The following is a 248,015-nucleotide window of genomic DNA, read 5'->3' as shown; positions in this document are numbered from 1 at the left end:
TAGTATAACTGCAGATGTTGGGATGAAGAGAGGGATGTGAGCCAGGCAGTAAATCCTTGAGAAAAGAGTTAGCTGTCTTCTGGAGATTGTTAGATAACTATTCCAGGATCTATACTGGGGTGATAAATTATAACAGAGTGAATCTCAAATGAGAGGTTGCTGAAGGATGTGAGACTGGAAGAGGCAATGAGGAGTAAGGGGTGTTCAACTTTCCTGCTAGAATGGGTGAGTTGGTGTCTGAAAGCAAATGCAATCAGGACTAGATGGCCAGAGATACAACATCATCTATAGGAAGCTGGACCTCTGGGAGAGCCAGAGGATTGAAAGAGCATGAAATGAAGGGATAGTTGTCAGTTATGGAACAGGAGTTGCAGGAGGTACGTGGGAGAGGTGAGGAAAAAAGCATTTCAATGGCATCTACTTTGTCCCCAGCACTTTTACAAATATATATCATTGGATCCTTGTAACAAGTGGAGGAGATGTGGGTGCTTTTATTATCCCCATATTATAGTGAAAGAAATCAAAGTTGTAACTCCCAGCCCAAGGCCAAATCTGATCCCAGGGCTTCCACTCCACCACCAGCTGCCTCTGTTGTCCAGATACAAGAAGAGGAACCATGGAGTGATATTAACTACTACTACAATAGCCCTAAAGTTGAAATTAAAAGGTGGGGTTTATCCTGAATTCCCCAACCAATGTGCTATTTCCACAATACCATTTTTCCTCATAAAGCAGATATTAGAAAAGCATTCAGGTGCCATTAATAACTTGCCATTGATTCTAGGGATAGCTAAATTCAACCCAGAATTCCTTGTCGGTAATATCCAAATAATAATAGAGCTGACTTGGAAACTTGGAAAAAACCCAAGGAAAATTTCAGGCTATGAGACCAGCACTCAAATTATTCCTGCCATGTTGAGAACTTACCTATGCCTCTACCATGTCTTCAGAGGATTCCTGCTTACTTCAGGGCAGCGGTGGGGGGGACCTAACTTATGCACTAATGTGAGGTAATAGGAACCAAATAAAAGCCATATATCAAAGCCATCCCACATTCAGAGCTGAGGTACTTGGAGGGAAGAAAATGCTACCGACTGAGAGGCTTTACTTTAAAATAAGTTGGTTTTATTCAGGTGAGAGTCACAGGTTAGGGGAACCTGGGTTAGAAATATCAGTGATGGGAAGTCTGCTCAAAAGCCAATTTCCCTTTCAAATCGATTCCTGCTGGCCTTGTACGAGTGCTGCGATGATCGGGCAGGGGATGCTAGTTGCTAACCATGAAGCATCTGGATCTTGCTGCTTCCTACCAGCTAGCAGGAGAAGAGAAATCACTTCTAAGGGACGCGTTGATATAAGTCCCTGCGACTTTTGTCAGGCAGAGATTAAAACAGGGAGGGGAAGGGATGAATAGAGCTGGGCATCTTTTACAAGAAAACAGACTAAGCTACAAAAGCACCAGAGGATGTTTCTGATGCTGTTATTATTTTTTTTTCCAAAATGAAATATAAAAATGGCTGTTGGAGATTAGTGAGCAAAGGTCAACCATGGATATCAATGGATCTAATGTTCAGAATTGGCAGTCAGCCACTGCCTATTTTAACTGCAGGAAGAGTACTTCTGAGGCCTCTAATCTGTATTAGGTTACCAACTAGTCCCTGTAGGATCTTTCCCATCCCCTACCACTATGGATTACTAGTTACTATGTTGAGAACAATGACAAAATGTCCAATGTTTAACCAAACAGAGCTGAAAAAGTTCCCTTTTGCAAACAAAGCAAAATGGTTGCTACTATATTATATGTGTATTTATAAATGTGTATGGTTATCTCAAATCAGGCAACAGAACATTTCACTGCTATGCATGCATATATATTTCTATGATTTTAGTCAACTCTTCAGTAAACTATCCTATCCTTTAACAAGACCTGTTTTGTTGAAACATTGAAGGCTCTGTATTTTCATATACTTTATAAAATGGAGCCATCTTGCTTGCCAGGGAGGTCAATGACTGAAAATACAGGATGAGACATAATTTTGTCATGGCCAATGGGGGAATTTGTTCTGTGGGACTATATCATTTCCCTTTTTTTATTGTTCAGTGGGAAGGGGTTTGTGAAAATAAATAATTCATAAAAGAAAAACTGCTAGAAATATATCCTAAGAAAATCAATAACAAAAAAAGTCCCATATGCACTAAGACATTTATATTATCACTTTTTGGAGCAGCAAAGAATTGAAATAAAAGTAGATACCCATCACCTAGGGAATGGTACAACAAATTGTGATGCATGAGTGTGATAATGGAAGGTAAGTGGCACTGAAAATAAAGCCCTGGATCAGGAGTCCAGGATGTGAGTTCAAATATGACCTCAATCATTTATTAACTGTATGGATCCTAGTCGCTTAATTTCTGTTTGCCTCATTTTCTTTACCTCTAAATGGGAATAACAATAACACCTACTTCCCAGAGTTGTTGTGAGGATATAATATGATATTTGTAAAGCCCTTAACACAGCATCTGGCACATAGGTGCTATAAAAATGCTATCAGTATTAATATAGGGGATCAGATAGCTGGAGTGGGGGAGAAGAGGAGAACAGGAAGAAAAACAATGGGAAATGAAGGAAATTTATCCATAAAAAATATCCATATCCATTTAAAAGTAGGTCCATCTCTTAAAAAGCAAACTGGGTAGTTTCTGTGTAATAATCAACTCTGATTTGACTTTGAGCCTACCAGTAAGTGCTTAAATGAGTGTGTGTGTGTGTGTGTGTGTGTGTGTGTGTGTGTTTTATGAACCTAATGGAACTTCATACAAACAATAAGATACTGGTAATCAGAAAAATCTCAGAAGAGCTTCTGACTTCTCTTAAGAGATTCATAAAGCTGGTATGGAAGCATAGACTTGAATTCAGACTTCTTAAATTCTAGGTGCCTCCAAGGTTACATTATTGTGGTAGCACAGTAAAAGTTCATAGAACTAAATAACCCCTAGACTGTTGTTCTTCAAGAGGATCGTGATAACTTGACCCCAGGGGCCTACTAAAATTGGGGTTTGTAGAATCCAACATCATGAAAGAATTGTTCTCTTACAAAACATTTACTGGGAAATGTCACCCTGGGCTCTTTGTGAAGTAACAGCGACGCCTAGTGACAGAGATGAAGAAATGATTTTTTTGGGGTCTTAGTCATAGAATTTCAAAGGCATATTCCTAGTTTTTGAAACCTAAGTATTCATTATCATAGACTCCCAAAGCTAGCAGAAATTTTAGAGATCCTCCTGGGCCATGTCCCTTTTTAGATTAGGAAAAAAATCAAGAAACTTGCTTTAGGTCATCCAGCAAATTTGCTACAGAGTAACCAGGTTTTGTAATTCTTACTTTCTATTCACTACTTCTAAAAGTCAATAAGAAGCTTTTCTAGTTCTTTGTTGGTGCTTTCCCTTTGAATTATCCTGTATACAGTAGATGTTGTTTATATTTGCATGTCTCTCCCATTAAACTGTGAGCTGCTTGAGATCAGAGACTGGGTCTTTTTTCCCCCTTTTTTAAAATTTCCAGTGTTTAGCACAATGCCTGCTACATGGGAAGCATTTGTTGGCTTGACTGGAACAATTTATACAAGAACAACATTGTAAAACTGAAGAACTTTGGAAGACTTAAGAATCAATTCAATGTATCAGCTCTGAAGTCAGGAAGACCTGGGTTCAGATTTGCCCCTCAGACACTTAACACTTTCTAACTATGTGACCCAAATCACTTAACCCCAATTTCCTCAGAAAAAAAAAAAAAACAGAATCAATTCAATGACCAACCAGATGGTTCCAGAGGATGGAAGGTGTAGAATGCTGTCCATCTCCTGACAAAGAAGTAATGGATTGTGAAATGTGTTTCGTTTCACAAGACACACATTTTTGGATTTGCCTAATTTAGGGATTTGCTTTGCTTAACTGAACATTTGTCATGAGGCAAATAAACAATAATTTTAGCAAATTATCAGGATATAAAATAAACTCACACAAATCATCAGCATTGCTACATATCACCAACATGATTCTGCAGAAATAGTAGATAGAGATGCCTCATTTAAAATAACTGTAAACTGTATCAAATATCTGAGAATATACCTGCCAAGACAAACCCAAGAATTATATGAGCGTAATTATAAAGCATTTTATACAAATAAAGTCCAAATTTAAATTTGAATAATAGGAGATATATTCATTGTTCATGGGAGGGTAAAGCCAGTATAATAAAAATAACAAATATACCTAAACTAATCTACTTATTCAATGTTATCCTAATTAAATTGCCAAAATTTATTTTATTGAGATAAGAAAAATAATAATAAAATTCATTTGGAAAACAAAAGATTAAGAATATCAAAGGAATTAGTGGGAAAATATAAAGGGTTAGCAGTACCAGATCTTAAACTATATTATATAATAATAAGTATCAATTCTACTGGTACTGGCTAAGAAACAGAAAGAAGGGTCTGTGGAACAGAATAGACAAAGAATAAACCAGTGGTTAATGATTATAGTAACCTTGTGTTTGACAAATATAAAGATTTAAACTTTGGAGATAAAAGTACACTCTAGGTAAAAAAAAATGTTGAGAGAACTGGAAAGCTGTTTCACAGAAATTGAATATGCACTAATATCTTGGACCATTTATCAAGATAATGGCAAAATAGATAGATGACGTAGATATAAAAGGAGATATCATTTTTTTTAAAAAATCTAAGAACAATATAAAACACATTACCTGTCAGACTTTTGAGTAGGAAAATTTATGAATAAACAAAAGATAGAGAGCATTGAGAGATAAAATTTTAAAGGTTTGTACAAATAAAATCCATTTAGCCAAAATTAGAAAGAAAACAAAAAAAAATTGAGGGGGGGGAATTTATAAATAGTTTCTCAGATAAAAGTTTCATATCTTAAATATATAGAGAACTCTGTCAAATTTAAAAAACTGAGTCATTTCCCAATTGATAAATGGCAAAAAAAAAAAAAGTAAACAAACAGTTTTTTATAAAGAAATCAAAACCACATATAGTCATAAAAATGCTCTAAATCATTATTGAGCAGAGAAATATAAATTAAAACAACTTTGAGATATTTCATACCTATCATATTATCTAAAATGATATAAGGGGAAAATGATAAATGTTGGAGAGGATGTGGAAAAAAAAGGACACTAAAACACTGTGGGAATTGTGCAATGATCCAATCATTTTGGGGAATAATCTGGAATTTTGCCTAAAGTGTCATAAAACTGTGTTTACCCTTTGACTCAGTAATACCACTGTTTCTCAAAGAGATCGGGCAAAAAGGAAAACTTATATTTTCTAAAATATTTATAGAAGCTTTCTTTGTGGTGACAAAGAATTGGAAATTGAGGGGATGTCCTTCATTCCCTAAGAAAGGAGGGAGATGAGCATTGTTTAAACATTAATCTCATTGGATTTGGCTCAGAGAGGGAATAACATACATACTTAGTTTGGTATAGGAATTTGTCTCACCTTATGGGAAAGTAGGAGGGGAAAGGGGAAAAGGAAATAAGGAGACTAATAGAAGGGAGAGCAGAAGTAGAAGAGAGAAGGAATAAAAAAGGAAGAGGGGATTTTAAAAAGTGGGAGGGAAGATTGAAAGAGGTAGTGGTGAGAAGTAAAACATTGTAAAGGAGAAAAAGAGTGAAAAGAAAGAGAAAAGTATAACCTGGGAAAAATAAGATGATAAGAAATACAGAGTTAAAAATCTTAATTGTGAATATGAATGGGATGAACTCTCCCATAAAAAGGAAGTAGATAGCAGAATGGATTAAAAACCAGAATCCTACAATATGTTATTTACAAGAAACACATTTGAAACAGAGATACAGATTCAGAGTAAATGTAATTAACACAATTACAAAACACTTGGACACAAATAAAGTTAGATCTCAACAACTGGAAGAATATCAAGTATTCATGAGTAGGCCAAGTTAATATAATAAAAATGACAATTCTACCTAAATTAATCTACTTATTCAGTGCCATGCTAAGAAAGTACTTTATAGAACTAAAAAATAATAATAATAACAAAATTAAAGAGAGAAAACATGCAAAGGAAAATGGCCTAGCTGGACCAGGCCTAAAACTATATTATAAAGTGGCTGTCATCAAAACCATTTGTTACTGAGTAAGAAATACAATAGTGAAAATTAGGTTATTCAGGACACAATAATCAATGACTGTAGTAGTCTAGTGTTTGTTAAGTCAAAAGACTCCAGTTTCTGGGATAAGAATTCACTATCCGACAGAAACTGTTGGGAAAACTTGAAAATAGTATGACAGAAATTAGGCATGAACAACAACTAACACTATACCAAGACAAGGTTGAAATGGGTTCATGATTTATACATAAAGGATGGTACCATAAGCAAATTAGGAGAACAAGAGATAAGCCACCTATCAGATCTATAAAGAAGGGAAGAATTTATGGCCAAAGAACAACTAGACAACATCATGACATGCAAAATGGATAATTTTGATTACATTAAATTAAAGAGGTTTTGCACAAACAAAATCAATGCAGCCAAGATTAGAAGGGAAGCAAAAAATTGAGGAAAAAAATTTTACAGTTATTATTTCTGATAAAAGCCTCATTTCTAAATTGACTCAAATTTATAAGAATACAAGCCATTCCCCAAATGATAAATGATCAAAGGATATGAACAGACAATATTCAAATAAAGAAATTAAAGCCATTTCTAGTCAAATGAAAAAATGTACTATTGATTACAGAAAGGCAAATTAAGATAACTGAAGTATCACTTCAGATCTCTCAGATTAGCTATAATGACAGGAAAAGATAATGACAAATATTGGAGAGGATGTGGGAAAACTGGGACACTAATACATTGTTGGTGGAATTGCAAAATTATCCAACCATTCTTAAAAGCAATTTGCAACTATGCCCCCAAAGCTATAAAACTGTATGCTCCCTTTTATCTAGCAATGTCTCTATTGAGTCCATATCCCAAAGATATCATAAAAGAGAGAAAAGGACCCACATGTGCAAAAAATGTTTATAGCAGCTCTTTTTATGGTGGCAAAGAACTGGAAAATGAGTAATGCCTATTAATTGAACTCTTCTCAACAATAAGGTGATTTAAGGCAATTCCAATAGATTTGGAATAAAAAGTGTCATTTGCATCCAGAGAGAGAACTATGGAGACTGAATATGGATCAAAGGATAGTATTTTCACCTTTAAAAAATCTTATTGTTTCTTTGCTTGTTTTTTTTTTCTTTCTCATTTTCTTTCCTTTTGATCTGATTTTTCTTGTGCATGATGATGAACATGAAAATATGTTTAAAAGAATTGCACATGTTTACCCTATATTGGATTGCTTGCTGTCTTGGGGATTGGGGAAGGAGGAAGAGAGAGAGAGAAATTTAGAACACCAGGTTTTGCAAAGATAAATGTCAATTGGAAAAATAAGATATTATTAAATAAATATATGTGTGTATATTATATATATATATATATATATATATATATATATATATATATATATGATACAGGGATACTCTCAAGGTGTGAAGTTTTATTAATCTCTTGATTTTCAAGATTTCGAATTTGGAATTTAATTAGGAATTTTAAATTTGTTCTTTTTCTAGTTTTTTTAAGTTGCACACCCAATTATTTTTTCCCTGAAGCAATTGGGTTGAATGACTTGCCCAGGGTCACACAGTTAGGAAGTGTTAAGTGTCTGGGGCCACATTTGAATTCAGGTCCTCCTGACTTCAGGGCTGGTGCTCTATTCACTGTACCACCTAGGTGCTCCTGCATACCCAATTCTTTTATCTGCTCTTTCTTTCTTTTACTGATATTAGCTTTTAGAGATAAATGTTCCTCTAATTACGCTTTGACTACATCCCTTAAATTTTAGTATGTTGCCTTACAGAGTTATTCTCTTTGATGAAATTTTTTATTGTTTCTATGATTTCTTTTTTGACACTCATTCTTTAAGATTATGTTATTTAGTTTTCCATTAATTTTTAGTCTGTTTCCATAGCCCTTTAATGAACAGGATTTTGTATTGCATCATTATCTGAAAAGATTGCATTTAATATTTATGCTCCTTTGCATTTGATCATGAAGTTTTTATGCTCTAAAACATGGTCAATTTGTATTAAGATGCTATGTATAGCTGAAAAAAAGGTATACTCCTTTCTATTTCTTTTCAGTTTTCTCCATAGGTCTCACTTTCCTAAAGTTCTATTCATTTCCCAACTTCTTTCTTGTTTGTTTTATGGTTAGATTTATCTAGTTCTGAGAGGAGAAAGTAAGGTTCCCCACTAGTATTGTTTTACTATTTTATTTCCTTCTGTACCTTATTTAATTTTTCTTTTAACAATTTGGGTTCTAATATTGTGTGATGATTGAGTATGGTGGATTTAGCTCTTCTCAGTGCTACAATGATCCAAAAGAATTTGAAAAGATTTATGATGGAAAATGCTATCTACATCCACAGGAAGAACTATGGAGTCTAAATGCAGATTGAAACACACTATTTTCACTTTTTAAATTTTTTCTTTCTGCTGTTTTCTTTGTCTGAGTCTTCTTTCACAATATGATTAATGTAGAAATATATTTAACATAATTTTACATGAATAATCTACATCAGATTTCTTGCTGTCTTGGGAAAGGAAAAAGGGAGAAAGATTTAGAACTCAAATTCTTATAAAAGTGAATGTTGAAAACTATCTTTACATGTAATTGGAAAAAATAAAATACAATTAAGTGGAAAAGAAAAAAGGAAAAAAATTAAAAACCAATTTATATATGCTATGCCATTTGGTACATATATATTTAGCATGAACATTACTTCATTGTTTATGGTACCTTTTAGCAAAATTTAGTTTGTATTTTGCTCTCTAGTTTTAGGATATTGGCAGTTTTCCTTGATGATTGCTTGAAATATGATATCCAGGATCTTTTTTTTTTATTATGACTTTTAGGTAGTCCAGTAATTCTTAAATTGTTTCTCCTCAATCTATTGTCCAAGTCGGTTGTTTTTCCAATGAAAAACACTGTTTCATATTTTCTTCAAAATTTTTTTCATACTTTTGACTTTGTTTATTGTTTCTTGATGTCTCATGGAAGCATTAACTTCCATTTTCTCAATTCTATTTTTATGGAATTATTTTCTTCAGTGAGTTTTTGTATTTCTTTTTCTAGTTGGTCAATTCTGTTTTTTAAGGAGTTCTCTTCAGTGGGTATTTGTGCTAGCTAATTCTGTTTTTTATGATGTTATCTTCTTCAGTATTTTTGTGCCCCTTTTGTCACTCTTTTCTCAATCATATTTTATTTAATATTTTAATTTGATTTATTTTTTCAAGTACATGTAAGAATAGTTTTCAACATTCATTTTTGTAAAACTTTGTGTTCTAAATTTTTCTCCCTTCCTGCCTTATTTCTCTCCTCCCCAAGACAGCAAGCAATTGATATAGTTAAATATGTGCAATCCTTTTAAACGTATTTCCATATTTGTCATGTTGGGAAAAAAATCAGACCAAAAGATAAAAAATGAGAAAGAAAAAGTAAACAAAAACAGATGAAAATATGATGTTTGGTCTCCATAGTTCCTTCTCTGAATGAGGATGGTGTTTTCCATACCAAGTCAATGGGGATTATCTTGAAAAGAGCCAAGTCCATCATAGTTGATTATCATATAAACTTGCTGTTACTGTGTACAATGTTCTGATTCTGTTCACTTCACTAAGCATCAGTTCATGGAAGTGTGGACTCTCTTTTCAAAATTTTTCTTTTATCACTTATTCTTTTCCAAATCCTTTCTCTATCTCTCTTATTTGTTGTTGTTTTTTTTAAAAGACTTTTTAAACTCTTCCAGGAATTCTTTTAGGGCCTGAGACCAAGTCACATTTTTCTTTGAAACTCTGTATATAGTAATCTTGACTTTGTTGACTTCTTCTGAGATTTTATCTTGATCTTCCCTGTCTCCATAGAAACCTTTTATGATCCGGTTCTTTTTTGTTGTTTGCTCATTTTCCCAGGCAATTTCTTGACTTATGTTAAAGATGGCTTCTATTCTCAGGGTGAAGTCTCCCAAACTTCAGATTTTTAGTTGCTGTTTTATGTATCAGCTGCTGTTTTCTGAGCTAGCTGGGGATGTGAAGGACAAGATATCTTTCTCTATCTCCCAAAGTTTGTCCAAACTCATGTGTGTTGCTTCCATGACACTCTATACTCTCACCCTCTACCATCCCCTTTTCCTTTTGTCTTCAATCTTTCTCAACAATCAGGGTCTTTTCCAGTGAGTTCCATTTTCTCATTATGTATCCAAAATATTTAAACTTCACCTTCAATATTTGATCTTCCAGTGAATAGCCTGAAATAGTTTCTTTAGGTATTGATTGATTTGATCTCTTTGCTGAACCAAGACTTATTAATGCAATTCTCTGATCAGGTTGCTACCTTATCCCCAAAAATGTTTATAACAATTTAATCCTCTATTTCCAGCATTCAAGGCTCTCCACAATATAGCTCTGGTCATTTGATGGTAAACTCTTTGAGGGTAGGCACTATCTTTTGCCTCTTTTGTATCTTCAGAGTTTAACACAGTACCTGGCATTTAGTAGGTGCTTAATAAATGTTAACTGATTGATTGTCCAACTTTATACTATATTGTTTCCCTTTACCTTTTATTCTGCCTTCCAAACTAGACAACTTTTCATTTGCCCTTCTTATTCTGAATTCTCATCCATGAAACCTTCTTGGATCTCATTCTTCTTCCTGTAATCCCCAAGTCTAAGCCAACAGTTACCTATTTCCTCAAACTTTTCATGGCAAAGTATTTGGCTCTCCTTTGTGCCTATCATATTCTACCTCATTTCTCTGCCCATATATTGTATCCTCCCTCTATGAGGCAGCTGGGTGTTGTGGATAAAGTTCTGGTCTTAGAGTCAGGAAGATGACTTGAATTCAAATCCTACCCCAGCCACTTTTCTAGCTGTGTGAGTCTAGGTAAGTCACTGAAGTTTTCTAAACCTGAGTTTCTTCTTCTATAAAATGGAAACTTACAATAGCACCTACTTCTCAGAATTGTTTGAGGATCAATGAGATAACATATGTAAAGAGCTGAGTGATCCTTAAAGTGCTGTGTAAATGCTAGTTATCATCAGCATCAGCATCAGCATTAATCTGTAAGCTCTGGGAGGGTTTTTTTCATTTATTGCAACCCTAATACCTAACACACTAGCATTTAATAAATAATTATGGAATTCAATTGAATGTATCTCCTGAGAGACCAAGGGTCTCAGTTAAAGAGGAAGATCTCTATCAATGTGCTGAGCATCATCCCACCCTTAAACTTTTCCGGTCTTTTCAGTATATCAAGGATCTATGACTTTATCAATTTGGTTTCATCTATCCTTCCAAAGAGATCATAACTCTTCCCTTGTTTGTTAGATAGCCTTCATTATGGCAGCAAACCCTTCATTATGGCTCCAAACAAGAGATAGATAATACTTCATGTTCAGCTAAGCTGATCATTAAAGATATCCCTGGGTCTATTCTCAAAGTCTTTCCGGTTTGACAGGCGCTGGCACAATTCAAGTTCTGTTGGCATAGCATTTGAAAAGTCAGTATTATATTCATTCCAAGATGAGGTTTTCCTTCTAATCTGCGACTTCTCCACACCAGTCTCTATTCTGCCAACTCAGCCCTGAATGATTTCATCCTTTCATGCTCAGAACCTTGGATGTGATTGTTTTAATTTTTCATTACATTCAGGCCCAGTCTCCCACCATTCTTCACTTAACTTCCTAGATTTTGCCTTACAAGTCACCATCTCCCCTCTTTCCCCACCCCAACTTCTCAAACCATAAACAATCCTTTCATTGTTCTTTGAAATGGTATGTCAATCTATTTGAGGGGAGTTCTTACCATTCTTGTAATCTTTCTAAACCAAAACTTCCTTCCCTAGCTATTTCTCCCCTATATAAGTTGTCCTCAGAGAGCTGTTATACTGGGAGAGACCTTCAGTCCAGCCCAATGGGGCTGCCATGTGGCACTTCATCATTTTTTGTCTGGGTTTGTTCCCTTCTGTTTTAGGTGAAAGGATTGGGAATTGGAGATTGACTCCACTAGTGAATTTTGAAAAAGTTAGAAGAGTGAGTTTCTCAGCATCCTAGAACCCACATTTTTCATCTAGCCCAGCAAGGATAATGTGAGGAATAAAGAATGAACTTCAGAAGTAACCTTTAGGACCCAGCTTCAGGACTTGGATAGTTGAGATAGACTCATTTATTTATTTATCTATACATGAACTTGCTATGTGGGGAACCAGCTAAATTTGAACCCCTTTCTCCACAGACCAAGGCATAATGGTGGGGGGAAGTGTGCACCCAAAGTGTTGGGGATGAGGGAAATTTTAGTACTTTTTATCGTTGCTGTATCTTCAAAATATATATTCTTTTATAAAAGTTTGTTTATATTAGATGGTCAAGTGGAACTGGGGTGTATAACATATCAAATTGCTAATCCTTTTAGGGAGGAAAGGAAAGAGAAAATTTGGAACTCAAAAAATATTTTAAAAGAACGTTAATTGATTGTATATGTATAACCTTTATCAGGATGCTTGCTGTCTTGGGGAGAAGGGAGAGAGAAAATTTTTTAAATTCAAAATCTTACAAAAATGAATGTTGAAAACTATATTTGTAATTGGAATAATAAAATACTATTAAAAGGATGTTAAAAATTAATAATTAGAAAAACATTGTTTTTATAAAATGAAATGGGGTTCTAATCCCTGGTGGCTAACAGTGGTGTTAACACAACTTATGGGGGCTCAACTCATTGGCATTAGAGAAGTGACATCCCCAAAACACTCAAGGTACCCTTAGACCCTCAAGGAAAAAATTCCCTTTAAAATAATGAAAACAGAGGGGAAAAAAGCACTACATAATATTCAGATGAGACCAGCTCTCTGCCCTTGGGAATCTCAAGATAAAACACATACACAAATCTCTCTCAAATCACCTTTTGGGGGAAGAAGGGCAGCTACGTGGAGCTGCTCCTAGAGTCTGGAGGACCTGAATTCAAATGCAATCCTCAGACACTTAATATTTACTAGCTATGTGATCCTGAACAAGTCATTTAATCCCAATTGCCTTAAAAAAAAACCCCACATCTTTCAAGGACAATACAACATCAAAGATTGACTGGTCCAGCCCCCTCATTTTGTGGACTAGAAAACGAAAGTCCAACAAATGAGGGCCTCATGATAAGTACTTAAGGCTGGTTCTGGAATTAGAGTGTTTCGTGTTCTTTCTACTCCTTCCAGACCCAAAAGACTGGCAGTTTACCCAGAAAACAAAGAGATTGAGGCAGTATGGTCTAATGGAAAAAGTGCTAACTTTGGAAACTTGAGGACTTGGATCTGACTGCTGCTTTGGGCATATCCTTTCATTTGAAATCTGTGTGAACATGAATAGATCACTAACTCTCTAAGCCTCAATTTTCTTATCTGGAAAATGGAGTGTAAATTATTATTTGCATACCTAGCTTTGCTTATTTTAAGGATGATGATTAGTCACCCAGAATCAGAAAAATTATTTGTTTTCTTTTAAGAATGAAATCTTTAAGTTTTGCTGCATTTTTCAATATAATGTTATTATATTGTAATAGCTGATCACAGAGTTAATCCTCTTAGCCTCTGTTGACTCTCCCTACCAAGTCAAGGAGTGGTACCAAGTACCGTTATGCCACAGAGATCCACCTAGGGAAGAGCAGGAGCCCATTGCAGGGAATCTGACAAGAGTCAGTAACTTTGGGAAGCAGTCACAGGGGGAAATAGTAACAAGAACAGGAAATGAGCTAGCAAAAAAGTTCTCTCTGACTAGGGTTTTATATCCTGGGGGATGCTGAGAGATCCAGGTGAAGTCCTTAATAATAATTAGTTCTGTTAATTCTTTGCAGGGACAGGACTGACTTTGGGGGGAGAGAGAGAGACAGAGGAAGAGAGAGAGAGAGAGAGAGAGAGAGAGAGAGAGAGAGAGAGAGAGAGAGAGAGAAACTGAGATAGAAAGAGATACAGAGAGAAAAAAGAGGCAGAAAGAGATACAGAGAGACAGAGAGAAAAGAGATAGAAAGAGATAGAGAGAGAGAGACAGAGAAAAAAGAGAGACAGAGAGAAATAGAGAAAAGAGGCAGAAAGAGATACAGAGAGACAGAGAGAAAAGAGATAGAAAGAGATAGAGAGAGAGAGACAGAGAAAAAAGAGAGACAGAGAGAAATAGAGACAGAAAAGATACAGAGAAACAGAAAGAAATACAGAGAGACAAAGAGAAAAGAGACAGAAAGAGATAGAGAGAGAGAGAGAGAGAGAGAGAGAGAGAGAGAGAGAGACAGGGAGAAAAGAGACAGAAAGGATACACACAGAGAGACAGAAAGAGATCCAGAGAGAGAGAGACAGAGGGAAAAGAGAGAAAAAAGACAGAGAGATCCAGAGAGACAGAGAGAAAAGAGAGACAGAAAGATCCAAGAAAAAGAAAGAGATAGAGAAGGACAGGGAAAGAGAAGAAAAGATAGAGAGACAGAAAAAAAGAGAAAAGAGAAAAAGAGACAAGAAAAGAAAAAGAGAAGAAAGAGGAATGAGAGAAAAGAAAAAAGACAGAAAAAAAAAGAGACAAGAGAAAGAGAAGAGAAAAAAACAGAGAGAGAGAGAAAGTCAGAGAGAAAGAGAGAGAAGAGAGAGTCAGAGAAAGAGAGAGAAGAGAGTCAAAGAGAGAGAGAGAGAAGAGACAGAAAAAGAGACAGAGAGATACAGAGAAGAGAAAAAGAGGAAAGAGAGAGAGAGAGAAGAGATCGAGAGAGAGAGAAGAGAGAGTCAGAGAGAAAGAGAGAAGAGAGTCAGAAAGAGAGAAGAGAGAGTCAGAGAGAAAGAGAGAGAAGAGAGTCAGAGAGAGAGAGAAGAGAGTCAGAGAGAGAGAAGAGAGAGTCAGAGAAAGAGAGAAGAGAGTCAGAGAGAGAGAGAGAGAGAGAGAAGAGAGAGTCAGAGAAAGAGAGAAGAGAGTCAAAGAGAGAGAGAGAGGAGAGAGAGAGAGAGAGAGAGAGAGAGAGAGAGAGAGAGAGAGAGAGGAGAGAGAGAGAGAGAGAAGAGAGAGAGAGAGAAGAGAGAGCCGAGAGAAAGAGAGAAAGAGAGGGGAGAGAAGAGAGGAGAAAGAGAGAGAAAGGGTCAAAGAGAGAGAGAGAGGAGGAGAGAGAGGAGAGAGAGAGAGAGAGAGAGAGAGAGAGAGAGGAGAGAGAGAAAGAGAGAGAAGAGGGCAGAGAGAGAGAGAGAGAGCCCGGGAGAGAGAAGAGGAGCGAGAGAAAGAGAGAAGAGAGTCAGAGAGAGAGAGAGAGAGAGAGAGAGAGAGATTTTTTTCCCCCAAAGTCACACAACTTTGATTTAGTGATGGAAATTAGTGGAGAGCTGGTGTCAACTCAGCAACGCCCCAGATGACATATCAGCAAAACAGCCAAGAGGGGGCGTCAGGGCAACCCCACCCCTTCCTGCTTTCAGAGACGAAAAGCCCATTACCAAGACGCCTAATAACCCTAGCAGAATCCGGCACTAAAGGCACCAGAACCCCTCCACCGCATCGCTCCCATGGGGCAAGCTCCCGAAGGAAAGGGCCGGGCCTGGGTACCGGCCGGGAGACTGGGCAGCAGGGCGCAGCTTCTGAGGGGAGCTGACGGAGCTTTCCCGAGGCCGCATCGCGCCAGGCCCTTCTGTGTTCAGCCGCTCCCCCGGGTGCCCGTCGAAAGCCCCTGGGCTGGGACGAACCCGAGCCGGGCCGCGGGGCAATCCCCGCTTTCCCGCCAGCGAGGGCGCGGGCGGGGCCCCTTCCCCGCCGGCCCCTGAGACCTCCCGCACCCACGGAGCGCTCCGCACTCGTTCCCCCCTTTGTCCGGCCCAGGACCGCCGTGGGTCCCCGTCGAGGGGGCCCGCGGCGCGGTCCGGGAAGGCGTGCGCTTGGAGGAGGGAACCGAGCCGAGGCCTTACAAGGGGGGGCCGAGAACGGGCCTGGATAGAAGGAAATAAAAAAGCCCTGTTAAAAAAAAAAAGACAAGGGAGAGAGCGAGTCCTTTGGCCAAGACGCCCCACGGGAAGACCCCGCCCCCCCGGCCCGGAGTCAGCCGCTGGCTGCGCGTTTCAGAGCACGCAGCACTGACCCAAAGCTCCCCAAGGGCTAGAGGCCAGCGCGTGCCTCAGTTTCCCCGCTTGGAGAATGGGACGGCTGGACCTCCTGAGCTTTAAGGTTCTTTCCGGCCCTCCATCTACGGACTTGGCTCGGATCGCGCTTCAGAGGGGTTTCTGCGAGTTAGGGGGCGGGGTGGTCACGGCGGGAAACGCCCCCCACAGGGCGTGGCCCCTCAGAACCACCCAAGGCCGGAGCCGGCTTCTCCGGGCGCAGGGGACGGAGGGAAGCGGACTACGACTCCCAGCGTGCCCCGCGCGCAGCCCCGCGCTCACGTGACGGCGAGTCAGGTGGCTCCGTGGCTGGAGCCGGAGGGGAAGAAGCCGAGGTCCCGGGCCGCCGGAGCCCGAGCCTGCGGTGAGTGGGGGAGCTGCGCGGGCTGGGCCCCGGGAGGGACCGCGGCTCCTCCCTTCTCCCCGGGGCGGGGGTTCTCCGGCCTTGACATCCGGGGCGCCGCGGGCCGGCTAGCGCACTTGCACGTGGGGAAACTGAGGCCGGGCCGGAGTCCTCCCCGGCTGCCTCGGCCCGTTCCCCTCCCCCCCTCCCGCGCACGCCCGGAAAGGGGGAGGTCTGCGGAGGCTCCGGCTCCCAGCCCCGGGGCGCGGGGGAGGGACCGGCCCGGGTCCGGAGCGGGATTTGAATCCGGGTCTTCCCCGGAGCTGAAGCTAGGGCGGGGCTCAGGGAGAGCCCAGGAACCGCCGGCTCGGTAGCCAGAGGGGAACCGAGGCGGGGCCGCGGCAGAGCGAGGACCGGGCCCGGCCGATGCCCTTTCCCCTCTCACCTGCGCGTGTGACCGAGGCCCCAGCGCCCTAGGTCCGGCTTAAAGCTGAGCCAGGAGTTTTCAGAAGTCTGGGGCCCGCCCCCGCGGACATCTGGCCCGGGAGGGGAAGTCTCCGGCAGGAAGCCCGAGGCTGGGAACCCCAGCCGTGCTGAGCAGGAGCCTTTGCACCTTTTTTACATCTTATTTTCCAACTAGCAAAAGCCTATTTTCCCTCCCACCCCCTCCCAGTTTTGAAAAAGAGAGGGAAAAACAACGCCCTTGTGACCTGTCCCGAGGCGAGCAAAAGGAATTGCTCTGCGGGCGCTTTCCCGGCCCTGCCCCCGAGTTTGAGCTTTGCCGGCCCCGGTACCGGATTGCTTCGGAGGAAGGCCCGTGTTGGATGGGGCTTTCCAGGCATCAGGATTTGTGGCTTCCAGGTCTCAAAGCAGCCCGGTTTCAGATGCTTTCCTTCCCAACTCCTTTCGAGAGCTTTCTGAGGTGGCCGATCGTTCCTGGTGGCCTGTTTTCTGGACCTGGGGTTTCCCCACTCCGTAACCTCTCTGGTTACCGGGGGCAGGTGCGCGGAGGGTTCCAAGACCCGCCTCTGCCTCGGGTTCCCCTCTCTGGTTACCGGGGGCAGGTGAGCAGTAGATGGAGGAGAAGGAAAAGCTTGTGGGTGACCTGAGGTTTCATTCAGTAATTCAGAGGTTCCTGGGTCTAAGAAGCCAGTCATAGTGACAGATCCTAGTTATCTTCCTTATGAGCTTCCTTATGTTAGAGACGGAGAGAAAGAAAAAGAGGAACAGAAAAAGGAGAGAGAGATTGAGAGATTGCCGGAGTTGTTTGTCAGGCAACCAGAGCCCTTCAGGTAGGTCACATCTAAGACAGCATTTGTTCTCGGCGCTTCCTGATTCCAGGTTGGGGCCTCTGTCCGCTGCTGCAGCTGAAACTAGCATTTCAGTAAGTTTCTAACCCAGTGTCCACTTCAGGCCTTTAACCTCTTGGGAAGGATGTGGCGATTGTCTTCAGGTATTTAAAAAGCATCCTTACTTGTCTTCAGAGAACAGAGCTGGCAGTCTTGGGGAACATACATAATATACATCTATATTACATTACATTTTTAGACCCGGACATTTTAACCAGCTATTAGGGCCGCCTGGAAGTGGAGTGGACTGCCCCCAGGAACTGGAGTTTTCCCCTTACTTGGGAAGACTGTTTTTTGGTAGAGAGAATTCTGATGCTCATGCAAGTTGTATTGAATGATTTGAGAAGTCCTTCCTGCTATGAGAGTCTGTGACTCCTCCAAGAGCTGCTGCCCAATCCCATGGCAACATCCTAATACCCATTTCATTATTTGATTTAATCTTGCTGTTTTATGACTTACGTGTATTTTCACTTTATAAGCATTTATTTTCTCTCTCTTCCTCTCTTGACAAAAAGGACTCTTGAACCCTCCTCACAAATATGACTAATTGGGCAAAACAGATTTCCCCAATAGCCTTGTCTAAAGCCGTGCCTCCTGCGCCTTGAGTCTTATGGCCTCTCCCGGGAGGTGGGCAGCTGGCTTCATCCCTGGGCCTTTGATGTGTGGTTGGCCATTAATTACATCAATCAGAGTTCTTGAGTCTTTTGTAGTTTGTTTGCCTTTTCAGTGTAGTTATTATTGTGTAAGTTGTTCTTTTACTTCTGCATCAGTTCATACAAATGTTCCCAGGTTTCTCTGAAAACATCCCTGTTGTCATTTCTTGTCAGGCAATAATTTTCCATAACATTTATTTACCCTCATTCGTTCAGCCGGTCTCCAACTGATGGACTCTTGGTTCTTTGCCATTCTAAAAAGAATGTTTTGTATTCATGATTCCTTTCCCTCTGTCTTTGCTCCCTAATGGAACATAGGCCTAGGAGAAGGGTTGATGATTGGAAAGTAAGGCTGCTCTTCTATCCCATTTTAGGGCCTCACCAAGCCATTGCCAGGGCCATCAGCCCTTGGTCATGCTAAGCCCAACCACTGCCTGGACCTTTGTTTCTCTCATGGCTGTCTGGCAATCGAGGAGCTGAGCGGACGGCAGAGACAAGCACCAGCACCGGGGACAAGGAGCCCATGTGGCCATGGCTCAGAACCACATGGTCATCAACAGTGACTATGGAGATTGGGGTTGGAGTTCAGATGCTGGAGAGCGTGCCCGGCTCCTCCAGAGCCCCATCGTGGATGGAGCCCCCAAAGGGGAAGAGGAGGAGCCACGAGCCACAAACGGGGGGACCACCTCCACTCTGGGAGCCGTCTTTATCGTGGTGAATGCCTGCCTGGGCGCTGGCCTGCTCAACTTCCCTGCTGCCTTCAGCACAGCCGGGGGGGTGGCCGCTGGAATCACACTGCAGATTGTGAGTGAGGCGGGGCTGGGGGCAGCCGGGGATGATTTCAGAGGAGAGGGGCTTTGGGTTGTGTAGTGCAAGGGCGTAGTCAGCTGCTCCATGAGGGAGGTGGAGGGTGCTTCGAGCCCAACTTCCCTTGGCAGCAGCTGCTTCTGTGTCTGATGGCATCCCCTCCTAAAACACCCGGGGCGTGTGCCCCTCTCTCCCCCTCCAGGGCATGTTGGTCTTCATCATCAGTGGCTTAGTCATCCTGGCATATTGCTCCCAGGCCAGCAACGAGCGCACCTACCAGGAGGTGGTGTGGGCAGTATGTGGCAAATTGACGGGGGTTCTGTGTGAGGTTGCCATCGCGGTGTACACTTTTGGCACCTGCATTGCCTTCCTCATCATCATTGGGGACCAGCAGGACAAAAGTAAGCCCCACCCAGCTCCTCTGATTGGGAGAAGCAGGGAGGGAGGAAGGGGATCGTTCCTGTCGCTGGATACATTCGGCCTGTGGCAGGACACCGGCCCCTCAGACTTCCTATCAGAAGTGCCGAGTCTGTTAGACAGAAGGGGAGGTACCCGCTGCTGACGCCCCTCTCCCGGCTCTCCCCCAGTTATTGCCGTGCTGGTGAAGGAGTCGGAGGAAGCACTCAACAGCCACTGGTACACAGACCGGAAATTCACCATCAGCCTCACGGCCTTTTTGTTCATCCTCCCCCTCTCCATCCCCAGGGAGATTGGCTTCCAGAAGTATGCCAGGTATGGGGGGAAGGCTCAGGGATCCCCATCAGCCTCTCCTCTCAGGCCCATGCGCTATTACTTAGGTTATTCCTCCTTCCTTCCTGCCCTCTCACCTTCTGGGAATGGGACCCAAAGGCTATTGGGAAGGTAGACAGATCACTTTGGTCAGGCTCAACTCTTGTCCCAAAGAACATGGGAAACCTCAGCGCCTGCCTCAGAGTCAGTCTCACAGTTTCTGTCCCATTTTTCTCTAAGAACTTTCTCCCCGAATGTCTTTTCCCCATGAGCAGAGTTGTATTGTTCCTGGCCTGGTAAGAGACCCTGATCCCATCTTCTTCCTGGCCTTTTGCCAGCTTAGATGGAATCGGCGAGCTTTGTTCTGCGGTCCTGTCTCCTTTACACCCTCTCAGATAAAGCTTTAACTTTTATTCGAGGAACTGCGACTCAGTTGGTGGTCACTAACTTCCCTCTGGCTCAGTAATGGCATTTTTTGACACGGGGGACATCTAGCTTTGTACATTCAGTTTGGTTTTATCCAAAGGCTGTGGGAAAAGGGGAGGGAGGCAAAGAAGTGAGGAAAGGGGGTTCATGACTTCAAATAAAATCTCCCTAGCTTTTAGCTTAAGTGGAGACAGACTCATCCCTGGAGACAGGATGGGATATTGCTTCTTAATAGTACAGCAGACAAAACATGGCTGGGGGCGGGGGGAGGGGACAGCCATGGAATTGCTCATCAAAATCCAATTCTTTTCTCCCTGGCAGCTCCCTGAGTGTCCTTGGCACTTGGTACGTCACAGCCATCATCGTTATCAAGTATATCTGGCCAGATAAGGAGCTGCCCCCTGGGGATGTACCCACCAGGTAGGTGAAAGACTCAAGGAGCCCTTTTGCAGAGGGCTCTTTGCTCATCAGGCTGAGCTCAGCACCCAGTAGCTCCCTCTGCTTCAAATCACAGTGTCTTAGATTTAATCACAGAGTTGAAATGGGCCTCAGAGCTCACTCTGAAGCATGAATCCCTAAAGCTCATGTTTGAACACCTTCCTCATCAGGGGGTCCTTCCAAAGCAAGCCATTCCATCGGGCATCTGTAACTGAGTTCACTCCAGCTGTGTGCTGGGGATGGTGATGAGGTCTGGGTTACATTTATTCCCCTTGAGTCGAAAAACAATCTTCTTCCTTGTGACCTCCTTGCAGGGACCACACTCCTACCCTCCTTTTGATGGCTCTGCTAATTGTATTTGTTGTATTGATCCTGTGCCCCTCCTGCTAAGGAGAGTGCTTCACATATCGCTAGCTCATTGGTCCTTGTAAAGATCAGCAAGGGGGAATAGCCACACTTTTACTGTTTTTCCATTGAGTCTGACTCTTTGTGACCCCATGTCACAAAATGGTTTTGCCATTTCCTTCTCCAACTTGTTTTGCAGATGAGGCAACTGAGGCAAATGGTTAAGTTACTTGCCCAAGGTCATATAGCTAGTTAAGTGTCTAGGGCCAGATTTGAATTCAGGTCTTCTTGAACTCTGGCACTCTACCCACTGCACCACCTGCCCATTCCCACTTTACAGTTGAGCTAATGGAGACCCAGGACAAAATGTGGCAGCAGCATCACCAGAACTAGATGGAGATAGGGCTGGACCTCTCATACCCAGTCTGAGCTATATAGGTGGTCATCCTCTGTGCCTGGGTTAGAAGGGAATTCAGGATGGCTGGTTTCACTTGGTTCTGCCCAGGATCCACTAGGAGCAGTGGACGGGGTAGTGGGAAGCACATGGTATAGTGTGAAGAAAACTAGGTTGGGTGGGTGGGAGGGGAGATGGGCACGGCAGGAGCCTCGCAGCTGTCCTTGGCGAGTCCCTCTGCTTTCTCCTCTCCTCCACGAAGATTAAATGAGAACATGGATTGGAAAGCACTTTGAAAAGTACAAGGCATTCTACCATGGGGGATCTCTTACCGTAGTATGAGAAGGTCACTTCATTTGGGCCCTGGCAGCTGGCTTAGCAAGAGCCATATTGAGTCCAGTGGAGGCTGTGCTTTGCCAAGTCCGGCTTCTCTGAAGCCTAAGTGTAGTCTATAATAACATGCTTTATTTTATGCATTTTTTATCTTCTCTACTCTCTTCTTGGTGACTACATCCATAAAAATGAATAATACATCTTCTTAAATGAAAGGCCCATCTAAAAAAAAATCACCAAAAAGCCTTTTACATTTTACATTTATAGTGGGGTGATAACAGAGCAGGGGGAAGGCCAACTGGGGTTGGGGGGATAGGTGGAGGCCCCTGTTTGACTTTGGTCTCCCAGACCTGGAGTGGCTGAGATCTGACTTTAGAGTGACAGGCCCTTGCTTCAGAGCCAGGGGCTCCGGTCTGGCCTGTTCCCCATCTTGATCCCCTATTGCTGTGCTCTCCTTGCAGGCCGATCTCCTGGATGGCTGTGTTCAATGCCATGCCCACGATCTGCTTTGGATTCCAGGTACCCACTGTTAAATGGGGGTCACAGTGGCGGTGATTGCCCATGTCATGGGGTGGGGTCTAAGGCTCAGACGGGCCAGGCTTTGTAACCTGTCAGACTGCTCTTTTCTCTTTGGCAGTGCCATGTAAGCAGCGTGCCCGTCTTCAACAGCATGCGGCAGCCCAAGGTGCAGACCTGGGGTGGCGTGGTGACAGCAGCCATGGTCATAGCCCTCTGTGTCTACATGGGCACAGGTAAGGCTGCCCCTTCTGCAGAGCATCCTCCCAGCAAGGGCCAGGTGGGGCAGAGCATCCTCCCAGCCAGAACCAAATGGGGCAGAGTGCCCTCCTAGCCAGGACCAGGTGGGACAGAGTGCCCGCCCAGTCAGGACCAGGTGGGGCAGAGCACCCTCTCCACTGGCAACAGGACCAGGGCAGGCCAGTGCCAGGGCTCTTCCTGTGTTCCATCACCTCTTCTTCCCAGAGCAGGGCAGTGCTCTGGGACAGGTGCTCTCCACTATCTCAGCAGCTCCTACTGAAGGTGCCCACACTCAGGTGCCGTGCTCTCCCTCCTCCCTCCAGCCTCACTCCTGCTCCAGAACAAAAGATCCAAGTGTTCCCTTCCTCCAGTCCTCATCCCCAGATCCCTCCCCAGCAGCAGTTCTGTCTCCTGGACCAGATGGTGGCTAGAGTCCTTCCCCTCCTCTCCCAACTTCACATTTTAATCTGCCTTTCTCCCCCCATGGGCCCTCAGGCATCTGTGGTTTCCTAACCTTCGGAGTCAATGTGAACCCCGATGTGCTCCTCTCGTATCCCTCGAATGATATCCTTGTTGCCATTGCCCGTGTCTTCATCATCATCAGTGTGCTGACCTCCTACCCCATCCTGCACTTCTGTGGACGGTGAGGCCCCCAGTCTGGGGTGGGGAGGGTGCCCTGCACCCCTGCGTGCCAGCCGGCTTCGTGGAGGAGTCTGTGCCCCAGAGGAGTGGGTCCTATAGCGCTGGGTTCCCCGTGTGGAGCACGGCCACCCTCTCCCCCCGTTCCTCTGGTCACTGCTCCCTGTTTGTTCTACTCCCCCCCTCCTCCTTCTGAACTTGACAGTGGGTGCTGGGGTGTCCAGCCTCTGTCCCCTTCACTTTGGGAGGCTGCACTGACCCAGGGGCCCTAACCCATGAGCTTGTGCACAGGGCGGTCCTGGAGGGCCTGTGGCTGCGATACAAGGGCGAGACGGTGGAGGAAGACGTGGCCAGGGAGAGGCGCCGGCGGGTGCTGCAGACGGTCACCTGGTTCTTGCTGACCCTGCTCCTGGCCCTGTTCATCCCGGACATAGGAAAAGTCATTTCCATCATTGGTGGCTTGGCGGCCTGCTTTATCTTTGTCTTCCCAGGTACAGGCACCCCCCCTCCTGCGGGCCCTGCTCCCTCAGAGGGCTCCGGGAATATCCCACTGCTTGGGGGTCTCACTAAGCCCCCTCAGGAGCCCTGCCAGGTTGTGCTGGGCGCTGCCGCAGTGGGGAGGAGCGGTGGCAGATGTCTCAGTTTCCTCGTGTGCCTGTCATGGGAAGAGGGAATGTTCTGAGCTCTGCCTTCCTGAGTCATGATTTCTGACTTACTGAATCTTGGGGGGGACATGGGTGGGGTGAGGGAGGGAAGAGAAGGGAGTCAGTGACTGAAGGAGCTGGACGCTTAGCTGGCCCTTGCTTGGCCCGAGATGACCAGCTGGTGGATCAAAGATTTGGTTTCTCCTAGGACTCTGCCTGATTCAAGCCAAACTTTCTGAAATTGAAGAAGTCAAACCGAGCAGGTAAAGCTCCCTCCGGTGTCAGAGGCCCTCGGGAGACATAGCATGGGGCAGTGGGAAGGGAGGAAGAGGCCTGAAGGGGGGGAGTGGGGGAGGGCAAGCCCAGCCTGTCCCAAGTCACTCTCCTGGAGCTGGCTTCCTGTTGGATGGAGATAGCGCTCCTCCCTTTGCACTTTGGAATCACCCGAGTCCTCTGAAAAGAACGAGGGCAAAGACGCTAGGATACAGACAAGAAGCCTTTTCCATCTGGACTCGGAGTGAGGGCTGGATGCCCCTTCTCTCGTTACAGCTGGTGGGCGCTAGTCGCTTATGGAGTCCTCTTGGTGACCCTGGGAGCCTTCATCTTCGGACAGACCACAACCAATGCCATCTTCATGAACCTCGCAGCCTGAGCTCCTTGTTTGGGACCAGACGGCCGGAGGGAAGAAATGGCCTCTTCTGTGGAGATCTCAAAGAACCATATCCATGCTCCAGCCCCGGCTGGTGCCCCGGGGACCATATCATATTGCATCCTGTCGTCAGTGCACTGGTGAAGCAGGCGGCTGGAACTGCTTCTACAAGGGGTTTTTCTGGTCAGAGGACAGAACCAGAGACTTCCTGGCTACTAGCATCATCTCCCACCACTGAATCTTCCCAAGGACTGCTATCTCCATATCCAGAATTAAAACCTCATTTCTTTTACTCATTGGGAGAGAAGAACAGGAGGAAGAAAGAATCTAGTCTTACTTGAGGGAGGAGAAAATCCTCCCTGTGCTGGGAAACACTTTCTGCAGAAGGCTGGCCCCTGGCAGGGAGCACTTCTGGGGAGGCCTTTGTGCTGGGGACACTACATGCAGTAACTAAAGCCACTTGTGACTTAAAGTGAACTTAAAGTTCAAATGTGAACACAGGAGCTCAAATGCAGAGGAATTCCAAAATCATGCACATGATTATCACAAAAGGAAGGATTTTTCCCTGCCCAGGGAGCAGGAGACCAGAAACTATCAAGCTCTGGCCAACAAAGGGTAGGGATCAGACCCAAGCTCCCTTGACCCCATTTGGACCCACTTTGTTTTGATAAATGTCTTTCCACTAATCATTAGTTACAGCCGGAGCCTTTTGGAACCTCATCTCTTCTGCCCAGTACCATGTTGGCTGGGAACAAGGAAGAGGAAAGACCACTATTCCATGGGCCTCAGGCAGCTCCATGTCACTACATTCCAGTGGGGCTTGACCAGCCTTCTTGGTCCGTCTGGCCCCAGAATCTCACAAAGTCTAATGTTTACAGAGACCGTTGGACTTCCCTGTCTGCAGAGGGGGCCAACACGCGTTATGGTGCTTCGCGTATCCATCCGTTACCTCCTGATTAGGAATTCTTTTCCCTCTCAGATTCCCAGTTGGCCCCTCCTCTAAGAACACGAAGGAGGAAAGGATGGCAAGAGGGCTGTTTTGTCTTCTTTTGAACGTTCTCAGAAGCTCCTGACCCACGCTTGCTGTTCTCTGTCAAAATTTCCATTTCCCATTCTTTCATTTAAGGGCGAGTACAGTCCCTGGATGGGAAAGACCCTCCTGGTGAGGGGCTGGTAATGGGAACGATAACACTGGAGATAGGAGAGGTTTGGACCCCCTTCTCTGCAGCCTAACAGTTTACAAGACAATTGTGAGTTTTTTCCATGCCTGGTGACACTACTTCCAGTGCCATGATCCCCTTTCTTTTACACATTTGATTTTTCTCTTATACCCAAAGAAAAGGGCAGTCATTAGCTTTGGAGCCACTGCCCTGCCCTCCATCAGGCCCCATGGGCAAGCAGATCCTGCTCTGGTATCTCCCCTGCCATAATCACAAAGTAGATTGTGTTGAGAACGTTGTATTTTATTCTTTTGGAGGAAAAGATGGAGGATGCGGTCCCCAGAGGGTCAGGAATTTTAAGATTTTCTATCTCTGTCAACCCCCACCATCTATTTCTCCAGTGTCCATGCCTCCATCAAGTGGTGTGGCTTTGGGGCCCTCAGCAGCCTCTGCTCACTTTAGACAATCTCAGGAAGACCAAGGGTGATAAACTAGAACTAGCTCCTTCCAGACCAACACCTCCACTCTTGGGAGGTAGAGAGGCCGTTCGCAGAGAGCACCCCAACCTCTCCGGCTCACTAGTTGGTTTTTCCTAAGTGATGGATGCAGTTGGAGGCCCTAGTTAATAGGAAGGAGGCTTCTTTCCTCCAAGAATACTTTGCCCTTGAAGGTCTAGCAAGGGACCTGGTCCTCCCTCTTCCCACATAAATAACCAGGGCCTTGAAGGTTCAATTGTGTGGGAAGATGAAATTGAGTAGCTTGGGTTTCTCCCTCTTGTTTTCTCTTCCTTCTAACCAGTAATACAGGCCCAGCTTCTTACCAAAGTCTGGGCTTTTATGCTCTCACCTGTCTCTGGAAGTTGGGGAGATGTGTTAGCCACTCCCCTCCCCCCCCCATATTGCATCTGGAAATGTCTGTCCCTTTTAGAGGGAACTCATATGAGGGCAGGGTGTTCCAGTCTCATTAGGTGTGTGAAGCCAGAAAAAGGGGTGGACTCTGGCTCACCCCAGAGCCAGATGGGGTGAGCACAGATGGGCACCTCCCCATCTGTGATTTTTAATTTTTTTTCCCCTCTACCCTTTTCCCCTTGGCCTTGAAAACACATAATAAAAGGGAATTTTGCTGCTGAGTTATCTGTGTGTGATTATAATCTCGTGGGCAAAGAGTTAATTTTTGAATTAGAAGGCTATGGGGCCTGGCAACCTGACAGAGTCTTCCAGGTGATGGACGCTAAAGTTCCTGCCACTTGTCAAGCATTTCACCAAGTCTTCAGGATACAAAGAATAGTAAAAACAAAACCCCCCCCAAAAAACTAATTCTTCACAAGCTTACAGTCCAATGGGTGAGGCAACACTGTAAAGTTACCCCAAAATCTGTACTTACCTGGATTTGGATACCCAACTGCCTATATAATGGACATTTGGATATTCTACTAGCAGTTTGTATTCATCTTGTCTAAAACAAGTTATTTTCCTTCCTTAACTTGCCCTTCCCTTTACTTCCTTATTTGTCTTAGTGTCACTGTGGTGACCATGCTATCTGTAGCATCAACATCTATTACTAGCCCGTTTGGGACCCTGGGAATTGGGAGGGCCTTTTTACTTGGGTTAGTTTTCCCCTAAAAAGTCATGGAAGCCATCCTAGAGACTTAATTCTTCCAAAAGATTGACCATCAAACTCTTGAAGTAGCAGACTACTATGTGTGTACAAACAAGATAGTCATTGTATATATGTGATAAATTGGAGATTATCTAAGGAAGGTGCTAAATCTGAGAGCACTGGGAATCTCCTTGTGGAAGATGGAAGGCAGGAGGTGGAGCAGGAAAGGGGGAGATTGGGCAGACTTGTACTTCTGGGAGATTGTCTAACAGCTAAGTGGAGGAGGGACTGGTGTGGGGAGAATCCTGACATGGGGAGATCAACCAACAGCTAGTGCTATGATCCAGGGCCTGCATCAGTGTCAGAGGAAAGGATGGGATGGATAAAAGACATGTTTGTTAAGGAAAGACAGAGAATGTTATGAACCTGGGTGACTGGGGGGGACAGTGGTACTCTCGATTATAACAAATTTAGAAGAAAAGGAGGGGGGAAGATTAGTTCAGTTCTAGACATGATGGTCTTCTGTTTAACTCAGTAACTTGGGAAGTATTTGAATGTCTCCATTCACCTAGTGGTTTACTAAATACTCAGAGAGAAGCTAAAATGTATAATAACAATAGCTCCCAGAGCTTTAGCAAATTGTATACATGGCTTGTTGGATCTTCACAACCTGGGAGATATGTTCTATTTCAACCACCCACCCACCTAGTCAACCAAGTATGTGTTGAAATAATTTTTGACTTCAGTAGAATGGTTATAAGCATCAAATGGTCTAGAAGAGGACAATAGACTTTTAAATTGAGAAGGGACCTCAGGCAGCCAGTCCAACCTAAATAAGAATTTTCCATTATAATTCATCAGACAATAACCCAAATTTTGGCCAAAAGCCTTCTAGTGAGGGACACTCCATTACCTCCCTAAGCACCCCATTCTATACTTTGGAATCAGGTCTGACTATTCATTAGCTCTGACTATTCCCAGCTTACAAACTTCCCTGGCTCCCTATTAACTTTTGATCAAATACAAACCCCTCTCTTTAGCATTGAAAGCCTTCCATAACCTGCCTCCAACCTACCTTTCCACATGACTTCATTTACCAGATCTCCCATTGCATCTGGGCCTGTCTCCAGCCATCCTGACCTATGGTTATTGACTCGGGCAGAAAGAATAAGGCTGATCACTTTGCACAGTTCTACTTCCCTTAAATCCAATTCACTTGCAAGTCAAGACATCACCTTCTGAAGTCATTGGTCTTCTTTGAGAACAAAGGACCAAGAAAGAAGAACAATTTTATCCACTCTCTAATCAAACCAAAGAAGTCTTTGCCCCTCACACGAGCCATTCCTTTCCTTCCGCTGCTTTTTATAGGCTATCGCCCTACTCTTGGATGTCATTCTTCCTCAGTTCTTCCTCAGGATCTCTAGCTTCATCAAAACTCATTCAAAGCACATCAGAATATCAAAAATACCTCTCCTGATCCACCTAGGCTGTACTTAGTGTCTCCCTCCCGATCCTCAAATGAGCTTGTGTTTATTTTGTAGATACTCTGCATATTCTCGCCTATGCCCATGGTGGTTTCCCTAATAAAAAGCAAGCTCTTTGAGAGGAGGGACTATCTCATTTTGCCTTCGGACTGAGTTGGCATTGCCAGCTCCAATGACAAGAAAGCGTTTTCCCCCATCAGGTCAGGTAGAATAAAGCTAATTATTCATCCCCACAACAGCCTTTCTAACAGTTACCTTCCCTGCCAAAAAAAATTCCAAACATCTCCCGTTTCTTCAGCTGGATCTCTATGACATTTCAAAACTCTTGTCCAAAGATTAGAAAATATCCAGCCTGTTCGTGTAAGTTTAAGAAAGCGTAGTTATGAATTAACTCGTCAGGACCCGCAGATTGGCTGCTATAAGGTCCCACAGGGGAATTGGGAGCAAGTCAGGAGCTCCACTGGCCTTGGCTTTTCCTCTCTGGGCACTAGGGGTCGCCTTTGCTTCATGTAGGACTAACATCAACCTGGAGCTGACCATGTGGGTACCACTTGCCTTGGGAGCTCTCTTGCTCCATCACTGGTCTCTCCCTACTCCCCATTCACAGTAGTGTCTTCCCTCTGGGATCATCCCCAATCTGTCCTATATATATCTTGTCTTTTCATAGCTGTTTGCTTGTTGTCTCCCTCTTTAGACTGAGTTGGGGGTAGGGACCGTGTTTCTTCCTGGCATATAGTAGGCACTTAATAAATGCCTGTTAGATGTTGACTATTTCCCTGATCGTTTGGTTGGGTTACAGGAGAGATCTGGGCTGCAACAAAGAAGTTCTGCCTTCTCTCAAGCTTCCCTTTATACTACATATGTCCACTTATTGGAATTTGTCTTCATTCTCGAAGAGAACCATGACATCAAGGAGGTGACACCATGACATTCAAGTGAATTGGATTTAAGTGAGAAAGGACTGGGCAAGGTCCCCTGCTTCACTTTTCCCTCCAGAGCCATCTGGGTCCAGTGGCCAGACAGAGATCAAGATCACTGGAGATGGCCTTGGATGAAATGGGAGACCTCGGTCTTTTTTAAGCTAAGGTCTTCAATGGGTCTCAGTTTCATTGAGGTCACATTCATTCGGTGATTAAAGCTAGGGAGCAATTAAGGCAAAGAATCTCACCTAGTCCAAAAAAATTATAAATCTGGGCAAGCTCCTCAGGGTTTCTGGCCAAAACAGAAATGATTGCTACTTACATTCAATCTGAGTCAACCAGGATCCAAACAATGACCAAATGGGGCTTGCCCTAGGTCCTATTGGTGGAACAATGAGAATCAGGCTGATTTTGGTTTAAGGATGTTTCTTAAGAAAGAAATCTAGCCAGTAAACCCCAAGATATATAGGCCCAGTTTTTTGTTGTTGTTGTTTTATTTTTTCTGGTTATACATGTATATTAGCTTTTTAACACACATTTTTTTATGAATCATGTTGGGAAAGAAAAATCAGAACAAAAGGGAAAACCACAAAAGAGAAAAAAAAACAGAAAAAAGAAATGAACATAGCATGCGTTGATTTAAATTCAATCTCCATAAATTGTGAATACATCCAGCTATTCTGAAGAGCTATTTGGAACTTTGCTTAAAAAGTTATCAAACTGTGCATGGCCTTTGATCCAGCAGTGTTACTACTGGGCTTATATCCCAAAGAGATCTTAAAGAAGGGAAAGGGATCTGTATGTTCAAGAATGTTTGTGGCAGCCCTGTTTGTAGTGGCTAGTAACTGGAAACTGAGTGGATGCCCATCAATTGGAGAATGGTTGAATAAATTGTAGTATATGAATATTATCGAATATTATTGTTCAGTAAGAAATGACCAGCGGGATGATTTCAGAAAGGCCTGGAGAGACTCACATGAACTGATGCTGAGTGAAATGAGCAGGAGCAGGAGATCATTATATACTTCAACAACAATGTTATATGATGATCAGTTCTGATGGACGTGGCCCACTCTTCAACAATATGATGAACCAAATCAGCTACAATAGAGCAGTAATAAATTGAACCAGCTACACCTGGCGAAAGAACTCTGGGAGATGACTATGAACCACTACATAGAATTCCCAATCCCTCTATTTTTGTCCACCTGCATTTTTTATTTTCTTCACAGGTTAATCGTACACTATTTCAAAGTCCGACTCTTTGTACAGCAAAATAACTATTTGGACATGTATACATATATTTCATTTGACATATATTTTAACATATTTAACATGTATTGATCAACCTGCCATCTGGGGGAGAGGGTGGGGGGAAGGAGGGGAAAATTGGAACAAAAGGTTTTGCAATTGTGAATGCTGAAAAATTACCCATGCACATATCTTGTAAATAAAAAGCTATAATAAAAAAATTCAATCTCCATAGTCCTTTTTCTGGATGCAGATGGAATTTTCTATGCAAGTTTATTGGGATTGCCTTGGATCATTGAACCACTGAGAAGAACCAAGCTTTTCATAGTTGGTCATGGCACAATCTTGCTATTATGGTGTACAATGTATTCCTGGTTCCGCTTGTTTCGTTCAGCATCCATTCCAGACCTTTCTAAAATCAGCTCATTCATCATTTTTTATGGAACAATAATAATCTTTTATCTTTATATACCACAATTTATTCAGCCATTCCCCAACTGATGGTATATGCCCATTTATTACAAGTTACTATGGAAAGAGTAATGGATTTAGGGTCAGAGGATCCAACTTCAGATCTACATTTACAATCTATGTAACCCTGGTCAAATCATTTTATTTCCGCCAGCCTCAGTTCCCTTATCTATAAAATGAGGGTGTCCGTGGATTAGATCACAGGTGTCAAATACAGCTGCTGGCAACACTCCCCAATATAATGAACCAATTTAAAATGTAATTAGGAAATATTTAACACAATAAATAAAAACACAATAGAACAAAGATAATATAAATGTGTAGTTTTCTAAATAAATTATGCCAATATTAGCATCTTTATATAAGGTTTATTGACCTGCATTTCTATTTGAATTTAATACAGCTGGATTTAAATGATCTCTAAGATCCCTTCCAGTTCTAACATCAATGATCTCATCATCCTTAAGGGAAAAGATAGGATTTCAAGGTCAAGTGCCATATTTATTGTGTATCTTCTGGTGTAGAAGGAACTGTGAGCTGAGAAGGGGTGGTCCAAGCTTGCTTCTTACCCCATCTTCCAGTATGGCCTTGGAAATTTCTGTTCATCAAGACCACCCTATCTCCAGCAGTGACTTGATTTTGCCAATCCCGGCCCTGTGGAAGCTGGGGCATCGACCCATGGACACTGCCACTACTCATTGTAATATTTGTGTAGTTCTTAACCATTTGAAACTGTCCTACTGCTTTTATTTGGCTCCTCTCTTTTTTAAGTGTCCCTGACAATGGTTTTTTGAGTGTTGTGCTAACCAACCCCAGTTTTTACTGATCGTTTTGCATACATAGCAGGGTGATTTTTAGGAACAAATATCATGTTATAGAATGATTGTACTTCAAATAAATATTCATTTAAAAGAAATTCAACAAAAGAAATGGAATTGGGGTTGTTGTTGGGGTTTTAACACTACCAAAATTTCCCCTTTAGCAAGACAACAAGCATTTTTGCAAGAATTTTACTGTCCCAGGTCGTATACAAAGTGTTGGGGATACAGAGGAAGGTAAAATGTAGCTCACGTTCTAATGGAGGAGATGGTGTGCAAATAACTATGAGAGAAAGAGAGAGAGGGAGAAAAACAGATAGAAAGAGAGATAGGGAGAGACAGAAACAAAGACAGGGAGAGACAGAGAGACAGACAAAGACAGAGAGACAGACATAGAGAGAGACAGGGAAAGAGAGAGAGAGATCCAGAGAGACAGAGACAGATGAGACAGAGACAGAGAGACAGAGAGGAACAAGGATAGAGATAGAGACAGAGAGACAGAAACAGAGACAGAGATAGGTAAACTAATCTCAGAGGAAAGGCTCCAGTAATTCTTGGGACTGGAAAATGCCTCTTGCCAAAGGTAGAATTTAAGCTGTATGCTGAGGGTGGCCAGGGAATCCAGGAATCAGAGGTAAGATGGGAGAGTATTTCTGGCACAGGGGATGCAGCCAAGGAAAAAGCAGAGTTAGAAGGAATATCATGCACAAGGAACAAGAAGGTCAATGCTACTGGAATAGAGAGCATTGAAGGAGAACAAAGTAGAAAATAAAGACTGGAAAGCTAGTATGAAGGAATTTTAGAAACCAAACAGAGCATTTTACAGTTGCTCCTGGAAATAAGAGGGAGCCACTGGAGTTTATGGAGTAAGAGGGTGACCTGGTAAAGTTATGCTTGAGTAAGATCACTTTGGTTCCTAATTGGAGGATGGACTGGAATAAGGAAAGACTTAAGAAACAGTAGACACGTAACATCATCTAAAAGGGAGACACAAGGCTTACCAAACCATATCCAAAAGATCCACAATGCTGCCCACACAGTATGTACCTAATAATTAAAAGCTGTAATTTTGTCCATGTGAGTACACCCTCCGTAAGTGGTTTTGCATTGTCATGGCCAGGAAAAAAAATGTGCATCATCTAATGATCACTCTTCTAATAAGGAACCTCTCTGAGCTTAGGCCAGCTGGTGGTCCTCAGATAACAGGAAGGCATCCTCAGAGCCTTTTCAGCTTTGCAACTCTACCAGACCTTGCACTCAGCTGCCACATTCTTCAAAAAGCTAGTTTGAGTGTGTGTGTGTACATATAAAATGTGATTTTTGTGAATTTTAAAATTTTTATTTTTTGTGAATCAATTGTACACAAACATACCTGTTTCAATTATTTTTGGTGAGGCAATTGGAATTAAATAACTTGCCCAGGGTCATATAACATATATGACATTGCGTAAGTGTCAAGTGCTGTTACAGTTTTGACATGACTCTACAAGAAAAGGTCAAATGGAGACAGATCAGGTGGCCAAGGTAGCCAAAGGAGAGAACCTCCTCTGCTGATCCAACAGCCTGAGGGAATGTCATCCAGAAACTGTCATACATGCATGCATAATGACAGGATGGCAAGTGAAAATGAAAATTATATTATTCAAAACTTACAAAACTAAATTAATATAAAATAAATCCAAATAATGAAACTTTCAAATGATATTTTGTAAGTTTGTAACTTATTAAGCCAATTTCAATAAGATTTTTGGGACACTTCACTATCGGCATTATAATTTATACTTTAACACTGATCCACCAAGTTGTTTTATCTCTGTGTTGTCTCAGACAATTCCCAGGGACTTCTCTAAATCATTGACAGATCAAATCTTTGTTAGTCTAAAGTTCTCTGTACTTTCCTCTTTCACAAATCAGATTTGTAGCTCTCTTATCTACAAATTATTTTATGTGTATATGCTTTGTTTTCTCAACTGAATTAAAGGGTTCTTTTAAGTGAAATTTTAAAACAATGACCCATAGAGTATGTCACATCACTCCTCTTCCTCCATGCTTTTTTTATGTCTGCATTTGTCACCTGCCCTCCTCTCTGACATGCTTGGAGCTCATCCAAAATAGGGGAGCCATCAGCTACTGAGAATAGAAACCACAGGAGGCTCCATTAAGGAAACTGGGGATACTAAGCTGAATTGTACAGCTATGCAGACCAAAGGGATATATTTGGGGGGGAGGGGATGTAATGATTTTATTTTTTAAGAGTGAAAATGCTATGTTGTAATCCACATTCAGTTCCTACTGTCCTCTCTCTGGGTGCAGATGGCTTTCTTTATCACAAGACCAGTGGAACTGGTCTGAATGCCCTCATTGTTGATGAGAGCCACATCCATCAGAACTGATTATTGTATAATCTTGTTGTTGCTGTTTACAATGATTCTGATTATCTCACTTTGCATCAGTTCATGTAAATCTCTCCAAGCCTCTCTAAAATCATTCTGTTGATCGTTTCTTACAGAACAATAATATTCCATAATATTCATATACCATAATTTATTCAGCCATTCCCCAGTTGATGGGCATCCACTCAGTTTCCAGTTCCTTGCCACTACAAAGAGGGCTGCCACAAACATTTTGCACATGTGGGTCCCTTTCCCTCATTTAAGATCTCTTTGGGAGATAAGTCTAATAGAAATACTGCTGGATCAAAGGATATGCACAGTTTGATAGTCCCATGTAATCATTTTATTAACAAAGCCAACAGTTATTCAATTTAAGAGGATGGTCATTTGGTCATTTTTTAAAGACCAGAAACAATCAAATCAAACACTTCATCAAAGGTTTCTAACTCTGGGATTTATAAGGGGAGACAATGTGAAAGGAAAAATGGAAAAATGGATGGCGCTTGGCAATCAAAGATGGCAATGCCCTTTGAGAAGTAGACCAAAAAAACATATTTTTTAGAAAGATGCCTGTGTTGTGATCAAGACAGCCCTCAGTTTTACCTGGGTTCTAGTCCTGCTACTTCTTGCTATATAACATTGACTAAGTCATTAAAACTTAAATTAAGTTATTGAGTATCATGCAATTTCACAACCTAATATTTCTCTGGTGTGTCTAATCCTGACATCCCAAGGACCTGCCTATTAGCATAGACTAGAAACATGGCTGGGTGTGGAAGGAATCAATGAGATAACAAGCATTTTACTATGTGTCATTGAGCTAAACTCCAGAGACACAAAGAAAGCCTTGTCTTCAAGAAAGAAATTCTAATGGGAAGGAAGATGGCAGCTAAGGGCAGCAAGCCCAAGAAAAGTACCAGCTTTTATCCCACTGACGCTTCCTCTAGGTAACAGTTAAACTCCATCCTCTGAAAGAAAGGGTCCCAGGCAAGCAGTATACTTAGCTGTCCCCTCCCCAATGTTATTGATTTAGGTTGAAGTTCAGCTTTTGATTGCTACCCCTTAATGGAAAAATAAGCTCCAACTTTATATCCAATATTCATATTATCTATGTACATATATAACATATGTATAAAATCTCTATATCTTCCTACCAAATGCTAGTTTTATGAATACATATATAGCAAATTATGAAGAAATCCATTTATACAAGTTACAGCAAACAAAAATCAGAGAAAGATATACAGATGAGAATATATACCAGATAATAGACAGATTGAATAAGCTCTCATTAGTAGTGAAATATTTCAACTCAATCAAAAGAAAGTCCCAGATCTCACCCAAGAGGCAATTACTTGAAGATAAAGAATTTGACTGAGATGCCGACTCCTCTTGATATTGGTTTCTTCCCAGAGTCTCTCTCTCCCTTCAGAGACCTGAAAAGAATCTGAAAATGTGTGGCATCTCTCTTAAAACTGGAAGCCTAAAGACCAGGATGTCAGTTCTTTCAAGTTCTTACCAGCTCCATTCTTCACACAGTAATGGAGGATTGAATAATAGTCTCCACAAATTAGTAGAGTCATGAAAATGCTTTTTTAAAGTGAGAGTTACATGTATATACATATGGATCAAGTTTTAAGAATGAAAACCTGAATAGAAATGATGAGTTCTTATACTGAGCCACTGCAAATATCTGTCCTTGACCCTACACTGTTCAATATTTTTCTTGGTGAAAGAGATGAAGACATAGATAGCATGGCTATCAAATTGAAAAATGTCACAAACCTGAGAGAGATAGCTAGTATATTGAGTAACAGTCAAGATCCAAAAATATCTTGACAGGCCAGAATGGTGGTTCAAATCTGAGAAGATATGATAGTGAAAGAAATGATATGACAGGAAAGAAGATATGATAGGAAAGTCCCTTACAAGTTAAAAAAAAAAACTTGTTTTATAAGTGTGAGATAGGTAAGTTATGAGTAGACAACATTTGATCGAAAAAAAGATCTGGAAATTTTGACTCGATATCTATTAAAAACCTACTATGCACACATTACTGGAGGTACAACGAAACCAGACCCTGCTCTCAAAGAGCTCATTTTCTAACAGAATACAAGTACACAAATACTAGGTCATTTGAGGATGAAGAAAGCACTAGCAATCTCTGTCGGGTGGTCAGAAAAGGTTTTACAGAAGATGTGGTTTCTGAACTGAGTCTTGATTCCAATCCTAAATGAAGAATTCTCAGAGGCAGACATTAGAAGGGAGTAAATTCCAAGCACCAAGGACAGACCGTTCTAAAGAGACAGAAGATAGAATGCTAAGTTCAAAGAACAGCTAGTAATCCAGTTTGTCTTTACGTAAATTCCTCCTTTTTTGTCCCCTAACTGGATATGAGAAACAAGATAAAAGGACCAAGAGACGTTTCCGAAAAATAAATAGTTTTTATTTACCAAGAGATGGCCCACAGGCTCGGTAGGTAAGGGTCAATAATGTGACGTGGTAGCCTAGGCAAGAAAGTCAGCTTAGGCTACATTAAGAATAATGAGTTTAATGGGATGGAAAATGCCTTCTGCATCCAGAGAAAGAACTATGGAAGATTGAAACATGCTATTGTAATCTTTTTGTTTGTTTGTTTTATTTTGCTTTTTCTTTCTCATGGTTTTTCTCTTTTGTTCTGATTTTTCCTTCCCAATATGACTAATATGGAAATCTTTAAACAATTGTACATGTATAACCTACATCAGATTGCTTTCTTGGGGAGGGGAGAGCTCAGGGAGGAAGGGGGAAATTTGGAATTCAGAATCTTATAAAAATGAATGTTGAAAACTATCTTTACATGTGACTGGAAAAAATAAAATCCTAATATGATGAGTCTAGAGCAAAGAAGAGAGAGAAAAGTTTCCTTGTTTTCTTCTCTCATCAGAAAACTTATGAAATTTTCTGGGTGGTTCTAAGCACCAGGTTTCAGAAAGAGTAATTAGTGAAAACTACAGAGATCACTTAATAATTAATACCTATTAGATATCAGGATGGATAAGTATATTTAGGTGAATACAAGGAAAAACTTCCTAATAATTAGAGCTTCTCCCAAAGTGGGATGGTAGCAGGTTCTTCTTCATTGAAGGACTTTGGAAAGAGAATTAATCATTCCTTTTGAGGAATGATGAAGAAGAGATTCCTATTCAGGTATGAACAAGATGACCTTCCAGTTGTGAGAGTCTGTCATGCTCTCTGGCTTTGGCTGCTAATTCCCATAAATCAGAAGGGATTCTTCGCTAACATATGTAAGCAATGCCTTCACAATGGTGTTTGAGAAGATTGAAAATCAGAAAATAGAACAAAGTTATTGGCAGTGGGCTGAGGAAGCAAGTAGAATATTTGAATAATGGAGAAGCAGGAGAAAAGGGAGTTGTTCTTGCCTTCCCTTTCCTCCACGTAGCAGGGTGTGGGCTTCTGAGCTGGCCAGGTTTCTACTCCCTACTGTTGGGCAAGGAGAATCACCAACCTGTTCAGTCTGACTCCCCACCCTCAAATTAGTATGATTTTCTGCTGCTGTTGGTTTCTCTCTCTTGACTGATGAGAGTATATTGGCCAACATTTCTGCCCCCAGACCAAAAAATTAGCCTTGGATTTTTGAGGATGGAGCAATGTTGGTGGAGCTCCTCTGGAGTATAACCTTAACTTGTCCTTAAGGAGAAGAAAAAAATCCTGTTAACACAATAAATATTGGTTTTTTTGTTATCTCCTATCTAATTTTCGTTATCCCATATCTCAAAGATATTGGCCAGGGATGTGAGAGGCCGGCAGTACTTGGGAGGACCAAGAAGTCCAAGAAGTTGCCAGATTCTGAGAATTGTGAGGGCAGTAGGTTCAAGTTTCTCACGTAATGGAATAAATGGCCCATGGGCCATCCTGAGTGGAACAATCCTCAAAGATGCTTTTTCTCTTTTCCTTATGTATTTATAATACCCCATCTCAGTCAGTCAGTATTTATCAACATTTATTAAGTACCTACTATGTTCCAGGCCCCGTGCTGAGCTCTGGGAATACCAAAGAGTCAGATCATAGTCCCTGCCCTTAGGAGCTTACAATATAATAATGGAGGCAACAAGCGAACAAATATGCACAAATAAGCTATGTACAGAACAAATAGGAAGTAAATAAGAGAAGGAATTAAGAGAGAGAGAGAAAAAAATCTCCTACCTCCATGGCTTTATACTGACCATAGTCTAGTCTTGGAATGTATTCTTCTCACCTTTGTCTCACAAAGTCCCTTTCTTCCTTTAAGACTCAGTTTAAATGCCATGTTTTAATCACCCCCAATTTTTACTGCCCTGCTCTCCTCACTATTCTGTGGTTACACATATTTATTCTTTTTTATTTATCCTACAAATACTTTTATCATAATAATAGCTAGTATTTATGTAGTACCTACTATGTGCCAGACATTGTGCTAAGCACTTTATAATCATCTCATTTGAGCTTCACAACAGCTCGGTGAGGTTGATACCATGATTAATTGTCCTCATTTTCCAGGTAAGGAAACTGAGGCAAAAAGAGTTGTGAAGGGACTTACCCAGTAGCACACAGCTGCTAAGTGCTGCAAATCTGAGGATAGATTTGAACTCCGGTCTTCCTGACTCCAATATATGTTCTCATAGTCGCTCTTATTTTAGAATGTAAGTTCCTTAAAGCAAGAGTGGTTTTGTGTGTAAAGGGAGCTCTCAGTGAAATCATAGGTCCAGTGCTGCTCCTGGTCTCCTTTTTGTGTCCCCAGCACCAAGGACAGTGCTCAGCGCACAGTAGGAAGCTTAATAAATGTTTGCTAGTTGCTCCTTGATTTGATATGTGCAGAGTCCGCTAATGGGAGCTAGGGCTCAGTGGGGAGACAACCTTAAGGTCTAAAGGTAAGGGTGTGAAGGAAGAGGGGGAAAAGTATCAGAGACAGGGCTTGCCAAAAAAAGAAAGAAAGAAAGAAAGAAAGAAAGCAAGCAATGGGAGGAGGTACAGTCAGGTGGTGCAATAGATAGAGCACCAGCCCTGGAGTTAGGAGGACCTGAATTTAAATCTAGCCTTGGATGCTTATTAGCTGTATCACACTGGAAAAGACTCTTAGCCTTAACTGTCTCCAAAACAAATAAAAGCAATGGGTTTAGTCTTCAAAGACCCACTTTTTATTTCTGGTTTTGCCAGGAAATCCCTTTATAATCTTTGACAATTTTAGGGTTCTCTTTTTCCTCCTCTATTCAGTAAAGGAGGGGGCTTAAGTGATTGCTAAGGCATCCTTTATCTCCACCAGCCTATTGTAATCTAAGGCCTCTTTGCAGCTCAGCTCTAACACTCTATAGTCTATGTTTCAACATCCTATTATTCTAGGAAGAGAATAATAGCATTGCTAAGAATAGCTAGCATTTACGGAGTGCCTGAAGATTTGCAGCACATAGTACGCAGGTTCTCTCCTCCTCACAACATCCCTGGGAGGGAGATGAAACTGAGCCTGAGACAGGTGAAGTGTGCCCGCATTCACATGGCTAAGAAAAAGCCCAGTTCTTAATTCCAAGTTTAGACATCGAAGCACAGAGTGGTTTTTGTGCTACAGAAGTTTAGCAGAGATTTAGGTCTCTGCTCTGTGCAGTTTTATAATTTCCCAGCAAATGAGATATTTGCAAAATGCTTAGCACAATACCTGGCACATAGTAGGTATTTCATAAATGCTTTTTTCCTCCTCTTCCTAAGAAGAGGACCTAAGAAAGGTCCTAAACCTAAGAAAGGATAGAAATTGCTCTTTCCCTCATCCAATCATTACTCCATAATTTTTTATCCATTAGATACCTTCTTCCATGTGCCTAATTCTAGATTAGCACCTGTTTTTTGCTAAGTCTGGCCCACTGTCTATTCCACAATGGCCAGGGATTGAACTGGATCTTATTGCAGCCATCCCCGAGAGTTTTTCCCGTGATAGTCATCTGACCCTGTCCTAAGTGAATGGATGAGGCAGACACAATTACATATTGTTTCTCCCACTAGTCCCTCTATCTACAGCACCTTCCTTGCCTTCCTCCCCTCAGGCAAAACATGCCCAAAAATCACATCCTCTGTCCTCCTCTGGGAGTCTGGCCGGATTTATCTGTTATCTCCCCTATTAGCCTGGGCCGGGTGCCCAAGAATGAAGACTGAGTCCCCCATGATCGGCAAACTGTTCCCTTGGATTCCTCCCTTAGTGCTGACCTTGGAACTCTGCTACAAACAGATGTTCACAATGTTGGCTGACAGAGGAAGGGGAGGGAAGTGGCTGCTGCCAAAGTGACAAAACAGCTCTTTCGTCCACTGGAGATTAAGGGGCTTAGAAACATCTCAGGCCATTGACAGACAAGAGGGAGTGAGCTCAAGGTTGAATCCTGAGCCTGTAATCATCGATGGCTTTGGTGACAGCTGCGATCCATCCTCAAGTAAAGATTGGGAAACCGAGGCACCAGTTAAGTCATTTGTCAGAATATAAGATCCCTTAGCTAGCAAAGTCAGAAGAGCAAGTCCAGTCCCTGCATTTCATAGATGGGGAATGCCGGGGCTAGTGCTGAAGGAACTTGGGTAGTGGGGAGACCTTGCCTACGAGTCTGGAGACCTGAGTTTGAGTTAAGTGTGGAATAATTTTGGACAGTTACTTCTGAGTGAAGGGATGCATCCGGCATACTAAATGGATGAGATATAAGACTCAGATTGATTGTGGTGGCAAAGAATAGGAAACTGAGGGAATGTCCATCAATTAGGGAATGGCTGAACAAGTGGTGGTAAATGAATGTAACGTGCTTTAAGTCAAGATAAGCAGGCTAATGTCAGAAAAAAACTAGAAAGACTTTCATGAACTGCTGCTGAGTGAAATGAGCAGAACCAGGAGAACATTGTACACGACAACAGCAAGATGATGATCTTGACACACTTAGCTCAAGACAATTCCCAAAGACTCATGATGGAAAATGCCATCCACCTCCAGAGAAAGAGCTATGGAACCCAAATGTGGATGGAGGCATTCTGCATTCACTTTTTTTGTTGTTTTATCTCTCTCGTGGCTTTTCCCCTTTAATCTGGTTCTTTCACAAGACTCATGTCAAAATAGGTTTAATGTGATTGTACTTGTATAACCTATATCCAATTGCTTGCCATTTTGGGGAGGGAGAAGGAGAGGAAGGGAGAAAAAATTTGGAATTCAAAATTTTGTAAAAGTAAATGTTGAAAACTAGTCTTACATGTAATTGGGAAAAAATACTATTAGGTGTGAGAAAAAAAAACTGAGCACCTTCTGCAAGAGCCTCTTCCAGAGGCTAGTGTTGGCTGGTTATCCCTTACATATGTCATTTGTATGGTGTCTCCTCCAATAAATTTGAGCCACTAGAGACTAGGGGTTGTATTTACCTTTTTGTGTGTCCCCAACATTTAGCCCAGAGTCTGGAACAGAGTAGGTCCTTAATAAATGCTTCTTGACCTATTGATTCCCCCTCCTTGGGCCCCAACTTCCACACTGGCAAAATGAGAGTGTTAGATTGTGTAATCTCAAAAGTCTCTCTAGATTAAAACAAATCCATGATTTTAGGACTTTCCTGAAGACTCTCCTTTTTTCCTCAAGGTGTTAAGCCCCATAATCCTGTTCCCAGAATAACCCCGTACTCTACCCCCTCTAGAAGATTAGGGACTGGGGCTACTCTTTGTAAATCTTGATGACATTCAAGGCGAAACCTGCCCCCCTCCCCAGGTGAGCAGTTCAGTGGCTGGTACCAAGCTGGCCTGCAGGTCATGTCTATCAGTAGTTATCAATGGAACAAACAGCAGCAGGACTATAAAAGTGGGAGAAGCTGGTGGGGCGCTCCAGTCCTAGAGGCCAGCCACCATGAAGCTATTGTGCAGCCTCCTGGTCCTCTCTGGCCTCTGCTGGGGCCTCAGCACCAGCCAATACGCCCCAGACCTTATCACCTCGCTGCCCGGCTTGGCTGAGCTGCCCAACTTCAAGCAATGGTCTGGCTACCTCCAGGCTGGCTTGGACAAATACTTCCATTACTGGTGAGTTCCTGGACATGAGAGGGATCAGATTTAGACTGGTCTGGGCCAGACAGCATCAGTACTGGGGGGAAAGATGGCAGTTTCAATCTCCTTGATCAGGATCCCTGCCTCTGCTCTGTTATCACCCAAGCTTTTGGGATAAAACTGTTGTATATCCCGGGCCCTTTGGACAGACTAGGGAAGCCTGTGGACCCTTCTCAAAATCATGTATTTAAATGTGTAAAATAAAATATATGGGCTTACAAAGGAAATCAATGTGAATGTCAATCTAAATTCCTAAATTCACAGATCCCTAGAAATCTCTCCATGGATCCCTTTGAGGATTCTAGGCTTGAGGCTGAGATTCCAAGGGTATCACTCATTAAAGTTCCATGTGATGCATTGGAAACTCAGAAAAGGGTAAGGGAAGAGAATGAGGTCAGAGACCACATTGTGGTCTTATAGAAGGAGAAGTAGGTCTTCAAATTCTATCTCTGCCTTCTATTAGCTATGTGAACTTGGAAAAGTTATTTAACTTCTTGGGAGTTCATATTCCTTCTTAGAATGATGAAATCAAACAAGATAATCTCAAAGTTCCCTCCCAGGTCCACATCCTATGGTCTTATGATCCTAAGTCAACCACTCAACCCCTTCCCAATAGAAAAGAAAAACTTCCTGATCCTATTCTCAATTAATCAACAAAATATAAGAGATAAGGGGCTGGACATGGTGCAAAGGAACAGACAAGGAAAGGAAAGATGAAGAGTTAACCATCCCCCCAAAAAACTTCTAACTCCCAGGAGACAAGAGTATAATCACTGTACCACTGGGAGAAGGGCTGAGACTGGATACTGGAACTTTTCCAGTTTTACAAGTGTCAGACCAAGCCCTAATGTTGTGTTACAGTGATTTTTTAAAGGCATTCAAGTAATTTCCTCATATATATCTGGCCAATACAAAAATTCATGGTTAACTCCCAAATTCCCATTCCATTCTCCATTATTCTCAGGAACAAGAAGCCTTCTCTGTGAACCTGTTTTTATTTAGAAAAGCTGTCTACTTCATCAGAGAAGATGGATTTTTCTCTTCCTGACCTTATAGGTTTGTGGAATCCCAAGGAAACCCGGAGTCTGACCCCTTGGTGCTTTGGCTCAATGGAGGCCCTGGTTGCAGTTCCATGGAAGGCTTATTGGCAGAGAATGGTCCCTTCAGGGTGAGGATGGGGAAATTTCCAGGTTTGGGGAGGTTTCCTTTATGTCCTGGCTTCCAATCTGAAACAGTGAGTGGTGGCTTTGTGCGGGCCAATACCATCTGTCTCTCTCTTTCTGTGCAGATAAATGATGATGGTTCCCTCTACATGAACCCCTATAGCTGGAATCTAGTGGCTAATGTGCTGTACCTGGAGTCACCAGCTGGAGTGGGTTATTCCTACTCTTCTAGCCAGAACTATAAAATTGATGATCAGCAGGTAAGTGGACATGAAGAAAAGGGACAGAGCCTATTGTGTGAGAGTGGGAGGAGGATGGCTCAAGTACTTTTAAATCCAAGAACAAAATGGCCCCATCATAAGTCGAGAAAGGTTTAGATTAGATGGTCTCAAAGTCTCTAGCCTTCTATGATACTATCTGCTAAGATTCTTTCCAGCTGTCATTCCATGTTCTAAGAAACTCCCTCCAGCTGTCTCTCTGTATTGTAATATTTTATTTTCTTAGGTCCCTTCCAACTCCTATAGTCACATTGATGAGCTCACACATTCTGTCTTCAAAGGTTTTGTCCACTCATTCCATGTTCTAGCATTTTATTTCCTAAGTTTTCTTTCATCTACCATTCTTTGCTCTAGATCTCTATTTCTTTCCAGCTCTAACATTTAGTGCTCTAAAGAAAATCTCTTTTGGTTTTGACATTCTATTCTCCAAGGTCCCTTACGACTCTGATTTTCTGTGACTCTATGACCATTTGGTTTGGGTCTGTAGGTGGCAGCTGATAATTACCAGGCTCTACAGAGCTTCTTCGCCAAGTTCCCCAACTTCACCAGCAATGACTTCTATGTGTTCGGAGAGAGCTATGCTGGGGTCTACGTGCCCTCTCTCAGTGCTCAGATTGTTAAGGGTCCAGCCTCCATCAACTTTAAGGTCAGTATAGATGTTATTATTATTTATCCTTCATTTGTGAAGAGGAGCAATGATATGACTTGTGCATGAATTGGGTTGAAATGAGACAGAGTTGCACTAAATTGTCAGGTGCAGTCTTTCTTCCCAAGTTTTTGAAGTCCAGTGGCAGGACAAAAGTCAAGGCAATTGGCAATGGCCCAGCACACAGTAGATGACCAAGCTCTAAGCATTCCCCAGTGTTTGCTTGAGCTGCCTTTGTGGCCACTGGAATAAATTGTTCTTATCACCCATTCCACCAGGGAAAGTTTTAACATCCTTGGGGCAGATTTCCCCCAACTCACTGACAGGTTTGAGGCTTGTGCAAAACATTCTAGTATCTTTTCCAAGAAAATCTCAAATAGGATCAAAAATGATTCATCTCAGAGGTGCTGGTCCTCAGGAACACCCCATACATCCCAGGGAGTTCTGTCCGAGTCTGAACCAGTTACCAGCTAATCTTCCAACCCAGAAGTTAACATGAAGGAATCTGTCTCTCTTCAGCTAATGTGTTTTGGTCACGGAGGATCTGGGATGGAAGAGCAGTGGAGCCTGCCTGTGCTGGGGCTTCCTGCATTTACATAGTGTTCTTTCTCATCCAGGGCTTTGGTGTAGGGAATGGAATGAACAACTACCAGCTCAATGATGAGACGCTGATTGAGTTCAGTTACTACCATGGCATCATTGGAGACAAGTAAGCTCAGAGGGAATTTTGTGAGTCTGTCTCTCCCTTTTTATCCTATCCTTCTCCCCTCCAAACTTCAGAAAGGTTGGAAGTTGCCTTGCCCTCCCCCATCTCATGCAGCCCGGAATGCATTGCTTGCTTGAGGAAAAGGCAGGGACAGACAGACAAGCTTATTTGTTTAAAAAAAAAATTAAGAAGGCAATAGATACTGCAATTGTGAGGAAAGAAATTGCACCAAGATGGACCAAATGGAAAGGCATTGTGTTTTACTGGAAAGAGCCTTTATATTCCTGTAGCCTAGAAGGGCCAGGCACATAGTAGGTACATAATAAATACTTGATGATTGATTGACTGACTGGTAGACAGATGACCTCCATTAGTATTATTGAGTGGACACAATCTACATAGTTTTGGTCAAACTTCTCTGGGATTCAGTTTTCTCTTCTATGAAATGGAGATTGTCCTTCCCTGAGCTCTCCCGTAGGTTTTATAAGATCCAGGGAGATCTTGGATATAAAGCACTTTGCCAGTTAGTTATAAGCCATTGCTACTCTGATCATCAGAGTCATATATATCTTATTTTCCCTCTAGGATTAAAAATTCCAATAGAACTGGGCCCATTTTATTCATTTCTGTGTACCCCCAAAGTGGCTTTGAATGTTGTAAAAATTTTAAATCTTTTTAATATCTCTTGTTTTTAATCTCTCCTTCCTAAGAGCTTTAGCAGTGACTTTAAAGTCAGCGAAGTGTTGGACAATTATTTTCCCTGCATTACTGGTATAAATCCTACTTGGTCATAGTGTATTATCCTGGGGATGATTTTCTGTAATCTTTTTGCTAATATTTTATTTAAAATTTTAGCATCAATATTCATTAGGGAAATCGGTCTATAATTTTCTTTCTCTTTTCAACCTACTTGGTTTAGATATCAGTACCATGTCTGTGTCATAAAAAGAATTTGGTAGACTCCTTCATTCCCTATTTTTTCAAATAGTTTATGTAGCATTAGAGTTAATTGTTCTTTAAATGTTTGGCAGAATTCACACGTAAATCCATCTGTTCCTGGGGATTTTTTCTTAGGGAGTTAATTAATAGCTTGTTCTATTTCTTTTTCTAAAATGGGACTGTTTAACCAATTTACTTCTTCCTCTGTTAATCTGGGCAGGCTATATTTTTGAAGGTATTATCCCATTTCATTTAAGTTATTGAATTTATTGTCAAAAAGTTGGGCAAAGTAACTCCTAATTATTACTCTAATTTCCTCTTCATTAGTGGCGAGTTCTCCCTTTTCATTTTTAAGACTAACAATTTGATAACAATTATTTTCTTACTTGATCCTCTCAACAACCCTGGGAGTGACTGCTATTATTGCCCCCACAGATGAGGAAACTAAGATTGTCAAAGGGTAAAAATCTTGGGTGGCAGGGGAGAGGAGGAACTAGTAAGCATGTGCTAGTGAACTTTTTTTTTTGAACTTGAGTCTTCCTGACTCCAAACCCAGGGCTCTAATCACTTGCACTAGTTTAGTCCCTTCATCTCTTTCCACCAATGAGCCATCCCTTATAATGAAAAATAAAAAGAAAGAGGAAGGGAAAATGCTACAAGAATACTAATGGAGATCTTCTGTCTACCAGTCAGCCAATCAGTCATCAAGTATTTAGTATGCACCCACTATGTACCTGGCCTTCTAGGCTATAGGAATATAAAGGTTCTTTCCAGTAAAACACAATGCCTTTCATGGATCTATTGATGTTTGAGATGCAACCAGATTACCCACTTGGTAAACTAACCAACAAAATGTACTGGGTTGCACCTTCCTACTTGCATTTCTGCAAAGGAGGAAGGGAACTGCTTCCTCCATCTCTTTTTCTGGAGTTCAGCTCAGTGGATATAACCAGAGAACGTTCAGTTTTGATTGCTTTTTTTGCTGGTGTTATGGGTACTCTTTCCATTTATAACGCTGTGCTCTGTGTCTATGATTTCATTTCCTCCACTTTGCATTATTCCACACCTCCTTGCATTCTCTATATGTTCAGTGACATCCCTTTGCATTCATGCACCAAATTTCTGATCAGCCATATCTTAGTGCAGGGCTCCTGCTTTGTTTCCTGTTCCTCCCACGAAAAGTGCCTCTATATGGGGCGTCCCAAAGCTCTCAGTAGAATTTAAGCTCCCTGCGCAGGGCCTGGGTACATAGAGGGGGCTACACAAATGCTCGTTGGCTTATTGGTTGATTAAATGGACGAGCCCCCAGGATGATTCTCATCTCTTAATTCAAGCCTAATGGGCTCTAGGATGCTCCATTTTTCGAGGTGAAACACATTATAGAGTCCAAGTCCAAGGTTGTTGAGAGGATCAAGCAAGAAAATAATTGTCAAACATTTTGCTGACCTTGGTATTTTATAGATGAGCAAACTGAACCTGGGGAGCAGGGGGGGTTACCGAGATCCCAGCCAGCTCCCAATTAGTGTGAATACTGACTGCCCCAAAGTGGTCGCCCTTATTCGAATGCGGACCATCAGAAATGATAATGGTGTCAAATAGGGTCGCTGCTTCCAGCCCAGGGGAAGGAACCAACCACTTGCCTGGAGGATGACTGAGTCTCAGAGATCAGTAACGCAAGGGTGGCAAGGAGGTGGTGGCCTGAGACCCCCCCCCCTCCGCCGTGCCCCTGGGGATTGGAGGATGGCTCGGGTTGCCCTAGCTGCAAACTCCCTCTGGGGGCGGACCGAGCGCAAGCCCCCGCGCGCCTCCTCCGCTTCTCACTCCCCTCTCACTCTGCCCGCAGCCTCTGGGAGTCCCTGAACACCTACTGCTGCTCCGAGGGCGTCTGCAACTTCTATAACAGCACCCAGGAGCAGTGCCTAGATTCCGTAAGCCTTACCTTCCCCGGCCCAGGAGGTTCGGAGGCCGGCCGGAGGGGCGCACGGGCTGCCCCTAAACCCCAGCCATGAGCCGGCCTCTTAGTTCTCCCCCTTTCTGTGGATTCCTGGGCTGGGAGGGGCGGGGGACGGAGGGGGACCCTTCCCCAGGAAGGTATAGCCCGACCCCAGATCTGGGAGGCTCCGGGATGAAACTCGGGCGCAAGTGCCCCAGAACTCGGAGGGCAACCTAATTTTTGCACTTGGGAGGCAAGAGAGCCTTTGGGATCTCAGAGGTTCTAGTCTGGACAACGCTGGGGGAGTACATGTTCCCTCTTATTGGGTAATCTCTGAACCAGATTACCCTAATCCCACTACTCTCCATCCCACCCCATCCTTACCTTGGGCAGGGCTACCTAGGGATGGGCAGTTTTCGGGTGGGCAGTGGTGGAAAGAAGAGAACCGGGACCAGAAAGTGTGGGCAGTCTAACAGAGCCCCCCACCTGCTCTTTCCACAGATCCTGGAGGCTTACAGAATGATCCAGGGTGTGGGTCTCAATATCTACAACCTGTACGCGCCATGTTGGGGGGCAACGGGATACCAGGAGCGCTATGCGGCTGACATGAGCAACCTGTATCGCCAATACCAGTTCAATGTGGCTGTCCCGGTAAGTAAGAATGACCCGGTAAGTTAGCACAGGGCAGGCTTGGTCTGAGCTGGTCTGAGTCCTGCTGGGCAGCAGCCCTGAAAAGGGGTTCACCTCATGGTGTGATGGAAAAAGGGACAGATTTGGAGTTGGGAGCCAGATCAGGTCCCAACTCAACTCACCTAACTTTTGGGGACACCGTTGTCTTCATCTATAAAATGAAGGGGTTTGATTAAATGACCTTTACAATATTTTTCAGTGCTAATATTATGTGATTTGAGGAGAGCGATTGTTAATATCTCTGAAATTTAATTAGAAGAAAAGAAGGGATTCCAATTTAATTCAACAAACATTAAGAGCAAGGTACTAGCAGGCACTAGCATAAAAAGAGGCACAGAGGTGGATCTCAAGATGCTAATCAAATTAATGGAGGGATTCTTACCCTTTCTTATGTCATAGACCTCTGGTATTATGGTAAAACCTCCAGGGCCCTTCTCAGAATCATATTTTTAAATGCATGAAATAAATCTAGTATTTCAAAGGAAACCAATTGATTTAAGATGCGATTATCCAAAAAAAATTATGTTTTCAAGGGAGTTCTTGATCTAATAGGATAAAAATATATTGTAACAGTTTACTGGGAACATTTTGTACCAAGGAAACCTTGGCCCTAATAGGGTGGAGTCGAGGAGAGATGTGTGTGCTGAGTAGACTGAACCTAAAATTTGTACAAGTTCAAAAGAAACGTCAATAATGGTGATATTCATACCCTTCTAAAGATTTTGCCTGAAATGCCTTCCTCTTCCCTCTTCACATGTTAAATTCCTTATTCTTTGCAGCCCAATTCATACTCTACCTCCACTCAAAAGCTTTCTCTGATCCACCCAGGCCAGTAATGACTTTTCCTTTCTAGGTCCTCATGATGATCTTCATATATGACCCTCTCCAACATGATTATTATGCATTTAATATATTTTATTTTCATATCATAGTTATTTGTGTGTGTCATGACCCCCTACTCAGAATATGGGCTTCTTGAAAGTGAGCACTGTTGTACTTCTGTTTGTATTTCCAGAGCTCACCACTTTTATACAAAGCAAGCACTTAACAAGTGCTATATCCATTCATTCATTCACTCTAGAATTGTCCTTGTCTCATCTGACTTTTGAATCTCCTTCAGTGCCTAGCCCAGGGTCTCCCAGGAAGTATCACTCAAGAATGATTTGAGATTTTAAAGTTACCTGGGTTCCATCTATTTTCCTTACCATCTATTTCCTTTTTGAAACTGCCTCTGCTATACCCTGGATAGAGGGAGGTATTTGATATAGTTGAAAGAGCCCTGGTCTTGTAACCTTCATTCAATTTTCTTATCTCTAAAATAGATGATACTTATACTACTTACAGAATTGTGAGAATGAAATGAGGTCCGTATTATTACTGTGATGGGAGCACAGTTGGAAAGGAAGAGATGGTCTTGGGATGAGGGGTTAAAAAGGAAACTTGGTGTTGTTAGAGAGGGGAGAGGCACCCTAAAAGGGAAAATGAATAAATCTCAAAGAGCATTTTGTGAAGGTTCAGTCTTGGGTAGGAGGCGTGGGAGGGAGCAACTCAAGAATCCGTTCCAGAGGTTTCTGGGCTTTTGACATGTTTCCTCCCTTTTCCCTTGTTGGCCATTAGCCCCCTGGAGCCCCCATCCCAGGAGTTCCCAAGTGCATCAATGCCACAGCTATGTATGTGTGGTTGAACCAAAACAATGTGAGACAGGCCCTCCACATCCCTGGATTCCTTCCCAACTGGGAGCTTTGCAGGTGAGTCAGCCTTTTGCTGTTCTGTGCATAGGGAAAAGTCTCTTGGTCCTTCAAATGACTACATAGTCGTTGCTCAAGCTCCCAGTGGAACTTTGGGTGATTTCCTTTGGGGCTTACTAACAAGAACAAATACACACACACACACACACACACACACACACACACACACACACACACATGGTGGAGGGAGAAGGCTAAATGGGAAGATTGTTTTGCATGGAGAGAAATTGTTGAGTTCAGATCAAGAAACTGATGAGCAATGAACAGATGAATGAGTTTAATGAAAAAGCTATTATTAAGCACTTAAAATGTACAGAGCACTGTGCTAAGTACTGAAGGTACAAATAAAAATGGGGACAATATTCTCAAGGAGCTAACATTCTAATGGAGGAGACACATATGTAGGAGATTTCAGTTTTAAATCAATGGAAAAGTTCCATGGTCATCATGATAATGGTTATTTTAATTCCCATTTCCTATTATCCCTAGAACTTAGAATTTCGTGAGGGATTAATAAATCCTCATTCATTCATTCAATCACAGTACCTTCTTTACTATATAAAAATATAGTTTATTAATAAACTATAACCATTTCTGTTGTTGAGCCACTTGACAAGGCTAAGTTCTTGGGTGATGAGAATTTTCTCTTCCTTGTCTTCAGTAGTTGCCACATCTATCTCCTTCCCCCATGGTGGCTCCAAGCTCAATGCTAGTGACAAAGCCAACAGTTTGGCAATGAAATTCCCAGGGCTCTTAGCCTCAGGCTCCTGAGCTACAGAAAGTAGGGTGAGGGTTAAGAAAAGGGTCCTAGAGATTAAAAACGTGAGCACTGTCCTCAAATATTCAAAGGGGTCTCCCTGGGATTGTGGGATTAAAGTTTTAGAACCTTAATTCCCATCCATGTACTCACATCCCTGGATTTCAATCATTTTCACTCTCCATCCCCCTTGTCTGGGACACTCTCCTTCCGTTCTGATTGTTGACCTCTTTAGCATCCTTTAAATCCCAATTAAAATTCCATCTTCTACAAGAAGCCCTCTGAAACCCTCTTAATTCCAGTGCCTTCCCTCTGTTAATTGTTTCCTATCTTTTCTATATGTAGTTTGCTTTTTAAATTTTTGTTTTCATATTATCGTCTCCATTGGATTAAGAGCTCCTTAAAGATGACTATCTTTTGCTTTTTTTTTTTTAATTCCCAGCACAGTGCCTGGCATGGATTAGGCGTTCAATAAATATTTATTAATTTTGGTTTGATATTGATTTGTTTTGACCCTCAATCTACCTCTTCTATAGTTTTTTTGATCTGTTCCTCCTTTTCCTCTTCCTCCCTCCAGTACCCAGGTGACTTCTCAATACCAGAGGCAATACATGGACATGGCTCCCTTCTACCAGGAGTTACTACAGAGCAACGTCCGTATCTTGGTGTACAATGGGGACACTGACATGGCCTGCAACTTCTTGGGAGCAGAGAAGTTTGTGGAGTCCTTGAATCAGCCTGTGAGAACAGAAGGGGGTGGTTGAACTGCAAGGTCAGGGTGGAGGGCTTGGAAACAGTATGGGAACCTCCTGTTTAGGACACATTTGTATCTAGGAAGATAAGATTTCTAAAAGAAGTTACAAAAGAACAGCCTGCCTTCTGGTGTGGGGGAGATGTACTTTGAAAAAGTAGCTAGAAGTTGAGGTTCAGACTAAATGCTTCAGAGTCATCTCCTCCTCTCTAGTAGCCACAATTTCAGGGGATAGCTGAGACAATACTCTTAAAGTTGCTTTGAGGGAATGAGGAGGATGCTGGAGGTCGATGATTTTGTGTCATTCTGTCTAGCTGAGCCCAGGGAACAGTAAGTATTTAGTAAGTGCTTATGAAATTTACTGTTTGTCCCCCCTTTCTCTGGTTCTCACAGGTGATGACCACCTATCAGCCCTGGTACTATCAAAGGCAGGTTGCAGGATTCTTCAAGGAATATGAGCAAATCACCTTTCTTACTGTCAAGGTAAGGTACCCTCTCCCCTGCTCACCACTATTCTACAGAGAATGGGACAACTCTTTTCCCCCTTTTTAATATTTTTATTTTTTCAATTACATGTAAAACTTTGAGTTCCAGATTCCCTCTCTTACCCCACCTTGCCCTTCATGAGAAGGTCCATATGAAGTTGTGCAAAATATTTCCATAAAAGTCATGTTGCAATAGAATAACATATATTGGCTTATTTGCCATCTAGGGGAGGGGATGGGGGAAGGAGGGGAAAATTTGGAACACAAGGTTTCCCAAGGGTCAATGTTGAAAAATTACCCATACATATGCTTTGAAAATAAAAAGCTTTAATAGAAAAGAGTCACATTGCAAAAAGAAATATAGATCTCCTCCCCCCCAAAAAAGACCCTGAAAAAGTTTTTTTTTTTTAAGTATACTTTAATCTGCAAGCTCTTGCAGGATTTGAACCCATGCTTGTTCTCCTGGAGGACTGCTGAAAGGGAGAGAATCTTTCCAAGAGAAACCTAATGAAAACATCAGAACTAGGTATTAATGGACAGAGGCAGCTAGGCAGAGTGAAGAGGTATTTGGATTTAGAGCCAAAGGTCCTAGATTTATTATTTAAGCTCTCCTTATGTGATAGTGTGACCTTCACTCGGTCTCTTTTTCTGTAAAAGGAAGAGATTGGACTAGATTAGTGTTTTTAAGCTTTTTGGTCTCAGGACCCCTTCACACTTTTAATTTTTTTTTTTAACAATCTGAGTTTTTTTTTTAAGAGCAATTAGAGCCTAAATATTTAGTATCCTTCTTTTGCTGTTATTTGAATGATTTCTTTTGTCCTAGGTTTGTTTCTTTGTTGCATCATATAATCATTTATAGATCCCATCTCCCAGTGAATTGATTCTGCCTTTAAGAAATAAAAAGTTAAAAAATACAGAATACAATATGATGGACAACCTTAAAAATTATAACCCAACCAAAGAGCTTTGCTCACATGGGTTATATTTATCTATTTGTGTGTATTTTGTCTCTCCCTTCAACTGTAAGCTCTTTGAAGGAAGGACTACCTTTTGTTTCTTTTTGTATCCCTTGTGCTTAGCACAGTGATTAACACATATCAGACACTTAATAAGTATTTATCATTGGTTATTCTATGGATTTTTACTGCATTCAAAATTAAAACATTTTAGGATTATTATGAAAATATATTTGGCCTCTAGGATCCCCAGGGTCCCTAGACTATACTAGCAGAACAAGGAGTGAGGTCAACTTTAATGTTTCTTCTTCTGGTTATATGGGAATGGAAGTGTTGCTGAAGAGAATGGGAGCCAGGAAAAATAATCTTACTACTATGCTCTTAAGATTCTCAAGAAGGCAAAGGGGGGAACGAAAAATCAAAGTCAAAAGGGCTCAAAAGCCATTAGCATTTGCTAAGTACCTACTATGTATAAAGCCATGCTACATGGTGAGAATTCAAAGATTAAAAAATACAATCTCTATTCTCTTACATCCTCTGTTGACTTGCCTCTAGAGAAGAGATAATGTACCTGACTGTAGCTTCTCTATACTATCGGCCTCTTTGTGTTGTAGATGGTAGTTGGAGTGGAGGGAAGAGGACTAGATAAGTCTGATTGGAACAGAAGATTCACAAGGTTCTATATATATCCATTCTGTTCTATTCTCTCTCTCTCTCTGCCCCTCTTTTCTCTCTCTCTCTCCCTCTTTCTTTCTCTCTCTCTCTCCTCTTTCTTTCTTTCTCTCTCTCTCCCTCTTTCTTTCTCTCTCTCTTTCTTTCTCTCTCTCTCCCTTTTTTTTTTTTTCTCTTTCTCTTTTCTTTCTTTTTTTCTTCTTCTTTCTTTTTTTTTTTCCCTCTTTTTTCTCCCCCTTTTTTATTTCCCTTTTTTTTTAAATTTTTTTCCCTTTTTTTCCTTTTTTTTCTCTTTCTTCTCCCTCTTTTCTTCCTCTTTTCCTCTTTCTTTCTTCTCTTTCCCTTTTTTTTTTCTTTCCCCCCTTTCTTTTTTCCCTCTTTCTTTCTCTCTCTCCCCCCTTTTTTCTTTCTCTCTTCTTCCCTCTTTTTTCTTTCTCTCTCTTTCCCCTCTTTTTCTTTTTCTCTCTCCCTTTCTTTCTTTCTTCTCTCCCTCTTTTCTTCCTCTTTCTTTCTTTCTCTCCCCCCTCTTTCTTTTTTCTCTCTCCTCTTTCTTTCTTTTCTCTCTCCCCCTTTTTTTCTCTCTCCCCTCTTTTTTTCTCTCCCTCTTTCTTTCTTTCCCTTTTTTTCTTCTTCCCTCTTTCTTCTCCTCTCCCCTTTTTTCTCTCTCTCCCTCCTCTTTCTTTCTTTTTCTTCTTCTCTCCCCTCTTTCTTTCTTTCTCTCCCTTTCCCCTTTCTTTCTTTCTTCCCCTCTTTCTCTCTCCCTCTTTCTTTCTCTCTCTCCCTCTTTCTTTCTCTCTCTCCCCTCTTTCTTTCTCTTTCTTTCTTTCTCTCCCCTCTTTCTTTCTTTCTCTCTCTCCCCTCTTTCTTTCTTTCTCTCTCTCTCCCTCTTTCTTTCTTTCTCTCTCTCCCTCTTTCTTTCTTTCTCTCTCTCCCCCTCTTTCTTTCTTTCTCTCTCTCTCCCCCTCTTTCTTTCTCTCTCTCCCTCTTTCTTTCTTTCTCTCCCTCCCTTTCTTTCTCTCCCCCTCTTCTTTCTCTCTCTCCCCTTTCTTTTTCTTTCTCTCCCTCTTTTTTTTTCTCTCTCCCCTCTTTCTTTCTTTTCTCTCTCCCTCTTTCTTTTTTTTCTCTCTTCCTCTTTCTTTCTTCCCTCTCCCCTCTTTTTTTCTTTTTTCTCTCCCTTTTTCCTCCCTTTTTTTCTCTCCCTCTCCCTCTTTCTTTTTTTCTTTTCTCTCTCTCTTTCTTTCTTTCTCTCTCCCTCTTTTCTCTCTCTCCCTCTTTTTTTCTCTCTCCCTCTTTCTTTCTTTCTCTCCCCTCTTTCTTTCTCTCTCTCCCTCTTTCTTCTCTCTCTCTCCCTCTTTCTTTCTTTCTCTCTCCCTCTTTTTTTCTTCTCTCCCTTTCTTTTTTCTCTCTCTCTCCCTCTTTCTTTCTCTCCCCCTTTCTTTCTCTCCTCTCTCTCTCTTTCTTTCTTTCTCTCTCCCTATTTTTCTCTCTCCCTCTTTCTTTCTCTCTCCCTCTCTCCCTCTTTCTTTCTTTCTCTCTCTCTCCCTCTTTCTTTCTTTCTCTTCCTTTCTCTCTCTCTCTTCCTTCCTTCCTTTCTCTTTTTTTCTTTCTTTCCAGTTGGAGTTAATGTTGTCCAGGTCCCACTATAAATGTTATACTTTTTTGAACTCATCTTTCTGACTCCCAGTTTGGTGCTCTATGCACTGTGCTGTCTACCTGCCCCATATACATCCATTCCATCTAGCATTTGTGGTTTTAGCTGTACAAATTAATAATAAGCTAGCATCTATCTAATGCTTTACGATTGACAAAGCACTTTAGATATATTATCTCATTTTATATTCACAACAACTCTAAGAAGGGTGGGGCTATTATTATTTTTGTCTCCATTTGACAGAGAAGTAAACTGAGGCTGGTAAGGATTTAATGACTTGCCCAAGATAATAGAGCTAAGTAAGTGTCTGAGGCAGAATTTGAATCTGGATATTCCTGTCCCCAGTACTCTGGCTTCTGCCTGTAGCAGAACGTGATTGAAGTGCATCTAGTTAGGTTTGGGTGGTCCTCTGGGCAAGCAGGTACGTTTGGCTGCCATCTTTCTGTGGTGTTACTGGTATCTCATGAATAACTTTAGCTCAAGCCAAGAGATCTCGCTTAGCTCCACATCTTCCCATCTCCTAGGCATGACTTCAGACAGTGATACCTGGGATTGCCTCATCCCTATTACATCTGACACACTGGCCACAGGACCCTGCTTTCACACATTTGGGGAACTTGTTTCCATTTGGATTCTGCTCTGGAGTCCTCTTTACCTCTCTTTCTGACTCACAGGGTTCTGGACACATGGTTCCCCAGTACCGACCAGCTCAGGCTCTGAAGATGTTTGAGTGTTTCCTCAAGAACACCACATACCTGTGATCTTACCCTGCTGCTGGTAAGAACTAGTGGGCAAATATTTAATATATATTGAATTACTTGCAATGTAGAGAGGGTGTGAGGGGAAGGGAGGGAAAAAAAAACACACACACACACAGAACTGGTGGGTAGCTTCTGCTCCTGGATTTCACTTCCTGTGACCCTTGCCTTCTTTCACATACTGGGTATGGCCTTTGATGACACCTGAGCTGTTACTGCATTGTGGCTTCCTGGACCAGGTTTTTTGGTTTGTTTGTTTGTTTTTTTAAAGGAAGGGCAGGAATACAGAAAACTGATAGAAAGAGGGAGACAGCCGTAAGAAGGAGGGAGCCAGTTGTGGGAGGAGGGGGACTCAGAGCTGAGGTTATTTGAGATGTAGGTCCCAATTCTCCCACAAATCTACCAAGTAATGTTGAGTAGATCACTTAATTTTTCTGGATCATCTGTAAAATGATGACAGGAGATAGAGCACCAAGCCTGCTCTCAGAAAGATGTAATTTCAGATTTGGCTTCACAATTTAGTATACCTGTGTCACTCTAGGCAAATCGGATAACACTTCTGTTTGCCTCTCTGCCTCAGTTTCCCAAGCTGTAAAATGGTAGCACCTACTTACCAGGGTTATTATGAAGATCAAATAAGATATTTATAAAGCCCTTAAACTAAAACCTAAAATGTTAAAGAAGTGATGTGATGACTCACATTTATAGAGGGGTTAGGGTTAGAGAACTGTTTTCTTTCAACATTAGGTTTTGAATGCCTGACTTTTCCTACTTTTTTTTCAGATTCATAAAGGGTAAGTGACTCAGTGACTTGCCAAGAGAAGGTATCAAAATGACAACTCAAAACCAGATCCTCCACCTGGAAATCCAAAGCTCTATCTATTGTTCCATTCATAATAATTATACCTAAATACTAAGTCATTGAGAAACTCCAGAGAAGGGAGAAATGTTTTGAAAGCATACATTTCTATGTTAAATATCAATCATCAGGGGCATTAGAAACATTCTCATTCATATTCTCTCTCTCTCTCTCTCTCTCTCTCTCTCTCTCTCTCTCTCTCTCTCTGGAAACTTCTTTCTTTTTTTGCCCACATAGGTACTTCCCAGGCTGCTTATTACTAATCCTGATAGCAGGCCTGGGGTCCTTGAAAAGCACCCATGATTGGCAGCCCATCCAGCAATCCCAGTTTCTCCAAATGAATAACTCTCGGCAAGTTTTCAAGGATTAAAAAAGATTTCAATTTCTACAATAAAAAGTTGTTTCCAAATGTGTTCTTGGTCTCCATCTAACCTCTGCTAGTTAGGGAGAATTAGTCTCTCTGACAAGCTTCTATCTCCTTCTCCCCACCACCTCTCCTTCACCTCCAGATCTCCAGAGGTGTGCCTCAGGCTGTGTACTTCCTGGAACAGGGGGTAGAAGTGAGACATAATCATAGACTCGGAGATCTTAGAAACAGAAGGAACTTTAAGAGATAATAATAGCCAGTCCCATCACTCCAACTCACGTCTATATAACACTTTACGCTTTGCCATGTGTCTTCCTTGTGTGGTAAGCAACACAAATACCATTATTCCCATTTTATGGTTGAGGAAGCAGAGTTAAAAAGGTACAAAGACTTGTTCTGGTCACAAGACCAGTTAAGTGGCTGCTCCTTTCTCTGCAGTGTCCTGCCTTCAGGCAGATAAGGTATTTATTCATAATGAACCTCTGTAAAATTATAAGCTCAATCAGTGATGTGCATTGTACTTAGTGTTCTGGGGAGGTCTTGTAATCCCAATTGGGTGTGGGGTACTTCCCTCATAGATGCTTATCATGACCCCTCCACTGGGATTCTCAGCAATGGCTTATCTATCCAATATTCCAGAGGGCTTCCTCTGGTTCGATTGATATTTCAGGGACACAAGGACAGCACTGAAGTTGTGTCTTATCTTTCCCATTTGCTACATACACAGCCAGCCAGACACCTTTTTTCGGTGATCATTGATGTCCCTTTCCACCACCTCTCTCCCACAAGTCACTGTAAGGTTATATAGACTGCTGATACCCATTGTCCATCTTTTCATTGTCCTTTGGGTCACCTAGCAGGTCTGATTCTCTGAGAGTGCAGAATTCAGTGAATTGCAGTCATATAATATCGTAGAGAAAATGTTGGTACAAGATATGTATTATTTGGTTATTAGGTAGAAGTCATCAACTACACTGAGTTCTCTTATTTTCTTTCCAATGTGATTTGTATAGACCAAGAGCATGATGGGGATTAAAAGGAATCCTTATCCCAGCTCCATTCAGTTTCTTTGTAATTTTACTGAGAACTTTGAGGATAATTTTCAGGGACTCAGGTGGGCAACCAGGGCAGCAGTTAAAAGGACTTCAGTCAAATAATAGTTTAAAATGGGGTGATTCAAGTGGCAGGAGAGAAGTTTAGTTCAAAAGACAGACTTAAATGACTGAGGCTTTCTAGCTAGTTAGTGGGCAGGTTGGCTACTGAAGGCTAGGTACTATAAGCAGAGATCTCCATTTCAAAAGTGATAACAAAGCTCCTGGGGCAATCTTACAAAAGAGCTGAAAGACCCTTCCCCACAGTGGGAGAAAAAGGCTACAAAATAACTGGAGAGCAGCAAAAGTTCAAGAGAAAACCAGCTGTGACCAGCAACAATAGCAGAAACTATCTCAGCCTGACCTTATTACTGGAAGAAATCAGCATCACTTCAGAAAAACAATCAAGAAAAGGAGTTTCCCTGATCTGTGATATTTCCTGGGAATGTTCCTCATGTGTATGTTCTCTGGACATGAGTATTCCTGGTGTATGTTCCCGATTTTGTGATGACCCATGGGAAATATGCACACGAGGAAGAAATCTGTTTAGTCACTGATTTAATGGCTTTTACTTTGAGTTGATGTTTCTTCTGTTTGTGTGTTAAAGAAACAGATAGATGAGGGCTGTTAGATATATCTTTGAGTGAATGCTGCCTTCCAATATTCCTTGAATCCAGAGTAGCTTTCAGGAAACTCACATGTGAAGGGGACCCCAGCCACTACACTGGTGTTGAGAAAATAGGGAGCATCCATTCTCCAATTGAAAAATGGTCAAAGGATATGAACAGACAATTCTCAGATGAAGAAATTGAAACTATTTCTAGTCATATAAAAAGATGCTCCAAGTCATTATTAATCAGAGAAATGCAAATTAAAACAACTCTAAGATACCACTACACACCTGTCAGATTGGCTAAGATGACAGGAAAAAATAATGATGATTGTTGAGGGATGCGGAAAACTGGGACATTGATGCATTGTTGGTGGAGTTGTGAACTAATCCAACCATTTTGAGAGTAGTTTGAACTATGCTCAAAAAGTTATCAAACTGTGCATACCCTTTGATCCAGCAGTGTTACTACTGGGATTATATCCCAAAGAGATTATAAAGAAGGGAAAGGGACCTATATGTGCACGAATGTTTGTGGCAGCCCTTTTTGTAGTGGCTAAAAACTGGAGACTGAATGGATGTCCATCAGTTGGAGAATGGTTGAATAAATTGTGGTATATGAAAATTATGGAATATTACTGTTCTGTAAGAAATGACCAACAGGATAATTTCAGAAAGGCCTGGAGAGACTTACATGAACTGATGCTGAGTGAAATGAGCAGGACCAGGAGATCATTATATACTTCAACAACAATACTATATGATGACCAGTTCTGATGGATCAGGCCCTTCTCAGCAACGAGATCAACCAAATCATTTCTAATGGAGCAGTAATGAACTGAACTAGCTATGCCCAGAAAAAGAACTCTGGGAGATGACTAAAACCATTACATTGAATTCCCAATCCCTATATTTATGCACACCTGCATTTTTGATTTCCTTCACAAGCTAATTGTACAATATTTCAGAGTCTGATTCTTTTTCTACAGCAAAATAACGTTTTGGTCATGTATACTTATTGTGTATCTAATTTATATTTTAATATATTTAACATCTACTGATCATCCTGCCATCTAGGGGGGGGGGGGGGGGGGGGGGTAAGAGGTGAAAAATTGGAACAAGAGGTTTGGCAATTGTTAATGCTGTAAGGTTACCCATGTATATATCCTGTAAATAAAAGGCTATTAAATAAAAAAAAATAGGGAGCATCTCGGGAATCTTCTTATACAATTTTGGATCTCAGTTCTTTTTCTAGTCTCTGACACATTCATTTGTGCTTATCTGACCTACTCATTCAGCAAACTTCACCGGTTACCATGCAGAATAGGAATCCAATAATTTCAGATACATAAGCTTTTCTTTTCCCAATTGGGAAAACTTCAAACTACCCTCCTTAATTAAGGCCCTGTTTTCCTGGTGGTCCAATAGTCTATTATGCTTAAAAGTCACTCAGACATTCACTGCTTGTTCTTTCAAATGATGGAGAAAGTCAGGAAGATTCTGGGCCTGATATTGATCAACAAGGAAGAACTGGAAATTCTGGGGAATTTCTGAATTTGTGACAGAAAAAAGGAGATTTTATTATTAATTAATCAGGTTTCAAAGGGTTCTCAGAAAGGGCAGATTGAACCTCATGGCCTAAAATTATGTAAGGGAAAGAAGTTTGGGAGGCATTGGAGGTTTATGAAATCATTGGGCATAGATTTAGATCCAGAGATTCTCTTGCATTCTCTAACCCACATACCTTCATTTTACTGAGGCTTTTGTAAGTTAAAAGACTTGCTCAAGATCACATCAATAATAATAATTTTTTTCAACATTTACTTTTTAATAGTAATTATCTAAAATGAATCTTGAACTCAGGCTTTCTGACTCCACAACCAAAAGTAGAAATAATTCCAATATAAAGGAAGAGGGACAGCTGCATAGAGTACTCATATACAGTTTGCAAATTGAACTGAAGAGACCCATATATTTGTAAAGGAAATTCATCAACTAACTTAAAAAAGAGAGAGAGAGAGAGAGAGACAAGCATACAATATGGAAACAAAAATGAGAGGATGAATAAAAAACTATGTGACTTCATCTGTTGTGAACTGCCTCTCCTTTCTAATTCCACATGCTTCAAATCAACTCAATAGGCCACTTAGTTAACTCTCTCTTTGTTTGGTCCAGTCTCAGAAGATGAGAATTCTGGTCAACACCAATCAACCAATCAACATTTATTAAGCACCTTCTATGTGCCAGGCACTGTGTTAATCACAGGGGATGCAAAGAGACAAAAAAAAAAGGAGCTCATGATCTATTGAGAACAAACAGCAAACACATAAATACAAGATAAACAATACAAGATAAGATATGCAAGATAAATAAGGAATAACTAATGGGGGGGGGAAGAATAGGGAAGGCAAAAGATAGTCTTTATCCTCAAGGAGCTTATAATGCAATAGGGTAGATAACGTGAAAACAAATATTACTTTTTAAATATAAATATTTTTAAATTAAAATATGCTATGTACAAAATAAATAAGAGAGAGAAGGTACTAGAATTAAGAGAGGTTGAAGAAAGTGTCCTGTAAAAGATGGATTTTAGTTGGGATTTAAAGGTCAGTGGTTGCAGTGGAAAAGAGAGAGTATTCCACACCTAGGGGACAACCAGAGAGAATCCCCAGAGATGGGAGTGACTTGGCAAGAGAACCAACTGGAGGAAATGTCAGCTTCTGAGAGTAATTGTGACAGAGAAAGATGTAACAAGACTGGAAAGGTGTTTGTGGGAGAAGGGAGGAGTTGGTTATGAAGGGCTTTGAATGCCAAACAGAGCATTTTGCAGTTGATCCTGGAGGCAAGGAGAAACACTGAAATTTGTTGAGTGGGTGTGTGTGACAGGACCAGATATTAATGAGTGAATGGAGATTTGATTGAAGTGAGGAGAGATTTGAGGCAATAATCTAGGTGTGAAGTGACTGGGGCTGTACCAGAGTAAGGGCAATGTAAAAGGATAGGAGGGGACACACAGGAGAGAGATTGCAAAAGTAAAAATAATAGGCCTTGGCAACAGTTTAGATATGGGGGGGAGGGGAGGTAACATAGTGAAGAATCCAGTCTGACTCCTACGTTTTGAGCCTGAGGACTTGGAGGATGGTGATGTATTGTACATTAATAAGCAAGGTAGGATAGGGTGAGGATTAGGGTGAAAGATGATGATTTCTATTTTGGATATAATTGAGTTTTAAAAGCTGCCTACTGGACATCCAATTTAAGATATTTAAAAGATAGTTGGAGATTTGAAATTAAAAGTCACCAGGGAGTTTAAGGCAGAAAAGATAGTTTTGAAAGCTCCATCACCAAGGGAAGAAGAAGGCGGCCCAGGATAGAACCCCCCAGAAACACTTATGTTGAGGTTGGGAAGGGACCCCAAAAGGTTAGGGTCATAGACTGGCATCACAAGGTGTTTCAAAAGAATGTTCAGGTTTGAACCCATTTCCAAGTCAAGGGGGCAAAGTTTATTGTAATCGTAATGTCAATTGGAGTGGTCTAAATTCCAAGAGAATTTAGCAAAGAAACAGAAGCAAGTGGACACATTTATCTAGTTTTTCATGTTATATATATGCTAATTTTATGGTCTAGGGGTAGAACCAAGGAATGGTCTGAAGAATTGGTTGTCACTGACCAACAGATAGTAATGTTTGTAGAATTATTCTAAGGCCAGAAGACTTGAAAATTATTGACAAACTTAGAACAATAGTCTCAGGATCACTAATATATCTTCCCTAAAGTCTAAAGGACTTTATTGTATTATATTATATTATTATATTCCTAGGCTAGAGGAATTTTATAATCATTAACAGAACAATAGCATTCTTAGATAAGAGAGCCTCGGGATTATAGATTCTAAAACCAGAAGATTTAGAATCACTGACTTATTGTTAGAAAAGAAGCCCCCTAAGATCAGGGGATCTTAAAATTATTGCTGTCTCCCCTAGGGGCTATATTACATCATTTATGGTTAGAGGGTGTGATCCTGGAGGATCTAACAAAGGAAACAAGAGGAGTATCAGGGATGTAGGAGAAGAACCAGCAGAGAGAAGAAAGTATTAACGAGTAAAGAGTGACCAGCTATGTCAAGGACTACAGAGAAATCAATGAGAATGAGGACTGAGGGAAAGCCACTGGACTTGGCAAATAAATCAGTGATAACTTTGGAGAGGGCAGTTCTGGTGGAATGACAATATTAGAGCCTCTCTATTTGGGTCCTTGATCCTATCTCCTGCTTCAATCATCCTCCCTCTATCTGGATAGTAATTACAAATACGAACATTTCCAAATTCAAGCTCATTATCTTTCCTCCCAAAGCCATTCCCTCTCTGGACTTCCCGATTTCTGACAAGGGCAAATATATATGACCCTTTGTAACCGATTTGGGGTTTTCTTGGCAAAGATGCTCAAGTCGTTGGCCATTTCCTTCTCCAGCTCATTTTACAGATGAGGAACCTGAAGTGTCTGAGGCTGGATTCAAACTCAGGAAGATGAGTGTGCCAAACTCCAGGCTCAGCGTTATCCATTGGGCCACCATCTAGCTGCCCAAAACATTTATTTATTAAGCACCTGCTATATGCAAGATATATAAAGACAGGTTAGCTCAATGGAAAGAATAATGAGCTAGGTCTGGAAGATCTGGGTTGAAACTTCACCCCTGATACGTTATTTAGGTGGCTCCTATTGATCTCAGATATCTCTTATCAACTCAATCTTGAGTTGGCTGAGGAGAACAATGGCACATTGTGCATGGCGGCCACAACGGGACACAGAGACTAGGACACTGCACCTGAAGTTAGGAAGCTCTAAATTCAAACCCAGATTGTGATCCTGGGAAAGTCACTTCACCCAGTCTGCCTCAGTTTCTGCATCTGTAAAATGAGCTGGAGAAGGAAATGGCAAATCATTCTAGTATCTCTGCCAAGAAAATCCCAAATGGGGTCGCCAAGAGTGGGACATGATTAAAAACAAATGAACAACAAGAACAAACCTGAAATCTGGCCTCAGACGCTAGCAGCAAGTCGCTTCCTTTCTGTTTGCCTCAGTTTCCCATCTGGGAAAATGGGACTCATAACAAGACCTACCTCACAAGGTTGCGGTGAGTTTCCAATGAGATAATATTTGTAAAACACTTAGCACAGTGCTGTACATAGTTAGTGCTTAATAGATGATAACTGGGTGCTTCCTTCCTACTAAGGAGTCATCCTCCATTCTTCCTTAGGTACTCCTTCCTCCCTCAGTTGCTAGGTCTTGGTCTTAGTGATTTTACCTGATATCTCTCTCACTTCCTCAGAAGTGAACTCTTTCCTCTAAGATATTAGAACATGTATTATCTTCTGGTCTGCTGGTTATTACTGAAGTTTTTGGCCCAGGGATGTCTATTTTCCTGGGTACTTGTGATCCTGATTTAGAGAAAGACGCAGTTTAAAATTAACAAAGAAAGACCTGATTCTTTCCTGGTTGAGCTGGTCAAGGAGTTCTCCCTTCCCCAACTCATTTCTTTAACTATTTGAGGTGTGTGTGCTGCAGTCCTGGCTCCTACTGACTCCAAAGACCCAATTGTGAAATTTTCAGTGTGACCATTTAAACTTCGGAAATTAGCAAAGGCAAGTACAGGTTAGGACTTGGTTTATTGTTTTGTGGATTGGCTATTGTAGATTAAACTTAAAAGTGTGTCCTGCATTCCCTTTCTCTAGCAGATTGTTAAACATTTACCAGATCCCTGTTCCACACCCATCTCTCTAGTCACACCTTAGTTCAGGTCCTCATCTCTCTTGCCTCCTCTGTATGATCACCTTGCCCCAAATTTCTCCCCTCCATTGCCAATGCTGTCAGACTGACTTTTTTAAAGCAGAACTGATCATGTTACTCCTCTGCTCTGAAAGCTTCTGTAGTTCCCTATGGTTTCCACATAAAGTTATGATTCCAAGTTGATAGAGAGGCAGATTGAGTTGTGATCCACAGAAAAACTTCCCACAATAAAATTCTTCAAAAGAAGAATTTGTTTAAGTAGTTGCTTTTCAGTCGGAGGCAGAATAGTCACTTTTTGGTTATATTGTTGAAAGGATTTCCATTCAAAGGTCGGACCAGATTTCATCTTCCAAATCTGGGTTGGTCTCTTTCGACTCTTAGGTCCCTCCCCAACTCTGGAATTCTTTGGAAGAAAGAATCTGCTTCCTATGGAGAGGATGAATAAAACTTTAATCATTCCTTGAATGAGCTTATAACCAGTTGGGTAGATGACTCGGGATATGAATAAGCAAATGAATGCCATTCTAATAACTACTCATCAGAATGCAATGATGTCCGTTTATGTATGGTCACAAAAAGGCTGGCCTCCAAAAATATTTTATGTGTACACAAAAATTCTGGCATACAAACTCCTTCTAATCACTCAAGATTAAGTAAATCAAGATTTTTCTAAATAATCTCATCCAGATGTTTGACCAATAATCCAAGTGCTATAAGTAATAGTGACCCAAATTTAGACAGTGTTATTTCTCAAACTACTAATCAGAGGAAACTTCTTGAGGACATTAATGAATCAGGATGCTGACTGAGACAAAGGCACATGAGTCAGTGTAGAAAAGGGAAGAGGGACATCTGGTTAAGTCGACAAGCATTTATTAAGAACCTCCTATATGTCAGGCACTGTGCTAAGCACTGGAGATACAGAGAAAGAAAAAAGTATGGTTTTTGCCCTCCAGGAGGTCACAGTCTAAGACACAACATGCAAATAATTATGGCCAAACAAGGTACATTCGGGATAAATTACAGATAATTACAGAGGAAAGTAACTAGCATTAAGAGGAGGGGATGGAGGAAAAGGCTAGGCTTTTAGCTACGTTTTGAAGGAGGCCAGGGAAGCCCTGTAGCTAAAAGGAGGAAAGAGAGAATTCTAGAGATGAAGACCATACCCAGAGTTTGGAGATGAAATGATAGTTCAAGAAACATCAAAGTGCCAGTGTTACTCTATCAAAGAGGAGGTGGGAGTAGGATGTGTCATAATAAGACTGGGAGGATAGAAAGGAATTAGGTGATGAAAGGCTCTTTTGAGGGGTGAATAGTATTTTTTCCAACATTCATTTTTTTTAAAATAAGATTTTGATTTTGAAATTTTTCCCTCTTTATCTCCCTTTCACCCTAAGACAACAAACAATTTGATATAGGTTATACATGTGCAATCATGTTAAACATATTTCCATGTCATGTTGTGAAAGCAGAAACAGAACAAAAGGGAAAAACCATGAAAAAAAAACAAAAAACAAAGTGAAAATAATATGCTTTGATTTATAATCCATAGTTCTTTCTTTAGATGTCATTCATGAATCCTTCAAATTACCAATCATAACTGATAATCGCATAATGTTGCTATTACTACGTCCAATGCTTTCTTGGTTCTCACTTCATTCAGTATCAGTTCATGTACAGGTTTTTCTGAAATCTTCCTGCTCATTTCTTATGGCACAATGGTATTTCATTACATTCATATATTATAATTTGTTAAGCCATTCCCCAATTGATGGGCATTCCCTCAATTTCCAATTATAGAAAGCTTTAGCAGCAAACTGAGGATTTTATGTTTGTTCTTAGAGGTAATAGGGAGCCACTGAAATTATTGAAAAGGAAAGTTTCAGGATCAGACTTGTGGAGAATGGAATGGGGGAGAGAGAGAGAGAGAGAGAGAGAGAGAGAGAGAGAGAGAGAGAGAGAGAGAGAGAGAGAGAGAGAGAGAGAGAGAGAAAGAGAGAGAGAGAGAGAGAGATGGTGTGTGTGTGTGAAGGAAACAAGCATTTATTGAGCATCTACTATGCTAAATGCCCTACAAAGACCAAACAGCAGGCTGTTACAGTAGTCCAGATGTGAAGTGAGAAGGTGATGCCCAAGTCAAAGGAGAGAAGGAGGTATAACAGATTTTACAAAGGTAAATTCAGGAGGCTTTGATTGGGACAGATTGGGAGGTGAGAGATGAGGAGTTGAGGGTGATAACTTATGTCACAAACTTGGGTGACTGTGAAGAAGTGGAAAAGATAAGGAACTCGGCTTTGGACAACTGGCCTCAGTGGCCAGAGCAGAGATCAGAATCCAGGTGTCCTGAGGGCAGGGAAAGGAGGGAAGGGACTTCTAGAGAGCACATGTCCTCCCAGGATCAGCTGGCCACTCACTAGGTTGTTTTCCCTTTCTATATCTCATAGAATTTAGAGTTAGAAATAACGTCAGAAATCATCCAAACCAACACTCCATTTGAGAAATTGAGATTAGAATGGGGGGGGGGAGCTTTGCCCAAAGTCAAAGAATTGAAAAGAACGTTTGAGCAGAGAAGAGTAAAATGGTGGCAGCTTTGGGGAGGAGGAGAGGAGATTCATCCATCTTCTCCTCTCATAGATGAGGTATCAAAAGCCCCAATAATTTACGTGATTTGTACAATGCAGGAGTTGGAAAGGCAGTATTGAAACCCAGTTCCTCTGACTCCAAATCTTGACCTCTTTCCTTGACTTCACCCTCTATACCCCCCTCCCCACTGCCCCTTCTACAAATGAGACCAGTAATAATAATCATGGGACAACCGTAGCAAGGACTTTTATATTTCCCCCATTTTTCTTCCAAGAATTTTATGACAGATCCTGATCTGAGCTAAGAATTCTGGCCTTCACTCTACACCTACCCTCTATTAAATAACAATTTGCTCCTCACTATTTATCTCCCCTCCCGGCTGTTGTGAGTAACAATTAGTGAGGTTGGGAAGCACTTCTAGATCTTTGGATGCAAAACTAATTATTAAAAGAGACCTGGTGAGTAATTAACAGCTGGCTGACACATCTCAACTGTTCCTGAATACCTTTGAACCTCAGGACACATAATAGGTGAGTTATCAAGTGATACAAAGAACCCTGGGTATAAGCCTTGGCTGGCAGAGGGGAGAGGAGAAGGGAAAATTCTGCTACTTACTTCTTTTCCTGGTTTTCTAGCTAGAGTTGCAGGGTCTTGGAGTTCCTAGTAGCTAATTGCAGCCTTCTCCCCAATGGCTTTTAAGGATGTTCACCTGAGGGGAAAGGGGCTGCCAATGGTCTTTAATCTAGCTCTCTGGGAGTATGTGGAGTGGTATCTAGAGTAGATCAGGGAATGAGAATTAAGATGGGAATTCCTTTTGCTCCAGACTCAAAACAATAGAGGCTTTGGCTCTTGCAAAAAATTAAGTTTTTTTTTCTCAAAACCTGTCTTCTTTGCAGACCTTTTAAAGTCTTTTTAAAATGACTTCAGAAGACTTCATTTCTCTCTCTCTCTATATATATATAGAACTGACTACATAAAAGTATCTCTAACTTCTCTTATGGGGTGAACATTTTATGATTCAATTATTTCCCTTCTCTGGCTCACAGTTTGGAAGACGGGAGGAAAAACAACAGGGAATCACCCTGATTGACCTCTTGGCTCCAATCCATTAAAAGGAGGAGTTTTTTTTAGTTTTACAGGTTTTTTTTAAGTATTCTGGATCCCTCTGGCAGTGTGGGGAAGCCTAGGGACTTCCCAGAATTATATTTTTAAATGTGTAAAATAAAATGCATAGGATTACAAAGAAAACCAAAGATTAGGGAAAATAAAGTTGTAATTTTTTCTCCTTTCTAACATCAGACTCCATAGACCTCAAGTTTAAAAAAAGGGATGGAGACAAAGTACCATCTCACAAGCTGGGATAGAATCAAGTGATGATGGTGCTTTGTCCTGCTACACGTTAGATAAAACCCTTGGACTGAGAACCATCTTTAAACAAATGTTGGCTAGACAGGGGGTGGAGTGGACTCTGGGAAAGAGTAATGGCAAAAGTCAAAGGGCAGTTGACCTTAGGACATAACAATAATATTACCATTGGCTTTGGCTCCCTCCAACCCAAGACCTCAAAGCTTTTAAGTGGTTTTTAACTCATTCATCTCTGATCCTCTTTGGGTTAAGATGTGAATTTAGAAAATTTAATGCAACAAAAATGTATTCATTGAGCATCGACTTTGTACCAGCATGGCTTACGGTGCTAAGGATACACTTTTGAAAAACTACACGGTCTCTGGCTTCTCGTAATTTTATACGGAATAAGACATTTAGTCTTAGAAATACTGTGTCTGTTACAATGAGAAGTGCATAAGTATGAATAAAGAAATAAGAGAGCTTCTGAGACAGAACCTTTCTAGCTGAGGGAGTAGGGAAGACCTTTTGGAAGGGTGGCCCCTGAGCTGGGTCTGGAAGGAAGGGAAAGGATTGGTCCCCTTTCCTCCCTTCTCATTATTTCTTTCCTTTTTTTATAAATATCTTCTGTTTTGACATTGCATTCATTTTTAAATATATTCATCCACTCCTTAAAGGGAAGTCTTCTAACTCCCTAATTCTATTCTTTCTCCTCATTGTGACTACCAGTCATTCCACCCTCGTAGTTTTTTGCTAAGCCATCATTAGTTAGACTCTCCCACCTTCTCTGTCTTCACTCCTTGGTGAATCAATTCAATACTACCATATTCTCTAACCTACAATCCCTTGAAACTTTGTCCTATTACTGTTCTCACCTTTCTAGAAACCCCAACCCAGATTTAATGCCACCATGCCTCTTATTCATATGTTATTGGAAGGACCTGAATCAAAATCATGTTAATAATCCAGTTGAAATTTATGTTCCATATGAAAACTATGTTCCATAATTTCAACTGGCCCTCACTGCAGCGAAGCAATTATTCTACTCTTCCTAAATCAATTCTCTATCCCACTAATTCAAAGTGCTATTACAAATCTTTTCAATTCTTCTCAATCTTTACCCATTTTCCCTTTCAGAGAACTTCACCTCTTACTTCATTGAGAAGATTTAAGCCATTTGCTGAGAGTGCCTTTTTTTCTTTTTCTCATATCATTTAGAAATCCTCCCCCACGATTCATTTTTTGTTCCTCTTTTTAATAAAGAGGTAGCCCTTCTCCTTGCCAAAGCAAATCCCTGTACATGTGTTCTTGATCCCATCCTCTATTCATCTTCTCCAGCAGATTGTTTCACTATCATCCAGGTTCTCTTTTCAATCTTTGATTTCTTCTTAACTTTTGGCACCTTCCCTGCCAGCTACAAACATACTTTTGTTTTCTCCATCTTTAAAAATATCCTAGCTTGATCCAACCACTTACACTATCATTCTCCACATTTCTTTCTCATCAAGAATAAACTTCTTGAGAAAGCCATCTATATTCAATATTTCTCCTTTCTCTCTTCTTTCTCTTTTCACCAGATCCTCTGCCCTTTGGCTTCTGGCCTTATTTTAAAGGCAACTACCTTCTTACAGAGAAGGTTTTGAATGATCTCTTGCTAGATCTAATGCCCTTTTCCTCCTCTTCCTCCTTCATGATCTTTCTATAACCTTTGACACTGGTGAGCACCATTTTCTCCTCTCTCTCTCTCTCTGCCATATGTTTTAATGATACGGTTCTTTTCTGGTATTCCTCCTACCTGGAGACCTGCTCCTGTCTTCTTTTCCAGATCTTCATCCAGTTCATGCTCAATAATGGTGAGAAAAGCCAATGGTTTTGCTCTGGGTCCCCTTCCCTTTTGCCTCTGCTTTGTCTTGTTTGGTGATCTCATCAATACCTTCGATTAGCATCTCTATGGTAATGATTCCCAGATTTTTATATCCAACCGTAACTATTTCCATGTACCATAGTCCTACATCATAAGTTGTCTTTTAGACATCTCAATCTGGATGAGCCTAAATGTATTTCAGACTCAACATGTGCCAAATAGATCTTTCCCTCTAAACTCTCCATTCTTTTCAACTTTCTTATTATTATCAAGGGTACCACTATCCCCCATTATCCAATGTGGGCATAATTCTTGATTCCTCACTTTGACTCCCTCCACTTGTACAATCTGTTGTGTAATTTTATGTTTGTTATCTTTAAAAGTTTTTGTGTATACACCTCTTCTCTAGTCACCTAGCATATTCCTTTAGTATGGGCCCTCATCATCTCTCATCCAGACAGTAGTCTTCTCATTGGTTTTTCCACCACAAATCTCTCCTTCGAAAGCATTCAACTGCTAAAGTGATTTCCCTAACCTGACCCAATTCAACAAATTCCAATGGTAAAGATAATGGAATATTATTGTTCTATAAGAAATGATGAGCAGCTGATTTCAGAAAATCCAGGAAAGACATACATGAATTGATGCTAAATGAATTGAGCAGAACCAAGAAAACATTGTACACAATAACAAGAAGATTATGTGATGATCATCTGTGATGGATTTGGCTCTTTTCAACAATGAGGCTATTCAAAGCAATTCTAATGGACTTGTGATGGAAATACCAATTGCATTCAGAGGGAGAACTATGGACACTGAATTTTTTGGGTTTTTTGTGTGTGCTTTTTTTTTCTTGTTTTTCCCTTTTGATCTGATTTTTCTTGTGCAGCATGACAAATATGGAAATATATTTAGAATTATACATGCTTAACCTATGTCAGATTGCTTGCTCTCTTGGGGAGGAGGAGAAAAAGGGAGAAAAATTTGGAACACAAGGTTTTGCAAAAGTAAAGGTTGAAAACTATCTTTGCATATATTTGACAAAATAAAATAGTATTTTAAAATTCCAATGGATCCTTATTACTTTCAGAAGCAAATATAAAATTATTTGGCTTTTAGAATCCTTTACAACTAGGCCCCTTCTTAGCTTTCTGGTCTTTTTACATTTTATTCCACTCCACTCAAGCTTCGCTGGTTTATTTTCCGTTCTTTTATCAGTACTACCTTTGTAACTATGCACTGATTGTCCCATCCTCTTCAACCTTTTAGGTTTCTTAGACTTCTGCAAGAGTCAGCACAAGTCTTGCCTTCTGCAGGAACTCTCTTCCTTCTCACTCCTTTCTACTGGGGGGGAACAGAAAATCTTTATGTGATGTATGCATAGCCAATAAAACCAATGTAATAAAGGCATGTTTCATTCTATATCTTGAGTCTGGGAAGCATGCTTGGAAATTGTGTAGAATCATTATTGGTGATTACCCAGAATAGAGTTTTGAAACCTTTTTCAGGTTTCAATTTGTTAATTTTTTTGTGATTTTATGATTACAGAATAAATTGTTCTGCTGACTCTTCTGACTTTTCTCTGCATCAATTCATACAGACCTTCCCAGGGTTCCCCTAACTCATGCCCTTCATGATTTCTTATAGTGCAATATTATTCCATCACATTCCTGTGTCTTTGTTCAGTCATCCTCTATGGTGGCCCTCTTGGTTTAACAGTTGTTTGTGATTACAGAAAAAAAAAAAAGAATGTGGTCTTGGAAGCATGATCTCTCTCTCTCTCTCTCTCTCTATCTATCTCTCTCTCTCTCTCTCTCTCTCTCTCTCTCTCTCTCTCTCTCTCTCTCTCTCCTCTTCCTTCTCTTACATTTCTTTTCTCTCTTCTCTCATTCTTTCTCTCTCTTCCTCACCCCCCGTTTTTCTTCCCCATCTCTCTTTTTCTCCCCCCTTCTTTTCTCCCTCTTTCCCTCCTTCTCTCCTTCCCCCTCTCTCTCTTTCTGGACCTCAGTTTCCTCAGATGGTCTCTAAGCTCAAAACTTATGTGCTATGAACTTCATGTTCAGCAAATTTCAGGTTCAGCATTCAGTCTAGCAACAGGAAATCAGAATGAAATGATTAAAAGAAGCAGTTTCCTGAATGAGTCCCAATGGCTTCTACTTTTAAGATTTTTGTCCTGAGTCCTTATTTTCCATTATTATCATGTAAGTTCCAGAGGAAATACTTAAAATTAATTAGGTGGGAATCACATTCTTTTTTTCTGAGCACTTAGTTGGTGTTTAATAAATGTTGTTGCATTGACCATCGACAATATAGATTTTTTTCTGAGTCTATAATTGGAAGCAAGATAAAGAATATTGGACTTAGAATTAGAAAACCAGGATTCAGTCTTCTTAACTAATCACTTTACTTTTCTGAGGCTTTGTGGTACAATGCAATGCTCGGCCTGAAGTCAGGAGTTGAGTTCAGTTCTGGCATCAGATACTGTATGAGTCTGAGCAAGTCATTTAAACTCTGCCTCAATTTTCTCAACTATAAAATAGAGATAATAATAGCATCTACTTCTCAGAGTTGTTGTGAGGATCAAATAAGCTAATATCTATAAAGCAGTTATGGTTCCTAGCACATAGCAGATTTTATATAAAGGCTATTATAATTATTAGTCAGTCAACAAGCATTTATTAAGTTTCTACTCTGTACTAGGCATTGTAGTAAATCTAAATCTGAACATAGAAAGTAAGGCAAAAAAATCAGTTTCTGTCCTCAAGGGAGAGTCAACATACAAACTATTATATACAGGATAAAACTGGAGAAAATACTCTACATAATTCCTTCCTTGACTACCCCCTTCAAAGAGACTGAAAGGGCTTCTTTCCTGTGATTAATATGTTAATTCTGATATGGAAAAGAAGATACTCACCCTAGGTGAGAGGTCTTGAAGTCAATGACTTGTGCTGGCTACCCTATCTCCATAAATCGGGTGAAGATGGATTATTATTCTTGCTCCATCTTCCTAAGAATTTTTCCTTTGCTTTTGCCCTATATAGCCAAAGGTAAAACTCTGATAAGAGTGTTAACCTAGAGAAAATATTATTTCTTCATATTTTCAGTTGAACTCAAAAAGTTTGGATAATACGTGCGTGTTAATACTTGCATCATCTGTTCCACCATAGAGAGGCCCAAAGAAGTTAAAGCTTTGTATAAATGGGAGCTCTTAGTATCCCTGCTATATTGATACATGAGATTATCCCTAATAATGTCAAGATTATTGTATCTTGACTCGTAGATATGTATCTGTCACTGGTAGAGAGAAACAGAGTACGAAGTCTGGAGTCTGAGAAAGAACATTGGTAGCCTGCTTCTCTCCTCTTGCCAGCTCACTCCTGTTTGCACTGAATTCTCCCATCCACCATTAGTGGATTACTCCAGTGAGTAATTGTGTTCAAGCTTCTTGAATTTCAAGTTTCTACAGAAGGGAGCCAACTTCAGGCAACATTTTTATATAAAGTATAATCAAAGTATAGGGTTTTAATGTAACTGATCCCAGATTATGTTCTGCATTCTCATAGGATGTTAAGAGGAATGTCTACATCTCTTTTATGATGCTTATCATAAAATTATCATTAAGTAGGCAGAAAGTGAACTGAGTTATGAATTTTGAGTTTAGAATTTGAATGCTACCTAAGACTCTTAAACATGTAAGCCTACATGAGTCAGCCTCTATGTGACTAAGTTTCCTCATCTGTAAAATGGGAATAGTCATAGTACCTACTTTCCTAGACTATGAGGATCAAATGAGATATAAAGTACTTTGCAACTGTAATTCAGTCTATAAATGCTAGCTATTATTATTCCTTCCTTCCCTCTTTCCTTCCTTTCTTCCTTCCTTCCTTCCTTCCTTCCTTCCTTCCTTCCTTCCTTCCTTCCTTCCTCTTTTTCTCTTTCTCTTTTCTCTGTATTTTTCTCTTTCTTTTCTTTTTCTTCCTTCCTCCTTTCCTCCCTCCCTCCCTCCCTTCCTCCTTTCCTTTCCTTTCTTTTTGCTGTAATAGAGTTGCTTGTGTCCATACCTACTCCATACAACCTAGCTGTTTTCTCAATACCTCTCACTCCTGCCTCTGAGACTTTGTTCATGTCTTTCGATCCCTGTAGTATGACTTGGAATGCCATCCAGCTTCCTTTTCCCATTTCTATCGATTCTTGCTAAAATCTTTCCCATTTTTCAAGGAGCCCACCTAACCAGCTCAGTTACCATTTTTCTATGAAAACTTTAGGTTTTCCTGCCTTCCTGTGAATTCTCATTGTAGTTCACACCCTTTCTCCCTGAAACTTCTCTCCTTCTTTGTGTTACAGCAAATTACAATTTATACTCTTGCTTTTATAAAGGGGATCCAACCTTGGTCAATTTCTGCCAAATATTGGCACTTGGAAGGTGGGTATGGGATCTGATTTAAACTAACATTAGATTTTTCTCTATGTTCTACGGAGCTCCATGTTCTCTGAGGGCAGGGACCTTTTCTTATTCTTCTAGCCTTCTTTCCCCTATATAGTCTTGTCTATATCAGTTTCGTACCCTCTCTGCTATTTAGTTTATCCATTTAACTATCCACCCATTCATTCAACAGGTATTTGTTGTGTGTGCACAATACTATGCTTGTGGCTGGGGGAGGGAGGATACACACTTAAGATTCCACGAGCATTCTGTTTTTATGGAGTTCAGAGTCTACTAGTAAGGTAAAACACCCCTTGGGAAATTAGCACAATGCTTTGCTCATAGTATGGTACACCATGGGAAAAAATTCATCACTTAGCTGGTGATCACCTCGTTGGGCTGGTGATGAGCCTTAGCCTACTTAGCTAGGTTGGTCCTTAGATAACAGACACTGTCTATTCAGGGCTCAACCTGAAAGCTTCTGCATCTTGATGGAACTTCCCACAACTTGGGTTCCATTGGTCTAGCTCTTGGGGGGTCAGGGGTCACATTTAGCCATATAAAGTCCTTTACAAATTGAGGTGCAATTAGGTGGCACAGTAGATAGTACACTGGCCCTAAATTCAGGACTTAGATTCAAATCCAGCCTTGGATAATCGTTATATGATCTGAACAAGTTTCTTAATACCATGCCTCAGGTTCCTCATCTGTAAAACGGGCTGGAGAAAGAAATGACACACCACTGCAGTATCTTTGCCAACAAAATCCCAAATGGGGTCAGGAAGAGCTGGACGCAGCTAACTGACTAAACAACAAAAACAGCAAGTTGGCACCTTGTCATTTTTGTAAGCTGCTGCTGCTTGCAGTTGGCTTCATGCAGCTGATGATGAACTAGCTCCACTAAGCTACTTGTTGTCCCTTAAAGAAGACAGTCACCCCTTTTTTCAGTAGTACCAGAGGGGCAAGCTCTTCCCCTGCCTGGAATGCTCTCCCTCTTTACCTCTGTCTCTTCCTTCCAGGTAGCTCAAATCCCACCTTCTGCAGGAGACTTTCCCCTATTCTCCAAGATCCTAGCGTATCCTGCTCTGAGATTACATTCTACTTTTTTCCCCTACATGTTTCATGTATCTAGCTCTTTACAAGGTGTCTTCCCCGTTGCTATGGAAGCTCCTTGGAGCTTCTACCTTTCTTTTTCTACCTTTCCCCCACCCTTTTGTCTTCTCAACACTTAGCACAATGCCTAGTGCATAGGAAGTATTTAATAAAAGCCTGAAGCCTGACTCTTGCCTCTGCCCTATGTTGATGCACCAGAGTCATAGTAATTACCCGATAGTTGCTGAAGCAATGATTGTGTACTATAGAACTATGAGCAACTGTCCATTAATGAATGTGCTAATCAGTCTTCCTTACGTCTGAAATGTTTGTATATCTGGCTCAATGTCTAAAATACTGGACCTGAAGTTGGAAACACCTCAATTCAAAACCAGCCTCAGGTGTTTCTTGGTCAAATCACTTCACTGCTTGTCTGCCTCCGTTTCTTCATCTGTAAAATGGAGACAAAACCAGCATCTACTTCCCAGGGTTGTAGATTAGCATCAAATGCGATAATACGCGTGGGGTGTTTTCGAGAATCTCAGAGCACTACACAAATGCCGCTATTTTTTCCAGGCAAAGGAAATGTTTATAACAAAAGTGAAGGAGGGAAGACTGGGTTGAAGGCAAGTTCTAAGAATTTTCCTGGTGAATACGAAGACTGTATATGGACTTTTGGAGGGAGGCGAGGGCTGAGGGATCAGAGTAACTTGGGGAAGTATTAGATCTCGGCACTGATGATGTTAGGGTGGAGTTCCTTCTCGGAGGCTTCGTTCTCAGGGGCAGAAATGCTTGGAGGAGTTGGCTCTGCCGCAAGGTGTGGCGGCTAAGAGCTTTGTGCCTGATGCTCCCTCTGGTTAGCTCCTCCCGAGTAAGCCCGCGGGGGCCTGAGGAACTGAACTGGACTCCGGGAGGTTTCCCGAGTGCTCTCAATTCTAACTTTCCCACTCCTGGAACTTTGGGGCGGTCCCCACTGGCTTTGACCAGCTGATCAGTCGCTGACGGTGCTTATGGTCATTTAGAAAGAGGAGGCCCTTACTCCCACCTGGACTGGATAGGGGGAGACAGGTATGTCCTGGGGAAACTAGGGCAGCATGGAACCTTTCTCTTTAAAGGCCAGGTGTAAAGCACAACAGACTACAGCTCCCAGCACGCCTCGCTCCAAGGACTGCTCCCCTTACAACTTTTCACCTCTGCGGGAACTACGAGTCCCAAAATGCAACACGCAAATACTCGGTCCGCAACCCTCCTTTGCCCGAGGTTGCGTTGCACTATGGGAAATGTAGTCCGGAGGTGGGGAGCAATCAAAAGAAGGTATTTGTAAGGAGGTTGCTTAGGAGGGGATGTCTCTCAGTATTTCAAGAGGAGAAGAGGAAGAGAGAGATCCAGATGGTCACTCTGGTCTCTTGAATGGGGACTCTTGAGATGTATTACTCTTGAAAGAAGGGAAGAGAGAAAAATGCTGTGGGTGCTGAAGAAATTCCCGCCTGTGGTCATTTTTATTCTCCCTGTATCTCCCCCGCTTCCCTCCTCCTCATTTATTGTTGCTCGGGGATGCGGCGCCGCGATCTTATTGGTCGAAATTCTCGAGAGCAGGCGGGATGTCCGAAAAGCCCCAAATGGAAGTATAAGCGCACTCTCATTGGTCTGACTCACGAACGCAGGCGCGAGCCGTCTGACTCCAGCTCCCTGGGGACGGGTGAGCTGCCATTGGCCAAGGCCCGCGAAAGATTAGTTTGGATTGGTGCTTGATAGAAAGAGCCGGGCTTCTTCCTTACTTTCCTCGAGTGATAGCATGTGATTGGTTTAAATCCGCGGTCCCGCGTCGCTGATTGGATATAAGTCACAAGTCTGGAAGCGTGATTGGTCCAGGTCCAAGGACTCCCGCCCCGTGCAGGCAGCGAATGGTGAAATGGAAACGGGGAGGGGAAAGGCCGCGACGTGAGCGCGCGACCTCCGGCGCCATTTTGTCGAGAAACAAGCGGAGTTAACCGAAGAAGAGAGAGGGAGAGAGAGAGAGAGAAGAGAGAGAGAGAGAGAGAGAGAGAGAGGAGAGAGAGAGAGAGGAAGCGAGCGAGCGGACAGAGAGAGGAGAGAGACAGAAAGGGGAGGAGGGACGAGGAGAGGGAGAGCCGGGACCCAGGAGCCTGCCTGTGTCCAGCGCCCCCGGAGCCGCCTGAGGTGAGCCCGGCCAGAGTGGGGCCCGGCGAGTCGCCCGCCGCGTCAGCTCCGGAACGCGGACGCGGCTGGGGGAGGGGAGCGAGGGAGGGAGTGGGGGTCCCGTGGCCTTTGGAGGCCGCGGAGGGAGGCGGGCGGGCGGGGAGGGCCGGGGGCCGGGCGGGAAGGCCCCGGGTTTGGAGCGCGGGGCCGGGGCCTGGGCCGGGCCGCGACCCGGGGGGGCCCGCCCCGCCGCGCCGCGCCGCGCACGTTGTCAGCGCCGGGGCCCCCGGCGGGCCGAGTTACTCCGGAGAAGAGGGCGGCCCCCGCCGCGTCCCCACGGACACGCGCGCGCGCGAATGCACTCACTCACACACTGGCTCACACGTGCCGCCCCCTCCCCTCCCTGCGAGCTGGACACTTGTAGGCCTCGGTGCCCATCCAAGGCCTTCCGGCACCGAGTAGGCACCTACTGTGTGCAGAGCCTTCCCCTCCTCCAGACTCTGCCTGGAGTAGTCACGCCAACTAGCACTTGGTGTCTACTGTGGCTCTGTCCTTCAGGTCCCAAACCAGCCGGCACTTAGTAAATGCCTACTGTATACCAACACTTCTCCCTCTTTCAAACTTTGCCTGGAGTAGTCGGCCGTCCAGCATTTGGTACCCGCTGTGTGTCTGACCTCCAGGCGCTCACTAAGTGCCTGCTGTGTGTCGGCCCTTCAGGTGTCTCTAGATCTTTGTATAGTGAATAAGCCCTGGCACTAAACAAGTGCCTACTGTGTGTCCTCCAGGTTCCAAGCCCTCCAGCACACAGTAAGTGCCTACTGTATGCCGACCCTTCGTTTTTCCTCCTCAAGACTTTGTCAATAGCACTTGGTGCCTACTGTGTGTCTATCTTCCAGGTCCTAAACCAGCCAGTACTCATTAAGTGCCTACTGTGTGCTGATCATTCAGGTTCCTCTAGACCGTGGGCTGATCCTTCAGGCGCTTTTAGACTTTTGTTTAAGCCCTGGCGCTGAAAAAATAAGTGCCTACTGTGTGTCTATCTTAGGTCCCAAGCCAAGGGAGAGAAACAAAGCTGCTTGTCCTTTGATTGAAAGGCCACCTCAACCCCATTGCCAGGGAACTTTTGCCCCCTTCTAATAAGTGACCCAGATAAGGGGACTCTCAAAATGGAAACTTCTTTCCCTTCTCTTGAATATGTGATAGTTTCTTTTCTCTGCTTGCCTTGTCATCATTAAGTTATTTGTGTTTGTCTGAGATTTTTTAAAAAAAGGTAGATACTTTGGTTACAATGAATGAGGATAGAATAACTTAAAAAATTAAAATTGGTAATTTTTGGAGAGGCTAGTTTTCTGTGATCAAGATTAGAATTATTTACATTCCAAAGATTGACCATACATAGTATATTAGCAATGGATTAATGTGACATAGTTACTGTTAATAGTTCATATTTCAGGAGACAGAAACTTGTTACATTGTTTTTTTTGAGGAAGACTGAAAGTAAAACTACTTATCTGCCCCTCTAGTGGATTTTAGACCTTTCTTGAGTATCTCAATTCTAATGGTAGTTTTTGATAAAACTAACTTAAATGTACAGTTCTTTTATATACGGCACTTTGGGTCCTGGACCCTTTAGGGAAGTTTAATAATTTTAGTTTAGGTACCAAAAGTGGAACAATCTACAAGGGATAACTGAAGTTTTTTTTTTTTCCTTTACTCTTAACTTCTGATTGAAGACAATTGAAACAAACACTCCTCTTGAATTTATCAATATGGTGAAAAATGCCAAATCTTTTCTTAATTTAAGATATACTTTCAGTGAAGTAGCCACTTACCTACCCCCATCCCATCCTTGACTGAATTTAAAAATATAGCTTTTTTTTTTTTTTTTTTAAAGAGTGTAATTGCAGTTTTTAAAGCCAGATACTGAGTTCTGGATCTTATTGTTTAGTTTTATACTTTCTAAAATTTGTGACCTCCCAGAATTTAGACAGGGTGACAACCTGGAAGGAAATCAGGAAATTTGTAACATTATTTTAAAAAGGGAGAAATTTATTTGGCACAATATTAGCACTATGGTTTTAAGCAGCTTTAAAAAAAAAACTTTAAAAATATTTGCCCTTCTGGACACAAGTTGTAGGCTGCCATTTTAAAATGTCACTCTTCAGGAACTTTTCTTTATGGTAATAGAAAAAACTGATTTTTCTAGGAATCTCTAAAAAATGTATTGACTAATATACTGACATTGTAAAATTTTGCATTTACTTTGCATTCCTTACCTTATTCTAAATCCTCAAACCAATCTGAATTTCTTTCTGGGAAACTTCAAAATGGCATCCTGCTGAGACTGGCATCACTCTCAACTGTGAATATAGAAAAACCAATAATGCTATTTCTGCTTAAATCTTGTATTTGTGGTTAGCTTTTTTTTTTTTTTAATAATAGCTTTTTATTTTTCAAAATACACACAAAGATAATTTTCAACATTCAACCTTGCAAAACTTGGTGTTCCATATTTTTCTTCCTCCCTACCTTAGTAAGTAATCCAATACAGGTTAAACATGTGCGATTCTTCTAAACATTTTGTGGTTAGCTTTTTAAAAGGAAAAGTTAAGGGTAAAATTCATAGAGGTGCTTTTTTTTTTCCCTACTAGACTTAAAATCAACTACGTTTTCATTTGCATAGACTCCCAAGTATGCACCATCTTTTAATATAAAATCAAATAAAATAAACCTGGCCTTTGAAAAATGTTCTCTGTAAGGAATTGTGTAGTTTTATAAGTTGAGTTGTAAGGATTTTGAGTAAATTACTACAATTGGAGAAAAGCGAGGATGTTAGGAAGTTTTCTGCGTCTGATTAAAATGAGAGTAAATATTTCTGGCTTCTGTCAGTGCTTGCTATAGTTACTAAAAGATTCCTAATCGAAGTTAAATGGATCAAAGGATCTATAACTATAACAAGTTGCAGGGAAGTTTTTCCTTAGTATAAGAATTTCTAGTTGAAATTTATGCTTGTATTCTTAGTTTTTACTTTCTCCAGCATTTACCATTCTGCATAGATATATTTAGGAGGCTTCAAATTAACAACTAAACATTTTCTCACCCAGGTAGTTCATTTAGTTGTAGATTAGTACGTCATGATTTTTTAAGTTTGTAAGGATAGAGTGATGTCAGGAAAGATTTTTGAAAGCCTTACGCCAGTAAAAGAGGTGTACACTTTGGATCAAGATATAGTTGGTAGTTTTGAAGTGCAATATTTAAATTTAACTTAATTTTAATTGTATTTGTGGTTAAAATATGCTTTTAAATGTATTTGTTTTAATTTTTAATATGTATTGACACCTGAAACAAGAATAGGAACCTTTATGATGCAAGGTGACTAGCTCATATATTATATTGGTACTTTATACTTCATATAATTTTTGTCAGGTTCTTTAGGTTTTGGAATATTAATACACCTGCGATTTTTATTTATATTGCTTTGTAAATGAGTCTCTTGGTAGTTTCCCACTACCAGGGTCTTTAATTTTCTTAGGAGCAGATTGGTATTAAATTGTATTGCTGAACATGGATCTGTGAAGTTTTATCCCGGTGAGTACTTTGTTTTATAGTGCAGATTGAAATCCTTTCCCTCCTCCACCCTCTTAGCCTGTGTAACTCTTTTCTTCGCTCTGGTAAATCCTTCCAGAAAGCTTGAGGTGTTATGCTTAGGCCCTTCCTGTAGCTCTCTTAATACTTGCTTGGGGGTGGTTCCCTTGGTTGGTTGTTCCTCAGACTTTACTTATCTTGGTGATGTGTGCCTGCCTCATCACTAAAGGGCTTCGTGTCTGTTGATTGATTGACCTACCTCTTCAAAGTCAGTGCTTTGACAACCTTTACAATTTACTCAAGTGCTCCCCCAGGATTTTTTGGCAATATGGTGCTCCTTCCCTCTCATCACTGCCTCTCCGTTACTCTTTGGATAACCTGCAACTTTAATACTTCTAAGATAATGATCTAAAGCCATGGAATTGGATAGCATCACTGGAAGTCTATTGATACAAAAGTGGGCCTTTGTTTCAGTAGAAGCTTGGGCTCTTTGAAGTTGTTTGCAGTTAACCAGTTACAATCCTGTTTATTTTTTTTTTTTAATTCTGGGCCCAGTTCCTTCGTTGTACAGAGTGTCCCAGAGGTATATATGCTGCTTGAACTTTTCTATGGGCTGCTCATTATGATCTAAACAGTACAGGCCTGTCATCTTGTTTTTTGTTGTATTGGGAGTTAGAATTTTGAGCCATTATGAATCTTAGGGGCTTTGAAGTGAATTGTGTTCTCCCATATTGCTTTACTTTTCACTCTGCTGGGTATTCACTGTTGTTCTCTGTGGTGTTTTATGTTTATTCCCTGAAATTCCCTTCTAGACTAATGCCTATTTCTCTCCTCATCCCTCTTCTTGTGCCATTTAACTTAACTGGGCCCAAGATTCTTTTATCTAAAGCTCGGAGGTTATACCAGATAACCTCTAAGCCCCTTTATCCCTAACTTTGGTACTATGTTGTCCATCCTTCATTCTTGAAGAGGATCACTGACATTCCAAGGGTTATGTTTTGAGTGTGAATTGGATTTAAGTGAGGTGGAGCTTTGCAAAACCCTTAGTGTCACTCTCTCCTCCACTTAGTCCAGTGGCAAGACAAAGGCAAGATGATTGGTAATGGCTGATACTGTGCTCCTTCTTCACAATATATTTCCCAATAATGTTTAAGAACTGACATCATCATCTAGTTTATAGTGTAATTGTTCTCTCCATTTCTTTTATTCAGTCTTCTGTTCCAGTAGCCTCTTAGCTAATCCATATAAAGAAAAAGACAACTAGGTGGTGTGATGGATAGAGCATTGGACTTGTAGTCAATAAGCCTTGAGTTCAAATCCAGACTTGGGCACTTTCTAGCTGGGTGATTCTCAGCAAGCCACTTAATCTCTGCTTCAGTTTTCTCAGCTGTAAAAAGAGAATTTACTAAGGTAGTTTGAGGATAAATGAGTGCTGTACAAATAGCATCTAGCTCGGTGCCTGGCACATAGGAGACTCCCTGTATAAATTCTAGCTATTATTATTGGAGGTGGCATTTATCATTGTATAAAAACAAGATTAGGTCCTTGATTCCATCAAAATATGTCATAATTACCTGTCTTTCTTTCCTTCTTGGATCATGATATTCTTTTGCTTAGATAATCTTCAGGGGCTCTGTTGCTTAGTGCATACAGCCCAAATTCTAGTTTTGTGTGTGTGTGTGTGTGTGTGTGTGTGTGTACCTCATTAGCTGTTCGGTAAAATCTATGGACTCCTTTTCAGATAATGTTTTTAGATAGATACATTAAAATACATAGGATTACAAAATAACCCACTTATTTTAGTACAATTTTTTTTTTTTTTTTAAAGTTAATGAACTCTGGATTAAGAACCCCCTGCATTAGACCTCCTACAAATCTGAGCTGACTTAATTCTAGGGTTCTCTAACTACGCTCCTTCACATTCTGCTTTTAGCTAAACTTTCCCATCCTTCCTGCCATTGTTCATATTATTCTTTCTGTCTAATATATTCTGCCCACCTGTTGAAATCCTACTGATCTTTCAAGGACCAGCTCAAGTACAGTTTTTTTTTTGGTGGTTGTTGTTCTTCTTCCTTATCTTTTTCATACCAGAAAGCATCTCTCCATCTGTGTTCCTATAGTAGCTTTGCTTATGTCTTTTAGCCCGGTCTATGTTCTGTTGTATTGAGAACAGGTCATGATCCTTCTCATTATCTTGAAAACAGGGTCTCTTTTCCTTTTTCTATGACCATGGAAACAAAATAGAAATGAGGGCATTAAATCATCTTGCCAATCATGTAACCTTACCTCCCCTAAACATTTCATACTGCCTGTAGAAATTGTTTTCTTTCACTAGATGAATGGTGACTTCAGTAGGTAAACTTTCTGAGGGTAGGTACCTTGCTCAGAACAAGAGCTTAAATGTTTGTTGGATATTCTTCTGTTTTGGTGAAAATGGTGTTTTTTGGTAGGAGCCAGTACATTTAGTATTACCTATTTATGAATGGCTTTTCTTTCTTCCTGTAGTGGTGTTTTGAATTTATTGATCACTTTTTGAGTAGTTTGACTGGAAGTTAAAGTGGGAACAGTGACAAACAAGTCAAAGGTAAGAATTAAAGACTTGTCAAATGGTCATAAAACTGATCTTAAGGCAATTTGTCTAGGTTGTCACTTAGAAAGAAAACATTTATCATCACTAAATTAAAAGATGGGGGAGTAGAATGGAGTGGGTGGTTAACTTGTGTATCAAAAGCATGTTTTGAAGGTGATGTGTTTATGTTACCGTGTACCAAAATGTCAGTATGCACACAGTGAATCCTTCCACATGTTATGGAGTGTACAATAATCTGGCATTGACATTGTGTGCATGAGAATGATCTTGTTTTCCTTTTTGAGTTCTACATTGCTGCTGATCTGGTGCTATCCCAAGTCCTGACTTTTGGTAGAAAAGTTCACAAACATGTTTAATGTGTGAAAAGACAGCCTCTTAAAATGAATATGAGCATTTAATCTTAATTTTGTTATAATTTGTGACTCCTCTAAGAAAGAAAGCATGATAATGTAGAAAATTTATTTAAGGTAGAAAAGATTAAATTAAAATAATATAAGTCTTCCATGAGGCAAAGTTGCTAATGTTTATTTGGTGTGTGAATTCTAATCTAGTGCTCCTGACTGTTATTTTCTACTGTTCCGCACTTCTTTTCTGTCTCTAGGTGGTTTCCACTTTTTTTTAAATTAAGTGATTTGAAGAATGTTCTAGTTATTGACATCTTGCGCAGTCTTACATTTTATATTGTTGGAAAATGTAACTTAAAAAATAAATGCTGGAAAACATGCTATTAAGATATTGGCTTGAATACTATAGTAAGGTCTTAGAGGTTAGAACTTTCTGACTTCCTTTTATTTCTTAATCTTTTAAGTGTGAGGAAATTTAAGTTATCTATTGCGTTCAATAAAACTTGATTCCTAAACTCCATTTATTTTTGCAGATACACTGATTAGCCTTAGTCTTCATTGTCTGTAGCCCTGGAAGCTTTAAGTTACTTGCTGAGTCACTTAGCCATGTGTGTCTGAGACAGGACTCAAACCCAGGTCTGAGGCCAGCTGTGTCATCCTGTGTCTGCAGTGTCATCCTGCCATGTGTCATGCAAAATATGTTAAGATTTACAGAGTACTATTAGATTGAATAATTTTCCGCCCATATAATCTGGTTTGGTATTAGTAGGCCTTGAAATTTAAAAAAAAAAATACTGATTTGTATTTTTAGTTGAGCAAGTCAAAATGTTTAAAGTTGCATATTCTCTTTACTATAGAGCCATTTCTTGATTTTTTTTTTTCACTTTAGTGCCATATTCCTGGCAAATTCTTAATTTCAAACTAACATTCCTGCAACTAAAGCATGTTTATTTTTTATAGCGCCTTCCTCCATCTAGAAAAAAACAAAACAAAACAAAAACTATTCAGTTCCTTTTACCTATGAATATAAATTATTTTGGCTAACCATGTTTGGGTTATTCATAGTTAGCCCTCCATTAGTAATGGAAAGTTAAATATAGGAACCACTTTGATAGTCAGAATGCATTTAAAAAGAAAAAAAAAAGGAATGGAAACTGAGGGTATGTGTATAAGTAGTTTCCTGCAGAATTTAAAAGAAAGTTGAAAGTATCACATTTAAACCATTAAGATAACTGTTTAACAGATGAACTTCAAAAGACTAATTCTACTTTTTAAAAGCTACCATATAGTACAATTTTTATTTTTAAAGTAACAACTTGTTTATAGGATTAAAATTTTTATGGGAATTTAAAGACCTTTTCTCTAAGTATTAGTCAAGCTTGACTCCAAATTTTACATACATTCTCTTTTCTTGTAGCATAATCACCATAGTCCTTATCCTTATCTTGCTAATTAATCTTCTAACATGCAGTCTCTCTCTCTGATTCCATTTAGCTATCATGTTGTTATTCTAAAGCTCAGCTTATTAAGCTGTGGGTTGAGACCCCATATGATGCCTGGTATGATGTCTCTTGATTGAATATGGAAGTTGAAAAAATTATTATTTATTATCAGTAAACGTTTTATTTGTGTGCCTATTTTATATACCTGGGGTCACATAAAAATTTTTCTGGTGAAAAGAGGTGGTGAGTGGAAAAAATTTAAGAAGCCCTCTTTGAAAGTACAGGTTTGATCATGTCACTTAACTCCTCAAGAAGCTTCTGTAGTGCCCTGTTTGTTCTAGGATAAAATAACACTTCTGGTGTTTAAAGCTCTTCATGAGCTGGTTCTAACCTCTTCCTGCCTACCCCTTCCCCCCCCGCCCCCCCCAAATCCTGTCTCTCATTCTCTGTCTCTGCTCCTGACAAACTAGTTTGCTTGGTAGTCCTTGTATGTGTGTATGTGTATACACTCTTCTTGGCACTGTCTGTCCCCATGCCTAGAATATTTTCCTTATCTCCACTTGTAGCTTCTTGTAAAGCTTAACTAAAATATCACCCTAGTTTTAATAGTCTCCCCCTCCCCCCAATCACTTTATATTTATTTGTATATAACTTATCTGAATGCATATATCACCAGTTGGCTATTTTCATTTTTGAATTTGCATAAGCAGCACCTAGCTTAGTGCTTGGCAGAAAGGTGTTTAGAAAATATTTATTGATTCATAGGGAAAGCCAGGACTTCAGTAGTGACTGTGGGAATGGATGGACTTATTAAGAGAAAAATTGAAGAATATGGTGTATGAAAAAGAATTAATCAGTTAACAGAATTGAAGCCCCTGCCATATAGAAACCATTTTTAGGAATGGGGAATACAAATTCAGAAGTGAACTGGGTCCTTGCTTTCAAGGAGATTCCATTCTATTCAGAATGCTAGTGCTTTTGGTAGTTGAAGAAATACAAGATGTATACAAAATAAATACAAAGTGATTGGGGAGGGAATCTCTAACAGTAAATCACCAGTAAATGATATTTGAAGGAGTCAGTACTTGAGGGTAGTAGTAAGTGAGACAGCTGAACTCATGGTAGTAGTGATGGGGACAAGCACATTGTAGCAGGTGCAGATGCCTCAAGACAAGGGGATGAAATGTTAAGTGCAAAGAAGGGAGAAATGGCCAAGAAGAAGAGGCCTTTTAAACCAGTGTGAAGTATCTCTGAATATCAAGAAGGAAAAGGGAGAGTCTGGAGTTTATGGAATAAGAGTGGATGGGGGTGGGTTACTTGCACACTTCGATTGTTCTTGGCACTTGTGGAGAGGACAGATACCAGACCAAAATTTTTGTTTTGAGTTGTAAGGAGAGTAGACTATTAGCCACTGAATGAGGCAAGAAAATTTAGAGAAAGTATTTGGGAGTTGGAATGATAATGAGAATCGATTTGCCAAAGGTGAAAAATTTGTCATTGACACTCAATGCTACTGACATTAGGAATTTTTCTTATTGGTTATTTCCTGTCCCCCTTCCCACCATGACATTTTGGGATGGATGAAAACCAGGAATTTAGATTAAATGAGGCAGCATGACATAGTGGATAGAGCACTGCCCTTTCAGTCAGAAAAACTGGATTTAAACCCCTTGTCAGACACTAGCTGTATAATCCTGGGCAAGACCACCTTGCTGTGCTTTGGTTTTCTTAATAAAATGGAAGGTGTTTACCAACTTGAAAGCTATGATTTTATGGCCACACTTAAAGGATTTTATCCTGGATCTTCCTCCAAAAGTGAGAGAGAGAATGAAGGAGAGAGATCAGTTTCTCTGGCTGAATAAATTTCTTATTTAGCACGTGTGATTTTGTGAGTGTCAGAACTTTCTGAATTCTATGTGCCCTAGTGAGTTGTAAATGAAACTTGTGAGGGAAAATCAGAAAACAGCTGGGACATTTTGGCTAAAAGTGTATGTGAAGAGTGGGATAAGAAAAGAGTCTAGATTTTGGCTTAACCAAGAAAACAAACACAACGTACTTTAACTGTTCAAAGGCACTAGAGATCTGTGTAGTTCCTAAAGTTAAAGATTAACAATGACAGCTTCATCAACTTTATGACACACGGAACTAAATACTGCCTTTACCTAACAATGTAATTGTTTCGTATGATTAAAGAAATACTTTTTTCAAAAGTTTGGTCAGTTATTTCGATCATGTCTGATTCTTTGTGACCCCTCTGAGGCTTTTCTTGGTAGAGATACTAGAAGGGATGGCCGCTTCTTTCTCTAGCTCATTTGACAGATGAGGAAATGGAGGTAAGCAGGCTGACTTGCCTAAGGTTACACAGCTAGTAAATGTCTGAGGCCAGATTTAAACTAAAGTTTTTCTGACAAGGTAGGTGGTGAAGTGGTTAGAAAGTGGGGCCTGTGGTCAAGCTCTATCCATTGTGCCATCTAGTTGCCTTTTTCAGAGGTTTTATCCATTCTTTTGTTGAATCCATACAAGTGGAAATTGGGAAGTCAATCCTAAAATGCAGTTTGCAGCTGTCCCTTTATTAAAACAGGTAGTCTGTTAAAGCATGCTGAGCATTTCACTGGTGTATTTTAATCTGGCATGATGAAAATTTAATTTGTGCAAATAGGATTCATTGACTTTGATGTTCTTGTTGGAGACACATTTTCAGATGATCCTGTATTAAATCAGTTCTTAAACCATAATGTCCAAGTTGAATGATAAGTCAGTGTTTTAAAAGGGTTACTTATTGTTTTGTGATTATACTGTTTGGGTGGCTTAAGTAAGGGAATATTTTTTAAAAATGGGTAAAGTTTCTCGAAAAACACTCTGCCTGTTTGAATTGAGTTGTCATGCCCTTCCCAAGCTGAAACATATATCTCAAATATTACCAGTGGTTTCCCAATCAGTAAATGTAATAAATGTCTTCAAATTTCTTCCTGATTTCGCTATAACTTTTGATATTGATAATTTTCTTCTGAACAGTCTCCTCTTCTCTCCTGGCTTTAGAGACATTGTCCTTTGGTTTTCCTTCCATCTCTATCACTTCCCATTTTCTTTAAGCTTTTTAATTCCTTTGAGCTTCTCTTCTACATTTTTTCTTTTGACTATGTCAGTAGCTCCCATTATTATCTTATTTTTCATTTGTATCCAGTTGATTGCAAAATTTTATTTTCAGTTTAGTCTCTTTTCTGAGCTCCAGATAGATTTATTCAACTGTCTATATAATATAGATACTTGAATATACAATGGTCCTATCAAACTTGCCAAACTATTCATACTCTTAATCTCACTATTTCTATTCCTTACAACACTGTTCACTTGGTTTTTTTTTGTTTTTTTGTTTTTTCAATTTAAAACTTTGGTGTGATCCTTCTCATAATCAGCCTGGGCCCTATTTCTTTTCCTTCTGTTCTCCCTATTATTCATATTTTTCCTTTTCTCACTTTACCTGTACCTTTCTTTATTGTACTAGCATTCTAATGAGGTGCCATTTCCAGTTCTGACCTATATCTTGCCACTAGACCCAGTTGGCTTTGGAGGAGAAAGTAAGACTGGTGACTTTGAACATTTGAATTCGGTTCACTTGGAATGTCATGGTTCTCTTTGAGAACAAAGGATAACTAACTTTTGTGAGTAGGAGTTGCTCCACTCAGAACCAACTAGAACTGGACAGTTGGGCAACACAACTCTCCCTTCTCCCTAGTTTCCTCAATTAAGCCTAAGCCCATTTAAAGATTAAAGACCTTAGCTTAAAAGGCCAAGGCCTCCCACAGCCTCCAGGGCCATCTGCAGTCGAGTTGATCCCTGTCTGGCCACTGAACCCAGTTGACTCTGGAGGGGAGAGTGAGGCAGGTGACTTTTCACAGCCCTTCTTTACTTTAATGCAGTTCCCTTGCATGTCATGGCATCACCTCTCTAATATGTATGTCATGGTCCTTTTTTAGAATGAAAAACAAATAGCAACAATAGCAAAGCTTTTGACAGATCTTCCTGCCTCTTCCCCATCTAATTTATTCCTCATACCAATCTTCCAAATTAATTTCCAGTTATTCTGCTGAAATCTCTTCAGTGGTTTCCTTTTGCTTAACAAGTAAAAAGGTTAAGGTCCATGTTATTCTGAAGCAACTCATTTATAAATTATGGTTGTATATATCATTCTTTTAGACTAAGTTTCATTTAGAGTAGGAATTGTCTTATAGAAATTTTTCATTTTCCTCAGTATAGTGCCTTTGAATATGCTGCAGATACTTAATATAAGTTTTTTTTAATTAAATTGAATAATAGTGAAAAAGTAGTCCTTGGGCAAGTCACTTTTAACTTTATTTGCCTTAGTTAGTTCCTTATCTGTAAAATGAGCTGGAGAAGGAAATGACAAACCACTCCAGGATCTCACCAAGAAAAGCCCAAGTGGGGCCACAAAGAGTTGGGCATGACTGAACACCACCAAAGCATAATCTAAATCCTACCTTCTTATTCTATTCTACTCCCTTGAGCTAGCACTTTTATGACTCTCATACACTGCATTCTATATCTTACTTGTGGATGTGGCTTATATTTATCACTAGATTATGGTGGATGTGGCTTATATTTATCACTAGATTATGAGCTCCCTGAAGATAGGGTGAACACCTTAATGTACCTTGTATACAATTGAGCTGCAAACATTAGAATAAGTCTACCTTAATAAAAGGAGTCTATTTCCTCTTCCCATCTTAAAAGTCTGTATTTTGGATTCAGTGAATTATATTGAGGGAGAAAATCTATCTAATAAGTTTCAAATATTGAATTTCTTTTGGTATAGTACTCCTTTATATGATAATTGTAATACCTATATAGTAGATATCTTAAGAAAATGACATTTTGTTCAAAATCTTGAGCTAGTGATTTAAAAAATCTTTCATAAAAATACTTTTTATTAGTAGATAAACTATCAAAGCAATTTGCTGGTACTGTAAGTTGTTTTGTAGGGGAATTGAGAGGTGGGTTAAGACCATTTTAATTTGTGGGAGATGGCAAGGTGTACTTGTTTGGCTGGGAGAAATCTGATTTTCTGTTATTACAGGAATCTTGACCAGGTAGTTTCTTTGGCCTATCATAGTCTTTGATTTGAAGTGTTCTGGAATTTAAGGTATTGAAATTTCATGGGATCTCTGCTCCAAAAAATAGATCTTCTAGATAGCTTAGACTCTAAAACATAAGTAGATGACTTTGAATTGCTGCCATGAGCCTATCTTCATATAGATGGGTCAATTACAAAGCAGGCTACCATGCACATTGGCTGTCTGTTCATAGCCTTGTGAATTTGGGAATCTCAAATATATTTCTTCTCATTTTAAATAATTGGATATGAAGGTCCAAAAAAAATTTCCCATAGAAACATTGTACCACACAGTAGTTAAACTTTACTGGTACAGTGCTATCCAGACTTTTGTAAACTGCTCTGGGAATTTAACCACCCTATATAATGTTTCTAGAGATTGATGTCTTGGAAGTTTTTCAGTAGAATTAAAACAAATTTCTGAGCACAGCTTATGTTGGCATCACTAACTTATAATATCGATATTTTTATATTAGGATATCTTATTGCATTCCGGTGAAGAGAAATAGAAACACAGCAGGAGCACTTATCCCCCAAGAGAGAAGGGCTAGCAGGGCTTTGTACACTGCCCCTCATTTATCCTTGTACACATCTCCCCCCCTTTTCCACCCTTTACTCCGTGTAAACAAACATTTGCTTTGTGTCCTCTGAACAATGTACTCTTTCTAATCCAGCAATAGGCTTCTATTATGAAGCTTGGGGATTCTTTAGAATTAGTTTGAAGGGATTTTTTTTTTTTTTTTTTAAAGTAAACTTCTACTTCCAACTCCTCATCTTACAATTAAGGAAACTGAGGCCTCCTCATTCAGTGTTTTAAGTGACTTGTCCAAGGTGAAACTGATAGTGACGGACCTAGGTCTAAAGCTTAAGTTCTCTGCTCTGCTTCATTGCACTTCTGAGTCGACATTGGATGAGCCTGTCCCCATCAAATAGCATTCAAAACAAAAGTAATAAAGACATGTCCCATACTGAGGGAGCAGAGGGAATGAGGGGCTAGTGAATTCTTGTAGTTATATTGCAGTTTGGGTTTGTGTCAGGTGTCTGGAAGTAAACTGATAAGCTTCCTTTCATTTTAGCTGTTTTGCTCTGTTCTACTGAATAGCTTCTTCACAATTAGAAGGAATGTGATTCTGATGGTCCTACCTTGCTAGGTATTTTACTGTCCTATGTACAACTTAAATTGAAACTACTATCAGAACTATCTGACTTTCTGGGTAGCAAAGTTAATTAAATTGTATTCTTTAGTTTTGCAAGCTATTAATTTTGCAAGTTTGGATTAATTAATTGGATTAAGAAAAAGATGAATAAATGGGTCTCTATATATGTATTATATAGGTGTGTAACAGGTAATTTTTTAACCCCTGACAAATTGGAATATTTTTCTCTTATCTGTGAACTTTAACAATAATGAGTTAACATGTTAACATAATGAAAAACAATAATCTTGATTAGTGGTAGGATAGAACACTGGAGTTATTACCACTATTTTATGGTATTTCATATTGCTTATGTCTCACCAAGTCCAAAGCACTTAATGCTAGTAAAACCAGACTATCATTCTGTAGAAATTTTAATAGTGAATCTTTGTCAAGATTTGAAAAGAAAAGCTAACTCATTTCTATTTTCTTTCCTTGCACCTGACCGATCTTTATATCTTTTATCTATATGTATGAATTTAAATAGCATTTAAGTGCCAAACACAGTACATGTGATAAGGAAACTAATATAAAGGAAAATAATTTCTTATACTTACAGAACTTAAATTTTAAGAGTGTGATTCCACTGATGAGTGAAAGAGGTATGGTGAATGGATTCACATGGTAATAGATTGCCACTCCAAACTGCTCCTCTTTAAGAATATGTCAATTTGAGCCCTATACTAGAACTGGGAATGGGACTAGAGAAAGAGCTTGGTAGCTTACTTTTGAAAGAATGGTCTTAGAGAAGTAAAGGATACTCTTCAATTTCTTTCAAAAAAATTTTTGTGGGCTTTTATTTCTAAAAAATTAATATCATTTGAAATTTTGAATCTCTTTCAGGTGCCATGTTTCAGAACAGAATAAGATCCTTGGTAAAGAAGAACTGAAGAAATTCTACAGAAATCAGATATAGGCTAATTACAAGAAAGAATTAACCTGTCTCTGAGGTGACTAAAGGGGAATAATGGTGATTTTGCGCCGGGCTCGGCCGCCTGCTTCCGCCCCAACCAGCAATGAATCTTGACTCGCTCTCGCTGGCCTTGTCTCAAATCAGCTACCTGGTGGACAATTTAACCAAGAAAAACTACCGAGCCAGCCAGCAGGAAATACAGCATGTGAGTAAATCTGCAAGAGAGTATTCTATTTGATAAATGAGGGAAAAGCTGAAAAGCATTTTGGATCTGCTTACCTTAATGTTCTTATGTATTATAGGGTAGCACTGCTAACTTTTTTTCCTAGTTTGCTTATAATTCAGATTGTCTGAGAATTCAGTGATAGAATCTCCTTTTGGTTTTGAGGAACAGCCTTGTAATTTTAATACTAGTTTATTGGTATTTGTTAGTATTTGTTAAATCATAAATTGTTTTAGGGGTGTTCTCTTCATATCTTCTAAAATTTGTATTCTAATTAAAGACTTTTGAACTTGTCTTATTCTTCACTTAAAAATCCTGAAACGACAGTTTATAGTTTATATTTGTTATGTAATTATTAATAGATAAAAGTATAAGAACTTTTGAAGTTTGAAAGTTATTTTGGCTGCCAGAATTATTTTGTTCTTTGGTAGTATGTGATGAATTGTTTCTAGCTAAAAGTTCTTTTGTTGTTGTTTCCTGAGGCAATTGGGGTTAAGTGATTTGCCCAGGGTCACACAGCTAGGAAGTATTGTCTGAGGTCGGATTTGAACTCGGGTCATCCTGATTTCAGGACCAGTGCTCTATCCACTGTGCCATCTAACTGCCCCTATATTAGTTCTTAAAGTTAGTATTAGTCAACTGTAACTGTATGTAGTACAAAATTAGAACTGCATTTAATCACAGGATAAATTACACTAAAGGTGATATTTGCATGAACATCCTGTTTTTTAAACCTTATGAATGTAGCAGATAAAGGTGAAGTGAGTTGCAAATTTTTATAATCTGGCTAGCTTTAAGAGTTCATTTTGATTGGTGGCATTTTCTCTGAATCATGCTTTCATAGTTCTGCTAATGAAAGTATTTTTAACATGTTCTGTTTGCAGGTAAATTTTTGTTGTGGTAGTTTAGCAGATTATAGCTATATTTTCTTGATCCTGTGTAAATCCTGGTATTAGGTGATGAGGTTATTCCATGTAAGTGACAAATGAAGCATTCTTTGAGTGCCAAAATACTTTTATTGGAAATCTTCCTTAATTTAAATGTTCATTGTATACTGGCTAATTTTTCTTCATCTTTTGGGTTACATGATTTGGAGTTTTCATGATATGTATCTATAATTAAACTGTCCTATAATATAGTGATACCTTTAGAACCTGTTGAAATATACTTAGGGCATGAGCTCAGATTTCATAGAATCATAATATTGCAAAGCTAGGAGGATCATTTAATCCATCCTATACTTGAATAAGCATTGTCTCTACATCTTAGCAGATGAGTGATATTTAACCTTCGCTGCAAAACTTTTGTGCTCATGTCTGCGAGCAGCTCTTGTTTTGGGAACTATTCTAATTGTTAGGAATTTTTTTAAAGCAAACCTAAATCTACCTCTTGAAACTCATTTATTGTTCCTGATTTAGCCGTCTGGCTAAACATACTAGCACTAGCTTAGCCCATGTATATGAAAAGAATTCCCATTGTACCATAGCCAAGTGATCATCTAATCTCTGCTTGAAGACCTTCAAAGAAGGAGAACCCCTATCCTTTGGTTATCCTTCTGCTTTTGAATGACAGTTATAATCCTTGTTCTTGAAGTACTTCACAATTGCTTTCACATCTCTCGGGAGTCTTCTTCAATATTCACAGGCCTTTCAGTAGATCTTGATAGTTTGTGTATGACCACAAGGCACTTTACCATTTTTGGAGGGCTTCTTCTCAATATCTCTGATTTAATGATAGCCTTCTTAACATGTAGTCTGACTAGTGAGATGTGGCTCTTCTTAATTTTGTATCTTATGGGTCTCTCCATGTAGATGAAGACAGTATTTGGGGTTTTTGGCTACTGTATTATACATTTGGTTCATTTTGAACTGCTCCATAGGCGTTTTTTTTCAGATGAGCTGATATGTAGCTAGATATTTTGTTCTTGTGAAATTTTTTTATTTATTTAATGTGAATGTGAATATTCAGGCCAGTATTTTAATTCTAGCATAAATTTTCCTATTTCTGTCATTGCACATGATAAAGGGAATAGATTACTAGTTTTGTAGTGAGAGGATCTAGATTCAAATCCTATAGTTATTATTTATTAGAATGCTTATGTGATCATGAACAAGTTATTTAATTGCAGAGCTTATAAAAGGTTATTAATATTTGATGTATTTCTTACCTCACATAATTATAAGAAAAGTGCCTTTGGGAAAAAACATTGAATTATAGAAGTGAATCATCCCTTCTAGTGCCCTCTATGATTTTGAGAAGCTTTTATTCAAGTTGATACTGACCTGTTATTTAATAATCATAAACAAGTATTGTTATCTACTTTTACTACTAGCCCTGAAGAATGGATGAGAGACTTTTATCAAATACTTTGCTAGAATCTAAGCAGTTCAACATGTTATAATAGAAAGATGGCAAGAGTTCATGTACTAGTTTTCCCGATTATTAGTTGTGACATTGAGCAAGTCTTTATCTTTCTGTAGCTCAGTTTCCTTGTCTATAAAATGAGGATGTTGAACTAAATGACCTCTTTGAGCTTCCTTCCAGTTCTAAATCTATTATAGTCTTTTACCTACATGGTTCCTTTGATTTACCAGTCAGGTAACGTATTAAAAAAGGAGATGGAAGTTAATTTGGTATAACTTTTTCTTGACTCTGCAATCTTTTCTTCCTTTTGTAGATGTTCACTAACTATCCCTTTTTTATGTGCTAGAATTTTGTCATGGATTCAAGTCATGGTTACCAGTCTAGTTCATATTTCCCTACTCTTGTGACATATTCCTAATTATTTGTGGTCTCTTGGAGGTCATTGATAAGGACCCAGCAGTCATGTGCATTCCCTGGGATACTGTAGTCAGGGCTTCATAGTGTGAATTCATTAATGTCAGTTGGATGCTCTCTTAAATATAGTGAGATGGTCTTGAAGGTTATTTGCTGATGAGCCATTTTTGTTGGATTCTTCCCAGACCAGAGTAAGGGTTGAGTATTTAAGCACTTGTGCTTTTACTCTCATCTCTTAATTACCTTGTCTGCTCTGAGCAAGACAGGTTTTAAAACTTGTTCACTGTCCTTAGCTTCCTTCTTCAAGTCTCTTATTTGTTTTGAGTTTTAGTGCTTCTAACTTTCCTAGGCTTTGTAATTCTGTGTTCTTTTGGTTTGTTTTAGTCTCAGTTTTTAATGTTCTTGAGTGTCTTATCCTACCATCTTCTCAGAGCTGGGAAGAGTCATTGAGTGTATTCGAAAATGTGGAGATAGGATGGCTGTCAATGAAAGTTGAAGTACATGGCTTGATGACAGTTATTGTGACTTTTTGTCTGTTTTTGGTAGAGCAGCTCTTCCCAAACTACTGCTAGATACCTCTGAGGCCAGTCACTGCACAGAAAATAAATGGTGTGGATCATACTGTCAGCATTTTTTAATCTCTCTGGTCTATTTTCATCATTCATGAAATTGATCATTTCTATTCAACCTAGCAGGATTGTTTGGAGAAAAGTGCTTTGTTAGCCTTAAAAGGGTATTTTATTTCAAAAAGAACCAAGAGAGGGAGACAGACAAACAGTAGACAGAACTAACAAGACATAATTCCCTCTGACTTACTTGTCCAGAATTGAATTTATTAGCTTTTCTTGAAAACTATTCCTTTTTCCTATCTTCTCAGACTGTTGAAAACCACCATCCTTCCAGTCATCCAGGCTTACAACCTGTGTCATCCCTCGTTCTCCTCTGTCTCTATTCCCGTATTCAGCCAAATATATCTTTTTAAAAAAATTTTTTTTAAATAATAGTTTTATTTTTTCAAATACATGTGAAGATAGTTTTCAGCGATCACCCTTGCAAAATCATTTTCTCCCTCCTTTCCCCTTTCCACCTCCCCTTGACAGCAAGTAATCCAATATATATTAAACATGTGCAGTTCTTCTATACATACTTTCATAGTTACTACGTCGCGCAAGAACAATCAGATCAAAAAGGGGGAAAAAAAGAAAAAGCAAGCAAATAACATAAAAAGTAAAAATACTATGTTGTAGTACACACTCAGTCCTTACAGTCCCCTCTCTGGCTTTTTTTTTTTTTTTTTTTTTTTAATCACAAGACCAAGCCATATCCATCAGAATTGATAATTGCATAATCTTGTTGCTGTGTACAATGTTCTCTTGGTTCTACTCACTTTACTTTAGAATCAATTCATGCAACTCTCTCTATGCCTTTTTGAAATCATGCCTCTGAAATTTTTTCAAATATATTTCCTTATTTGTCATATTGGTGCAAGAAAAATCAGACTCAAAAGAGAAATAAAAAATTTCTACAAAAAATAAAAAAACTACAAGTGAAAATACTATGCTCTGACATTCAATCTCCACAGTTCTCTCTCTGGATGTGGATGGCATTTTCAATCCCAAATCTATTGGAATTGCCTTGAATCAATCTCATTATTTAGAACTAAATCCCTCACAGTCAAATCATCACATAATCTTCTTGTTGCTGTGTACAATAATCTTCTGTTCTGTTCATTTCACTCACCATCAGTTTATGTAAGTCTCTTCAGGCCTTTCTGAAATCAGCCTGCTCAATATTTCTTTTCGTTTTTTATTAAAGCTTTTTATTTTTTAAAACATATGTGTGGACGATTCTTCAGCATTAGCCCTTGCAAAACCTTGTGTTCCAATTTCCCCATCATTGAACAATTGGAACTGGCCTGAGTCATCTCATTGTTGAAGAGAGCCACATCCATCAGAATTGATTATCGTATAATCTTTTGTTGCTGTGTATAATGATCTCCTGGTTCTGCTCATTTCACTCAGCATCAGTTCATGTAAGTCTCTCCAGCTCTCTATGAAATCATCCTGTTGGTCATTTCTTACAGAACAATAATATTCCATAAACATTCATATACCATAATTTATTCAGCCAGTCTCCAATTGATGGGCATCCACTCAGTTTCCAATTTCTTGCCTCTACAAAAAGGGCTGCCACAAACATTTTTGCACATGTGGGTCCTTTTCCCTCCTTTAAGATCTCTTTGGGACATAATTATGCCCAGTAGAAACACTGTTGGATCAAATTGCATAGTTTGAATAACTTTTTGCTGCTCATCATTTCTTATAAAATAATAATAATCCCTTATATTCATACACCATAACTTATTCAGCTATTCCCCGATTGATGGGCATCTACTTTATTGCCAGTTCCTTAACACCACAAAAAAGGCTTCCCAGCATCTCCCTCACATGTCCTATTCTCTCCTCTGACAGTACCCCCATTTGGGGGCAGGCCTTGTTCACTCACAGTTGGATTATTATAGTAGCTGCTGGTAGGTTTCTCCACACCAGTTCATCCTGTACTCGGCCATCAGTGATATTCATGATGTGCAGATCTGATCATGTCACAACCTTTGAACTCCAGTGACCGACTCTCCATTTCCCCAGAATCAAATATAATATAACTTGGCATTCAAAACCCTTTCTTTCTCTTCTCCCTTTTACTTCTCAACACCCACACCTTCTACAATCTAGTGATACTGGGCTTCTTGCTATTATTTGAGCAGCATACTCATCTCCTAACTAATGGACATTTTCACTGGTTGTCTTCCATGACTGAAATTCTATTTCTCAGCTTCTAAAAATCCAACTTTTTTGAGGAATTTTTGTTAATCTCCCTTCATGCTAGTGCCTTCCCATTCTTGATTATCTCTAATTTATCCTGTATATAACTTGTTTGCACATAGTTGTTTTTGTGTTATTTCCCCCATTAGATTGTGAACTTGACAATAGGCACTTTTTGCCTTTCTTTGCATCCCCAACCCTTAGTATGATTTCTGGTACATAGCGGGTGATTATTTATTAATTAACAAAATACCACCTCCTGGTCCCTACTTCCTCTATGTGTGTTCTTTTCCACTGTTAAAATGTAAGCTCCTTGATGTTAAGTTACTGTCAGTATTTAGTATAGAGCTTGGCACATAATAATCATTTAATAATTGTTTCTTCTTTCATTCATTCAGATATTCATTCAATGAAAAAGAAAGTGTCTGTCATTTTTGATTTTTCTTGCCTTGGAATTTTATTGTGGAATGGGTCACAGTGATCCCAAGACGGCATTTTATGTGTCATTTTGTGGTGAGAGCATAAAAAGAGATAATAGCTAACTTTATTGTCAGATAATTGTCCAGTAAAGATCTACATATAATTTTTGGCACTTATTTAGAAAGTAAATCTGAAAGAGCTTTGTGGTCTGTTGGCTAACTTGACCCATAAACTTGTAACTTATACATGACATTCTAAAATGTATAATAGATTCTGGTGTCCTTGAGGATGGTAGGAAGAAAGGGAGTTAAGGATGAATGAAATTATTATTTTTCTATTGAGACTGGTGATTTAAGTGATTAAGTAGACCTCCAACTTCTTAATCAGATTATTTTACTTGGTATATCTAGGGTTGATGGAAGACTTGGAAGTATATATCATATTGAACATTGCACTGGTAGCAGTTAAAAATCAAATTGCCAACTTGTAGGAAATGAAAGTTGATATGGAATGCTTTATATTACTATAAGTAAAGTGAATGGCTATTAGTAGAAGAATGTATCCATATTCTAATGTTGCCTATATAACTTGCTTGTGGTGAAGAATATACTAAAATGTGAGAAACTTTAGTTCATTTTATTAGGGATAATAATAATAATACATGGATTCACTAAAGGACTTTAGTGAAATAAATCTTTCCCTGATGTTTTAGAAGTGACCATAGGTTTGCAAAGGCTATGCCAGTGCGGTATAACCCTGGAACACGGTAGGATTAATGGAGCTGGAGTTAGAAAGGGATGTTCAGATGCTTCCTTTGGTAGCTCTGGAACTGAGACTTTGAAAGTCTAGGGTGTGTGCATGTCTGTATGTGTGTGTGTGTGTTTTTCTTTGCTCATAATTGCCACAGATTGCAGAGGAAGCTTAGTATAGGAAGAAGAGCATTGACTGTATGTAGACAATAGATCTGGATCCATATCCCATCTCTGATGCTCATTAATTGTATGACCTTGAGTAAGAGACCTCTAAGTCCCAATTTCCTCATCTGAAAAATGAGGGAACTTCTGAACTCTTTCTTTCTAAGTGTAAATCTGTAACCCTTTGATTGAGAAGGGAAGTGGAAAGGAATCTTCGAAGTCTTGTTAAGCTTTTCTTATACAGAGGAGGAAATAGACTCAGAAAAGGTCAAGTGTCTTGCATGAAGTTAATAATGAAGGTCCTTTTCATCCAAAACTGGCATTTTGTGTTTGGCATTGAGTAGAATAAATTTTTGACATGTGCTCTAATTTTTCATCATAAAACTAATTTTAGCATATTTAAGATTTAGCATATTTTGACAAGTCCATTTTCCCTAAGGTTAACCTTAAATATATAACTTACAAAGTTTTATCAGTCTTTAAACAAATTAAGTTTCTATGGCGGTGAAGCATGCTTTGTTCTGTCTCTTGGGTAACTTCCTCCTCCTCCTCCTCCTCCTCCTCCTCCTCCTCCTCCTCAATTAGGTTAAGTGACTTGCTTAGGGTCACATAGCTAGTGTCAAATGTCTGAGGTTGAATTTGAACTCGGGTCTTCCTGACTCTAGGCCAGTGCTCTATCCACTGTGCCTTCTAGTTGCCCCTGTCTTGGGTAACTTTACTTAACCATTTTATAACCTGTTATTAGATCATATTGCAACATTTCCCTTCCATTTGGAGAGGTTCCCATTTGGGAATCTAGCAATGAAGTGTGCTAAGAATCACCCCAGTTTTGTAGTAAAAATTCTATATATTTAATGGAAGTACCTAAAAAAAGATTGAAAAAACAAAATGAAAAGCATTTTTGCATTCAGACTCTATCAGTTCTTTTTCTGGAGGCATTTTTCATTACGAGATCTTTGGAATTGTCTAAGATCATTGTATTACTGAGAATAACTAAATCAATCATTCATAGTTCATCATACTATATTGCTGTTACTATGTACAATTATATCCTGGTTTTAATCACTTCACTTTTCATCAGTTCATGCAAATCTTTCTAGATTTTTCTGAAAGGATCCTGTTATAGTACAATAATACTCCATCACAGTCATATACCACAACTTTTTCAGCCCTTTCCCCAGTTGATTTCCAGTTCTTTTGTCATCACAAAAAGAGCTGCCATAAATATTTGGTTACAACTAGGTCCTTTTTCTTTTTCCCTTTAGGCTATACCTATGAGAGATACATTGGTGGGTCTAAGGGTATGCAGAGTTTTATAGCCCTTTGGGCATAGTTCCAAATTGTTCTTCAGAATGGTTGCATCAGTTCATAAGTACTTTTTTAATAAATTGAATTGTCACCCCATAATCTCAGATGAATCAAAGTATTTAAGGGACTTTGACAAGTTTACATCTAAGATTTTCAAAATTCTTTGATAAGCATTTATTGGATGGTAATTTTCAGGTTAGGGCAGAACTGCTGATTGTATTTAGGGATTGGACCTGTCATTTTATTAATATAAAGTATTGCCCAGATTTAGTAATCTTCTGCAACATTATAAATTGATGAATATTAATTAGGGAGAAATGTTTAGCAAAATAAAAATGCTATAAAATAGTAAATATAAGGTTTTCCAAGTTAATAATTTGTCCGTAGGTATCCTACTTATGGAATTAAATAATCTTGTTTTCATTTGAGTTTGACACCATTGACCTAGAGTACTGAGTTTAAGTGACTTATCCAGCATGCCACAAGACAATATCTGTTTGAAGAGTTCTTCCTGGTAGTGAAACCAGTTCTCTACCTACCATGAAATAGATATCCAAATATTTCAGTTTAATATTAAGAATTGACCTTGGAAATGCCAGGAAATTAGCAAGAAATAGTATATGATTTGTTGTAACATATTTTCAAAACTTAACCAAAGTTAACTTGAAAATATTATCACATTTAGTAACATTAAAAATTACATTTTTTTTTCCATGATGATAATCTTGTTAACTTCAACATATCTTAACAAATCCCCGTGTTGCTTTTTTTCGAGGTATAATTGTTTTTACATTTTTATTCACCCTAGCAATTGTTTTTAAGTTATCACAATAAGAAAATAATTGTTAGAAATATGAACAGCAGTGACTTGTAATTGAATTGATTCTAATCATTGACTTTTAATTCATCTTTTTGTAGCTTTGTGTAGATTGCCTAAATTCATTTGTTAAGAATAGCTATATATGTAACTTATTTGTAAGCCAGTTGTACTGTATTTGGATAATGAATGAAGGAGTTGTGAACAAACATTTAGTAAGTACTAATTATGCCACAGCCACTATGCTAAGTACTGGGGATCCCAAGAAGGTAGAAGGGGATGGGCACTGGGAAAGCCTCTAGGAAGATGGGGGACTGAAGTGGTGGAGGAAAGGAGGGTCAGTCAGGTACAAAGGCAAATGGAGTTGTAAAGAATTGAAAGCTGGGTTATCGAGCCCTTGATTCCGTGCAGGGCTCTAAGGTAGAGCCCTAAAAACTTGCAAGGAAAGGAAGAGGCCAGGTGACAGACTGAGAATATGATATTTGATCCTGGAGAGAGAGAGAATAGGAAGGTCCAATCCCTACTGGACCTTACTGGGCAGAGGATGACACAGTCACCTCTGAGTTTTAGAAAAATTACTTTGGCATCAGGGTGAGTGTAAATTGTAATGGAAAGAGACTTGAGAAAGAGGGACCAATTAGAAGCCTTTGGCAATAGTACAGGTGAGAGGTGGGGAGGGCCTGAATTTGGGTTATGGGCATATGAATGGAGATAAGGAAAAATATGAGTGTGTACTGTGTGTGGGTATATATATAAATATATATATATATGGGTATACATGTATACAAATGGGCACATATATAGTGTGAAGGTACAAATGACAAGATTTGACAACAGATTGGATTTGTACAGTGACAGAGAGTGAGAAGTTGAATATGATACTGAGGCTTATGATCTGGGTGACTGAGAAAGTGGTGGCAGTCTTGACAGTAGCAAGAAATAAGTCGGGAGGTTTGGGACATGCTATATTTGAGAGGCCTAGCAAGGCATTCAGTTTGAGATGTTTAAGCTGGGAGGAAGACTTAGGGCAGGTTGTATAGATATAGGAATCATTTGCCTAGCTAGAGAAGGAACTGATGAGATCACCAAATGAGTTCTTTTATAGAGTGAAAAGAGAAGGGGCCCACAATAGACCTTTGGGGTATACCGTGGTATGGAATAGAAATGAAGACTCAGCAGAGGAGGCTGAGGTGAAGTTATGTGATTTATCAGTTAGTCCTGGATGACTCTTAAAAACTTATTTTTGCTGTCTTTGTGTTACTTCTCAAACCTGTGATTTTGTGAGGGTTGATTGTCTTTGTCTAGCCTGAACTTCTGTACACTTATCAGTGCTAATAGGTGAACAATTAAGATTAAAAGTTTTTCTTACTCTTAGAATCTTTTTCAACTTTTAATGTAGCACATCTCCTTTGAAAATATGATACCAATTATTATATTTTCTCTTCCCTTTTGGACAATACTCAGAGTGGTTTGGGGGTTTTTTTGGGGAGGCAATTAGGGTTAAGTAATTTGCCCAGAGTTACAAAGCTAGTAAATGTTAAGTGTCTGGGGTCGGGTTTGAACTTAAGTCCTCCTGACTTCAGGGCTAGTGCTCTATTCACTGTCATCTAGCTGCCCCTATACCAAAATATTAATCATCAAAGTGATTAATAAACTCACCCTACTTCTAACTGTAAATGCTCATGTTAACACATTGAGATTATTGTAGTGCAATTATTTTCCCTTTTTAGAAATGAGGACCCTGACTTAAGATACAACTAATAAGTATCATGTGGGACTTAAAAGACTTACAGGATTGTAGATTTAGAGGTAGAAAGAACCGTGTGTGTGTGTGTGTGTGTGTGTTTGTTTTTGTGTGAGCGCGTGTGTGTGTGTGGTTCAAGTTTTTTAGCCCTCTCTTTGCAACCCCATTTGGAGTTTTCTTGGCAAATGTACTGAAGTAGTTTGCAGTTTCCCTTTCCAGCTCATTTTACAAATGAGGATACTGAGGCAAACAAGGTAAAATGACTTGCCCAGGGTCACACATCTAGGAATTGTCTTTAAGGCCAGCTTTGAGTTCAGGAATCTTCCTTCATCTTTCTGAGAAAATGAAGCGATCCAGGAACATTTGCTATAGGTCCTTACAACTTAGTAGAATAATGCAGACTTTACTTGTTGAATTTTAATTTTTGTCTCCCATATTTTACAGAGCCATATAATTCAATTTTGCACTGTACCACATTTTCTATAATAAAAGATAGGCGTGTTTATTTGAAGCTTAGGAGTAATTAATATAAATTGGTTTTTAGAAAGGGATTTGTTACCAAGATCATTTTCCTTGATTTTGAAGACAAAAATAAGTGTACTTCAACATTCTTTTAATGTCTTGTTGACTTTGGAGAATGGGATTCTAGAATTAAAGATTTGCTAGGTTATTTATACTGTAATTTGGTTCTAATTGACAAATTGTGACACTTATGAATATATGAAACAAATATTTCTTGTATGTTGAATATGTATCATTAAATATTAGGCTAGATTTTTTGGGAGGAAAACTAAAGTGAGACAGTCATTTAATGTTAGGATGAATATAGTGTAAACATTAGCAATCTTATCAAAGTGGCATGGGGGGGGAATGAAAACTAATTTGCCTGTGTGCAACTTATGCTGTTAGTTGATAATAAGTATTTTCCTCTTGATTTTGCTCTCCTTCCAGTCCAAGTTCTTGGAATAGATAAGTCTCTTGCTCTCTCCAAACCTGACTCTGGATACTAGTTGATTTGGGAGCTTTCTGAATATTAAACTCTAACATAAGATCCCCTTGAATTTGGATTAGAAAAGCTGAAAACTTCTAGGAACAATGTTTTAAACTGCCCAGATAGTAGTGATACTAGAGATACCCTTTATCCTTTGCCTTCTCTTTTCCTTACCTTCCATTCCTTTATTCCCCTTTCTCCCCCCCACCCCCCCCAAAAAAAAAAAAAAATCAAAAAGCAGCTGCTCAAGGACTGTTAGGCCTATTTGATTGCTAAAATTGCTGAGATGAGGTAGCAATCAACTTTTTCCTTCTTGTGGGATGGAGGATCATCTGATGTTCTTAAGGTTTTACCATCTTCCATATTTCTTTCCATAGTTTTCAGACCCTTGGCCCATAGTCATCTGATTCACCAGTATAACTTTTGGATATCTTACCCTTGTCATTTGCCTCACCACCAAACCCTTAGGGCCCTGAAGTCAAACTTTATTGTGGTCTCTTTTGGTTTAGAGTATGAGCTGCTTGAGTGGGAGGTATTTTACTTTTTCTCTTTGTATCCCTTAAGTGTTTAGCTTAGTGCTTGGCACATAGTGAATGATCAATGCTTTTTAATTCATTCAAAACTACTATATTTGGACCAGTAGCTTCTTTTTTGAGGTTTGTTGTAGATCACTTTTCAATTGTGCCCGACTCTTCATGATTCATTTGAGATTTTTTTTGGCAGAGATACTGGAGTGGTTTGCCATTTCCTTCTCCAGCTCATTTTATAATGAGGAAACCTGGATAAATGGAGTTAACTGAGTTGTCCAGGGTCACACAACTAATAAGTATGTATCTGAGACTGGTATTGTACTCAAGCCTTCCTATTCCAGGCCTAAAATTCTAACCACTATACCACCTAGCTGCCCTTTTTGAGGTAGACAAGTTTAAAAAGCTAGGACAGTTTATAGGGTTAGAAACAAGTTTAATTTAACCAAATTTAGAAAAAATTATATTATTTAAACATGACCCATGTAAAATGTTGCTGGCTTAAAATTAAGAGTAATTGTGCTATACCTGTTGATTTAGAATGATTTTAAGATTGTGTACTAATTAGCTTTTTCCTCTTTTGTCCCTGAAGACTTATGATTTAAATACACATTTCATTATTTATAAAGTCAATATACTCTATATCTCAGCTTCTTCTGTAATTGGATATTCATTGTGGATTGAGATTTGTTTGTTACATTATATATATGTATGTATGTATTACTTTTCCTGTTCTGAAAGAAGACATATTCATTGGTTTTTTCAGATTGTGAATCGACACGGCCCGGAGGCAGATAGGCATTTATTACGCTGCCTATTTTCTCATGTGGATTTCAGTGGCGATGGTAAAAGTAGCGGCAAAGATTTTCATCAGGTACTTTTTGCATTAAATTGTGTCTATTTCTTTTAACCAACCATTTCACTTTGAATATTTAGAAAATATTCAGTAACAAATCAGTTAAATCATTTGATTTTAATCCTTTTTAATAGCTGGGAGGAGATTGATAAGAAATTTTAGTTCATAGTTATAAGACAGTAGTGTTAGTGGCTGAAGAATAGGCAGTGATTCTGCTTTGGGTACAGAACTTGTCCTGAATCTAGTTCAGGGAAAGCATGTTTTCTTTTTTAACCTGAAAGTGGAGTTGGTACTTACTGATTCTGTGGGATAATCGTAAGGGAGCTAGGACACTCCTCCACCTACATCTCCCTCTGTCTGTCCCCTCCCCACCCTCCCAACCAAAAGTTAGGAAGTAGCAGCTCCTCTTGTGGAGGACGGGGACCTCCTTGAAATAGAGACTTTTTGCTTCCTAATCTATTTATACCTCGGGCAATGAATTGGTATTATTGCAAAAAGCTTTTTGTTTAATGCAGGTATCACAACATGGGCTTAGTGGCATTTGTACTGGCTGTAAATATTGCGTTTAAATTATAAGATCTCTCATTTCTGTATTTAAAAAGAAATGTTTGCTCATCTGCTTAAGACTAATATTGATCATTGCATTTATTTAGCTGTCTTTATAGGTTTGTTTTTCTAAAGTTTAAGTAACGAGGGAAAGTATTCTAATAGGTTTATATATTCTTTATTTTTAAAAAAAATTGTGAAAAGATCAGGGGCTTATATAAGCATTTAAATAATAACTTCAACAGTTTGAATAAATACTAAATTTTTTTTTTTTAAGACTCAGTTTCTGATTCAGGAGTGTGCATCATTGATTACAAAGCCAAATTTTATCTCGACGCTGTCCTATGCCATTGATAATCCATTGCACTATCAGAAGGTTTGTATTCTTTATAACTTTCTATGTTAGGCTTTTCAGAGGAGCCATTTTGTCTTTTTCAAATTTTCTAGTTCATTATTTTGGTGGTAAAGATCTCAGTAAAGATAATATATATATATATATTAGCTAAACTCCAAGTGGTATAACATCTTAGAATTTTGATCATAAAGAGACCTTAGGGGGGGAATCATCTGGTCAATCCTTTAATCTTGTAGATTGGGAAGTTTTATTCCTGGTCAATGTAAGTGGTATTTTCAAAGTCAAACAAGTACTGAAAAGATCTGGAATTCAAACCCAGTTTTCTTATTTCCACATTCCACATTCACCTTTCATGCTTATTGTAGTTAAATATTGGCATTGTGACCATGGCTGTCTCTTACAGGTGGCTTATGTGATAAAATAGACTTCAGCCAAGTTTGGATCATGCCCTACAGTCACCTTGTAAAGAGAAGAGGAATTTGACTGGCTTTAAAACTTGATGCCAGAAGACCTGGGCTCTGGCATTTTTAAAATTCGTGATCCTGGGCCATATTTACCACCTTCCTCATAGTTTTGCAGGAGAAATACTATTGATTGAAAATTAAGGATGATAGGTTCTAGTATGTTTTGTTGTAGGCAGACTCTCTGTAGAATGGTTTTGCTTATCTTCACTGATACCCAGATCAAGAAAACTTACTAAGATGATTCATATCTTACAATTTTATTGGTTTCAGAGTCTAAAGCCTTCACCCCACTTATTTGCCCAGCTGAGTAAAGTTCTCAAGTTAAGCAAGGTTCAAGAGGTAGGTGATTTTGGATAGTGAAAGTGAGTCAAGTTGAAATGATAATATCAAGGTTTTTACTTTAATCTTATTTTCTTGCTTCAGGTCATTTTTGGTCTTGCTCTCTTGAATTCTTCCAGCTCAGATCTACGAGGTTTTGGTAAGTTGAGTATGCTTCAAAATGGTAGTGAATTTAGAATTTTATTCTTTAATGTTGGTTTTCTACAAAAACTTTAATGTAATCAAAGTGGTCCATTTTGTATTTCATAATGTTCTCTAGTTCTTCTTTGATCATAAATTCCTTCCTTCTCCAAAGATCTGATAGGTAAACTATCCCTTGTAATACTACTTTGCTTATGGTGTCACCCTTTATGCTCAAATCATGTGCCCGTTTTTGACCTTATTTTGGTATAGGATTTGAGATGTAGGTCTATGCTCAGTTTCTGACATGTTATTTTTCAGTTTTCTCAACAACTTTTTTGAAATAGTGAATTCTTATCCTAGAAGCTGGAATTTTGGAGTTACCAAATAATAGATGATTATAATCATTGATTATTGTGTAATATATTTGACTGATTTCATTGATCCACTAGTACCAAATGTTTTTGATGACTGCTGCTTTATAATAGTTTATCAGGTGTTTTATTTCCTGTGTAACCTTTGTTGCCTATTGGATGCTGAAATAATTAGTTACCCAATTGTCACAGATCACTTTATGATAACCCTAGCTGTTAGCAGCAGTACTTTGAAAGGAAGCCAGACTGTGGAAAATCTGGGAAGATTTTATAAATACATTTTCACATGTCCTTGCTAATTACTTGGAGCCATGGTACTTTGGAAATTTTCTTTTAACTTGATAGACAATTACTTATTTTGGTGCTTGTATACTTAAAAAGAACAACAACCATGACTTCTAATTACAGTTTGAACATTGTTTAAATGATGTCTTTTGTTTTTTATATCAGTTATTCCCAATTATCACTTACCCCCACCCTTCAGTAAACTGTCCCTAACATACATATAGTGCTCAATGTTTGCCAGGCACTGTGCTATGTGCTTTGTAATTATTATTATTTCATTTGATCATCACAATAATCCTGGAAGGTAGTTGCTATTGTTATCCCTATTTTACAGATGAGTAAATGAGTGAGTTGTCCAGGGTCACACAGCCTGACTCGGGACCCAATCCTCTCTCCATTGTGATATTCAGGTGTCTCAAAGAAAAACATTTAAAGTACTGACAATCAACATAGTGACCAAATTTCATAATAACCTGCCTTTTCCTTTTCATAATTTAGCTTGCAATATTTGTGTCTGTGTGGAGGGTAGGGAACTTTTTTATTTTTTTTTTTTAAAGATATTAGTGATCAGACCTAGACTGGGGTGCCCTTTAAAATTGAATTAGTTCTTTTTCAGTTTTGATTCTGGTCTGATGGGACATTGTTAAAGTTGGGGGCAAGAAGAAAATATAGGATGGGATTTTGAGAGGTAGAGAAATATTGAATTCTTAGGGATTGGGGATTTGTCTTTTTTTTTTTTTTTTAAATAGAACAGAAATAATGGTTTATTGTTGATTTCTTCTTTTAGCTGCCCAATTTGTCAAACAGAAACTTCCAGATCTTCTGCGCTCTTACATTGACGCAGACGTCAGTGGAAATCAAGAAGGTGGCTTCCAAGATATTGCCATAGAGGTCCTGCACCTCCTCCTCTCCCATCTCCTTTTTGGGCAGAAGGGAGCTTTTGGGGTTGGACAGGAACAGATTGACGCTTTTCTTAAGACACTGCGTAGAGGTAAGAGCATTTTCTATCTGTCTGGATTGCTACAAATGATGGTCCTTTTTGTTTTAGTTGATTAAAAATAATTTTATTTAGTAGATGGGTGCTATAAAGGGAGACATTCACCCTTCTCTTGTTAGATGTCCTGCAAAAAGCATTGCAGAACTTTTTGTACTAGAAATGCTTGGTGGTTTCATCTTCTTTCACCTAAATTGTGATTCCCATTCTGGGGTCTTTTACTTGAAGGAAATATTAAGTGATTCAATAAAAGCTACGTTGAAACTGGAATTCATTCTTGAATATAGGAATATGGTTCTTTACTTAAATCTTTTAGGATAAGAACAATGAGGGTCTTTGAATACTTTTAAAAGAATGCTTAATATGGTGTGAACATTGGGAGTATATTTGCCCTGTAAGCTGAACAAGTGAACAGTTGAGAGGTTGTCATCAGTTGTAAAGCTTTCCCCGGATTTTGTTTTTCTCTTAGAAGTTTGGGATAATTGAAATGCAAAGTAATAGTTTTAAGTCTCACGATATGACCCTGAATGTGCCTGCTTTGGAAAAGGACTCTTGACAGGGTATAGCTGCTGTTGTCATTGATATAGACCTTTCTTGGTGTCTTCTCAGGTTGTGGACTTCATTTTCATTATTTCATCTTCTTATTTAAAGGGAAGCAAATAGAAGCAGAGCGTTCATAGTTCTCTTCCAGCTTTTGGAATGGAAATCAATTAGATGTTTTTTATGGGGAAAATCAAGTGATATTTTAGTTAATGTGAATGTCATCAAACTAACACCAATAAGTCATTTGTAATCTAATTAATAAGAAATCTTGAGTACTGTTCGGTACTAGTTTGTAGTATCAGTCATCTTTTGTCCCCAAATCATGCCCTCTGTGAGCTTTCATAAAGGATGTTACCAATATTCCTGCAACTTTAGAGGCATTCTCATCTTCTTCTGAATCTTGTCATTTCTGTTGTTGCAGTCTTCCTCACACATCTTCTCTTTACTCTGATCTGCCTCCTCAGTTTAGGTTATTACCAACCACCTCTTATCTGGGGCATTGAAATAGTAACTGGTCTGCCATCCACCCACTCAACAAGCAAAGTGATTTTTTTTACAGCTTGGCTTCCTATTACATGCAGGATTAGATAGAGACTTTTATTTGGCATCTACAGCCCTTCCTTTTCTTACCATTTCATTCTTCTTAGATTCACGTTGTGCTATTCCTCTTGTACGCTGTCCATTTCTCATTTCAGAGCCAATTGTCCCCATTCCTAAAATGCTCTCCTTTACCTTTACCTCTTTTCCCTGGCTTCTTTCAGGATTCAACTTCAGGAAGCCTTTCCCAGACTAGTGCCTTCTCCTCTGAGGTTATTCTTCATATTCTATATTTATTTTGTGTTTACCTGTTGTCTTCTACATTAGAACATGTACTGTCTGAAGCTAGGGCAAGTGAATTTTCCCTGTCTTTATATTTTTGATCCCAGTAGCTATGTCCCATCACTAAGACTCATCTATTCCATAGGAGAACCATGAGCAATGCATATGTAAGCTTAAGACTCCTTAGCAGATAGTAATTGCTTAAAAAGTCTTTATGACTGACTGACATGAGGCATGAAAAGTGGGAAATTAGGTGTTAAAATGAGCTCAGTAACTCATCCTAGTATTCACTCCAGTATTGATCAAGACAGAGTCTTGGTTTGACTAGGAACCTGTAAATGATAGCAGCCAAGGTTTTGGGGAAGTAGAAGATGTATTGCTTAAGATTTGATTAACATAGGAATTGTCTTAATTGCCACAGTACTTAGAGCCAGCATTGGGCGTTAAGCTAAGAAGACTCAACTTCTAACTAGCTATGTGAACCTGGGCAAGTCCCATAACCCTGTTGGTATCAATTTGCTCATCTGTAAAAACTAATTCTTTGCTAAGTAAACCTCAAATGGGGTCATAAAGTATTGCATACAGTTGAAAAGTGACTGAACAGCAAGAAAATAATTGTTTAAGGTAACTTGTGTTACTGAACTTGAAATCAGAAAACCTGATATCTACTAACAGTGTGTAGTGTGGCTCTCTACCCACAATAATTCCCAATGTTAATTGTTTCCATTTGTGGTTATTCTTTTCTCCTCATTATTAGTTAAGTAGATTTTGTATTCCCAATCTAGCAATGTTAAAATAATACAAAATAATACTCTAGTCTTAACTAGCTTTGTGAATCTGATCAAACCCTAATTATTTGCCTCAATTTCCTGAAAATGGGCATAATAATGGCACCTCTCTCACAGAGTTGTTTTGAGGATCAAATGAGAATATTTGTAAAGTGCTTAGCACAATTATATAAGTATTAGCATTAATTTTTGTTAGTTTTTAACCATCCCTCTTCTTGAACAGATTTTCCCCAGGAACGTTGTCCTGTGGTGCTTGCACCACTACTTTACTCTGAAAAACGGGACATTCTAATGGACAGGATCCTGCCTGATTCTGGAGGGATAGCTAAAACCATGATGGAGAGCTCTCTGGCAGACTTCATGCAAGAAGTAGGCTATGGCTTCTGTGCAAGGTTGGTAGTGATTTGTAGTAATAATACAAATTCCAGTATGGAATTCTGAAATGTGTTCCTGGTATATATATTTGCGACTTATGTCTTTATTTTGATTGTATTTTGAAAAGCCAAAAACAAAATACTGAAACCTTTTGTATTTCTGATTGTATCCCTTTCTATTCCAGAGAGTCAGCCCCTATAACAAAAAATAAGAGGGGAAAAAATTTCAGCAAACCAATCAATCTGTTGAAAAAGTCTGACATTATTTGTGTTATTCCATACCCATAATCTAACTCCATCTCTGCAAAGAAGGAAGGGGAGAAGGTGCCTTCTTTTTCTTTTCTTTGGTGCCAAATTTGGTTATGAATGGCCAGCATTCAGTTGTAAATATTTTGTTGTTGTAGTTTCTGTTTGCAGTGTTTCAGTCTGTATTTTTTTCATGTTTCCACTTTGTCAGTTCATATCATTCTTTGTTTCTTTGTATTCATGTATTGCTTATAGCTAATAATAATAATAATAAACAGCTAATATTTATATAGTTTGTACTATGTTCCAGGCACTTGCTAAGTGCTTTAAAATTATTATCCCATTTGATCCTCACAACAACCCAAGTAGGAAGGTTGCAAATGAGGAGGCAGACAGAAATGTAATGACTTGGTCATGCATTACCCAACTAGTAAGTGTGAAGATTGAATTTGAACGTGAATCTTCCTGACCCTATCCTGATGTTCTCTCCACCAACCACTTGCCCTTGTATTCATTCATATACCTATCATAACTTAATTAGTTATTCTTGGGTCAGTGGGCATTTGCCTTTTTAATTCTATGACCCTCCTTCATTTGGGTATAAATGCTTGGCCATGAAACCTTTGGATCAGAAGTTATGACCATGTTAAACAGCTTCTTTTCATTATTTTAAATTGTTTTCGAGACATCTACCAACAATGTAGTAGTATCATTCTCTACCCACAATAATTCCCAATGTAAATTGTTTCCATTTGTGGTTATTCTTTGGTCCTTACGTTTAGTTAAATAGATTTTGTATTCCCAATCTAGCAATATTAAAATAATACAAAGGGGCCAAATCATGCAGACTATGTAATATGTACAGACATCCTTCAAAAATTGCTGATCATACTACATTTATTTTGATTATTAACAAAGTTCACCGAAAAGTTCCATGGCTAGACTATGCCCTTTGAGAATAAAGACTGTTCTTTATGTTTCTTTGTATCAGTACCTGGTACTTAGCATCATGACTTGCACACAGTAGACAGTTAACAAATATTTATTGACTGTTTCATTTTTTAGTATAGCATCCTGTTATAAAGTTGACATTTTTCTTTCAGTATTGAAGAATGTCGCAATATAATCGTGCAGTTTGGTGTTCGAGAGGTCACAGCTGCTCAGGTTGCCAGGGTTTTGGGAATGATGGCTCGGACTCATTCAGGATTGACAGATGGCATTCCATTACAAGTGAGTGTCAGAGATCAAACATTTTACCGACTAATTTGTAATAGTCTTATTTTCTTCATTGGAATTAAATTTTTCTGTGATTATTATTGCCTATCATTTCTTATATTTCTTTCCTTTATGTTTCCTTTCTTATGTTTTATTTGCTAATGAAAAGTTCTTTTTCAGTCTATCTCAGCTCCTGGCAGTGGAATATGGAGTGATGGAAAAGATAAAAGTGATGGTGCACAGGCCCATACCTGGAATGTTGAAGTCTTAATTGACGTTCTCAAAGAGTTGGTGAGTTTGTTGGCATTCACTTTTTAAAGTGTTATGTGAAGTAGACTCCAAAAGGAAGACATATTAAGAAGTGAGCTGACTGATTGAAGGTTAGCTGTATTCCTTTACTACATTTTAGAAAAACAGGTGAACAAATAAATAGAATTGTATGTAATGGAATAAATTTCTGAAAAGATGACATCGAAGATGTTGGATACCAGTGTGCATTCCCTTTGGAATTACACCTTTGAAGACTTCATCACAGGCTGTATTACTATATCTTGAATAGTTACACTGTTTCTGGAATGTTAAAATTCTGCTTAGGACCTAAACTAAATGGCATTTTAAATATAATTGAAATGAAATAAAATTTTAGAGCTGTGGGCACCCTCAAAAAAAGCCATGATGATGGTTTTAGGTTGTATCTTAATTTAGATTTATATTTGTTAATTTCTTCTCTTTGTCCCTTTTGCTCCCATTATGGTATACACTTGTTGACCAGCTTTTAAGTTTATTTTTTTTTAATTTAAAATTTTTCGAAATATTTTTTAAAAAGACTTTTAAATGAGCCTTTTATCTTCATCTTGTTAGCAGTGTAGAGCAGTTTTCTTGTAAATTGGGATGAAAAATAGTGATCTAGAAAAGACTAATTTCACATGAAGAGTTTGTACTTGAATTTTTGTTTTAAAAAGGATGGGTTGTTACTCAGATTAAATTATAGCCTTCATTTTTTTAATAATGTGGACATCATTTAATTCAGTTTAATTAATACATGCACTTACCTGAATCTTGTCATAGTCTTTGGTTAGAAGGATTATATATAATCTAGCTTATAGAAAATATTAACTAGAGCTTCAGCATCATCATTTCAACCACTGGGCTGTTTTTAAGTTTCATGATATGGTTGGTCATGATAGATGTCTTTTCCCCCCCCATTCTTTATATTTTTTTGCTCTTCATAAAAGTGGTAAAATTTTGACAATGGAGAATGCTCAAAACATATGAAGAGTCATAGCTTTTCTATAGTCTGTTCATTAATTTTAAAAATATCTTCTACTAAAGTTGGGCATTCCCTCCTTTATTCTTTTTAGATTGAATCTTTGTGGTCTAGTAATACTGTTTTAATAGTACTACTATAAGGGGAAAAGCCTACAAACTTTCCCCAACTCCAATTTCAGATGGCCCTAAATTGTGCTGTTGGCTTATTTGTTTATATCTTTCCCTCCTGGTTTTAGAATCCAAGTTTGAATTTCAAGGAAGTAACTTATGAATTGGACCATCCTGGATTTCAAATTCGTGACAGCAAAGGACTTCAGAACGTAGTATATGGCATTCAGAGAGGTCTGGGCTTGGAAGTCTTCCCAGTGGATCTTATTTATAGGCCTTGGAAACATGCAGAGGGCCAGGTAAACCTACATTTAATAACTTTTCCAAGAAGTAAGTAAATAATAACAGTATTTACCTGGTGGATACCGCACCTTGTACCTTTATTACTTGAGTTCTTGTTTTAAACTTTAAAAAAAAAAAATGTGAATAGCACTTATGTATAGCTTTTGTTGAAATGTAAGGTATGCTTAATCTAGATAGAATCCTCTAGCTGTTTGCACAAGACTCCCAGAAGCAAATCATTGCATGCTTTCCTTTGTATTTTATAGCAGTGATTTGTAGGCATGTGAAGAGTGTCTGGAGAGACTCCTATTTTCCCATTATTTTATATTGTTTAGTATGACATTTTGGTGCTTCATTTATGTAAAAGGCATCTTAAATTTGGAGGAGTTCAGTCAGCAAATCCTAAGTGAAATACAATAAAGTTTGTGTTTTTTCTTGTTCTAGCTCTCTTTCATTCAGCATTCGCTGATAAATCCTGAAATCTTCTGCTTTGCTGACTATCCCTGTCACACAGTTGCCACTGATATCCTCAAAGCACCACCAGAGGATGACAATCGAGAAATTGCCACATGGTAAATATTATTTCTTTTTCCTATAATGGAAATTGGATCTCTCTTCTCTCTTTTGAAATGGATAACTTTCAATAACTAATAAATTCAATGCATTGTGTACTGGCAGTGTTGGATCTAAGTAACTTTGTAGTCTCTTGTCATATACTTTAAAGTTGGCTACGTGAAGAGTTACCTTTGACTGTTTTCTTCTGGTGCAAGAGACAAGCTGTGTTATAATATTTCCTTCAAACTTCTTCTTATAAGTCTTGTATGTAGTTCCTTATTCTTGAGCTACCTTATATTAGGCTTGTTCCAAGTTTGAGAATGTTAATATGTGGTTATTGGATTTGAGGTCAGAAATCCGTACTGCCTGAAATAAAGTGTTAACTAGATTTTTTCTCCTTTCCCTTTTTATTTGCTTTCCCCCTTTCCCTTTCTTTTACCTTTCTTTTTTAAAGACAAGATAAAACAGCAGCATAATTGTCATTTAATTAGTAGAGCCATATAGGTTCACTTCATCTAAAAGGATAAACTGATTTATCTTGTGGGGGGAGGTGCGAGCTGAAGAGTTTGAGATGTATTTTTCTGCTGGTAAAATGGATTGTTTTTGTCCTATTAACTTAATTATTTATTAACTTTAAAAATTAGCTAAGTTTTCTAGCTTCCTTTTGTTTAGGAAAGTAACTTGTCCCTTCTCTGCCATTTACCCCTCAATCCCCTCTTATTACCTCCTCCTCCCTCAAAAAAAAAAAAAGAAAGGAAGAAAGAAACTTTTATGTTAGGAATGTATATAAAACCACTTTTTAGAAACGATGTCTTTGTATCCATTAAAATCTTACAGTTAAAGGGATTTTAAAACATATCGTCATTTGCAAAATGAATGAGAAACTACCTCTCTTTTCTTTCTGATGGAGTTTATTTACTCGTCTCTTTGTTTAAAGCTGATTTTTGGTGAGAATGTTTATAGTGTTCTGTTCCCTTCCCATTTTTCTATAAAATTAAAAACTATTGTGGACCACATAAATAAAAAGCAATATAACCTACAGTTATTTCAGAAATATGGCAATTTTTAAAATACATTTCTAGGTTTTAATCACTTGGAGAATGGGAATACTTTCTTCCCTCTCACGAGTTGAAGATTTAGTGTTGGCTCAGGAATAAGTCATGGGCTAGGGAGAAGAGTCTTGGCTTCACCACTATTAAAGGAGAAGCTTCCCATTCTGGTGTATTTTCAAAAATCTTCCCCAGCTCTTGACTGTTGGCACCCTTCCCCTCTTCTCATCCTGAAAGACAATAACCACTGTTTCTTTGTGGGAAAATAGAGGCCTCCAGATTGAAAAAAAATGGATGAATTTTTCAGCATTTTTCCCCCCATAGAATTAGTATGTTTGAGAGCATAAATTCCTCAAATCCTCTTTTCCATTTTCAGTAAAGATGCTTTGCAAAGTTGGAACTGTCACATCATACTTACAAAGAAAACAAAGTTTCATAGTTGTATTTCCAACTTGAAGTTGTTAGGATAAGTAACCTTGAAGACTTTAAGCTCTATTACGGATATAAATTGGTGTCACTCTTCTTGGCAGTTAAACCTGTGAGATAATGCAGTTTAGCCAAAGGATTGCTACCTTTGATTTAAAGTTTGCTTTGATTAGTCTATTTCTTGGATTTTTGCTTACTACCATGGTTGATTTTGACTCTGTGATTGCCATTTGGATTTTAATATATACTTTCTGTATAAATTAATCTTAAATTTTATAATCATATACTTTAGCTAGAGTTTTCGAAGTCACGTAGAAACTTATACTTTTGACTTAATGGGGTCCAAATCAATGCTCATACATAATTCACAAATCTTATTACCTAAAATTTGAAGTGATATTTTCTCAATTGTGAGATTTATTATACATGTGCTTAGATCTTTCTCTGTACCTTCAAAAATGCATTCTGCTCCTTGCCATCATTCAGCATATTAATATTTCCCATTACCACTACATACTGTGTTTTGACCTTTTGTTGTAGTTTTGTAGATATGTGATTAAACAGTGTGTTACTAAAATGTTTATAGTCAGAAGCACAGTTTCATTGAATTGCTAGGAGGCTAGTGTTTTTATTTTAATTCAGTGCTATACGAAATAATAAAAAAGCCTATCTTTAATAGAAAACTAGAATGGATCCTGGGATAAAATGTGTGTGGTTGGTTGTTCCTAAATTCAGGTCTCCAGAAGTGAAAGTACAAACTTGGTTTTCTTATGGAACAATAAATTTTAAGAATTTTAAAGGGTATGGCTGCAGCCAAGCCCTTCTAATTTAGAAGTTTATCAACTGTTATAGATCAGAATATAAAATTCAGCTTTTTCCTGATGAAGGGATTTGATCTCCAGATAGTGTTTAAAAAAGAAAATTTCCCAGCTTATTGGAAAAATCTTTGGATAGGCTTAATTTAATTCTCATAACTTCAACTTATCTGCCAACTAAAAATAATCTTGTTAGCTATATAAAACATTGCATGTTAATAGAGGCATGGCACTTTTAAAAAAAATAGATACTTCCTAATGATGAGATGCAGCATGATATGAGTGTGGACTTAGAGAAAAGACAACCTAGGTTCAAATCTGGCCTTTGTTGTGTAAACTGGGCAAATCACTTAAAACTAAGTCTCAGTTTCTTCTGCATTGTAATGGGGGGTTGGGATGGGGTATCAAAGCAATGAATTCTAAAGTTCCTTCTACCTTTAGATCTGCGATCTTGTAATTCTGTCTTGACTTGTCCTTTATTGTCAGTAATGAAAGTCAAGCAAAATAAATGACCACAATAAAATATTCAAGAAATGTCTGTTGTGTGCTTGGCACTGTGCTAGGAGTGCATACATATATAAAATGAAATATTCCCTCCTTGTGAATATCATACATTTTAATGGGGAAGACAACAAATAGACACTCACATATAATTATGTGTATGCATATATGTATGCATTAAGACATTACATTAAGACAAATACAAATAAGCTGAAAGTTGTATATAAATTGGGGTATTGGGAAAGGCTTCACATAAAAGGAGATGCATAAGCATAAGGAAGAATGACTGAGGTTGAGATGAAAATGGCCTCCATTGCATGCATGGGGAATAGCCAGGGCAAATGCAGATAAAAGTAACAAATGGAGTAAATACATGGGAAAGGTCAGTTTGGCAAAATTGCAACGTTTTTGAGAGGAAATGATGTTGATAACTTGGGGCTAGGTTGTGTCAGGTTTTAGTAGCTGAATAGAGGACATATTTTTTTTTCCTAGAGGCCATAAGCAGCTATTGGAGTTGTTTGAGCAGAGTTTGCATATTTAGATTTGTCCTTAATGTTACATTGCTAGTGGTGTGTGTAGGATGGATATGTTAGAAATGTGTAATGGGAAGAGATTCAAGATACAGACTAACAGGGAAGCTGTTACAAGAATGTAGGTGAGCAATGATGGCAGCCTGAACCAAGATGGTAGCTTTAGGAGTGGAGAAAAGGGATTTTGGCAAGATATAGGAACAGAGACAGGCATTAAATTATGTCAAACTTAGAAATGTGGAAGATGGAAAGGGATTTGGGGGAAAGTTGTTGAATTTAGGATCTCTTTGGGACATCCAGTTTGAAATGCCTAATAGGCAAATTCTGACAAGAAGCTGAAGTTCAGGAGATATAAGGATTCACAGAGATCTGGGGATCATTAGTGTACAGATGATCATTATTCTCTCTTTCAATGATGAAATATTAGCATAAGTTTAGCCAAAATAATAGTTTAAGAAATAAGAGCCTTTGGTTTCTTGTTGAATGTATAAACCTTAAAAATAGTAATATTTTTATATCATAGAATCTTGGTCTGAATAGCCAAAAATTTGGTAGCTTAATTTGGAAAACTTAATTTTTTGGGATGTGAATTCTCATATGCTATCTAACTTCTATTTTGGTTAGGAAGAGCCTGGACTTGATTGAATCTCTCTTGCGACTAGCAGAGGTGGGACAATATGAGCAAGTCAAACAGCTCTTCAGCTTTCCCATCAAGCACTGTCCAGATATGTTGGTATTGGCCTTACTACAGATCAACACTTCTTGGCATACACTGCGCCATGAACTCATCTCCACCCTGATGCCAATTTTCCTTGGAAACCATCCCAACTCTGCCATTATTTTGCACTATGCCTGGCATGGGCAGGTAGGAATTCACCACTTTGCCTGTTTCATTTAATTATTTTTTCCTCTGAAAAAATTCTTCTTATGTTTTAAAATGATTCTCCATTCTGTCCCGTATTCAAGACATAGACTTCTAGCTCTGTGATCCTGAGTAGGTAGAGCTCTTTTTGCTTCAGTTTTGTCAGCTGAAGTCCTTACTAGCTCTAGCTCTGATGCCATTTCTCTAATGATGGGATATTTTTCATTGTATTTGATAGGCAGAATTTTCTTGAACATTTCCTTCTGACTAATCCTTAATCCATGTTTCTGGTATTTGTACTTGTTTCCAAAAAATTTCCAATGTTCTTTTTTTTCCCCTTAACTTCTTTATGCTAACTTATTGCCAAAAGAACTCACCCACAATTCTAAAACATCTTGTGATTCTACCTGTTTGTTACACATGCATGTACATTGTTAATCTTTGAGCTCTGTTCTCAAAACAAGATTGTATTAGAACATGGAAGTCATGTATGCTTTATCATTTTTGTCCTTAACAAATATATTTAAAAAAAAAAATTGTTTCTCAAAGTAGCTAGGAAATCTTGTCACTTTAATCCAGGCCTTGTAAGTATGACCTTCCTACTTTGAGGTACTGAAGACTGTCATTATAAAAATAATTTTATTTTCAAATGTGCAATTTAATTTCACTTAGTTTAATAATTGCTAAGGCTTTTTAATAGTTATGTATTTTAGTTTGCTTATTGCTTTCTAGTCAGTGAATACTTCATCCCAAACATCTGCATTCTGTTGAATAAGAAGTACGATGCATCTTTTTTTCTTTGAAAATTGTTTGTTTTTACAATATTGTCATAGTATAAATTTTTTTCCTTGTGTTGTACTCATTTCATTCTGTATCAATTTATGCAAGTTTTTAAGTTTCCTCTGAACCTGTACCCTTCTTTTGTCACCATGAGAAACAACCTGTTGTAAACATTTTTGTCCATACAAGTTGTTCTTAGATCTCCTTGGTGTGTAGCTCTCATAGTTGAGTAATTGGGTCATAGGTTATAAAATTTAATGGGCCCAATTCCAAATTGCTTTTCAGAATGGATGGATCAGCACCAAGAGTGCTAATTTGGATTTCTTCCTCTGAAAACTGTGTGTTTATAACTCCTAACCATTTATCTATTGAAAAGTGGCTCTTAAACCATCAAAATCATTCTTGTCTTAGAAATGAGACCTTCATCAGAAAAAAAACAACCCACAAATAATAATAACCATGGATGTATTGTCTTCTCGGTCAGTTTAGACAGTTAACAAAATTTCAATAAGAAATAATATAGGTGACATAATTAAGTGTTTGGACCAATTTTGATCAGCCTTTAGAGTTTTTAAGAGTGAAAATTTTTATGTTATTTTTTTTTTTTTTTTTTGGTCCTTGAGAATTAGACATTTTATTATCTTGAGATTTAGGGTACTTGAATGAATTTACTACAAGTCTCACTCAGAGTGTAGAGTATTTTAAAATTGCTTCTATTTTATTATGGTAATAGGCTTTCTTTTAATTGAATTAAAACTTCTAGGCAGAGACGAAGTTAAGATGATAGAATCTGTTTTCTTAACTAAGTTTCTGGTTTTTATTAGAAAGTTCATATATTCTGATTGGGCTTATTCAAAACCAGATGCTCATGCTTTTAATGTGTAGAATAATCTCTGGTAAAAATTAAAATAGAGTTGTATGATAGTTGTTTATAAAATTCCCTTGCTCCTCTGCCTCTTCCCCTCCTTTAGGGACAGTCTCCCTCAATTCGCCAGCTTATCATGCACGCCATGGCAGAATGGTATATGCGAGGAGAGCAGTATGACCAGGCCAAATTGTCTCGGATTCTTGATGTGGCCCAGGACTTGAAGGTGAGTTGGGGGTTATACTCTGTCATTGCTTTTTTTTGGTTTATGATAATACTCATATTTGTTATTCTACTACAAAACGATTTCTCTAGGAATAATTGACAATATAACAAGCTTTGACCATATAAGGACTTAGACTTTTTTTTTCTTTGTTAGGTCAGCTAGCTTGTTAATTTTGCTCAGCAGGTACTGCACACTTAGTTTTCCTTAATTTTCCTTAATTGTTATCAGAAGGTGATGGTATTAGTGTGCCTCTAGAAGGTTTAATGTTTTTTAACCATTCATTGTATTATAGCTTCTGTGGTCTTTAAGCCATCTGAAGGTTTTCAATTTTTGGCCATTTTTATGTGTGATGTTTTTGTTACTGTTTCTTTGAGGTATCTATCGCCTTTCTATGGACTTTTATTTATTTGGGATGCAGCTTTTGGTAGCATAGCTGGTCTGATAGGACCACCAGGGCCTCCTGAAAGGTAGTTATCTTTGTTGCATCATTATTGCTCTCTGGGTGTGCTTTATATTTCTGATGTTTCAGTTGAGTTTTTGTTAGAGTAAGTTTGTGCAGAGATGTTTTAGATGGGATATAGATTATGGCTTCAATTTACCATTTGAGTAAAAAGTCGTTGTCTTACTCTATGCTGTCACTTAGCTGTAGGTTTTCAGGTATTTTGGAAAGCACAAGGTCAAGTTTAGTTGGAAGGTAGTGTCATGCTTTTACATTTAGAACATTAGTTCTTATTGTAAGCAAGACATAATGCTATACTAAATAGTACCAAACTATTTTTGTTGTTGCCAAGAAAATAGTAGCAGCATGCTTTAGACTTGTTTGTGAAAATGAGAGGGATTAGAAAGAATAAGACAGAGAGGGAAAGTTACTGATCTTTTGACTAGTAGTCTCTAATTTTTTTTCTTTAGGCCTTGTCAATGCTGCTAAATGGTACTCCATTTGCCTTTGTTATTGACCTTGCTGCACTTGCCTCTCGTCGGGAATACCTCAAACTTGACAAATGGCTCACAGATAAAATTCGGGAGCATGGGGTAAAGCAGGATTTTTCCTTTCATTTCTGAATTTTAATTTTGGTGATGAAAAATTGCTAAAGAAGTGATCTAGTTATGTAGCATTGAAGATGTGGAAAATGTTTTTGGTCTGATAGTTCAGTTCCCCATCCCTTGTCCCCCTAAAAAACCCTATTGAGCTGTAGTAGCTTAGTGCATTATTCTGTCTGATAACAATTAAGATGAAATTCAAATAGATTGAGACTTTCTCTTCCTCAGGAGCCCTTCATCCAGGCGTGTATGACTTTCTTAAAGAGACGGTGCCCTTCCATCTTGGGCGGCCTTGCCCCAGAGAAAGATCAGCCAAAAAGTGCTCAGCTTCCTCCAGAAACACTGGCAACGATGTTGGCTTGTCTGCAGGCTTGTGCGGGGTAAGAATGTTTGTGGGAAATGTACTTGAAATGTGGGAATGAAACAATAACAGTGCTTGTTTTTATACATTAGTCAGTCTTGAGTACATTCCTTCCCTCCAGGTAAACCATTTCTTGTAACATAGACTAAAAAAGAGCAATTCAGCAAAGTTAATGAACACACTGACCTTATCTTAGTGTAGCCAATAGTATTCTACATGCTATTCTTTTGTGACTAATATAAATAATGTTAATATTATAAATTAAAATAATAAATAAAATAATAAAAATAAAAGCATTGTTTCTTTTTTTATCCTTTTTTTACATTGTGGTAAATTAAATTCATGTACAATACTTTGTGTAGACATTCTCCAGTTTTATTTTACTTTTTTTTATATAGATATTTTCTATTACAAAATGTTCTGCCTATGAATATTTTGCTGTAAATGGAAACTTTTGGTCTTTGGCTTCCTTAGGATCTTTGCTCTGGTCAGATCTCTTTGAACCAGTCAGGATAGGATAGGCATGTTATCCAGAATCATTATGCTGCCTCATATCTCCACCAGCTGTGTACCACTGTCCTAACATAAATAATAGCTTTTTTGGGAAAAAAGTCTTTCTCTGTCCATTTCGTTTTCTCTTAACACTTTAAGAGGGTTTGAAGGCAAAGGCTGTGCTTATGAAACAAAGACTTGATCCAAATCTCTTTAAAATAATAATCAGTCCTATATTCTCATTATAGAAAGACTTTTACTTAGAACATTTTGATGAATTCTCTTTATTTAGTTTTTATTTAGAAATAACAAAATTTTAAAAAACCATAACCTATACACTTCATCAACTTATGAATATTTGTCCCCCAGTTACTGTGACCTTATAAGGGTTTTACTATTTAAGTTTTGTATCTTAAAAGAACCTGACCCCTCCTCCACTCCTACTGCTGTCACCTTTGTCTAGGCCTTCTCTGGAGTTTTGTGCTGACCTGCTTCTTCTTATGTATCCTTCTGGTCTCAGGTGTTGTTCTCTCTCCCGTGTTCTGCAATTTAACCACACTGTTTTTTCCTTTTCATTCTTGACTCTCCAATGTTCCATTTGCTGTCTTTGTCTGCATTTACTGTCGCTGTTGCTCATTCTGGAAATGCAGATCCTTCTCAGTTCTTGTCTCCTAAGGTCATTCTCTTTTAAGACACAGTTCATGCACGACTTCTATTAAGCCTAATGCCCCTCCTTCCAAATTACCTTGTATTTAACTATTTTTCAGTTTATTGTGTTTTTTTCAATATACATGTATGTATTTGTGTGTCTCGCCAGAATATGTGATAAGGAATGTTTTTTATTCCATGTCCTTTTATTCCCAGTTCTTAGTATGTAATACATACTTTATAAATGCTTGTATTGATCATAGATTTAGAGTGGGAGGGAACCTAAAGTCATTCAGTGATTTGCCAGTGATCAAATTAGCATTCAGAGTCAGATTCTGACCAGCTTCAGCACTAGTTCCAGGAGGAGATCACAGTTACTTCTTAGAGTTTATATTAAGGATTGTGGCTCTGGGGATATTTGGATGATAAAATTGTAGATTGAATTGTAGAGGACCTTAGATAAACATCTCTTTTAGTCTTGATTCCTTTTCTCTGATGTGGAAACAAACCTGGGAGGGTTTAAATGGTTTACTTCTCTTCTCACACATGGCCAAAAACCCAAACCAAAATTTAGGGGGTCTTCTCTAAATGTTGCTTTTTGTTTTGTCATGTTGTTTTCTAATGGATGTTTCTCACTTTGACAGGTTGTAGCTAGAGAGAAAATATTTTTCCTATTGTATTTTGACCAGTCATTATGCTATTAATGACCCTATTTTTGATCCTATATAAAAATACTGGGACCTGCAATAAACTAAGTTTATATATATAGTTATAGCACATTTATTCAGCATTTTGTTTTTTTTTTTTTGTTTGTTTGTTTGTTTTTTTTTTATTTAATAGCCTTTAATTTACAGGATATATACATGGGTAACTTTACAGCATTAACAATTGCCAAACCTCTTGTTCCAATTTTTCACCTCTTACCCCCCCCCCACCCCCTCCCCTAGATGGCATGATGACCAGTAGATGTTAAATATATTAAAATATAACTTAGATACACAATAAGTATACATGACCAAAACATTATTTTGCTGTACAAAAAGAATCAGACTCTGAATTATTGTACAATTAGCTTGTGAAGGAAATCAAAGATGCAGGTGTGCATAAATATAGGGACTGGGAATATTCAGCATTTTGAACTGAATTGGAAAAGGATTCAGGAATTACCAACATTGGCTGGAAGTGTTTCAGTTTAGGGATAGAAGATAATCATTCATATTACTTTACATCTTTATTTGAAAATATGATCTATTTTTGCTCTGTTAGTTTATACATTTGGATTAAAGAACTCAAATTCAGTCCCTGAAATTCAGACAGTAATAGGTTAAGTAGGATAGTGGATCTGACTAAGGTAAATCTGAGATACAAGCACTTAATTTTTTAATGAGTACCTGGCGTGAGAGCATTCTAGAACATATATTGCGTATGTCCTCCTCCAATTTCCAATAAATCTGGTATGGTGCAGCAGTGCCACCTCTTGGACAATGTAGGAAGTTTCCTTGCTTATTAAAGTCTTTTCTTTGTTAGTTAAATTGTAGAATTAGGAACAACTTTCTGCGCACGAACATACTGACAAGTGGTCATTGTCTGCTTGAAGACCTGGAAGTCTTGGAAGGAAGGGGAACCTGTCATTTTTTTAGGCAGCCAGTTCCATTCTTGGACAGCTCTAATTGTTAGCATGTTTTTCCTGGTTTCAAGCTTAAATTTGTCTTTTTACATTGTCTAACCATCATTGCTACTTATGCTTTCTGAAGCCAGACATAAGTTTAATCCTCTCAAATAAACAAAAACAAAAAACAAGACCCAAAACCTTCTCCTTCCTCACTCATGTTTTCTTTAGACTAAACATACCCAGTTCCTTCAATCCATTCTCAAAGAATAGAATTCTGGACCTTTTCACCAATCTGTTTGAACCATGGTGTCCAGCTCCTTCATCTTTCTTCTTTTTAAAAGACAAAAAGACTAGGCACAGCCTTTGTTATGATAAGTAATTTTTGAAGTGGAGTTGAGGAATGAGTACTATAACTCTCTCAAGCTCCTGAAAGAATACAACCTGATAACATGAGATTTAGTTTTCTTTGTAGGCATTAGGAGAGATAAAGTTGAAATCTATTATTGGAAATGTATTCTGCATTAATGTACATTTTACCTAAATTATAGATTAAATAGGCTTTTATAGATTAGCTTAGAAACCTAACTCCCATTTCATAATTTTTCCGTGGAGGAGTTTTCTTATATCATTTGCATGTTGTTTTCCTCACTGAGATGTGAGGTCTTTGAGGGCAGGGTTTCCACTCTTCTGAATACCTGAGTTCATATCCAGCCTGTCACTAGCTGTGAGTCAATCATTTAATCTCTTTGTGCTTCAGTTTCTTCAACTTGTAAGATAGTGGTGATAATAGTGCCCTCCTCCCAATATTTATTGTGAGGAACAAATAAGCTAGAATTTGTCAGATGCTTAGCACAATGTCTGGCACATAGTAGCTAGCTATGGTTGTATCCCCCTGTGTTTAGCACAATATCTGACAGATAGTAATACTTAATGAATGGTTTTAGATTTGACTTGAAACCACTAACTTAGGAAATTTTAAGATAGAGCAGTCTGCAAATTGGAAATGGTCAGATTCTAGTAGATCAGATTTTCTTCTGCTCCCATCACTTTGCTATTTGATACTATTTGATACTAGGTGGTGAAAGTAGATTTGCTCTGGAGCAGTGAATTCAGATACCATTCTTATCCCCAAGGCTTCATTATGTGGTGACATTTGTACCCTTTAACTTTAGAGCTAAAAAACCAAATGCTAAATGATAAGAGTTATTGATCAAATGGGTCCCTTTATAAAAGAAATAGATTTGAGTGTCTTCATAAAGAAATCTATAATGTACTTTTCTGTTTTTTCCTGACTTCTTTCTGCCTCTTTGTATTTTTCTGTGAAGATCAGAACAGTAAATCATATTTGATACACTGTCTGCATTCTTTATGACTTAAAAGCCCCAAACTTAAATTGAGGTGAGTTTGAGCTTGTTTGCTCGAACCTCATTGACCTTCAAGCATTTTACATGAGTTGATGTTTTAAATTGATATAAGGATGTGAAGGATAATTTATAAGCCATTTTCTAGAATAGTGTTTTTTGATAAAGTATTAAGGGGGATTGCCCAAGTTTAAGAAATCAAAAAAAAGTTAGAATTTTGGTGTTAATCATTTAAGTGATTCTTTAATAAGAAGGGAATAATATGTGATATATATGACTTCCAGTATATGCCAATGAAATGGTTCGTCTTAGAGTTTTGTCACCTTTCTGTCCTGATAACTGGCATTTTTTATACTTCTACAATGACAAAAGCATTTGTAACCTGTTAGGCATTATTACTTACTAATCTGCTATAGCAACAATAATTGCTAGCATTTTAAATAGCAACTTCAGATTGGCAAAGCTCTACATGTGTTGTCAAGTTATTACTTGAAACAATCCAATGAAGTGGATCTATGTTATTATTATCCCTGTTTTTCAGATGAGGAAACAGGTGGAAAGAAATTTTAAGACTTGCCCTATAAGGTGGAAGCTGAACTAAGTCCTGACTCTAGGTCCAGAACTCTTACTTCCTTACTTCCCAAGCATGAGACACAGCTTCATGCCTGTTGTCTCGATTTACTTTGGGTGCCACCTTTTCATAGGAAACAAAGTAAAATACTAGTGCTTAATTGCATTTTAATTGATTTATAGGTTTTTAAATTTTATTTATTTAATATGTATATTAGGTTTTTTATTTTTCTAAATTTTCTGAAACTTTGTAAGCTCTTTTTCTGTCTAGTCATTGAGACTTTGTTTAAATTTTAGATATTTGGAGCAAATTTCTAAAGCCTTTGGTTAGAACGTTCATGGACCAAGCTTTTCTTTATTTTTGTTTATTTTCCCCCTTATAATCTTCAAATTTTTTCTTTTCTTTTTAAAAAAAATATCTAAATGTTAAAAAAAAATCTTTTAAATCAGCAATATTTGTTCTCTTTCTCCCTCCATATAAGGGGGGAAATAAAAGAAAGCATTTGTTGCAAAAATAGTCAAATAAAACATTGATTTCCAGATTGACCATTTAAAAAAGGTCCTAGTTTATATTGTATCTTTTCTTTGTCAAGAAAAGGGTAGCATGTCTTATCACTAGCACTCTGGAATAGTATGAGCTTATTAAGCTAAACAGAGTTCCAGAGTCTTTCATAGTTGTTTATTTACATTATTATTTTTTTTAATAAATTATTCTTGTAGTTTGGTCCCTTTGCTTTGCTTTAGATAAGTTTCTCAGAAACTTAACACTTTTATTATTTCTTACATTGTATTGGTATTTTGCACCACATTTATATCTATAACTCCTTTATCTGTACTTTAATGGGGATTGACCCCTTCAGTTTCCAGTTTGCCAACAAAAAAAAAAATCTATGAATATTTTTGAACACTTTATACTAACCCCTCCTTTAAAATACTCTTCCTTTAATTCTATATAGTCTCCTTTCCCCCTTCTGTTTCCATATTGGGTAAAAATATTTCTGTATCTGGTGTATTTTTGTGGTGTTCTTTTGAGCAGATTGGCTGAGAGTGAGGTTTGAGTGTCGGCTTTACTATTTATTTGTTTATATAGACTTCTTTTGAAGTCCCTCAGTTATGTAATATAATTTTCCCTAACTTCCTAAACTTGTTCCCTCTGCTTCTTGCCATTGCATTCTTTTTTTTTCTTTCCACTTTGTTTTTAATATTAATACATAACAGAACTCTGAGGTTTGCTGTCGAATACTACCACTATGACCCCTAATGACAATAGGTGTCAGAGGGGATGTGTGTGAAACTTCCTCCTATTAGAACATGAGCAGTATATTATTGTATAGTGCCTTGTGACTTTCATGTTTCCTTTTGTATTTTTCTCGACTCCTGTTTGCTCTTCAGAGTTTTTATTTAGTTTTGGTCTTTTCATCACAAATGTTTGGGAGTCCTTTTTCATTAAAGGCCATTTTTTTTTCACTTATAGGATTTTGTACTCAGTGTTTCTTGGTAAGTTATTCTTGGCTATCAGCTTATATATCCCTTTGCCTAGTGAAATATTATCTTCCTAGCTCTCTCCTCCTTTCTAGTGATGGCTGCTAAATCATGTGTGATCCTACTGTTGCTCCTTGATGCTTGATTTCTTTATTTCTGGCTGCTTTAAAGTATTTTTTTGATCTGGAAGCTCTGGATTTTGGCTCTGATATTTTTGGAAGTTTTGATTTTAGTGTTTCAGGAGGTGACTGATGAATTCATCCTGTTTCTAGTTTGCCCTTTAGTTCTTTTTTTTTTTTTTTTTTTTAATAGCCTTTTATTTACAGGATATATGCATGGGTAACTTTACATCATTAACAATTGCCAAACCTCTTGTTCCAATTTTTCACCTCTTACCCCCCACCCTCTCCCCCAGATGGCAGGATGACCAGTAGATGTTAAGTACATTAAAATATAAATTAGATACACAATAAGTATACATGACCAAAACGTTATTTTGCTGTACAAAAAGAATCAGACTCTGAAATATTGTACAATTAGCTTGTGAAGGAAATCAAAAATGCGTGTGCATAAATATAGGGATTGGGAATTCAATGTAATGGTTTTTAGTCATCTCCCAGAGTTCTTTCTCTGGGCATAGCTGGTTCAGTTCATTACTGCTCCACTGGAAATGATTTGGTTGATCTCGTTGCTGAGGATTTGCCCTTTAATTCTAAGAGATTTGGTCAGTTTTTCTTTTTGGTTATGGCTTTGGTCTGGAAATGGTCTGATGATTTTAAATGTTTTCTCCTTGCTCTGTTTTGAAAGTCAAGTTATTTTTTCTATGAAATACCTTATATTTTCTTGCATATATTGAAATATTAATATTTCTTGTTATCATATAAAGTCATTAGTTTCTATTTGGCTCATCCTAATTTTCAAGGAGTTTGTTACTTGGGCCAGATTTTGTACCTCTTGTATCTTTCTAATACTGATTCTTATTTCCACAGCTTTTCCTATGTTTTCCCTTCTAGTACTCCCCATTTTGTTTTTATAAACATTTTTAAATTGTTTCTTAGCTCTTGCTTTGTCTCTTCCAGGAATTCTAGTTGGATTTGTGCCCAAACTATGTTTTTGTTTGAGCCTTTGCTTGTGTTTTGGAGTCATTCTCTTTTGGGGTTGTGTCTTGTGTGTCCTTCTTCATGGTAATAGCTTTTTATGATGAAATTCTTCTTCCTTCTTCTTCCTTTTTTTGATTGTTTGTTCTTCCAGTCTAATTTCTGATTTTAGACTTTGTTTGAGTCAGATTTTGCACACTTCTGGAGGGACTGTTTGGCCTGTTCTTGCTGCTACAGTTCAGAGTAAATGAGCTGCAGGCTTGGTTATTCCACGTCAGATGAAATAGAAACTGGAGCTGAGACTACCACCCCCTTTCCCATTGAGCAAGCCCATGGCTATGGCTGGTATTTAGGCTTGCTTCTTCTTGCTCAGCACAAATAGATAAAAGTCTAGATTGCTCTTTGCCCAGGAGTGTCAGTCCGATTGAGCATGAGAGTTCAATCCTCTCCCAGCATCTGTGGTCTTTAATGGGCAGTGAGGCTGCCAGGGAAGTATACATTCTCACATGAACTTGTGGGGGGAGCTCCAAGACCCTTACCTGCCCCCGTGCTACATCTTCTTTCAGGCTCTGGACTGAGACACTGCCTTATTGTGATTTGCTCTTGGATTTCCTCATCAAGCTAAAGCCTGATGCATTTCTAGATGTCTCTGGAGGGGATTTGTAGAGAGAAGCTTTTTATACATTTTCTTGGTGCTTGGGCATCTTGGCTTCACTCCCTTTTAAAATATATGTAGATATTTTTATGTTGTTGGGATTTTTTCTTTTAATGATTAACAATGAATTTAGAAATGAAAATATCTCAAAAGTCCATGTAGTTTTAAGTTTTAATAATCAATAAAGCTTAAAGCTGCAGTAAAGCTTTCAGGTCTCCAGTATATTTTCCTCATAACCTTTTTCCCCTAGGGAGCTATCATCTTTTATAACTAAGAATAAGAACATGGGGAAAAAAAAGAATTGGACAAACTTCCTCAGGGTGGCGACCATAGCTAACAAATCCCAATTCTCCAGAAAAGGGAGGATTGCATTTTTCTCATTCATATATTATAATAATGTGCTCTTCAATTTATTTTTGTTTATATTATCAAATTGTTTATATTATTTGAACTATTTACCTTAGACTGAAGTGGCCTTTGGAGATTCAGATGGCTAACATTAGCCAACTGAATCACAGATATTTGAATTTGTTTTAGTCATCTAACAGTTGTCACACTTTTTCTTTATTATAGACATAAAGTTTTTTTTAGGACCAACAGAAAGACAAGCTTAAATTTAAAATATTTATAAATTACCTGAATGGAATCATGTTTCTTAATGTGTTGCCCAGGACCTTTTCAGGAGTAACTATGATGGTTGAAAATGTAAAATTAAACTGAATTTAGAGAAGGGTAGTGAGAGGAAATTCTATTTTAGAAGTTATATTGAGATCACATATTGACTACAAAATAATCTACAGTCGATGGACTTTAAAGAAGAAAAATTTAAACTATGATGTGGGACATTTGATACGCCAGAAGTAACTAGTATGACAGTGAAAGGACAATGAGAACAGATAAGTTACTACTTTGTATAGGATTATAGCAACACTTTGATCTTTTGATTTTGCAATACTTAAATCTGTATCTATTCCATGCATTATAGTAAGGCAGAGAAAGAAATTCAACAAATATATATGTTTTGTGTTTGTTTGAGTAAAGGAAAAAAGATCCTTATAGCTCATGAGAATTTAATAACTTGTTTCTGTAGTCCATTTCAGTGATCACTGCTAGGCACTCAGTAAAAAATAATTTTTGTAGTGGGAAGTTTCTTTTCTCCTTGGACAATCTGTCCTATTGTTAAGCTGAAGGATGAGATAACTTATAGACTTTGATAGATATGGGCCTGATAGACTTTTGTTCTTCTCAAAAATGTCTGTATTCTGCTGTCATCACATACATGTATATTTCTCTTCTAATTTAATATTGTAAATTGTTTCTAAAACAGTTGTGATCTCGGACTTAAGTTTATATTTTATTGCTTTGTTGCTTTGGTCGGTTCATAGTTTCCCTCCATTTGGTATTCTTTTTACCATATGACTATAGCTAACTTATGCCATCATTGTTTTCTGAGAAAATGACTGTTTTTAAATGCTTTGAATAATTGCCAACTACTTTTCCCTTGAAATATCTAGAAATTCAACTTTTTCTATTGCCATAATGGAGAACAATTGCTCTCGTAAAACTAATAATCATTGTTACTATAACTAAAAGTTTGCCGGGTTTTGTTCCCACCAATGGTTATATTTTCCATTAACCAATGTTTTGACCACTTATCTTTTTAGAAAACCTGAGCTTTGTAAATGTAGTTGGTAGCTTCATTTTATTTTTTCTTTATGCTTCAGTTTCATTCTAAATAACTTTCTTAGCTTTACTAGTTAGTTCTCTTCTTTATACTTTCTTTTGAATCTCCTACTTGTTAATTTGTATTATGTTTTTAGCTCAAAGGGTTGTTAAAAACAGATCTTAGGTTTTTAAACTGTCATTCCTCAGTTGGTATAAAGAGAAGCTTTTCATGGACTCACTCATATTTGTCTTTGAAATTAGTTTTCAACTGGAAATCAGTTTTGTGATAACTTCTCTTCCTTTCCATGAGAGGATTACCATTCTAAGATTATAGGATAAAGTAAAGAATGGTTTCTTGTAAATGCTTAAAATAAAATGAATGGAAAAGGGCACAGCTCTTAAGTATTGGTGTCTCTCATCTTTCTTCCTCTGTTCTCCAGATGGTGGGGGAAAGTACTTGCTTAATATAGGGCTGAGAGACCCTTACATAGGGTTTAGTATAAACTCATCAGTTACTATTTGAACGGCCTTTTGTTGTGGTGTCATACATAGGTATAGAATGTGCTTGTGTATTGCTGCAAAAATTATACACATTTTGACAAAGTGGTGGAGATGGGACTGGGATTACTTCAGATTTTTTGGCTCCATTGTCTTTAATTTTAAAAGGTTGGTAATTTGATACCTCAAAAAAAATATGGCTATGACTTAATTTAAATTTTTTAAAAAAATAAATCCCATTGTACTGTGTCACAGGTAAAGAGACTCACACCAGAAATCCATAGGTTAACATTTTCAGGAAATCATAGCATAGGGATATGTTAAGAATATTATATGGTATTTTTCTTAATGTGATATATTTGACTTTATTCTTTCTTTTTCAGGAGTGTTTCTCAAGAGTTGTCAGAGACTATCCTGACCATGGTTGCCAACTGCAGTAATGTTATGAATAAGGCTCGACAGCCACCACCAGGAGTTATGCCAAAGGGACGTCCCCCTAGTGCAAGCAGCTTAGATGCCATTTCTCCTGTACAGGTATATAAGTTTTGATAATATACTACCATCAGTGAAGGTACTCTTTTTGCCATCCATATGATTAAATAAAGTGAATTTTTACAGCAACACATTAATGGTGGGGGTGGGGGAGGGAGGAATTTAACTTAATTGCATGTGAAATAAATTTAAAAGTAGATCTGTATGGCAACATGGTTAAGCATTATTTTAAATCTTAGGGACTGCAAAGCTTTGAGGTTATTTTTTAGATAAATGGATAAAGATTTCTTTTTAAAATAAGAAAACTGCTTAGACTCTTGAGCAATGAATAAGCACTGCCTTTGAACCTGATATGTCTTGTTTGTAGCTTCTCAGGCCAAGCAACAGTGCTAGAGCATAAGGACTTGTTATAACTGGGGCTCTTCAGGTTTCAACTGAACTGCTCTTTTAAAAACAAGGTACATTTAAGTTACTCCTTGCCACTGAATACCCTTCTCCTCTGAGAGCAATTTACTTCTTCTCTCAGCTACATTGGGGAGACGGGGATTGAGGAAATTTTTCTTGAATGAATGACATGAGTTATCAAACTCAGAAGGAAGGTATACAATAGTATGATAATCAAAAACCTGTCCCCGTGGAAAATTTTCTTACAGATATTCTTAAATACTTTTTATAAAATAATATATACTAGTACTGTGTTAATCTAAGGCCTCCAAATTTTTACTAAATTTGTTGTGCTTTGAATGAGATTCTTAAATGAGCTTTACTTTAATCAGCAAAGGAATCTGTAACTCATTAACTCGTGCACAATTTATCTTCTGGCATGTAACTTTAAAGGGGCCAAATGATCTCTCAAAGATATTAGATTGTTTTTTTAAAAAATTTCTTGATGTTAAATTTATTGGGTGAAATAGTCTTGGTGTGTCATCAGTTTGGTACTCTATGTGCTTTATGGTTCTGGAGTTTGGCAAATCTTTTCTAAAATAAATGCCTTGGAGTCTCTACTTTTGAAAATACAGACTTTAATAGTATTAAAAATGTGGCTGCTGATTCTAGTTTTAAAATAATTAAAAACAATTTTAAAAAGTTTTGAACACGTTTGCTTTAATTTACACTAATGTCAGTTTGTTAACTCTCTTGGCTGAAGCGCCCCTGGTGATATTCTTTTGTCTTTTTTAGATTGACCCCCTTGCTGGAATGGCATCTCTTAGTATAGGAGGTTCAGCTGCTCCACACACCCAAAGTATGCAGGGTTTTCCTCCAAATTTGGGTTCTGCTTTCAGTACCCCTCAGTCACCAGCAAAAGCCTTTCCACCCCTTTCTACTCCAAATCAGACTACAGCTTTCAGTGGCATTGGAGGACTCTCTTCACAGCTTCCAGGTATGGAAATACTTGTAAAAACTATGTATTATTAGTGGATGGTCAGAGTCATGATCATGTGGAATTACTATGTTATATAAACTAAGTAGACTTGATAACTTAAGATTACAAGAAATTTCCTAATGTAAGGAAGAAACTTTTAAAAAAGTAACAATTCAAATTAACCTCTCGAAAGTCAGGATGGCCATATTTTCATTATAGAGTAATTGATTAATATAATGAGTGTAATTTTTAATTTGTGAAGTTCACATGGCATTTGAGTTGTTATTTTCCCTTAAAGGTTGATTAAAACAAAAATTTCATGACAATTTGAAGGGATATATGATCAGTACAGGGTGTTGATCTATTATTAATCCATCAGTAACAGTCCAGTTATACATATTAAGATTTCACAAGCTTATCTATAATTCTTTCTCTTCCCAATGTGTGCCTTGACATTGAAAGGGGTGTGTGGGTGTGTGCATGTGCGCGGCGCGTATGCAGGCTTGCATATGTGCACATCCGTGTATATACATAGACACATATGCATCTGTGTATATTTATTTTCCTATTTCTTAGATAAACAAAAGGTCTAAAATCTCAAGGAAACTATTGGAAAAGGAATGAAAGGGAATGACAAGTGAGTTGTCAAGTTATACCATAAAATAGTAATTGTCAGAACTGCTTGGTACTTTGAAAAATAATGGAGCAGACTGAATGAGGAAGAATAAAAAAGAATTAATTTTGAGAACATACTTTTCTCTTAAGTCTGAAACTATAAATTACTTGAAGAAGAATAACTCCCAAAAACTACTGGAATAACTGGAAAGCTTTCTGGCACAAATTGGGTTTAGACTATTATACTTTTTACCACAGTTAGCTGTAAATGGATACATAAAACTTTTGATAGACTTTAAGTTTCAGAGCCTTTTCTTAACTATCTTAGCCATCACCTAGCTCTTTTTTTCTCCCTCCTCACCACTCACTTCCCTTGTGTTTGTGTGTACTTGTGTTGTTTAAATAGCCTTGGAAGGCAGCATGGTGAAAATCTTTCTTAAACCAAAATACAGTATGGCTTTGGTTTTGGTTTTTGGGGAGTGATGGAGATCTATGTTGTTCTAAGTTAAAAAAAAAAAAAAAAAATGCATCTCTGAACTTATTACACTTAAGTTTGAAGAAAAATTTGCTTGTGCTTTAAGAACACAATGTGGTTTTAAATTTGAAAAAGGTGAATATACTTTAAAACATACTCATCTATTCATCTAACCACATACTTTCTTTTCAGTAGGTGGTCTTGGCACAGGTAGCTTGACTGGCATAGGAACAGCAGCTCTGGGACTCCCTGCAGTGAATAATGATCCATTTGTGCAGAGGAAGTTGGGCACCTCCGGATTGAACCAACCTACATTCCAGCAGAGTAAGATGAAACCTCGTAAGTGGTAGTGTTGTCTGTGGCTGTGAATATGACCTTAGTCAAGTGGTACTTGGGAGGTTGGGTCAGTTTTATTGGACCTAGATATTTGGTAACAAAATAGTTGTTAATTCTGCTTCAGAGGGGGAGGATATTAGGACTCATGACGTGGTTGGGGTATATGTTGGTAATGTAGTTCTCTATGGCGTTCTTCAAATTTTCTAAAAGTAAAAATTTATTGATTAAGGTTATTGAGATTCAGAGCATAGCCACTCAAACTAAATTTTAAGAATAGATGAGCGATGGCTAGGACTGGGGGTTTTCTTTATTAAGTTTGAACTTAGACCACTGAGTGGCCTAGTGAAAAGTCAGAAAGATGCGAGTTCAGATCCTGCCACAGATAAGGATTTACTAGTAGTGTTACCCTGAGCAAGTCTCAAAATCATTCTTAGTCTGTCCATCTGTAAAATGGGGATTATAATGGCAGGTATCGCTAAGGGTTGTCATGAAGAGAGAAAGGAGATAAACCATGTAAAGAACATTGCTAATATTAGCTCTTATATTGACTTGCTTGGTAAAGTTCAGTAGATTTCCTTTCAACTTTAGGTGCAAAAAGTAGTCATTAAGATAACTGTTTTGTTGCTTGGTAGTTTGATGTACCCAATTTTAATTGTTTTTGAAATATACTGTTTCATTAACTAAGCATAATGCATTCCCTCTCCTTCCCTTAATCTCTATGCTACTTTCTTAAAACTAAGTCTTCTGGAAGGTGGACAAGTCATTCCTTGACTATATAGCCAAAACAAGGTGTGAGTGACCCCTTGCCTCTTTAGGCTGAAAAGTAATAGTGATTTTGTGTGAGTAGTGCTTTGCATCAGCTGGTCATCCTGGAGGCTGGTGTGAAAGATGTCTGCATGTCCGTGTGTTTGGGCATGCCAGCTTATTATTATCCAGCTTTGTCTTGCTTAGAGAGTAGATCATTTGGATTCATCAGTCCCTGCTTTAAGGCATCAGAGGACAACTTTAATATAAAGTTGTAGGGCTTAAGGGTAAGTACCTTATGACTATGAACCTAGTGACCCAATAATAGAATGTAAAATGTGCTCATGAAAAAAGCTGACTAGGTGGGGCAGCTGGGTGGCTCAGTGGATAGAGCACCAGCCCTGAAGTCAGGAGGACCTGAGTTCAAATCTGGTTTCAGACACTTAACACTTCCTGGTGGTGTGACCCTGGATAAGTCACTTAACCCCAATTGACTCATCAAAAAACAAATTTTTTAAAAAGCTGGTTATGATAGGAAAAGGATTTGGAATAGATCTTTTCAGGAGAAATATTTGACTATTCTCTTGAATAGCATAAGTTTTATATTGATGTCATTGTGTTTATATTAACATAAACACATAATTCTTCAGTTTAATTTCATATTGGTCCATTCTTTTATCTAAGTTTTAAATCTTTTTTGGTGTTTAAGGATTGGTAAGGGATGCGGGAGAAGAAAAGGTAGGAGAATCACATGCCCAGGAGTTACTTTTCATTTCTCAATAGCGGACGTGTCTCAGGTGTGGCCAGAAGCAAACCAGCACTTTAGTAAAGAGATTGATGATGAAGCAAACAGCTACTTTCAGCGCATCTATAATCATCCACCGCATCCAACCATGTCTGTTGATGAGGTAAGTACCCAAAATGATTTGTACAGCTGATGGAATAGGACCAACAAACCCAGGAATACCCCACATCATTTTACTAGTTCTAAACTAGTAGCTTACACTTAATTCTTTTGTTATATATCTTAGTCATTTTGGTTGCTTTTTTTGTCTTCTCTTAAACTGCGTTTAAAATTCTGAGCAACATTCATTACTGCAATACAGATTGTCACCTTATATTGTTTCTTGGCTTCAGTATTTCTCGTTGCAAAAAAAGTGTGAATTAATTGAGTAAATCTTCAGAGCTCAACATTTTTTTTCTTTTTGCAGGTATTAGAAATGTTACAGAGGTTTAAGGATTCCAATATTAAAAGGGAACGAGAGGTGTTTAATTGTATGCTGAGGAATTTGTTTGAAGAATATCGGTTTTTCCCCCAGTACCCTGATAAAGAGCTGCACATAACAGCCTGCCTGTTTGGTGGGATCATAGAAAAAGGACTGGTTACTTACATGGCACTTGGCCTGGCCCTGCGCTATGTTCTTGAAGCCTTACGCAAGCCTTATGAATCCAAAATGTATTTTTTTGGGATTGCTGCACTAGATAGATTTAAAAATAGGTAAGTGTTCTCATTCTTTTGGAATGTTCACCCTCCTCTTAAGATTGTTTTAGAGAATACATAGAAGGCTTCCTAGGAAGAAAATTGGTCAGGAAGACCTGAGATTCAAGTTCTGCCTTAGACAAATACTGTTTGTAAATTTATGAACAAGTCACAGAATTTCTTGGATGTCTCCTCACAGTAAGTTATTAAGAAGTGACTGATTTGCCTCATGAGAAGTTTTTATACCACAACGGAAGCATAGATTATAGGTCAAAAAACCCAGATGCCATCCTGGCATGATGCCATCTTGAATATATTCATTTCTGTGCCTATTGCTATCCAAGATTGGTATAATGTCAAGATTATAAATAATCTCTAACCAATTGAAGTTAAATATTAAATTTTAATAACATTTTGAGGAATTGTTACTGTTTATTATGATTATAATGATTTTTATTGATAAGAACTCTTGAGTTGCTTACTTGGTGGGGGTGTGTGTGTGTGTGTGTGGTTTTTTTTTTTGTTTGTTTTGTTTTTGGAGGGGGTGGGGTAAGATTAGGGCCCAAGATTGTGGTCATTGTATCAATAGAAGTCTTTTCTTTCCTGCTCCTTATGTCCTTCAATGAGATGACTCTTTTTCTTTGCTAGATTGAAGGACTATCCCCAGTACTGTCAGCACTTGGCCTCCATTAGTCACTTTATGCGGTTTCCTCATCATCTGCAGGAGGTAAGTGTGCTGCTTGATGGTCAAACAGACAAAAATTATTTTAAAGAACTTCACTGCTTTGATTTTGAGAGCACTTTTTCTATTAGGTCACAGCAAAAACAATTAACCAATATTCATTGTTTAACTGCTAATGAATATTTTTCTCAGGTTTTAACATTCCTGAAAGATTGGATAAACATTTCACATTGACAGGATCTGTTGATCCTTTAATTTATTTCTCATTCACTTTGTAATTTTGTTTCTTTCCAGTTAATTGTAAATGTGTTATAATCTTTCTCCTCCCTCCTCCCCTAGGGGTATATTTACATTTTTTGCAATTTTATTGGGAGGTGGGAAGTCATTAGTCCTGCTAATTTAAAGCATAGACTAGTATCTAATTTATTGAATCTCATAGAATTCAGTCATGTGATCCATTTTGTAAATGGATTATTTCATTTTAATGCAGTATTGCTGTAGAATAGCAGAAGTTTTAAAATGCCAGCAGTCTTTATATCTTTATGTCAAAGTAAGCTTCAGATCAGGTAAAATTTACTGCCTTTTATCACTTTTCTCCACTTTTGTTCATGGTGGTCTTATATGTTCCTATTACATTCAGTTATCACCTGTATGCATATGAATTTTCAGGTGTACATCTTGTGCCCTGATCTGTCACAAGCATTACACACAAATTTCTAGCTGACAACTTTGTCCCCTTTGTTAACTTGTCTAGAGATGTTAATTCTCTTGGACGTCTCTACCACGTTTGGGGCAATGGCCAACTTGTCCCTTCTCTTTTCCTCATTAGAATCAATCTAAGAGTAAACAGAAAGCTTGGAAATATCAGGTCCACCTCTGAGCTCCCCAGAGAAGCTGCCAATGACCTTCCAGGCAGAGGGATTGTCAGCTCTGGAGGTCAGCCACTCATTCTTCTGGACAGCCTTCATGATCAGGGGTCGCTGACATCATGCCTGAATTTACATTTGTTCAGCTTCTTTGCATTTTTCCTAATTGTGTCTTTGTGTGGGACTGTCATTCAAAAGAGCCCCCACCTCCTTTTTCTTAAGGCTCAACATTGCCCAGCACCTTAAACCAATTCTCTTATGATTTAGGGTCAAAATCCTTGACTCTCCAGGACACTTTTCTGGGTATTCTCCATTTCCTCAGTGCCTTTTGAGAGACAGCTGAGGGTGCCAACGTGCATAGTAAGGAGGAGGTGGGTTCTGATCCAGCTTCAGACTTTTAATAGGTTTGTCACCCTTGGCAATTTAACTAACCTCTGCCTCGTTTCCTCAAGTATAAAGCGAGGAATAGCACCTATCTTGTGATGTGATTTTGAGGATTTAATGAGATAACATTTGTAAGACACTTAAGATTTTAGCCTACCATGTGCCATTATATAAGTGCTTTCCTTTGAGTCCTCCCATCTCTTAAAAACAAATAATTCAGGTCATCTGATCAGGATAGAGTACCAAGAGATCAATACCTTTTTACTCTTAGGAGCTGGGATTTTCTTAATCTAACCCAAAGTTATACTTTTGGTCACCATGTTACGCCTTTGCCTCTTTGAAATCTACTATAGAAATCAATCTTTTGGGGAATTTTTTTTTAACCATCCTTCTCAATTTTGTACTATGAAATCTCTCCGTTGTTTTCCCCTAAGTAGTATGGGATCACTTTATCAAATGCTTTGTTAAATGAAGTAACATTATCTATATCATTCTCCTGACCTGCTGGTTTTCTGATGTCAGGGGGAAAAAAAACTTAAGGTACTAAGATTACTGTGTCTTGATTTGCTCTCAAGAAGCCCATGCTCTGGGTAATTTCCACTAACTTTCCCATATCTTCACTAAGTGTCTTTTTAATTATCTGTTACACAATTCTCCAAAGACTTTAAGCCACTAGTAGGCTCTGTCATCATTTGTCCCATGTGGGTCCTCATTCCCATCTCCATCCCAAATATTATTGATTTAACAATTGCAATACAGTATCAAGGATGTAGTTTTATCTGGGTCAGGTTACTTGATTTCACCTTTGCTAAGGTCATTGCTAAGTGATCTTTAAACATTGTTTTGGTTACCAATTTTTTGCTACTCATTTTTATTTTAGATTTTTTGGTGTAATGTTCATTCTTCTTGGCAAAGAAAACAGAAACAACGTAAAGATTGACCCACTCTATTTTGTCTCAAGCAGTGGTTTTTCCAACTTTCCCAAAAATTTAAAAAAAAAAAATGTTGTCTTGGCTTAAACTCCAGCTTTATCCTTCCTGACAGTTTTATAGGACCATGCCAAGATTTATTCATTCTTTCTTACTTACCTTAATTGCCATCTTATGGTACCTGTCTTTAAATATTATATATATATATTTATATATTTATATATATATATAGTTGGGTCCTTTTGCATGTCCATAATTCTCATCAGAAGACACCTGCTTTACTTGAATTCTTCTATTGCCTTCCTTTTTTTCCTCTCTTTAAAAATGATGATCAAAATATAGAAAAACCATTCCGAGGCTCACTTGTTTAATCTCCGTTTATGATTCTTGACAACATTAAAAGTTCTGAGGGAACATCTGTATTTTCTCCCCTATTAAAATTTAAACATTTCAGCCTTTTTTGTATTCGTTTATGATTGCTTATTTGTATTTTCCTTTTTATGTTTCTTTTGAATACAGTGTTTGTGTTTCAGTTTCATTTGAGCTTTGTTCTTTTTATCAAAAATTCACTTATGTCATCATCCTTTTTATTAAAGTACTAATTTAATCATACCTACTCCCCCCTACTCCCAGTGTCTTACTTGGTTTTGATGAGTAAGTTATTTTTGGTAGTAATCTTATCTTTTTTGCTTTTAGAATATCATTTCCCAAAACTCTTCATCATGTGTGTTTTTGCTATATCCTGACTGGTTCCTTGGCACTTGAATTTTTCTTTTTAGTTGTTCACAATATTTTTCTTTTGACTTGGAAGTGCTAGATTTTGGCTATGATGTTTCTGCAAGTTTTCATTTTGGATTTCAAAAGATGACTGATGGATTTTCTGTTTTTCCTTTGCCCTTTGATTCTAAGAGAGCTGCTTTGATAGATTCATTGAAAAGTGGAATTTGAATTAGATCAGGTCATGCAAGGATTGGCTGATTTGCTTTTTAGCAAAAAGATTTCTAGCAGCATTTGAGTAATTTAAGTCACTACTATATTATTCCTTTGTTCCATGTGTGAGCTATTTCCAAACTCACCTTTTTTCTTTTCTTTTCTTTTCTTTTGACTTATTTTTAAATTTTTTTATTAAAGCTTTTTATTTTTCAAAGCATATGCATAGATAATTCTTTGACATGAATCCTGGCAAAACCTTATATTTCAATTTTTCCCCTCTCCCCCTGCCCTTTCCCCAGATGGCAAGTAGTCCAGTGTTTGTTAAACATGGTAGAAGTATATGTTAAATATTTTGCTGCACAAGAAAAATCAAATCAAACTGGGGGGAACAAATTAGAAAGAAAATAAAATGCAAGTAAACAACAACAAAATGAAAATGCTATGTTGAAACTCACATATTTTCTTTTACTTCTTGTGTTCTTTAAATGTCCCACATTCTGTAAACCAGAAGCGTTATTTACCTCGTTTGCTCCAAAATGATTATACTTGGAGGAAGCTGAATGGTTCAGGGGATAGTGCCCTAGCTCTGGAGTCAGGAGATCTTGACTGCAAATCCCTTCAGACACTCACCAGTTTTGTGACCCTGGGCAAGTCACTTAGCCCTGTTTACCTCAGTTCTCTTATCTGTAAAATTGAACTGGAGAAGGAAATGGCAAACCCTACGGACAATGATTTTGAGGGTGACGCAGCTACGCTTGACTGGCTTGCCTATCTCACATGCACTCTGTGTAGTTAAGGTCCAGTGTGAGAGCATGTTTAAGTGGGGTTAAAATGCTATCAGTCTCTGGTCTCTGTTTTTTTATGTTGGCCTTCCCCCTCAACATTGACCTTTCCCTCATAACAAAGAAAGCCGTTCAATGAACTGTGAACAAGACGGCTGTCCAACAATATGGGAAATATTCTCTGCCAGGGATCTTCCACTTCTGGAGATTTGTGTGTGGTTTGTGCACTTTTCATTGTTTGTTCTCTAGTACCAGAATTGCTCAGTGTGATGAATCTCATTTTGGCTGGATGTCAGGTTTTTTAAAAAGAGATCTTAATGACTAAACCTTTCGATTAGGTTGCCACTTTGCTAAAAGTTTTAGTGTTGGTCTCTGTTTAGGAAGAAAAAAAGGATAATCAGATTCAAAAGTGTATTCTATGTCATTACACTTAATTCCTGGAGTTTGGGGAGAGCTTTTCATTCCCCTCTTTCCTAGCAACATAAGTTAGCCTCATAACTAACTAGAGGGAATAGAAATTATGGGAAGGAAATTATGATGTGAAGGAAGGATTATGTTCTGAATGGATTCAGATGGTTCCAGAAGTGAAGGGGCTAGAATAAAAACACCTGACATCAGGTCAACTCAAAAGATACCTATTTAGTGCTGACTGGGCCCGGGTTCCAGGAAAGGCAACCTGCAAACAATTAAGTACAAACAAGATGTATACAGGCTAAATTGTAGGGCTAACAGAAAGTGGAGAGGTTGGGGTCTTAGCTTAGACTGGACAGAACCAAGGAAGTCGGTAGGTGGAGACAAGAAGAGGGCTCCTAGAAGGAGGGACAGCCAGTGTCAGAAGGTGGGAGGAATAGCCAGGGTGACACCACGCTGAGGGAAGAGGGAAGTACAGAAAGGTGGGGAGGACCAGGTTATCCAGAGCAACTTGTATTTGATCTTGCTGGTCTTAGGGAGCCCCATTGGGTTTTATCCGTTGTGGTGAGGAAGGGTGACACTATCAGACTAGAGCTTTAGGGAAAACCCTGACTAGAGGATGGATTGGAGTGTGGGCAGACCCAATGAACAGATGAAGAGGGTCTTCACCAGCGTATATGACTGTGCTGGGGGCACAAGGGGGCTAATTTGAGAGGTGTTGAAAAATATTCCTCTTTTCCTTTTCACTCTCATTCCCCAAACTAATGAATTCTTATTCCTTTTTTTTTTTTTAAACAAATGATTTGTTTGTTTATTTTTGAAGTACATCGAATATGGACAGCAATCTAGAGACCCTCCTGTGAAAATGCAGGGTTCCATTACTACCCCTGGAAGTATTGCACTTGCTCAGGCCCAGGCCCAGGCCCAGGCCCAGGTTCCAGCAAAAGCTCCTCTTGCTGGTCAAGTCAGCACTATTGTAACCACCTCAACCACTACTACTGTGGCTAAAACCATCACAATCACCAGGCCCACAGGAGTCAGCTTTAAAAAAGATGTGCCAGTAAGTGAAATTTTTTCTTTGTTAATATGCAAAATAGTTACTTGGAGAATATGAATTTTCTTGAACTTTTGTGTACTTTGCCTTCTAGCCGTCTATTAATACTACAAATATTGATACCCTGCTGGTGGCTACGGACCAAACTGAAAGAATTGTGGAGCCTCCAGAAAATGTCCAGGAAAAAATTGCTTTTATCTTCAACAACCTTTCTCAGTCAAACATGACACAAAAAGTGAGTGTACTTTGGTTCTCTGTCCATAGTGAACATAAATTTTCCCCCATCTCTTGAAGAAGGGGGGTTGTGTGAATGCTTTCAGTTCCTGGTTCTGATGTCCTATATTATAAATTTGTTTTTTCAGACAAAATACTTAATAGTCTAAGAGATGTGGATATTTAAATTTTAAGACATAGAATCCTAACTCTTAAACTGATGAGGAATCTCAAAGGCCCTTGAGTCTTATATTATATGGGATGAGACACAGGCTCATCAGGAATGTAAGGTCACAAAAGTAGGAAATAGAAACAAGATTTGAATTGCACTCCAATTCCTTTTTTCCCTTCATAGTCATTTTAAATGTTGGCCTGCCAGAGGTTTAAAACTTAATGTACAAAATCTGTCAAGGTCTACCTACAAAGAAGTAGATTTCAATTAAAGCATATTTCTAGAACTTGGAATCTCAAACTTTGTATTTAAGGCACAGAGTTCACCCCCTGTTAGAATCCTATTGTTCTCTGAGATTACTTCCATCTACAATTTACATACAGGGTGACCTAAAAATCTTAGTGTAGTGTTAAGCTACTAAAGCCTGTGGTTTTTTTAAACTCACCTAATTACTTATCTCTGTTTAGAAAGTTTCTTCGACCATCAGTAAACACTAAATATCTACTGTAATTCAGGCAATGTGTTAGATCCTTAGAGTACAAATGCAAATAAAATCAGTCAGTCTCTGATCTCAAGGAGCTTAAATCTGTTGGGGAAAGACAGAAAAGTTGAAATGGGAGAATGTTATCTTGCAGGTATATTTAGAGACGTCCCAAAGTGGTGCAGCAGACACAGAATAAGATCATTCTCCCCTTCCCTTCCTCCCCCTCCCCCCCAGCTTCTGATGCAGGTAGTGTACAATGGAATCTCTGTATCAAGTGGATTTTTTGTAAGCACAATTTGTAATTAGTAATTAACATGTGGTGGCATCTTTCTGTCAGAAAATGGCTTCATAGTTATTTAAATGTGACAGTTGAGCTTTTGTTCATTTGGGTTGCTTAATCTAGTTTAATTTCATTTATGCTTTAAACATTTTTATATCAATACTTTGTCTAGGTTGAAGAGTTGAAGGAAACAGTGAAAGAAGAGTTTATGCCTTGGGTTTCACAATATCTTGTCATGAAGAGAGTCAGTATTGAGCCAAACTTTCACAGCCTTTATTCAAATTTTCTTGATACACTTAAGAATCCCGAATTTAATAAGATGGTTCTGAATGAGACCTACAGAAATATTAAAGTAAGTAATAGAACTTTTCTTCTACAATTTCTTCTATTGACTAATAAATGCCTGTTCTTATAACAATATTTTAAATCAGAAAATGTACTTTTTTATATAGTTTGTGTTTAAGTGAATAAGTTGTTCCTTGTTTCTAGCTTAAATAACTTAAAGATAATAATTGTTCAGTTCCTTAGAAACCTTCTTTCATTGTATCTTTCTGCTGGTGGCTAAATATCAGGATGATGAGAAATGTTGCCTGTCATCTAATATAAATAAGTCTTCAGCGATCTTGCAGGATGTGTATTTTCATGTGTATTTATTTAGTATAATATAACATTCAAGGGTATCTAATAATTTTTCTAGGTATACTTTTTACATCAAAAAAATTGATCTCATTTTGGTTATTTGGTGTTTAAGATCCATTTTTGATAAATCTGTGTAGTAATAGAAAATTCCCAATCTTTTTCTTTTCTTCTCCCTAAAAATAAGAAGCCTGGTCTTTTAAGTTAGTATATTTAGTTAATATCTCAAAGTCATATAATGTGGTTATGGTATTGATAATGGTTAGATTGAGGAAATTCTTTCAGATCACTTACTTGCCTTAGAACATTTCTTGACACAATTCTTTTTGCTTATAATTAACTTCATTCCTACTAGCCCAAGTTTGGTTTGTTGTGCTTTTAATAATTGATTTAGAAAGTAATCTACACTAAAATTTAGCAAGTGTTCAAGGATTGAGCAGATACCTCTCCTATAAGTGGATTTAAGTTTTTTCTACATTTAGATTTTATTAAAGGATAACTAGCAGGATACTTCACTAATATAGCTTGCATCTGAATCTGTGATAAAATTATTCCAAATTTTCTAGATATAGTGAGTCTACAATTTTAAAATCTATTTTAATGTAGTATTTGACTGACTGTTTCAAGGTTTTATGTACAGAGTTGAAGTCCCAGACTGAGTATCTTTTTCCCCGTCTTGCTGCTGCTTTCTTTCTCATTTACCTATAGCCACCTCATTTTATATAATGTAATCATAAACACCTAGTCCCCTTCTCCTTTCCTCCTCCCAAGAAGTTGTGTCAGTGAAACTACAGCACAAGGTATTTAATACCTTGTGTAAAATTCGTCCTTTGTAAGATTCTTGTTAGAAAACAGCATGTAAGTATAAGGAAGGTGTCTGCTTAATAGGATTACTCATGAAACATTTTTGTTTTTTTCTTGTGTATACTAGGGAACACTTTATGAAAGGCGCCAAATAAACTCGTTCTTAAAGCACTATTTTTTAAACCTATTGATGGGAATTTTTACCACTTTAGGTTACGCTGTAGTGCCAAAGAATCCCTTAATGCCTATCCTAGCACAGCTGACTGTCCATTTAGCTTGTGCTCTGCTGGTAGTATTAAGGAACATGACTGCTATGTGCAGCTTTTTAGAAGAGGTGTGATTTGGCTTAGTGAATACCCAATTAAAAAAATCTATAGAGAAATCTGAAGCTGCTAGGATCTTGATAGTGGCAGGTAAAGCACAAACTACATGGGTTGGGAAAGGATGGGGTAATTTACACAACTACATACTTTGTTGTATAAAATTCTCACTGTTGTGGGAGATTGTCAGAAATTTCTGGAGAAGAGTAGAATGTCTTGGATAACTTGAAATGGCATTGTTCTAATTTTTTCTGTATGCTTTTTGTTTCCCCTGTTACTCAGGAAGTTTTGTTGGCACCACTCTCTGTTTAGGAGAATTGGCTTTAGTTCTTCAAAATAGATGTGAAATCAGGGCACTGTATCAGTTCTGTAGTTTTCAGAGTGTAAGATTGCCCAATGTTAACCTGATTCTGTGTAAAGATGTTAGGTGACAGAGAACTTAATTTGACGGGTGGGTTGTCTCCAATCTTAGTTCTTGCCCTTGGAGCTTAAAAGGCTAAGTTCTGAATCTTTAGTCTTTTAGGGTAGAGAAATAGTTATTCTCACTACCCCATTTTTAAGCTTCAAGCCTCTCTCAGTTCTTTAAAAAAATTTTTTTTTAGGTGCTTCTGACGTCAGATAAAGCAGCAGCCAACTTCTCAGACCGTTCCTTGCTGAAGAACCTGGGCCACTGGCTGGGGATGATCACACTAGCCAAAAACAAACCCATCTTACATACAGTGAGTTTCCATTCAAAACTCTGCATGTAGCCCAACTATTCTAATTTGGGCATAGAGGCTTTATACTGGGAATCTGGCCCAGGTTTTTGCTACCCCCAGAATGTAGGCTTCCAGGAAAGGTGATCTGTCTTTCTGAGCTCATGAAAAGGTTGAATTAATCTAAATGATAACTCCCAGTAGCTGTAAATGTTAGCTCATATAAATATATTGGCTTGATGTCTTCTTAATCTAGATTTTGGCCTATTGGTGGGTTTGCAGGGCAAGTAGACACCTGGGACATCAAGATCTGGACATGTGCTAACACTCTTCTCCATTCTCCTTAGCATGTCACATTATTGTAGGTAAAATTACAATGCAGTTTTATCTCTTTATTATATTCTCTTCTGGAAAGAAGACCAGTAGGATGTAATAGATGTAGAAAAAAGCTCACCCCATCTTATTTTTCTATAGTTTTCACTTCATGTCTCTCAACTATGTGTGTGTTGGATGCATATTAAAATGAATTAAATGTGAAGTTCTTTAGATATTTTTTCCTTGTTTGTTCCAGGACTTAGATGTAAAATCTTTATTGTTGGAAGCTTATGTTAAAGGACAGCAGGAATTGCTGTATGTGGTGCCCTTTGTTGCCAAAGTCTTAGAATCCAGTGTTCGGAGTGTGGTAAGAAGATCTTCATATTCTTAAATGGAACTATCTAGGATCAGTCATTACCACCTTGCAATTTTAGTCAATACAATGTCAATAGCATCAGTGTTGTTTCTTTTCCATATAAAGAGATGAAAATACTATTTAAAATAAAGCCTCTTTTTTTTTTTTTTTTTTTTAAGTGTCTCAGTATGCTTGTAAGAACACTAGACCTAGTAATTGGGGTGTTTGGGCACATGTGCTTCAGGGGTCCTGCCATGAGTTTGAAAACTCCCACTGAGGCAATGACAGTTTCCCCAATTTTTTTTTTTTAATATTCTGTTCATTTTATGCCATAAAGAAGATTTGAAGATTTTGAGTATAAATGTTACTTTAGATGTAAATGTTTTAGAATAAGGTTTTTTGATCAACTGACTGTTGCTGCTTTAGGTTTTCAGGCCACCAAATCCTTGGACAATGGCAATTATGAATGTACTAGCTGAGCTTCACCAAGAACATGATTTAAAGGTAAATATTTATTACCATAATGTTGTAAATTGTTACTCTGTCAGGACATTACATGAGAAATTGGTTTATTTGTGTGTCGTGTACATAAATGAGAATAAAAGCCATTGTTTTGTGGTATAGTGGTCCTTGTGTTTTCATCACAGCCCTGTCCTTTGAAGGCCATCTGTATTGGGCAAGCAAACACTATGGGAGGTGTGGGACAAATTAATAGGTAGTGGATGAAGCTGGAATTTAAATGTTTGAAATCTAATTCAACTGTAATGATGCAGTTAAACTTGAAGTTTGAGATTGAGGTTCTCTGCAAGAATCTTGCCCTGGACATCAATGAGCTAAAACCTGGGAGCCTCCTGAAAGACAAGGACAGACTTAAAAACTTAGAAGAGCAGCTCTCTGCCCCCAAAAAGGATGTCAAGCAGCCAGAAGCACTTCCTCCCATCACAACTACCAGTGAGTACAATTAGTAAAAGCACATTTCCCCTGCTTTTTATAACAATTAAAATATTCTTTTTAGGAGACACACAGTGATTCGTGGGTATTGCTAGTGATGTTCAGGGTATCCTGTAATCCTGATGGGTTTTCTGAATATTCATGGAAAGATTCACTTGTCTTGATTCTGTAAATTTTATTTGTTGTTGTTGTTGTTTTTTTTTTTTTCTTACCAAAAGTTGAAAACATTTATGTGTGCATGAGTCTATAAACAGCAACCACTTAAAAAAGAAAACCCAGTTACTACTACTTTGTTGAATAAGTAAAGTTTATTCTCTTAAAGAATTTAGAAGTCATAATTGGATCTATATTTTTCCTAAGATTGGCTGGAACCCTTACTCCCTCCTATAATGAACAAAAGTAGCTTCTTTCTGGATTAGGATGATTCTAATAGCCAAGGCAGCTTGCGTTATCCCTTGGATGTTTAGAGAGAATGTTATTGTTCTCAGTGCAGCCCAAAGCTTTTCAGCTCTGTGTCCTTATCAGGGCCTCTAATCATGTGGTATCAGCTCATGTGACTCCAGGGTCTTGAACTGTGATGGTAAAAGTAATTAGTGTTCTCCCTGGGGGTGGGGGGGTGGGGGGGTGTCAAGGTCTAGGCGCTCGCCTTGTGTGTGTGTGTTGTGTGTGTGTGTGTGTGTGTGTGTGTGTGTGTGTGTGTGTGTGTGAAAAATTGACTAGATTTAGCCATATTTAAGGCTTTTTCCAGATTAATTAACCAGTTGATTAATTTACTCAATTCAAATTCAGAGCTACCCAAGTTCTTCTATAGAATACTTGGTCTATTTTCTAAGCAGTTCTAATTTTACTTTTTATCCTTTTTTGCATCAAGCTACTTCTACCACACCAGCTACCAGTACCACTTGTACAGCTACTGTTCCTCCACAGCCTCAATACAGCTACCATGACATCAATGTCTATTCCCTGGGAGGTCTGGCGCCACATATTACTCTAAATCCCACGGTAAGTTGCCAGCATTACCCTTCTCTGTATTTTTAAAGGTTTTTCTTCCTTTTCTCCATCCCCTACCAAACAAACAAACAACAAAAAAAAATAACTCATCTTTGGAGTCACAATGTTGTTTAGTACCCTCTTCTTTATTGTCTTCTCTTTTACCCTTTTCTCCCTGAATTTCTCTGTTAATATTGTCCATTAATAGAACTCAAGAACCACAAAATGTGTAAGGATGTTGTAGATTTTGGTAATGTTAATAGGAGGTTAGAGATTAATTTGTTGGGGGAGAGGGCATAGGTAGGCCGTTTGTTTTCCTCATCTCGCCTCCTTTCCTTGTCAGCACAAAAAATACCTAGGACAACTTAATAAATTTGCTCTGTTTTTCCCTTTCCCACTCAAATGTTTTCCAAGACATTTTTGGGAAAGTGAAGATGAAAAGATGTAGAACAGAGGTCCTCGAACTACGGCCCATGGGGCCAGATGTGGCAGCTGAAGACAATTATCTCCCTCATCCAGGGCTATGAAGTTTCTTTATTTAAAGGCCCACAAAACATAGTTTTTGTTTTTACTGTAGTCCGGCCCTCCAACAGTCTGAGGGACAGTGAACTGGCCCCCTATTTAAAAAGTTTGAGGACCCCTGATATAGAACTTAAGAAATGGGAAATAAAGGAAATGGAAGATAGGGAGAGATCAGTTTGCTTAATAGCCACTGAAGTATTTATATTTACTAGTTAATATTTCTTGTTACCTCGGTGAGTGTCCCAAAAAGTCAGAATGCTAGGTCATTCCCCTCTGGTTTGGGAAGAATTCAATTCCATTGAAGAGGAGTTTAGGAGCAAGATTGAATTAGGAGGTTGGTTTGGGCAGAAAACTGGTGAGTTAAGATAGGCCATGTTCTATGTGACTCACCAGTGTGAATAGTTGTATTATATCTGTCTCTACACCCAAGAAGTTTGAGAGGCACCAGCTGTCATGTAATCTTCAGTGACCCTGTCAACTCATCCATTAAAAGAATTAAATTGAGAGTCATGAGAATTTCTTTTTAAAAAGCACAAAGCTTTTTTTGCCCCGAAGAGGCATCTTAAACTTAATAGTAGTAGTATTAATTTAAATGTAATTATCCTTTTCTTTTATACTTCAATTCATAATCTGTTGTAATACAGAACAACCAGAACATTTTATTTAAAAGCCATTAGAAATTTAAGACACTAAGCTAAATCTGTTCTTTTGTATGTTTGAGTAGCTTTTCAGTAAATCTGATTTCTCTCTACTTTCCATTTCCTTTGCACTATTCTACCCGAAGCATTGGGCATAGCCTGTGAATGTTGAGTCAGCCTACATCAATCTCATCAGCTACAGTTGAGAGGTGGAAATCATTCTGGGCCCATGTGCTGCTGTTGAGCACAGATTCTTTTACCTTTCTGTACTTTAAAATTTAGCAAGTAGTTAACATGGATTGTGGCATTTTAAATGCTTTTTGCAAAGGTAAGCCCCAGGATGAATTAAATCATGACTTAATGTTGGTTCTCAGGTTCTCCTCTCCCACTTGGCTCTTCTTGGCAAGCCAAATCAGAAGGTCTTCTGAGCCTGGTCTTAAGTCTCTACCTCTTCTGGCAGATACCTGGAACTGAGCTTATCTTTGTATATATTCACCTTAAAATTTTCATCCTCATTTTGAGGTAGGGGTTAGTGATTTCAGCATCTAGCTGGAATCCTAAATGTAAAGTTTGTTTGGTAGGGCAATCTGTAGATTAGGCAAATCACACAGCTTAGCAACATGTTCTATTCAGCCCTTTCCTCATACATATGCACATGTGTGTGCATACCCCCCCTCCCCTTAACTGCTTAATAGATGTTGCCATATTATGGTAAAAAAGTACTTATTTTTTGATTATACTATATGGAGTTGTCCTAATCCTCATGGGGAAATAAAAATGTTCCCAATGAAAGGACCAATTTGAATAAATTTTACTCTGAAATATATCACTTATTTTTCATCTTGGGGACCATACTTAGGGTTTTATAGAGAGCCTTTGAGATTAGCTAGTTTAATCTCATTTGACAGAATTGGAAATAACCCCAGAAAGCCTAAGGGATTTTAACCCCACACAGCTAGTTATTAGCAGAACAGGACAAGATAGAGCTCAGGTCATCTGACTTTTAATTCAGTGCTCTTGACTGTCTTGGTTTTTTGTTTGTTTGTTTGTTTGTTTGTTTTTAAATGAGTTCTATATCATTTCCAGAAGTGTGGGTATTCATGTGTCTTTTACAATAGTAAATTGAAAATGACTTTCATTAGCATGCAAAAAATTAATAAAGGGCCCAAATTTAAATTATTGTAGTATATGAAAGTGGGCTTTCAGGTAATGATGCAAAAGGCTTAAAATAGAAGCTTTGGTACATGGTACATTTGCTCTCTTAAAAGGATGGTCTGTATTGTAAGGCTAATGAAGTATGAAGGTCTCAAAAAGAAGAGACAACTGTTCTCTGCTTTGCCTTTTGTTTTAAAAAATACTGCATCCTACTTATGAAGTCACAAATTCTTAAGATCACAAGGTAGAAAATTATGCTTTATGTGGATTCAAATTTGTCTCATTATAATTGGAATTTGGTTTAAAGGAAGACTTATAAATTATAGCACACCAAGGGAGAACTGGCTTTTTGTTGTCATTGTTGTTTGGAGTTTTTTGGTTATTAACATCTCAAGTATTTTCAAAATTTTCTAATGTATGGTTTGATGTAGCAATACACCAGTCATTTTAGTTACAAGTGTTTTCAGTTGTTTGTCATTTTTTAGTTTGATTAATTTTGAAAAGTTTTAGTTACTTAACTAGAAGTTGATTTAATGTTTCGTCGTTCCAGATTCCATTGTTTCAGGCCCATCCACAGTTGAAGCAGTGTGTACGTCAAGCAATTGAACGTGCTGTCCAAGAGCTTGTCCATCCAGTAGTGGATCGGTCAATTAAGATTGCCATGACTACTTGTGAACAGATTGTCAGGAAAGACTTTGCACTGGATTCTGAGGAGTCACGCATGCGGATAGCAGCTCATCACATGATGAGGAACCTGACGGCTGGCATGGCTATGATAACTTGCAGGGAACCTTTACTCATGAGCATAGCTACCAATTTGAAAAACAGCTTTGCCACAGCACTTCGAGTAAGTGTTAGGGATAAGATTTGTAATCTTAATCCTGGAGAAGCAAGACTTCTCTCCAAATCTAAGTTGTGTGTTTTATTTTTGATTCTGTATAGTGACAGCAATGAGATTCAGTTCTTTATTATGTATTAAAGACTACTTTTGGGGGCTGTGGGAGGGTGGTCTTGGCTGTGTCTTGTTGATTCATATTTAGCAGTTAACTTGAACTAATCTTAAAATTTACTATTGGTTTCAACTTTGATGCTAGATGTTGATGGAAGTTTCTTTTTAATGTTTAAAAGTTTACTTGATTGAAATTTGAGAATTTTTGACTTATAAACTTTTCATTAGTAATTTAAAAAAAAAGTAACACAAATGCTCAGAAAGTTACTCAGTTTCTCTTCAGTGGGAAGAAATACAAAAAAACAACAACAAAAAACCCCACTATAATGTTTTATCCTTTTGTAGGCCGCATCCCCCCAGCAGAGGGAAATGATGGAACAGGCAGCAGCGCAGCTAGCTCAGGATAATTGTGAATTGGCATGCTGCTTCATTCAGAAGACTGCAGTAGAAAAGGCAGGTCCAGAAATGGACAAGAGATTAGCAACTGTAAGTGCTTTGGCATTTGCCTTTTCAAGAGCTTTCTGTGAAATAATACTTCCTAAAAAGAACCTTCTAACAAAACTAACTTTGTAAGACTTTTGTTTATAGGAATTTGAGCTTCGAAAACATGCAAGGCAAGAGGGGCGCAGGTATTGTGATCCTGTTGTTTTGACGTACCAGGCTGAGCGGATGCCAGAGCAGATCAGATTGAAGGTCAGAATTTATAGCTATCTGTCTTTCCCTCACACAATTTTCATGTAGAAGTAGAAGGTAATTTGTTATGGGAGATGGGAGTTAACTGCTTCCTTTTAATTTGAATCATCTGCTGTTCCCAAGTTATTTATAGAGGACTTGGCTATTGGAATTTTTGGTGAAATTGACCTTAAATCCTCTCTGGATTGGAAAGGTGTTGAAGTATTTAAGTCATTCATCTTTTGGCATTTATCTTCTGGTTTGTTCCTTCTTTTGTCTCCCTTCAATCATGTCTTTTAGTGATCATATGTTTTTAGTGCTAGTTCTTTGTTAATCCTTATAGGAAAGTGAGAATCTGACAATTTAAAAAAACAAACAACTAACTCAGGGTTTCTAGAATAGATTTACTGCTTATATTCCCAATAAAGGCTTTTTATTTGGGGTAACCATTTGTTAAATTTGCACATAGATAGGTGACTCAGATTAATAAAGATGTATAATCTTTATTTTTTAAAATTGTGATTTTTTTTTTTAGATTTAGATTTTATAATTTTCTCAGCTGAGAATGCTTTCTTCCTTTGGAAATGTCATTACTTTCATTATTAATTTTTTCCAAAAAAGGTTGGTGGTGTAGACCCAAAACAGCTGGCTGTTTATGAAGAGTTTGCACGTAACGTTCCTGGCTTCTTGCCTACCAATGATTTAACTCAGCCTACAGGGTTTTTAGCTCAGCCTATGAAGGTAAGTTGTTGATTTTACCTGAATTGAAACTTTAATCAGTATGAATATGAATATATTCCATTAGCTAATTCTTGGATTTCTTGGGTTCTAGAATCTTAATTTTGATGATTAAAAAAAAAAAGTGTTTGCCATCACTTTGTTGTTCAGTCGCTTCTGTCCTATCTTATTCTCCATGACCCTCTTTTTGGGAGGTTTTCTTGGTAGAGATATTGGTATAGTTTGCCATTTCTTCTCCAGCTTATTTTCCAAATGAGGAAACTGAGGTAAATAGGGTGAAGTGACTTGCCCAGAGTTACACAGCTACTTAGTAAGTGTCTTGAGGTCAGATTTGAATTCATGAAAATGTCTTTCTGACTTCAGACTTGGTTCTAGCCATTGTCCCACCTACTACACTTTCCATCACTAGTTCAATCTTAGGTATTTTCCTGGTTTTGGATTTGTACAAAGACGTTAATGTTTCTAATCTGATGGATGCATCACTGGATTTGAAGTCATAATTCATACTTTCACATCCTAGTTATCAACTTATTTTAATTAAAACCTTTTTGTTGAATTTTTTATTTATACATACATATGTGTATTTTTTATATATATAATTTTTTTAAATTAACATTTCTTTTTTTTTTTTTTTTTTTTTAATTTTGAGTCCCAAATTCTCTCTCCCTCATCCCCTTTTCTTTAAGATGGCAAACAACTTGATATAGGTTATACATATATAATCATGTAAACCATTTTCATAGTAGTCATATTAACCTCCCATCCCCCTTATCCTGCCTTCCACATGAAAAAAAGAATGTATGCATTTAGATGCCATCAGTAGTTCTTTAGAGATGAATAGCATTTTTCATAATATGTCTTTTAGAATTGTTGGATCATTGTATTGCTAAGAACAGCTATATCATTCACAGTTGATTATTACAGTATTGTTACTGTGTATAGTATTCTGGTTCTGCTCATTTCACTTTCCATCAGTTCTTGAAATTCTTTTTAGGTTTTTTTGAAACTATCATGCTCAATGTTTCTATGGCACAATAGAATTCCATCATAATTATATGCCCTCAATTTTCAATTCTTGCCACCATAAAATAGAGCTGCTATATAAATATTTTTGTACACATAGACTCTGGATTAAAAAAAAAAAAAAAAAAAACTTTTGGATCTCTTTGGGATAAAGACTTAGTAATGCTATATTGGGCCAGAGGTTTTATAGCCTTTAGGTGTAGTTCCAAATAATTTCAAATTGTTTGGGCTAATTCAGACCTCCACCAGCAGTACATTGGTGTTCCAGTTTTCCTCCATCCTCTCCAACATTTATCATTTTCTTTCTTGTCATATTAACTAATCTGGTAGGTATAGGATGGTACCCTCAGAGTTGTTTTAATTTGCATGTGTCTAATCATTAATGATTTAGAACACTTTTTCATGATGACTATGGGATAGCTTTGATTCCATTGGTTACTTGTTAATTGGGGGGTGGGGGGTGGTGACTGGTATTCTAACACTTAATTCAGTTCTCTCTATATTTGTGAAATGATTGTAGCCTAGCCTCTGACATTTGATTGACTCTCTGACTTTGCCTTAATAAACTGACTTCTGTGGGCCCTAGACTTTTTATCCGTAGAATTGGAATAGTAGATGGTACTACCCATGTACTCTTCAAGTGTTTTCTAAGAAAAATGTCTTATAAATATAAACTGCTATAACATCTGGTCATAAAAGTATTTTTTTTTTCCCCATAATTCAACATTTGTTATGATAAGCCCACCTTTAAAAATAGCAATAGAGATATATGCTGTGACAATACAGGTAGGGCACTGTCATTCATGAAGGTTTCCTGCTTCTCTCATAACAGCAAGCATGGGCTACTGATGACGTAGCACAGATCTATGAAAAGTGTATCACAGAACTGGAACAGCACCTGCATGCCATCCCTCCAGCCTTAGGCATGAACCCTCAGTCTCAGACTCTCCGGAGCCTTCTGGATGCCGTTGTAATGTCGCGCAACTCTCGGGATGCCATTGCTGCCCTGGGCTTGCTGCAGAAGGTCAGCTGCTCGGTGAAGTTTGATAGGCTTTTTCCCAATGAAAACCATTCCTAGTTATTGACTATGTAATGATCACATATCTGAATGGTATTCTCAAAGTTTTTCCCTCGTGTAAAGTCAAGTATTAAGTATTCCATGTAGGTTTTGAAGTTACATTGATACAGGTAGGGACTTCAGAATCTTTTTTTAGAGAAGATTTGTGGAGGTACACAAGTTAAAAAGCTGGGAAAAATAAGTTACCAGAACTTAGGTTTGAGAGAATGTGTTCCAGGACAGAACATAGATTTTCTTGTTTTTATTGGGCAGTTACTATGTACCAAGAGCTGAGGATACAAGCACAAAGAACTAAGCCTTACACTACAGTGCTTACATTCTGACACGGAAAAAACACCTCTCTAAATGGATAAAGAATATGAAGAGAATACAGAGTAGAGAGGGAGGAAGGCACCAGTAGCTGAGGGTTCAGGAAAGGTTTCCAACAGGATCCCTTTTTTCCCCTCAGGTCCCAGCTCAAGCACAACCTTTTGTGGGGTGGAGGTGAGGAAAAATTTATTTCGGGGCGGGGGGAGGGTGCAGCCAGTGCAAAAGGCAAAGAGATGAAAGGTATATAGAGGGTTTTGTGTGTGAGAAACAGTATGGCTGGATCATAAGAGTATGACCAGGTTAGGAAGGGTTTTAAAAATCAGAGGAATTTGGATTTTATCTGAGTGATAGAAGGGAACAACCAACATAGTAAAGATCTGTTCTAAAGGAAAACTACTTTGGCAGCAGTGTGTTTCTCTTGGATTAGACTAGGGAAAGATTCGACAGATGACAGACACTCAATTAAGAGTGTTACAAAAATTGAGGGAAGTGATGTTGGGTTTTAAATTCAGGTGGTAGCTATGGGAATGGAGAAATGATGTAGACAAGAAACAACAAGGTTCAATAACTGATTAGGTACATGAGGTGAATGAGGGGGGGAGCATTCAGTGAAGATTCTAAGGTTATGAATGTGAGAGACTGGAAAGATGTTGGTGCCTTTGATACAAAATTCAAGGCGCAGGACATGAGGAAGATATTGTTTAAATAGATGAGGGTGGAAACTGAATTTAGAAGTAAAACAGAAGGGGGCATGCAAAAGGAAGTTGGGGAGAATCCTGTGATAACTTGCTGATAGCCAAGGTCTTGGGAACAAGTTGTGGTTTGAGGGTAGGCTTTGTTTCTAGCTGTAAATATATTGGGCCAACTGATTTTATTCCTCTTCTATAGGCTGTGGAGGGCTTGCTTGATGCCACAAGTGGTGCAGACGCTGACCTGCTGCTACGTTACCGGGAGTGTCACCTCCTTGTACTGAAAGCATTACAGGATGGCCGTGCATATGGGTCTCCATGGTGTAACAAACAGATCACAAGGTCAGTACCAAATTCAAAACTGCATTTCCCTTCATGTGTCTTACGATTTTACAGGTCCACTAGAACTCAGCTTCTTAAACCATATGGTTCAGGATTCCATATGGGGTCTTGTAACTGAGGATGGAAGTCATAAAATGATGATTTATTATCAGTAAAAATTTGCTTTGTATACCTATATACCCAGGGTCATGTAAAAATTTCTTGGGCAAAAAGAGGTTGCAAATAAAAGATAAGAAGCCCTGCTCTAGACAACCCTTTGGCACCTAGCACAACGGAGCAGTGTAGGGACTCTGCTTCTCTTTCAGAAATGCTGAAAATTGTTTAATCATTAAAATTTTAAGTTTCTTATGGAAAAGGAAAAAGATAGCATTTTTTTTTCAACAAGAGCAAATTGTAGTTTGTTTAAGAATGAGCAGATGCTTTGATCACAGAATTCGATATTTAAATAATTTTATGCAGAAATTCCTAGCTTAGAGAACTTGATATAAAACCATACTCTGAACAAAGATTCCTTTTCTTACTGTGGGTACTTTTGTTAGGTACTAGATGTGGGAGGAGAGATGCCAAAATTGAGTTCTTGTTCTTTCCTTCATGGAATTTATGATATCTATCAGAGGGGAATATAAGCAGTTCTTAAAATACAACATAAATAAGCATGTGGCTTTTATATTTTGGTGCCTCCCCCTGTGGAGCGGTGGAGTCCCCGCTCACACAGGGGAAATGTGTGTATGGATTTGCTACCCATGTGAGACCAAAGAATCCATTAAGGAAATAACATTTGAGGTAGATTTTAAAGGGTGGAAAGGAGTCCAACAAGTAAAGAGTACTGCAAGCAGGATCAGCATGAGTGCAGGTGTGGCAGTGAGTCAGAGTATGGGGCTGAGTCTCTGGTGGTTTTACCAAGTTGCCTTAAAACTGTGAAAGGCCATTGTTGACTTGATATCGGTCTCTTGATTTTGGAACACATTTCCTTTTAGATCTAAAATTTACTTCTTCATTATCCAGTGTGTTAACCTGGGGTCAGTAAAAACATGTTTAATTTTTCTAGGTGCCTGATAGAGTGTCGGGATGAGTATAAGTATAATGTGGAAGCGGTAGAGCTGTTAATTCGCAATCATCTGGTTAATATGCAGCAATATGATCTTCACCTGGCTCAGGTAAAGAGGAGGGTTAGGGTCTTCCCTGAACTGGGTTGGAGAATTCTGTACTTCAGCAAATTTTTATGTCCATAATACTCCTGTTGATTTTGTGGTTTCCTTTTTATCAGTCAATGGAGAATGGTTTGAACTACATGGCCGTAGCATTTGCTATGCAGTTGGTGAAAATACTGTTGGTGGATGAAAGAAGTGTGGCCCATGTGACTGAAGCCGATCTGTTTCATACCATCGAGACTCTGATGAGGATCAACGCTCACTCACGAGGAAATGCCCCCGAAGGGTGAGCTCCGCACAGTTAGTTGTAACTGTTAATGCTGCTTCATGTGCAGCATGCAGGTGGTGTCAGAGCCAGGGATCTATGTTTGAAAGGGGAGAACCTAGCTGCCAGACAGACTCGGTGCCTTGTATTGGTCCCTAATCTCATTGGTGAGGATGAGCTTGCCAGTGTATGACAACCCCTCCCCCAAATAGGGAGTGGCATATTGTAAGAGAAATGGGGGTCCTGTGGGGTCAGAGGTGTCTCACATAACCTCTGTGTTTCTTGCCTCAGGTTGCCCCAGCTGATGGAGGTGGTGCGGTCAAACTATGAGGCTATGATCGACCGCGCACACGGGGGCCCCAACTTTATGATGCACTCAGGCATCTCACAGGCCTCTGAGTACGATGATCCTCCGGGCCTGCGGGAGAAGGCAGAGTACCTGCTGCGGGAGTGGGTGAACCTTTACCACTCGGCAGCGGCCGGCCGCGACAGCACCAAAGCCTTCTCTGCGTTTGTTGGACAGGTAGAGCTTTTGGAGAGAAAGGTGCTTTTTATTCGGCATAAGTGGGGTGTGGCGCTTCCGATGTCACTGATGGCCAGGAAACTGCTAGTGTAGTTAAGGAATGTTGTTGTTTTTCTGTTTATGTGGATACTTTGAGCAATGTCCTAGTTTATTTATTAGAGTATGACTAATCAAATGTTGGCTAATGAGACTGCCGAGTAAATCCAGTCACAGATGTGCTTTATTGTGAGATCCTTAACCCTGAGTACATGAAAATAGGGCACTTAATGGGGTTATGGTCTAATTTTAATTTTTTGAATTAAAATTCTCTGAAGTAAAACCTTAACTTATGCACATTCACTAAAACAAAACCAAGATAACCTTAGATTGGCAGTACATTTACTAGCATACAAATTAACTAGCTTACTGCACTTTCAATTTAAGCAGATTGATTTTAGGAAATGATTTTTGATCATGTGAGTCAAATTTGTTCTAACTTAAAACTCTTAATTTGAAAGTGTCCAGAGCAGGGCACTGCCTCCCATGGGTGAGGTTAGCAGAGGGTAGTGATACTGTGATAATTGACTGGCAGTGATCATTGAATCCATGTTTGTATTTCTAGCCTTTTTTCCCCCTATTGGGACCTACCTGCCAAGTATTTTACAACCTTACTTTTAATTATGTTCCCAAGTAGCAGCCTAGTAAGAAGGGTCCCTTTCATGAGACCCTTTCTGGGATAGAGCTGTCAGTTTCCTTTCTTTGGCTTCTTGCTCTACTTCCCAAGTTAAGTAGTCACCCCACTAGGGAGAGGTCAGATGGGGCCACATGTTGATTATTGAAATAAGGCATGTGGTAGCTTTAGTTTTTAACATATTAAAAATGCCTTTTACTTTGCAAGGTTAAATGCTCCTACTATGAGTAAACTTTATTTTTCAAACCCCAGGAAGGACTCATGTATAAAATTTGGGGATGAGTAAAATGAATCCCTTTGAGTAGCTGTTGTTGTCAAGTTTATGGCTTTCTGGAAATACAGACAATAGTATTTCATAAATATAGCGTTTGTCACATGTTTGCACTGACCTGACCTCTTTTTCAAAAAGAAAGCAAATGTTGAATTTTAATTTCTTCTTAACTTCATTTCCCATTTATCGTTTTGCTTTTTATTTCAGCAATAACATCATCCTTCAAAACCCTGTACTTCCCAGACCCCCCCAAACAAGACATACTACCTTTATTCAGTTTTTTTGGTTATCCATTTTAAATGTAATAAAAACAACTCTCTCCCTCCTCCCCCCCCATCCCTGGGGTTTTTCTTTATTGTAACTATTTGGGGCAAAAGTTTTCTTTATTGACTAAATTGATTTAACATGATCCTGCTTCACCTCTAGCCTGTGTGCAATGTAATTTGCAAAACTCTTTTTCTTATTTGAATTAGATTTTTCTTTTTTTAGTTGTGCTTGTGATTGTAAATATGTATACATCTGTAGTTGTATATAATGAATTTTTAAAAAATGAATCTTCTTTTCCATTGGTACCTTCTGCTTTCACTGAAGTCATTTTGAAATTAAGCTTTTTGGACTTCCTAAAGATAGTTTTCAACTAAGCCATTTTAATGACAAATCAGTAACAGTTTTTTTAAGACATTTATATTATTAATCTGAAATTCCTGTCCTCTGAGGAAAAACAGAACTTTGATATAGCTATTAAAAATTGATTCTTGATAATTCACATAGTCTCTTGGGCTTAGGTAACTTGTCATTCTAAAGCTGCCATATTTGCCCTCTTCCTTAATTTCTGTATTCTCTATGCTCCATTAAATTTGGGCTAATACTAGATTTTCAGGTGGGAAAACCTTTCTCTTGTGGCATCTGATACCAACTAAAGTTGGGGATTTTCATAAGAAGAAATGACATTTTTTATTTTTGAAAATTGTAAATCTGAAGTCATTCCAACGTCAGGAATCATGATACAGAGATGACCCTACTTCAGTGGGGTTTACTCTGGCAAGCCCAGCCAGTTTATGAATGCTGTCAGTAATCCTGACAACACTCTCTGTTCTTTTGAGGAATTAACCAAGTTGAACTTACACTGACCTCCTGGTGATGAACACAGGCCACCCCAACTATTGGAGAGGGCTTATAGACAGGCAGAGAGCTTGTGATTGTCACCTGTGCATTATTAAGTCATCAGACTTTTGTGAAATGTTAAAGCAATCTAAAAAGTTGCTTTTTGGATTGTGTCGTCTTGTATTTAGGTCTTGTTTTCTTGTCCCCACAACAGATGCACCAGCAAGGAATCCTGAAGACTGATGACCTCATAACAAGGTTTTTCCGTCTGTGCACTGAAATGTGTGTTGAAATCAGCTACCGGGCTCAGGCTGAGCAGCAGCATAATCCTGCTGCCAACCCCACAATGATCCGGGCCAAGTGTTATCATAACCTGGATGCCTTTGTGCGGCTCATTGCACTGCTGGTCAAGCACTCAGGGGAGGCCACTAACACAGTCACCAAGATCAATCTATTAAACAAGGTTGTCTGTCCTTGGCCCATCAGTTCGCATATATACTCTTTGCTATGGATCATATCTTTACCTCTGGCGAGTTAGTTACTGAATATTGTGGTAGTCACATCTGAGATTTGCTATGAGGAAAGTGAATAATTTCTGATGAACTCGATCATTTCCCATCTCGGATAATTTCATTTATTATCTTAGCAAGAAATACTCAAAATTTAAATGAGTAGATAGATATTCCTTAAAAATCAGGCAGTTAGAGTGGAAAACTGATTTCCAAAAGTTCATGTTTCAAGTTTTGCTTCTACAATGGAAATGATTAGACTTGAGATATATCGGACGTTTGATTCCTCTGTTCACAAAAACCTGGTTTAGTTCCTCTTTAGCTCTTGACGTACCACTTATATAGTTAATGAATGTAGATTCTTTATCTCAAACAATGTTAAGTATGTTTAACATATATCTATGTTAAGTGTATGTCCTGAAGTAAACTCCTTCCCATTACATTTAGTTTCATAGATTACATAAAACCCAGGTAGTCTCTTGTCAGTGAGCCAGTGTGTGTGTGTGTGTTTGTTTTAATCTATAGAAGGCTTTAGGAAAAATCAATTTGTTTGAATAGTAGGTGCCCACTATTCATGAGGAATGTATAGCAAACTGTTTAATTGAAACTTATCCACATATTTTTCCCCCTATGGATTGCAAGTGGAATTTCAAGAATGTATATTTTTTAAAATTATACATTTTGTAGGGAAAAATTATATGTGAGGAACTTGTTCTTTGATAACATATTGATATGCTTGTCATCTTTAGGTTCTTGGTATAGTAGTGGGTGTCCTTCTGCAGGATCATGATGTTCGACAGAATGAATTTCAGCAACTTCCCTACCACCGGATTTTCATCATGCTGCTCTTAGAACTAAATGCTCCTGAGCATGTGTTGGAAACCATTAATTTCCAGACACTGACAGCTTTCTGGTAGGTGCTTGATCATAACATTTATTAGATTTTTGCTTATGTCACTACTTCAGTACATTTTTTGGTAGTATTTACACTGGTAGTCTGTTATAGGTAACTTGCAGAGAGGTAAAATCACTTTTTCATGTTAACTGATACTCTGAAATTAACTTGGGGGAGGGTACCACTATAATACTTTTTTTGAACTTTTCACAAATTGTGCTTGTAGCAGCAACTTAATGATTTTTTTTTCTTCTTCTAGCAATACATTCCACATCTTGAGGCCTACTAAAGCCCCAGGCTTTGTGTATGCCTGGCTTGAACTGATCTCGCATCGGATATTTATTGCAAGAATGCTGGCACACACACCACAGCAGAAGGTGTGGCTGTAGTCTGTCTCCTATAGATGAAGACAGTAATCGGTCTTATGGGATGTGGGACTTAGTGCTTTTAGATAGCCAGCTGGGGGTAGTGTTGGCAGACTTCTTTAAAGGGATGTGTAGGTAGTGTGAGTCTGTGTAGGAATAGTATTTGTATTTTGCAGAGAGAAAATTGTGGCTGAAAGGTGACGTTAAATTACATTCACTCAAATATCAGTTACCAGATTGAAACGTAGTTCTTTTTCCAAGTTAGCTCTTTCCATCATACTGTTATTGGCCTTAGTTCTCTTTGAACAAAGGATTGAGACCTTCTCTGTTCAGATAGGTCTTTTTCGTAGGTACAAAAGAGTAGTATAGGACAGGGACTTTGCCCTTGGAAAACAGAGCTAATTGGGGAGACACAAAAACTGTTAAGTTAAATAAAAGTATAAGGCAGCAGGGGACTTTGTTCTAAATCCCTCATGAGGTTCATAGCAATTTGGCTTCATAAGGAAGGATGAGGTTTCTATCCTGGGACTGTAGGAGTTTTAGATGTAACTGCCTTTGTTTTATAAGATTTAAATATTTTAGAGTTGATGGGGGGTTGAGCTGAAGATTGAACAGGTTTCATTTCAGTAGGATGGGAGGAAGAACTATAAACAAAATTTGGCTCTGCATGTCCATTCTGTATAAGGTACCATGACTTTAGCAAAGGAGCAGTGGCAGTCAACAAATTAGGGTCAAACTTGAGGGGCAGGGGTGGTTGTTGAGAGGCTTTTCTAATGAGCCATGTGTAAATTAAGGCTGGGGAGGAGTAGATTGTGTAGGTGAAACATAAAGGGGAGATCCAAAGCAATTACCTGAATGTATAGTGTGAGAAAGAAGTCAGATTTAACTCTAGATAATGAGACTTGGGTAACTAGGATGATGTTGATAGGATTGCAGGTTTAAGTATCTTCCATTCCAGGTTATAAAATATCCAAGTGGAAATGCATAATTAGACTGTAGATAATGCGTTAAGAGGTTAGTAGAATCGTTTGGGCCATCAAAGTTAGACTTGTGAGTAAGGCGCATAGTTACAAAAGATGTAATTATGAATTACCCCTCTTGTAAGGGAAGGGATTAGAGTCAGGATCTTAAATGTTGATGGTTAGGCAACTGAGTTAGACATTGGTAAAGGAGACAGTGGTTGCAACAGAAAAATTAAGATGGTCTTCATGAAATTATTATGCTAATGAGGGAACTTAAAGCATATGACTTTATCAGTAGTTAGACCTTGAAGGATGTTGTCTTGAGATCATTGGTGGTTCAGAACATCAATCTAGTGGTTTTGATATAGAAAAAGTAGGTAAGGAAATTGGGGGGGGAGGGGGGAGTGAGATTAAACAAAAGGAAATAAGTCATATTTCCTTGTTAGCTTACTGTGGTAGATAAATGGAAAAAGTCAGGTTTCCTAGTTTTTTGTTTTTTTAAACAAGATAGGGGAAGATCTGCACATGCAAATAGAGGCAGTTACTGAGAAGGAGATTAAAGATGTTGGGCAAAAGAAAATGGGATTGACAAGCCTAGAGAAAGAGGCGAAAAAGTGCAATTATTTGCCCAGTTTTAGGTGGAAACGGGACTGGGATTAGAAAGTTAGAAATTGCTGAAGATAGTTTAACTTTAGGTCTTAAGTATTTTCAGTGTCTTATTAGTCCTTAATTAAAGGTCAGTCCTTTGGTTGACCAAAGCTTTTTTAAGTTGTATGCTAAATTTTTTTTTTTTTTTTTTTTTTCCTAAAGAAGGTAGGCTGAAAATAGAATTTTTTGAGGTCCTTGTTGGAACCACCATTTTCTTTCCAAATAGGAAAAGTTAGGGACATAAGCTAATAGTTTAAGTTTGATTATAACAAACAAATTAATTGTTCCAAGTTTAGCCTGTGAGTAAATTCAGTTTTAAGCTGAGGATCCCTGGTAATAATGGTAATAAAATAGTAGTAGTAGTAGTAGTAGTAGTAGTAGTAGTAGTAGTAGTAGTAGTAGTAGTAGTAGTAGTAGTAGTAGTAGTAGTAGTAGTAGTAGTAGTAGTAGTAGAGTAGTAGTAGTAGTAGTAAAGTGGATGTTTTGGCTTTACATAGTTAATCACTCCTTTTCTTTATCTTCTTAGGGCTGGCCTATGTATGCACAACTATTGATTGATTTATTCAAATATTTAGCTCCCTTCCTTAGAAATGTGGAACTCAGCAAACCTATGCAAATCCTCTATAAGGTAATTTATTTTCATTTGTCAAATATTTTTGAATCTTTTAAAGATTAGATGTAAGCAGAGGTTCCAAACATGCCAGCCTTGCTCCTGGCATGCCAGGACCCTCTGTCCACTGGAACCCTGTTTCCGGTGCCCTTCTTATCTCTATCTTCACCTATTTCCTTAACTATACTTTAAACTTACTTCCAAACCCCATAATAAACCTCTTTTATATCAATCTTAAAAAAAAAAAAACAAAACAAAAAACGTAACCCTTGGTGTTAAGACCTGTAGAAATGGAGAATCTTCAAAATAAAAGTGAAAGAGAAACCTCTTTTTAATGATTTTTAGATGTGTTAAAGAACATGTCATCAGTTGGGTAGTAAACAATAATATGCCTAAATTATGATTCCATTTCTTTTGAGAGTGTAAGTTCTCCTTCCTTTCATCTAAATCGAACTTGGAATATATGTTCCTTGTGTATGTTTACATACAGCCCTGAAGTCAGGAAGATCTAGGTTCAAATGCAAGTCACTTAACCCTAATTACCTCAGCAAAAAAAAAAGAAAAGAAAAGAAAAAAAGTGGGCTTATGTATGCCTGGTGATGAAACTGCTGCTCTTTTTCACTTTTTCCTCTCCCAAACTTTTTTTTTCTCAATATACAGGGTACTTTACGAGTGCTGCTGGTCCTCCTACATGATTTCCCAGAATTTCTCTGTGACTACCACTATGGATTTTGTGATGTAATCCCACCCAATTGCATCCAGTTAAGGAATCTGATCCTGAGTGCCTTTCCACGAAACATGAGGCTACCTGACCCATTCACTCCCAACCTGAAGGTAAAAAGCTGTAATAGTGGCAGCTCCCAGGTCAGAGAGGAGGCCCCTCTTTACTATTCTGCCACATTTGGAACCAGGTGCTCCATGTGAAAGATGGTAGATTTTCAGGTCAATGAGCCTTCCCACTCATTTATGTGGGAATATGTGGTGAGAGGTTCTTTGTGCCTAGGATTTTAGACAGCAGTAACTGTAAGAGTTTATGTGTTGAAATGGCTACCTTCAGCATTTGAGCTTTCTGCCTTTGTCCTCAACAGGTGGACATGTTAAGTGAGATCAACATTGCTCCTCGGATCCTCACTAATTTCACTGGAGTGATGCCTCCTCAATTCAAAAAGGATTTGGATTCCTATCTTAAAACTCGATCGCCAGTCACTTTCCTATCTGATTTGCGCAGTAACCTACAGGTTTGATTCAGTTTAATCCTTACTTAATGCAATGATCTTAATTGATGCTTTTAAAATTTATTCACTCCTGCGTTGCCTGGTAACTTGGTTTTAAATCAGTACTTTCACAGAATCATCACATGAAGTTTGAAAGGACTTTAGAGGCCACCTAATCCCAGTCATATTTTAATCCAAAGCCCCTCCATAACAATCATCTTAACTTTGTACCTAATCAGAAGGTGGGTCCAAGATAGACAGTTCCTTCTCCTTTTGGCCTTGATTGAAAAGAAATATACTCACTCTTTCTAGTATTGGACAGGTGAAGTTTACATGGGCATTATTCCTGACTAAGCTTTTGTATAGTGCGATAGGTGTAGGTACTTGTCTATGCTAAGCATAACCACAGATCAGACACAGGTGTAGACCTCTTATTTTCGCTGCCTGCCTTCTCTGATTTGCTTAATGGGCTATCTTGATGTTTGTTTCTTCTCTTCTGGAACCCTTCCTCGGGGTTCTCTTTTACTCCATCCTCCCCCACTCCCTCTCCAACCCCTCCACTGAACATGTTCACTCCAGCATTTAGATGATGACCATCATCTTTACTATGTTGTGGCTTGGTCTTGGAGATGGGAAGCTGTTTTTCAGGGATAGAGTCAGACAGTCATCATCATTTCATCAGACAGTCCCTCTACCTCTGCTTCAGAAATAGTGGCTTGGAAATTTCAGTGTAAAGCAGCCCAGTGAGAATCCATAGGGAAGGCTTAACTTGGGTTTTTCTCACTAGGTATCAAATGAACCTGGCAATCGCTACAACATCCAGCTGATAAACGCACTGGTGCTTTACGTCGGTACTCAGGCCATTGCCCATATCCACAACAAAGGCAGCACGCCGTCCATGAGCACCATCACTCACTCGGCGCACATGGACATCTTCCAGAACTTGGCTGTGGACCTAGACACAGAAGGTAAGTAAATAGGGGTAATGGGGGATGGACAGACAAGGACTAGTCAGTTATTCTTCTAGTCACGGTGACCTTTAGGCTATTTAGAAGTGGTTTTTTGTGTGTCAGAGAGAAAACTGAGGGCCTCAGTATGGGAATGAGTAAGTATCACAAGGAAGGTTTCTCCTTTTCTTTCATCTCCTTTCATTAAGCATTATTGGCTGTAGAAGACAATAGCATGGGCAAGTACTGTAACCTGTGGGTGTCTGAACCTCCATCTCTCCCCAGCCTATTCAGGAGGGAGGTGGGAAAGAAAGGTAGCCTTAGCTATCATGAACAAGGACATCTCTTGAGCACCGTCATGGGACAGACAGTTCTCTGAGAAGCCATAACAGGCCATCTTACCTGTGCTCACCTGATTGATAAATGTCGGAGCTAGCTGGAGTGCAGAGCAAGTCTTCATTAGTCCAGAACCCTTTCCATTTCCTCCCATAGATTCAAAGTTCAGCTTAATGCCAAACCTGTGGATTCAAAATTTAGCTGGTTCCCTTGAAATGTTTTTATGATGTGAAATTAGAAAAGCAGTGCCAACTTGCCTGAATGGCCAAGTAGCTCATAGAGCCCTAAGTCTTGTTGTGATTTCCAGGTCGGTACCTCTTCTTGAATGCAATTGCCAATCAGCTGCGGTATCCAAACAGCCACACTCACTACTTCAGTTGTACCATGCTGTACCTTTTTGCAGAGGCCAACACTGAAGCTATCCAGGAACAGATCACCAGGTGAAACTCCTGCAATTTTGACTAGCGTTCCAAAGATACTCAAGGAAGAGAGGATGGGAGAAAAATTACATCTTTACTTTCATTAACTTTTTTCCCCTGAGTTATTTAAAAATCTTTTTATTTTGAAGGTCCATAGGCTTTACCAGGCTGCCAGACAGTTCTGTAGCACAGGTTCAGAATCTGTTTCAGACCATCATCCCTCACCTTTAACCCTAGTCCTTTGCTGTGACAAAATACAAATTAAATCTTAAATGGTCCCAAGTTGTAGAAATAGTAACTGAAAAATTCAATGAATTTACTGTTCTCGTTTGATTCCCTAACACCCTCCCCACCACCCCCATCTTCTATTACAGGGTTCTCTTGGAACGGTTGATTGTAAATAGGCCACATCCTTGGGGTCTTCTCATTACCTTCATTGAGCTGATTAAAAATCCGGCATTTAAGTTCTGGAACCACGAGTTTGTTCACTGTGCCCCAGAAATTGAAAAGTGAGTTTGCATGTTGGTGTGATTTTTGAACTGGAAAGGGAGAGCACAGGAATAGAGCAGAAGAGTACCCTTTCCTGGTGGGCTTGACTTGGTTGGGAGATTGTCAGGAAATAGACATGATGTAGCTGTTGGGTGTCCGTGCCATCGTTGGGAAGTTCTCAGTATTACGTTATGTTTTCAAGCGTCACAGGTGTCAGTAAATCAGGATTGAGATTTTGCTACCAACATCCCATTGTACAAAGTGACATTCAAGCTTTGACTCTCCTATTGGGGCTGAGGGGATTGTACCAAGACTTCTCAGGAGTTCCCGTCTACCTTAGGGACCTAACTCCTCTTTAACATCTTGTCCACTTTCTTTTAGGTTGTTCCAGTCTGTTGCACAGTGCTGCATGGGACAGAAGCAGGCGCAGCAAGTGATGGAAGGGACCGGGGCCAGTTAGAAGGGCTGCCTCTGGCCTTGTAATCGTGCCAGCCTGGAGGGCCCCATGCCACCGAATTTCACAAACTGACTGAAGAATCCTTTTGGCTCTTCCTGACCTTTCCAGCCCCCTTGGTTCTTGGGTATCCGCCCTTGCCTTGGGGAAGTCTCCCATCTTTGTGGGCACGTTCCAAAGTTTAAACACTTTTTTTTTTTTTTTTTTTTGACTGGCCAAAATTTAGAAGATGCTGTGAATATCATTTTGAACTAGTGTAAATACATGGAACCGAAACCTTTGTCTGGACTTTTTGGGTTTGTGCAAATTGTGTTAAAGGCAGGTGGATAAACTGGCACCTGTTCAGCTTGTAATAAAGGGGCAGCTGCTGATGCCAAGCACTTGTCTAGGGCAGATCTCCTTGTCCTGACATTCCCGGACTCCCAAAGAATATTGAAAAGCCAGTTTAATATTATGTAACTTATTTTTTTCTTTATGTGGACAGGGGACCTTTAAAATCACTAAGTTGTTAAAAAATGTGGATGTGTTGGAATATGGAGTACTGTGGAATGGGGGTGGGAGGGAGGGTTTGGGATTAAGGTCCGGTTTTTTAACACCCCTCCCCCATCTTTTTTTTTTTTTTTTTTTTTAAACCTCTCCCTTCCCCTTACCCCCCTTTCCACCTAAAGCTGACAGCAGGGAACACAGTAGTTGGAATAGCTTCTCAGTTCTGCTGGAGAAGACATACTTTGGGCCCTATGGGACAGGGTCAGCTCTTTTATCAAGAGAAGCCAGACCAGATCTATAGCATTTCTCCCCTCCTTCCTGACACTTGTAAATTGTGGGGGATGGGAAGGGGAAGGGAAAGAAATCTATGAACTGCCCCTCCCCCCACCTCCACCCCACCCCCCAATGGCCACACAGTCTAAGTTTGTAAAAAGAACAAAGGACCAATACAGCCCATTTTGTAAGGATTTTGAATGTTTTGTAAATGTATTGGTCCATGTGTTGTATTTTGTAGCCTTTATAGTTCTGGGCTTTAGTTCTCCCACTTCTTGTATGTATATGCATACTGTAGTTATACATTAAAAGTCATGACATGCACTCTAGTCCACTGTGGCTTTCTCAGTAGTGGTCAGTGCTTGTGGCAAAGATTAAAAACACACAGTCCCTGCCCTGAACAGCCACAAGGCACAGGATGGGGCATATTTAGAATAGGACCCTGATTCCATTTTGGATTTGAGAAGTTGTCTCTCTCTGTATACATTACTTGTCACTACAAATAGTGACGCTGAATAGAGAGGTAATAAATGGTCTCTAGGAAGGGTTGCAATGTTGAGGTCTTAGGATAGAACTTTTTTTTAAGGCTTTGACTTTGGCCAAGTTCCTTAGTATGCTCAGCTTTACGTAGAAGGCAGACAGGGCTTTTGTACCTATTGGTATCTAGAAATGACCAGTCGGCTAGCCCTCAACGTTGCCTGCACATCTTTACCCACTAATAAACAGCCCCTATGGAGGAATTCATTGGGGGGGGGGGGGGGGGGAAATCTAGTCTTAGGCCCTACATAAACTTTTTATAAATTGATTTGTGCTCATCTAGATATTAGACATTAAAGTGGTTCTCTGCCTTTATAATAGCTAATAGCCTCAGTAAGGCACCTATAAATTAAAAGTTTAATCCTGCACATCATGCTAGTTTAAAAAAGAAAAAAAAAAAAAACAGTGCCATGGGTTTCTATTTCATTATTCTGTAGTCTAGAATGGGGAGAAGGTAGAAATGACTTAGGAAAATGGCTCTGGATTCAGCTCTGCTGCTGACCCTTCACTGTTTATGTGACATTAGACAAGCTACTTCACTTTGCTGGACCTAATTTGTATTATGTATAAAACCAAGGGAGAGGGTTGGACTAAATGCCCCTAACTTGCTCTACCTTTACATCTAAGAGCTCTAATGCTTCTGACTGGAGGTATTAGGTTTGAGGAGAAAGAGCTAACCCTTGTGTCAAGCTCAAATTCTGAACAATCACTGCCACTTCCAAAAGCACTTTTTGCATTCCAAAAAAGGTTGTGTAAAGATAGGGAGTAGGATCTCCACCCAATGGAAATTCCTTGTTCTCTCTCCTGTGTTCCAAAATGTAGCACTTTTGCTTCCTCCTTCCCCCAAGTAGGATTTCAGTCATTAAATGAATTAAGCAATTTTATATAGCACAAATTGAAAGTCAACAGAAAGGTACACTAAAAAGTCCAGAGCTTGGAAACTGGACCTAGCAAATCCAAATGACTGAGAAGCGATTTTTGCTCATCTGCTTCCCTGGTTTGAGGAGAGAAGGGGAGGCCAGAGGTTAGGAGCTGGTCAGTTCCAACAACTGGTGCAAGATCCTCTTCTGCCCATAGCGCACCTGCAAGGCCTGTTCTTCCTTCCAGCTGAGTTTGGCCCGAGCCTCCTTATTATGAAGTAGTTCTTGGTCACTTTTTAAGTCTGTGGCATAAGCCTGCAAGGTCAGGAGGGTGCTGTTTCGGAGAAGCACCTTCCAGGAAGCTTTTAGTTTGGGGATAGTCTTATTTGTCAGAATTAAGCTATTCTCGCCATCTTCCTCCCAGCTGTCTCGTTTCTTAAGTTGCCTGAATTCCTTAGCTGGCATGCAAAGCACCTGTAATCAGAGTATAAAAAATTAATTGGAATTCCTTCCAATCTAAGAACCAAACTTGGTTTTCAGATTCCTAAAATTATTAGAAGGCAAAGCCGATTCAAAATGAGGCTTGACCAGTTCCAGGTTTCACCTTGAGTGTAGCAGACAGCTCCTCCTCAGTAATCACCTCTTCTCTGCCAATTACAAAGGCACCCTCCTCGCCTACCATCTCCAGCTGGCACAAGAAATCCCAGCGCTCCCCCAGCAGGCGCGTCTCTGCCTCTGTCGTGGCGCCTACGTAGAACATAAGTAGAGGAAGCATGTTCTCAGATCCCTTTCCTTCCCTTCAGAACTTGTTTTGGGGAATCCCCATCAGTGGCTCCCTTGGAGTACACACCCTGTAGGGCTGCTGCCCGCACTGTGGCCATCTGAATGTCAGCTGAGTCATTGGTGTTCCCAGGATATGGTTCAGCAAAGCCGTACATGTGGATCAGCTGCCAGTTGGCCATCTGGCCATAAGTGTTAAAGATCTCTTGGCCTTTGGGGATTGGCTGGGTAGCTACCATCTTTAAACATTCCTGCAGGAAGAAGCAGACAGCTGAGAGTCCACATCAATTATATTAATCACCTACCTGTTCTGAAAGCCAGATCAAGTTCTGTCCTTCTGTTCATTCTGTTAACCTAAAGCAAAACAACTATTCAAAGATGGATAGCAGGAAACAGTAATGGAGAAGGACAGAAATGAGTTACAAAGTCTGAGTACTACTTGCCAAATAGGGTTTTAGATAAGCTGCATCCTATCTGTGAAATGAGAGGAAGCAGATGGCGGTTTTAGGATCAAAGTTCAGTTTGCTTTGATTGCTGTTTGCTGATACTGGAAGAAACTTCTCGGTATTTGGATAAAAAAGTTGAAATACAAAAGTCAAGCAATAAAGGACCTTGGAGGAGGAATATGGTTCCTGTAATATGGCAGGAAACCAGGCAGCTAATCTATTGATACATTTTCTAAGGAAGGTACTAAAGAAGCAATAGCTCACATTTATATAGTATCCACTGTGTCAGGGACTGTGCTAAGTGCTCTACAAACAAACAGGCAAACAAAGTTGGGTCTTGCTCCAAGTTCTGTGCTGTGTGCAGCATGTTGTTCCTTGGGTGTCCTAGCATGTGTAAAACTGGAGCAAGAAATAGCAATGGGACCTAGCCCTAGGAACCCAGGATCTGTCAAGAACTAAATACAGCATTTCACTTGGGATAGTCAGGTGACAGAGCTGGAAAGAAAATGAGTCCTGGGAATGTTCGGATCCAAAAAGAAAGGCTGTTCTATTTCTTGGGTCGTCCGTGCCTCAAAGTCAGAAATTCAGACGTGGGACCTGAGTTTAGGCTGATTACATAAATGAATAGATAGGAGTTAAACTTATTAGTTTAACTGCTGTGATTATTATTACACCAGTTCCCATGCATTTGGGAGGCAAAACATGTGTGCAAAAGATGAATAATTAGATCGGCCTATTTAGCCTAAAATATACCCACTTACTGGGGAGTATTCCAGATTGGCATTGTGGTTGGCCACATGGTTCAGGATATCAGCAGCTGGTACCATCATAGGGGGATTGGGCTCCTCTTCCTCCTCCTCCTCCTCTTCAAGGGGCTCCTGAAAACTGTCATAAAGAAAGAAGCCCCAAAAAGTTGCCACAAAGGAAGGCGAGGGGAGAGGAAGGCCTACTCCAAATTTTGAATGCAGAGCAGAAAGATGAGCTACTGTTGCTGTCCTTTCAATGGATCAACACCTCTGGAGCAGAACAGACCAGACCAAGCCCTGGTCAGTTCCTTGGCTTCGGTCCAGAGAAGATCATAACCCTTAGGCAGTCTGGTCAAGTCTATCTCTTCTCAGAATCATATTTGTAAATGCACAAAATCCATAAGATCACAAAGGAATTAGATTAAAATAGCTAGCAAATCCTTAAGCAGATTTGTGGACCTAACAAGAAGAAATTCAAGATGGTGGCTCCTCCCCCATGCCCCGAGAACCCAATCCTGTATCCCCAAAATGTGAATACCCAGATGCAGCTCACCTGTAGGCCATGACCATCGCCACCAGTTGGCGGTAGAGTTCCAGAGATTGGGCCTGGAGGGGAAAGACATCTGGGTGGGCCTCCAAGAAGGGCAGGACGATGGTACCGTACTCGTAGCTGATGCTGGCTAGGTCCCTTTCCACGGCTTCAGGCACACCAGTGCCCTGTAGGAGCTGCTTCCGTTCTTCCTCGGACCTGGAGGCGGAATGGATCAAGGTGACCGCTTCAGACCAAGGCCCTGAGGAACACTGCAGAACGCTAGAGCCAAGGGCCTTCAGAGGGCGCTGGGTCAAGCCTCTATTTTATAACCTGAGGACCAGGTTCAGAAAGAGCTTGCAGATTTACAGCCAGTGAGTTGTAGGGGACTTGGGTTCAAACTATTTCTGCCACTTAGTACCTGTGTGTGCTCAGGAAAATGACAGCCTCTCAGGGCTTCAGATGGCTCCAAGTATTAGAGGGTATGGGGCTTGTGTCTCCAGAGTGGTCAAGCAGCCACAATGCATGTGGGCCCCTCGGTCCAAGCACTGCTCTATGAAGAATCTGGCTCTGGAGGGTTTCAAAGGGAGCCACTCTCCCGGGTTAGACAAGAAACCAGAGCATGGAGCTGACAGCAACTAACAGAGTAAGCCACAGAGAAATGGTCGCCTGGGGGCTCCCTTCCCCTCCCGAGCTTCCATCTCATTGTGTATAAAATACTCGGAGTATCAATGAGTTTGGTCACTTCCCACCAAGATAGTCCGGTTACTTTTGTCAGAAAAATACAATTGTGAGAAGAAAGGAGGGGAAAGAAGGAACAGAGAAAAGGAAGGGAGAGACGGAGATGGAGAGGGAGGAGAGGGAGAAAGGGACGAGAGGAGAGAGGTGAGGCCCAGGGGAGATTCTTCGCTCTGGGAGGCCTGGCCACTCTTAGAGGTCCGGAAGGGGTGAGTGGACGAAGCCCCTCCCTGCCCCCCCGCCCGCCCCCAGCTCTCACCAGAACATAGGGTGCCGCAGGCTGCCCAGCTCCGGCCAGAGGGAGAAATAGCCCTTCCAGGGAGAATCCTCTGCCAGGTACTCGTAGAGCAGGGCCAGAAGAAGGGGCACCCAGCCCGACTGGCTCTGCAGGGCGCCGTGCTCTGCGCGACAACCAGGACCCAGTCACCCCGGGGCCCCCGCACCAGGGCCGCCTCCCCAACGCTCCCCGCCTCCCTACCTTTCTCCAGGAGGCCCCTGATAGAGGTGGTCTTCTGGGACAGGAGCACCGCCCGAGGCACCACGAAGAGCAGCTCCCCGCGCTGCACGTCCTCCAGGGCCACCATCCCATAGCCGGACACGGTGCCTTCCCGGCTCACGGAAACCTGAAGCCGCCAGACGCTGGGACCCAGCCCCAGAAGCCACGCCCCCTCGCCGCCCCGCCCCCTCCCAGTTTCCAATGGCCACCAGCGTCCGAGGCCCGCCCCCACCCGGAGCAACCAATGGTCTACCCAGAGACCTGAGCCTCGTGCGCCGAACGCCCCGCCCCCTGCCATTCAGCTCTCGCCTTCGTGCCTGGGTCCCGCCCCCTCGTTAAGCTACCAATGAAGACCCGCCTATCCGCCCAGAAGCCCGCCCCCTTCAGGATCACCTTGGGACTCAGCTCCAGTCCAACCTCTCGACACCAGTTTAGGAAGGCCAGGAGAGGCTTGTCCCCGCCTCCGGAGGTTCCTTCCGCCTAACGAAAGAACGGCAGGGCTCCCATACTCACTTCCTCCAGGCGCGGAGGCTTTGAGCGCGCGCCGGCCCGGCCCTACGTCCCCGCCGGTGGGGGAGGGGACGCTCCGCGAGCGCCGGAGGGCGGGGCCCTCTCCTTCCCGCCCCTCCCCGCTCCGAGCGCCCCATGCCTCACCCTGGGCCGCTTCGCCGCCGTCGCCATTGTTTTGGCTGCGCGTGGCCGTCGCACTTCCGCCGAGCTGCCTGGCCCTTCGGGGGCCAGCCCTCTCTTAAAGGGACCGCGGACCGCCCCAGGTACGGAGGCCGCCGAGGGCCAAAGCGCTGTTCCCGCCCCAGCCTCTCCTAGTCCTGCCCCTGCTCTGGGCCGGAGCCCTGTGAAAAGGGCTGCTTGGAGCTGGAGAGGCCCGGGGGCCTGGGGCTCCCCGTTCCTGCGGCCCGCCTCGGCGCTGGTGATGAAGCGTCCCCAGGGCCCCGGGTCTGCCGAGAGCGAGTTACCTCATTGATGGGTCTCCCCGCCCCCACGGTCTCTGCAGCCATGCAAGGAACCTCCGGCCCCTCCCCCCAACTTATAATAGCATTCCCGGTATAATTGTGGGACGCATTACGTTGTGTTATAACATCCGTATGTGTAATAATATATATTACATATATATAGTTATATTTATAAAATCGTTACATAACATTGTGCTGTGTGATATTGTGTTATATAACATTGCGCCCTATATTATATTGCACTATGTGTCCTAATATTGCCCTCTATATTATATTGCGCTATGTGTCATAATATTGCGCTATGTGTTCTAATATTGCGCAATGTGTTCTAATATTGCCCTCTATATTATATTGTGCTATGTGTCATAATATTGAGCTATGTGTTATAATATTGCGCTATGTGTTCTAATATTGCGCTATATATTATATTGCACTGTGTCATAATATTGAGCTATGTGTCATAATATTGCGCTATGTGTTCTAATATTGCGCTATGTGTTCTAATATTGCCCTATATATTATATTGCACTGTGTCATAATATTGAGCTATGTGTCATAATATTGCGCTATGTGTTCTAATATTGCGCTATATATTATATTGCACTGTGTCATAATATTGAGCTATGTGTCATAATATTGCGCTATGTGTTCTAATATTGCGCTATATATTATATTGCACTGTGTTCTAATATTGAGCTATGTGTCATAATATTGCGCTATGTGTTCTAATATTGCCCTCTATATTATATTGCACTGTGTCATAATATTGAGCTATGTGTCATAATATTGCGCTATGTGTTCTAATATTGCGCTATATATTATATTGCACTGTGTTCTAATATTGCCCTATATATTATATTGCACTGTGTCATAATATTGAGCTATGTGTCATAATATTGCGCTATGTGTTCTAATATTGCGCTATATATTATATTGCACTGTTCTAATATTGCGCTATGTGTTCTAATATTGCACTCTGTGTCATAATATTGAGCTATGTGTCATAATATTGCGCTATGTGTTCTAATATTGCGCTATATATTATGTTGCACTGTGTGTCATAATATTGCGCTATGTGTTATAATATTGCACTATGTATTATAATATTGCGCTATGTATTATAATATTGCGCTATATGTCATTGTTCCATAATTGCGTCCTTTCTTGAAGAGAACCCACATGACATTATTATGTTAGCGTCTAGTAACACTGTGCAAATGATGGCAGATCGGACCAATATGAGCCGAGAGAGCCCTGCCGTAAGTCAGACACAGGGTCCTTATGAACATTTGGGGAGGTTTCCTTCATTTTGCACATCCCTGGTTTCCTTTGGGCCATTCATTCTCTCAAGTAGATGCCCTTTTCCTAGGTGTCGGGTAGTCCTTTAAGGAGGAGGCAGCCGTGCCTGAGAGACACCCCGTGTCCCCTGGAATTGTCCCAGGATGAAGACGGACACCGCGGGCATTCTTGAACTCCTTCCTGGGGCATCACTTCCTCTGCCATATAATCTGGCAGATTTCAGTCAGCTTGTGTGAGCCATTGACCTCTCACCTTGTAAATCTCCGCTGGAGTAGAATCGGGACCCGGTGCTTTACCACATTCAAAGCCTCTTCCTCAGTTGGAACCTCAGCTCGCTGAGTGATGATTTCAACTTGAGGCAAACAGTAATTTCAGCACTGATTGATGACGGTCTGTTGAGAACAAAACGGAGGTGATCAGTCCATCTCTCCAGGATCATGTCCTTATGATTAATCAGTGCGTCCCCATCAGCACTGAGTAGCTGGGATGCACCTTAGGTCTTTTGTCCCTAAGTAGCCTTCGCTGCATCATAAAAACACTTTGGATTGTTGACATCAGCATAAAACTGAATTTCATCTGCTTTTTTACTGCTAAGAATCCTGCATCTCTCTAAGTTTGGACTGTACTTTTGATGGGATTGAATGCTGTCTTCCTAGAGATGGATGAACTATTGTGCAGATACACCCTGTGCAGTTCTCATTTTTCATTTAACAGCTTCTGAATTTCCCCATGGTTTTCATTAAACCAGTCTTGACGTTTATGTTCTGATTCAGATGAGCAAACGCAGTGCTGTATACTAAATCTCTGAAAGCTGCCCGCTCCTTTTCTGCTCCATTGTTGCCAAGTGTATTTTGGCTCAATTTACCCTCCAAGTTGGTAACAAACTGTTACCTCTCAGAGAAGCAAACTGATCTACTTTCATTGATTCTTCTAGTGGTCTTTTTTTGCCTTTGGGCTGCCACTTTTATTGAATGTGAATATTCAGTTTGGAGAGGCTAAGTCTGTCATCATTCCAGCACTCTGCGCTGCCCATTGCCTTGCTCACGCTCACATCCTGCCTGTCTCTTCTCCTTACGATCACATAGTCTATTAAGTGCCAATGTTTGCCACAAGGGTGCATCCATGAGGGTTTACTGCAGTTAGAGAAATGGAATACAGAGTTGATGATGAGAATATCATGAGATGCACAAGTTTTCAATAGTATATAACCATTGCTGATGCTGTTTCCAACTCCATTCCTCCCAAGGACTCCCTGCTATATCTGGTAGTCTGAGTTTACTCCATCATTAAAGTCACACAGACTGGTAAACTTGGCCTCTTTTGCCACATTGATAAGAGTCTCCTGGTCTTCATGAAATTTTTCTTTGACTTTATCAGGGTTTGTCATCAGGTGGGAACATAGATACTGATGATGATGGCAATCTTGCAAATGCATTGTCATGAGCCTCTCATTCACTCCTTTCAGAAGGCAAACAAGCTTGTTTATTAGATTAGTTTTGATTGCAAAACCCATACTAGCTTCACTGTGGCTAGCTTTCACTGCAGCCACTCCAGGAAAACATGTATCCAGCTCCTACTTCATCAAGTAAGCCTTCATTTGCCAGCCTTGTTTCACTCAGGGATGCTGTTTGGACGCAATATCTGTTAAATTCTCTCCAGGTCTCCTGGATTTTGTGTTATCTCTAAGTATATGCACAATTCATGTACCAGTGATGAGAGGAATCAGCTTTTCGGAAGCACTTGTACATTTTTTTAGTGTCTCATCTGCAGAGTGGGACCCCCGCCTGCTGTAGTAATCAGGCCAGGATTTGGTAAGCACTTTTTAGGGCATCTTTTCTAGCCCCTTCCTCACACATGGAGCTGCCAAATCCTGCTTCCAATGAGAAGATGAAGCTATGGCCTGATCCACTTGTCTTCAGGGCTGTGACTACAGCTCCCAGTTATCCATACCTGCTGCTTTTTCACTTGCCCTTCACCACAGGACTTTGAGATAGGTAGAAATGGCAAAGTGGTACGGTAATGTCTTTTGGTTCACGCATAAATTGGGTTTAAGTGAGGCAGAGTTGCACGAAGTCTGGAGCCACCATTGTCCAGTGGCAGGACAGATTGGTGATGGCTCAAGACGCGGGGGATGACCTTGGTGACTTCCATGTCTGACCAAGTTCCAAGCACTCCACAGCATCTGCTTCCCCTGCCTTCATGGCCATTGGAACAAATTGTTCTCGTCCGCCTGTTCCACCAGGGGAAGTCTTTACCTGCCTGGGGTAGACTCCTCCCCCAACTCACCATAGGATTTGAAACCCTTGGGTTACCCTCAACCTGGTTTAGCCCATCTGCAGAAATGGTTTATCAGGGTGTGACTGTTGTGCATGCTACAGCTTCTTGGAAGCACAGGTAAGGGGTGGATCAAGTGGACACCAAAGGTGGAAAGCAGCCTTCACACCGGAGGTTCTAGTCTTCTCTGAACATACCCTACACCTGTTAAATATGATATATAATGTTGGATATTATTGTGTTATTTTATATTATTTTATATGTGTTCACATAGATTCAGATTTGGCCTCAAACACTCACTAGCTGTATGATCTTGGGCATGTCACTTCACTGCCTCAGTTTCCTCATCTGTCAAATGATGCCACATGGGGTTATGCAAAATGAGACAGCACTGAAATGAGGGAACACTACCCACTGCTGTAGTTCACCAGATGGAGGTGTTTCATCTTCCCTCCTAGACTCCAGTATCTTCAGCTCAGCATCGACTCGATAATCTTAATTTCATGTCCTTCCGTGTCTCTCCCTTTGCCACATTTCTCCTAACTCCCTGGGCCCTCCATCCATCCTTGCCTTTATAAGTTAACTATTTAACTTGAAGGTTTGAAAAGCACTAATGTTATATAACACACGTCATCTCATTTGGCCCTTACAATCACTGTGGGAGGTTGGTGCAATGTTATCCCCATTTTACAGATGAGGAAAACTGAGGCAACAGTTCACCTGGGCTCATACCACTTGTGCATGAGGCAAGATTCCACCTGACTCCAGGCCCAGTACTCCACCACTGGGCTTGTTTCCATCCTCTCTGCTTGTTTCTTAGGGAGGCAGGAGCACATTGGCAGGCAGCAGGGTAGCTGGGGGAAGGGGGCGGGATTTGAAGATTAGAGGTTTTCAGTGACTTGCTCAGGTCACACAGCTCCTGAGGCTGGATTGGAACTCAGGTCTGCCTGACACCAGAACTGGTGCACTACCCACTTCCCCATGAGTGGGGATAACAAGTCACAACGGTGGGTCCTTCTCTGCAGGATGAGAGATAGAAAACACCTATCTTACAGTGTTTGTGCAGAATTTTTGTAAAGCGCTCTACAAACCTAGATGCCATATAAACGTGAGCTCTTTCTGCGATTATGTCACCGAAGCTCAGCAGCCTGTGAACAGGAGCGGGAGCAATGCTTGTGTTATTTTATATGGATGGGTAGGTTCAGCAAGGCAGCAAGGCAGGGTGGGAGAGTGCAGCCAGGGCAGGGCGAATGGCCTGAAGCATCCAGGGCTCAGAGAGCACCTGGCCACAAAGGGGGAGTTGCAATGGCAGCAGATTATTCAGAGTTGGTGAATCAAGAATGCAAGCGGCTATGCGTGGGGCTGAGGTGGCCGTGAGAACTGTGCCCACCGAGGATCGGGAAGCTGAGGGTCTGAGGGAGTGTCTGAGTCTCCACGAGGAGCTGGGACAGACTCTCATTGAGAAAGGAAGGGTCAGGAGAGAAGTTACCGCGTGCTCCTTGCCAGTTCTGTGATTTGACATCCTTTCTAGTCTGGGCCCGAGAAGGGGTCCCATCCGTTCCAAAACTATCAGTCTTCTCATACCGCCGAATCCTGGAGAAGCAGGTTCTCTGGGAAGCACCTCGGTGCATTGGCAGGAGTGACAGACAGCTCTGAATCAGTTGGTAAAATTAAGCACCTACTATGTTGCCAGGGACTGTCCTAACTGCTGGAGATACAGAGAGACACAAACTGATGAGGGCTCTCTCTGCCGCCTGTCACAGCAAAGTCTACCTGGGCTACAGCAAAACTTCTAGACATTTTCCTGATACCAAGAATTGATGGAGTTGGCAGGATCAGAAGCCGGCTCCTGGGTATCATGGGAGTCTGTTGGGATGTAGGTTAATGGGTGCAAGAGGAGCAGGATTTTTAATATTGTGTGTGAGAAAAGCAGAGAGAGACAGAGCCGGGGGGGGGGGGGGGGAGCGTGGAGAGAGAAACAGGGACAGGTCAGAGAGACAGACACAGGCAGAGAGAGAGAGGAGGGGAGAGAGAAACAGGGACAGAGAGACAGTGAGTCGGGGTTATGTGGGCATCTCAGAACATTTTGGGGCCTTCAGGTTCAGTCACCTGGAGAGTTGGGAATGTGGTGAGGACGGAGGCTGATGGGTTCTGCTGCTAGAGCTGGGCACTCACTGGACCCGGACAGTGAGTCAGCCCTGGCAAAGGGGCCACCACACTGGCACGAGTTTGAGCCTCTCTTTCAGCACAAATGCAGACTGTCCCCCCAGGACAGCCCAAGCGGCCCCAGGAGGATCTGGTCCATCACCGGTGCCAGGCAGAATCTAAAAGGAACGCGCTCTGGGGCAAGCAGGCACAGCCACACTCACATTCTTCTTAGTTTATTAATTTTTTTTTTAACAGTTAATTCTTTCTACAACAAGAGTTTGTATTCATTTTACATTTGTGGTCATCTCAAAGTCTCATGGCATCAATGCCAACATTAGCATCGGCTGCCAAGATGCACAAAAATAGGTTTTTTCACCTGGTACAGAGAAATAGGGAGTCCATTGAATTTTATCTCAACCAAAGGGGGGAGGGAAAGCAAACCAACAGATGAGACCACGTCCAACAGAAAGCCACATAGAGAGACTCGTGTATATATATGTATATATATAATATGTATAGATATTTATAGATATCTCATCTTAAAGAACACACCAAAAACCCAAGAAAAGTTGCAGCACTATCTACAATAAAAAGGATTATTCCTACCAGCTTGTCAAACATTCACATGTAATGTTCAAAGGAAGCACACGGGACAAGGGAGCTGGGTGTTCTGGTCATTTCTGGGATGGTCATGAACATGGCTTATAGCATTATTTAAACCAGATTGTGTGTCAAGTGGAACTGGGTATGTGCTTTGCAATGCACACAAACCTTGGCTCTCCTAAAAGTAGGGGAGACCCCAGGGAACTCAAGGCCTTTGCATTTTCACCTCTCACCCCAATGGCTTGCCGGACTGTCAGAATCATTTCCTTAGGATGCCGACAAAATGAGCTTGTTTCTGCTTCCCTCCTGCTAAGGGGGGCCTCAGGCCGGAGCTGGGAGAGACTCTGCCCATGGCCATCTCCCCCCTTCCCTATTCAGAAACACACTTTTGTGTTCCTGCTTCCATGATACAAGCCATCCCCTGGACTAACTCTAGGAGTTGGGGATGAGATGTGGAATCATGGCCTCAGGAGCTCGGGCCAGCCGGAGACAGCGTAGATCTATCTCCAGCCAGACCCAGACCATGGAGGGTATGGAGGAAAATGACTCATCTCGTACAAGCTGCTTCTGGCCAGTCCATCCTTCCCGAAGCCTTTCTACAAGGGGACAATCTTCAGGACGATCCACTTGGTTTAAGACAAGGAGGGTCTCTTTCCCCATACACTGATCCTGGCTTCCACACTGCACCTCCACGGGATCTGGGTCAATCACCCAGGAAGAGCCACCTTTGGGATCACGGAGACTAGTGCTAGCTACTGCCAAGACTGAAAGTCCCTTAGGGGCCTCCTGGCCCAAAGCTGATCCCCAAGACTGTTCCTAGGAAATCTCCCCTCAAGACTCTTTCCCGAACAAGCTCTGTCCTAAGCAAAATCAGCTTTTCAGGGCTTGATGTTCTCTGACATTACAGCCCCCTACAAAAGACCTTACGCCCATTTCAACAAAGGAGTTTACGTGGGAACGAACTATGCTCTCCCACCAGAACGGAGGGGAATCAGACATGCCGATTTAATGCAGCAGCACCAACCAAACCCAAAAGAAAACTAGGGGAAGGGGAGGACAGCTAGCCCCCCACCCTGGGGGAGGACCTGCCTGGTCTCTGCGGGCACTTCCAGGCCACTTTCTCCTCCTCCTCCTCCAAGCAATCAGTGGAAGCACTCCCCCCAAGCCTAAAGCCCCTCACTCCCTTTCCAGATTTTTTCTGATTAGGGTCTCCAATTCCCTTTTGGGGCAGAAATGAAACTCCCAGGTCCTCTCCTGGAGCCATCTGTCCGACCATCCAGGTCAAAAACTACTGGCCCGCTACACAGGCACTGAGTCCCCAGTGCGGCCCAACAGGGAGGCAAGCAGCCTCTGGGGATGGGCTCCGGGGCCGTCCATCCAATGGTGCCCTTAGCCTCCTACAGCCAAGGGTGCAAAGGGTCGGTCGGGGGAGATGCAATTTAAACTTTTGGTTGTTATTGCTGATTGTCATATATGCAACAAGACTTAAAATATATATCAATCTCTATATCCCATAGTGGTGTGGGAGGGATGTAAAGGCTCCCAGGCTCTTCGCAGACATTTCCTCCCAGAGTCCTCCCCTGCTGCCCATCCCAACTCTCCTCCCCTGCTTTCCATCCCAGCTCTTTAGGCCAGTGGCTTTCCCAACCAGACAAGATCTCCTCTCTTCTGCTCAGCACTCTGGAGACCCCCTACCACTTCCCTGGGGTGGAAACCATAGCTTAGCAGTCTCACTTCCTCTTTGAGAAAAGATCCAGGTTTTTGGGGTCAGGGGAGAGGGAACAAAGAGGCAAAAGGAAGTGACTGCTTTCTCCCATGTCTACCGACCCTGATGTGGGACCAGAACCAGGGAAACGGATCCTTACAAAGCTCAGCAGACCTGTGCCACAGGAAGTTTCCTTGCGTCCTGGAGCCAATGGCCCAAGCAGATATAGGAGGGAACCATTAGAAAGGAACCTGAGAACATTCAAGTTCTTCGGCGGGGGGGGGAAGGGGGCATTTTCTGGGGGAAACGGCCGAGTGCCGGTGGCCTGGCTCCCCAGGGAGGCCCAGATCTCCACAGCTGAAGCATAGGGGGAAGGAAGGGAGGAAAGGTCCTGGAGGCAGAAAGTGACAGCTAAGGGTCACTTCTCGGAATGCTTTGGAGATTGTCGGGCTGAGTTTTTTAAAGGTGGTTTCCTCCTTGGGATATTTATCTTTGCTCTTTTTTTCCCCTTTTTTTAAAAAAACAAAACAAAACAAAAGAATTTAAGCCCTCTCCCCTCCCTCCCCAAAATAAAACCAAGAACGTGTGGGCAGGTGATCAGGGACGGCAGTTGGATGATGATTCGATGATGACGTTGGATCTGGGAGGCAGCTCCGGGGAGACAACGGGGGCCTCAGCAGGACACCTCCATGGTGTGGTTGATCTGGCCCAGAGCCTCGCTGCTCTCCGAGTGGGTGCAGGCCCGGGGGCGGGAGCCATCCACGGAGCTGGCGCTGGTGAGAGAAGCAGTGCGGGAGCGGGCCAGGCGGGTCATGCTGGCTGATGGCACTGTGGAAAATGGGGGGAGACAGGCAGGGTGAGGGATGGGGAGGGAGAGGGAGAAGGGGGGAGAGAAAAGGGGGAGAAAAGGACAGGGGAGGGGGAGAAAGGAAGGGAGAGAGAAAAGGGGGAGAAAGGACAGGAGAGGGGGAGAAAGGGAGAGAAAGTGGGAGAAAGGACAAGAGAAGGGAAAAGGGGGAGGGAAAGGGAGGGAGAGAAAAGGGGGAGAAAAGACAGGGCAGGGAGAGAGGAAGGGAGAAAAGGGGAGAAAGGACAGGGCAGGGGGAGAGAGAGGGAGAGGGAAAAAAGGGGGAGAGAAGAAAGGGGGAGAAAGGACAGGGTAGGTTGAGAGGGGAAAAGGAGGAAGGAAGAGGGAAGGAGAGACAGAGAGGAAAAAAAACAAAACACGGCAGCATTAGAGCTGGTAGGCAGGAGCCTGGAGACCAGTGGGTGGGAGGACACGGGTGGGCGCACACAAAAGCAAAGCAGCCAGCAGCGCCGTTCCTGCTCCATCCAGCTGTCTGAGGAACCCGGCCCTTCTCCTGGCCGCGGGCCCCCTTCGAGGACCACTTGATCAGCTCACTCACTCTTGGCTGGAAGCATGCGGTAAGGGCCGGGGGGCACTGCCAAGCTGATGGTAGCCGAGGGGGCACAGTGCTCGGGCACAGCATGGCCAGCTCACACAAGGGCTCACCTCAGCATTGATCTCGATGCCCCTTATGGGTGACTTCTGGGGGTAGACAAAGGTGGAGGGGGAAAATTGGGGGAGGAAGTCCAGAGTGGGGGATCGGGGACAGTCTAGCCATGCATTGATGAGTCCCAGGGTACCAGGTGGTCCCAGAACGCCACTAAGATGTGCGGGATTGAAGAATGTTGTCTAGACGAGGAGGGAAGGGGCGCTTTCTCGGACCCTGCTTCTGGAGGAACTCGGCAAATGCTTCTCAGACTAGAGGAGCCAAGAACTGCTGGCTCACCGGGAGGGTGCAGAGTGGGAGGGACCTTCCCCAACTCCTTCAAAAGCCCCCAAGGGGTTCCCCGAGCTCTGGGCAGTTTGCACTGCACTGATGGCTAAGGTATCCTGAGCGCAGAAGCCCAGGGGGCCCTAAGGAGCGCGTATCTCCTCTCTCCTTGGAGACCTGCTACTTAAGACATCTTTCGGCTGGGCCCTCTGTGCCCACCTGGGCAGCCCCTCCTGCCTTCACTGACCACACTCCCTGCTTTGGGGTTCTCCTCAGGGCCCTAGAACCCCAAATACTCAAGAAGTGGGAGGTCGGGCGCCCAAGCTGGGGCTTTCCCCCGATCGCTGGCGTCAGAGGTCACTCCTTGGGGCAGGTGGGCAGCAAGCTACAAAGCAGCTGGGGACCCCAGTCAGAGCGGATACGACTTCCCTGCTGTGATGCATATAGAAAGGGAATGGGGGAGAGGGGGGTCCATGCAGCAAGTAGGTGGGGGCGAGGACAGGTGACAAACGTGAAGGGGATACCTGCGCCTCCACTCAGCCTTCGGTCCTTCAAGTACGCAACTAAGAGAGAAGATAAGAGAGCAAGAAAAGGGGCGGGGGGAGGGTGAAAAACATGGTTTGAAGAACTTTGTCTCCCCAGGATAGGGGAGTCAATGTCACGGCAGAGACACAGAGAGAGGCAGCCATGGAGGGAGAGTGGGCTTCCCCCCAAGCCCTGGCAACTCCCGGAGGCCAGGAGAACGCTCGGGCAGCACTGCCAGCCGGGAGGGCTCGGGCCACAGAACCCGGTGAAAGCGTATCCCATGCAGACCAGGGCAGGGACCTGGTGGGTCCATCCTCCCCAGCTCTCCTGGCCCATCCTCTCCTGCGTGAGCCCTTGGGACCTGGCTCGGCTGTGGGGCCAGGCTCCTCCTTTCCTGACCTCAGCTGTTTGCTTTTTTGTGACCAGTGTGAAACGGACTAGTCTAGGCCGGGTGGGGAACTCGGAGCCCCGGATTCTCAGGCCCCGTCCCCTGCTCATTACTGACTTCCCATCTGCTTTCTGGCTCGTCTCTGAGAAAGCTAGCGGACCATGCTGGTTTTTCTCCCGAGGGAAGATGTTTGGGCAGATGTCCGGGAGGCTATGGCGGGCCTGAGGGGGCTGAGCACCCTGGAGATGTGCTGGGAGGTGAATGCAGGGAGGCCCCCTGGGGCATGGGGGGGAGATATGGGAGGAGAAAACTGCCCGGCACAGGGAGTGAGCTGGCCAGGACCGCCACGCTTCTTCCCTACCTTCTAAGGTGAGAAGGGGACAGGGAGGCAGGGGAGGGCGGCGGGGGACCGCTGCCTTCCAGGCTGGCCTTCTGGATAAGCCAAACCACTGCTAGGGCTACTTCTCCAGTGGGCACGAGACCCAACATTCCACTACCTTTCCCATCACATCCGGCCTTGTTCCCTTGGCAACAAACCAGAAATGAGTCAAGGGCCTACCTAGTGGTTCCTCTGCTTCCTGAACAGCCCCCTGGGTTTGGGGACCAGGACCTGGCTTTCCGGGTGTGAGCCAGCCCGTCTGCAGCTGGTTCCCCAGGAAATGCCTCAGGCCCAGACCTGGGGCTCAGGGCATGGGGACTGTCTTCCCAAGTCCTGCCCACCCGCTCTGGTCCCTTCCCCAGGACAGAAAGGACAACTTGTACGTGCTGCAGAAGAGCAGGCGACAATCCCCCACACTGCCAACATCCTCCAGCGTTTCCAGGAACTCGGGACCCGGCGGTCCCAGTTCTCCCTGATCTCATGTGCCAAAAGCAGACTCCCTTTTCCTCCCTCTGCCCCCAGGCCATGGGATGCACACCCCCTAAGGGGGCCTCACCCTCCAAAGCCTGTGAAACAGGGCTGCTGTCTCCTGGGTACCAGCACCTTTGGGGAGTCCTGACAGGTCCTTCCAGCCCACGCAAGTCCTGTCAGCGAGTGGCTGGGATGGCCCAGGGGCCCAGATGCTTGGACATTCCTAGCAAGGGGGAGCTGCCTACAGAGAGACCTCGACTGGCTCTGCTAAGGGTGCAGACCAGCCCGCCAGCCCTCTGCATGGACCCCTGCCCCCCGATGCTCGCTCTGGCCCACCCCGGCCTCCACAGCCTGAGCAGCACTTACTATAGCCCATGCCCTGAAGGAAGTACTTGAAGGCTTCGGTCAGTTTCCCCGGCTGTGGAGAGGAAAAAGAAAGGCATCGGTCAGCAGCCGGGAGTGGAGCGGAGGACCCTTCCACTGGGGATCCCCACCCTGACCCTCCCACAAAGGAGGACCCCCGGCCCCTTGGGAGGACCAGCACTCGCGCCCTGCATCAACTGCTGCCCTGGGAGAGTATGGGGGCCCTCGGAACTCACCTGGGTGACCTGGGGAAGTCCGCCAGAGTCAGCCATCTGCAGAGGGAAGCGGCACACAATCAGGCCTCCTGCCTTCCTCCCCACCTTTTCCCCTCCAGGATAATAATGGCGGGATTTACACGGCATTGTATACATTGTCTCATTGGTAAGTGGTACAGATGTTAGGAATCCCTCGTGACCGGGGGGAGCCGGCTTAGGCTCCCACGGCTGGTCACCCCCTTTTGTGGATGGGCTGGAAGAGAGGCGCGGGCCCATGTGGCTGAATCTGAACCCAGAGCTTCCTGCCTCGAAGTCCCTCTGAGCACAGGCTTTTCACACATGAGCTCGTGTACAGCACACGCACACACATGCGGGGACTCAGGGACGGCTGTCTGGCCTTTGGGTTCTGTGCTTAGGTCAAGGACCCAGCCAGACCCTCCAGGGGAGGTCCCCATGTGGGCAGTGGGACCGCAGGAGCCTTACCTTCAGGAAGGTGGTGTTGGTTGGGTCCAGCTTGGAGTTACACTCAACCTGGGGGAAGCACAAGAGCTTCAGGCTTCAGAAGCCAAATGAGACCCCCTGACCCCCAAAGGGTCAGTCCCAAGCAGCCTCCCCCGCGAACTCCTCCCAGGGACACCTATGGGAACCAGTACTGGAGCTTTCTTTCTGTGAGGCAGGTCTGGGACCATCCTCATGTTACTGATGGGGAAACTGAGGCAAACAGAAAGAGGGCGTGTGACTTGCAGGGTCACCCTGGTCACCCCCAGGCAGGTTAACCAGGGGGATTTCCTCCTGCGGAGGAATACCAGCCGGACACTTTCTAGACACTTTTCTCTTTCAGACACCTCTGAAGGAAGTTGGGGAAGGCTCAGTTTTTCAGAAGAGGCAAGAAAGGGGCAGAGTCAGCAGCAGAGCCGAATCTCTGTCCTCCAGGTACGGTGTATTACCACTGACCCGCAGGTAGGGCGTCCTGCTCTGGGGGGGAGCAGCGTGGCCAGGCTTCCGCTGCGAGAGGGGGTTCTTCAAGCTGTGGAGGACCCTCTGGCAGTGCTAAGCTCTATGCTCTGGGAACCAGCCTCAGCTAACATGCCGGCATCAGGGGACAGCCAGCTAGGAGCAGGAGGGAGACCCAGGCCCAAGCAAGGTGCTGGAAGGGCCTCGGGGCAGTGACTGCACACAGGTGCCCCCGGCCTCAAGGGACCTGGGCACACCTGAGGCTGAGAGGGCTGCTCACACAGGGTGACAAAGGTGCTGCTGGCTGGGCCAGAGAGGGGCACAGGGTGGGGCAGAGGGGCTCCTGGGGCTTGGTTCTAAGGGGGGAGAGATGGGCAGAAGGAAGGGCCAGTGAACAGCGGGCTCGGACCCTGGGACACAGGTATCCACCCGTGGCTGCTCTGGGCCAGGGCCCGTCCCTGATTTCTCCCATGAGGCGGCTTGTGTGGTACTTACCACCCCATCCTCTGCGGGCGCATTGTCCCCGACCACAAGCATCACTGGGCAGCTGAAACAAAGAGGGAGCAAAACCAGAGTATTATTAGGCCTTCAAGGACTGGGAAGGGTCTGGGCCGGAAGCCGGCATGAGCGGCTGCGGCAGGGACACTCACCGAAGGGTCTTGGCGTTGGGGACCGTCCCGGGCCGGTTTATGTCCAGATCTCTGCGGCTAGGAAGGGGAGAATGGGTGGAAGGAGAGGGTGAAAGGTTTGCTGCCATGGCCCCATGGAGATCATTCCCGAGCCTGTCCCACCTCCCCAGGGCAATCCCACCCAGCCCGTGGCCATCATCACTGGGGGCTGGGGTACGGCTCAGAGCTACAAGAGTTCAAAGGGATCTCAGGGGTCTATAGGGACTCTACCTGGGACCCCCGAACAAGGACCGCTCCCTTAGATTGCCTTCACACTGGGAGTTACCAACCAACTCCCAAGGCCTTCAAACACCTGACAGTGGCCCCCACGTCCAGTCCGGCCTGCTAGATCCCGGCCAGCACTTCAGTGAAAGCCCCCGGGGCCCTTGGCTTGTGGTTCTAGACTCGAGCATCTTGCTTCTCCTAACGCAGCCAAAGCCTACTTCTGGGGCCACTGCATTGCCCTGTTAGCTTGTGCACTAGAACCCCACAAGTCACATTGCCTTCTTGAACCCAAGTGGGAGCCTTTGCATTTGTCCCTATTCAATCTTATTAGAGGCAGCCCACCATTCCGGCTTTCCAGACCCAAAGGGCTCTTTCCCCAGCATTCTGCCTGTAACCTGCACATCTGGGAAGGATGCTCGGCGTCTGGGTCACTGATAAAGCGTGGCCCTGAGGGAGGCCGGTGGAGGCTTCCTGGAGCCCTGCGCTGGGGGGCCCCTCCTCCAGACCGGCCTCGAGTCCAGGCTGGGGCTGGCCACCAACCCGTTTCAAACCCACTAGGCCTAATACTGACTGGTCTTCATCTCGCCCGCTTGCCGGACAGGTATCCTACTGACTGCCCCTTCCATTCAATGTCCCCGCTTCTCGGGAAGGTGAGACGGAGGCAGCGGCTGGAGCTGCCCATGGAGCCCTTGGAAGCCGGCATCCTGACACCCAGCCAAGAGACCCCACCCAGCTGATCCCTTTGTCCCGTAAAGTAGGGCAGGAGAAACCTGGGAAATAGGGCTGACCCAGGCCTTGGCAGGCTAAGAACTCTTCAGCCCTCCTTGGATGAGACCAGACTCCAGGGGGCTCCTTCTGTCCTGACTCCAAAGCGGTCGGGGGCAGTGGCCCCAGAGGGGCGGGATCGGCCCTAACTCCAGGTCCCCCGGGGGGAGTCAGAGACAGAGTTCACTGGGATGGGGGGGAGAAGGGGCCGGGGCGAGCGGAAGGATGCGGGGAGAAGGTCCCCAGGGCAGCTTCGGTCCCAGTCCCATCCCACCTGTTGTACATGTTCCAGAAGAGCTGAAGGTTGAACTGATTGACGGTGCTGCTGATCTGCTGCCGATAGCTCTGCACTAACTCTGTGTTGTTCACCAGCTCCTCCTGGTCCCCCCAGGAAATGGACAAGAGCGATTGGATGGGGCAAGCCCCTGGCCCCAGCCCCAAGGACCCCCAAAGCAGCCCTGGCTTTTGAAAGTGTACACACGTGTACGTTTGTGTATTCTCGGTGTTCATAAAACACTGGCCTATAGAAATGGTTTTTACAATTTTCGGTAATGTCTTCTTCTACATGGCAAGAGAGTTTTCAGGATTCATTTTTGTAAGACTTTGTGTTCCAGTTTTTTTCCCTTCACTCCCTTCCCTCCCCCCTCCCCAGGACAGCGAGTAATCTGATAGAAGTTAAATATTTAAATAATTCTTTTAAACATATTTCCATAAGGACTTGTTTTTAAAGAAAATAAAGCTCCGGGCCTCCGCCAGCTGTCTCCTGGCGGTACTTAAGTTCCTAGAAAGGAGGTTCAGTTCAGGGAGGGAGAGAGGAGCAGGAAGGAGATCTCAGGGAATCAAGGAGACTTGAGAATTCTTCCCACAAAACCAGCCCCCAAGGCCTGCCCATTCCTCACCCTGCCCCCCTCCAAGCAGGACAGTCACACGCCCCAGAGGAGGGGCTCAGCACACAGTAGGTCCTCAAGGAGTGTCTGCTCCATTGGAGCCAGAGCTCTAAGGCTCCTCCTCGGTGGATTCCTCCCATATGCACTTTGGAGATCTTCTGCCTCTGCTTCCCTGGCTAAAGTCCCACTTTCTCCCAGAAGCCTCTTCTCGTCCTCCATAACCTTTCGCCAGCTTGGAGGGGCTGGTCTGCAGGCTACTCCCTGTCACCCTGTGAGCTCCCCAAGAGCAGGGAGGTCAGCTTCGTCTTTTTTGGTATACTCGGCCCTTAGCTAGTGCACGGCAAGTGCTTAATAAATGCTCAGATATTGCTCACAGCCCCTTCCCATCACCTTCTCTTTGGGTTGGTCTTTGCGAGGGGGAAGGAGGTGAAATTTGGCCCCAGGAAGACATGAGGGTAAAACCTGGGGGCCTAGGCTTACACTTATCAGTCAACAGGGGGCTGGGTGGTGCCATGGACCTGGAGTCAGGAGGGCCTTGAGATTAAAGTCCGGCTTCAGACACTTACTGGCTGTGAGACTTTGGGGGAGTCAGTTAGCCCAGGATGCCTCAATTTCCCTAACTGTAAAATGGGGATACTCCCAGGGTCGTTGTGAGGATCAAAAAAGATCCTAATTTGCAAAGTGCCTGGCACACAGGAGGTGCTTAATAAATGCTTGTTTCTTTCCTTTCCTCCCTTCCTCCTTCCCTTGCCTTGGAGGATGGCTGGGTTCCAGAGCAGGCTCTGTTCCCAAGGGAATGATTGGGATTTTCAGATCCTCACAGACCCTGGAGTCTCCCCAGATCCGTACAAATCCCTGCTCCAGAACCCAAGGGGAGCAAGTGGACACAAGACCTTTCCCTTACCTGGCTGAACAGGTGAGAAAGAACTGTGTCAGGTAAAGTGCTCGTCAAGCCCGAAAGCTGCAAGGGAAGCAAGGGAAGTGTGAGTGGCCCCAGGAGGCTGCTGGCCCTGCTCCCCCCCTCCCCCATTCCCCCCTCCCTTCCCCCACTACCTCCTCCTTTCCCCACTGTTCCCTCCCTCCCCCATACCCTCCCCTCCCCCAATGCCCCCTCTTCTCTCCCCTCTCTTCTTCCCCTCCTCCACTGCATCACCCAAGGCCCCCCTTCCCCGCCCATTGCCCTCTCCTGTCCCCCATGGTCCCCTTCCCCCCTCCTCCTCCCCACCCCCCCCTGCTCACCTTGGTGGCTGCCCAGTCAATCCACCCTTTGCCATTGGGGTCAATGTTCATGAGCACCAGGCCCTCCACAAGGTCAGGGAAGATCAGCTGTGGTCAGGGAAGGAGGGGGTGGGCTGGTTAGGGGGGCCCCCCAGGGAGGGGCCACTCTGGGAATCATGGGGATGAATGCCAGTCTGTGCCCAGGCAAGTTACTGGGCAGGGGCCACAAGCTCACTCTTGCACCTTGCCACAGGCAGAGGTGGCTGGCCTCTTTGGGCCTCAGTTTCCCCATTTGTAAAATGGGATTGAAAAACCCTCCTCTGTCCCCTGCCCTGGGTTGTGGCTGAGAAGATCAGGGGAAACAGCAGATGTGAAAAGGGTGTGAGCAGGAGGTGAGAGGGGAGTGAGGAGGAGGAGGGTGGAGCCGGGGAGAACAGGGGGGCAGGGCTGTGTCACTGGGATGGCAAGGAGGGCCAGGGGTTCTGCTCCCCACTCCCACCCCCTCCCCCGGCCCGAGGGCACAGACACTCACAGCAAACTTGGCCAGGACATAAGCTCCGGCACCAACCCCAATGCCAATCACGTACTTGAACCTGAGGGAGACCATGGTGTCAGGTGTGCAGAAAAGACTGGGGAGTCCTCCCGGAGATCCCCTGGAAGTCGGGGCCCTGGGGACTGTGCCCCCTCCCTGGAGGTCTCCTGGAAGGGAGGAACCCAAGCAAACCCAACCCCGGGTCCAGGGCAGCCCCGCCGCCGGGACACAAAAAATGCTGGATCCACGGGGACCGCAGCCAGGCCCATCGAGGGAAAGATCGGGACACGGCAAGGGCTGGTTTTTTTTTTTTTTTTTTTGGGGGGGGGGGGGGGGGGGGGGGGGGGGGGAGGGGGCGAGGAGGAGGGAGGGGAGGGAAAAGGAGGCAAGGGGGGGGGGAAAAAAAAAAAAAAGGGGAGGAGGGAAGGGGGAAAAAAAGGAACAAAGGAAGGAAAGGGAAAGGGGGGAAAAGGCAATCAGGGGGGGGGGAAAAAAGGGGGATTGGGGGGGGGGGAAAAAAAAAAGGGGGGTAAAATAAAAAAAACGGGGGGGGTGGGGGGAAAAAAAAAAGGGCGGGGGGGAAAAGGGGGGGGGCAAAGGGGGGGGGGGAAAAAAAAGAAAAAAAAAAAAAAAGGAAAGGGAAGGAAGGGAAAGAAAGGGGGGGGAATGGGGGGGGGGGGGGAAAAAGGGTGGGGGTTGGTCAGACCCAAGGTGCCTGCCCCATGAGGGTGCAGGGTGAGGTGGGGGGTGACGGGGAGAAATCCCTTCACGCTGATTTAACACTTGCAGTTGTCTGTCTGGGCAGGGCGCTCATCCCTCACTTGGACCAGGCAGATGGGGAGGGGCTGTTCACATTGTGGGGGGCAGGAGTACTTACCCCTGAGGGAACTGTGAGGCCCCCACCTGCTGCCCGGGGGCATCCACATGGCACACCACAAAGTGCTTGGTGATCTCCTGCATGTCTTCAAAGTTGAAGAACGCGTTGAAGCAGAGCTTGTCTACAAAGAAGACAAGTGGACTCTTGGGAGGATGAAATAGGGGACCCCCTCCTGCCCTATGCTTTGGGATGGAGGACGTGGACTCTCGTCCCCCCTCCTTCCTGATCCCCCTCAGCCTCCTCTTGCTTGGCTGTTTCCTGTACTTCCTCACTCCCTCCAAATACTTCCCCTTCCTCAGATCCAGACTAATTCCACGCTGCTCTACACTTTGAATGCAAGGATACAAAGGACAAAAATAAGGAGAACTATTAGCATTTTATCTTGTGACTGTTCAGTCATATCTGACTCTTTGTGACACCATTTGGATTTTCTTGGCAGAGACAGTGAGTGGTTGGCTATTTCCTCCAGCCCGTTTTACAGATGGAGAAACTAAGGCAAACAGGTGACTTGCTCAGAGTCACACCGCTAGTCAGTGTCTGATACTGGATTTGAACTCAGATCGTTCCAAAGTCCAGCACCATCCACTGAGCCACCTTAATGTCTCTTCTAGCACTAGCTGTGAGACTGTAGACAAACCACTTGGGCCCTTCATCCATTAAAATGAGGATAAGAATCCTTGTAGTATCTTACCTCACAGGGTTGATGTGATGCTTACATGAGATCATGGATGAAAAATGCTTTGCAAACCATTATATAAATGTCAGTTATTACAATAAATTTTAATTAATCTTTGGGAAACAAAAGGAGCTCGGTGTCCTTCAAGTTCAACCCACTTCCAGAGTTGTTATGAAGGTGAAAGGGAACACTGTAGCTGTCCCTTCCTGGTTTTATTTCTCGCTTTCACTTCCCTGATCTGGCACTGAACTGAACTCTAAGCAACTGTAAAGCTGGGAAGAAACTCAGAGATCATCTAGTCTAATCTTCCATTTTCCAGATCAAGAAACTGAGGCCCAGGGCAGAGAGGAAAGTCTGTACTGTAGGGGCAGAAGTCAAACTCTACTTACGGTTGAGCCCCACATCATGGTAGGTGAGGATGGCAGGGCGGTTTCCCTTTGGAGAGCCTCTGATCACCACATGGAGAAGGCCATATGGGGTCTCTATGTCATGTTCCTAGAAAATAGACAATTACAATTCATTCAAGCATCAGACTGTATCCAGATGACTAACTCTAACCCTATTCCTTAAGCCTTTATGTTTTTTTCCCCCTAAACTTGACTTCTTAAGTTAGGTTAATAAGTAACTACTAACTCAAACCAATTTCCCAATGTACAAATATTAAAATTTAAAAACATTTATTTATATTTATATCTATACCTGTAAAACATTATTTATAATCACACAAACATATTTTTGTCATTATTATTGCTCTCAATAACATCTTCAGGGAGCCAGCCATCACAGTAATAAGATTGTTAGGTCAAAGAGCACCAATGGCTTCAAAGCTCTCCCTGCTTAATGCTATATTGCCTCCAAATTTGTAGTTCTCCCAACAGCGCTTATATCTTCATACCCAGCACTGAATCTTAGAATTTTAACTGAATTCAGCAGTTCAGTGGGCAGAGGGTAGTATCTCAGAGTTGTTCTTATTTACATTTCTCTAGTAATTAGCATTTTGAACTTTTTTAAAAGTCATTACTGATGATTTGTGGGTTTGCTTTTTTTTTTTTTTTTTTTTTTGAGAACTGCCTACTCATGACTTTTGGGAAATAGATCTCAAGTCGTACAAATCTGTACCATTTCTTTTAGCCATAAATTTCAGAATTTCATTAGAAATAGTTTTGGATAGTCTCTTTCCCTCCCCATCCTTTTCTCTCCTTTTTATATTGGATGAATTGATTTTTATTGTATTAAAATTTTGAGGCATCTAGATGGTCTGAATCTAAGAAAACCTGAGTTCAAATCCAGCCTCAGATACTTATTAGATGTGTGTCCCCCCCTGTGTCTGACTCAGCTCTCTCAATTAAAAATTAGGGATGGTAATAAGAGCACCCAAAAGAGGATCAATTGAGATAATATTTGTACAAGTATTTAGCATGGAGCGATATATTTATATAGGTGCTATATAAATATTTATTCCCTTCCCTATTAAAAAAAAATAACCAAATCCTTTCTTTTACTTATCTATAATTTCCTTTCCCAATCAGAGGTGCAGGAGTGGTCCTGACTAAGCAGAAAGAGGAAAAGCCTTTCATTCCAGGACACAGCTTGCAGTCATGGAAGAAAAACAGTCTCCCTGGCAATGACTCGGAATGCCAAATGAGGTTTTCCATTTATTTCTAATCCAAATCGTGTCAGACTCTGCTGGAACAGCAGCCTTTGGGGACCCAAGAGGCAAATGAGCCATAAACGCAGGAACACCAGCCAGACCAGGACTGTTCCAGGGTGAGCCAAATGCAGGAATAGAGATCCCACCGGGAAGAAGGAGACCCTTTTAACTGCACTGTGACCAGATTCAGGGCTGGGTCATTATCATCCTCCCTTGGGTCCCTTGCTCCTCTGGTGAGTCTCTCTGTATGCTCCATTTTCTCTCCACCTTCTCTGTCCATTCTTGCTGCCATCCCTGTAAGTCAATCGTTCCCTGGGATTACTGGACCAGCTTCCCCACTGCTTTCCCTGATTTTTCTCTCATGCCCTCAGTCAGGCTGGCTTTCCTCCTACCAAAACAATGACTTTGTTCAAAAATCTTGTCTCCTAATCACCCTCCAAAGCAAGCCCAGATTTTTTAGCTCAAGATTTCTGTGCCTGTGAACTCGGTTTAAAAATCGTTTTGATAGGGGTAGCTAGGAAGTGCAGTGGATAGAGCACCAGTCCTGAAGTCAGGAGGACCCGAGTTCAAATTTGACCTCAGACACTTTTAACATTTCCTAGCTGTGTGACTCGGGGCAAAGTCATTTAACCCCAACTGACTCAGCAAAATAAATAAAAATAAAAATTGTTTTGATAGCTGCATTTCAATACAATTGGTTTTCTTTATAATCCCAAATATTTGATTTGCTGCATTTCTAAGAAGGGGTCTCTGGGCTTCCTCAGTCTGATTCCACTGAATCCATGACACCAGCAAGATGATACCCCCTGTATTTATGCCCATCGCTGTCCACAAGGACCTTGATCTAACTCACCCTCATTATGCCCTCACTATCCCCTTTCACACAACCACACCACAGCCAACTAGGCGGCTCACAATTTCCCCTCATCTTCTCCTTTGCTGATGAGTTTTGACCACCCTTTTCTGGGTGGTCCCTGCTCCCTCCCCTATATCTGAGCGCCAATGCATTCTGCAAGATTCAGTTCCCAAAGCCACCTCCTCCAGGAAGACTTCCTTCATCCCTCCCCTAGCCAGGCGGTTTATAAACATTGATGAAGTGCCTACTGTGTGCCAGGCCAGGATGAAAGATTCATCCTTTCTTTAGTCTGATGGTGAAAACATGCAAGTGTCTACAGGACAAGTTGAAGATAATAATTGGGAATGAACGTGTTATAGCCAGCCTAGGTGCTCTGAGTCTAACAAACTGTACTTTTATGATTCCTCCTTCCAGGTGTATGGATGTTTCCCGGGCAGGGGTGGGTCCAGGATGGATCCACGTGAACGGCGTGGGCAGTGACATCATACTGCAGCTGCCACACGGGGCCCAGGCAAGAAACAGGCCACTGTGTGCCCCCAAAGCACCTTCCTTGCAGAGCGCTCAGCTCCCTGGCACTGCAGGGGCACCCGCCTGAGCGGCTGCATCCCATGTCCTCCCCCCCATCCCTCCTCTCCTGCCTGCTCCCCAGGTGTAGGGTCTGGGGGACTCAGGACCACCTGGCCCATTTTACTGCTAGTGGAGCTGCAGCCCAGAGAAGACCATCCCCACCCCAGTGTCCTTTCCACAGTGCCATATCACTCATCCCAAGGAAGAAGACCCAGTCTCCAGGTGGGAGGAGGGCAGTGCTCTAGGACTGGGTGCCCCGGCACAAGGCTAGGCAGGGGTAAATAGCCATGCCTCCTGCCCAGGTCCCCTGGGAGGTCCCAGCCTAGAGCACAAAGCCTGGGGGGAGCTCCCCGAGCGCAGGGCTTGGGTCCTTGTCCCTTCTCCCAACTTCCCCCTCTCTGGGAGGCCGGAAGGTTTCCAAAGTGCTCTGCCAAACACTCCTATGAGGATGCCTCATTTTACAAGGAGGGCTCACACATGGCAGAAGGAACCCCACGCATTTGTGGCAGAACCCCCCGGCTGCTCAGACTTGCCCCCGACCCTTCTCCTTCTCCCCTAGTATTAGAGCAGGTTGGAGGGAGAAGACAGTGGGCTTCCCAGAGGCAGCGAGTATAGACTGCTGGGCCTGGACCCTCGGGGAGTCACTTAACCCCTGCCTCAAGTTTCCCCAACTGTAAAATCAGGATAATATGGCCCACTTCCCCGGATTGCTGTGAGGATCAAATGAGAGATCATTATAAAAATCTCTTGGCTCAGGGTCTGAGACCCTTTGCCTTCATCCATGGTAACCTCTTCTCTGACTGGAGGCTATTCATGGACCTTGTCCCTCCCCTCCTTCCCCTGACTCTCTCTGACTCACAAGACTTATTGGATGACACAAAGCACGTAAGAGCCTCTGGAGCCCCAATGCCGTGAGCTGCCAGCTCAAGGGCACACATCCCTGTTCCGGGACATCCACGGTCAAGGTGATCAAACTGCCATTATAATATCAGGCTTGGGAATGACCGAGGGGCCCGAGCTCCGTCCTCAGCCTCAGGGTCAAACGCAGGGTGACTTCTGACAAGCCCGGTCCCCTTCCCAGCCCCTGCCCAGAGACCACCGGCCATCCCTGCAAAGCACATTCAAAGACCGGATCGGGCAGACGAGCTCCGAGGGGAGGACTTGCCCATCAGCCGCTGCTCCCAGCTGCGACCTCATGCCCCAGCCGAGGAAGCAGGGTCTGACCGGGAAACCGGCCCCTCGGGGATCATGGGACTCAGAGCAGGAAAGACTGACCTTCACGATTATCTAGCTCAGTAATGACGACACTGGCTGGGCTGCCCAACCAGGTCCCGCAGGTACAGAGGCAGGGCCAGGACGAATAACGGCTCCCTCTGGTTCCAAATCTAGGGCCCCTCTGAGGGAGTTAATGCGCAGAAAACATTTTGCTCCCCACAAAATGCGAAGCAAACGTTAGCTATTCTCTTTTTACTCTTTCTAGTCATCTCTCTTGATACCGACTGGTTCTTCTTTTTTATTTTTTTGCACTTAATAGTATTTTGTTTTCCATTTATGTGCAAAGATAATTTTCAACAGGACTGGGTCTTCAGCACTACCCTAGCCCCCAGGGCATCCTGTCTAGACTGCCTCCAAGGAGTTGCCCGAGGCTGGAAGGCTACCTCCCACAGGGGAGCAGGGCCAGGGAGAGCCAGCCCCATTTGCCTGTCTCGGTGCCCTCGGCTGCCTCTTTGCCCCTCGGCTTCACTCCTCATTTCTCACCGAGGCCTCCCGGGATGACTCAGCCGGCTCAGAGGTGGGAGGGAGCTCGCCCAGCCAACTTGGGGAGAACTCCCTCGCACCAGCCCAGACAAGCGGTCACAGCCTTGCCCCGCGGCCCCCCCCCCTCCCCCCGGCCCTGGCCAGTCCCGGAGTCCAGCGCGCTCCCTGGGGACAGCTCCGCATCCTCGGGCGAGGGAAGCACTCGCAGCCTGGCTGCTCCAGCACCTGCCCCGCGGCTCCGCTCCCATTGGCTCCCGGTGATGTCAGACCCAGCGCGGTCCTCCCGCGGGCAAAGGACTGTTGTGCTCCTCCAGGCACCGCAGCGGCGGGGGGCGGGCGGGGGAGGGTGGCCAAGGCCCCCCCCCTCGCCTTCCCCTCGGGCCCAGGCTGCGGCTCCAGCTCTTGACCTTGAGATGCGTCCCAGCCTTCCAGACTCGGCCAGCGAGCGCCCTCTGCCCGAGGGTCTCCGAGGCCGGACCCGTCCTGTGCCCTCACCTCCCAGGGATGGGGCGAGAAGCCGCGTGGGCTTTAGCAGGGCCACCTCGGCCCCAGAGAGGCCCGGGGAGCAGAGGGGAGGGCACGGCGTTCTCATGAATAATTCAAGGCCAACCCCACCCAGCTGCGAAGGGGAGGGGGCATCTCTGCCCCCAGACGTGCCCGAGGGCTACAGAGGAGTCCCGGCCAGGGAGGGCTAGAGCCCTCCACCCAAAGGAGGCTACGTGGGGGAGGGGCGCAGCCCCCCCAGAACCCAGCCAGTCCGGGGGGGGGCGCAGAGGAGTCCTAGCCCTGCCACTTCCCAGGTCCAGAGCGTTCCCTGTCCTCCTCTGCCCTTGTTCTCGGACGCGCCCGCTTTCCGTGGCCCCACCTACCACCCTCTGGCTCCTAACCCACCAACTCCGGTCCCGACATCCCGAGGGGGCCCGAGAGCCCTTGCGACTGACCAGAGCACCGGGGTGGTGCTGGGGAGCCAGCCCGGCGCCCCGCGCGGGCACACACACACACACACAGAGACAAACACCCCGTTGCCCTAGGGAACCGATGGCCACAATTTGCCAGTCATCTGCCCTGAGTTATCGAGACTGCGTGGCCCTGCCCGCGGGGGGGCCGTGTCCCCCGGTTTCACCTCCACACACTGCGCAGGACGGGGGGACTTGCGTGGAGGAGGTAGGTACGCCCCCTCCCCACCGCAGCAACAGGAGCAGCTTCTTAGAGCAAAACAGACCGCTGGGCTTCCCTGTCCACTGCGGTGAATGCAGTCCCTGCTTGGGGGTGGGGTGGGGGACTGGAGGGCGGAGTCACACAAACGGCAGCATCCCCCTCCCCTGACACTTCCCCCAAACACACACACACACACACACTTGCACCACCTAGCCAGTGCCTTGTGCCCCCCAGCCGGACGGACAAACCGGACACGTTTCCCTGCCTCGGGCTGATGTCTGTCCGTGGCACCGACGTCTGCTGCCCCTCTCCCCCTCCCCCACTGAGGTTTTCTCTGGGGATGCTTCCTCCCGCCCTCCCACCCCGTGCCCCGCTGGCCGGCGGACCCCCCCATCTCCGTCTCCGAGGGGCTTGGGCAGCTCCGGGCGGCCGCGCGGTGTACCTACCCCATCCCAGCACTCGGGCATCTTGCAGGGTCTGTGCGGGCCGTCCCTCGGGAGGACCGCGATGGCAAGGGATGCTAAAGCCTTAGTCACCCGCAGCCCCGGCAGGAGTGCCCGCTCCGAGGGGTGCGATTGGCAGCTCTGCAGCAAAGGCTGGGCTTCTCTGCCGGGATTTATACCCCCGCTCCAGCCCCCGGCGTGGGCCCTCCCCCTGCCCAGCCTGCCAGACAGGGGGATGCAGTCACTTGCAGAGATGGAGGCCCGAGCTCCCTGATTGGCTGAGGAGGGAATTAGTCACCCTCCGATTGGCCCGAGCCATCCTCTCTTGCTCTAGTCTTATTTTTTTTCAATTTCTTTCTCAAAAAAAAAAAATCATTACTGATGTTTTCTTCCTCCTCCATCTTTCTTCCTCCCACTACACATATGAACCAATTCAGTTCTAGCCAGCGCACAGACGCACATGGGCAGGCATGTGCTCCCTCACTGCCTCTGCCACCGGCACACGCGGAGCACAGAGCATGCTGGGGCTGGAGGACCCTCCGAGCCAGCAGCGAACAAAGCAGGCTGCGTCTGGGTCCTTGACACATAAAGTCCGCCTGGTCCAAGGTTACTTTCCCGCTAACTCCCGGCCGTGCCATGCGTGCCCACGGCAGCCTCAGAGCTGACCAGCCTCTGCCTCCAGACCCAGGCCCAGAGAGACGGGCTTTGCTGCATCAGAGGGGGTCCCCCCAACTTAAATGTTTCCTAAGTGCAGACTACATAGAACTATACAATAAACGGGGTACAAACGGGAGAGGAGACAGGGCTCTTGTCCCTAAGGAGCCTCCCTCGGAGGCGCTGCACTGTGTGCATCAATAACTATGAGGCAATCCCTGGAGAGGGCAAAACGGAGGGGCATTAAGAGAAAAGATCCAGGCAGGCTTCCTGGCAAGGGGGGCAGGGAGAGAGAGGATTTTTTTCTTGGTAAGGCTTGCTCAGAGTCACACAGCCAGTAAGTGTCAAATGTCCGAGGCTGGATTTGAGCTCAGGTGGTCTTGGTGCTCCAGCCATTGTACTATCTGGCTGCCAAAGAGGAAGTTCGGCCTTACGAGCCTCTGTGAGCTTCTCCTTGGGATCGGGGACTGCAGAAAGGCCTGAGACATCTGTATCTCAGGCTCCCACTTGGATGGGGGCAGGATCGGGAGTACTCCTAATCTACCAGAAACTGGCACAGAGATGGGGCAGACAGGGCCTTTCCCATGATCCCAAAGCCATGGGCTGGGCACGGCTGGCATCTCATTTTCTGGGGAAGAACCCCCAGCTCTGGGCCTTGGCAAGCCAACCTTCCTCTGTCCTAATTCTGGCACAGGAGGCCGGTTCAAGAAGGATCTAGCAGTCCCAAGTCCCAAGAACATGACTGCCCTTTCTCCCTTGGCCTTCTTGAAAGATCAGAGAGAGAAGATGGGGTGTTCCTCCAGCACAGGATCACCTTCTAGCTGGTAGTTAAGAGGGGAGATCAGGGAAGGCTTCCTGGAAAAGGGGGCCTCAAAGGAGAGGAAGTATTTCCAGGGGAAGGATGCGGGGCCCTGTTCTCAGTCACTCACAGTCTTGTAATCTTGTACCTCAGCTTCCTCATCTATTAAAAAGGTTTAGCCTAGGTGGTCACAGCCTTGGACCTATGGTCCTAGGAGCCCCCAAGCTCATTTTCCAGGTAACTAACTGGGCTTTCGCTGGGTAGGCAGCAAGTCAGAGAGCCCAGCCTCAGTCTGAGGTCCCTGGAGGCCCATCTTAGGAGGAAGGGGAACTCAGCAACTGCCTCCTGTTTTCCGGCTCTCGGTTTCCTTCTTTGTTCTGAATCTGTCTAGTACTCCTCGCTGTCTCTCCTGGGAGAAAGCGAGGGTCTTAAGGGGCTCGGACCACCCATTATCTTTTCTTCCCATCTCCAGCCTCAGACTGGTCCTGGCTCAGAAAAGGTGCTTAATAGATGCTGCTTGACTCGTAAAATACAGGGGAGGGACAAGATGGGGGCCTCTACCTGGAAACCGGTTTTAAAATCTATTAATGTATTTCAAAAGAATGGGCTTCCTTCGTAATCCTGAGTTTTCCTTTGTGCATTTAAAGGCAGGTTTCTGAGCAGAACCTTTACCGGAGGGGTCTGTGACCCCCCAAAGCCTAAGGCCCCCCAGACGGGATCTCTGGGCCATTTTCCAGCTCTGACATCCGGGAGCATCTGGCCCAGGGGTCTGGGGAGGAGGGGCGGGGAGGAGCCAGGGAGTCCCAAGCAGCTCCGCTAATTGCTTAGCTGGCTTCTTAGCCCCCCAGGGACCGCGGAGGGATGTCAAGAGGGGGATGCATTATGTGCGAGACAGAGAGAAGGGGGGGGCGGGGAGGGAAGAGGCCAAGCCCCGCTTTGTCCCCGAGAGGGTCCGCCCCCCTGCACCTGACTGCTCTGCAGCCCTGGCTCCAGGTTCTCCACTGCCCTTGCTCCAGAAATCCCCCCCCACCACCACCATGGTTACTAGGTGGGCTGATTGACGTCTCCCAGCCAGCGCTGCCCCCGCCGGCTTGCACCCACTTCAGGAGGGTTAAACAGGGGCGGGTCGGCGGGGTCCGAGGCTGCAGGCGAAACGCAGCCGCTTTCCCCCAGCGCCGGGAAACCGCCCCCTTCCTCCCCAATTTTCTCCCCCAGCTCCTTACTGCCCTGAGGCTTCCTGTGTCCAGGGGGCTACGGGGAAAGGTGCAATCTCCTGGCAGAGAAGTGCCCACTGTGTGCCAGGCGCTTAACAGAGTATCCCCTTTGACCTTCACAAGCACATTCTGAGACTGTGATCCCTATTTTACAGATGAGGAAACTGAGGCAGGGGCTCGCTAGGGTCACCCAGCTAGAAGGTACCTTCCCTGTGGCTTGGCCCAGCGCCGGGTACCCTGCCATCCCCGCTGCCCGGCTCACCCCGTCCCCCGCTGCCCGCACCCGTTTCCAGGCTAACTTCCCCCAGAGGGAGCCCCGCCCCACACTCTCACAGCCCAGCTGCGGACTGATGGGCGCCAGAACCTCGATGCCCTGTGGCCAGTGACTCACAGACCACAGTGAGCCACTAGTGGAAGTGGCTGCGGTCCGGGACGGGGCTGAGAGACCATCGAATCCGCCCCGCGCTGGAAGCGTTCTCGGAGGTCCCGCTCCTCGGGTTAGTTTTCACCGTCTCCAGCCGGTTTTCAGTCCTGCCCAATCCTCCCGACCTCACCTGGGGCTGTCTCGGCAGAGACATTGGAGCTTGGCCAGTTCCTTCCCCAGTTCGTTTTTACAGATAGGGAAACTGAGGCAAACCGGAGTGAGTGATTGGCTCGGGTCACCCGGCTAGTAAGTGTCTGGGGCGGGTTTGAACTGGGGCTTCCCGGTTCCAGGCTGGAGATACAGAGGGACAAACAGAGGCGCAGAGCGACTTGTCCGCTATCCCCCAGACAGTAAGTAGGATTGGAACTCGGATCTCGGGACTTCAGATGAGGAGAATTTTTCCGTCATACTTCACACCTCATTTAAAAGTAAAAAGCTGTGGCCCGGAAGGTCCGCAATCACACACACAAAGACAGAAGCAGAATTCGAATCCAGACCCACACATCATAAGGATGTCCCCGGGGCTTGGAGCCCCATGGGGCGGCACTTGAGAGTTTGGACCTCTGGGGGATGGATGGATGATGCTCTAGTATCTCTCTTTAGCTTCTAGACTTAAGGTCCGGCAGTGTGACGCTGCAGGCATCTCTGGCCCGTCCCGGGAGGCAGGAGCCGCCCCAGCCGGAGGACTGGCCGACACGTGGCCCATGAGCCTCTGTGGTGGTGGAAGGAGCCCGTGGGGGCCGAGCCTTTCCCGGGCAAGTTAGGGGAGGCGCGGCTGTAGCCCCTCTGCCCCAGCTCCCCCCAGGCCGGGGCCACCCGCTCCCCTTCTCAAAGGGGCCCGGTGAGGAGCTAAGGGCTCGGGAGGCAGAACGGGCTGAGGCGGAGCCTCCTTTTCTGCCTGGGCCGGAGCCCAGCCCGTGTGCACAACCCCAGGGATGCAGGAGACTCAGCATCAGCCCCAGACCGGCCTGACGTCACTGGGCAGAGCCACTCGCTGGAGGGAGAGATCCCAGGACATGCACATGACTCACCTTGCAGGCGGCCGCTGGCTGCGCCTCTGTCCTGTCTCTGGGGCACAGCTGTGTCCTTGCGTTTGTCCTGGGGCATCCCTCCCGAGGCGAGAACTGGCCAAGAGAAGGAGGCCTTGGGCCCCATCATCCCCCCTGCCCGAGGACTGGGAGCCAGGCCCAGCTTGTGGTGACAAATGCAGAAATCCTGGTTTTTGTCTCAGGAACCTGCTTCTGTGTGTGTGTCTCCCCCAGGTTTGGAGAAAGCCTGAGAATGGGCACTAAGAGCTGCTTCTGCAACACTCAGTTTTCCTCCCTGGAGCACCTTCCAGGAAGCGGGGGGATTGATTTTCACACAATGGATGCTCCTAGTATTGGGAAAAGGGCCCCCCTAAATCCAGTTCCCTAACCATGCCGGGAAGGGCCCTCCACTCTTGGTGCCTGAGCCACAAGAAAGCCCCGGTGCACAATCCTCCTCAGCTACAAGATGCAGCTACAACCACCAGTTAAGCTCCCCGTATCCCAGGATGACTTGCTGCACTCACTCTATCCATCTACCTTTGAAAGCGGCAGCCCTGAACTGGAATGTATTCACTGGAGCAATCCCTAAGAATTTCAGGCCTCTCCAGGTCCTTGGAACCCTCAGAAACACTGTTTGCTCCCTTTGTTTCTGGGGAAAAAAGCTACCAGTGGGTCAGGCAACTAGTTAACTCTGGTGGTTCTGCTTCCCCCCTCCCCCCCCAAAAAAAAAGCTTTCTTTTTTTCTTTTGAGTATTTCAGGACAGATTGAACTCCACTGGGGGTGGGGGGGGGAAGAGAAGGTGCATTAAAATGCTCGCCATGAATTGGCTTTCCCTGAGACCACCGGCAGACTTCCAGGAGCCCCAGACTTTAGAAAACCCCATTCCTACCCAAGTCTCATGAAGCCGCAGGGCTGAGCTGATCCCCAGTGACCTCACGCTAAGAGCCCTTCTCATCTTGCTTCTGGTCTTTGGAGAAGACACGTGGCCGGGGCTTATGGGGAAGGAAGCCACGGGGAATGGTGGGGCTGAAAGTGCTGAGCCGGCAGGAAGGAGCTTTCTCCAAATGCTTAAATAATTCATCTTGTTAGTCAGGACATTTGTGCCAGCTCGGGCTCAGAGCCAGCTCCTTTCAATGCCCGCACCCCGTCGGCAGGAGGTCCAGGTGGGCAGTGCTCAGAACCGATGGGATGGGCAGCATCAGCATTAAACGGGTCCTTCGTGGGGCCTTGGCTACCCACTGGGGGAGGGTGGGAGGGAGGTGGGAGATTGCCAGTCACTTTTCTAAATGTAAGCTCCCTGAGGACAGAGGCTTTCTCACTTTTGTGCCAGGCCTGGCACATCATGGAGCACACTTAATCAGTGCCAGCTGAATGCCCCATCACTGATTTTTCACTAACCTAATCTCTAGAAGCCTAGAAGCTGCCATCTCCCTTTCCTTTTACCAAGGACACTCTCTCCTCATATGTATATGTATATATATATATATATGTGTGTGTGTGTGTGTGTGTGTGTGTGTGTCTGAACAGTCTCTCTCTCCCTCACCTCAAGTACAGCTAAAACATCAATGCCCTCCTCCCAGGACTGTCATCATCCCTTTGCATCATTGCACCAGCTCTTCCTGAGAGCTGACCGAGTCTCCCACTCCCCCCCATTCTCTTGCTGCTCCTGCTAACTTTTTAATGTTATCTAATTTCCAATTTCCCATCTGGTTATAACCACATTTAAATGTCAGTTTAAGGTTTGCAAAGCGCAGGATACAGAGTGGATCATTTGATGCTCACATAATCCCGGGAGGTAAGTGCTGTTGGCAAGCTTATTTTCTAGATGAGGAAACTGAGGCAGGCAGAGGTTAACTGCCTTCCCTTCCCCAAGGTCACACAGAGAGTAAAGGTCTGAAGCAGGATTCCAAGCTGGGACTTTCTGGCTCCTGGTCTAACATCCCACCTTGGAACAAAGTGGCCCCCTCTGTCCCTCCCTCCGTAGGTCTGTCCAGCCCATTCCCATCTTCTCATTTCCCATATCCCCGTTGGTGACATTTATGTGTGTGTGTGTGTGTGTGTGTGTGTACAGAGGGACAGAGAGAAGGAGAGAGACAGAGAGACAGACACAGACAGATAGAACGAGAGAGAGACAGAGACAGAGAGAGACACACACAGAGACAAAGTGAGACAGACAGAGAGAGAGACAGAGACAGAAAGAGACACACACAGAGACAGAAAGACAGACAGAAACAGAGACAGAGAGAGGCAAAGAAAGAGTGAGAAGGGGTAAAGAGGGAGGGAAAAAGGGAGGGGGAGAGAGAGACAGACAGACAGACAGAAACAGAGAGAAAGACAGGAACAGAGAAGTATGTCTGTGTGTGTGTGTGTGTGTACATATATCTATGTAAAACATCTTACAAATATTATCTCATTTTATCCTCCCAGTCATCCTGGGAAGCAGGTGCTGTTACTTCCCCCATTTTATTGGTTTATTTTGGGCACAAATCTGGGTTCAGTGACTTGCCCAAGGTCACATAGCTAGGAAATGTCAAGTGCCTGAGGTGATTTGAACTCAGGTCCTCTTGACCCCAGTGCTGTTCTCTGTGCCTCTCAGTCACCCCGAATTTCTCCATTTTACAAATGAGGAGCAGGGAGTGAATGGCTAAGTGGGACATCCAAGGTCACAAGACCAGGGAGTGTCTGAGCCTGGCTGTAGATGCCCTATAATCAACCCATGTTTAGACTGGACAGAAGCGATAACACAAGGGAGGCAGGGCTGGGCTGGGGTCTGGAGATCTGAGAGAGAGGCCGGATAATGTGTGGTGTCATCCTGGGCAAGGCGCTCCCTGCCTGGGCCTCAGTTTCCTGACCTGTAAGCTCGGGGCCCCCGGCTGGCTCTAGTCCCTGACGTACACTCACACAGTCTGTGATCTTTTAAGCCACCAGACCCTGACAGTTCCTCACCTTGTTACGGGGCTCACCGGTCCTCCAGGAGCACAGCTTGACAGCCCCCGCTCCCTCGGGTCCACGTCCCCACATCCCCCCAGCATCCAAATCCCTGGGACAAGCCCTCCCAGATCAAGAACTTGCAGGCCTGGCCTAGGGGGAACTATGGTGGAATGACACCGGCCCTGAGCCACAAAGTTGGGAGAAAAATGTCAAGGTAGACTGTTCCCTCCTCCCCCGCCCTCTCCCTTATCCAAGCCTGGGTTTGCCTGGCCCTCGGGGTGCGTGCTTTTTGGCGGTTCCCCTCCCCTTGGCACCCCCAGAAGGAAGGGCCCAGCTTGAGCCCCCCCTAATTTAAGGGCTCCCTTGGCGGCCTGGCCAGGGCACCCCGAGCCTGTAGTGGGCAGGATCACTACAAAGCCCCTGCTTTGTGGACAGAGACTGGACACAAGAGCAAACATTCAGAGGCCCCAAGAGGCATCATGGGCGGGTGTACCCCTGACAGGGGGTCAGCCTGTAGTGGAGAATGGGACTAGGAAGGAGGGCAGAGGCTTATTTTGAAGGAGGGGGAAAACCCCCAAACCTTTTCAGGGTTAGCAGATAATCTGTCATCAAATGAGGGAGGACAGAGTTGCTAAGGCAACAGCTACCATGGAAACAGCAGCTATTTCTGAAAGCCAGCCTGGTTTTCATTGGTGGAAAACGCCGATTCAGATCACAGCACGGCTCCCCCACCTCTCAGGGAGCCCGTCTCTCCCCTTGCCTCCTCCTGCCCTTCCCTGTCTGAGAAAGACTGATGGCCTAGCAAACTCACAAGGGTGTCACCCCGCACCCCTTCTGGAAGGAGAGGGCCGGGGGGCCTCCAGAGGGGGCACCTCAGGGGCCAGCTCCCTTAGCTGCGAGCCCCCCAGCCCTCCATTCCCAAGCTGGCAGCGGGAAGGGTCAGCGGAGGAGTCACCCTCCTTTGTTCCATCCCTTCCCCTCCTCTTGACACCCCCAGACCTTGGGGTATCTCTGCTGCCCCCCAAACTTGCAAAGCTGGGATGAGAAAGTGGTGGCCCTACCTTCCAGTCTGTGTCCACAGCCGAGAGGAAGGTGTCAGAGTTTTCCTGTAAAGATAAACGGCAGAAAAGCGCATCAAGGCTCCCGCTGACCTGAGTCACCAAATATCCCTTTCTTTGAATTTGGGCTGAGGCTCGGAGGCTGCGAGGGAGCACAGTAAATAGACCCCCAGGCTCATGATCCTCCCTGAGCCTTAGCTTTCTCCTCTGTAAAATGGGGATAACAATGACATCTACCTGACGAGGTTGTTGGAAGGATCTCCACAAGCACTAAGTAAATCTTTCTGACTCAGTTGGGTGCCAAGGTGAGCTAACTCAGAGGGCTCCTTCCATGGGACCTTCTGGTGATTATGGGACCCTCACAGAATGTGGGATTGAAGTTGGGAAGGTTTCAGTTTGAATCCAGACTTACTGTGTGACCCTGAGCAAATTATTTAATCTCTGTTTGTCCCAATGTCCTCATCTGTGAAATGGGGCAATAACGGTGCACTTTCCTCACAGAGTAGTTGAGAGGACCAAATGAGGTAATATATGTTTAGCGCTTTGAGACTAAAAGCACCCCATCAATATTAGCTCTTCCTCATTATTATCTGTGTTCCCTTCCCTTCCTTCCTCGGTCTCCCCTCTAGAAGCAGACATCCATCTTTGGGCTAGGGTGGGGAGGAGAAAGGTAAGTATCCAGTCTGGATGCTGTGTTAGGTGTCTCAGGAAAAAGTGCTTCTTGAATTGATTTGAGGGGGCAGAGAGAGCGGACAATCATTAGGTGGGAGGACTGGGCCAACTGTGGCCCCCAAACTCTCCCTTAGAGCTTACTCAAGGGAAGAGGCATCTGTCACAGGCAGGGGATGGGAAGATGTGGGTGAGCCCCACAGAGCCAACGAGACGATGCAGACACGGCTTTCTGGAAGCCCTGATGGGCCACCTGACCCCAAACATTCTGGGGGGGACTTCACTCTGGATTGGGGTGTGCTCCGGGATGGACTCCCAGAAAAACTATAGAAACAGGGAGCTGCTGGGCAAAGGATTCAGCACCTGGGACAGCGGAAACCCTGGAGGGAAGCAGGGAAGGGGCTTCAGACCCAGGGCCAAGGGCCAGGCTGACCTGTAACTAACTGAACATCAGGGTGGGGGAACGGCAGAGTGCCCTAGGTGAGGGGCACAGGGGGCCCTTCTGGGATCCCCATTAACAGGGAGCTGAGGGAAGAGCCCGTAACTGCTATACGTCTCTTCCATGTACCTGGTTTTTTACATGCCTCTCCCCCATTAGAGTGTGAGGGAAGGGATTATTTCCCTATTTTCTTTGTATTTCTAGCACTTAGCACCATGCTAGGCATATAATAAGTGCTTAATATGTGCCTGCTGGCTTGATGAAGAAGGAGAGGGGAAGAGGGTAATGAGAGAGTAAAGAGAGGAGAGGGAAGAAAAAGAGAAGAGATGAAGAGAAAGAAGAAGAGGGGGAGAGGATAAATGGTAATGAGAGAAGGAGCAGAAAAAGAGAGGAAAGAAAGAAGGAGAGGGGGGGAAAGATGGTAATGAGAGGAGGGGACAGAAAAAAGATAAATGAAGAGAAAGAAGAGGATAAATGGTAATGAGAGGAGGAGCAGAAAAAGAGAGGAAAGAAAGAAGGAGAGGGGGGAAAGATGGTAATGAGAGGAGGGGCAGAAAAAGAGAAAAGAGAGATGAAGACAAGAGGAAAAGGGTAAAGAGAGGAGGGGAGAAAGTCGAGAGAGGGAAGGGGAGGGAGAGGGAAAGAAGAAGATAGAGAGGGAGAGAAGAAGAGCAGGAAGAGAGTAAAAGAAGAAGGGAAGGAGACACAGAAACAAAGAGAGAAGAGAGGAGAGAGAGAAGTAGGGAGTTCTTTTGAAACTTGGAGAAGTATAAGATATTTGAAATTCTCCCTGGGAAAAGTGCACTGTTGAGATGAGCAGGAATGAGATTACACACAGAAAACATGGCACTGCCCCGGGCACAAATTGTTCTCGAGATAGCTCTGAAGCCCCAGGTCCAAGGTGCTCTATGTGACCATAGGGAAAGTACCCAACCTCTCTGAGGACCGGGCTTCTTTGTAAAATGAGGGGGCTGGGGCTGCGAGATCTGAGGTGGTGGAGGGAATACAATCTCCACACCAGTGAAACTGCAGACCTCTCAACATATCAAGTTGCTAGAAAGATTTCACAGTTCTCCGACCTCTAGCTTCTCGCCAAGTACATTTGAGGAATGGAAGAGAAGAAGTGAGCTGAGCTGGTGATATCTATTTTCGAGAAAGAATTAAGGAATATAAAAGAAGAGAAGACAATTCTTTTTGTCTGATGCGAAGGGTCCCATGAACTCTGAGGGATGGAAGGAGAAAAATAAAGACAGGGAGTTTGAGCTTAACACAGAGATAGGTCAACATGGGGAATAATGCTGGCAAGATGAGTGATGAAGGGGAGAGAAGAGACATTCCCTTCTGGGTATGTTTGGGACTGAAGGAAGAGGCCGGAAAACCAATAAAATCAGGAATAAGAGAAATAAGAACTAATTTGGGAGAACAAAATGGCACTTAGGATAAATCAGAGATTTATTATCGGTAAATAGTTGATTTTTAAAATTTTATTTTATATATCTATATGCCCAAGGTCAGGTAAAAATTTCTTGGGTGAAAAGGGGTCTTGAGTAGAAAAAATTTAAGAAGTTCTAGAGATGTTGCTAGGAACACACTCGAAGGAGCATATTGCTTAAAGGAAGAGAAAGGGAGATAGCTGAGGGAGGAGGACCATGGAAAGGGAGAGAGCAAAGTTCTGGAAAGGAGGGGAGAAGCAAGCAAGAACTATGGTCAACTGTCAACACATTGAGACAAGTCAGCAAATGACTTACTGCGATATCCCCAACCCCCAGGTAAGAAGTATAATGAAAGGCTGGCTGCAAGTCAGGGGTCCTCAAACTACGGCCTGCCAGGCAGATGCAGCAGCTGAGGACGATTATCCCCCTCACCCAGGGCTATGAAGTTTCTTTATTTAAAGGCCCACAAAACAAAGTTTTTGTTTTTACTATAGTCCGGCCCTCCAACAGTCTGAGGGACAGTGAACTGGCCTCCTATTTTAAAAGTTTGAGGACCCCTACTGCAAGTAATAGGAGAATATTTCTCAGATTTGTTGAAAGAAAATGAAGATTTGCAAGAAATAAGGAGAAACTCTGGGTTATTTCCTACCACGCCACATCACTGGAAGGAAGCTCAAGAATATGGAGGGAAATTAGCTTTGGTGAAGTTAAACAGTCCCTGGGCTAAGATCCAGAGCCCCTGGGGGCTGGTCCTTAGCCACAAATTCACTGGTTGTCTGTTGTTGCCGTTTGTCCTTCCTTCTCAAAGAGGATCAAGACATCAGGGAGGTGATACCATGACAGGCAAGTGAATTGATTTAAGTGAGGATGAGCCATGCAAGGTCACCTGCCTCATCTAGGTCACCTGACCATCTATGTCCACAGGCAAGATATCCTCACGTACTATGTGACTTTGGACCAATCATAAACTTTCTCCCAGCTCAACTTTACTCCTGTGCAATATGAGGGGATTGATTTGACCGAGAGATCTCTAAGGAGATTTTAACTGAACAAGAAACAACAGCTTTCAGATCTTGGAGGGGGAGATTTTAACAGATTAAGAAACAATAGCTTTCAGATCTCTAAGGAGGAAGTTTTAATTGATCAAGAAACAACAGCTTTCAGATTTTGAAGGGGGAGCTATTTATTTATGTTTATTCATTCATTTAAATGTTTATTTATTTATTTATTGTTTGTTTATTTATTTATTTTGCTGATTTTAACTGATCAAGAAACAACAACTTTAAGATCTTGGAGAAAGTGTTCCACTTTCTGACTTTTATAGCGAATACCACTAGAGGGAGCAGGGATAGAAAATAACTGAGCTAAATTGTACAATATTTCAGAGTCTGATTCTTTTTCTACAGCAAAATAACGTTTTGGTCGGGTATACTTATTGTGTATCTAATTTATATTTTAATATATTTAACATCTACTGGTCATCCTGCCATCTAGGGGAGGGGGGGGGTAAGAGATGAAAAATTGGAACAAGAGGTTTGGCAATTGTTAATGCTGTAAAGTTACCCATGTATATATCCTGTAAATAAAAGGCTATTAAATTTAAAAAAAAAATAACTGAGCTAGGCAGAAAGAAGTCATGGTTCCAAGCCTCTGGGGGCTTTTGAGTTTAGTGGAAAGGGAAGAGGGTAAGTCCCAAGAACCAAAGGACCACATCCCCAGGCTCCTGAATACGAGCTACAAAACCTTTGTGAGGATTGCGTTACAGAGATTGGCTAACGGTGGTTGGCTCAAAGGTACATACATGGAACCTCAAACTTTTCAACAAAAGGAGTAGAAAGCTGGGCAGCAGAACCAAGAGAAATAAGGGAAGGATCGGGTGGTCTGGCAAGCCCGGCTGAAGGGGAGATGAACGACAAGTGAGGGCATCACATTTACTCTGAGATGATGCAGCAGAGTGGGCTGCCACTGACCTTAAAGAAAGTATCATGGGCCACAGCTATACCTCTGCTCCAGCTGGGGACCAAAAAGATAGAGGTCACAAAACAAAGATGTCTCCCAGCTTCCCGCCCCTATGCACTGATGACAGATAAATCAGAAACTAGCGATTTAAGGCCAGTATAGTTAGTGGTGCTGTTAAAGAGTAGCCAGCCCCAGCAGGAAAGGACAAACTGTGAGCTAATGGAAGACTTAAAACTCTTTTAACAAAGGAGCCCATGATATCATTATATATTTACCTAAAAAGCTGAGCCTTAATTATAAGCCAGGCACTACTGCCCATTGGCAAATGAATTTGGGTTTTCATTTCACTTCCTGTTTGAATTCCTTGCATTTTACCACTCTCTTGGAGCTGCCCTTTCCCTTCCTAACACATTACTTTTTTTCCCTCATAACTATCTTTTCTAGGGAAATTACAGGCTCAAGGTAACCAGAGCATTGGTTTGCCCCAAAGCTAAGCTCGTGTCTCAAGAGGCAGTTCAGAGAGGTTGGTGGGGCACCTTCAATTTTAAAAAATGTCTCTGGCTCCTATCCCAGGAACTTGAATCAATGTCAAAATCCTTCATTTGTGATTCATTTCCTTGGCTTCTGTGTTCTACGTCCAGAACAAGAGAAGTGTGAAATGTCCAGGTCAGAGCAGCTAGAACACTCATCCGGTTCTGGGGACCACATCTTAGGCAAGGGGGCCTTTGACTAGCTGGACCCCATCCCATCCCTGAGAGAGTAGCCAGGAAGGTGAAGACATGCTAGAGAAGAATCACCCAAGGAACTGGGGAAGCTTAACTTAAGATTTAGGGGGCTGGCCATGATCCCTATTCTTGGAGTAGAGTCAAATGAAAGAAAGAACAGACATTCTGCTTGGCCCCAGAAAGGTCAGCTAAGAGGTATCTCAGTCAGGATTTACACCCAGGTCTCCACTGGTTCAATGGCTAGAATGCTAGGCCTAGAGTCAAGAAAAATGACTTCAAAAAATGACCTTGGGCAAGTCACTTCACCCAGCTTGTCCGTTTCCTCACCTGTAAAATGAGCTGAGAAAGAGATGGCAAACCACTATAGCATCTCTGCCAAGAAAAGGCAGATATGAACATCAATGACTCTGGGTCGAGCGCCCTATCTATCGTGCTATGATACTCCTGAGAGAGAGTGAGAGGGGCTTCACGCTTCCGTCTGGACTGAAGTTCAGTTGGATGAGTTGACTTCTCCCACTTCTGAGGTTCAATCATTCTACCCATTAAACAAACGATTCTCCAAATATCTTTTAAAAAGCCAAAACCCTTGTGTAATGTCATGTTACAAAGACCATCGGATATTAGTGATGGGAGGAACCTTGGAGATGAGGATAGAAACTGGTACCAAACCTGCCTCTGGTGCTTACTACCTTGGGAACCATGGACAGGGCTTTTAGCTTTTATAAGCCTTCGCACAAAAAGAAAGCACAGGGGACAGTCTTTAGGGGCCCCAGTGAGCCGAATATATCCCGCCCCAATCCTTCCCCTCATTTTACAGGAGTGGAAGTTAAGGCTTGGAAAATGACTTGCTCACTTAGCATGAGTGAGGGACTGGCTCGTTTTCCTCCGCAGAAGGAGGGATTTGGGAGTGCTAGCGTAAAGTCAGAAAACCGATTTCTGAAAGGGGAATGTGGGGGCCAGGGAGGGGAGGGAGAAGGGTGCAGGAACCCGAGTCTTTCCTTAATTGAGCTGGTGAGGGACAACTGGAATTTCTTTTTCTGGCCGCATGATGGCACTACTGGTGCTTGGCAGCCAGACCTAAGTTAGTGGGGGAGGCAGCTAAAGTAGGGGCTAAGTGGCACCCCCGGGAGGAACTCACCAACTCAGTGTCTTGTCCTCTGAGCAGCGGCTTCTCCTCGGTGAATCGCAGCTCGTGGAGCCCTGCCATGGTCACCTCTTGGAGCAACAACCCTGAGACCAAGAAGGAAACATCTCAGTTAGGGAACAGGGAAGCTATAGAGGAGAAAAATGGACCCCTTGGGGCCCAACCCTGGCCTTAGGCCTCACTGTCCAGAATCCACTTCCCCAGGCATCAGGGAAATGGGGATCCTGGGGCTCTCCTAGCTTTCACCACTTCTCTCCTAGCTTTCACCATTAACTCTTTTCTCAACCAGTTAACAAACATTTATTAAGCACTTATGGTGTACAAAGCACAGTGCTAATTGGCTACTTGCAGGTCAGAGGCCAAGCTCCATCTGGTCATCGGTTTGGGTCTTGATGGAGTCAGATTGAATGTAATAGCAATCATTTCTGCTTTGGCCACAAAGTCTGAAGGCCTTCCCCGCCAGATTCACTCATTCACTTATTTAGATTTTTTTTGCCTAGATGAGAGAGATTCTTTGCCTTGATTGTTACCTAGCCTAATCACTGCAGCCTTATGGTCTCCCTTGCATCCAGGGCCATCTCCAGTCCTCCTGACCTATGTCTGGCCACAGGACCCAGATGGCTCTGGAGGAGAAAGCGAGGCAGGTGATCTTGCCCAGCTCCCTGTCAAGTGAAGGAAGGAAGGACGTTATGGCATCAGCTCCCTGAGTCATTGGTCCTCTTGAAAAGGAAGGACAAACAACAACAGCCAGACAATATTAATTGATATTTTCTATTAAGCACATGTTATGTGCCGGGCACTGTGTGAAATACCCGTGTTCGAGTAGAAATATAACAAACAACTGGGAAGGTCTTGCTACAGGCCCAGATTCAATTATAAAGGTTAGAGGGATGGCTTCAGAACCCACAAAGAGGTATTTATTGTGCATTTCCGTGTGGCACCAAGGACTAGGATGGGGAGGGATCATACAGACGTGGAAAACCAGCCTACCTGCCCTCAGTGAAGGAATTCTGGGAAACGAGATTAATCCACGTAAACAGAGCAAGGGAAGGACAGTTAATGTTCGCCTGTGTGTTCTGGTTCTAGGTGTTGGGGAACAGCCAGGGAAGACGTAAGAAAGAAAGCAGGACACCTCAGCTGGGTGTGAAGGGATGAGAATCAGAGGGGCAAAGTGAAGAGGAGGGAGGGAGGGTGACAGGGAAGCAACTGACTTAAGATGGAGCACAGGGTCTGTATCTGGGAATCAGCCATCACTCACTCAACAAACTTCTGTTGGCCACTTACTATAGGCAGGCACTGTGTTAAGTGTGGAAGTCCAAAGAGGGGGCATGGACATAAATAGGTGCACAGAAAATAAATGCAGAGCAGGTGGAGTGTAACCCCTAGGAGCTGGGGAACCTGGGGAAGAGCTCTTAGAAGTGCTGGTGTTGGAGAGAGAGCTTGAAGAAAGCCAGGGACTCTGAGTATGGAGCGCTTAATCTAGACCTGCTCAATCCTCTTCTCTCGTGTTGTCCTCTCATCTTCTCTTTTCTTATTTACTTTTCTTTTTTTTTTTCCTTCTTTCATTTTTTTTTTCTGAGGCAATTGGGGTTAAGTGACTTGCCCAGGGTCACACAACTAGGAAGTGTTACGTGTCTAAAGGCAGATTTGAACTCGGGTCCTCTTGATTTCAGGGCTGGTGCTCTATCCACTGTGCCACCTCACTGCCCCTCTTCTTTCATTTTTCATCTTCACTCAGTCAATCAATAAACATTTATCAAGTGCCTGCTATGTGCAAGGCACTGTACTAAAAGCAGAAGGTTAAAAAAAGAGACATGGGACAGTCCCTGCCTCAAGGAATTTAACAAACAAATTATACCAATGAGCTACATACAGAATAAACAGGACGGAATAGAGGGAAGACATCCTCCTCCCTCCGTTCCATCCTTCCTCCCTTCTTTCTTTTCTTCCTTCATTTCTTTCCTTCCTTTTTCCCTCTCTCTTTCCTTCCTTCCTTCCTTCCTTCCTTCCTTTTTCCCCTCCTTCCCCCGTTCCTTCCTTCATCCCTCCCTCCCTTCTTTTTAAAAAACAGTGTCTTGTGCTTTCAGGATAGAAGTCTGGATAGATATCGTGGGGCCAGCTGGTTAATGCAATGTCAGGTGACTAAATGGCCAAACACTGGTAGAATACTCTGACATTTCACTTCCAGCTACAACGGTGCTCAATGATCCCTTTGTGACGTGATGGTGGAGAGGATCATGGGAATGTTCATTGGCTGGCCCTTCTCTCTCCACAAGGGCAAAGTGAATGGCGTGATGCTATTTTTTGACTGCTTGTTTTGAATCATCAGTCACTCCAAGTGACTGGCTACAAGGGCCTGGCCTGGCTGGTCCATTTGCTTCTGGTTCTGTTTTGAAATTACTGAGAGCCAACAGGATATCGACCATAGAAGTGGAAATGGGACCTGAGGAAAGGAGGCTGGACCCAAGTGGGCAAAGTCCCATTTCCAAGATCCAACCAGGGCCTTTCAGAGCTACAGCAGAGGATGTGACCCAACTCCCAGCTGGGGATGGTGAAAGAAAACAGAGACTGATGGACGCCAGCATGGGAGGCCAGGAATTACGGTGGAAAGTGGGGCATGGGGGAGCTGCTCTCTGTAGCAGCAGAGGTATCCTGATTATGGAGGGGACGGGCTCAGATCCAAGAACACAGGAAGAAACAGAGCCTGGCCTTGGCCCAAAAGCTGCAAATATGAGTAAACAGAAGAAAATTACATTTACCCTGAAGAAATACTGTGGGACAGACCCAGAGTAACCCTTTGAGAATTATAAACAGAATCTCAGAAAAAGTCAGCTTGATCTCAAGAATGGCTAGAAAGCTTCAGGAGGAAAAAAAAATGGAGAGTTCTATTGTAATAAAAGATTGGAAACTTCATCTGAGAAGTAGAAAAACAGAATGGGACAAATATAACGCAAGGATTCTAGGAGACAAGAACATTACAACAGAATCAAAATACTAAAAACTAAGAAAATATAAAAGATTTTGATCTACCATTGCAAACATCTGACCTAGAAAAAAAGGCCTAGGAGAGTCAATTTAAGAAACATTGGCCAAAAAAAAAGCTTACGTATTTTAACAAATCACAAAGGATATTATCCATCTTTATTAGTACCACAGGACAAAGAGAAAATAGGAGGGGAAATCCATTAGTTCATTCCCAAAAGAAATATAAACTAGAAACAACCAGGAGTTTCATAGCCCAAATTCAGATCTTCTAGGCCAAAGGAAAAAAAAAAACATTGTAAGTTATTAGAAAGAAAGGAACTGCAGAGAGTTCAGATCCTAGAATGTGATATTTCAAAAGGAAAAAAGCTTACAACCAGGAATAATTCGCCTTTTAAAGCTGGGTACAATCCTCACTAGCGGAACACTGACCCTTAATAGAATGGAGGACCTTTACGCATTCTTGAAGAAAAGACCTGTGCTAGAGACAACTGTTGAAAGGCAAACCCAGGTGACAAAAGAACATAATAAATAATTATACAAAAATAAATAAATAAGAAAATCATAAACATTTATCATTACACCCAGAATCGACTAAATGATACTGAAATGCTTCCATGTGCATGGGCCAAGCCCCTTTAAATTCTCCCTCTCACAGAGGAACTTCAGAATGCTCCAGAGGATCAGGAAAGGAGGAGATCCATTTTTAGAAAAAGACCTGTTGTAACAAAGTCTCCCCTGGAGAGCCAGGAGATGCTGTGGGGCCATCCTTGAGAAGCAGAAAGGACCACATATCCAGGATGCTGTGAGGATACTTGGACTCTTCAGTAGATTTACAGCTTCGTGAACGCAGCTTCTCTTGCTGTAATGAAGGTAATTATCTGTAATGGGCTGAAGTTTGAGTTGATGCACTTAGGTCCCAAGTACATGAGGCTAAATAGTAATTGGGCTATACTCTATTAATATACATGATTGGATAAAGAATGGTCCCTGCCCACTCTCTGTGCAAGTCCTGATGTGTTGTAGAGGAAATGACGATTTTGGTGGGTGGAGGCAGAGAGGGAGACAGGAAGAGAAGCTGGGAGAGATTGGGCCTGGGTCCATTCTCCTGGCTGCTGGTCGTGTGGCTGGTGATCTAGCTAGCTTCTTGACTCAGCTGCACACATTGCTGTTGCTGATTCTCTTCCACCTCCGATCCTTCTTCACTGAGAATAAAGACTGACGATTTTCCCCTAACCTGAACTCCGGACTCCTGCTGATTTTAAAATACGCGATCCTCACAATTATCCATCCTTCCTCACCCTTCCACAGACCATTTACAGTCTGCTCGTCCCACTGGAATCCTAACTCTTGGTTTCTTCAGTTTCTTGGATTCTCCTTCCATTCCCTCTCTCTTACTACCTATCTCCTTTCTTCAACCACGTGTTTCCTTGATGATATCTTAAGGATGGTTTTACAAATGAAAAAGGCCAGATCCCACTGGTTTTATTTCAGTCAGATCTCCTTAGAGTGGAGGCTCAATCCCTCCAGGTGGGAACCCTCCCTTCTGGTTCTTACTCCCCCCAACACAGAGAGCCTGGCACCTGGGCCCACTCAATCTGCTCTGCCACCCTGGGGAACAGTCAGGCACCCTTGCTCTATCCCGGGGGTTTGGCCAAGCTCTTGATGTTCCCTGATGGTTTCCTTGGAAACTGGGTAACACAATGCAGATGGGGCATATTTTTAGAAACCCATTCTCTCCCCTCTCCCACCCTTTCTGACATGTGGCTTGATGAAAAACCATCGTACATGAACACACCCACAGCAGAAGAGACAAGTTTCTCCAGAGGGAAAGCAAGAGCTTCTTCCTTGTCAAACTCTTCCCCCATGAGGAATTATCTTTTACTACCTGCCTCCTTCAACGCCCAAATAACCACCTGGTGAGACCATCCCGAGCCCATCCCTGACCAATTCAATTATGTAACTGCACTGGAGACTCTCTCCCAGGAGGATGCTATAAAAAGTCTAGAGAGTGGGCAGTGTCAAGGCAGATGGCCCAGAGTGGGGAAGATGAATGCTACCAGAGAAACCTCACTGGAAGGACCCAAATGTTAGAGACCACGGGAGAATGGAAGTTGTTTCCACTGGGAGATCTGGGAACGTAGAATTTTTCCATGTTTGCTTGTAGGATGGTGGTTGTTCGGGGTGATGGCCCCAAATCTGCCAGAGAAGACCAAGAGTGTTCTCCTTAAGGGAGTCATTGTGAAAGACCAATTTAGTCATTAGCCCACCTAGAATATTAGGTTCAGTTCTGCGAACCTGATTAATGTCCTAGGAAGGACATTAACAGAGGAAATATTAACACAATCAAAGAAGGGTACCCAAGATGGCGAAGAACCTGGAAACCATTCCACTGGAGGATCCATCAATGAAGAGTGGCACTTAGTCTGAAGAAGAAATAATGGCGTGCAGGATGGGGAGAGGAAAGTCAAATGTAAGGCTCTGAGGACAAAGACTTTCATTTTTGCCTTTTGATCCCTAGTGCCTACCATATCCCTGGTACATAGGAGGCTCTTAGTATTTCAAATATTGAAAAGGCTAGCACGCGGAAGAGGGATCAGGCTGGTTCTCCTTAGTCCCTTAGGGTAGACTGAGGACCAGTGGGTAAAAGATGAGAGATGGTAGTACAAATTTAACACAAGGAAAACAAACCATTTTATCCAATTCCCCCCCAAAGTATAGAGGGCTGCCTGACAAGGTGTCATGTTTTTTCCTTCATGGAGGGGGTGCATTCATTAAATGAATGAATGAAAGGTCAGATAACCTACTTAATGGGACAACTGTCTGATACAAGTTGGACTAGATCGGGATTCCACTTGAAATCGTCTTTAACCCAAGAAATTTTTACCTGATCCTGGCTATATAGGTATAGAAATCAAACATTTACTGACAATAAATCATAATTTCACAATTTCCCCCCTCACTGAGTTATATGACCCCATATGCAGTTGCAACCCACAGTTTAAGAAGAGAGAACCTGGTGGTCCCTTCCTGCTCTGACAGTCCGGTATTCTAAAGCTAAATATAAACCAAGTCATTATTACCTCAATTAGTTATGGTCCACAAGAGGTAAGCAAGCACAGATGAGAGCAAATTATCATTAGGGATACCCACGGCAGTTTCTGGTAGGAGTTCACCCTATTTCATCCTTTTCCCCACCCCCCACCTTATATCTTTTCTTCCATCTTTTTTCTTACTCTTCCACTTGCCTTTTATTCATTGATTTATTCATTCTCTCATTCATTCAACAAACATTTTTTAGCCACCCACCATACTGTGTACCAAGGGAGTTAGAAAAGAATAGATGAGACATTGTTGTCGCTAAGAAGTGTATTGAACCAAAGGAGCACAAGAGACTAACAGAGATACAGCCTTAACACACACCTCTACATGATGAGTGAATTGGGCAATTATAGAACAAAGTGTTCTACGAGCTCTAAGGGAGAAAACACCGGACAGCAATGGGGTGCAGCTTCATGGAGAAAGTCGAGTTTGAAACAGACTCTAAAGGACAGATTTAAGCTAAGAAGGGACCTTAGAAGTCTTCTAGTTTAAGCCTCCCATTTTACAGATAAAACTAAGGTCCAAAGGGTCCAGGTCACAGAGATGGCAAGTGACAGAACCAGAATTAGAACCCAGGGTCCCCATCTTCAACACAAATGGAAGCCTTGTTCTACAACCCCATGGACTGTGTGATGAGGGATGGTTCAAGGGACCAAGAGGTACAATAATTGCCAAGCATATATTTAATGTAAATGAGAGACTAGGAGGGCTGGGACACTGTCTTTTCCAATTCTTTCCCCTTCTGTTATTTTATTAAACAAAGTCTATTATTCTGTTTTAAAATGTTATTGACACTTTTGTTCATCAGGGTTTTGTTTTGTTTTTTTTAATACCCGGGACATTTCTCTCTATCCCAGAGAACCCTTCCTTCTCATAAAAAAAAAAAAAATAATAAGAAAACAATGGAGTTTGATAGTGGATGCTCCATTCTGTCCCTAGAAGGACTAAGGGATTTTCTCTTCCTTTTGACTCTCCTTCTCAGCTGAGCCCAACAAGCCCTAAAGCCCCTCCCTGGGTGCTGTCTGGCCCATTGACGGAGCTTGGGAAGAAAGAAGCTCACGATTTCTTGAATTACAAAGCATTGTTGTCTTTGTCAGTCACTGTAGTTGTGCCCAATTCTTGGCGACCCCATTTGAGTTTTTCCTGGCAAAGACACTGGAGAGTCTGCCATTTCCCTCTCCAGCTCACTTGACAGATGAGGAAACCAAGGCAAACAGGGTAAAGTTACTTGCCCAGGGTCACACAGCTAGTAAGTGTCTGAGGCCAGATTTGAACTCAAGAAAATGAGGCCACCCGGCTCCAGGCCTGGCGTTCTAGCCACTGTGCACCCAAGTGTTAGAACAACAGGTCAAAGTCTTGTCATTAATTATCCATGCTCAGGAGAATTACTTAACCCCCCAGCCTGCCAGTTGAGCAGGTGGGCACCTGATGGGGGACCCCAAAAAGATGACTAACAGGATAATATATTGAATGACTTGATGCTTCTCAGAAGAAAACGATTGCAGAAACCCACAGAAATGCAATTTCACCAGCAAAAAGCTCTTCCTTTGTGGAAACTCCCTCCACTGGTACAGCTTGGTAACCGTAGAGTTAACAGGGGCCATGGGAGGTTGCCCCATGTCCCGTCCAGAGCAACATACCCAGGGCTCCATGACCTCGTGGCCAGCTCGCTCTCCATCAGACAATGGAGCGCCCAACATGGAGCCGTCCCAACAACCTGCCCAGCGCGGATTTCTCCTCCTGGACCTCGTCCCCCTGTCCACCTGTCTCTGGGCTCCTGCCCACAGTGAAGACCATGGCTTCGGAGGGCACTCAGTCTGCGCTCTCTTCCCCAGCTCCTACCACTCCCCACCTGTGTGACGTGGGCAGGTTCTGCCCAGCCGACCGTGGAGTGCTACCGTGGACCATGTGCTCTGTCCCTCCATCTCCCATCCGGCATCTTCCCACTGGCCATCCTAACGCCCAAGCTTCCCAGCCTAACACCCAAGCTCCCCAGCCCCAGCTACAATCCCAACTGCTCTGGGTCTTGCCCATTACAAGCATCTTCCCCTCCCGGAGACTCAGTGCACTGATCTTGCACGTTCCAAGTCGCTGCCGTGTTCTCCACTAAAAAGCAGCTCCTTGAGGTCGGGGATTTTTTTGCCTTTCTTTGTACCCCTGGCACTTGGCGAAGGGCCCAGCCTATAGAAAGGTTTGCTGACTGCTGACTGACTGTGTGCCCGGCACACAGCACAGAGAGTTTCTGTGTTGGGTACCTGTGAGACCACTTGGCCCCTGCTCCCCCAGAAGTGCCCCTTGTTGGAAAGAGTCCCAGGAGCTGGCCCTTCCCAGGAGGGATTCTCTGCTCCTACTCCTTCCAGAACCATTCTGGGAATGCATCTGAGTCCCATGGAGGGGCCGAGGCAGCCGGACGATCCTGAGTGAGCCCACAGGGCTGGGCTCAGAGCACAGGGGGCTAAATGATCCAATGAGAGGAGCACACCTCAAGTTCTCTGGGAACTTAAAGGCCTGTGGGAGTGCAAGCTACCTTTTTTGTACCCCCCACCCCTTGCACTTAGCATGGTACCTGGCATTAGTACTCCCAACCCCTTGCATTTAGCATCATACCTGGCACACAGTAGGTACTCTCTTGCCACTTTTTGTAACCCCCATCCCTTGCACTTAGCATTATACCTGGCATACAGTAGGCACTCTTGCCACGTTTTGTACCCCCCCACTCCTTGCACTTAGCATCATATCTGGCACACAGTAGGCACTGTTTCTTGCCACTTTTTGTATCCCAGCTGTGGAGGCCGTGCCCGAGAATCCTTGAGCTCAGCTCAGATACCAGGAAGGTGCAAGATCTCTTCCCACAGACATAAGTCCTTGGACCCTCTCCCAGGTATAGCAGATAATAATAACCAATGTTCAGAAGGAGAGGTGCATACATTGTGACCCTCAGTACCGGGAAAGTTCAGGAACCACTCAAAATAATGATACAAAATGTTAACACGAAAATATGCTCTCCTTCCCTCACTGCTTTTCCCATGTGACCCAGTGTGTTTTCTCTGGGATACGAGGCCCTGACTGGCTTGAATAAACTGGTCAGGTCCCGGACTGCAGCCCGACTCGCCCGGCCTGAGCTTTCCTCTGTTCTGCTCGCCCTGCACCATGGCCGCCCCCTCCGGCACTCAGCATCGTGCCCAGTGCATGGAGGTCACTTAGCGTATGTAATCATTGATTACCGAGCACAGCTGTCAGTGCTGGCTTTTACTCTCATAGTGTGCAAGCCTAGAGCAGGCCCCCCCTTCCTCGCCACATAGTTTTCCCTTTGTTTCCCACTAGGCTCCGTGGGAGCCGCTGAGCTCCCGCCATGACACTTGGCACAGGCACTTACTGTTTGCTAAATTCAGTTTTCTCCTCATCACCATCCCATTCAATTTAACTTAATTCAACAACATTTATTAAGCACCTACTGGATGCCAGGCACTGTGCTAGATCCTGGAGATACAAAAGGAGGCAAAGGACGGTCCCTGTCACCGAGAGCTTACATTCTGATGGGCATCCAAGTGCGCCGCACACCTGGAGGCGTCTGTCCCCACCTGATTGACAGGGAGGAGAGGCAACCCTCAGGGGCCCCAGAATCACGGCTGTCAGCACCGGGCTAGGCTCCTAAAGGGGCATCCTTGCCGAGGCAGGAGCGGACAGACATGGAGAGCTGCTCCCCGGGCAGGAAGGGCCTGGACGGGCCTGGGAGGCACCAACTGCCAGCTAACTGCCACCCAAATGGGGAAGGTGGGAGGGGACCGAGGGGTCTGCAGCCTGGTCCTACCTCTTTTCAGGAGGGGGAAGGGGCTCTTGCTCATCTCGGAGCGGTGGGACCCCAGGGACATGAGGCGTCCGAAGCAGGCGGAAGCCATGGCACTGAGCAGGAGAGGGAGCCCAGTGCCCCTAAGCCAAGATTCCCCCGTTTCCACGGAGACCGCCCAAGCCCAGCCACGGGGGGACTGGCCGAGCGGGGGTCAAAGGCAGGAGGGGGCCTCTTCTGCAAAGCTCCTCCTTCGGTCCTCCTGTCTATCTGTAACACAGCTGAGGATGCCGCAGTTTCATCCAGGCGTTGCTCCTCCTTGGAGGTCACTCATGTCCGGCCGGCTGCCGGACCTCAAAGTCACAGAGGGGGGGGTTCCCTGAGCTTGGGACTATCTGGCCAGTTCTCTGAAAGTGCTTCTTCAGAGAGACAGGACACCACAGGCTCTTGAGCTCAAAGGGAATCTCAGGCGACTTCGCCCCAACATTCTCAACTTACAGATGGGAAAACTGAGCCCAATTCTCTGAAACTGCTTCCTAAGGTGACAGAACGTCATAGGCTCTCGAGCTAGAAGGTGACTTCAGCCCAACACTCTCAACTTACAGATGGGGAAACTGAGCCCAGTTTTCTGAAAACACCTCCTAAGGTGACAGAACACCACAGGCTCTCAAGGTAGAAGGGAATCTCAGGTGACTTTAGCCCAACATTCTCAATTTACAAATGGAGAAACTGAGGCTCCCAATGGGACACGGGACTTTCTCAAGGGCACAGAGAAAATCTGTAGCAAAGGCAGCATCTGAAATCAAAGCTTCTTTCTACTAATACTTCTGCGACTCCCTGAAAATGCAGAAAATGGAGAAAGGAGAAAAAAGGCAGGTTTGGTGAAAATGATCATTGTGAAATCCCAGGATGCCGAGGTCTGAGAAAGTCTCTTAATTCTACTTGACTTTTGATGCAGAAACTATGGCTTTGCTAAATGGGCCTGGGGCTTGGAAATCCTGGGGCATTTTCAAAGCACTGAATTTTTTAATGGAAAATACAAAGTACAAACTCATATCACAAGACAATTTCTCTCACTCCCATTAGGTGTACATGAAGGTTTATATTATAAATATAAATAGATAGCAAATATATAATTAATATAACATAATATAAAAACAAATAGAATATATTTAAATGTAAGCATATATTCATATGTAAATGCATGTATATATGTATGTTTTTTACATTAAATTTAAAAAATTAAAATATATAATATCATACAGTGCTTTTTTGCCTTTCAAAAATAATTTTTAATGATACCTTGCAAACATGAAGGGCTATCTTTGAACCACTCTCCTACTTTCTACCTCTGTCATTATTTTTGTTACCTTTGATATTAATTTAATAAAATTAATTTAATTAAGTAATTTGACCTCAGTTTCTTCATCTGTAAATTGAAGAGGGCTATGTGGTGTGTGTGTGTGTGTGTGTGTGTGTGTGTATGTTGGCTGGTCAATAGGATCCCTTCTAGTTTTAAAGCCATAATGCTCCTGCCTCTGGGCTTCTGTGAACTATCCCTCACCTTTCTCACCTTGATTCTGAATAGGTATGAACCTCTTCAGCAGTTCTTACATTAACTATTGAAAATATTACTTAATTTCATGAATTTCATGAAGATATCTCTTAATTTTAGCTCACAGTTTTAGAGATGAGGAAAAGCACAGTGGTTAATTCAGGCAATAAATGGATTAGGCTTCAGATCTCACCTCTGATGATTACTATTGTGTAAGTAGGCAATTTCCTGCACCTCATCTGTAAAATGAGGAGGTTGCACGGGGTCAGGGTTTTTATCTTTTTTGTGTCCTGGACCGTAGTCTGGGCAAGCACAGGGACCCCTTCTCAGAATCATTTTTGAATGCATAAAATACACAAGTAAAAGGAAACTATTTTTTTCTGTCTTGATATCACCCCCCCAACCTGAAGGTCTAGGGATCAGAGGGAGGAGGGACAATCAGGAAGAAGGAGCTTCTGCCCAGCTCAGGGGCTCCATCGTGGCTCCACAAGGGATGGACACCTCTGCCTCCTGGCGGGTGGGTTAGTAATCAGTCCCCTTTGGGAGGACGGCTGTCTGCCTTGGGCCCTCCCTCACCCAGCCCTGGGTAATCATCCCTCAGTCTGAAGGAGGGACCATTCTCCCTGCAGAGTTTGGGGATGGCTCCCAGGAGACTTCCTAAGTGGCCTCCTCCCAGCATGCTCTCCTTCTGTGGAGCCCTGCAGCTAAGGGCTCCTCATACCAGGCTGCCACAGGTGCCCAGGCTGCCGCGCGGCGTCACTGGGTATAAAACGGCGCACTCTGGGGGCACATCCTCCCACTCCCTTACTGGTCAGCTTCTCAGGGGCTGGTGTCTCCACCTTCCCCTCTTAGGACTTCTGGGGATTCCACCTGGGCGACAGAGAAGGATGATGGATGGAAAAGGATTGTTTTACTGAAATGATGCTTAGGGAAAAAACAATGATGGGACTTTGCCTTAATGGGGACCTCAAAGTACCAAAAACATGCACCACAGAACACACAACACCTTTATAGACTAATCCAGTGGTTCTCACACTTTTGTTTTCAGTATCTTTATCCTATTAAAAATGATTGAGGATCTCTCCAAAGCCTTTTTGGATTTATCTGGATTATATTCATAGACATTTACCATATTGGAAATAAAAACTATTTTTGAATTTGTAGACCCTCTAAAAGGGTTTCAGAGATCCCCAGGATTCTCTAGACCATACTTTGAGAACCACTGGACTAAACCCTCATATTCTTGTAATCTGTGGCCCCAAACCAGAGCTCTGGCTTTATCTGCAATCTGCAGTCTCAGTTGCAATCAATCTCTCTCTCCTTCCCTCCATCCCTTCATCCTTCTGTCTTTGTCTCTGTCTCTCCTTTCTGTGTCTGTCTCTCATTCTCCCGCCCCTTCTCTCTTTTTCTCCCTTCTTCCCTCTCTCTCTCTCTCTGTGTGTCTGTCTTTCTGTCTGTCTGTCTCTCTTTCTCTCCCCCCCCCCTCCCCAAGGTCTGGCTGGCTGTCCCTTGTCTCTCATTCTCTCTCTCCCCCTCCCCCGTCTCTGTCTCTCTGTCTCTCCTTGGCTGGTGTCCATACCCAGAGCTTCTCCCAATGACCTCTGGAAGCCTTGCTGTTCTTGTGGTCAGCTTGATTGGTCAGATACTTTTCCTAAGAGCCAGATCAGATTTACCTCTTTGCAATTTCCCCCCATTGTTCCTGGATCTGTCCCAGAGGGCCTGAGTCGGTTTAATAATCCCTTTTCCATATGATAGCAATTTATCTACTTTCCAAGCTTAAAATTTCCCAATTCTCTCAACAAGCCTTGTAGCATGAACCAGACACTTCTCATGTGGCTGCCCTCCCTTAGGCCCTCTCCAAATTAGCGATATTCTCCCTAATATGCCGTGGTGGGACAGCCCCTGCTCTCGAGGAGCTCCCACCTTAATTAATGATCACAGACCCTCTGAGATCTCCTTGTGGACCCCATGTTTTGTTGTTTTTCAGTCGTATCTGACCCAACTTGGGGTTTTCTTGGCAAAGATACAGGAGTAGTTTGTCATTTCCTTCTCCAGCTCCTTTTACAGAGGAGGAAATAGAGGCAAACAAGATTTAGTCATTCTCCAGATGGGACGGAGCAGAGCATTTTACAACGGCACAATAATCTCCCAGTCCCAGCCCCGCTATCTCTTCTAGGGGAACCAGAGTTTGCATGGGCTGCCATAATCACACCGCTGATTCCTATTTTATTTTCATCCCAATAAAACTCCCAACAATCAACAGGAGTTTAGTCCCATCTTCATTTTGTGTTCATAAAGCCGATTTTCAGAAGCCCTGATGTTGCCTTTACATTTGTTCCTATTAAATTTCCTCTTCTTACAACCAGTCCAATATTTCAATCTTCAGTCGTGGGAAGTGGGAGAGAATTGTACTGCACTGTTGGAACTTAGCCCCGTGTGGCTGGGACGCTGGACCACTTCTTGTTGCTTAGGGAACCCTCGTGCTGACCAGAAACCCAGTCAGCTCCAAAGATTGATCAAGAAGTTTTCTCCCTGGATTAAGTCATCCAGATTTCTTTATCTGAAAACTGGTCCCTAACTGGCCAATCAACTAGCGTTGCCAGGCTCCTTTGGTTATACATATTCTAGGAAGGGGGCCCTAAGTTTCATGGGATTTATAGCCCCTGGTATAAACGGAAGGTAATCTCAGAAGGGCACCGGGGGGAAGGAGGGAAGGAAGTTGGTGGTGAGGATATTAGGAGAGGCTTCCTGAGGAAACTGGGGTTTGATGGAGTCTTGAAGGAAGGCTGAGGGAAGAGGAATGGCACACCAGGCATGGGGAACAGCTAGTGCAAAGGCAGGGAGGTCAGAGATTGGAATCTCATGTGTGGGGAAACAGCAATAAGCTAACGTGGCTGGGGTGTGGAGTGAGTAGGACGGGGTAAAGCATAAAAAAGCCTGGTTGGAAGGCAAGGGGCCACGTTGGGAAGGGCTCTAGCTACCAAACAGCAGAGTTTTCCATTTGACCAGAGGTAACAGAACCATAGAGAAAGATGATTTCAATTTTGCCTACTGCTTTGTATGGTTAAAGACCAGAGCAGCTACCTCAGTTTCTTCCTGGAAGCAGAGGGGAGTCACAGATGATAAATGAGTACAGACCCTAAGGGCTGTTGGGGTTCTTATAGTAGCAAGGTGAGCTCAGGTGGTCACGGAAAATGTCATGGGGATGACTGGACCCTGAGGACGGAGTTAGGTAGAGACTAGACAGGGGAAGGTCTGCCAGGCAGAGGGCACAGCTTGAGCAAAGGCGTGGAAGCAGAAACAGGAAAAGATCTGCAGAGTCGGCAGTAATCTGGCTGGACTGGAAGCGGGTTTGGGTGCACAGGTGTAGGGGGAGATAGGTTTGAAACCTAGACTGACATTGTGGGAAGAGCCTAGAATGCCGGGATAAGGAAGGATGGGCCGATGGGACCTGAATGGAGTCAGAGGGAGTGGAAATGGCATTTTGGGATACTGAGTCTGTCAGCAGGTGAGTAGAGTCAGAGCCCCTCATAATTCCAGAACTTTTCCCTTTACAAACAGAAAGGAGGAAATGATCTGGGGCACCCAACAGCCCCTTGGGAACCAGATCCAAGCTGGTATCTAGAACGTCAGGATACAAATTCTTCTCCTGGATTATAGGGTTGTGCATTCACAATGGCACACGCGCCCGGCTCCTTCCCCCCTGGGACAATGACCCTGGTCCTAGGGGATGTGAAGATGGCCAGAGCATTTTCCTCGAGGGAGGTGGTGCAAGAAAGATTTCCATTTAACAGATGGGCAAACTGAGGCTCATGGGCCGCTGGCCAAAAAGCTGGAGAATGTTGGAGCTGAGTGCTCCTAGCTCCAAATGCAGGGTTCTTTCACCCATATACCATAACCAAGATTCAAACTTAGACTGGAAAAAAAAACAAACCCAAAAGCTATGTTTTTCTATCAGTCTCCTTCCTACCTCCTTCCTCACCTTGACCTCTTGCCTTCCTTCAAAACTCGGCTCAGGGGAAGCTGTAGTGGATGGATATAGGGGAGTCAGGAGAACCTGAGTACAAATGTGCTTTCAGATACCGGTGTGTGATCCTGGCCAAGTCACTTAATTCTGATTTCCCACTAAAAAGGGAAAAAACTCAGTTCAAATCTCTTCTTTTACAGGAGGTCTTTCCTGATCTCCATGGCTAGAGACTTTCCTCTAAAACTGTCTCCCATTTATACTTATAATTATATATATATAATTGTCAATATAATAATAATACAAAGTGGTTTAAGACATGCAAAGGGCTTGTAATTCATTCGATCCTCACAGCAAGGAGTTGTTATGGCTATTTTACAGATGAGGAAGCTGAGGCAGAGAGAAGTTAACTGACTTGCCTATGGTCACGCAACTAGTAAGTAACTGAGGCAGATTGAACTCGGATCTTCTTGACCTGAGCTCCCTCCCACCGTATGTATCCCATTTACATATTGTTTTCCCGTTAGAATGCAATTTATTGGAAGTCAAAGACTCTTTTTCCTTTTCTTTATAATTCTAGTGCTTAATACAGTGTCTGGCAAACAATAAGCATTTAATAAATGCTTATCCATCACTAGAGGGGTGAAGCACAAAGTTTAAACATCTGCTTAATGCTACGCAATTCTTCAGGCCAGCCTTAGCCAGAGATTCTTTTATCTTGGATTTCTTTACACCTGTCTCCACTTTCTAAGTTGCTCAGACACTCTCATTTTTCTCAGAGTAAAATATTTGGGTAAATATATTTGGGAAAAAAACAAAAAAAAAATAAGATAACATGTGACTAGTCTGAAAAATTGGGTGGTCATTGCCACCATGATGCTGATCGCATATAACCACCTACCACATTTCATTTTTAAAGCCCTTTCATTGTTCTTTTCTTTCTTGTGAATTGTTCCCTTTTGATCTGATTTTTTTTGCACAACATGACAAATGTGGAAATATATTTTTAAAAATTGCACATATTTCACTTATATTACTTGCTGTCTTGGGGACGGGGGAGGGAAGGAAAAAAATTTGGAACGCAAAGTTTTACAAAAATGAATGTTGAAAACGATCTTTACATGTATTTGGAAAACTAAAATACTGTTTAAAACCCTCTGCTTTTTGTTGATCACTTTTCAGTACATTTCCACTATGGATCAGACACTCTCTTAAAGCGGGACATTCTACTCAAGTCTTGTCTGATGGATTTGCCTTTTTTTGTATTCCTAGTCTTTAGCCCTGTCCCTGGTATGCTGAAGGCTCTTAATAAATGCTTACTGACTTCACAATCTCTCCAATGGGAGGACGGCATGGCGCTGTTCCATTGTCTTTTGGAAACATCCAAGGGCACGAAGCAGTTGGGCGCGAAGCAGAGTCACCTTTCAGAATACTGTTTTGCTCCCCATCATGGCTTCTCCTTCCCAAGGACCTTTTGGGTTCTAGAGCTCCTGTCCAGTGACCTATGGCTGGGGGTTTCTCAAAGTCACGGGCTGGGCTTTCTATTTTTTTTTTTTTTTTTAATTTCCTGTACTCTAAAACCTTCACTAAAGGCTGACCAGCTTAAACGCCCTTCTGTATAGTTAAGGTCACTTATCTTGGAGGTCACACGCCGTCCCGGACTTCCAGGATCTCAGCCCAGTGGTATGATTGTAATTCACTTCCCTGGCTCCGGCACCTCCGAGCTTCCCATCCCTGGGTATGGGAATCAGGAAAGGGTCTGGGCCTGGGCTCTGGGGTAGCCATAAGAGCCATTTCCTTCTCTGGACCTTAGTTTACTCTTCTCTAAAATGGGAGGGCCGGACCGGACGATGCTAGGAGGGCCCTCCTCTGCCGCTTTTGGCCTGAGAAGTCCATGATCCTCCAGAATGGTTAGCAGGGGCTGGAGTGTTTTTATTTTTTGAAACCGATTCTTGGTCTAGGCAGCTCCCGATTTTTAAGCTGGCAAACTGAGCAGTCCCGCTCGACACTTCCCAGATGCTCCCCTGGTCTATTTATAGAGAAGGAAAACCTACGTGCTTAGCTTGGCGTGGCCCGGCTTCTCAGCGGCTCGCCTCCCCCCAAAGTCAAGGACAGCTGAGTGGGTTGTTCAAGGATACCCAGACGGAGAGCATCTCCCGAGCCGCAGGCGGGGCTTTGGACCTTCCGGTGACTAACGGGCCGCCCTGGGGCCTCAGTCACATTTCTGGGCCCGGCCAGAGGGACCCTCCTCCACCCCGACCCCAAAGGGCTGGAGGACAAACCTCCCTGGGCCAAACACAGCTTGTTTGTCCACCCGCAATTTACCCTTCCTGGGGCTGCATTTTGAAAAGTGCTCATTTGTGCTCTTCACATCAACTCAAATCCACTGTGGTGATTAATTATACTCGGGTAAATGTCAACTTCCTGAGGGGGGACAGTCTCATTTTCTTGGCACTCGGTGCCAAGTTCACTGTCCAGTATACAATAGATTAATGTGGTTACGGACTGACTGATGGAAAAGAGTATGATGTTTCTGCCCGGCTGCGAGCCAGGTCTGGAGTCAGGAGGACCCGAGTTCAAATCCAGTGTCAGACTCCCCAGCGGCGTGACTCTGGGTAAGTCACTTACTCTGGTTTGCCTCAGTTTTCTCATCTGTGAAATGAGCTGGAGAAGAAAATGGCATCTTTGCCAAGAAATCCCCTAAATGGGGTCCCAGAGAGTCAGACTTGACTGAAATACAGGACAACAATAATAAAGGAATCTTAGAGAGGTCGACACGGCGGCACAGCAGAGTGGATGGAGGCAGGAGGAGCTGGATTCCGACCAGACAAGTGGCTGAGCCTCTGGGTGTTCTGGGGACCTTAATAGGACCACACTTGTTGAGAAGGTGGTGTTGACCTGCATTGTGGAAGGGGCGTTTCTTGATGCTAAAGTCACACTTCTTTTTCATGGAGCAGCCAGATCACAGCAAATACTAATCTAGAGCCAGAATAAGGACTTAAGTTCTGGCCCAGATCCTTCCTGGCCCCGTGCTTCCGGCCAGCTCTGTCCCAAGGTCTCAGTCACACTTTCCCCAAATGTGAAACGGGGACAGACTGACAGCAGCCACCTCGGGGTTCGGGAGGCACAAATGAATGAACACACTTATGTAAATCACTCTGCACACCTCACTACACCATGAAAATGCCAATTACGGTTATCAATCAATACTAATCATTATTATAACACTTATAAAATTCCTTGCCATATACATTTTGGCCCTTAATTACTCCTGGTCTCTTCCAGAGCCAAGTCTTATGACCCTGTGATAACCTCAAAGGACAACTTTGGAGAAGTGTCAGGGATTGTCAGGCATTTGAGTCCCATCCTTTATTCACTGATTCATTGATTCAACAAATATTTACAAAGCAGAGATTTTGTATGAGGCGCCAAAGGATGAAAACATTAGGTCTGTGTCCTGGGTAATATCCTATAATAATAACTGTGCAGACCCACTCAGAGCCCACCCACTCAAGAGCAAAACCATGCCCGGAGAAGACAAACCCCAGCGTGGAACAGCCTGGCAGTGACTCCGCAGCCCCGCACTGAGCTAGGCTGACTCTCAGGAGCCGAAGGAGCAGAATCGGGCTGGTTTCCTGACCAATATGGAGCACGGCCCACACCGGCTTTGGGCTCCTTGGCAAAGCAGCAGACAGAAAGGCCCCAGGCACGTCACTGGTGGCGGGCAAGCCCCCTCTCCCCTCTCGGGGTCTCCTCTGTCTGGTTTGTGAGGGAGAGTCCATCAACAAGCAGGATTAAGTGCTGAAGTTCTGTGGTACATGCAAAAATCTATATACACACAGAAAAACACACACACACATATAAATCTCAAGGCAGAGTTTTTATCATGGTTCACTTGTGACCAATTCTGTGACCCCATTTGGGGTTTTCTTGGCAAAGACACTGGAGTGCTCTGCCATTTCCTTCTTCAGCCCATTTGACAGATGAGGAAACAGCTTGCTCAGGATCACCCAGCTGGGAAGTGTCTGAGGTGGGATTCCAACCCAAATCCTTCATCTCCTGATCCTTCTCTCTGCCTCTGTAACATAAATGTCGGAAGGGCACAAAGGAGACATGACAGCCTCAAAGACAATTTGAAGGGTGCGTGTGTGTGTGTGAAGACTCGGAGGAAGCATCTTAACCCAACTTTAAAAGAAGAAATGTATTTTAAAAGTGATGAGGAAGAGGGAATGTGTGTGTGTGTGTGTGTACACATATGTAGAAATACTATTTACACATATGGACACAACATGTGTGTCATGTGTATATATTGTGTGCATAATATACATGTTATATACATATATGTAGAAATACTATTTACACATATAGATACAATATATGTATTGTGTGTATATGTTGTATGTATAATATACATGTATACACACATATATGTACACACATATATTATATATATATATATATATTTTTCCCCCCTCACATGAGGGATGGTGTGCAAAGAGCAGCAGCAAGAGGCGCCTGCTATTCTGGGTGCAGGAGCGGTGCTCGCAGTCCAGGGTGGGTGGAATGTAAAGTGTGTAGAGCGAGTAGGAAATGAGGGCAGAGCCAGTTTGGGGAAGCTCTTGAACGCCAGGCTAAGGAGAGCCAGTTTTATCCCATATACCAGGGCTGCTTAAGCTTTTTTTTAACCCCTTTCCTCTTGAGAAGTTTTTACATGAACTCAGGTATAAAGATGTTTAAATGGGTATATTAAAAAAAAAACATTTACTGAAAATAAATAATAATTTCACATCCTCCCATTCCATTATGAGACTCCATATGGGGGGGTTTAAGAAGTTTACAAAGCTGGATGAGGTCATATATAGGAAAGATTATTTTGGCAACTGGGGGAGGTTGGGCTAGTGAGGAAAGGTTGGATTAGGGAGATCTTCTCGGAGGCAAATAATCCAGGTGATAGAGGCTGCACTAGGGCTGCAGTCGGGAAGAAGGGCAAGGAAAGGGGTCGTGGTTATCGCGGCGGCGCAACGAGCAGGACGCAGTGACCGACTGGGTGTGAGGAGGGCTGATGAGGGTGACTCCAAGATCTGGAACTTCCACATCTGCTCATACCAGTAGAAATAGGGAATTGGAAGGGAGAGAAAGGCATTTTTTTCAGGGTTTTTTTTTAAAAGCGGTCTCTAGAAAAATATTATTATTTGTATATCTTGATTTTGTAGTCCTTAGTATTAGACTCACATGATTTGGAGATGGATGGAAACTTAGAAAGCAGCCGGTCCAATCCTCTCCCTTCACCGATTAAAAAAAAAAGACCAAGTTCCAGAGAAAGGAAATGCTTTGCCCCAAATCAAACACATAGTTAAGTAATTGAACTGGGACTTTGAATCCAAATCTAACCCCAGATCTAGTATTCTCTAACTTTAATTGCCCAGAAAAAAAAGTGATTGCATTAAAACACACATGCACACAATTTTTTTCCTTAACCAGGAGTTTCAAAATAGCACAGTCCCAAACATCCCCGGCCCCAACCAAATATGGCTTGGCTGCTGGTTGTCAGGCTTCCCAGGGCTCCACATTCTGTCTCCAGGGAAGGAGTCAGACACGTTAAAATGGAGTCCATATTCCAAAGAAACCCTGGGAAAGGAGGTTTATTATCACATGTCAAGCTCATTTAAAAAACATTCCCAGAGGTTCCCAGAGGACCACTGGTGTTCAGTGGTGTCCAACTTTTCACGACCCATTTGGGGTTTTTGTGGCAAAGGTACTGGAGGAGTTTGCCAGTTCCTTCTCTACTCATTCCTCAGATAAGGAAACTGAAGCAAATAGAATAAAGCGACTTGCCCAGCTACTAAGTGTCCGAGACCGGATTTGAATTCAAATGCTCCTGACTTGAGGACCCGTATTCTATCTATTATATCACTGAGCTGCTCTAAGGGATAGAACCCCAATTCTGCCATCCCCGACTTCTTTCTGATTCCAAAACATGAGGGATAAGTAGAGAGAATTAGTTGGTCACTATTTCCTTGCTCCAAATTGAATGGTGGTCTCTGAAGTCCCACCCAGCTCTGATTCCATGAGCCTATATCCTAGCAGGGCCTGTTTCCTCTAGCCATCAAGGATGCCAGTTTCCTGGATTATCGTTGTAGCTCCTCAGCTAGCCTTGCTTTCTAACCCGTGGAAAGAATATTAGGTCTAAGAGGAGAAGTACACATTCTCCAACAATTCTCTCAAAAGTTCACTGGAGTATCAAAGGCCCAAAGGATTAGCCCTCCAGGAATGATTGTGCCCCTCCACTGGGCCACGATGCTACACTAGGCTTATGGTTTCCTTCGGTTAGACAAGCAAGGACATTTATTACAGCAGGGGTTTGGGGCAGGGAGAACTTACCACTGTCTCTTATAAAGAGATCTCCCCCCCCCCCCAAGCTATCTCCAGTCTGTTGAGGAAGCTGGAAGGGGGACAGGGCAAAGAGGGTCACAGGGTACAGGGTCAGAGAGAGACAGGAACAGAGGGCTGTGGGCAACAGTTCCTTACTGTCCTACTTCCGTGCACTGGTATAGAGGAAAGTCTCCTTCAATGGGACAGAAAAAAATGTGAACGAGTATTATTAACGTGGACTCAGTCTCCCACCTCACTGCACAGTCAGGATAATAGAGGCCAGAATGTTACTACTCTAGGGAAAAGCCAATGGGAAGAACATCGGGTTGGGGGTCAAAGGACTCAAGCGGGAATCTCAGCTTGGCCATTTACTGGGGCAGAGACCAGGCAAAAATCGCTTTCCCCAACTGGGGCTCAGTTTATTCAATTATAAACTGAGAAGTTTATATGATCACTTAGACCCCTCCCAGCTTGAAGTACAGTGATCAGGGCAAAGGGATGAAGAAAAAGGAAATGGTGGCTAAAGCCGGGGCCTGTGCCTGCTACAGACTGGGCAGTCAGAAAAGATAGCCGGAAGAGCCAGCTAACCCCATTATTCTGTTAACTCTTTATGACCCAGGGACCACAGCACGCCGGGCCCTTTTGTCCTCCACCATCTCTTGAAGTTCATGTTCGTTGTTCCCTTAAAGCATTTTACAAATGTTAACTCATTTTATCACCAGTGTGTGCTATTCTTATATAACCCTTTTACAAATAAGGAAACTGAGGCAGAGATTAAGGGACTAGTCAAAGATACAAAGGCAGTAAAGTAAATGTCAGAGGCCATGTTTGAACTCAGGTCTCACTGACTCCAGGCCCTGTACTCTATAAGGTGCACTTCCTAATCAGCTTTATAACCGATAGGGGACACATCCCCCACTGTGACAAGCCACCCACCTGGGAAGGGGTTTGGCTCAGAGCTGATTGGACTGTGGGCAGTAATACTCACATTACTCTCAAGTCAGTGAAGTTGGAAAGAAAAGTGTTAAATGAACAAAGAATCAGAGACTGTTAGAACCATTAGAACATGAATAGAGAGAGAAAGAAGAGAGGGAAGGATGGAAAAAGGGGGCAAAATAGAGAAGTTTAGGAAGATGGAAAGAGAAAGGGAAAGGGGGAGGACAGGGGGAAATGGGGAGAATAGGGAAAAAGGGGGAGAGAGGAGGAAAGGAGGACAGACAGAAAGAGAGAAAGGGGGAATGGGGAGAGAGGAAGGGAAAGGTGAGAGGGGGAGGAGAGGAAATATACAGAGAAAGGAAGGAGGAGAAGAGGGAAAATGTGGGAAAATAAAGAGAAAGGTGGGAAGAGGGATAAAGAGATTGGGAGGTGGGGAAAGAAAGAGAGAGGGGAAAGGACAAGAGAAAAAGAGGATAGGGAAAGGAGAAGAGAGAGAGGTAGAGACACAGAAACAAAGAGGGAAACAGAGAGAAGGGGAGAAAGATGAAAAAGAATCGGTGAAAAAGAAAGCTGGAGAGAAAAAGGGAGAGGAGGGAAGAGTGGAGATGGAGGGAAGAGTGGGGATGGAGAGAAGCGTGGAGATGGAGAGAAGAGAGACAAAGAAAGGAGGGAGAAGGAAAGAGATATATGGAGGGGGAGAAAAGGGGAAAAGAGAGAGGAGGGGGAGAAGGAAAGGGAGAAAAGGAGAAGAGAGAGAGAGAAAGAGAGAGAGAGAGAGAGAGACAGACAGACAGACAGACAGAGACAGAAAGAGATACAGAGAGACAGAGAGTCAGAGCTACCATTATTTACATTTTAAGCTGACAGGTGCCTGAAAGAAAAATATTTATTTATTTGGACTAAGTAAAAGAGGCCATCCTTTGCCTCAGTTGCTACATAGCCTTAATCACTAAATGGGTGTGACATCAGTCAAAATGAGACCTGTTGAGGATTTTAGCCTAAAAAGGCCCCGGCCTCCCATTTCATTCAGGGCCATTTCCAGTTGTCCTGATTTCTATCTGGCCACTGGACCCAAACGGTTCTGGAGGGGAAAGTGAGGCGGGTGACCTTGCACAGCCCTCCTTCACTTCAATCCAATTCACTTGCGTGTCCCAGAACCACCTCCCCGATGCCACGGGCCTCTTGGAGAACGAAGGACAAACAACAACCTTGTGACCACACTGACTGCAGGCTAAATTACATTCCTCCACAAATGTGATAAAAAGCCAGACCAAGCACCCAAGGCACAGCATAAGACAGAGAGCCTATTAGGTGGTTTTTGAAAGTTTGACAAAGTACCTTGTCTCCACCAGCCCTGGGGAGCAGACAATCCTATCTCCCATTTTACAAACCGCAGCCCTGAAAAGTTAAATGATTTGCCAAGGTTACAAAAGGAGCCAACAGGCAGATGTGATATTTAAAATGACTTGCCCAGGGTCTCCAGAGCTGGAATTCAAGGCCCCCTGGATCCTAGCCCAGTCTCCTTTCTATTACATCATTCACATCACAGTATTTAGATGTAACATTCAAGAGAGCCCAGAGGCCTTTTAATCTCCCCTCCTTGTTTCAGAGAAGAAGAAGGGCTAGGAGAAGCTAAATGAGTTATCCAACATCACCCAGATATTTTTCTTTTTTTTTTTTTTTTGCCTTTATTTAAAAACTTGATCTATACATTGTGCCTTTTTCTTTTTTTAAAATACATATTGCTTTATGAATCATGTTGGGAGAGAAAAATCAGAACAAAAGGGAAAAACCATGGGAACAAAGAAAAACAACAGAAAAAAGAAGTGAGCATAGCATGTGTTAATTTACATTCAATCTCCATAGTTCTTTTGTTGATGGCAAGTCTATCTATTAGGATTGCTTTGGGAACACCCAGATATCTAACACCTAAACATCTAAATTCAAACTCGGCTCCTTATTCCCAAATCCAACACTCTTTCTCTGACAGTACACTTCACAAAGTGAATGTAAACCTTTAAAGGGTAAGGACAATTTTTGCTCTTTTTCTTGGTATCAGCAGCACTTAGCAAATGCCTGTTGATTGATAATCGCTCTCAGTGTTTGTCCACTCCCACACCAAAGACATAAAAAAGTTCCGTTAGGCTTTGTATCTCATAAAGATACTTACTTGAAGTACACAATGAATTTTTGGGATATTTCTCATCCAACCATGCCATTAATAAGGAAAGAAAAATACAGCGAGGTCCCCATTTCTGGGAATAATTACTCCTCTGAAGTGGTTAAATGTATTCCATTTTGTACTATTTGAAATTACAATTATGTAAAATATGGTAATTGGTTCCAGCCCAGTGGAACTGTGCAGTGTAAATTCTAATAATGTGATCACTTCAGAGGATTTAATATTCACACTATCAGGACCCTCTGTGTCCCCAAGCTAGACCCAGGAACCCCAATTCCCAATAAATAAATAAGCAGGGGATCATTCTTCCCCCAGTTGTTGCAATCTAACAGTTGTACTTAAGCTCCAAAATATCAATTCTTGAAAGTGCAATAGCCTGCAATGACAATCAGACTATCATTAGCCAGAGAGAATGTCCTTCTCCATCACTGACTTCGGTTCTAAGAACGCTGCCATGCTCATCTTTGGAAAGCCCCAGAACCCCCTTTCCCATCCTCCCACATTTAATATTACCTAAAAACTAGAGAAACTGCTCATGAACCTATTTCCATTCAATGAGAAGAAAAGGAAGTGAGATTGGAGAAACAAGTGGTAGGGAGATCAGACGAGAGAGGGAAGAAGGGAGGCCTTCCTAGCAAATTCCTTTTGTTTTAAAAGAGGATTGCTTGAGCTTCCCCCATTTTGGAATTTCATGCCCTGCGTGTGGAGGAAGGTTTCTCTCTGCCAGAGAGGTGGGTAAGCTGGGGAAAAGGGCCCGGCCATTGCCAGTGATCAATCTCCACTCTTGTAGTCCCTCCCTCCCCATCTTATTAGCTTGCTCATTCACTCTTGATTTAATTTTAATATCCAAAAAATCTTTCCTGGCAGAGAGGGAGAGAAGAAAAAGGGAGAAAGAATACAATACTTCTGCCCTCATTTTATGGGAGGACCAGTATCAGTAAACAAAAAATGGCAGAGCTGCTAAAGGTTCTGGATGGTTTTGTCTTTGGATCTCTCCCACCAGGTCATTAGTTTCTTGGGTTGATATTCTTAGGCTGAGTACACATGTGTTGGCTCTGGGAGAGGGAACCAGAAGGGTCCTGGAAGGTGGTATATGGAATCTCTGATTACCAAAGCTGGATAATCCCATAAATCCCACCAAGTCACTCAGTCTCATAGCCAGGAAATCCCGTTTCCCTGGAAGTTATTCAGATTCTGCTCACAACAAGAAACTTTTTTCCTTAAAAAACATAGTGATTGGGGTGATATTTGTAAAGACATTTACAAAATTTTAAAGTGCTAGATAAAGACTACCTATGGAAAAGGCTCAGAACACAGAAGCCTCTGGGGAAGGGGGTGGGGAAGAGGCAATGGTAACCGGGGTGTCCAAGACACCGGCCCCCTTAGTTTCCAGTAGCCAGCAGTGGATCTTACTCTTTCATGTTGGCGACATTCTCAGAGGAGTCACATTCGAATCCTGACCCAGACAATGACTTAGTTGGGTGATCCTGGCTGATCACGCCCTCTCTGTGCCAGTTTCCTCCTATGTAAAGTGGGGATAATCCTCTCTCACACCAAAGAAGCACCAAGTAAGATGACACATATAGAACATGTTAAATGACATTAAAACGCTAGCTATTATTCTTATTTGATGTGCACACATGCTGGAACCTGAGATTCCTCAGGGGTTGAGACAACATTTTTCACTTTCATGTCTGCTGTTCTCTCCTAACAGCTGCTTGATAACGTTTGGATTTAATTTAGATAAATACAAAAGGAAGGATGGAGAAGAGCTGAAAAAAGTCCAATAGCCAGGGACGGCCAAGTTCATTTGCCGGCGCCAACTAACGCCCCGTTAATGATTGCTGTCGGTAAATGACCTTTCTGGTTACCAGCCTTCCTTTCCCCAATCTATGCTCCTCTTCCTCACGGCCTCCGACCTTAGAACAAATACCACACAATTTCTCCCCGGCCCCCAACGTCCCCCAGAAAAGCACGCCGGCTTTTAGAGCAGTAAGGGCCGGCTAGCACCTAGGACAGAGCACCTAAGACAGGGCGCCTAGGACAGGGCTCCTAGGACAGGGCGCCTAGGACAGGGCTCCTAGGACAGGGCGCCTAGGACAGAGCGCCTAGGACAGGGCGCCTAGGACAGGGCTCCTAGGACAGGGCGCCTAGGACAGGGCGCCTAGGACAGAGCACCTAGGACAGGGCGCCTAGGACAGGGCTCCCGGCTAGGGCAGGACCAGGGAACTAGCAAATGCAAAGGCTAAGTAATTAACCTTCCGCATCCCCTGAAAGAGACCAGAGTTAGGGTCAGTGAGAAATCTCACACACACGCACGCACATACACACATACGCCTGGAACTGTCACATTTACCTGTTAACAACTCTATCTTATGGCCCAGGACCTTCATCTCCGCGATCCCCGCCCACAACAGGTGCCCGGGAGCGTCAGGGGCGAAGCTGCAGGAGAGGCGGCGGAGTCTCCGAGGGGCGGCCGGGAAGGGGCAGCGAGCAGCGGCGCCCGGCGGTGCCCGGCCCGAGGCGAGGCGGCAGGCGCGGCCGGGAAGGGGCAGCGAGCAGCGGTGCCCAGCGGTGCCCGGCGGTGCCCGGCCCGAGGCGAGGCGGCAGGCGCGCGGCGAGCGCCCGGGGAAGCCGGCTGCCCGACTACTCAATGCGGCTGAGGCTGAGTAGCCGCCTCGTGGGCTTTCCAAAGAGGAGCCGCCAATTGCAGGAAAGCGAATCCCCGAAAGGCGGCTGCCACCTGGCCCCGAGGATGGGGTGAACTGGGGGGAGGAGGAGGTGGGGTGACGACGAAGCGAGCTCAGCCGCAGCCCGGGAAACCAACCCCCGCACCTCCCCACCCGCAACAGAGGAGGAGACTTCTCCGCGCGTCCCGTCCCCGGCGTCGGCACCGAGGAGCAGCCGCGAGTGGCGTCCGCGCACAATGTCACCCGGCAAGCCCGAGCCGGCGCCGGCCCCACCCCGCCCCCGTCGCCGCCGCCCCCAAAGCAGATGGGTGCCTTCTCTCCCGGAGAACAATGGCGGGGGAGGGGGTGGGCGCGGGGCTGGGAGCGGGGCGAGCCAAGGAAAGAGAGAGCGAAGGAGATACCGGCCCCGTCGGGCTGCGCGGGCGGGCGCGCGGGGCCGGGGTGAGGGGCTGGAACCCGCCGACTGCCCAGACGAGTCCCACGCGCGGCGGCGGGAAAGCTCCGAGCCCGGGGGCTGGGCGGCGCTAACGGGCCGCGGGAGGGACATCGGGGAGGGCGAGGCAGGGCTGAGCATCTCCTCCCGAGGTCTGGGACCCAGGGGAGGGACGCATTGTCGGGGCGTGAGTTCCCCCACGAGAAGCGGAGGGAACCGGGGTGTCCTAGTGGGGTTCTGAAGGGAAGAAGGGAGACAGCCACAGACTTACCCGCTCACTGCCCCTTAGCCGCCGCCGCCCTCCTCCTTCTCCTCCTCCTCCTCCTCCTCCTCCTCCTCCTCTCAGGTGCCAGCCCCCTAGGGGAGCCCCGGGTCCCCGCTTTCGGAGGCTCCCTTTCTCGCCTAGGGTGAGGGGCGGGGGCGGAGCAATCCAGGTGTGTGCGGGGGGCCGCAGTTGACCGAGAGGGGAGGAGGGCGCAGGGACAGGGTCTGGTGTGGACGCTCCAGGGGCTGTCAGGGGCTCCC

General features: G+C 42.2%; 5 protein-coding genes, 1 long non-coding RNA gene and 2 other non-coding genes across 19 annotated transcripts; 5 read left to right on the top strand and 3 right to left on the bottom strand.

Moving 5' to 3' along the window:
- The first annotated feature begins 16,493 nt into the window (after positions 1–16,493).
- SLC38A7 (solute carrier family 38 member 7) lies at positions 16,494–27,041 on the top strand. Of its 2 annotated transcripts, none has more exons than XM_003758589.4 (11): positions 16,494–16,611; positions 18,967–19,396; positions 19,602–19,800; positions 19,987–20,131; positions 20,876–20,974; positions 22,526–22,583; positions 22,702–22,816; positions 23,316–23,463; positions 23,751–23,950; positions 24,312–24,366; positions 24,653–27,041. In XM_003758589.4, the coding sequence occupies exons 2-11, from the start codon at positions 19,124–19,126 to the stop codon at positions 24,753–24,755; spliced, it is 1,395 nt and encodes a 464-aa protein (XP_003758637.2). In that variant the 5' UTR covers positions 16,494–16,611; positions 18,967–19,123; the 3' UTR covers positions 24,756–27,041. The 2 variants fall into 2 exon arrangements, with proteins under 2 accessions (XP_003758637.2, XP_031805815.1); XM_031949955.1 differs by lacking the exon at positions 16,494–16,611 and adding an exon at positions 16,639–17,654.
- Positions 27,042–42,733: 15,692 nt separating this feature from the next.
- Positions 42,734–58,328, top strand: LOC100915300 (lysosomal protective protein-like). Its single transcript, XM_031949222.1, has 13 exons — positions 42,734–42,903; positions 43,984–44,095; positions 44,216–44,350; positions 44,856–45,014; positions 45,632–45,723; positions 48,350–48,587; positions 49,094–49,243; positions 50,900–51,030; positions 52,365–52,527; positions 52,932–53,021; positions 56,977–57,079; positions 57,844–57,854; positions 58,157–58,328. Exons 1-11 carry the CDS (start codon positions 42,734–42,736, stop codon positions 57,061–57,063), a joined length of 1,527 nt encoding a protein of 508 aa, XP_031805082.1. The 3' UTR covers positions 57,064–57,079; positions 57,844–57,854; positions 58,157–58,328.
- A 7,314-nt stretch (positions 58,329–65,642) lies between these two features.
- LOC116421275 lies at positions 65,643–79,126 on the bottom strand. The gene is made up of 3 exons (XR_004231579.1): positions 77,447–79,126; positions 72,790–72,906; positions 65,643–66,200 (listed from the first exon to the last, which is right to left on the bottom strand). It is a non-coding gene; the product is annotated as an uncharacterized LOC116421275 (long non-coding RNA).
- CNOT1 (CCR4-NOT transcription complex subunit 1) lies at positions 79,122–173,141 on the top strand. 9 transcript variants are annotated; one of them, XM_031949953.1, is made up of 49 exons: positions 79,122–79,264; positions 94,375–94,649; positions 107,755–107,862; positions 108,668–108,766; positions 109,480–109,548; positions 109,633–109,687; positions 111,115–111,318; positions 113,695–113,863; positions 115,195–115,321; positions 115,487–115,597; positions 116,812–116,982; positions 117,410–117,537; positions 121,466–121,706; positions 123,455–123,574; positions 124,484–124,606; positions 124,844–124,995; positions 135,440–135,590; positions 136,728–136,929; positions 138,197–138,325; positions 139,865–139,989; positions 140,293–140,579; positions 141,210–141,288; positions 146,372–146,608; positions 146,697–146,837; positions 147,924–148,103; positions 150,114–150,230; positions 150,778–150,888; positions 151,303–151,380; positions 151,650–151,827; positions 152,699–152,829; positions 155,683–155,979; positions 156,427–156,567; positions 156,670–156,774; positions 157,375–157,494; positions 159,347–159,538; positions 160,790–160,932; positions 161,981–162,089; positions 162,200–162,369; positions 162,640–162,871; positions 165,131–165,379; positions 166,175–166,338; positions 166,580–166,697; positions 168,822–168,923; positions 169,566–169,739; positions 169,994–170,143; positions 170,907–171,087; positions 171,710–171,842; positions 172,196–172,330; positions 172,692–173,141. In XM_031949953.1, exons 2-49 carry the CDS (start codon positions 94,548–94,550, stop codon positions 172,768–172,770), a joined length of 7,119 nt encoding a protein of 2,372 aa, XP_031805813.1. In that variant the 5' UTR covers positions 79,122–79,264; positions 94,375–94,547; the 3' UTR covers positions 172,771–173,141. The 9 variants fall into 9 exon arrangements, with proteins under 9 accessions (XP_031805813.1, XP_031805808.1, XP_031805810.1 ...); XM_031949948.1 differs by having other exon boundaries at positions 162,640–162,892; XM_031949950.1 differs by having other exon boundaries at positions 138,197–138,340.
- LOC111718715 lies at positions 135,879–136,014 on the top strand. Its single transcript, XR_002769217.1, has one exon. It is a non-coding gene; the product is annotated as a small nucleolar RNA SNORA50 (small nucleolar RNA).
- On the top strand, positions 149,359–149,499 carry LOC111718714. Its single transcript, XR_002769216.1, has one exon. It is a non-coding gene; the product is annotated as a small nucleolar RNA SNORA46 (small nucleolar RNA).
- Positions 173,142–174,922: 1,781 nt separating the features above from the next.
- Positions 174,923–179,336, bottom strand: SETD6 (SET domain containing 6, protein lysine methyltransferase). The gene is made up of 9 exons (XM_031949954.1): positions 179,310–179,336; positions 179,049–179,135; positions 178,638–178,782; positions 178,419–178,560; positions 177,446–177,640; positions 176,908–177,031; positions 175,771–175,951; positions 175,525–175,667; positions 174,923–175,394 (listed from the first exon to the last, which is right to left on the bottom strand). The coding sequence occupies exons 1-9, from the start codon at positions 179,334–179,336 to the stop codon at positions 175,086–175,088; spliced, it is 1,353 nt and encodes a 450-aa protein (XP_031805814.1). The 3' UTR covers positions 174,923–175,085.
- Positions 179,337–185,564: 6,228 nt separating this feature from the next.
- NDRG4 (NDRG family member 4) lies at positions 185,565–247,280 on the bottom strand. Of its 3 annotated transcripts, XM_031949942.1 has the most exons (15): positions 246,724–247,280; positions 219,482–219,573; positions 213,122–213,166; positions 198,966–199,071; positions 197,901–198,021; positions 197,024–197,144; positions 196,513–196,599; positions 196,178–196,234; positions 194,661–194,764; positions 193,379–193,435; positions 193,224–193,275; positions 192,258–192,305; positions 191,796–191,831; positions 191,563–191,614; positions 185,565–188,483 (listed from the first exon to the last, which is right to left on the bottom strand). In XM_031949942.1, the coding sequence occupies exons 1-15, from the start codon at positions 246,758–246,760 to the stop codon at positions 188,329–188,331; spliced, it is 1,170 nt and encodes a 389-aa protein (XP_031805802.1). In that variant the 5' UTR covers positions 246,761–247,280; the 3' UTR covers positions 185,565–188,328. The 3 variants fall into 3 exon arrangements, with proteins under 3 accessions (XP_031805802.1, XP_031805803.1, XP_031805804.1); XM_031949943.1 differs by lacking the exons at positions 213,122–213,166; positions 219,482–219,573; positions 246,724–247,280 and adding exons at positions 189,958–189,996; positions 205,013–205,221; XM_031949944.1 differs by lacking the exons at positions 213,122–213,166; positions 219,482–219,573; positions 246,724–247,280 and adding an exon at positions 205,013–205,223.
- Positions 247,281–248,015: the final 735 nt, after the last annotated feature.

This window comes from Sarcophilus harrisii, chromosome 2 (assembly GCF_902635505.1).
Source record: "Sarcophilus harrisii chromosome 2, mSarHar1.11, whole genome shotgun sequence".
NCBI classification, from domain to species: domain Eukaryota; kingdom Metazoa; phylum Chordata; class Mammalia; order Dasyuromorphia; family Dasyuridae; genus Sarcophilus; species Sarcophilus harrisii.
This window is presented reverse-complemented; position numbering and strand designations above follow the sequence as displayed.

Bases quoted from the DNA above. Each gene is read 5' to 3' on its own strand.
- CNOT1 (XM_031949945.1), top strand. From the start codon at position 94,548: ATGAATCTTGACTCGCTCTCGCTGGCCTTGTCTCAAATCAGCTACCTG. The intron at 160,933-161,980 runs GTCAGTACCAAA...TAATTTTTCTAG, and splicing joins TGTAACAAACAGATCACAAG to GTGCCTGATAGAGTGTCGGG. The intron at 170,144-170,906 runs GTTTGATTCAGT...TTTTCTCACTAG, and splicing joins ATTTGCGCAGTAACCTACAG to GTATCAAATGAACCTGGCAA.
- LOC100915300 (XM_031949222.1), top strand. From the start codon at position 42,734: ATGAAGCTATTGTGCAGCCTCCTGGTCCTCTCTGGCCTCTGCTGGGGC. The intron at 44,351-44,855 runs GTAAGTGGACAT...TTGGGTCTGTAG, and splicing joins ATAAAATTGATGATCAGCAG to GTGGCAGCTGATAATTACCA. The intron at 45,015-45,631 runs GTCAGTATAGAT...TTTCTCATCCAG, and splicing joins CAGCCTCCATCAACTTTAAG to GGCTTTGGTGTAGGGAATGG.
- NDRG4 (XM_031949942.1), bottom strand. From the start codon at position 246,760: ATGAAGGTCCTGGGCCATAAGATAGAGTTGTTAACAG. The intron at 193,436-194,660 runs GTGGGATGGGAC...TCCCCTTCCTAG, and splicing joins TTCTGGAACATGTACAACAG to CCGCAGAGATCTGGACATAA. The intron at 191,615-191,795 runs GTGAGTTCCGAG...TCCTCTCCACAG, and splicing joins GACTTCCCCAGGTCACCCAG to CCGGGGAAACTGACCGAAGC.
- SLC38A7 (XM_003758589.4), top strand. From the start codon at position 19,124: ATGGCTCAGAACCACATGGTCATCAACAGTGACTATGGAGATTGGGGT. The intron at 20,132-20,875 runs GTATGGGGGGAA...TCTCCCTGGCAG, and splicing joins GGCTTCCAGAAGTATGCCAG to CTCCCTGAGTGTCCTTGGCA. The intron at 22,584-22,701 runs GTACCCACTGTT...TCTCTTTGGCAG, and splicing joins CGATCTGCTTTGGATTCCAG to TGCCATGTAAGCAGCGTGCC.
- SETD6 (XM_031949954.1), bottom strand. From the start codon at position 179,336: ATGGCGACGGCGGCGAAGCGGCCCAGG. The intron at 178,783-179,048 runs GTGATCCTGAAG...TGGCGGCTTCAG, and splicing joins GACTGGAGCTGAGTCCCAAG to GTTTCCGTGAGCCGGGAAGG. The intron at 175,668-175,770 runs GTGTGTACTCCA...TGTTCTACGTAG, and splicing joins GCGGGCAGCAGCCCTACAGG to GCGCCACGACAGAGGCAGAG.